The sequence below is a fragment of the Monodelphis domestica genome, chromosome 6 (assembly GCF_027887165.1).
Source record: "Monodelphis domestica isolate mMonDom1 chromosome 6, mMonDom1.pri, whole genome shotgun sequence".
Lineage (NCBI taxonomy): Eukaryota > Metazoa > Chordata > Mammalia > Didelphimorphia > Didelphidae > Monodelphis > Monodelphis domestica.
Window position 1 is genome coordinate 5,325,840 of NC_077232.1, and position 279,034 is coordinate 5,604,873.

A 279,034-nucleotide genomic window follows, 5' to 3' on the forward strand; every position below is an offset into this window, starting at 1 on the left:
TTCCCAGTCTTAAAGGAGAGACATCATGTCACTAATAGCAGAGGAGAGGTAGGAAATATAAATGGAGGATGAACTGGGAGTGCCAAAGCCCAAGGCTTCCTGCTGCAGAAACAAGATTGGAGCTGAGACTCCAGAGAGGCCAGGGATTCTCAGAGGCAGAGGCTGAGGTGAGGAAAGAGCATTCCTGGCATGAAGCTCAGCTGTGGCAAAGATATGGCAATGGGAGATGGAGTAGGCTGTTAAAGGAGCAGCACATGGGCCTGTGAGACTGGATTATAAAGTGGGTGGAGGGGACCAGGAGAAGACTGGGAATATAGAGAGGGGCCAGATTAGAAAGGGCTCTAAATGCCAAATAGAAGAGTTTCTATTCTATCCTGGAGGTCAAAGGGATCCACTAAGCTCTGTGTGTATGTGTGTGAGAGAGACAGAGACAGAGACAGAGAGAGAGAGACAGAGAGTCAGAGAGAGGGAGAGAGAGAAGAAGAAAGAGAAAGGGAGGGAGGAAGAGAGAGAGAGGAAGGGGGAGAGAGACAGTCACAGAGAGAGAGAAAAAAAAGAGAGGAGAGAAAGGGAGGGAAAAAGAGGGAGAGCAGGAGAGAGAGGGAGGGAGGAAGAGAGACAGAGAGAGTCAGAGAGAGACAGAGTCAGAGAAAGAGGCAAAGAGTGTGTGAGAGAGAGAGAGTCAGATCCATACTTTAGAAAAAATGACCTTGGCAGCCAAGTGGTGAATGGATTGAAGTGGACTGGAGGCAGGTGCCGGAGGCCATCATACCCTGACTGGTTGACAAGGTCATGGCCTGAGGAAGGAAGGTCAGCAAAGCAGACCCCAGAATGAGCCCCCCCACTGATCCCCCTCTGTGACTTCTCTCCCCAAATTTTCCCTACTAGTGGACTTGTTATGATGATTATTCTCTCCCCAATATTGGAGAAATAACATGAGAGCAAATACTTATAGGATCAATAAACATATACCCTACTTTAAGTCTGCTAGATTATTACCCCCAAAAGATTACAATTATAGAATAAAAGCCCAAAGATTGCTGCCCATGACCCCTCCTTTCTCAAGCACAAGCCACGCTCCAAGGTCCTACAATAAACACCAGCCAAAAGCTTGAGTACTATAATGAATCTCTCCCTATAGTTACCACACTCCAATGAACTTGTTGGAACTGAAGCCAAGCAGCATTGCGAGGCACTTTAAAGTAACACAAGAAAAACAGAACTTGTAAATTGAGGAAAACCCCCAAACTGGTCTGCTTTAAGTCCTCACACCTAGATACGAATATGTTTTGTTTTTCATCTCCCAAGCAATTGTGATTGATAGTGAAAGCTGACCAAAAGCACAGCGATCCTCTCAGCAGGTCAAGGGGTGCTAACCTACAAATGGCTTTATGCACATTAATCATGTCTATCACAGTGTTGTAGAAACCTAGTAAATGATCACAGAATTCTTTGTTGTAGTAACATCACAAGAGTGTTTAGGTGATTTGATAATATCCAATCACATTGTAGAATGTCACACTTAGACAATTGATTGTGTGTATGTATCTGAAAACCTATATAATAAATGAACCACGATACTATGGCAGAGCACTGTGTGTGATGCCTGCATATATGGGTTGAATGCATGGTGTGTCTCATCTCCTTATTCCGACCATGATGTCACAGCTGGGCAGAGAGACCCTGGATCCTCAGAGGGGCTGCTGGACAGACCCCTATAGGCAGTGAGATTCCCTTAGAAGGCTATTATAATAGCTGCCACATGGCTGCTCTCTGAATGGAGACTTTTTGCAAAGAATCAGAAGTTTACGTTCACATCTGACCACCAGTATTGTAGGAAATTCCATTTGACAATGAATTGGGAACATGGGGGTGTATAAGTGAGAAATTGAGGATGACACCAAGGTTGCAAGCCCAGCAAAGATGGCAGTGCCAACAGTAAGAGGGAGTTAAGGAAAGACAGGTTGGGGAGAAGTTGACAAATTCCATTGGATTTGTTGAGTTTGATATGCCAATGGGACACTAAGTTAAGATGGTTTGTGATTCAGGGATTGAGCCCAGGAGGGACACTAAGACTGGATGTGTTAGGGGGTACAGTGGACAGAGGACTAGGCCCTGAATTCAGGAGTCTGTAGACACTAGCTGTGTGACTTGCTCATGTAACCTTTGTGCTGGTCTTGCCATCTGTGAAATGGCCATATTTATAATACCCTCCTCCTAGAGTTGTTGTGAGGCTTAAATTAGATGAAGTTCATAAAGTGCTTTCAGCAAGATAGTGTAGAAGGAGAAGAGCACCCAGTTTAGAGCCTTGGGCCACCCCCATGGTTAGTGGGCATGACCTGGAGGGGGAATCTAGCTAAGGAGACTGAGAAGGAACACTGTTCAGGTCACTTGCAATGCTGGTGATCAGAAGTGAACATAAATCTCTGATTGTCATCCACTAGGTCAGCAGACACACAGAAACAAGGGAGCCCAAAGGAACAGGGCAGTGTAATGAAGGAGAAGAGATGAGGAGGAGGAAGAGGGAATAGGGGGGATAGAGAATGAAAGGATTGTTCTATTTCTTCTCCTCCCTTACTTCTGGGGGGAGATAAGTCAGGTCCTGTCCCCTTAGAGAAAAGGAGTATGTCTCTACAGAGATATTTACTGGGAGATGGAGGACAGAGGACTAGAGTGGGATTGCCTCAGTGACCTGGCAAGATGCCTCCCTCAGAGGAGCCCAGGGCTCTTGGGGCCAAATCTGTCCTTGAGAGGCAAGATGATCTCTTATGCCTCTGCTTTCCCCAGGGACATTAACTGTCAACCCCTTTCAGAGTCTTGGGAGTGGTTAACTGCCAAGGAGAGATGTCAGTTCCTTTGGTCAGACAATCCCGAATCACTGGGATCTAGAAGTCAACCCTCTTTTGGGGAGAGGAGTGACCCTCCCCAAAACTTCAATCCCCTTAACTATGTTGTTTAGAGACTGACCCAAACCTAAATCATAAATGTCAAATAATTTATCACGGTTCAAGCAGGAAGAGGATAGCAAGGATGTCAGGCAGGAAAGTGGCTAAACAGGGAAGCTCTGCAGATTTCCCCCTCTTGCAGGTTGGCCCCCCTCCCCAGAGTCTGGAGGTCACAGGCTTCTCAGCCCTGATCCCTCCTTTTTGCCAACTGCTTTCTTGTCCCTACTCTCAACTAGCTAGATCTTGAAAGTATGAGTCCAGGGACATGTAAGGGAGAGAGAGAAAGGGAGAGAAATCTTAGGAAAGGGGTCTGTAGATGGCTCTGTTCAAAGTCCAATTGCCAGTTCACAATTCCACTTGAGGATGTTAGACTGCTATAACTAAAATTCCTAGTGGTGGTATTCAGGGTCTCAGAAGGTATAGCAGATCTCCAAAGAAATAGGCTTCTTCTCTGCTTCAGGGAATCCACCTCTCTCCTCTACCTTCCCCAAGCCAGAAGTGAGTTACCAGTTGGATCTTCAAGCTTCTGATTCTTTATTAGAATTTTCAGCTTTTTTTCCTTGCCCCTCTTCCACTCTCTTTTCAGCTGGTCTCCCCCAGGGCCTGGACTTTCTTCAATGTAGAATCTCTCTCCTCTTATCTTACACCAGAAATGCTGGTGGTCAGAAGTGAACATAAATCTCTGATTGTCATCCACTAGGTCAGCAGACTCACAGAAACAAGGGAGCCCAAAGGAACAGGGTAGCTAGTGTATAGGAGACTGAGGAGGTCTGTGAGCCACAATCAAATAACTGAAAGTCCTGTTATGAGGGAAATGGGTCAGACATACTGTGCTTGGCTTCAGGGGATGTAACTAGGAGTTTATTTGAAGAGATGAGTTTAGACTTGTTGCCAGGAAAACCTTCCTAACAATGAAAGTTGTTCCCAGGGTGATGGTGAAGTGCCCAGTTATGATCCCAAAGATGAAATGATAACCAACAATGTAACACACAGAAAGGAGTTTTATTAACCAAACTGTAGTTTGGGGCTCAGCCCTTAAAAATGGCTGGCCCTGAGTCTGGGGTTTGCAGGCTTTTTATACACTTTTGTGGTAGAGGGAGTGCCAAGGGATTCCTGGGGTGGGGGGAGTGCAAAGGAACTCCTGGGGCTGGGGTCCTTATCAGTTGGGGTCCTTATCAGTTCCTAGCATATGTCAGGAGGGGGAGGGACAGGGACTCCTTGGGTTAGGAGTCAGGGATGTCTTCTTGAATGTCTTCTAGCAGAGGCTGGATAAGCACTTCTAGGGGATTTCTTGTGCAATTCTGGGGTGGATTCAATGCTCTGAGGTCCCTCCCAGATTTGAAATTCTATTATTCTCTGATTCAGCAGGAAAACTCTCCTGTGTGGCCAGCTAGGCATCTCCCATGACATGATTCCTGCTCTCTTCTTATCAGCCAGAGTTCTTTCTAATGCATGGATCCATGATGGTTGTCTCTGCTTTTGTGGGTTCCCTGCAGAGAGCTCCAATCCGAAGAGAAACTAGTTTTAACAGGGCTCTTGACAACAGCTGGACTAGGTACTTCCCTGATCCAAGGAACTTTCAGAAGCAATGCTGGAAGAAGAAGCAGCTGGATATCAGCCTTTCCTCTGACTGGTCCCTAAGCTTGGAGTCCTCTAGAAGCCCTGTGGAATCCTATGACAAGAAAGAATGCTAGAGACACAGACAAGGAAGAACACTAGCATCTGCTCCAGGCCACATTAAGCATAGGGGCAATCATTGGCCTTGTTATGTGAGGGGTAAAAAAGAAGGGATCTAACAACTATAAGTATATAAAATAATAGTTTTTTTTTTTGATAAAAGGGAAAAAGGAGGGAACTGGGAGAGGACTAACTTCTAACCCCACCACAGATATTAAAACCTAAACTTCCTAAATTATCCTAAACTATCTAATTAAGTGAGTAATTAAAGTTAGAGAGGGATTTGTAAAGTCTACAGGGCCCAAGACTCTCATGATACCTTTTGGGTCAAGCAGGCTCAGGATGCAGAGTCTTCACGGGACTCAGGAGGGAATGAGGACTAACACACTCACACTGTCCACCAGTGTGGGGTAATCACCCGCTCAACCACTCCTTCAAGATGGTCCAATTTCCTGGGAACTCCAAAGCCTTTTCTCCTCAGAGAGACACCTCCAAAGCCTCTCTGTCTTCTTTCCAGGGAGAGTCCACTTCAATCCCCAACTGCCTCTGTCCTCCTCAGTGCCTTGGAATGTTGACCCAGGCCTTGCTCTGTGGGATCCTGGCCTGCAGCATCTCCTGCTGTCAGCCTGCCTTGCTAAATCCCCTTACTACAGCCTTCACCCTTAACTGGTGGATAAGGGAGAGGATGTCCACTTTGAAGGAGGGTTTTAGATTTCCTGAGCACTGGCCTTAGAGCTCAGAGAGGTCTGGAGCCCGATGCAGACTTACTGGCACTAGGGAGCTGCAGTGCACCAGCCACCACATTTATAGGGGGGGGTCCTGGGTTGAAATCTGGCCTCAGACACTCCCTGACTGTGTGACCCTGGGCAAGTCACTTAACCCCCATTTCCTACCCCTTACCAATCTTCTGCCTTCTGACAATAGGCATCTAAATGGATAATTAATTAAAAAAAAAAAACAAGGAACTTTAAAGAGACTGGAGGTTATATAATTTAAGGCATTTCAGACTCCAATGTTTTCTAAAAATCTCTGTATTCTATTGCATTTTGCTGATTGTTTTTTAAGATTTAATTTTGTTGGTTTTAAGTTCATATATTAACGCATTCAATACTATTGAATGAATACTATAATACAATTAGGCTAATTGTAGCCTAAAGAAAGAACACCCCCATTTTTACCAGCTGGTTTTTGATCCTGAAGAAATTGTGTCTGACTCAGAGGCTGGAGATCAGCTGGGCTGGGTCCGGGTGGGTCAGGATTGGGAGAGCTATCTGGATCTGGAAGCAGTCAGCAGGAACTGGGCCACAGGGCCAGGGCTGAAGCTGGAGAGGGATCCTAGGAGGAGCGGATGGCTGCAGGCAGGAGCGAGGCAAGCAGGCAAGCAGGCAAGCAGGCAAGCAGGCAAGCAGGGTCGAGCGAGCTGATCAAGGTGCTTTTCTGAAAAGCCTTGGAGAAATGTGGCTTAAAAGAAATTTATCTAGGCTATCTTTTTTTTTTAATTGAGAGTTTTTCTCTCGCCATTAACTGTAACAGTTAAATTAGTTTCTCTACTAAAATGAATTGTATTTTTATGAGGTTTATTAAAGATTATTAGAAATCAAGGATACAAAATAATAAACCACGTGCCATGGCTCATTTAGCAAAATTCAGAACCCCGGCGCTTAGTTTACTCACTACATCCCTGCAATCTCTGAGTACAGGAAGAGAGACACGGGTGCTTAGAAGCGGAAGAAGAGAGTCTTGGGAGGCAGCGAGCCCTTTTAATAAAAACTCCCATTCAGGTGAGGACTCAGGTGAGATTATAGGGAATTCTGGGAAATACCAAGGACTTCTGGGGATTGAAGTCTGGGGTTCAAATCTCCATTTTTACACCAAGGAGAATGAATCTAAGCTTTTTTTCACATGAAAGCCCTTCAGATACTGACCAAAAACCATCTAGTCCTCCTGCATCCATCTAACTCCTACCCCTCCCCTGCCACACACATATTTTCTTGTTTCTTTCAACAAATTCTCCCATTGTACACAATCTCAAAATCTCCTACCATTTTCGACACCCTCCTCTGGGCATTTTCCATTTTCATCCTAAAATGAGGCCCCCAAAATTCAAGCTAATCTTCCAGCTCTGCCCTCACCAGAGCAGAGGATGGTGGGACAAGCATTTCCTTCAAGTCTCAGCTAAAATGCCAGCTTCTTTGAGGGGCCTTTCCCAGCTCCCCTCAATGCCAGTGCCTTCCTTTGTTGATTTCTCAAATGTTTTGTCTACAGTTTGCTTGTATATAGTCATGTACATGTTGTCTTTCCCATTAGGCTTGGAGGTCCTTGAGGGCAGGGGTATCTTTTGCCTTTCTTTGTATTCCCAGAAGTCAGTCCAGTGCTTTGCACACAATAAGTGCTTAATAATTGTATTATTACTGGTATCTAGCCATGCTCCCCATCTTGTATTTGTGAGGGTGAATCTTTATTTATTTATTTATTTATTCATTCATTTATTTATTTATTTAAATAAACCCTTACCTTCCATCTTAGAATCAGTACTATGTATTGGTTCTAAGGCAGAAAAGTGGTAAGGGCTAGGCAATGGGAGTCAAGTGACTTGACCAGGGACACATGGCTACGAAGTTTCTGAGGCAAGGTTTGAACCCAGGACCTCCCATCTCTGGACCATTCTGGACCGCTCAATTCACTGAGCCACCCAGCTGCCCCCTGAATTTTAATTTTTTAAAATAAATAAATTAATTAATTAATTTTAGGTTTGAAAATTTTTATTTAATTATATTTTTCCATGATTACAAGATTCATGTTCTTTCCCTCCCCTTCCCCCTCCTCCTCCCATAGCCAATAAGCAATTCTACTGCATTTTAAATGTGTCATTGATCCAGATCTATTTCCATATTATTGATATTTGCACTAGGGTGCAATTTAGGGTCTACATTCCCAATCACGTCCCCATCAAACCATGTTATCAAGCACTTGTTTTTCTTCTGTGTTTCTACTCCCACAGTTCTTTCTCCTAAGTCCCTCAGAATTGTCCTCTATCATTGCATTGCTGCTAGTAGAGAAGTTCATTACATTCGATTGTACCACAATGTATCAGTCTCTTGTGTACAAAGTTCTCCTGGATCTGCTCCTTTCACTCTGCATCAATTCCTGGAGGTCTTTCCAGTTCACATGGAATCCCTCCAGTTCATTATTCCTTTGAACACAATAGTATTCCATCACCAACATATACCACGATTTCTTCAGCCATTCCCCAGTAGGGGGGTATTCTGTGAGGGTGAATTTTTAAACCTAAGTGGTAAGCCTCCCAAACTAATGAATTGTTAGTATCTTCTTCCATGCCTGCCTATCCTTTGAGACTCTTCCCTAGGTCTGCCCATCAGTTTGCTCAAGGGAATCCACTCTGTTTGGGTGGGAGACACTTTGTTGGAAAAGAGTCTTGAAGGCCATGTTTGATCCTACCAAATCAAATGCATTTCTAGTCAACAAGTGATGTGTTCTTTACATTTTTCAGTCAATTTATGATATGAAGATGTAGATTATTGTAGAATATTGTTGTGAAAGCCCACCTGCTTCCTTCTGATGCCTTCTCATGCCTGCAAAGATTATTTTCAACAAAAAACTTTATATGAAACCTTAACATTAAATGACCAGTCTATTAAAAAAGGAGTATATCATGTGTCTGTCACAGTTATGGGTAGAAGATATTTTCCTAATCAAGTAAGAGATAGAGGCAAATACAAAAGGTAAAACAGATAATTTTGATTACTTGACACTGAAAAGCAACTGCACAGACACAATTAATGCATCCAGTATTAAAAGGAAGTGGTCAGATTGGGAAAAAAGAATCTTTGTATCAAATATCTCTGATAATGGTTTTCTAACCAAGATACATAAGCAAGTAATAAACACAAGACTAATGACCATTCTTCAATATATAAGGAGACAAAAGCTATGAATAACTCTCAAAATAATTATAAAGTATTTACAACCACATGAAAAAATGCTCCAAATTACTAACAAAAAGAGTGTAGCAGTTTACACCTAGCTATGGACAAGGGAAACAATTAGAATGTACAGAGTGGCTTAGAAGAGAGCATGCTCAGTCTTGGCTAGGAAAGCCTCTGACCCTTGATCCCAGCTTTCCCCAGGTTAGGTGGGAAAACAGGTTTCTTTGTGTTCACCTGGCTAAGAAAAACCACACCTATACCTTGTCGTTAACCAATGATAATCATCCCTATGTATTGTGTATATTTGCATATCAAAGAGATTTGATTGATGCCTTGTGTCATCCAGATAGATTGGAGTTCTGCTGTGGCTCCTTTGTAATCAATACGGCCTGGTTTCTGACTCATTTCTGCCATCTCATATCTGTAACTTGGCTCCAACACACCCCTCGCAGAATCCTAAACTACTATCCTTTCTCTATCTTTCTTACCTTGTGGCTTCTCTCTGGCGAGAGGCTACAAAGAGAAATGTAAATCAAAACCACCGTGAAGCTTCTTCTCATGCCCTGAAAATTGGTAAAGATGACCAAAAAACAGCAATATTCAATGTGGAAGGGTTGTGAAATGATATGGCACACTAATACATTGTTGGTAGAGCTGTGAAATGGTACAGCCATTTTGAAAAGCAACTTGGAGTTATGCAAATAAAGTGACCAAGGTGTCCATACCCTTTGAACCAGAATCTTTGTTCCTGGACTTATACCCCAAGGGAGCCAGTGATAAAAGAATGTCTCTGAATACACCAAAATATTTATAGCAATACTTTTTGTGATAGCAAAGAATTGGATACAGAATAGATGCCCATTGATTGGGGAATGGCTTAAATTCATGAATACATGAATGGAATGGAATGGGCTATTTATGTGCTATAAGAAATTATGCATGTGATGAATACAGAGATTCCTGGAAAGACTTACATGAACTATATAGAATGAAGTCAGCAGAGCCAAGAAAACAATATCCATAGTGACAACAACAATGGAAATTGAAAGTGATGAAAAGCCAAAATATCCAAACTAAATGTAATGAAATTACAAAGATTAAGCAGGACTCAAATGAACAAAGGTGAGAAGAGAACACTGATCCACTCTTGATAGAGGCAGGAAGTTCACAAGTGTTCCACATCACATGCATTTTCCAATTTTTTTCAATGTTATCAGTTATTTAAGCTGATTAATTTTTTTCCTCTTAAAAACAGTATTTGTTAGGTGGGTTGACTTTCTGGGAGGGGGAAGGGGAAGGATACTGGAGAGAACTATGATGATGTAAAAACCAGAAGACATAAAAAAAACTTATTTTAAAACCCTTTATATAGATGAGAAAGTAAGCATAGGGACTGATGATTGATATTCTCTTCGTCACCTTTTCTTCTTTCCTCTTCTTCCTCTCTCCTTCCTGCCTCTCCCCCTCCCCTCCCTCCCTCCTTCCTCCCTTCCTTCTTTCCTTCCTTCCTTCCTTCCCTCCCTCCCTCCCTCCTTCCTTCCTTCCTTCCTTCCTTCCTTCCTTCCTTCCTTCCTTCCTTCCTTCCTTCCTTCCTTCCTTCCTTCCTTCCTTCCTCCCTCCTTCCCTCCCTCCTTCCCTCTCTCCCTCTCCTCTCTCTCTCTCTCTCTCTCTCTCTCTCTCTCTCTCTCTCTCTCTCTCTCTCTCTCTCTCTCTCTCTCTCTCTCTCTTTCTCTCTCTCTCTCTCTCTTATAAGGCTCAACATTTTTATAACATTTAGTATCTTCATTATTTTCTTAATAAATGTTTTTCTTTCAAATTTTAATTTTCATTTCCAAATTTTCTCCCTTCTTCCTCCACCTCCCCCACCCATTAAGATGGCAAGAAATACAATACACACAATACAAATGAAGTCATGCAAAACATATTTCCACATTAGCCATACTGCAGGTGGGGAAAGCAAGGAAAATAAAGTGTATGAAAATCTGCTTCAATCTGTATTCAGTTCCTCAGTTCTCTCTCTGGAAGTTGACAGCATCTTTCCTCATGCATGCTTTGGAATTCTTGGATCATTGTCTTGATCAGAGTAGCTATGTCGTTCTCAGTGGAACATCATACAATGCCATTGTTTCTGCATATAGTGTTCTCCTGGTTCTAGCCAATTCACTCTGCATCGTTTCATGTAGGTCTTCCAAAGCCTGGTAGCTTCTCTTTCTTCTGATATCTTGAGCATGAGCTTTTGTTTTCCTCAGGATTGTGACACTCTCTGCATGAACTCCCTTTGTATTTGGCAATCTAGATTAGTTTGGTTTTCCATTTTTGTTTCCTTCAAGTCCATTTCCATTCTCTCTAGAAACACATCCAAGAATCTGTTACAGTCAAATGTCTTGCTTGACTCTCCTCTTCTTGGTGATGAGAAGAGTCTATTACAAACATCTCTGCTAACTTTTCCCTGTGTAACAGTTATAATGGCCTCCCCATCACCTGAAGGTGTGTTTTGGTAGAGTCCTACATTTTGTATTTGGTTTCCCTTAGAGATGGCTTAAGGGGTAAGCATTCCTTCCTCCTTCCTCTCCCTTGTAGAAAAAGATAGATAGTGTAGTGGATAGAGTGCTGGGCCTGAGTTAGGAAGCCTTAAGTTCAAATCTGACCTCAGATACTTACTAATTGTGCAAGTCACTTAACTTCCATCTGCCTCAGTTTCCTCAACTGTTAAATGAGGATAGCATCTCTCTTTGAAAATTAAATATTTGTAACTTTTAGCACAATGCCTAGCACACAGTAGGTGCCTAATAACTGCCTGTCCTTTGTTCCTCGCCCACAATGAAAAGGGGATATCTCTCAGCTCTGCAAAGATCTCTTTTTGAGCCTGTACCAGGATTAATCACAGAAAGAAGAATTCAGGCTCTACTCATTTTTATTTGACAAGTAATGGTCCCAGAAATGCCATAAGCATTGAGGAGATAGTTCACAATCTCTAAGGCACCCCACAAGTTCTATAGCTCTATCCTATCACATTAGCTTTTTTTTAAACATTATTTTATTTGGTCATTTCCAAACATTATTCATTGGAAACAAAAATCATTTTCTTTTCCTCCCCCCTCCCCACCTCTCCCATAGCCGATGCATGATTCCACTGGGTATCACATATCACATTAGCTTTTAAGAGTCCTGGGAATTGAATGGGATAGTGAGGTGGCTCAGTGGATAGAAAGCCAGGTCTGGAGACTGGAGGTCTTGGGTTCAAATCTGTCCTCAGACACTTATTAGTTAGATCAGAACCTAGGCAAATCATTTAACCCCCATTGCTTAGCCTTTACCACTTTTCTGCCTTAGAACCAATACTTAGTATTGTTCTAAGATGGAAGGTAAGGAGTTAAAAAAATTCCTTGGGTTTCATGGAAGGCCCAGAGCAGGGGCCTCCTTATAAGGATTGGCTCCCTAATACCTCCACCTGTCCCCAACATTTCTGTGAAGCTCTTGAGAAGGACAAATTCCAGAAATATAATCCCAGAAAGTCAAGTTCAAAGATGTCACCAAACTGGTGAAGTCTAAGAGACATTGTCTTGCATGTCCTGAATCCACAGTAGACTTTCCTGGCAGATGGTGCACATTTTGTCTGTTTATTATGCTCCAGCCCGTTGGCAGAGGCTTTCTGTGATGAATCCTTTTCTAAATATTCATTAGCCATTCCACAACTAATGCTTTAAAACACTTTCCTGGGAACCAAAGGCGAGTTCATTGGCTTGCAGATCATTGCCTTCATTCTCTTCCCCTCCTTCCTTTCTAAATCCAGACATTTAGCTTCCAATCTTGTGGTACCTCTTCCATTCTTTAGGATCCTTTGAAGATCACAGATGGTGGCTCAGTCACATCATTAGGACTCTAGCATGGACTCTGCTTGGGTCAGGTGAGTAATTCCAAGTCACCAATGGTGATTATCTCCTTATCTAGGGCATTAGTCATCTTTGTCTTGTCCTTCCTAGTCCAAAGATCATTCTTCTTGGCAGAGAAAATGGAAGTCCAAGAAGAGACATGCAGTTGGGCCTTCTCTCCTTCTTCTCCACTGTCCAACATACTCAGGGTACATCAAATAGTCTGACCTCTGAGCCTCTTTTTGGCAACAACTGGAGCTTCTCTGCCCCCCATCCCCCATTAGGAAGCTTATGTTGTTGTTTTAGTTTTCCTTGCCAACCCCACCTGATCCTATCCCTTAGCACCCTGGACACCATTTTTTATAGGATCACACTTTCTGTTTATGCTCACTTAACTTGCCCTTGCTTCCTGAATGTCTTTTCAAAAATCTAATCTAGTTGATGAGTTCCCTGAACATTAATTCACCAGCCTTTTTAGACAACTTCCCAACTTCAGAAGCAGAGAGGTAGAAAGGATCCTTGATTTGGAGTAAAGAGAACAGGTTTTCTTGTTGGTTCTTCTAATAAACATCAATGAATGTTTTCAGTTCCATGTAGAAACACTTTCTGACAATTGTTTTCTGACCCTTTAGGAGTCAGATTGTCTTCCTCCCTCCCTTTCCCCCACTGTCACGAGGCAGTAAATAGTCTGATACAGGTTATACTAGTACTATAATTCAATAAATGTTTCCATATTGTTCATGTGAGAGAAGACATGTATCATATGTACAGTAGAAACCTCATGAAGGAAATAGAGTGGAAACTGACCTGCTTTGATCTGCCTCAAATTCCAACAGGCCCTTCTTTGGCTATGGAGAGTGTTTTCATCATGAGTCCCTTGGGGTTGTCTTGGAGCCTTGCTTTGTTGATAATAATGGCAAACCTTTTAGAGACAGAGTGCTGGGTCCTGCCCCCACCCCACCCCAGACCAAGTGCTGTACCCCACCTCACGCCACTGGCTCCGCCCTTACCCCAGATGAGAGGGAGAAAGCACTCCCATTAGCCTGCTGGTTGGAGGGGTGGATGAAGTGAGAAATATTCTTAGCAAGTATAGAGAGGAGGGGAGTGAACCCAGTGCTCTGCTCCCCTCTAGCTCTGCCACCTATGGGCTGCCAACCTTATCCCCTGTGCACTGCCATTGGGCTACTGGGCAGAGGGATGGGTCATGTGAAAACATGTCTTCAGGCATGGTAGAGAGGTGAGTCTCTCTGCCTTTGTAGTAATGAACTTGGGGGCAGGGTGGGGGAGGGGGATGGGAAGGGTGGCACGTGTGCCCACAGAGAGTGTTCTGTGTGCCATCTTTGGCACCTGTGCCATAGGCTCACCATCACTGGTCTACTCCTTCACAATTGATCACTGTATAATATTTCTGTTACTGCATACAAAGTTCTTCTGGTTCTGCTCACTTCACTCTGCATCAGTTCGTAGACATCTTTCCAGGTTTTTCTAAACTCCTCCTGTCCATCATTGCATCATCATGCAATAGTTTTCTGTTATAACCATAACAACTCGTTCATCTGTTCCCCAAGTAATGGATACCCCCTCAGTTTCCAATTCTTTGCCACCACAAAAGAGTTGCTAAACATCTTTTGGCATCGGTAGGTGTTTTCCCTCGCCTCTGTCTCCTGTTGGTTCTAACAATTATTAGTATCCCTTTGGGCCAGTCACTTCTCCTTTCCTGCCCTCCCTCTTACTAAATGATCTTCAAGGGCACTAACATTCTCTTGTGGAGAAGCCAAATTGTAAGCATAGCACAGAGGTGCCCAGGCTGGGCACCGGAAGCTGTGGGCTCCTGGCCCTCTGAACCTCGGCTGTGTTAGCTGCTTACAGCACTTTTGTAACTTCAGGGGCTTCCTCTTCCTAATTGCTCTTAGCCCTTTTGCCTGTAGGTGAATACACTGTCCAGGAAGCTCAGAGGCCAGCCAAACGGGGCTATTGGCTATCTCCTGAATTGGACCCTCCATTCCTCTGCACCCCAGTGTATTCACTTCCACACAGCAAGCAAGCCTCCATGATTAAAAAAATTCTGCATTCCCTGGGTGCATCCTCTTCTCTTGGGGAAGGAAGCGTCCCCTCCCCACTCTGACCATGAGGCTTTCCTCCAACGATGCCACTGGGTGGCTCTAGTGGGCTTATTGGTACCCAGCCTCGACAGCTCCAAGAGACCCCTTGCTTAGCAACGCGGAAGGTGACTGTCAAGTTGAAATCAGGAGATGGAGGAGGAGAAATGGCAATTTGATCCCTGGCAGCCCACTCGTCTCTCTCCTATCTTCTATTCCGGGAGGGACGCAGAGCTGGCAATGCTGCCTGCTTTGGGAGGAGCCAAGAGGCTTGGTTCTAATAGGTGATGGGGAAGAGGAGAGACTGATGAGGGCCGAACCTGACCTGAAGTGAGGCCTGAGGGTGGGGATGAGGGCAAGGAAGGCTGGCGGTGGGCCTGGGGGACAGTTATTGCATCAACTAGCGTGGTCTGCTTCCATCAACACAATCTGACTGCTCACCCCATTTGAGCGTGAACCAATTGGGCTGGACGTGGAGATAGGAAGACTCAGTGAAAATCTGGCCTCAAATACTTACTTTGTGACCCTGGGAAAATCCCTTCCCCTCAGCCTCCTTTTCCTCAACTATAAAATGAGGATAACAACAGGACTAACCTCCAAGATGTGGGGGAGGGCTCAAATGAGATCCTCTCTGGAAAGTGTTTAGCAGAGGGGGCAGCGAGGTGGTTCAGTGAATCAAAAGACTGGAGGTCCTGGGTTCAAATCTGAACTCAGGCCCTTCCTTGCCGGGTGACTTAATTCAGTCACTTAATCCTCATTGCCCCGTCCTAACTACTCTTCTGCCTTGGAACAAAAAATGCCAATTCTAAGAAGGTGAGGGTTTTAAAGAGGAAGTTAGCAGAGTGTCTGGCACCTACTAGGTGCCTAATAAATGTTTGTTTCTGTTCTTTCGTGCCAAGCCCTCGGACTAGAGAGAAACTAGAACCAGCCATTTCTTTGTAGTATCTTCATCGTGTGTGGGTTGGGGACAGGAGATACAATGTGTTCACAGAGAAGTAAATACAAGTATTTACAAAGCTGATACAAAGCAGTTTCAGGGTTTTTGATAGAAACAGGGACTGAGACCTGGAGGAAGCACAGCGGGAGACAAATGGACTCATCAGATCCTGTCTCACTCTCTAACTCTGGGGAAGTCACTTAACCTGTTTCAGGTTCAATTGACTCTGTTAAATGGGGATGGAGCAGCTAAGTGGTACAGTGGATAGAGGGCCAGGCCTGGAGTTAGGAAAACTCATTTTCCTGAGTTCAGGTCCAGCCTCAGACACTTGGGAGCTGTGTGACCCTGTGTAAATCACTTAATCCTCTCTGCCTCAGTTTCCTTATCTATAAAATGAACTGGAGAAGGAAATGGCAAATCACTCGAGTACTTCTCTCAAGAAAAGCCCAAAAGGGGTCACAGAGAGTTGGAAACAACTAAACAACAAAATAGGGATGAGAATAATGGCACCTACCTCCCAGGGCTGCTGGGAGGCTCAAAGGAGGCAGGATAAGGAAAGCCCTCTGCAAACCCTGAAGTGCTATATAAAAGTTAAGTTAGGCAGATAGGTTCAGGGGGAAAAGAATACGAATTCCACCTTGGAAATACTGAATTGGAAATGCCAACAAGATGTCCAGTGTAAAAAAAGAGGTGCCAGGTGCAGCATTTGAAAAAACACGTTTTTCTTGGTCTTTGGCTTTTTTATACAGATACCCCCCCCCATAGTTTCCTCCAGCATCCTTCACCTCCCTCTCCTAGAGAACCATCCAATATAACAAACTGGATTTTTAAGACAAAAAAATGAAGAGGAAAAATCAGCAAAACTCATCACTCCTTCAAAAGAGTAAAAATATTTGTAACTGGGAGCAGTGTGTAAATAGAATTTTGTACCCTTGGACTTCATATCCCAGCTTCCCTTTCCATTTTAGTCCCCACATTGCATCCTTGTGTTTTGAAGATAAGTTGTGTGTAAATCTGACTCTCTCCCTCTCCCTCCCTCCTTCTCTCTCTCTCTCTCCCTCTCTCTCTCTCTCTCCTTCCTCCTGCATTGTTCATTGTATATTGATTTTTAATCTTACATTTCTGGCTGACCACTTCGGGAACAAATTCTCAAAATTTTTCAAGATAGCCTTTCAGTAAAGAAAGTAAGCTTGCCTGGTGGTGGGGACTCCACCCATCACAGGAGTCAGAGACTCTCCACACAACCCAGCACTCTCCTGGCCCCAGAGCTGCTCCTGCTGCTATTGCTGCTGCTACTGCTACTGCTATGGCCCACCACAAGAGAAGAGAGCCAGGTAGCTGCCTCACTCTGCATGCCCTTGGCTCTCATGGCTCTCACTGCTGTCACTTCTGCTGTTTCACATTTACGAGCCCCTCCCTCCAGCCCTGGCCTCCCTACCACTGTGGTGTGCTGGAAGGTCTGTGAGCTGATTGGAAGCACCTTCTTGGTCCTGCCAGAAGGGTGAGATCCCCAATCCTGTTGGCCATCTTCCTTCCCATCCCCACAGGGTAGCCCCTTGCTCTTATACAGCTGCACACACTCTGCTCCACACTGCCCAGCTCCACCTTTCTTCTAGCTTTAAAGCCAATTTTTTTTTAAAGCTGACCCTGGGCTCCTGGCTGAGAGGGTTGCCACTGAGGGTGTTTTCCCCACAGGGAGGGGGTCTCTAGCACCAACCTCTACATCCTAAAAAAAAGCATAACGGGGGGAGAGGACAGATAGCCCATCAGTAGATTTGAAGTCAGAGTTTTTGGGAATTTGCCTCTGATTTTTTTTTCCTTTTTCTGACCCAAAGCATGGGCTTCTAGAGAAGCCCATATTTCATATTCAAATACCTATTGTTCTCCCCAGAAGTTTTGTCCCTAGGAAGGAGGGATGGAAGAATGGCTTTTCAAAACCTCTTAACTATCTCCAAAAGGGTTTTTTTCTTCTCTTTGCCTTCAAGTAATTCTTTTTTGTTTTGCCATGAGCTAAATCTGAGGTATCAAGGGGCCACTAGTTTTACCCCTATAGGCAAGGGGGAGGGGGAAGGGTCAGAACTCTTCTCCCAAACATTCCTTTTGAAGAATTTACTCCTAGCCAGTGCATACCAGGGTAGTGCCACCTATGGACAGGAGGTAGAGATTGCAAGCATGGCCCAGTTTCCTGCCTATCCCATATAGCTCCTGTTTCCAGAGAGCCTTACCAAGCTCATGCAGCTCCCAGTTTTAGGATATCTTTTCTTCCTACTGTTCCTTGGTGCACTTGTCCTTGCGGTTAGCTTGGTTATCCCCGGGATTCAGAGGGGAGATTCAGCTCCCTACACTCTTCTTCTTATTTGCTACTATTTGGAGGAGAGACAAAAGTGAAAAGGGTTAATATCAACAAAAATAATAGAGTCTAAGAAGTACCACCATCTGTCCCAGGTGGAGGGGCAGTAGCACCCTCAGTATTTTGTGGTCCACTTAAGTTATTCTGTTGTTGGGTCATTTGGTTTGAGTTATCATTTGCCCAATTTCTATTCCTAGAATTGTTATTAGTCCTAAAGTTGTGGTTCCTAAAATCATTGTTATACTTATTATATCTATAGCTATTATTTCTGTAGTTGTTATTCAACTGCATATTATTTTTGATTGCCTTGAATAAATTTCTAGTTTATCATTTTGTGGCCCCTCTCACAGAAGTGGTAGTTAATGGATCGAGAGTTAGATTCTTGGAGAGGGGCAATTGCCATTGGTTGAATATCATGCCATTTTTTTCGGTTATCAATTGGATTTCTTAAATATTTTAGTTACTTCCGAATTGTTTCCATTAAATCATTAGTCTCTTCGTGTTTTTCTTTGTTGCCTTTTGAAACATGAACAATCGTTTTTCTCAATTTGTCAAGATCCATCTCAGGCCACCTTGGGCAATGCGTTTTAAAATAATTCTGGACCACTTTGCAAGAGTTGTTGACAACTTTTCGCCTTAGAAAGGTCAAAGTCTAGGTACTGACCCCCAAACTCAATGAGCCTATCCATGAATTTGGAGGGTGTCTCATCATCTGATTGCTTTAGGTTTTCAAATTTTGTCCATGTATCCATATTTTCAGAACAATCTCTCATTGCTGTTAGAATGGCCTCCCTACATCAATATAATTGTAAATAGTCCTCAGAGTTGTTATAATCCCATCTGGATCTTGAAATGGTCAGTATGCTGCATTGAACCCCCAGATTTTATTTACATGAGAAATGATTTTATTTTTCTCACATTCTGTTAGAAAAGCCTGGAGTAAATTTTCAACGTCTTTATATAAGGGATTACATTGAAAAAACATGTTGGCCATCTTTTTTGTTACCACAAGTGAATCTTCTTCATAACTGGAAACATTGTGTGTCAATTCATCTATATCTTGGGGAGTAAAAGGTATATGCTGTCTTGGGGTTACCACATCCCCGCTGTGTCCTATTTCAGGCACTTCCCTTAAGGGGAAAAGGTGTTATTGGAATTGAGTAATGGTGGGGACACTGAGACATCTTGAGGAGGACCAGGTTTGGTAAGAGGATGAAATTTCCTCGGGAATGGAACTGGTTGTGGGGTGTAAACCTTAAAATTTCTTAGACTTGTGAATGTTGGAAATTTCACCATTTTAATGTGAACCCCATTGGCAAGGGAGGTTCCTCCTCCTCCCTTCTTAAGATTACTTTAGGACAGAAACCTTTTGCTGAACAATGGAAAGGGCTGCAGCATAGATCAAAATTTAATTATTCCAATCTCCACCCTACTCAGGGTAACAGGATTTAGGAAGGGCTGTAGCAAAGGATCAAGATTTAATTATTTGAGAATATGACCTTCAACAGACATGTGCAAAGCCACAGACCTCTGGGCGGTCCTGGGTTAAGCTAGAGCCACCATTGGCACAGGGAAGACATGGACAGTGATTGGTAGATGTGAGAACTGAGGGGAGGGAACTTGGATGGTTTCCTTAAAGATAGCGGGGTCTGAGGACTAGAGGTGGTTGGTTGGAGAGGTTTTTCTCTGAGAGGTGGTTGGGCTCTGAGAAGCTTGCTCTGAAGGAAGCTGGAGGTGGAGGCCCCTGAGACTGTTTCTCCATTTTGGTCACGTGAGTGATAGGGACTGATCTCTTCTTTGCCTCAGCTATCTAAGGGCTTGGGCCTTTTGGCCCAGCCTAAACAGAAGGGTTATTTTAGCCCTATTCCCTTCTCTCCCCTTTCTCTCTCCCTCTCTCTCTCTATCTCTAATACCTTTCTTCCTCCTGTTTGTAATTAAACTCCATAAAAGGTTGACTGCTGACTTGAGTTTTCATTTAGGAATTACATAGCTGAATTCCTTGGCGACCTTAAATTAATATATATCAGTCTTTTAAAGTGATTTCCTTGTCACAGGGGTGAGAGCAGGGACAGGAGAAGATCAGGAGAAGGATCAGGGGAGGTAAGGTTAGCGAGAAAAGCATGAGAGAGGTGGTTCTGCAGCTGAGATATAGGAGAGGGGTCTTCCATCTCTCAGGGGAAATAGGATTTTCCTCTCTTAGTGGTTCAGAAACAGGCTTGTAAAAATCAGACATGTTTTGGATGGGGTCAGTATTTGCCATTTGACCATGTAAGAAGTATTTGAAATTGTCCACTTGAATTTGAGTGTTAGCCTGCATTTCAGCTTTAATTTTCTGTATGGTAGCATTTCTTGTCATAACATGTAGGAATAGAAAAATAAAATTTCCTAAGAACATAAGGAGTAGGAGGTATTCTGAAACTTTAAAGGTTGCCAATTGAGCAAAAGACAGAAAGCTTTCATGAAGAGTAGCATTCATGTTACTTGGCATTGTAATCAGGGGATTAAGGGGGAAAAATCTTATATCTATATCTACATATTTTTAAAATTAAATTGCTTGTAATTCTGGGTTTTATCAGTAAATAGCACTACTGGCTAAGGGTTGTGGAAGAGGCATGAGGAAAGAGAGGATTTACAAGCCAAGCCAAGCATGCAAACCAAAGAAAAGGGCCTGATATATCAATCAAGGTGTTCATTCCAAAACAGAATGTTCCCAGAAAAGGCAGTTGGGAGCCTGGCCAGAAGAGAGGAACTGAAACTTTGGGCTCTGGGTTTACTGACCAAGGGAGAGACCTCTTCTCTCTTCCTGACCAGGGGGAGACTGGCTTTGTCTGTCCTAGCTTGAAGGACCTTTGGGGGGGGGGCTTCTGGAGTTTGGCTGAGAAGAAATTAACTTTTGTTGGTGGTTTTGTGTAATTGGAAGAAGAAAGAAGAGTTAACAGTTGTCCTCCATCTCTCTGGCTGTCTCTGAGTCACAGTTGTGACAAGATGGACATTTCCTAAAATCTTCATAATTCTCCTTGGAGACTAGGGACACCCCATCCCTCTTACCTCAGTTCTCCATCCAGTTGTTCACAATAAACCCCTTTACTTGAGAAAGGAAGAGTGAAGAATATTTCTCTGAAATCTCATAGTTCCTCTGAGTTGCTTAGAAGATGGCTGACTGAGACTGGGGGAGGGGAAAGGGAGGCAGAAAGGTGTGGGTGGAAACTGGGGTGTGGAGGGTAGGAAATAGTTTGATTTATTAGCTATTAATAGGGATCAATAGGCAACCCCAGAGGGCAACTCCCTCTAGCAGTATCTCTCTATATCTCTCTCATTATCTCTCTTCTATCTCCATAACAAATAGGCTTCCTGAGGTTTCCCCTAGCATCTCTCTAGTCAAGTCAGAGTACTTTCCAGTTATTACAACCAGAAATAGTTCCACAGATTATCCATTTATTACAGGGTTAAGGTCAGGGTGTGAAAATTAAAGGTAAGTGTATGGTCCCTTTAAGGATGTCACCTTGATTTAATTAACTCCTTGGTTGGAGGGCAGGAGAGGAAACCTTTTGTTGGAGGCTAAGTATTGGAGGAGCAATGGGAGTCAAGCTAAAAGATAGAATCCCCCAAATGAAGACCTGAGGGTCAGTTAATTGGGTTATTTGCCAGGGTTGGGGGTTTGCTGGGAACAGCTTCCCCAGGTGGGGCCTCAGGGTCCTGCTGCTAAGATGAAAAATGGCTGTCATATTTATTTTTAAGGGGGAAAATAATTGAACTTACCTTTCACAGCTGTGAAATGTAGACTCAAAACAAGCTATTAAATGCTGACTTAGGGATAGTAACAAAAATCAAGAAAAAGTCAAGAAAAGTTAGGAAGATTGAGGGTATTCGTCACAGCCTTGTGGTCAGCCAGATGTAAGCTGTAGAAAGATGAGGGGTTATATAAAAGTTTGGACTGGATTATTAAGGAATAGGGTTGCCAGGAATTTAATTAATTCCAAAGAGATTTATTTTTAACAATTTATTTATAAAATATAGAAAGAGTGAAAGTAAGAAAAATCAGAGAGAGGATAGGGTAAGATATTTAGCCTACACACTAAGTAATTTTGTCTGCCCTGGCTCAACCCAGGCAGGGATAGTTAGTCCTTAGCCAGAGGGGCCTCAGCCTTGAATGGAGGACCTGGGGAAATAGGGAACCTCTCTCAAGAGGGTAGGTCTCTCCTGAGGCTAGTTCCTTCAGAAAATCTAGGAAAGGAGTCAGACTTTTTCACTCACCAGATGTCAGTCCAAAGGGAAGCAGTCTGAGATCTCAAGTCTGAGTTCTTCCAAAGTCAGGTTGAAGACCAAAGAGAGAAGAGAGCTCTCACGGAAAGTTTCTTGGCATTTTAAAAGATTGTTTCTTTTCATCACTTCCTGTGACCTCCTTCATTTGACGTGTACCAATTATAGCTAAAGCTTTTGCTTCGGACTGCTCAGGGGGCAGCCAATCGATTCTGATTCATCACCCACAATCACAAACGTGGGTCACAGACCTCCCCCACTCAATTGTGAGTAGGGTGTATATGCTTTTGGTGATTAAATCTAAAAATAGGGAGGGGAGAGTTAATTTAATCTTCACAACCCCATTTATCATTTTGGCCTGTCCAGTCTCTGCAACACACACAACATGGGATTTGTCCACACTATTTCCAATGTGTGTATGGAGAACTCCAGAAGTGTGACTAAAGGAATCTAAATGGATGATGATACTGGTGAGGGGAAGGAACCTTAAAAGAGTTTAGAAGTGATTTGTTAAGCCTTTTCCAACTCCATTGTTTTGTTGTTTTTAACTCCTTTCAGTTTTGTTTTCCCTCCATAATAGTGAAGCCATCTTTATTGGAATTGGAGAAGAGGATTCTTGAATTCCATGCCTGTTTCCTGTCATATATATTGTATTTGCTGAGTGTTTGTTTTAACGTTTAATTTTGTTTTAAGTTTACATATTAATCTAATCTTATATCTTCTGTTACACTGAATCATTTTAAGCTACTGTGTTTTGGCCATTAGCTATATGTTCTGTTACATTATCTTTATTTGTATCTTCCCTATGACTGTAATGAAGAACATACCATTGTAAAAGTCCATAAATAACTTGCACAAACCCTTTTCCTGACAAAACCATAGGTCCTTATGATGCTGGGTTTGCCACCAGATCTATTGAGGTCACACGTTGCCTATATACCTTTTATTCCTTTTTGCATTTGTTAATTGTCACATAGATGATGATGTCTGGACTCCATCAAACTGGTTACAAACTGTATACAACCTTTGTAGAATTTAATGAGCTAAATATCTCAATTGATTTTAAGGGGTCTTCAGAAGTGATTTTTTAGATATCTAGTAGCATCCCTACCTCTGACTATTTGCCTGCCCTCTGAGTTGTTTGTAACAAGAGGTAAGGGTCCATTTGTAGTTGAAGTGAAGTGCAATAGCACTGTTGTATTTCCCATCTCTACATTTATTAAAAATGTAATGGATGAGACATCTGAAGTGATTTTCACTATTTAGTCCTCAGTTCCACATAAAAATAAGTGGGAAATTTTGGAGACAGGTCTTTTATACTGTTACAGTCTTATACCAGAAGGAGAGAGATCCCTGAAAAGGAGCTTAGTTACCCTCTGTAATGGGTTATAATCTCATGCGGGAGATGGTAAGGATTTTCCTGGGAAGCCTTGTAGCTTCTAAATGGATTTTTTATATTTGTAAATCTTCAGTTTATTCTACCTTTCCACCAGAAGGATCTAAATTCTTGGTGACATTTTAGACCCAAAAAGTTTTCATCAGCAGTACAGAGGTTTGTGGGTTTTTTTTTCTAGACTCCCCTGACACATTTTGGAACAGTGGCAATAATAGACTTTGTTAAAAATATCTCAGCCAAGGTTGAAAAATTGGCTATCTCTGGAGAGCTTGTGACAAGTATCCATGAGTTCATAGGTTTTTTTAAATGTCACATAGCTACTCATGGGTAGGATGAGCTAACATAATAGAAATGACAATCCTACCCAAACTTTTTTTTATTTATTTAGTGCCATACCCTTCAAACTACCAAAAAAACTTTTTTACTGAATTAGAAAAAAACATAAAGTTCATTCGGAAGAACAAAAGATCAAGGATATCCAGGAAGATAATGAAAAAAAATGCGAAGGAAGGTGGCCTTGCAGTCCCAGATCTCAAACTATACTACAAAGCAGTGGTCATCAAAACAATATGGTACTGGCTAAGAGACAGAAAGGAGGATCAGTGGAACAGACAAAGTGACCTCAGCAAGACAGTCTATGATAAACCCAAAGATCCCAGCTTTTGGGACAAAAAATCCACTATTTGATAAAAATTGCTGGGGAAATTGGAAGACAGTATGGGAGAGATTAGGGTTGGAGCAACATCTCATACCCTACACCAAGATAAACTCAGAATATGTGAATGACTTGAATATAAAGAGGGAAACAATAAGTAAATTAGGTGAACTCAGAATAGTATATTTGTCAGATCTCTGAGAAATGAAAGATTTTAAGACCAAGCAAGGGTTAGAAAAAAAATCACAAAATGTAAAATAAATAATCTTGATTACATTAAATTAAAAGGGTTTTATACAAACAAAACCAAATGCAACCAAAATTAAAAGGGAAGCAACAAACTGGGAAACAATCTTCATAACCAAAACCTTTGACAAAGGTCTAATTACTTAAGTTTATAAAGAGCTAAATCAATTGTACAAAAAATTAAGCCATACCCCAATTGATAAATGGGTAAGGGATATGAATAGGCAATTTTCAGATAAAGAAATCAAAACTATTAATAAGCCCATGAACAGTGCTCTAAATCTCTTATAATCAGAGAGATGCAATTCAAAACAACTCTGAGGTATCACCTCACACCTAGCAGATTGGCTAACATGACAGCAAAGGAAAGTAATGAATGCTGGAGGGGATGTGGCTAAATTGGGACATTAATGATTTGCTGGTGGAGCTATGAATTGAACCAGCCATCCTGGAGGGCATTTGGAACTATGCCCAAAGGGCACTAAAAGTCTGTCTGCCCTTTGATCCAGCCATAGCACTTTTGGGTTTATACCCCAAAGAGATAGTAAAGAAAAAGATTTGTACAAGAATAGTCATAGCTGTGGTCTTTGTGGTAACAAAAAAATTGGAAAATCAGGGGATGCTCTTCAATTGGGGAATGGCTGAATAAACTGTATTATATGTTGGTGATGGAATATGTGACGGTGAAATCACTTTTAAAGACTGGGAAGTGACCAAGGACTTCTGGGGATTGAAGTCCGGGGTTCAAATCTCCATTTTTACAAATACTATTGTGTTCAAAGGAATAATGAACTGGAGGAATTCCATGTGAAGTGGAACAACCTCCAGGAACTGATGCAGAGTGAAAGGAGCAGAACCAGGAGAACATTGTACACAGAGACTGATATACTGTGGTATAATAGAATGAAAGGACTTCTCTAGTAGTAGCAATGTAATGATCCAGAACAATTCGGAGGGATTTATGAGAAAGAACACAATCTACATTCAGAGGAAAAACTGTGGGAAAAGCAACACAGAAGAAAACCAACTGTTCAATCCCATGGGTTGATGGGGATATGATTAGGGATATAGACTCTAAATCATCACCCTAATGCAAACATAATAATATGGAAATGGGTTTTGATCAAGGACACACATAAAATCCAGTAGAATTGTGTGTCAGCTATGGGAGGGGCTGGGGGCGGGGCAGGGAAAGAACATGTCTCCTGTAACCAAGGAAAACTATTCTAAATTGACTAAATAAAATTTATTTTTAATTTTTATTTTTTTTAATGTCACATAGCAACTCTTATGAATCCTAATGATAGTGGGTTTGTTTGCTATTGTCATTAACTTGGCTGTTATGATTTTGGTATTTTTTGAATGTGCATTACCTATTCTACTACTGTTTTACAAAGCTATTATTTAGTGAAAATCATTTGCACTCACACTGTGTATCATGGCCAAGTTAAAAAGGAAATAGATATCATTTTGGGGTGAGAAACCTTCGTATTCTCCCTCTCCTGGGCTGACACAGTGTGTCACTGATTGTAAGCTATATATTTTTTATTTTTAAAATATTTTTTATTATTCTTTTCCTTTGTAGGTGCAATACAGTATTTGAATTTTATTTTTTCTCTTTCTTATTTTTTGCACTTGAAGGACACGTTACCAGTATAAAAGTTGTTTTTTTTTTTGTCACTAGCGTATGTTTAAAATGTCCATTAGCCCTAATGTCAATGCATACCCAAAAGCTTTAGACTATAGAAACATTGTCATTGTTTGTTTAAAAATTATGGGACTTTGCTTAATGGTTGTGTCTGATTCCAAGAGAAGGGAACACAACAAAAGCCACTGCACAGTGTCAAAGGAGCACATAAGAACCTGCATAGTGCCAATCAAGCACAAGGTCAAAGAGACCAACCAATCCCAAGGGAATTAATGAGATTCTGAGCCAAAATAAGAGGACTTGAATTTGTTTGAGGCTTGAGGTTGCAGCTATTTGACTTATGTTAGATGCAGGTATTCCCTATTCCACACTTCTGTCAAGCACTTCACTTTGGCTACCCTATCCCTTAAAGAAAAGGTAAAATCAGACCAGGGCATGCTATTTCCAATTTGCTGCTAAAATCTAGTCACTTTTCTTTCTTTCATAGTGTGGCAAACTTTCTATCGTCCTGTCTGCTGATTGTGTAAAGGCATAATTGCTACAAGCTACAGGCTTGTGGAACATACATCACGTTAATCAGGCCCTGATTCAAGGACCTGTTATGAATTACCCTTACTTAGAATTTTACACATAAGACTTTGATATTTTGTATTTCATCCAGAAGTTATTTTTTCTCTTTTATTTGGATTTTTTATTTTCTTTTGACACTTGATTCATATTCATAACTCAGCCATGTATCCCTGTGTGATTCCTGTGTTTGTCAATATTTTCCTCAGTGGGGAATGTATTATTATCCTATAATGCAAAGTTTAAGTTGTTTTGAGAGTAATTTTAGGATAAGAAACTTGCTAACTCCCCAAATCCAGAAATGAACTGTTTGGAGAAGGCATCAAGAAAATACCTGCAGAAACCACACACTGCATGAAAAGATCCAGAATGAACTTTGGGATGTGGTGATTTGAACTGTGGGGGTTGAATGCATTTGTTTTGAATGTATACTCTTATGCCAAAGGGGACTTCCCCCTAATTGATTTTTTGTAAATAGAGTAATCATTGGGTTTTGTTCTTTTTCTCTTCTATTTCCCTTTTATCCCCAAAATTATTGTAATTTCCCCTTAGAAACTTCAACATTGCATATACCTTTAGTTAAATTATTTAGAGTTATAAGTTTTTTATGTTTAAATGATCCCTTGGTGAGACTAGTGTCTCAAAGGATCACAAGGAGAAATGTGTGACTAGAAGTGATTAGAATTTTGTCCCCTTGTACTTCATCTCTCAGTATCCCTTTCCTTATGTTTTAAAGATAAGTTGTGATATTAGCTGATGGTTTTAGATATATACTGTTTATCATTTTTAGGAACGACCATTCTATTCCTATGCTTTCTAGTGTTTTTAATAGGAATGGGTGTTGTATTTTATCAAAGGCTTTTTCTGCGTCTATTGAGATAATCATGTGGTTCTTGTTGGTTTGCTTGTTGATGTGGTCAATTATGTGGATGGTTTTCCTAATGTTGAACCAGCCCTGCATCCCTGGTATAAATCCTACTTGATCATGGTGGATGACCCTTCTGATCACTTGCTGGAGTCTTTTTGCTAGTATCCTATTTAAGATTTTTGCATCTATATTCATTAGGGAGATTGGTCTATAGTTTTCTTTCTCTGTTTTTGACCTGCCTGGTTTTGGAATCAGTACCATGTTTGTGTCATAAAAGAAGTTTGGTAGAACTCCCTCTTTGTTTATTATGTCAAATAAAGCTTTGGCTTTATCAGATATCATGATTGCCACTCCTGCCTTCTTTCTGTCACTTGAGGCCCAGAAGGTCTTACTCCATCCTTTAATTCTGACCTTGTGGGTGTCTACCCGCCTCATGTGTGTTTCTTGAAGACAACATATGGTAGGGTTTTGGATTCAAATCCATTCTGCTATTCATCTATGTTTTATGGGTGAGTTCATCCCATTCACGTTCAAAGTTATGACTGTCACTTGTGGACTCCCTGGCATTTTGATATCCTTCCCTAATTCTAACCTTTCTTCTTCAGCTCTACCTTTTAGTCCAGTGATTTACTTTAAATCAGTCCCCCTTGTCCCCTCCCTTGATAGGTTTCCCTTTCTAGTCCCTCCCTTTTTGTTCCCTCCCCCTCCCCCCTCTTCTTCCCTCCCTTTTTTGTGTTCCCTCCCCCCTACCCCCCCTTGGTTTTCCATTCTCCCTTCCCTTGTTGGGTAAGATAGAATTCAAGATCCCAATGGATCTGGATGTTCTTCCCTCTCAGAGTTGATTTCCCTGAGAGTAAGGTTTAAGTAAAAACTCTCTTCCTCTCCTTCTTATAGGAGTTTTCTTCCCCTCCCCTTCCCGTGTGAATCTTTGTGTGAGAAAGATTATTCTATTTGGTCTTTCTTCTCCCCTTATTGACACATTACATTTTCCCCACATGTTAGTATACACAGATTGATATAAATGTAGTCCTTATAGAAGAGAGTTTGAGTAAAAGAAAAAGATAACATTTTTCTCCTTTTCCCTTTTCTTCATATTTACCTTTTAAGGTATTCCATGCTCTTTGTTTTTTGATATCGAACTTTCCACAGAGCTTTGGTCTTTTCTTTGCAAAAACTTGGAAATCTTCTATTTTGTTGAATGCCCATATTTCCCTTGGAAGTATATAGTCAGTTTTGCTGGATAGCTGATTCTTGGTTGAAGACCCAGCTCTCTTGCCTTTCTGAAAATCATGTTCCATGCCTTACGATCATTCAGAGTGGAACTTGCAAGGTCTTGTGTGACCCTGATTGGCATTCCCTTATATCTAAATTGTCTTTTTCTGGCTTCTTGTAGGATTTTTTCTTTTGTTTGAAAGCTTTGGAATTTGGCAATTACATTCCTGGGAGTTGTCTTTTGAGGATTTAGTGTAGAGGGTGTTCTGTGAGCTCTGTCAGTGGCTGCATTGCCCCCTTGTTCTAGAATCTCTGGGCAATTTTCTTTGATTATATCTTGTATTACGATGTCGAGTTTGCTGTTTATTTCTGGCTTTTCTGGAAGTCCAATTATTCTTAAATTATCTATTCTTCCTCTATTTTCCAAGTCTGTCACCTTGTCAGTGAGATATTTTATGTTCTCTTCTAATTTCTTGGTCTTTTGGCTTTGCTTTATTAATTCTTGCTCATTGTCTTCGAGTTGCCTGATTCTATTTTAAAGCCTGGTTTTCCTTTTCCCTTTGGTCAAACTGGTTTTGTAGATGCGTGGATTTCTTTTGCATTATTTCCCACTTTTCCTCCCAAAGGGCTTCCATCTTTTTGATCCTTTCCGATTCAAATTCTTCATGGGTTTGTGGAGAGTTTCCATTTCCTTTGGAAGGTTTTGGAGCATTTGCTTGTGCTTCTTCTTCTATCTCCTCTGTATTTTGTATTTTTGCTCCATAAAATGTGTCCAAAGTCGCCCACTTCTTGTTTTTCTTGGAATTTTGGGGCTTTTATGCTTCTGTGGAGTTTGCCATCTCTATCTGAGTGGGGAGGACTAGCTTTTCTTATCTCTGTCTGGTGTTCAGAGGTTTTAGCCCTAGGTAGATTGTTCGTTCTATGCAGTTGTTGTTCTGTCTTCCCGGGGAAGCCAGGAATTGCTGGTGTTTCCATGTTACTGCCATCCTCAGTTCCCTCCCGATGCTTCTCTGTTGCCTTACTTCCATGCTCTGAGCCTGGCTTGGCCCTTTCTGCGGGGTGTTTGTTTCTGTGCCTTAGCCGGCCAGGAGAGCCAGCACTCTGAGGGGGGAGGGGCCGCAGCTTCCCGGAGCTCCTAGGGCTCCTGATAAGATTAACTTTCTCTGGGTTGAACTGAGTATGTTTTGAGGCAGGGACCTTCCGTGAGACTCGGATGGAGGGATCCAGCCAGGGGGCTGCAGGCTCCCCCCCCCCCCGTCTCTCTCTGTTTCCCTGCTGTCTGGGTGCCCCCTCGACTGGGTCAGGTTGTTTTCAGGAAGTCGCCTTCAGGATAGCAGGCCCTGAGGCTCTGAGGTTCCCTCTGGGGCTTTGGACTTAGCTCTCTGGGTTGGGGGGGATGGGTCCTGGGTCCTTCCTTCTGCCTACCCCTTAGGTCCGATTGATCTCGGGTTCTGGCTTTTGGGGGGGCCATACCTTTTGATCCAGGTCCAGGAGGAAAATTCCCAGGGTCTATGCTGTTGTTCGTTTTGAATTTTGGTGCCTTAGGAGCATATAGTTTGAGTTCGGTAGGGAAGGGTTTCCGGAGATCTGAACTTTAGCTTTCTCTACACCACCATCTTGACCGGAAGTCCTCCGCTTTCCTAGTTTCTTGAGAGACTAGCTTCCATCTTGGAAGAGGCCGAGTGATTACTCACTACTGGCCTTCTTGGTTGAGAGCTAATTAATCTTTGCCTGGATTAAGACAGGATAACTTTTCTTTCCCCTTCACATTTCTCTCCTTTTCAAAGGAGAAAATGCTGTGAAATTATAATGACGAAGCTTGGACACAAAGAAAAGATATAAGGATCTACCTTCTTCCCTTTTTTGCCAAGGTGAAGGACTATGAAAGGAACACAATATGTAACATAGGAGGACTTAATGTGTTTGTTAAGTAGGACAGAATTTTTTCCCCTATCTGTTATTCCTTGTTATAAAGCATGGTTTTTTTAGAGGGACAAAGAGAGACATTGGGAAATGGAGGTGATGTAAAAACAAAAGGTACCAGTTTTTTTTTATATTTTATTTGATCATTTCCAAGCATTATTCATTAAAGACATAGATCATTTTCTTGGTACCAGTTTTTTTAAAGGAAAAAGAAATGCAAACTAAAACATGTATGAAATCTCACTTTATATCCATCAAACTGATAAAGATGACAAAAGATAGAATTAAAAGGAATCAAAGAGGGGGCACCTGGGTAGCTCAGTGGATTGAGAGCCAGGCCTAGAGATGGGAGGTCCTAAGTTCAAATCTGGCCTTGGAAATTTCCCAACTCTGTGACCCTGGGCAAGTCACTTAACCCCCTTACCACTCTAATGCCTTAGAACCAACACACACTATTGATTCTAAGACGGAAGGTAAGGGTTTAAAAAAAAGAATCAAAGAAAAAAAGGGTAAAAATACTTTGAGCAGCTTTTTCTGTGGTGATAAAGGATTGGAAAGTGAAGGGAGGTCCATAAATTAGAGAATGGCTGAAGAAGTTGTGGTATAGGACCACAATGGGATACTACTTTGCTATAAGAAATGAAAAAGATGGCTTCTGAAAAACCTGGGAAGATTGTGGACAGATGCAAAATTAAGGGAAGAAAACAATTTCTATTTTGTCTTTTGGTTGGTTTCAGTCATTTCTGGCCTTTCAAAACCATGTTTTGGAGTTTCTTGGCAGATTCTGGAGTGGTTTGCCATTTTCTTCTCCAGTTCCTTTTATAGGTGAGGAAACTGAGGTTATGTGTTATGTGACTTGCCCAAGGTAATAAGTGTCTGAGTCTGGATTTCAACTGAGGAAATCTTCTTGATTCCAAGCCCAGTGCTTTATCAACTATGCCACCTTGCTGCACTATGAACACTTTATACAATGATAATATGGCAAAGATAATCAACTTTGAAAGACTTAGTAACTTTTTGATCAACACAATGACTAATCATAATTCAAAAGGACTCATGATGAAATATGTCAACCCCCTCCAGAAAGAGAGCTGGCTGACTCAGTGCAAACTGAACCATATTTTCTTCTCTCTTTTTTTACTTTTTGGACACGGATTATTCAGAAATTTGTTTTGCATGATTGATTATACATAGTTGTAATGAATTACATTTTTTTTTGCCTCTTCAATGGGTTTAAGAGAGAGGAGGTAGACAGAGACAATTCAAACTGAAAATAAAATTGAATTAAAAAACAAAAGAAAGAAGTAAACAAAGTTGGAGGGACTCAAGGAAGACAAATACATCAGCACTCATTTAGGGGAATTATGAATTGATTCTGCCATTCTGGAAAGCAGTTTGGAACTATGCTTTAATCATAAAAGTGATTAAAATGTTCTCATTCTTTGAACTAAAGATTCCATCGTGAGCATGGAACTCCAGGAGGTCAAAAACAAAAAGTCTCACGTGCCTCAAAATATTAATAAGCAGTGCTTTTTATGGTAGCAAAGAAATAGAAACAGGAGGTTCTCATTAGTTGGGGAATGGTTACACATACACAAATGCGTGTATGTGTAGATATATGGATGTCACATATGTGTAAAGGGTGGGTATGGCACGTTTATGGCTGCTGTCTGTTTTGGGGACCCAGGTAAGTTATAAGTACTCTGATGGGTCCGTCTAGACTGAGGCAAGAAGAGATGTCTTTAGCATTTCTTTCCTCTAACTTTCTCCAAGGGAGACATATTCCTGCCAGGAGGGAAAGGAGTTTGGGGCCAGGAGTACCCTGCTACAATAATAGGTTTGCTTCTTCAATAGTGTTAGTCTGGGGAAAGTAGTTTGGGGGCTCCAGTTATAGTCCTGCCTTGTCTTTTCACAGAAAAGGAGGGTCCCATGCTATATATCCAAGGCTTAACTCCCTTTCCATCAAATGCTGGTTCAACAATAAACATACAGAGCAAAGAAACCCATTTATCCAAGTGGATAGCAGACAGACTGAGAGACTGACGGAGACAGAGACACAGAGAGAAGAGAGACAGAAATAGAGACTGAATCTACACCAGACAATACAGAGTGAAGGAGCTCTCCCATTGGGCAGGAGATAACAACTCAGGTCAAATCAGAGAGAATCTCACCCAAAGTCTAGCCTAGTAAACTAGGGGCCATGGATATGATAGATACTGCCTCTTCCAATGTATTGACTCTGTCCTTGAAGGGTTAAACTGGTTTATCTTCTCTCTCTTGAAGCTCAAAGCCAGAAGAGCTGAGACCTCGCTTCACTCTTTCTCTTCCCAATTGAACCTGCCTCTCCACAGGTACAGGGCATGTGATCAATCTCCACCAATGAGAAAGGTCTCTTGCAATTGGCCCTTTGAGTGGATTGCAAAAAAGAAAAAATATGATGCCTACACCAATCTAATTCAAGGTAAACACTGAGAGCTGCTTAATTATAATGGCTGAGCTTGTCCAAAGAGGAGATGAGAAAACTTCCTTCCTTGCTCATTGGAGAGGTGTGGGTGGGACTAAAGGTCTGAACCCCGAAGGACCGCTAATAATCGGAGCAGAAGGATTCAGAGGCTTGTTTTGCTGAGTGGCTTTCCCCAGCCTCCACCCCATCCCCACTTCTGTTTTGGTTACCACGGACAGTTTGCTGGAGAGAAGAGTTGGGAGGGACACATTTTGTGATGGCGGTGATATAAAAAGCCAAGTCAGCAACATCAATGTTAAAAGAGATCACTGGTAGGAAGAAGTGTAGCAGAGCCAGAGCTGGAGAGATCTGATGGGGCTAAGGAATAAGAAAGGAGTTGGAGTTACGCATCATGGACACAGATACTCAGGAGTGTTGGAGAAATCAAGGCTCTGACCACTGCTGTGAGTAAAGGAGTTTAAGTGACTTGCCCAAGGTCACAGAATTTCTGAGGTCAAACTTGAACTCAGTTCTTCCTAACACCACACCCTGCCTAGAAGCTCCTGGAGGGAAGGAATTATTTCATTTTTGACTCCATATCATCAGTGCCTCACACACAGTAGGTGCTTAATACATTAAAAAAAAATTAAACCCTTACCTTACGTCTTGGAGTCAATACTATGTATTAGCTCTAAGGCAGAAGAGTGGTAAGGGCTAGGCAATGGAGGTTAAAGTGAATTGCCCAGGGTCACACAGCTGGGAAGTGTCCGAGGCCATATTTGAACCCAGGACCTCCTGTCTCTAGGCCTGGCTCTCAATCCACTGAGCTACCCAGCTGCAAAGCCCTCATTTAACCCTACCATCCCCTCCTCTATCTTTCCACACTTCCACTATCAAACTCCCTAGAAAAAGCAGTCCTCATCCTGTCATCCACTTACACCCACCTTGCCATAAGGATTCCGAGCTCCTTCCTCCGCCAGAGTTGCTGACTGTGAAGGTACCCCTTATCTCGGCTCCCATCACCTTCGTGGCCTTTGCTCCCTCCTGGTTCTCCTCCTACCTGGTTGACCGCTCCACCTCAGGCTCTTGGCTGCCTTGTCCTGCTTCCTGCCCATCTCCCTACCCCAGCCTCTTCCTTTTCCCCACGCCCTCTCTAGGTGGCTTCAACAGCACTTGGGGGTAAGTGCCATCTCCATGCAGGTGCTTCCCAGCCTGATATTTTCTGCGAAGCTGCTCCAGGCCCCCATCACTGCCTGCCTTTTGGACTTATCCAAGTTATCCACTTATCCAAGAGGAACAAGCCATTCTCTCTCCCTCCACGTCTCCCTTCTTCCTAGCGATGGGGAGGGGGTCTCTGTCCTTCTGGCCATCTAGCTTCACAGCTTCAGTCGCCAACTGATCCCTCTCCTCAACCTGCATCTCCAGCCAGCCAGTTGAGACAGACTGATTGTCTCCCTCAGGATTTCTCAGGTCCTTCCCTTTCCCTCGGTTCATGGGGCTGCTAGACCTATTCCTTGGGCCATCCAGTCATCTCCTGGCTGTCTCCCTCCACCCACTCGCTCCCTTTCCAAACATTTCTCTACACAATCTTGGGAAAAAGATCCCTGAAGACCCCGAGGTGCTCAAGAAGCCCCGGGGGCTCCCTCTTGCCTCTGGTATCAAACACGGCCCTTGGCTGGGATCTGAAGCCTTTCCGGGCTGGACCTCAGCCTTGCTTACAGTCCTCAGACTGTTCCTCATTCTGGGTGCCGGAGCTGCGCCTTAGCACAGGCATCTCCTTTTCTTCAAGGTTTTCCTCAAGTTCCCCAGAACTCTTCCTGGTTAGTCAGAGCCTCCTGCTCCCCCAGTTCCCTTGACTTTTCTGTGTCCAATAGTTGGTTTTTTACTCCCGTGCACCCGGACGGAGGGGGGGGGGGGCAACCAACGCCCGTTCAACCTCCCGGGATGATTCCCAACCCGTGCCACCCTCCTCCTCCTCCTCAAAGAGGAGATGAGAGAGCGGAAAGCTTTTGGCTTTTGGGCTGTCCTGGGACCCGGAGACCCTCGGGCCTGCCTCCTCCGTCACTCAGTCAGTGAACACACATGGATTAAGCACCAACTGGGTACAAAGAAAGGGCAGTGCACTGGGAAGCTGGGGGGGGGGGGAGGGAGACAGAGTGCAGGTCAGGTGAAGACAGCGCCAGGTGATATAGTCCCCATTTGCCAGAAGAGGAAATGGAGTCCAACAGGTAGTATGAGAGACTGGATCTGAACTCGGGGCTTCCCTACTCTCAGTTCGTGCTCAGTGCTCAGCGACCTTGGGAGGAGCCTCAATCCACAGCAGCCCTAAACTCTCCTTCTTCGACTTTGCAGTCTGCCTCGCTCCTCGAGGTGCTAAAAGGTGCAGTGGGATTTCCATCCCTCCTCCAGTGCACTAGGGGAAGTTGTGTGGCATCCTTCCCTCTTACCCGCCGGACGCCAGGAGGCGCTGTGGAGTCTCGCTCCTTTCCCCCGGGGCGCCAGGGGGCGCTGTGGGGCCTCCCTCCTGCAGGGCGCACAGAGTGGGGCTACGCTATCCCTGCCTAGCCTAGCCCAGACCAGCACCGCGTTGGGCTTGAGGCTGCGTAGGTCGACCGCGCCAGGGGAAGATGTGAGGCCTCTCTTCCTCTCCTAGGGCGCCAGGGGGCGCCGGGAGGCCTTCCTTCTTTCCTCCCCCGAGGCGCCAGGGGGCGCTGTGGGGATGCCTACGCCTACTTAACCCAGCCGAACATAGCTCAGGGCTCGGGGCAGCACAGGACAGCGACGGCAGGGGGCGATGTTAAGACCCTGTGGGGTCGCCCTCCCGACCGGCGCGCGGTCGTTGTTATGGGCGGGGGGTAGATCCGTAGGGGGGCGGCGCCGTAGAGCCTCCGCCCGCCATTTAAAGGGCAGCCGTAAGGGCGGAGGGATCTACCACTTAGCACCCCCTCCGAGTGTAGAGAACTTCTTTGGATCCCTCCGCCGCGAGGTCGGCGTGTGGGGACAGCGAGGGCCGGCGCTCGTTTTTTAAAACCTAACTTTTCTCCTTCCGCCGCGGGCGCCGGGCCGGGCTCCGGGACTCCTTTCCGTGCCCCTCCGCCGCCGCCGCCGCCGCCGCCGCCCCGGGCGGGTCCGGGCCGGGGCTAGGAGGTGAGCGGCCGCGTACGGTGAGGCGAGGCGAGGCGTCAGCCCGAGACGCGGAGCGCCGCCCGGCCCATGCCTCTCCGGCCCTGCGGCCGCTCCGGAGGCGGAGGTGAGCGCAGAGGCCCGAGCCCGGGGCTGAGGCCGGAGCGGGGGCCGAGAGACGGCCGCGGCCCCGAGGGTGGGGGGCAGTGAGGGGAGGGGGGGCTACGCGCGCGACGTCGAGGTTCCGGGTGCGCGCGCGCCAGCCCTTACGGCTGGGACCGGGCGCGCGCGCGCCGGCCTTACGGCCGAAGCGAGAAAGCGGGCGGCGGGCGCGCGCGCGCTGGGGGGGGGGCGAGCCGGCGGGGGGCAGGGGAGCGGGCGCGCGCGGGGGGCGGGCGGAGGGAGGGGGCGGGCGCCGGCCCGCAGCTGGGACTCCTTTCTCTGCCGGCGGCGGCGGAGGGAACGGGCGGTGCTGCGGCGACGCCGCCGCCATCTTGGATTTTACTCTCCATTTTTTCTCTGGAATTATTTTTTGGTGATTAATTTTCTTTGGGGGCGCAGAGAGCCGCGGGCAGCGCGTGCCCCGCTCGGAGCCGCGGGGCAGCCGGGCCTCCGACCCCGGGCCCGTCCTCCTCCCGAGGGGGAGCGGGCGGCGCTCGGGCGGTGAGTAATGCCGGGGACGGAGCCGGGCAGAAGAGGAGGGGGTGGGGGGGCTAGACTAGAGGCAAATATCTGGGCCTCAACGGCGGGGGAAGCATCTGAGCCAGGGGGGGGGTCCCACATCTGGGCGGAGACGGGGGCGCTGGGGGGGGCGCGGCTATCGCCCCCGCCCCCTCCAGCCGGCCTGGATGGGGGAGGCCGGGCAGGGCCGCGCCGTGGGGGCCGGCCGCCGGAAGGGAGCGGTGGGAGCCGGAGCGCGGGGCGTGCGGGGGAGGCGCTCGCGCCGGGTCTCCCCGGATTGGGGGGCCGGGCCCTCCTCTGCTCCAATGGGCAGCGCCGCGCCGCCTCACCCAATCGGCGGCCGCCGTGACTCCCAAGCCCCACCCACTGGTCGGTTTCCGGGGCCGCCGCCCCCCTGTCTTCGCCGGCCGCTGTGGGCTCTGCGCCTGCGCGAGGCTCCACCTGCCGCCCCTCCCGCAGAGTCTTCCTGGTCCTGGGCAGCCCTGGGGGAGGGAGGCAAGAAAAGGTCGCCTGGTCTTGGGCTTCTGGATTCAAGTCTTGCCTCCTACTCAATCCCGGGCCAGCTATGAGTTACCGAGGGGTTGAGAAGGTGGGGTCCCACCTTCCCTGGCCCTTCCAGTTCTAAGCCCGGGGTCCTTTGTTTGGAAACAAAGTGTTGTTCCATCTCCACGCCCCCCTCCCCCACTCCTGAATTTCGGAGTCTGGAGGCCCCTGTGGAGCACCCCAAGGCTTCATCTTTCGAGGAAAGACCCCCTATGGGCTCTTACGGGTTTGGCTCCAAGACCTTCAGGGAGGTGACCCCCTGCGGCAGGCCTCGCCACTTGGGGATAACTGACTGTTTGGCCAGGTTTTCTTCCCTCCTGGCCAACTTTGGTTTTCCTCTGCAAGTTCCCCCCATTGTTACTGGTTTTCAGGGGCCAAGCCAGAGTAGGCTAATCCCACTTGACAGCCCTCCCCCCTCCCCCTTTGTCTTCTCCTGGCCGGGTTAAATGCCTCATGCTGGAAAAAAGAATAAAGTACCAGCGGCTAATTAGTTTGAAGTGGACTTTTCTAGTTCTTGGGATAGTGTGTGTGTAATGGAGTGACAGGTGAACTGTTCAGAAGGAAACAGGTTTTTAAGATCTCCTTACGCTGATAAAAGATCAGCAACACAGATTGAGGCCAAAGGACTGGGGGTGAGCAGAGCCCCCTCCCCCACTTGAAACAGCGGCTGCCTCTGAGGCCAGCTGATGCTTATCCTGTGCTAGGCTGCCTCTGCACGGACCAGTTGTGAGAGATACTTGGGATTTTTTTCAAGCGGCATTAAGATATTCACAGGATATTCATCTCTCACCTCTGGCTTTCCCGGTTGTAGCTAGTTCTTTACTTTTTAACCAGAGACTATAATGTAACTAGAAGCGGCCTTGGGTGTGCTGTCTCTGGAGGCATTTCACCTTGTTCTGAGAATGCACAGGAGTTGTCATTATGTTCTTTTTCCTCCCATTAGTAGCTACAGTAACATTAATGGTAACATTCTAAGAAAATAATGGAAGAATTTCAAATTTACTTGTTAAAGATGAAATACTCTGCTCCTTCCGTGAAGCGGTTTTGCTTTTTAACTTTGGGGGCATTTGCTTTGCAGGGAGTTTCTTTGGATGTATGTTGAGAAGCACTTGTTAAAAAAGAACATTTAACAAAAAAGGTTGCAAAAATGCTAAACCCTTGCCAGCCTTGGAGAAAGAAGTGACTGCTGTCCTAGGCAGAAGCTGATTATAGAACTGAATTAGAGGGGTTCAGCTGAGGGCTGAACAACAGCATCCCTAACTTACCAAAACTCTGGCTGAGGATTGTGGACACTTTGGTTCTTGCTCTATGAAAGCAAGCTTGTGATAAGGTATTTAATTTTTAAAAATCACATATTTCCACAGTGACTCAGATCGTAAAAGAATGTTACAGAGTTTATCCCTAGGTGTCTTTCAGGAAGCAAAAAAAAAATAAAAATAAAAAATACCCAGCACTGGCCAAACCTCCTGTTACCCACTGGTACACTTACTCATCTAATCTACCAAGCCACTACTCTTTCAACCCTATTTGAGTTTTCCCACCTACTTAGCTATTTGTGCCCAATCACTGATCCAGAAAGCTGCCTTCCCCCCATGTTTCTCTGTCCCCCTGTTCTCTCTTTTTCCTTCTCTCTTTTTCTCCCCCTCACCACCTCTCCCTTCTCTTCTCACTCCTTCCATTTCATCCCCCCCCAAAACTAAACTCTGTTCACCTACAGCCCATAAGTTCACTTATAAGCCTCCATGTGTTGGGGGAGATGTGTGTGCAGTCTGAATATGGAAGGAGTAGGTGAGACTGTGGCTGGGTAGAGTTAGTTGGGTTTGGGGGGGGGGTGCTGCTGAGGAGAGCAGAACGGTCCATTGTGTCCAAGGAAAAGGGAAACCAGGTTTTTGTGGGGGGGGGGGGGAAGAGAAGCTGGAATTTCTGGACTTGGGTCTCCAAAGTGTACAAGCTGTGGAGAGGCAAGGCTGGGTTTGATTTAGAACTAAGAAATGATTAGAGCTGAAGGAGGAATAGTTTTCCTCAGTTGGTGGGCAGCACCCCCTCAACAGAAGACCTCAGGCATAGCCACACATTCATTAGGGATGGTGTCAGAGTTCCAATATTGATGTGGGTGGGTAGGGATGGGGGGAATGACTGGGAACCTAGTGGGCATAGGGGAGAGCCTTGTGACCACGGACTGGACATGGTTCTGTGACCAAGGTGAGGAGTGGGGCATGTGTTATTGCAGAGCGGCTTGTGCTCTGTGCTGCCTACCTACACCTCCTGCTTCCATCTGGCTGGTTTTCCTGGCCCTTATTTGTATTGTGTCCTGCCTTGTCCTGTCTTACACATTTATTGATTGGTTCTATTTTATTGGTCTGCTGGCTGTCCAGAGGACTTTGGCAGAATGAACATTATTTTTGTATAGAGAAATAGTTGCGTTTTGTTGGGTGTCAGCCAGAGACACATATGCCCTTAGAGTTTGAAGCTCTTTCCTCTGTGAATCTGGTGGAATGTGAATCATCTCCATTTTACAGATGAAGAAACTGAGGCAAGTTAATAAGTAGCTTGCTCACGGAGGCAACAGCTAATTAGTGGCACATTGAGCAGGAATCCAGATGTTCCTTCTTCAATGTTGCTTTCACAAAGATTTGTCTGAACCAATTGAAACTGGCATGTGCCCAGCATTTGTGTTCATGTGAAAATGATTTTAATCCAGAAAGCAAATTCTGCCCCAGATCTAGTTGTCTTAGTTAAAAAAACAAGCCCTCTGAATTTGAGATATCGAAGTATTTCAGGAATGCTGTGAGCCAGGGTTTTGGAAATTCATTTTTGCCAACTTTAAAACCTGTATTTTCTTTTAAGAAATGTGACTATTTGACAATGAACTGTAGCATACAACCTTTGTCCTGTTCAATGAAATGACCAGAACCCAGAAAGGATCCTAGGGATCAGGGTTATCTTTGTTTAGGATGTTTAAGATATTTGTCTAAGACTGTCACTGGGGGAGAAATTTCATCCACATAGAAACCAGGCATTCTAATAGGGGTGGAGTTACTAAATGCATTGATTGGGCTAATGCCAGGCCCTCGTCTTCCCAATGTCTTCTACATGATCATTTGCCCCCTTTGCATTCTCTCAGCCCACCTGACCTCACCCCTGCCTGAGATCCCTTCCTTTCCTTCCCCCTTTGCTGGCTCTTCTTCCTTCTCTTGCACCCCAGTGCTCCAGGCCACCCTCTTGGTGATTCATGGTGATTTGGAGCTAAGGCCTAGGCTAGAGGGAACATGATCTGCCCACAGAGCCAGCCAACCTAAAGGTGGCTGAAGCCTAACACTCGGGGACAGTATGAGGGCTGAGCTGCATGAGTCCAGCATCAGATTTTTGCAGAAACACCTGCAGCTGACCAAGATCCTTTCACTGCATCTACAGAATGCCCATGTTTTGTCTGCCCTCTCTGCCTTAATGGGCCACTCTGTGCATGGCATTCATTCCCAGAACTTTTTTCAGCTCTCACTTGTCACCTGCCCACAAGCCCCCCAGCAGCCAATGAGATGCCAGCTCTATAGCCTTGATGTGCCTAACAGGTGATGATCCAGCTTCTGTTTGCAGACCTTCAGGGAGGGGAAGACCTTTCTCCCTTGGAGCCCAAACTGACCTCTTGTCCATTTGACAGCCTTTCCAGTATCTGAAGACAGATCCTATGTACCCCTGTTCTCTTCTTCTCCAGGCTAGCATTTTCTTTTCCAGTTGTCTAAAGCCAACTCTTCATCTTTATTTTTCCTCCCATACCCCTCTCCCACCCAATCCTGAATGCTTAAAATCTTGGGGTCCCTTTGGTCTTGGTGTCTTTTGTCCCCTGAAGACAGTGTCCAAGACCTTTCCCTGTCCCTCCAAGATAGTCTTCTAATCTCTTATTGACACAGGTCTTGTTTGGGCCTTTGTGGTCTCCTGCCTGGGCTCTTGGAATAACTCCCTTGACCAGTCTCTTCCCCCTTACTTGCCCTCTCCTGGTGCACCTACCTGGCCTAAGCCCCCTAGTTTTCCAGTTTCCTTCCTCTGTGCCAGGAATGTTGAAGGGCTTGTCAGAAGTTAGGATGTTTGTATGCATGTCTGGTCAATGCCCTGGTCAGAAACTGGACTGGACTAATAAATAGAGATATGTGCATGCAACCTGTAACTCTGTTTTGGTTCCCCTGCTGGAATCTGCTTAATAAACATTTGTTGAATTGAATTGAAAGACTTTTAGTTTTTGTTTGAGAATCTATGCATATTTTAGGTGATCTTACAGAACTTAGAACAGCCTTGTGACTCTTCATTAATGGGGCTACAAAGGCATTTCCGGAGTCCTGTGATTAGGTCTTTCCCTCTCCCTGCTGCATTGACTTGAGTCATTCCAGGACATGTATTCATATTACCTACAGCACAGACATTTGGGAAATAAGTACCATCTTCTCCCACTGTACTCATGAGCATTCAGTACCCTCATGTGACCCCTCCAGTCTTAAGAGGGAGTGTCTCCTCCTTCCCACCCCTCCCTTTAGTGTACAGAGTGCTGGGCCTGGAGCCAAGAAGTCCTGAGTTCAAACACTTCCTAGCTGTAGGACGCTGGGCAGATCACTTAAATGTTGTCTGCCTCAGTTTCCTCATGTGTTAAATGAGGACAATAACTGCACCTCCTCAAAGGGTTGTTGTGAGGGTCAAATGAGCTAAAATGCCTGATACATGCTGGTGCCCTCCCTCCATCACTAGCACCAAGTGTTCTCACTTTGGTATCCCTGTCCTGTCTGCTTCCAATGTCCATTTGGGGTCCTGTTGGTTTCCTGATTTATTGAGTACCTGTTCCGAGTGAGACAAAATATAGAGAAACTCTTGGAAACTTCTTTCAAGGAAAACTAGAAATGTATGCACAGGTCCTGTTACATGGAATGATTTACTACACGGAGATTTCTCAATAGTAAAAGGGTGCTGCCCTGAAATCCTGGGACTCCTCAAGTCAGATGGGGAGCTTGTGGGTTAAGAGTGAGATAGGGTCAGGTCCTAGCAGCTTGTAGCCAGACCTCCATCACTGCTTTCAGAAACAGTCTCTGAAGTTGTATGCGAAGGTAAAGAGAAAGGTTGAGGTGTAAGATGGTTTCTTATTTGTTTCCAGTGGACTTGAATGAATGGAATTCTTCTGGGATATTACCCAGGAAAAGGAATTTTCCTGCTCATATTCCTTGATGCCAGCGTAGAGCTAGAAGAGGGGGCGATTTCCTGGTATCGGTCCTTCTTGACCCATGTGATGTGCCACGTCATTTGGGCTCCTGTTCTGGGGGGGGGGTCTCAGTTGGTTCCATTGGCTTAATGCATTGGCAACAAGGAATCGAAGAGCTAGTATTAGGGAGTTGAGAGGGGTCTGGCCAAGGTTCAAGCAGTTGGGAGACAAAGCTACTTTGAGTAGAAACTGAGACCCCCAATCTGGTAGAAGAATAAAAAAAATAGACCTAGAAATGAGCCGGGTACACTAAAAGATTCTAGTAACAAGCCAGAGTTAAAAAAACAAAACAAAATCCTTGGGCTTCCAGTTCAGAAAAATGAACCACCCCCCCCCCCCAGATTAGAAAGCACAAGTTATAGAAAGGTTATGATCCCATCAGTGTAAAGTCTGTAGATGAAAATTATTTTGTGATGAAAGTTCTGATAGGTTGTTGGACATCCCATTCTTTACCGGAGGAGCTAAAGAGTAAGCTCCAATCACAAAATCACAAGACCCTCGAGAGCTAGAAGGTACTTCCCAGCCCGTCTAGTCTCAAACTCCTCTTTGCCATTTTGCAGATGAAGCAACCGAGGCTCCAGGGGCTTAAGTTGACGTGTACCTGAGGTCTAGTAGTCTTAGGGCTCTTCTACTGCTTCTCTGAGGTTGTTGAAGAATGTCTTGAATAGCCATCCCATATGTCCTACTTGCGACTCCTTTCTTCCCAGATTGACAAATTTTGAAGCATTTGTGGGGTCTTTTGAGAGGGATAACGAGGTTAAAAGGTTGCTAAGAAATCACAACAGAACAAAAAATCTGATGGCTGGACTCAGGCAGCTCAGCCCAGTGTCAGGCTTCAGACAGAACCTGTGTCAGAAAGCAGGATCACCCACTCATACCTGGGGAGTGGAGAGTCTGCAGGGCAAACCCCCCCCCCCCGCCCATAACAGTACAAATTGAAGTACCGACTGAGGGGCTGCCCAAACTAAGGGAACACCTTAAGGGGCCCCTGTGCACAGAGAGTGGCCTAGCAGGACCCAGGCTCCTCATTCTTAAGAGGATGTCATGGAGTGCTGCTCTTCCATCTGGCTTTATGGTGGCTCAGGTTTGGGGCAGAAAAAATACTTGGAGAAATGAGGAAGTTCAGTGAAGTCTCCTAAACAGAAGTTTCCCTGGAAGTAGAGCCAGGAGTTCACTCAGATGGGGAGTTCCAGTCACCTTCTTTATAATGGATCAGGTCCTCGATTAGCTGAACAAAGTAAACAAAGGACTTAATAGCAGTTACTGACTTTAATCAAAAAGTATTAAGTGCCAGCTGTGTGCTAGCTACTGTGCTGGGGCAGGAGAACCAAATACAAAACAGGCAGCCCCAACCCTGGAGGTGCTTAATGTGTGGTCAGGGGTAACAGGAGGGACTCGAAAGATTGGAAAGCCATATGGACTGGTGGGGCTAGGGCCGTGGAGATTGGAGGGATGGGGAAAGGAAAGGCCTGGGAAGAAGGGGTCAGTCTAAAAGCAGATGGCGGACAAGTATGTACAAAAGTTCGGAGACGGGAAAGCAGCCTGGGAGGATGGGTCGGAGCCCAACGGGCAGCCCTTCGTAGGGCGTGGGATTTTCCCCCCAGAACTTGTGGGACATCTGGTCACTGAGTGAGGCTAGGCCGCTTGGGTACAGTACAGACACTGAGCTCCCTGGGACGCAGCGAATGCTTATTGCAGTCAGGTTTGCTCCTTGAAGGGCTGATCCCCCTTTCCTTTGCTCACTTCCTGTTAGAACACAGCCTCGTGGACTCTGGAGCCCCAAACTCTTAGTCACCTTCTGCTGGGGACATGCCTTCCTTCCCTCTGGTCTGACTTACTTTGATATTCAATTCTAGCAAGAGAGCAGGGGCGCTCTGACTTGTTCATATGAACTTTGACTAGAGAGGGATGGTCCCAGCCTTGACCTGGAGGGAGCCGATAGGAAGCCCTGGAGCTAGGCACAAGGCCCCGTCTGTAAGGGGAAGCGGATAGAGTGCTGGGCCTGGAGTCAGGAAGAGGCACTTTTTCTTCATCCATAAAATGAGCTGGAGAAGGAAATGGGGTCACGAAGAGTCAGATATGACAAAAATGATTGAACAACTTGACCTAGGGGTCCTCTTACGTGCCCACAGGGAGAGTCACTGGAAGCAGAAGATGTTGGTCAGGGACCCGGCACGTGTGCCTCCAGCGACCGCACCTGGGAGGTTGTTTGAGGCTGGGGATAGGGATAGCACCAGGATGTCTGTGGAAGGGCAAAGGGCCCTGGTTAGAGTGGTGGACCGGGGCCCGTCAGCAGTGGAATTGGACCCAAAGCCCAGAAGCCTCCTAGTGTGGTGCTAAATGCTCAGGATGGGTGGTCAAGAGGTCTGTGCAGGATTCTTGGTTTTGATAACTGCTTAGTATTTGACCCCACACGAATCACTTAACCCTCATCTGCAAAGTGGGGGTAACCCTACCTACCCTGTCTACTTGGCAGGATTGTTGTGAGCATCACATGGGAGCATGTCCGTGAAATACCTGGCTAGCCTGAAATGTTAGATAAACAGCGGCAGCCAGGTAGATGAGAGCTTTTATTACCCCTATTTAGAAAAGAAAAAAGATGAGCAAACTGAGTTTGTTCTTTAACATTTAAATTTAAAACCATTTTTGGAGATGCTAGTAAAAAAATTTCCAAATACTCAGATTCCAAGGGCTCAGTCAAAAGAGAATTCACAATTGCATTTTTATTAATGGATAATTTGGTATTAATTCAGTGAAAATCTTCAGGGATAATTTGTATTCTACTTTGATCATAAAGAGTAATTTGCTTGGTGTCTCGGTGCCAATTTTTTCATTTTCATTAATACATTTCATGTATTATAATGCCTTATCTCTGGCCACTTCTCTGGCTGTTTGTTTTTATCCCTGGGAATTACATTCTAGCCCATGGAAATGGGAAGGAAAATTAAAACAATTGAATTTGTGTATTCATAATTTTTTCAAAATTGAGGAAAGAGTGGGAAATATAGGCCGAAATGGCCAAAAAAATTGGAAATAATCTGGATTTCATTTATTTCTGTCCCCCCCCCCCCCCCATTCCTCAGCACAGTTGTCTTATGCTTAGGGCATTTTATCTCCAGTTACCAAAAGATGGTGAAATGGGAAATGGAAGCCAACCTTAGCTTTCCTGGGACAGTCTGAAGGCAGAATATTTGTCATAAGGGATGAATGGGGCTTTCCCTTTTACTCCTTCTCCTTTTTGATGTGTTTGAATAAGTTAATTTCATTCTTTGAGTATCAAAAATGTTTCTTCATTGGGGTTCCTATGAGGCAAATTAGAAGTTACACTCCACTAGCAGCCAGGGGCTCTGGGTGTGCCTTGATGCCTCTTTGCCATTGTCTCCTCTTCCATCATCATGAAATAACTTGGAACCCATGGGGAACCAGGAAGTCCCCAGATCCTGCCAGGTAGTGGAGGGGACCCTGAGGTTTGCCATCCAGCCACCTCTGTGGCTGAGGAACCTACCTCTGTGGGTAGGATCAGGGAGTGAGAGTAAGTGGGGGCCTTTCCAGCATTTCTTCTGTGTGGTCTTTGCTTCTTAGTCCTGGCTTCCTTGTGGGATAGGAGACAAAGCAGAAGCTGGGGAAAGCTGCCATTGTATTAGGCCAGGAAAGAGGTGCCAGAAGCAAAGATGTGCTGTTTGGACCACCCCACCCTTGCCATTAGGAGTTTGGCACTGCCACAAGTGATTCTCATTTGATTATGCTACTTGGCACAGAGCCTGGCACCATCGTTGCCCCTTAACTAATGCTTGTTGTACTGTGACCCTATATCTGTGGTAGCAAAAGTCTTTATCTTTTGTGTTGCTCAATAAGGTCATAGACATTAGCAAAGAAAATAGCCCTCCTAGGCGGTCCCTCAATTGGCTCTCCAGCCTCAGCCACTACCGAGGTGGGTTCAGGCTTTGGGCCATGGAGGTGTCATTCAGGGCTGCCTGGGCTGGATGGAGAGAACGTGGAGCTAGGGTTCAGCTGGCTTAGAGAGCTAGGATGGTGCCCCTGGGGTTACTGACCCAGAAGTCTTTAAAGCTTACAAAGCGAGATTTAAAGCCCTGCTTATCACAGAGGCTAGGTTATCTTGATTGCTATAGACTCGGTCAGGGACATTAATAGACTTTGGAGTTTCTGGGCATAGAAGAATTTTTTTAAAACTTTATTTAATTGATTAAGAGAATTTTCCCATGTTTACATGATTTATATTCTTTCCCTCCCCTCCTCCCAAACCCCTCCTGTAGCCAACGCACAATTCCTCTGGGTTTTACATGTGTCATTGATCAAGACCTATTTCCATATTAATATTTGCTAGGATGATCACTTAGAGTCTACATCCCCAATCATATCCCCATCGAACCATGTGATCAAGCAGTTTTTCTTCTGTTTCTACTCCCACGGTTCTTTCTCTGGATGTGGAGAGCTTCTTTCTCATGAGTCCCTCAGAATTGTCCTGGGTCATTGCATGGCTGCTAGTAGAGAAGTCAGTTACATTTGATTGTGCTACAGTTTATCTGTCTCTCTGTACAATGTTCTCCTGGTTCTGCTCCTTTCACTCTGCTTCAATTCCTGGAGGTCTTTCCAGTTCACATGGAATTCCTCCAGTTCATTATTCCTTTCAGCACAATAATATTCCATCACCAACAAATACCACAATTTGTTCAGCCATTTCCCAATCGAAGGGCATTCCCTTATTTTCCAATTTTTTTGCCACCACAAACAACATGGCTATGAATATTCTTGAACAATTATTTTTCCTTATCTCTTTGGGGTACAAACCCAGCAGTGCTATGGCTGGATCAAAGGGCAGACAGTCTTTTAGTGCCCTTTGGGCATAATTCCAAATTGCCTTCCAGAATGGTTGGATCATTTCACAACTCTACCAGCAATGCATTAATGTCCCAATTTTGCCACACCCCCTCCAACATTTATCATTTTCCTTTGCTGTCATGTTAGCCAATATCTGCTAGGTGTGAGGTGGCACCTCAGAGTTGTTTTGATTTGCATTTCTCTAATTATAAGAGATTTAGAACACTTTTTCATGTGCTTATTGATAGTTTTGATTTCTTTATCTGAAAATTGCCTATTCATGTTCTTTAACTTTTTTAATTTATTTTTTGCTTAGATTTATCCAATTTTGAGAGAGGAAGGTTGAAGTCCTCCAGTATTATAGTTTTGCTCTTTATTTCTACCTGTAATTCTTTTACCTTTTCCTACTAAAATTTGGATGCTATAGTATCTGGTATATATATGTTTAGTATTGTTCTTCATTATCTACAGGGCCATTTAATATAGTATAATTTCCCTGTTTATCTCTTTTAACTAAATGTTTTGGGCTCTGACTTTGTCTGAAATCATGATTGCTACATCTGCTTTCTTCTAATGTCAATTGTAGCATAATAAATTCTACTCCAGTGCTTTATTGTTACTCAATGTATCTCTTATTTTTAAATGTTCTTCTTCTAAACAACACATTGTTGTTTTCTGTTTTTTTTTTTATCCATTTTGCTATCTGTGTCTATGGCTGAGTTCATCCTATTCCATATTCAGAATTATAGTTATTAGTGTTATATTTCTCTCCATCCAATTTTTCCTCTCTGTTTATCCTCTCTCTTTTTTAGCTGTCTAATTTACAACAGACTTTTGTAATCTGTACAACACTCTTCTAAGAATAATCTCTTATCCTATTTCCTTACTCTTCCCTTTCCCTGTAAATTAAAAAGACTTTTGAACTCTACTAGATGTAAATATTATTTTCTCTTTTACCCAGTTCTGATGAGAATTAAGTCCCCATACCACCTGGCCTCTACCTCCTCCTCCCTTCCACTGTAATAGTTTTTTTTTTTTATTCAGGCTTCTTTTGTATGATATAATTTGGTCCATCTTACCTCTCCCTACCCAGTTTTATTTTTTAGGATCATTGTATCATATTCAACTTAACCCTGACCCTTCTGTCATATGTACTCTTTTGAACCACCCTAGTAATGATAATATTCTTAAGAGTTACAGATAACATTTTCTCCTATTAGAACTAAATAGTTTAACCTTATTAAATCCACTAAAATTGGGTCTTTCATGTTTATCTTTTTAGGTTTATACTAATTCTTTTAGGGCAAATTTTCTATTGAATTCTGGTTTTTTTCCTCAAGAATATCCGGAAGTCTTTTAATTCAATAAATATCTATCTTATTTCCTTGCAAGGTTACACTCAGCTTTGCTGGATAGGTTATTTATTTTTGGTTGCAAACCCAACTCCTTAGTTCTTCTGGATATCATATTTCATGCCCTTTGGTCTTTTAATGTAGAGGCTATTAAAGCTTATCTTGACTGTAGCATGACAATATTTAAATTGTCTCTAGTTGTTTGTAGTATTTTCTTTTTGACCTTGGAGCTTCAAAACTTAGCTATAATGTTCCTGTGAATTTTCATCTTGGAACCCCCTTAATTTCTCAGATCTTTCAAGCAGTGTTTGGTGGATTCTAAAAAATTTCTGTTTTACCCTCTAGTTCTAAAACTTCAAGTCAATTTTCCTTAATAATTTCTTGAAGTATAGTGTCTAGAACCTTTTTAAAAATATGTAATTCTTAGATAGTCCAACAAACCTTATATTATCTTTGCTGACTTTTCCAGATGAGTTTTTTCTTTTAAACCGTTACATTCCACCTTAGAATCAATTCTGTGTATTGATTCCAAGGCACAAGAGTGGTAAGGGCTAAGCAACAGGGGTTGAGTGACTTGTCCAGCGTCACATAGCCAGGAATAGTTCTGAGGCCAGATTTGAACCCAGGACTTCCCATCTTCAGACCTGGCTTTAAATCCACTGAACTACCTAGCTGCCCCTGATCAATTTTTGTTTTTTTAATGAAGTGTATCTCACATTCTCATCTATTTCTTCAATTTTTAAATTTTGTTTTACTTGATGTCTTGTGAAATCATTAGTTTCTTTTCCCCCAATTTTAATTTTTATGGAGTTATTTTCTTCTGTAAGTTTTTGGATCTCTTTTTTCCAATTGGTTAGCTTTATTTTCATAATTTTCTCAATTTTCTTTTTTCCCCCTAATTTTTTCCTCTGCTTATTTGATTTTAAAAGTGCTTTTTAAGCTATTGCAAGAACTCTTTTGGGACTTATTACCATTTCACATTTTTCTTTGAACATCTCCTAATCAGCTGACTGACCTCACCTTCAGTGGGGCAAATATTCTTGAAGCTAAAGTTACATAGCTACCCTCAGGGCTTGTGGTTTGTTGACTCAGTGGTATCTTCCTGGACTTTGATGGGACCAGACCCCACCCCAAGTTTTCTTCCTTCCTTCCTTCCTTCCTTCCTTCCTACCCTCTCTCTCTCCCTCCCTCCCTTTCCTTCTTTTCCTTCCTCTCTCTTCTTTCCTTCCTTCCTCCCTCCTTCCCTCTCACCTCAAAAAATTCCTTATACGCCTAGTGTTGAAGCAGTATTTAGGCTCTGTACCAGGCACTGGGGATACAACCCAGACCCTACCTTTGAGAAGCTTCTATAGGGAGTGAGGGGTGCTTAGACCCAGCCTTTATGGATAATGAAAACCTTCATGGAAAAAACACCCTCCAGGTCGTATCCTTCTCATCTCAGCAATTCTCAAAACCAGGGGGTTATTGTTTGAGTCCTGTTCGCTTCTTAATTTCTAGCCCTTCCCCCCAGTTCCCTCTTCTTGATGGCTCTCAAGCTACCACCCCCTTAACCATGTTCTCTGGAAACCTACTGTGTGGGCAGAAACTTAGCTTTTACCCCAAATCTTCTTTTTTCCCATTTGGCTCATTTTGTAGTTCTCCTTGAGCCCTGGCCATATTTTCACTTAGTCTCTTGGGACTTGTTGGTCCTAGTGGGGGTGTTGGAATGCCTTAGCTCCTCATTCACACTTGAGGTTTTCCTCTACACCAGCACCATCCATCTGCCCTCCTTCGAGGTTCACTCAGTCTATATCTTCCACTCAAATCCTAGTGGCCATTTGTGAATGTTAAAAACTGTAAAGGGTTTTGACCAAAACTGTAAAGGATAATTTTTAGTGTTTTGACTTAAAATCTAAAATAAGTGGTCGCCATGGGAAATTCCCAAATATGAAAATACCCAAGTCAGCTGGGATTTATGGAAGGTTTAATTAATAAAGAACAAAGGAATTAAGGGAAGGAGAAGAGAAGAGAAGAGAAGAGAAGAGAAGAGAAGAGAAGAGAAGAGAAGAGAAGAGAAGAGAAGAGAAGATTTAAATTGAGCCTAAGGGAGAGCGAGTCAATCTTTATCACTAACCACAAGATCATCTCCAAGCAAGCTCCAGTCCTTCACTAAATCTCCTGAACTGAGTTCAGCCTCTCACTCAATTCAACTGATTTCCTTTTAAGGAGATTTTTCTCTTATTTTACCTCCCCTAAATTTTCACGTCTGCCAATCACAGTAGACGCGTTTTCCCAGGACTGCCCATTCTTAGTTCTCACCACTCTTCAGTTCTCACCTTCTCTGGGTAGATTATATCTTCTGAGTACTTCACACCTCTTTGTTAAGTTTGCCTTTTGTAAGTTACTTGACCTTTTCCAGAAGCTGCCTCTTTCCTCAGTGAGTTCAGTACCTTGTTCAAGGTTTTCCTTTCTCCTCAACTCTTGCCTTCATACTAGGGGACATATTGACTCCTTCAAATAGCCTCATCTTCCAATTCCTCAACCTCCTCACTTCCCATGACCTAGCCCTCCTCTGAACCTCAGCCACACTCAAAAATAGGTGGTCGTGTCTTTGATTTGGCATCACCCACTAATACACCCCTTCATCCTCTGCCTTGCCAGCCTTCACCTTGTTCTTTGTCCATACTGTGGCCTCAGACACTCCCACACACATACACCCCTGTTCTTTCCCAGGCTGTCACCCTGCTAGACTTTCTTTCCTTCCTATCTACACTGCTTGGTGAATCTCCCCACATCCCTCCAAAGTAAGCATCATTCTGAACCCCATAGCTGCCTACTCTCTGTCAGGAAGTGGGGAGTACATACCATCATTGGGCCTCTGGAATCATGGGTGGCTTTTGTGTTGATCAGAGTTCTTCAAGGTGTTTGTCTTTACAGTGTTGTTGTGGGCATGGTTCTCCTGGTTCTGCTCACTTCCCTCTGCTTCAGCTTGTACAGGTCTTCCCAGGTTTCCTTTCTGGGTCATTTCTTACAGTACAGGAATATTCAATTCTAGCCATCTGCTCCGTTGATGGGTACCCTCTTAGTTTCCAGTTCTTTGCCACCACATGCCAACCGGTCTTTTTCTTTTTTATTTGAACTCTTTGGGATGCAAGCCTGGCATAGTTGCAGATTGCTTTCAGAGTGGCTAGGTGAATTCATAGTTCCACCAACAATGTATTAATCCACAGTCCCTTTGACATTTATCATTTTCCTTTTTTGTTAACTTTGTCAGTCTGATGGGTATGAAATGGAACCGCAGACTTGCTTAAATTTGCACTTCTCTAAATACTAATGATTTGGGAAACTTTTCCATGTAGTTATTGATAACTTGAATCTCCTCCTTGGAAAACTGCCTGTTGGGGCAGCTGGGTTGCTCAGTGGATAGAAAGCCAGGAGCCAGGAGTCAGGAGGTCCTGGGTTTAAATATGGCCCCAGATACTTCCTGGCTGTGTGACCCTGGGCAAGTCACTGAACTTTAACTCTCGTTGCCTTGCCCCTACCACTCTTCTGCCTTATTGTATTGATTCAAAGTCAGAAGCTAAGGGGAGAGGGGGGGAGAGCGAGCGAATAATCTTTTGAGGAATGGCTTTTATTTTGGTAAATGTGAATCAATCAGTCTTTTATATATCTTGGAAATGAAATCCTTATTAAAGAAACTACAAAGAATTTTTTCCCCAGTTATCTATTTCCCTTCTAACTTGAGCTAACTTTGGTTTTGTTTGTGTAAAACCTTATAAATTTTATGCAATTGAAATTGTTAATTTGATTTTCTGGGCTCCCTTCTGCTCCTTGTCTGATCACTCATTTCCCCTCCTGTAGATAGGAAATGTGATTATTTCCTTGCTCCTCTCATTTGGTCATGATGTCATGTTTCATGCCTAAATCATGGATCTATTTGGAGCTTATCTTGGTGTTCAGGTTGAGATGTTGGTCTTGCCAAAGTAGCTGAGGTCTTTGGGCTTACCAGACACTAGACTCCTGGGTTCATTTGCTTATGCATGTCATGGACCTAATCTAGCCCTCTTGTTCTTAACCAGGATGACATTCTCCTGATAATTAGTTATGTGGTGTGATTTGAGATCGAGTATTTCTAGGTCCCTTTTTCTTCCCACTTTTTTTCCCCATTATTCCCCTTGTGATTCTCTCTTAACCTTTTGTTCCTCCAAGTGAACTTAATTAGTCATCTTCTAGTTCTAAAACGTGGCCATTTTGGCATGACACCAAATAAGTCAATTCATTTAGTAACTGTTATTTTTACTATATTGGCTCAGAGCCAATATAGGGTAGACTATGAGCCCATGAAATTAATTCTTTCTTCATTGATTTAGTCTTTATTTCTATATAGAGCATTTTGTAGTTGTGTTCATATAGTGCCTCTGTGCATGTTGGCAAGTATACTCCCAAGTATTTTATATTGCCTGAAGTTATTTTATTCATTTATTTATTTATTTGAACCTTTACCTTCTGTCTTGGAATCAATACTATGTATTGGTTTCAAGGCAGAAGAGTAGTAAGGGCTAGGCAATGGGCATCAAGTGACTTGCCCAGGGTCACACAGCTAGGAAGTATCTGAGGTCAGATTTGAACCCAGGACCTCCCATCTCTGGGCCTGACTCTCAATCCACTGAGCCACTCAGCTGTCCCCCTATAGTTATTTTAAATGGAATTTTGCTTTCTGTTTCTTTTTGCTGGGTTTTGTTGGCAATATACAGAAATGATCATTTCTCCAGATTTATACCTCAGAACTTTGGAGAGGCTGTTTAATTGTTTCAGTAAATTTTCAGTTGATTCTCTGAGATTCTTTAAGTAAATTTAAATCAGCTACAGAAAATTACAATTGTGGGTCCTCTATATCTATACTTATTCCCTCAGTTTATTATTATAATACTTGGCATTTCCAGCTCTATAGTAATGGTACCAATGATGATACACATATTTGCTTTACCCTAAACTTACTGGAAAGGCCTCTAATTTGTCCTCATGTACCCACCTTTATTAACTAATTTTACATAGATGAATTAGTTTGTTTTTCACAAAAACCCTATGAGTAGGTGCTGTGGTTGTCCCATTTTATAGGTGAGGAAACTGTGGTGGCAGAGGTTAAGTAACTTGCACAGTTCCACAGCTGTTAAGTGTCTGAGGTAGGATTTGAACTCAGATTTCCCAGACTCCAGGGCCAATGCATTACTCACTATGCTTTCTAGCTGCTCTGTACTATATAATTCAGTTCCATTATCTCAGCATAAAGGTCATGTTCCAGATCTAATAGAAGAAGCTAAAAACCAACTTTTAGGAGTTGCTGGGCCCAGGGGGAGGTTCTTTCAGAAAGACCATTCAGAAAAATGCTTCTTCAGACAGCAAGGTCTTGACAGTCCCTCAGAGTTCCTGGGGCTTTTGCCTTTTAGGAGTCTGTGGTTGGTGTTTTTTCATTATTCACTCACAAACTTTAAATATGGTCAAAGGGAAGCTAGTTTTACATGTTTGCTTTGTGGGGTACTTTCTGAGTATTTTGGAGGTCTGATGCCAGATTGGCACGCACGTTCCTGAGGATACAGCCATCCCTGCTCCCTTGGCCAAAAAAGCGTCATGATTACCTTGAAGTATGGCGATGAACAAAGTTTATAGCTTCCTAAGAAACAAGTCAGAAGGGAGTTAACAAAGACATTATGGAATTAGCATGTTGTAAATAGAGCTGATGCAATGAGTGGGAAATAATAATAATAATAATAATAATAATAGTGGTAGTAGTAGCTAACATTTTTATAGTGCCTGCTCTATGCCAGGCGTTTGATCCTCACAACAACCCTGGAATGTAGGGGCTATTATTAGCCTCATTTTACAGCAGAGGAAACTGAGGCAAACAGTTCATGAAGTGACTTGCTCAGAGTCACATAGCTGGCTGGAGGGTTAAGTACAGAAATCCTGACAGTCAGAAGCCAGATAGGCAGGGGCTAAACAGGTAGGCAAACAGACAGAGAGTTGGCCAGAGGTCTCCTCTCAAGGCAGGAGGTTCATTCTTCTGCTTTCACTTAGAAACTTTCTTTTCTTTTCTTTTTTTTAAGTTTCATTTGCTTGTTCATTTTTGGCTGAAGGCAATGGAGCACCAAGCTGAGAAGCAGGAGCAAGGAGAGAGCATAGAGTTATAGGTACTTTGGGGGAATGCAGATCTCTTTCAGAAGTCATTCTGCAAAGTCAAAGTTGCATGATGTGAGTTTACATAGTGTGAGAACTGTTTGTTTATCCCTTTCTTTTGCCTCGATGGACAGACAAATCATTCCTTGTGACAGACAGCTGGATCCCACAGTGCATGCAGTGTCCCACTAAATTTAAAGTCCTCTACCTCTGCAAAGAAAGGAGGGACTTTGAGTTCAGTGTTTGCCAAACCTTTTTCTCCTTTGAGAATAGATGTTACTTTTGCTATTTTACAAACGTAAAGGGAAGTGGGCTAGAGTCTAGGTGGTAAAATAGAAGCACCATCTCAGGTGAAATTCCCCTAGCATTCTCTCTCCCTTCCCCAGACAACTTTAGGGTAATGCATCAAATTGAATTCTGGAGTGGCATAGCCAACCCACGATCAAAGTGAGATATTTTTCCAACCCAAGACAGCTTAGGAGGTTGAAAGGAGAAGTTCGTGACACCAAGGAGGGGACCAACAGCAACCGAGACTTACGGAACTCATCCTAGAGATGTTCCACGACAAAGAGGGAGAACAAGCACATTTTTACTACAGGGGAACAGGTGCCCTTTCTGGGTAGAGACCAGAGCACAGATGAGAGAGAAGTGAAGCACCAAAAACTTAATACACCCCACCTCCCACCCCTAGAACTAGCTCTGAAAATAGCAGTTTGGGGGAAAAACCAAAGCTTAGGACAGTGCCTGCCCACCTTTGAATAAGAGGAGTTCAAAGTTAAAAAATAGACTGGGAAGAATATCAAACAACCAGAAAAGATCCTGACCATAAAAAATTACTGTAGTGACAGGAAAAACCAAGATGCAAACTCAGAAGATGGACAACAGTGTGGAAGGTGCTACAAATAAAGCTTCAAAGAAAAATACAAATTAGGCACAAGCCCAACATAAATTCTTAGAAGAGCTAAAGAGATAAGAGTGGTAGAAGAGGGAAAAAATAGGAAAAGAAATGAGAATGATTCAAGAAAATTAGGAAAAGCAAATTAAAAGATTGGTAAAAGAGGCACAAAAAATATCAAAACAACTCCTTTAATAATGGTTTTAAAGGGGCAGCTGGGTAGGTCAGTGGATTGAGAGACAGGAGGTCCTATGTTCAAATCTGGCCTCAGACACTTCCCAGCTGTGTAACCCTGGCTGGGCAAGTCACTTAACCCCTATTGCCTAGCCCTTACTACTCTTCTGCCTTGGAACCAATACACAGATTGATTCTAAGACTGAAGGTAAAGGAAAACTGCCCTAGTATCTTAGAACCAGAAGGTAAAATTGAGATGGAAGGAATCTACTGATCACCTCCTGAAAGAGAGCCCAAAATGAAAACTCCAGGAACGTTTTAACCAAATTTGAGAGCTCCTAGGTCAAGAAGAAAATACTTCAAGCCACAGAAAGAGGTATAGATAGAATCCCATTTTATTTTTTTTAATTTGGAAACTTTTATTTAATTAATTAATTTAGAATATTTTTCTATGGTTACAAGATTCATGTTCTTTTCCTTACCCTCCTCCCAACCCCCTCCCATAGCCAACCTGCAATTCCTCTGGGTTTTACATGTGTAAAAGATGTGATCAAGACCTATTTCCATATTATTAATATTTGCACTAGGGTGATACCTAGAGTCTACATCCCCAATCCCGTCCCCATCAAACCATGTGATGAAGCAGGTGTTTTTCTTCTGTATTTCTGCTCCCACAGTTCTTCCTCTGGATGTGGACAGTGTTCTTTCTTATGAGTCCCTCAGGATTGTCCTGGAACATTGCACTACTGCTAGTAGAGAAGTCAGTTACATTAGATCGTGCTACAGTGTATCGGTCTGTATACAATGTTCTCCTGGTTCTGCTCCTTTCACTCTGCATCAATTCCAGGAGGTCGTTCCAGTTCACATGGAATCCCTCCAGTTCATTTAGAATCCCATTTTAAAACACAGTCTGTGCTACTGAGATTCTTTCCTGTAGACAAGAGACCCCCTTTTCTGTTTTGATTTTGACCCCATGGTCTAAACCACTCTAGTAAGGAGGAAACAAGAAATGGCTCTCAGTGAGTTGAAGCAAATGCAGTAGGAGATGCAAGGGACCTTAGGGGGGGGGGGGGGCGCCCAGTCCAACCCTCTCACTTTATAGAGGAAGAAACTGAAGCCTCAGGAGATGGAGAGGTTTGCCTAAGGTCACATAGGAAGTGAGTGAAAGATCTGGGAATCTGCCTCCAGTGTTTCCAATCCAGAGCTCTTTCTACTGTCCTAACACTAACTGAGTTATTCTCCAACACTACTTCCTACATGTTTCTTTTCAGTCCTAAAAATCCTCATTAATTCACTTAAGGACTTGGACTTTCTTTGTCCAACATCACAACACATCGCCCTATCTTTTCTACCTTTGCTTATAGGACCTTTTTGACGTTGTCTTCATGGATCTAACCTTCTAGATATTATATAGTTGTTGGCACTCCTTCCTGGAAAAGTCACCTGATAATCTTCAGTGAAGGGTCTCTTTAAAGCAAATAGTGTTTTCCTTGTGATCCTTTTCCCCCTTGAGAAACAGACAGGGAAGGACAAGTAGCCAAGATACAGTGACTACTCACTCTGCTGACTTTTTTTACTCACTTTGGGCATAGTGTGATAGAATGTATATTTAAAAGTGGATTCTGTGGCTGTTCAGTGATCCCAATCAAGTTCAAGTACAGGCTCATCTGCTTACTATGTGTGACTGTGAGCAAGGAATTCCCTCCTCACCTTGGGACAGCAGTTCTTCACCTGTGATTTGGATAGATTGAATGAATTAGATACTCTCTTATGACATCTGCCTGCATATTATTTAACTACTATTGCCTTTTGTTATGCATTTGTTTAAATATGTATATCAACCTTTAGTCACTAATATTTGCTGTAAAGATTTTCCCAGCCAGATAATGGTTTCTTTTCTAATGCTAGCTGCATTGGCTTTGTCATATAAAAATCAAAATTGTTCATTTTGTCATTTATCATCTCTTTTCTTGTTTAAGCCTTTTCACTGTGATTGTGCAAAGTACTCCCTTCCCCTTTCCTCAATTTTTTGGGACCTTTCATATTTAATTCACGTGTTGATTTGCAATTTATTGTGGCATACAGTGTAAGATGTTGATCTGACTCTTACTTTCTGCCATACTACTTTCTAGTTTTCCTAGCAGTTTTTATTAAAGGAGTTTTTAACCCAATAGTTGATGTCATCAGGTTTATCAAAAACCTGCAGCCTCCTCTTCTGGCTTGTTTCTGGAATCTCTATGTACACATTTTATACCAACTTGTTTTATAGTAAAATAAATTCTTGAGATAGTGCGACTCAAATAATTGTCTAAATTTTTTTTTGTAATTCAAGCCCATAAATTAGCTAATGTATTCCTTGTCAGCAAATCGATTATGCCTGCAGATGTTTATTCTCAGTTATGGGGCTTTTGTGTATCAGAAAACTCCGTTTTGCCTTGGTTCCATTGATGGCCTCCTGCTGTGGTTTACTGTATTTTGTTAACACCTTGAATTTGGAACTCAGGGTTATCTTTTAAGATGAAAGATGACAGCTTCAAACGGTGTAGTCTGGTGATTTCAATTATTTTCAATTTGATATTCCATTGTTACCCTTTCCATTTCTTCTTCCTACTTCATTTGTTTAAAAATGTTGCGAGGAAGGCTTTCCGGCATCCCCATGGATGCCATCCTGTTATGCACTCTTCAAAGACAACTTAGGAATTGTAAGATGAGTGAGGCCTGGGAGGACAGCCTCTGAGGGAGCTCTTGGTCCCTAGCCCCTACATTCTTTCTCCCCACATCTCTTATCTTTAATAAAAAACAGATTGGAGGAATTAACCAAAAGGTACAGGAATGATGGGTCAATAAACACTGGTCCTGGACTGTTGCAACTTTGGATACACTGCCATCAGTACTATCTAGTTTGGTGGCTCTGGACAGTGTGGTCACTCATAGGATTGCTCTTTACTCTTGGTCTTGAAGAAAAGAGTCATTGATAAGTCATAGATTATTAAATAATAGCCTCTTGTCTTTTGTTGAATTAACAAGTTGCCATCTGTTCAATAAAGAAAATTTAGTTTAAATAGCATCTCCTGAGGTTTCCGAATCTTTATTAATTAAGCTGGCTATATTATTAGGATTTAAAGTTAAACCTCTGTCACTTATTTCGTATTGACCCAAGTAAAAAAATGCATTGAATTGTTAAGTTAAAAAGATGAATAAATGAAAAATCATTATATGCTATGGTGACAGAAATGACCTTCTTCTGTGCTCCTCTGCTGGAAGGTAGTTAGCATGGTTCTGGGTTTTAGAGATGATTAAGAAACAACTGGAGGGGGCAGCTGGGTAGCTCAGTGGATGGACAGCCAGGCCTAGAGATGGGAGGTCCTGGGTTCAAATATGACCTCAGACACTTCCCAGCTGTGTGACCCTGGGCAAGTCACTTGACCCCCATGGCCTAGCCCTTACCACTCTTCTGCCTTGGAGCCAATACACAGTATTGACTCCAAGATGGAAGGTGAGGGTTTAAAAAGAAAAGAAAAGAAACAACTGGAAGACTAGCCAAGTGATAGGTTTCAGTTTAATTTACCTGGGAGAAGAACCAGGCTGATAAGAATAGATGTATTAAGACCATCACTGGCCAGGAATTGACTGGGACTTGAGGCTTTATGGACATTTGTTGGAATATTATAAAAGAAAGATGAAAAATGAATTTCTAAGAGCAACCATAGAACTTGGCTCTCTGCAGTTTCCTTTGTATGATGAAAAGTGGGCAAGTTTGCTTCTCTCCAGTAGTGGGAAGAGTCCTGGCCTGGGTCAGCAGGCCCAAGTTCTGGTTGTAGTTCTGTCACTGGCCAGCTCTCCAACCTAAAGGAACATGACTTTTTTTCCCAGGTCTCAGTTTCCTCATCTGTAAAGTGAGAAGATAAGGCTAGATGACCTAAGGGTGCTTGTCAGCCAAGGATTTCACAGCCTGACTCCTAGAAAAAATTACTTGTATTTGTGTATCAGTACCTCCTGCCTCTCCACTTAACAAAAACTGCCCTCTACAAGCTTCCCAGCAGTTTGTCATTGGCCAAATCAGAGGGCCTTTTAACCTTCTTGACCTCTTTGGATTGTTTGACCCAGCTCAATGCCCTCTCCTTCCTGGCGGTCAGGCCCTAGGGCCACTTCTTGACTCCATCCCCCATCATGCAACTGAAGGAGTTGTCTCTGTGATCACAATGATCTCTTTATTTCTAAGTCCAGTGACCTTTCTCAGGCTTCATCCTTTTTCATCTTTCTACAGGATTTGACACCAACTGGCCACCCCCGCCCCATACATACCTTCCTGTGGAACTGGTATTTGCAGTTCTTTTGATGTATGTGCACTCTCTCGCCCTCTCCCTCTCTCTTTCCTGTCCCTCTCTCTTCCCTTTCTTTGTCCCTCCTTCCTCTCTCCATGTATCTTTCCCCAAAACACACAGACACACTCCCTCTGTGGATTCAGTTATCTCTATGTAGATCATCTATACATGCAGCCCTCATTTCTACCCTGAACTCCTTTCACATCTGCCTCTGCTAACTAGAAGTCTCACTCTGGATGTCTTGTAGGCATTTAAAATTCACCATGTTAAAACAGCTGATTATCTTTCTCCCTCCTCTTACTCCCCTCTGTTGGCTTGGGCATCTCCATTCTTCCAGTCCTCCAGATTTGCAGCCCCAGAGCTATCCATACCAGCTCCTCCAGTTCACTCCTCCTGCCCCCTTCCCATTATGTCTCCAGCTCCACCTCTTCAGTATTCCTTCCTTCCTTTTGCTTACCCCATGACTTGGTTTCTGCTCTGGATCTTCATCTTGGTTGGCCTGGGCTATCAAAGTAACTTCTTGCTTGGTTTCCTTTGTGTCCAGTCTCTCTTCCGGTGTCTCCCCACACATCATTCCTACGCACTTAGCAGACCAATCCGGCTGGCGTTTGTTCCTTGCTGCTTTTCCATTTCTTCCCCTCTGTACTTTGCCTTGGTCATGGCCTCTCTGCCTGGAAAGCTCTTCCCCCTCACCTAGGCTTTTTGGACCCCCTGCTCTTCAGTTGAATTTCTGCTGCCTTGAAGGAGTAGGAGGCTTTCCTCGTTTCCCTAGTCCTTAGGGTCCCTCCTCCATCACTGAATATTCATTTTGCATATAGCCTAAATTTATTTATCTCCACACACACTCTCCTTGTTCAATAGAATATCAGCTCCTGGAGGGCAGGGCTTTTCCCCATTCCAACCTTTGTATTCCAGTACTCTGCCTAACACACAGTAGTTGCCAAATGAATGCTTGCTGGTTTATAAATTCTAAGATTCTTTGATTTTTGTATCGTACTGTTGCAGGATGCCTTCTGTGGTACCTAGGGTGGCATCCTCCTTTGGGTGGCCGATTTCTGGCTTTATTTCCTTCGCGTGCCATCTCTGCTATACTAACTTCAGATAGAGAGTTCCTGGTAAAATGGCAGTACCAAAGCTGTGGCAGGGAGTGTGCCTGTTGTTGCGGGTATCATGTATTCCTAACAAATGTGGGCGGGCTGTGTTGATTGAGTAGATTGATGATGTTCTCCCATGTCAGTGGAAACAGTCTTCAAATGCAAAACCCTTCAGTGAAGGGGTCCCCCTTTCCCTTGTCTTCCCCCTGCAAGCTAGTTTCTAATAATAATGAATAGATGCAGTTAGGTTCTTTTTCAATATTGTTCTCGGATTATGTACCAACTTTGTTACGAGTAGAAAACAGGTGTAGTGCCTGAACTATTTCTTGCCTGTTTGTAGACTGCTTGCTAGTCAACAAGAGAAGCCAGGAGGCTCAGGGCAGAGGGGATATAGTAATGTTGGGCTTGGAGTCGGAAAGATGTGGGTTCAGATCCCACTTTAGAAAGAAGCTGGTTGAGTGTAGACAAGACACTTAACCTCTTCATCCTCAGGCTCCTTGTCCATAAACTGGGGAAACATGTCCAGAAGGGACTTTGAGAATCTTTTAGTGTATTTAAATGCCAATTATTAACAAATGTTTTAGCTGAATAGGTGGTGGCTGTCAGGATCTCTAGATGGCATCATAACAAGCAATTCAATAAAGTAGATAACTACCCCTTACTAAGCATAAAGGCCCTTCGGCATCCCTTCTTAGGGAGACTAGGCTGGAGCCTAGCTTCTAAAGCAGAATTCCCTGGCGTGGCATATAGGAGTATCCAAGAAGCACCAGGAATGTTCCCCAATAGTAGAGACGACCATTTCATTACCATTAACGCTTATGAGTGTTATTCTCAGCTGTGTTTAGCATAATGGTGTTATTTGTATTTCCCTCCCCAGTTATTATTTTTTTTTGTATTTTGTTTCCGTTAGGAGAGAAAATTGAAATTATTCTCTGAGCTATTTGAAGAGAGTGACTAAATGCCACTGGGTCGGGCTGTCTGTGGGTATGAAGTGGTTGGGAGACTCCAAGAACATGGTGGTGAATGGCAGGAGAAATGGAGGCAAGTTGTCTAATGAACACCAGCCGAATCAATCCAAATTTCAGCACGCGGGAAAGGACGCCCTGAAGGCTGGCAGAAATGCAGTTGAGAGAAGGTCAAGCAGATGTAGGTACACACTTAACCTCGTGGGGGTTTTCATTGTTATGGGGCCAGTTATGTGTTTTTTCTAGTCATACCTTTTATCTGCTGTTGCCTTTGACAATTTTCATCCTGTTGAGAATTCAAGGAATTGTTTATTCTTACTTTAAAAGTGGACTCTTGTTATGAGTGAATAATGACCACCTCCTTGGATGCTCCCATCCTTGGGGTCTGCAGCTCCTCCTTGGAAGAGTTTGTACCTACATGACGGGTTTCTTCTGTAAAACCAGGAGCGTGTCAAGCCCTCCCCCAACACTCCTGTGTTCTGAAGTCATCATTAATGTCTGTTTTAGTCACTTGGCCAGAGAGACCTGCTCACAGAGCAGAATCCATTCTCCTTCCTGGGGTTACTGAGTGGAGTAGGACTAGCTGAGGAGCAGGGGCCGGGGGTGGGGGTCCAGGACTGACCGCTTCACGTGACAGGAGGGTAACAGCTCACTTGGGTATGCATGACTGCAGTACTGCAGAATAAAGCCATTATTTAATTTTCTGCATGCCTCTTGGCTGGAAGGGAACTCATTTTCCCTAAGAAATGTGGGCTTAGTACATTTGTCTTGGCTTCCACTCTAAGGGAATAGGTATGGGTAGAATAGGTAAGGGGTAGAATGACCTTAGAGCCAGGTAGACCTGAATTCCTCTCTGGCCTCAGACCCATCCTGGCTGCATGGCATTGGGCAGGTCACTTCCTTTCTCAGGGCCTGAGGCCCACTCTCCAGGGCTCAGTGGTGCCAGGCTGCCCTGGTGAAGGAGGGAGGTCCTTCCTGGGAACATCTCATCCAGTGAAATCACAGGGCCTCATCCCTGTCTTTAGTGCTGCTTCAAGGATATGCAATGTATTCTTCAAAATAAAGACACAGTTGTATGTGGGATTGCCCAGAGGTGTGATAGGCCTAGTGAGCTTCCTTGTCTCCAGAGGAAGAAATGAGGCTGTTGATGGCTAAACTTAGGTTTGGGCTAAGATCAAGTGATTTCAAGCCCAAGTCTCAGGCCTTCCTCTTCAAAATAGATTCCACATTGACCCAGTGTTTATTCCACTCAGTCCTGCCCACTGAAACATAGACTGGCCTAGGGTATGTACCCCAAGTTGAAATTCTGAAGGATACGAACCCCAGACCCTCTTGGGATCAGAATCTAGAGAATCAAGAGTTGGTCCCGTCTCCTTTGGACTCTGGAGACTGGAAATAGGCCAAGACTTGTTAGGACTTCTTCCTTCTCCCAAAACAAAATATCCATCAGGAACTCCAAACTTAAGGCTTATCAGAATTGCTCAGGGTTGGGGTCAGCTGGGTAGCTCAGTGGATTGAGAGTCAGGCCTTAGAGACAGGAGGTCCTGGGTTCAAATCAGGCCTCAGACACTTCCTAGCTGGGTGACCCTGGGCAAGTCCCTTAACCCCCATCGCCTAGCCCTTACTGCTCTTCTGCCTTGGAATGAATATACAGTATTGATTCTAAGATGGACGGTAAGAGTTTAAAATTTTTTTTCTTGGGGTTCTTGAGTGCAATGACTGCATGGGTCCTGTCCTCTTTATCCACCCCTCTCCCCAAAGAACCTGAAAGAGCAGGGCTATTGAGGAAGGAGACAAGGTAGGAAGAGCCTTGGACCACAGCCCCCTCCTTGTGGGCCAAATTCAGAGGCCAGAGCTACTTTTCATGGCAACCTGTGGGAGGGAAATGTGTAGATGGCCATCACTGTCTTCTCCTGCTTCTGCTAGTCCTAAGAATCCCCTTGTCAGTGGGAGACTCCCCTGGTGGGACAGGCAGCCCGGGGGCCTCTCCCCTCTGGTTTCTGTTTTGGCCTATGTTCACAACCAGTCCTTCAAAATGAGTACTTTGATCCATTCTCTCATTTCCCTCCAAACACTGAAATTCTTGGGGATGAGCAATAGAAGAGTGTGAGCCAGTTCTTTCCTCTTCCCTCTTCTTGGCTGTGGGAAGGACTGTAGGCTGGGGAGCTCCCCAGCCCTTAGTGTCCTCACTTGGTGGATGGCAATGATAATATTACTCACCTCAGGCAGAGGTAGGGGGGCAATGTTCCCCTGAGGTCCCCCCCTTAGAGCCAAGATCCAAAACTCTCCGTCTCTCCTCATTGGAAGCTTGTTGTGATCCCCTGGCCACCTCTTCCCTCTGTTTCTTTTCTCCAGCGATCCCCTTTGTTACCTTCCTAGAACCAGGGGATTGTCCTCCCAGTTTCCCACCTGTACAGTGAGGGAGATGGAAGCAGCTGGGCAAAGGGCCTCCGGGCCCCTGTGCTGGGGAGCATGGCATATTTCTCAGGCTCTGGCAGACCAAAATGCCAGTGCTCAAAGGATGGGGGCCCCCAGGTACCAGAAGGTTATCTGTGTGCCTGAGCACTTATTGATTAGAGCAAGGAATTACTGATTTAGTGAAGTAGTTCCCCAGCAGCCAGAAGTGAGTAATCTCGGCACTTTTCTCTTTTTCTAGGTAGTGGCACTTCAGGGTTCGAGGGACAGAGTCGCTATGTACCTTCTTCTGGGATGTCTGCCAAGGAGCTGTGTGAGAATGATGACCTAGCCACCAGTTTGGTGCTTGATCCCTACCTGGGATTTCAGACCCACAAAATGAACACTAGGTAACTTGCTTGTCTTTATCCCAAAGGGAAACAAGGAAACTGTTGATTTTCAGAAACCAGAAGGTAAACGGAAAGAGCTGACTTTAGGGCAACGGGGGACTTGGAAGCAGGAGAATCTGAAACTCAGAAATGCCTGATTGTCTACCCTGTCCCAGCCCCAAGGTGGGGCAGCTTGCTGAGCCTTGGGTGGAGGAAGAGCCCATACCGCTCCCTAGGGAAGCTGGACATACCAAGAGGGAAGGTGGAGTGTCCCTCTGGCTGCCTTACTGCTCTGGGAGCTCTTCCAAAAGGTTACATGAGAATCGGGGTTTTCTTCAGGCCAACAACAGCAATGAAGCCCAGTCGTCGATCTGCTTAGCCGATCCATGAGGGCTAGAGTGTTCCTTGTCCAGTTGGGTCCTTAGGACATACAGCTCCCTTGAATCTCTGGGCAGATGACTCAGCCCCTTCTGTGCACATAGAAGACAGCAGAACAGCAGATGTAGGGGAATGGCAGGTGCACCTCAAGGGAAGAGGGGGCTCCTGGTTACTAGGGGTTCTGGGGAGAAGCATCAAATGGGAATGGCCTGATGCATTGGACAAGTAGGGGAGCCAGGAGAGGGGAAAGATAAGATGATGAATTGGACCTGAGATTGAATTTGGAATGATTACAAGGGTAAGGTGGGTGGGTGTGGAAGCATCCAGCTGGCAGTGGGGTCGAGTCAGTGTTGGCAAGGTGGTAGGTAACCTGCCAAAAAATGATTGTTGAAGCCAGGAAAGTAGATGAATTAATAACTGGCATCCAGTATTCTATAGCTTCTAGCATACACTATAGGGGGCAACTAGATTGCTCCGTGGATGGAGAGCCAGACCAGGATATAGGAGGTCCTGGGTTTAGAATTGGCTTCAGACACTTCCTGGCTTTGTGATCCTGAGCAAAGACTTATCAGGTCTCTAAAAACCCTTTGGAGAACTTGAAAAGAAGTTTAAAAAAACCCCGTGATAACGACCATTGCCCAGCCCTTATTACCTTACTCATTTTTTTGCCTGAGAATCAGTACACGGTATTGATTCCAAGATAGAAGATATGAGTTTAAAATAAATATATAAAATTAAAGTACATGGTGGCCTGCTCCATGGTTGCTGCACAGGGAACTACAGAGCCAGGAAATGTCAGAGCTGGGGGCCCTAAACCCAGGCTTGACCCTCTCATCCAGTCCTCATTGTACAGCATCAGAGCAGGATCTCTCGGGCTAAGCCTTGGGGCAAGTTGTTCCCAGAGAGCATGACCAAGGAGGCAGGAGGAAAACTGGGGCAATATAATGTCCAGAGTTTTTCTAGAAGGGGTATGAGGTCAGCAGTGGCTGACAACAAAGGGAGAAGAAGAACTGAGAGATGGCAGTGATGGTGGAATTTATAGAGATTAAAATGGTAACGGACTGAAGAGTTGCATGAGCCACAGAGGGCTTCATGGGAGTGGAAAAACAAAAACAAAAAAAACACACACAACATTTAAAAGAAATTTTTTGGTGAAAGGGAATCATCATGGTGGTGATTTCAGTCTAGTGAAGGTGCAGATGGGGAGACATGTATTCAGAGGTAGGATGAAATGGACAATCTGCATGTCCTGTGGAACTTGTTGGGATGGACTGTTTGCCTGAGTCAGAGAAGTCGGCTTTGAAGTGTAGTTCTATGATCACTCCTGGATCCTAGCCCCATTGATGATAGACATCAACTTCAAGACACCATGGACTCCTCCTAACTCCTCCAAATGATGAAGTGGGGAAAGGGCATTCCCACATGTCTCTAAAGTCAAATGAATCAAAAGAGCCTGACTGTGTTAAACAAGAAATCAGAATGTGGTTCAAGGTATAAAAGTAATCTCTGTGCAAGTTAACAGAGAGGGGGGAATCTGGAACTACAGTAACCTGCTCACTCCCACATGGCAGCAGAGTGCCTAAGGTAGTAGAGTCTAGAGCAGGGGACCTGCCCATGCCAGGCCATTTGGCAGGGACAGGGAAACAGCAGAATGGGTACCAGCTCAGCCAACAAAACAGTGAGGGAACTGGTAGTATAGGGAACTGAATATAGCTGGACAAAAACAGCTGCAAACCCCTCCCAGAGCAAGCCAATAGGGCCACCTCCTTAACAGACACATCACAAGAAACAAGAGTATCTGGTCCTACCCAAGTAATAGAGAAGAATACTCTTCAAGCTTGGAGTAGTGCTCCTAGGAGCAGAGAAGAACCTCAACAGCTAGATAAGGTAACAGGGTGTTGGGGGGAGAGACAACTAGAAAAATGAGCAAGAGACCAGAAAAAAAAAAAAAACCCTGACCTTTGAAAGTTACCTTAGTGATAGAGAAGACCAAAATACAAACTCAGAAGAGGGTAACAAGGCCAAAAAAAAGAAACTTGTGAAATTTCAAAAGAATCCCTGGAAGAAGATTGAAAAAAAAAGTTAAAAAATAAGAGAACTGACAGAAAAATTCAACTGCTGGAGAAAAAATTCATTGAAGAAATCAACTTCCTAAAAACTAGCATAAGCCAAAAGGAAAGTGAGGCACCAAAAATATGTTGAAGAAAACAACTTCCTGAGGAATGAAATAAACTAAATGGAAATGGAGTAAAAGAAAACCAAAACACTGAAATAACTCTTTAAAAGAATAGGATTGGCCAAATAGAAAACGGTAATACAAAAATTCAAGGAAGAAAATAGCTTCCTAAAAATTAGAATTGAACAGATAGGAGCTAGGGAAACCATAAGACATGAAATGATAAGACAAAATCCCCAAAATGAAAAAATAGCAGAAAATCTAAAATACCTAAATGGAAAAAAATATTGACCTGGAAAATATATCCAGGAAAGATCATTTAAATCATCAGAACACTTGAAAGCCATGATCAAAAAGAGTTTAGACACCATAATACAAAAAATCATCAGGGAAAACTGCCCTGATATTCTTAAACAAGAGAGAAAAATAGATATTGAGCAAATCCACTGATCGGCTCCTGAAGGAGACCTCAAAATAAAATACTCCAGGACTATTATAGCCAAATTCCAGAAGTCCCAGGAAAGTACTACAAGCTACCAGAAGGAAACAATTCCAATATTGAGAAGCCACAGTAAGGATTACATAGGACTTAGCAACTTCTACAATTAAAGAACCAGAAGTCATGGAATATGATATTTGAAAAGCAAAGGGTCTAGAACTACAGCTTAGCATTGTATGCCAAGTAAAATTGAGCATAATCCTCCAGGGGGTAAAATTGATGTTCAGTGATAGAGGAATTTCAAATTTTCCTGACCAAAAAACCAGAGCTGAAAAGTAAGTTCAACATTCAAGAGAAGCTTAAAAAGGTAAATGAAAACTTAAGGATTTTGGTACGGTTAAATTGAGTACATTCACACCTGGGAAGATAATAATTGAAATAATTAAGATACCTATGATTCTTGGAAAAGTATGGAAGATACCTAAAGTTCTGTGATACTTAAGAATTTTATCACTACTAGAACAATGGAAAGGAGTATGCATAGAAAGAAGAAAGGGAGCTAAATAAGATGGGCTGATACCAAAAGGGGGGGGGATAGGAAAGAGGAACACCTGGGGAGAAGAGAAAATGGAAGATAGAAGAAGCAGGTAAACCACCTCATTAAAAGAAGCATAGTGGCAATACAGGGAGAAGACGGGGGGATGGCTATGATTGAACCTTACTCTCATTGGAACTAGTTCAGAGTGAGAATAACATCTATACTCGGTTATAGAAAACTGCATTACCCTATAGCCATTGTGGTGAAACTAGGGCACATGTGCCAGACAGGTACACTTGCTATCACCAGCCAGAGTTAGTTACTAGACAGACAGAAGGACTTGGGCCAAGATGCTCCATTCCTCCTTTCCACTGTGCCTGAGGACATTTTTCACATCACTCACTCCTCTGCCCTGCAGCCCAATGGGAGCTCTTCCTCCCTGCCCTGTCTGGAGTAAGGTGGGGAAGTGGCAGCACAGCATATGGTCTCTAAAGGGGTCACCATCACTGCCCTGTAGGGAAATAGGAGGATAGGGAGGATGGAGGTTGGACAAAAAGGAAGGTAAATCTAGGGAACCAGTCATTGAAAATAAAGCATCTATGAACAAGGAAAGGCCAAAAGAAGAGAGAGGAAAATAAACAGGGAGAAAATAAGATAGAAGGAAACACACAATATTAATAACTGTGAATGTGAATGGGATAAACTCACCCATAAAACAGAAAAGGATAGCAGATTTAAAAACCAGAATGCCACAATATGCTGTCTATGAGAAACATGTTTGAAGCAGAGAGTCAAACTTAGAGTAAAAATAAAAGGCTAGAGCAGAATCGACTATCCTCAGCTAAAGTAGGGGTAGTAATCATGATCTCATACAAAACAAAAGTAAAAATCGATCTAATAAAAAAAATAAGGAAATTACATTATTATAAAAGGCACTATAGAAAATGAAACAATATCAATGTTAAGCATATATGCACCAAATGGCATAGCAAATAGATTTCTAAAGAGAAAGCTTTAAAGAAAGAGAGAATAAAATGTTACGACCTCAACCTTCCCCTCTTAGAAGTAGATAAATCCACCAACGAAAGTGAACAGCAAGAAATAGAAATGGGAATTCTATTCAAAATAACTAGTCGCTATAAGGTAGCTGGGGGTATGCCTGCTAGAGGTGGTCTCTGATAGTCTTGGGGAGGAGAAAACAGTGGCGCGTCGGGCTACCCTGTCAGTAGGGTCGCCACTAGGCACCAGTGGCCCTCCCTCCCTTCTGGTGGTGCCAGAACCTTCCATCAGCAATGACAGCTTGTATATCCCGCATCCTGAGTAAGCCTCACAGGTACAAAGAAGAGAACCAGTTAATAATAGATCACAGTCGCTCTGTTTTTGAGACCTTCTATGTCTAAAACACCCTACAGTGATAAGCAAATGGAGCATCCCGGCATCATCTCTCTTGCTGGGACTGCAGAAGCACAGAAGGCCCATCCGTTTCCCAAGAGGATGCTCCTGAAAAGTTGTCTGGGAAGTGGCATTGCTTCAGGGAGCCCCTTCCCTGGGACCTCCCAGGCTAGTGAGAAGCATCATTCCCACCGAAGAAGGCAGCGTGGGGTGGAGAGCAGAAGAAGCGCCGCTATCAGTCCAGCTTGGGAGCGTGCAAAGCCTCCGTAGGCATAGGCCAAGATTTCTGGGCACAGGAGTTGCGTTAGTGCATTCTGCCATTATCCCTCTTTTTGTTAGCCAGTCGGCCTCTTGCCCCTTGTTTTTATTGATGTATTTTAAACTCTTATCTTCTGTATTAGAACCAGTACTGTGTATCAGTTCTAAAGCCAAAGAATAGCAAGGGCTCAGCCATTGGGCTTAAGTGACTTGCCCAGGATCATATGGCTAGAAAGTGTCTTAGGCTAACTTTGAACCCAGGACCTCCTGTCTCTATCCATGGCGCCACCCAGCTGCCCTCTTTAAATGCTAAATCATTGGGGTTCACAGCGTCACCAGTTGTGATTCTTACTGAATCTAACTTGAGTCCCTAGTTAGCTTTTGGCAACACGGGGGTCACTTCACAAGTGAGCTTCGGTCCTGTTCGTCATTGGGGGAACGGGGATTTGAACAGCAGATTTTCTTACCATGGCACCCTGGGGGGATGTCGACTGACTTACAGTCTGAAATTGTATAAGATGACGGAGTGAGACCAGGCAGAGACCCATACGCCCTTCATTTAGAGATGAGGGTGTAGGCCTGGAGCCCTAAGGTGCCTCCTCTCCAGGCTGCAGAGAGCAAGAGGGGGAGCAGCTCTTGGACCCCAAGACCTCCCTCCCTCTCTCCATTGTACCCCCATTGAGAATGCTATCCCAGGGAGACACGGATAAACCACTTGGGCTTTTAGCAGGTGACATTACATGTCTGTAGTCAGCCTAGGGCCAGATGGTGGGGCTGGGGGGGTACAGAGGGAGGGAGGTATCCCGGAGGACCCCAGAACCCCTCCAGGAAGGGGTGCCTTTGTCCGGTGCCGGTTGGGCTTCTGGATGCTCAGGACAGCCAAGCGCAGCAGGATGACCAGGCATACCAAGCGATGGCCAGCTGTATAGACTTCGCCCCCCTTTTGTAAAGAAAGGTCTCCTGGGCCCACCTGTTCAGGAGGCCAGAAATCACACAGAACCCCAAAACCTAGAGCTCTTGGGACGGGCCAGGGCAGCCTTTGAGGCAGGATTTGAACTCGGCTTGTCTGCCTCTAACACTTGCTGTCGGACCTTGGGCACGTCCCTATCCCTCGTAGGCCCTCCGCGCCTCCTCTTGCCTCGTCCTCCGTGAGATGAGGGAGTTGGCCAGGAGATGAAGCTCCCTTCCCGCTCCAAGGCCGTGAGCTCGCTCATTTGGAGATGAGGGGCCGGCCCGTCGGAGCCAAGTGGCTGCCAGGCGGGCAGGCGCAGCTCAACGCCATGCGGAGTTCAAGCTAGTCAAGATGCCTTAAGCTGCCCCCCGTGCGAGCGGTGCTTCGGCTCAGTCCTGGGCTTCCCATGGACCCGGGCGACCGGAATAGGGGAAAGGACGTCATTAGCCACGCTTGCATTTAACTGGAAGACCTGCGGGGGGCGGGGGGGCTGCTTGTGCTTCCCCACCCTCTTGCGTGGCTGGGGGGGTCCGGTCCTGGGAGTGGGCAGCGTCGGCGCTGTGTTTCTGGCTCTTGGGGCTCCTCTCCGTTTCTCACGGTTGCTCTTTGTTTTTGCATCTCCAGCGCCTTCCCTTGGAGGAGCTCCAGGCATTTTACCAAACCTGACAGCTGCCCTCATACGCACTCCGTGAGGTAGGTAGAGCCCAGGCGCCTTTCCTGCAGTGACAGGGCGTCCCCGGCTTCCCAGTGACGTGCCACCCTGTTAGGACGCCCTGTTTCCAGCAGGGCCCGGCTGGCTTTGCGTGAACCACTGTGCCGGGTCTGGGCCCTCAGCGGCTGGCGAGTGACGCGGGTTCAGGTCTCGGCCAGGTGGGTTTGGGGGCGCTTTTCTTTGGGGGCCCAGAGCGGAAGGGTTCGCTCCAGTACGTCTTGCCCAGCCCCAGGCAAGCCCCTCCCCTGGCAGGGACGGGTTCACCAAAGGCAGTAACCCGTTCTCCGGTTCTTTGGTGGCTTCCCTTTTGAGAGCCTCCATGTCAGTGTCTTTCTGCCCTCTGAGTTTCCCTCTTGGTCTCTTCTCTGCTCTCCTGATTGCCTTTGGTGGTCACTCACGGCCGGCCAGCAGCTCGCCCCACTGCCCTCCCGATCAAATGGCGGGAGACGCTGGGCGGCTGCCTCTGGGGAAGGCTGTGCGATGGATCGCAGCCTTTCTTCCTGCCTGTAAATGAGCGACGCGGTTTTGGTTGGTCACGCCAGACTTATACCAGGGTTGGAAAGCCAAAGCATTCTACGTAGGGTGAAATAGCAGAGTTTTCCCTCAGTTTAGACCCTTTGCTTGGTCTAGGCTACTCCTCGTCCCCAAGCCTTGAACGCCTCCTTGTGCATTTGCAGAGCAGCGACCCTAGCTGCGTTGGTCTGCGTGTTCTTCTCGCCGGCTTTCCACGCTGCTGCATGTGCAGACCTCATGCCAGCTCATCGTCAGAGACCACCCTAACGACTAGTGCACGCGAATCCTTCCCCGCCGGGGGCGTGCTCTCGTTGCCCTGAGATCTGGCCCCTTGGACACTGTTGGCCCCGCACATATTTCTCCCTGCACTCTCCGGGCCGGGAGAAGCCCCACGCCAGGAAGCACAAGCTTCTGACTAGTCTCTCCCGGAGCGGCTGCTGGCGGTCACGATTGAGAATAGGCCGCCTTTAGAAAAAGCGCTGTCCACTGAATTCAGTTCTTGCTCCAGCCTTCTTCCCGGCTGCCTTTTCTTGTGGGAGAGCTGCTGTTGGCTGCCCACCAGGAGGGACTGGATCGGGGTCTCCCTGTCCTGTGGCCCCCCCCACGGCTCCTCCTTTGGAGGCGCTGATTCCTAAACGTGCCCGTCTAACCTTGCTGCTTTCTCCAAATTTCCTGTTCCATTCAGTTAGAAAACTTAGATCACATCTTTGTCTTATTGCTTCATCCAGTCCTCTCCTTAGGATATCATCCCTGTATTCTTTGGCCACAAAGACAGCAAAATGACAAGATTTTCCTACTTTTGTCCTCACTCGGGTGTCCCAGCATCAGTTTTCATGAGTAGATTCCGTGTCGTACTGCCGGATTTTCTACTGCTCACTTTCCCCGATTATAGAAATTTGCTCTGAAAGGAAAAGGAGAGACATTTTATAGGCAGGTCAAGACTTACTTGTCCCCTTCGAGGGCACAGAGTGACCTGGCGTACACCGTTAGAGGAGACAAACGCCCTTAACTCTATTTGATTCCAGGCACAAGTCATACGTGACAGCCAGTTACATAGCAAAGATCCACATTATTGAGAGCGTTTCAGGAGCCAGGCTCGGGCTTAAGCAGGTAAGGCGATCTCCTCGTGAGAAAACTTAGGCCAGAGGCCGCCCTCGGCCTTTCCCATCCCCCTGTAGCCTTCTCGGGCTGCGGCACGTGCCATTGGCTCCTTGCCTGGTAGGGTATGGCTGAATAACTCTTCAACAACCAACCAAACTCAAGCACTGAATTACAGTCCCGAGAGTTTTGACCTCAAAAGTAAGATTTCACGAGGCAGCACGAGGGCGTTTCCTCCTCCTCCCTAAGTTACCCGGCACGTCCCTTTCCTTCTGAATGAAAACGAACCATCCCGAGGTCTCACACGTTGACTCACCCGCGTGCATTCAGGCTGCATCTTCAAATCGCCCCGCACGCTGCCATCGTTCTTTGTGAGCAGCAGCCAGAAAACTCACTCGTTTAGTGACCCTCGAAACAAGGAGGGAGAGGAGATCGCGTAGGATCCTGTGAGCCTGCCTGATAGAGTCTCGGGACCTCGTGGAGGAATATAGGTATTAGAGTCTCTGCAACTTTTTCCTCAAACAATGAGTTATCCATTTTAAAACAAAACCGGCCCTATTCAAAGTTGTTTTCGGATATCTTTTTTATCCCATCCTTTTAACAGCTCAATTTGTAATCTGTCAGCATTCAGATTTTTTGAAAGAAGTTGTGGGGACAGTCAGGAGGCTCCATGGTTTGAGGGCCCGGTCTAGAGATGAGAGATTCTGGGTTCAAATGTGGCCTCAGATGCTTCCTAGCTGTGTGATCCTGGGCAAGTCACTTTACCCCCTTGCCAAGCTCTTACCGCTCTTCTACCTCAGAACTGATCATTAGTGTCAATTCTAAGACAAAGTTGTTTTTAGAATAGGATTTCTAATACAAAAATTTCCCCAATTTTACAATAGAAGAGAATTTAGAACATAATAACATGCTCCAGATCACATTTTGAAACATGAAACAAAACTTATTACCAGTAGATAATACCAATTAAGCTTCATTTCCAGATTATCTTACCTAAAACCCAGTTGTTCCACCCTAGCCAGACCACTCTCTCCAGTAGACATTTATCACATCATATGGTCAAAGAAGCAGGAGCAATAGTTAACCTTTATATGTAGTGCTTCCTGTGTGCCAGGAACTGTGCTAAGCACTTGACAATCCCTTGAGCATTTCGATCCTCCTAACAGCTCATAAAGCTGAGAGATGAGGACCCTTAGGAGGGGAATTGTGGCTTCCTTGCCATTGGGAGTCCTTCTTGGTTTAAATTGCTCTTCTTATTCCTTAATTAAAAGTTAGCCATTTTTAAGTTGCTCCCTGATTTGAACAAGTTTTTCTCTTATCCTAGGCACGAAAGGGTTCATAAGAGACAGCAATTTAAATATTGAATAAATGAAAAATGCAAACTGTATACCTATTCTTTTCCCTTCACTCTGGCATTACTTTCAAACTAACTGCTTTTCTTTGTTACATTAAGACAATAGATCTATCCATCTTTAGGAGAAAAGTGATCCGATTTTTACTTTTTACTCCTAAAACTTTTAAAGAATTTAATCCTTATTTTTCCTTCAAACAAATTGGGGGGGGGTGCGTACCAGAGTGGTTCTCCCAAACTCACTGGGCTGTTCGGCTCCCACTAAGTGGCCTATCAGGTCAAAGAGAAGGGGATAGCGCTTTTCTGAAATCTGAAAATGATTCATCGGCAACCTCGTTAATGATTAACCCCCCCCCCCTCCCTCATCTCCAAGCCGCTACGGTCTACTGTGATATTTTTAGCACCTAGCATCATTCATCCTGATGGGCACAAATTCCTCTGAACCAGGAAAAAAGGCTCCTTTCTTTGATTCTCTGACTTACACGCCGTAATCCCAACAAGGCCAGGGCTGAGATGACAGAGAAAACTCTCGCAGCTTGGTTTGTTTTCTAACCCAATCTTCCTGTGATGACTGCAGCTTTCCAGCAGCCCTTCCGACTGGCTGACACACCTTTCACAGAAGTAGAATCCACAAACCCTAAACAGCACAAGGAAAAGGGGTTTGTGTGTCTTACCAAGAAATAAAAACAGACAAAATAAGAGGACAGAAGCTCCTTCTGCACTCCTCATCTTGTGCTGGAAGCAATTCCACATCCTTTCGTTTGCCACCAAATTTGGGGCCCGTTTGGATCTTTATGCGTCATTGGAGAGCTCCCTCGGTCCCCCGCACTCCGCTAGAAGGACGTCCCTCGGAGCGTGTCTGCTTAACGGGTACTCCTCCCCGGCCTCCTGGCAGAAGCCGGTATTGGACTACCACCAGAGTCTGTTGTTCCCTTGAAGGGTCATTTTCCCAGCAGGATGAGCATGAACCTTCCGCGGCACTGTTAGGGTCAACCTCAGAAGAAAGGGACCTCCCGGGGGGGGGGGGGGCATTCCTCCATGAAGAAGCCCCCCAGGGAAAAGTCCGGAGCCCCCCCCTGGAGTTCCCGAAGCCTGACTTGACCTGGCCGGGGTGGGTGAATTCCAAGCATATCCATTTGTTGGGCAAGGAGCGCCATTTGTTGAACCCATCTGGAGCCGGCTTCTGCAGGGCGAGGCAGGCTTTGGGCCATTAAAAGGAAACAAGAGGCCATAAGCCAGATGAGGAGATTAGGCGGGCATCTCGCTTGGACCTGGAGTGGAAGCCAGCCACGGCGGGCACGCTGGGTTCCTCCCTGGGTCCCACGTCCCCCCCTGGGAGCCGAGCACCGGCCTGTCCGGCCTCCCTCTCCGTGCCCGTTACAGTTCCTGCTCCAGCCCTCTTAGATCCTCCTGTGACTACACGGCAAATCTCGCTGCTGCAGCACCCACGGCCAGGGGGAGGCACTGCTATCCCCGTTTTACAGATGAGGAAGCAGGCAAATAGGTTAAGCAACTCGCCCAAGGCTGGATTTGAATCCAGGTCTTCTCCACTCCCAGCCTGGCACCGCGAGCTGCCGACTCGGGGAGAGGCTGCCGGGGGTGGGGTTCCTCCGTCACCTGTTGGGCTTGAAGGATGGGACTTGGGTTTCTTCGATCTTTGGGGTTCTCTGGCAGACACGTATCACCCCATGGAGACAAAGGATCCAGTCAGGGATCCCTGACCTCTGAGCTGGCTGGCCTTCCCCGCAGGGAACACCCTCCCCTCCCCCAGAGACCCTGGCCGCCGGGGCTGCAGAAGGTGGGGAGCCCCCCCTCCCCCAGCGGTCATTCCTCCCTGGAGGGAGGCCCGCATGGGGGGGGGGGCTTGCCCCCGCCAGGCATTTCCTTTGGGCCCCTGGCGCCCAGGACTGGCCCTACCCCGTGTGGCCGCTAGAGGGCGAGCTGCCTCCCTCCTCTCCAGGACCTTTGTTTCTTGGGGGTCATTCCCAGCTTTGGGACTTTTCAGGGCCACCTCTTGGCCTCTCCTCGCCTGAGGGGGCGGAAAACTGGCATATAATTGGGAAATACCTAGTGAAATTAGTGAAGGAGTTTGTTTTGAATGCACCAGAGGAAGCCAGATGAGGAAATCCAAGCCGCCCATGGGGGCCGGGCTGGGGGCGGGGCCTGACTTGGAAGGCCAGAGGGTGGCCCCTCGTGCTGAAGCCTTTGGGGTCCGTTTGTTTTCCCAGATTCCGACCTATTAAAGGAAGGCAGGAAGAGCTGAAGGAGGTGATCGAACGCTTTAAAAAAGACGAGCACTTGGAGAAGGCCTTCAAATGCCTGACGTCAGGCGAATGGGCCCGGCACTATTTTCTTAACAAGAATAAAACGCAAGAGCGGTTGTTCAAAGAACATGTACGTATCCTCTTGGGGGGTCTCCCCCTCTTTGGGGGGCTGGGGGGGAGGGGCAAGCCTGGCTTCCAGCGCAGGACCCTCCCCTGCATTTGACCGCAGCAGCTGCTGAAGTCGGTCCAGTGGGGGGGGGGGGAAGGTGTGTGGCCGGAGGCGGCCAGAGGGAGGAGGCCCGTCCCGCGCGCTGGGCCTGGCGTGACGGATCTCCCTCGTCCGTCCGCACAGAACCCGAGGCCTCCCGTGTCTGGGGACGAGGCCGCGCACTGCAGACTTAGCCCAAAACTCTTCTCGCCCCTCTTTTAGGTATTTATTTATTTGCGAATGTTTGCAACTGACAGTGGATTTGAAATCCTGCCCTGCAACAGATACTCGTCGGAGCAGAATGGAGCCAAGATCGTGGCCACGAAAGAGTGGTAACTACGAGCCCTCCGAGGGGCTGCCTGTGCCCGGGAGGGGGCTAGAAACGGCCCCGGGGCAAGCGGGGAGGGGGTCTCCGACAGCAGCCCAGCAGAGTGGACAAGCACGAGGCGCCGGCAAACAAGGCCTTCACGGCCGTCCTTTTCGCCTGTTTCCCACAGGAAGCGGAATGACAAAATCGAGTTGCTGGTGGGCTGCATTGCTGAACTCTCGGAGATAGAGGAGAACATGCTGCTTCGGCACGGAGAGAACGACTTCAGCGTCATGTACTCCACCAGGAAGAACTGCGCCCAGCTCTGGCTCGGCCCGGCGGCCTTTATAAACCATGGTAAGAGGCTAGGCCGGGCCCTCCGGGAAGGCGGCCTCCAGTTAGACCAAGCCCCAGCCCGCCCCAGTCGCCCGCCCCGCCACTGACCCCCTCCGCCCTGGCGCGAGCCGCGAGCCTCGGCACACTTTGAAAGCTTATTTCAGGCTTCTGTGATTATTCGTGTTTCAGATCTTATCAGCACTTAATTGACTTTATCTTTTGGACATTTTTCAGATTGCAGACCTAACTGTAAGGTAGGTATCGTTCGGAAAAGCCCAGTCTGAGTGGAGGCCTGGCCTGGTGCGCGAGACCTTCGCTCACGAGGCCGAATCCGGCTGCTTCTTTTACAGTTTGTTTCAACTGGCCGGGACACGGCCTGCGTGAAAGCCCTGAGGGACATCGAGCCCGGAGAAGAGATCTCTTGTTACTATGGAGACGGGTTTTTTGGAGAAAACAACGAGTACTGCGAGTGTTACACTTGTGAAAGGTACGCGGCCCGGCAGCCCCGAGGACGCGCGCCCTCTGTCCGTCCTCCCTTGCCTCCTCTCCACTTGGTCTCCCCACCTCTCTCCTGTCTCTGGCTCTGGCGAGCCCTGGGGGGCAGCCCCCAGACGAGAGCCCCCCAGCTCCATCCTGAGGCGGCCATCCAGCCTGGCCCCCCAAGTCCGGCACGCCTTCCCGTTAGAGAACTCTCAGAGAGTTTTAGTTTGCTCCTTCGCAATTCCACCCGACCTGTGGAACCCTCCCATTGAGGACGCGGCTGGGTCTGTCTCGTGGGGGCCTTACGGAGCTAAGCGTGACCCCAGCCTTCCTGCTAAGGAAAAAGCCGTTCCGGGGGGAGTTTCCACCATGTCCCCCTCCCCCGAGCCAGGTTGGAAGGCTGGGGGGGCAGCAGAGGGGCACCATTGCCAGAGCCCCAAGCCTACTGCTGCTCTTCTGTCTTAGACGTGATACTGAGGTGGAAGACAAGAGTTTTTGAGAGAAAGACAGAGATTTGGGGACCAAACGCTTGGCAGAGTGTGCGTCTTCTGTGCCTAGCTGGATTCAGTCGATTGGGCCTCTGTAGTTGCCTGTCAAGGCCAGATACCACCGTGTCTAGAGGCCTAGGTTTAGAGTCGGGAAGACCCGAGTTCAAATCCTGCCTCAGCCACCTGCTAGCTCTGTGACCCTAGGTGAATCATATGACCTCTGACTCCCTCCATTTCCTCGTCTGTAGAACGAGGTTACCTTTATCAAGGAAGAGTCCCTGGTCTCAGCAGGGCCTCCGGTAACCCAGGCCTTCCTTGGTGTAGAGATGAACCCAGAGCCAGAATTCTGTGTCACTGAGCCTTTTACAGACTGCCAGAGAAAGCTCTTGTTCCCAATGGGGCTCCCTTGCCATTCTGGGGTCCTGGGCCCCTCGTCCGTGTCGTGCTACATGCATGCGGTACAGTTCAGATGTAATGTGGGGAGCCCATCCCCCAGAAACACACTGGTGTGCAAAGCTCCAGGTTTGAATCCGTGCTCCAGGCCCATCCCTAGCAGGTCTAGGGTGTGGGGCTGGACAGAGGGCCCCAAGCCCCCCCAAGGGGGTGCCTTTGTCCGGGGCTGGGTTCTAGCGTGCTGATTGGGCATCTGGATGCTCAGGACAGACGAGCAGGTGACCGATGACCATTTGTAAGGGAAAACCTCCACAAATTACACAGAGCCCTTAGGAAAGGCCGGGGCGGCCTTTGAGGTAGGATTTGAACCCAGCTCATCTGCCTTGAATACTTTCTGTTCGGGTCCCTAGTCTGCTCTGCCTCCTCATGCCTCATCCTCTGTGAATGAGAATCTGAGCCTGGAAGACCAAGTCCCCTTCCGGCTCCGAGTCTGGTATCTCTGCGGCTCTTCCCACGGCTTCCTCCTCCATGCTGCGTTCCACCCACCTACCACAGCACCCTGAGCATGCCCACTCAGACCCCCCTGATGGCAGGCTCAGTGGCTCTGGGATAGGCAGGAAAGGCTCCTGGGTGGCCCGGCCCCTCCCAGGCCTTCGCTGGGCTGTTTCTGGGCCCCGGAGTGTCCTCTCGTGCCCCCCCACCCCCTCCCCTGGCTCACTTTCTGTGGACACAGAGATGTCTTGGGGGAAGATGGGGGAGCCCTGGGGCCCTGCCATGAGAAGCGGCCAGTGGCCGAGTCACCCACAGATGCTTCTTTCAATCACGGGGGCTTCTTGGAGGTGGTGGGTCTGGGCCCCCTCCCCACCGGCGTGTCATGCTCTCTTGCAGGCGGGGCACTGGTGCTTTTAAGTCGAGAGTGGGCCTGCCCGCGCCCGCTCCTGTCATCAACAGCAAATATGGGCTGAGAGAGACCGACAAGCGCTTAAACAGGCTCAAAAAGCTGGGCGACAGCAGCAAGAACTCCGATAGCCAGTCCGTCAGCTCCAACACGGATGCAGACACCACTCAGGAAAAAACCGACGCAAGTAAGTGCGGGCCGGCCGGACCCTTAGCAGAGCATGCCGGGGATGGGGGTGTCCTGTGAGGGCCCCGGGGTGGGCTGGCAGAACTCTCTCGGTCCCCCTAGAGGCCTGTCAGGAGGGAGTGGGGCTGCTGCCCATGTTCCCCTCCCCGTGGGGGGCTCAGTCACTTGGGAACCCCCCCATGTAGAGGGCAGGCACCTGTCAGGGCTGTGGGCTCATCTCCGGCTTCCGATCGAGTGATGGGAGCGCTCTTGGCGTCCCTGGTTTCTCTTCTCACAGCAGGACCACAAGTGAACTGACAGGGCCATCCAGGAGGCTCAGTGGATCAAGAGCCCGGCCTGGAGAAAGGGGGGAGGTCCTGGGTTCCAATTGGGCCTCAGATGCTTCCTCGCTGTGGGACCCTGGGCGAGTCACTTCACTCCCATGGCCAGGCCCTTACCGCTGTCCTACCTTGGGACCAGGACACAGGATGGATTCTAAGACGGAAGGCAATGGAGGCCTGAAAAAGAGAGACCCCGAGAAAGGGAAAGAGATAAGGAGGGCCAGAGGGGGGCTTCCAGTGACCCCCTCCACTATTGGGGTTACCCCCCCAGAGAATGAGAGTGTCAGCCATTTGCCGACAAGCAGAGCCGCAGGGCCAGAGCCCTTGACGACAAGCCACGTGGGAGGGGCGCTGCCAGGGACTCGCATGGATGTGCTGCATGTTCCCGGAGCGCTGCCACGGCCCGTGTCATCACAAGGACGATGTGCGCGTCCCCCCCTGCAGCCAGAGGGCAGGCGCCAGGGGCCGGCCGAGGGACAGTCTAAGAGAAGGGAGCAACGGAGGATGGGACAGGGTAGGCCCCGGCCAGCATGCTGGGGTGTGACGGAGCCAAAGGGGACCCCAAAGGAAAAACAAGAGACTGACCAAGCCTCCGAGAAGCACAGCGAGCGAGCGGGCAAGCAGCGGGCCTCTTGTCCGTGGCCTCTCCCCCCGAGGCTCTCCACATTTGTCGTGTCCAGCCTGGCTCCGCCCAGGCGTCCTCCTGCTGTCTGAGGCCAGTGCAGGTGTCCAGGGTGGGCCTGGCTTTTTGGAAGGACGTTCCGGCGCTCCTGTTGGCATCGTCCCAAACGTGCATTGTCCCCTTCCAAGACTCTGGGTGCCTGTCCCGCGCCCGGGGCCTTCCAGCACGCCGACCCCTGCCACTGGCGTGTGCATACACTAACGAGGACCTCTGCCCAAGCTGCCCGTCACCTGACTTTGGAGGCTCTTCTGGGCCCAGATTGGAGGAGGCAGCTGGCCATCAGTCTGTGCCCCTTTGAAGTCCCCCAAGTGAGCATCCAGACTGGAGGACCCGTCTGCGCTGGGTCCACAGCCAGTCCGCAAGAGGCTTAGTAAGCGGCTGCTCTGATGGGCCGGCCCTGGGGACCCAGGCCAGGCTCGGAGGAGAGGAAGCGGGGAACGGGAGGACTTAGGCGCGTGCCATGAGGGGGGCTGGGGGTAGAGAGCGGCTCTCCCAGGGATAGGGTGAGCTGGGAACTTGTGAGGAGATGCTGGAGGACAGACGTGTGCTAGGCCGAGCTCCCATCGGGCGAGCGTCCCTGCCATCTGAGGTCACGCGGCCGGATGCAGCAGATGGGGTGGGGGCATCTGAGGGCTCCCAGAGGGGGTGCAGCCTGTGGGAGAGGAGATGGGGGGGTCATCAGGAAGTGTGGAGCCTCCGCGAGACGGGGAGTCAGGGTGGAGGAGGGCGAAAGGTCCAGAGACGAGGACGGCACGAGTCTGTGATGTATGTGGGCATCCTCTTCTGCCGTGGCCGGCTCCAAGCTTTCATTCCTACGCGTTGCTCCTGAGTCCAAGTTCTGCCTGGCCCTCCGCCTTCCCCATCCTCAGGGGACCTGACTGCACCCATGTTTCAGTTCTGTCTTTTCTGGGGCCAGTGACCTCAAAAGAGGGGGGCCTGGCCATTCAGACTGACCTTGCTGGCCGACTGCCCACTCAGAGCTGTCCGACTGGAGCTCGGTTCCTTTTGGGAATAAGCCATAGACCAGCAACAGCCATTACCTGGATGATTCACTCAAACTCAATACTATTGCACTAAGCAAGCTTTCGTGAGGAAGTGCAACTTTTTCCCTATTTCCTCTTTCTCCTGTTTAGAAATGTCCTGAGATGTGGAAAAATGGAGGGTAAGAATTCTAATTGTTTCATTTGAGGCTGACATTAGGATGCGGTTTTTAAAAGACTGAGAGTGAAATCGAAGTTCCTAGTGGTGAGAGCTGTTTTAGCCATGGAGGAGTTTTCCCTCAAAAAGTAATAGATGCTCCATAAATGGAAATATTTATAAGCAAATCTGTACAAAGAAAATCCATGTCGCCCAACTCCTGCCATCCAGAAACTGGCCAGAGATGACCCTTTTCCCCTCTCTGCTTGGCCTTTGGTCTGTTTGTCAGAACCATCGCGTGGCCTGCACTTTCCCTGATTCTGTTGTTTTTCTTTACAGCTTCCAACAGGAAATCATCTGTTGGCGTAAAGAAGAGTAGCAAGAACCGATCGTTAGCACGGCCGTCGTCGTCGTCGGTGTCCCGGATACCAGCGTCCTCTGACACTACCTCATCCAAACTCACTCCTATCCACAATCCCAGGGTACCAAAGAAACTGAAAAGGCCTGCCATCAAGCCTTTACTTTCCAAGATAAAGCTAAGAAACCAGTGCAAAAGGCCGGAGCAGAAGGGCACCTCGAGGAAGCTCCAGGTGGGCAACCTGGTCCTCAAAGAGCCCAAAGTGGTTCTCTACAAAAACCTGCCCATCAAAAAGGACAAGACAGCCGAGGGACCAGCGAGTGCCACAGCGGCCAGCGGGTGCCTGACCCGCCATGCCGCCCGAGAACACCGGCAGGGGCCTGTGAACGGGGCCACCGAGCAGGATGGGGGGTCTGCCTACATCACTCGGAGGTCAGTGAGGACGAGAACCAATTGGAAGGAGACCTCTGAGCCGGCCCTCGAACCAAACCTGTCAGGCAACTCTCCGAGCACCTGGATGGGCACGGGCCCTGGCACAGACACGGACACCGTGGAGCCGCCCGTTGGCCATGCAGTGCGTGACCAGGAAAAGGCTCATGAAGCCACATCCCCAAAAGGGGAGGGGAGGGCCCCAAAGGATGACATAAGCGTGGCCAAAAAGAAATCGCGACAAGGAAAACTTTTGAAACAGTTTGCAAAAGCAGAGGAGCCCATCTCGGTCCTGGATGCTCCTGAGGGTGATGAAGCGGTGCCCGACCTCATCAGCTCTCACTCTGACCACGGAGAGTCCAGGGACAGAGTGGACGGGCCAGCTAGCCGCCAGGACTGCGTCCCTGCCGCCACGGGGGGTTGTTCTGTGGGGACCCCTGAGCATTTCAAAACAAAAGACAACTTTAGAACTGCAAAAAGCAAAAAAAAACGTCGCATCACGAGGTACGATGCCCAGCTAATCCTAGAGAACAGCTCTGGGATCCCCAAATTGACTCTGCGGAGACGCCACGATAGCAGCAGTAAGGCCCACGACCAAGACAGCGACGGCATGAACGCTTCCAAAATCAGCATCAAGCTAAGCAAAGACCACGACAAAGACAACAGCCTGTACGTGGCCAAGCTCAACAACGGGTTTAACTCAGGGTCAGGCGGCGGCAGCGCCACCAAATTAAAGATTCAGCTCAAACGTGAGGAGGAGAGCCGGGGCCCCTACGCAGAGGAGCTCCGTGGCGACAACGGGCTCTGCTGCCAGGAGACCCTGTCCCTCCTGGAGTCGAGGATGGACATGGACGACTACAGCCAGTACGAGGAGGAGAGCGCCGAGGAGTCGTCCTCTTCAGAGGAAGATGACAACGACGAGGACGACGAGGACGACGAGGACGAGGACTACGAAGATGAGTTCGAGGACGACTTCATCCCTCTTCCTCCGGCCAAGCGGCTCAGGCTCATCGTAGGCAAAGACTCGATTGACATCGACATTTCCTCGAGGAGGAGAGAAGACCAGTCTCTGAGGCTCAACGCCTAAGCCATGGCTGGGCTCAACTATCCCCAGGATCCGCGTCAGAGAAATATGAGTAATTCCAGTCTCAATGATTCCTCACCTGAAAGACCCGAGGGCAGCACTTCCTGTATTCCTTGATCAGCTTAATATTGTAGAGAGTGTACAGCAAACGGACTCTTCCTACGCCTGACTGGCGCCATTTTTATTGTACTTTTTAAATAGCCTTCTGATGTGCAATTCTAAGGTCAAGGGGATGCCCTGTTGTAAAATAAAGGCTCGAGCAAAATTGTACAGAGAGATAGAGCAACTTTCCATGCAGGACAGTGAAAACAATGATGTGGCTACACAATGATTTTTAACAAAACTTAAGAGCATTCGTGGGCTCTTTAATATCGACTAAACCGTAATTTAAAAAATCACCGTAGTAGCATATTAACGTTTTCTAGTACATGTGACTATCACCAGCAATGACCTACGGCTTTTTGATTTACTTGCTAGATGTTTCCCCCTTGGAGTTTTGTCCGTTTTACACTGTACGCTGTCCCGGATGTACTCTTTGTGGCCTTTGTCATAGTAGCAAACTGTTGGTTGGAAGTCAAATTGATTTCTTTAAAAAAAAAGTACAATTACAAAGGTGTTGAGAGTTTGCTAACTTTTTAGTACATTATATGTACGAGGGTAGCAGTATGCAGAACGGAAGTTTGGATATATGGTGTATTTATTGCTTGTTATGTAAATTAAACACCTTGTATTTAACACTTTTCAATACTTTTAGATAAAATTGTTCTTTGCAAGAATGATTGGTGCTTATTTTTTCAAAAATTTGCTGTGAAACAATGTGGTGACACCAGGCAACATTTACCCCATGACCCACAGCTCATCATTCGGTTCTTCATCGTTTTCTGTTGCACTTGTAAAATGCTACAAGGAATATAAAGAAATCTATTCACTTTAACTTATAATAGTTTATGAAATAAAAACCTGAGTCACAGCTTTTGTTCTGTGGTGCCCTATAAAATGTTTGTCTTGGAGATTCAATGTAAAGGACTGAAAACACTGTACATGTTGTAAATATTTGTGTGTTGTGAGAAATTTTTGTCATAAGACATTAAAAGAACTTACCAGGAAGGTTTCTATACATTCATGCCAATGACATAGGCCAACAAGGTTCCCGCCTGCCCCCTCGGAGGCCCGCGCCAGCGGGCACTCCTACCTCCTGTTGCTCACAGCCAAGAGGAGAACTGGGTAAAGCACTTTGAGGAGAGGGAAGATGAATTCGAAGTAATATAATGAACAAAGCAACTTTGGTCACAACTTTGGTGTTGATGCCAGACTCTTGTATCATTTTTATGGATTATTTTATAAATCATTGAACTCAGAGTTTGAAAACCAACGAAGGGCTGTTGTGGCAGCTGGTGTTCGTCAGAACAATGGCTCTCATGGCTCCCTTCTGGCCGTGTCTAGAGAGTAGAACCCAGGCCTGGCAGAAGTAGGAAGGGATAGGCCCAAGCTAGGAGAGCCAATAGCTATCTGTCTACCTGGATAGATGTGGTCCAGCTCCATCCTTAAATGGAAATGCCAGGGGGTAGCCAGCCTTGCCACCCGCCATTTTGGTTTCTTTAGCCTCTTCATTCACCCAGGAGTTAGTTCCCTAATCTTGTCTTCTCTGTTGACTGCACACTTTAGCCCTTCCCACGTTCATTGAGAAGCCATCCGCCTTGTCCCCACTTGGTGGGTGTAGATTTCTTAGGCTGCCATGTCATAGTCTTTCTACAAGGGGTTTCAGCCCCTCTGGACTTTAATCCTTAGAGCATCCCTATTTAAGAAAGCTAGGATATCCAGGGAGGCAAAGTCCTATTCCCAGAGGGAAGTCTAGACTCCAGGGCTCGGAATCATGTCCTGTCCTTTAAATCGCTAGTTCTTCATGTTGGGGTCTGGGGCATTGGGGGATCCGAGTCGGGGAGGGGAGAGGACTAGCCTGGGCTGGTTCTTTGCATTCTTGGGGCCACCTTTCCGTGGGTTCTAGCTTTCATTGTAAAGTAATAAAGATCTTTAATTACATTTCTCATTCTTGCTTTTTAAGTTGAGATTTCTTTTTTCTTATTTATTTTGTCAATCTCTTTTGAGACTTGTCCCTTTGGTCTCATGCCATTGATACCCTGATGGAAAAATCTGTCATCGCTTGTTGCCCCTCAGAGGTTGTTCTGCACAGGCATTTGGAAGCCACTGGCCATGCCATCTCAAGAGCACTCTCACCTTGGGGGGATAGCGAGAGCCGTGGGTGGGGGCCGAATGTGTGAGGACAGAACTCTTGGCTTGAGCTTATGCAATGATGGGTAAAAATTCGCTGACATTGTGAGAGCTTAGGAGATAATCATAGAAATCTATGTAAAGTATTCCATTTTAAATCATTTTTCAAATGACTGTTTAAATTGTTTGAGTTGTAATACTTTTGAGATACTCTGTATTCCTTGTACTGAAAGAATGCAAAAAGGACTTTTTCAGCATTTGAGGTAAGTTCTTTACAATTCATTCAAAGAAACAAAACATTTTTTTACAAATATTTTGTACATGCACTTGCAGTATTGAGGTTAATCATTTTAATAAATTCAAAAATGAAAACATTCTTGCCAGTGTATAGTGTATATGATAGAAAAAGGATGCAAACACTGAAGCTTCTAGGTTTGGGCTGAGAGCACTCCGATTCACATGGCAGCCAGGCCACGTATTTAATCTCCCTGGCCCTGTGCCATCCTCTGCACGATGAGAGGGCTTGGACTTGCTGATCTGGTCGTGTTCTCCCACCCCTCTATTCCAACTTCAGGATTTGCTGGTGCGGGGTGGGAGCTATGTGGGCGAAGGAGGCCTGGGGTCCGAGGGGGTAGGAGGAGGAGGATGCTGAGGCAGGAAGGTCCCTGTGGCATCTCTTAAAGAGTGCTTGGCATGGGGCGAGCTGGGTGGCCTTGCCACCCCGATGACACCATGATTGCTGTCACGTTCCTGCCTGGACCTGCTCAGCCCTTGGTTTCTGTTCTTGTTCGCTGGCAAGCCCTTGGACTTCAGAGTCGGGGTCTTGGCTCTGCCTTTTGCAGATGCGCTCTGAGCCACTTTCCACCTCTCGTCTGGTGATGCCATCTCAGGCAAGGTAGCAAAGGGAGTTTGAGTATGTGCCAGCCCTGCCCTGCCCTCCCTCCCTCTCTGCTCTAAAGTAGTGATAATGTTGTTTTGTTTTGTCTTCAACCAGGTGCCACCTGTTCTCTGAACACTGCCGAGGCCATAGCCCGGTTTGATGTTGACAATCGCCGGCATGTCTGCCCCCTCCTTTGCAGCATCCCGTTAACCCCTATGTATAGGCTTCGATTAACCCAGGGAACTTGTGCCCTTCTCCCACCTAGTGCCAGGAGTGGTTGACTGCCATCGCCAAGGTGGTCCAAGGCTGGAGGCTTTGACCTCAGGTCTGGCTCCTTGCCAAGGAGCCCTGCTCTCCCCACCCCAAGTGCCTGCAGCAGGGATGATGTGAGGAATCGGGACAAGGGCACCTGGAAGATGGACCCATATGTCCTGTGGCAGGAGCAGGAAATGATGGGGATTTTCCAGCCAGAACGCTTCCTGACCTCATCGCTTTTTGCCTCCTACCTCAGCCAGGTTTCAAGTCCTGCCTTTGGCCCGAGTTGTGCACCTAGGGGTAAGTCGTCACCTTTTTGAACATTGGTACAAAATGGGGCTCGTGGCTGACCTCCCCCCCCCCCCCCCCGAGTGGTTGTGCCACTCCAGAGCCCATCTCGGCAAACTTAATGGTGACAGATAAAATAAAGGGATACCTCTGGGGTTCCTTGGCTAATGAGCATATTGGGGGGCACTGCTAGAGGCCTATTTTCAGTGGGAGAATTAGCTGGATCCACTCCCACAATGCTGGTACTGCCTTTGGGCTCTTCCTTTGAGAATCCATGCCCGTGTGCAGAGCATCTATGTCTACCCTATCCCATCCCCTAAAGACCATGTCAGGCAATCTCCCAGTATATTGGTTCCTTTTACCACCCATGGGTCCCGGAGCTGTCCCCTTCCTGATTCTTCATGCCATCCCTGTGGCAGGCACTAGCACTGCAGATGGGGCTCTCAGGCAGGACGCTGCTCGGGTTGGCACTCCGTCCCTCCCCTTTCAACCTCGTTACATCACAAGGAATGTTCCTGAAAAGCCGAGAGCCAATCAGATTTTGATATCAAATTCTGTTTTCTCATAGGATGTGGGCTTCAGATCTAGCCCATTTTACAAATAAGGAAACACCCAGAAAGGGAAGGGACTCTTCCAAGCCAGTGTAGCTAGTAAGTAGATCCAGAACTTCAACTCGTGTCCTCTGGCTCCAAAGCCAATGGTATCTGCTCCATTAAGGCGCCTCTTTACGGTTGTCTGACACTGGCCATCTCGAGGTGCAGGAACTTAATTGGCTTTGGGTTTGTACCATCTCTGAGGCCTCAGGGAAGCAGCCCTTCTCACCTGCAGGCCTGATCTCCCAGAAGGCTGTTCTCCCAGCAGGGCAGCCCAGCTCTGTTCAGCAAGGGTCTTCAGGGAGCTTGGGGGTGAGGGTGGGGTGAAGGGGTTGTCCCCAGCTCAGCTTTCCCTCCCTCCCCTGGCCCCCAAGCTGACTGACTTTAGCTTGATGACTTCCCACTTGATCTCGGGATGAAAGCTGATCTGGTATCCGTGGAGTACCTCTTGGATGTGATCACTGCTCCTAGCTGTGGCTGCGGAGCAGGGGCTGTGAGGCCACAGGGAGGAGTGAGAGGAGCCTGGAGGAATCCTCCAGCTACTGGGAGCCCAGGGTCAGATAACTTCCCAGCTGGACAGGGAAGGCAGGTCAGAGAGATGGGAGGTCCCCTTATTTCTTGGACAGCGCCAGCAGCCACAAAAGCTCTGGCTGCCCCATGTGTTTGAGCCTTGCCAAACTTGGAGAAGCCCCGTCCAGTCCCCCTGAGACCTGTCCCTGGGGCCAGAGAAGAGTGGGGAGGATTCCCGGGATCCTGAAGCTCCTCCAATCAGCCACATTTCTTCTGGACTCGGATGGAGCTGTCGGCAAAGGATAGACTTTGTGGCCCTATCCTGATGCCTGGCACCTAAGTGTTTGTTAATTGGCTGAGCAAACACTCTTGAGCTTTGCTTTGGAGGGTCCATGGCCTCAAGCACAGGGCTCGGCCTTGGGAGGACTGATGCCGGAAGCCCTCGGGAGTAACCTGTCTCCAGCCCCAGTGGCAAAGGGCCACCCCATTCCCCTTCATGGGGCGGCCTCTGGGTGGCTCTGCCAAAGCTGTCCATAAAATCTTATAGCCTAAGGCTAGCAACAAGTCACCCAAGGGGCAGGGGCAGGATTGAGAGTGGTCATCCAGCCTTTGCCCAAAGACTTCTGATAAGGGGGAACCACTACCTCCTGAGACATCCCAGTGCTCCTCCGGGCAGCTAGATGGTGCAGTGGCTAGAGCGTCACACTTGGAATCAAGAAGACTCATCTTCGTGAGTTCAGATCCAATCTCAGACACTAGCGGTGTGATCCTGGGCAAGATACTTCATTCTGCCTCCGTTTCCTTGTCTGTAAAATGAGCCAGAGAAGGAGATGGCAGACCACTCCAAGATCTTTTGCCAAGAAAACCCCAAATGAGGTAGTGAAGAGTTGGACGCAACAGAAACAACTCAACAAAACTTCCTGGAACGTTTTTCCTTAAATCTGCCTCTGCAGTCCTCCCTCACTCCACCGCAGCCTGACTGGAACAGGAGAGGGAGTGACCGTCACCGAGCTCTCGGGGCGGCTCTTCCCCCTCACCCTAGACTCCCGGCAGACCTCCCATCTCTCTAGGCACAAGCCCTGCTGTGTTTATGGCCAATCTTTTCAGTGTGGCGACAGGTGGTTCGGCGTTCTCGGAATCCCAGCTCCCCGGATCTGCCGAGTTACTGCTCTACGTAAACCTGGCTCTTGGGCCTCGCCGGCGGACCTTCGCCCACGTGGGCCCTGCAGGAACGCTCACTGACCCGCTGGCATCCCATCGGCGTCTGAAGCCAGCTGGGCCTGCCATCCTCGGGCATTTCTGGCTTTGCTGGGGCGCCCCGGGGTGGGGGCGGTCTGTGCCGGGGAGCCCAGAAATGCGCTTCGCCTCTTCCCTCACGTGGCAGAACAGCCCAAGACTGGCAGGGAGGAGCAGGGGCGTGCGCTGGCTCGGCCCCTCGGCCCGTGGCCCTGCCCAGCTCTCCACAAGCCTTGGCAGGGCCGCGGCAGCCCACGTGGCTGCTCTCCGTTGTCCCTTCTGCCATCCTCCCTCTTGGCTCCTTCGGGCTCCGGCCCAGCTTCCCTTGTATGTGATTCCAGGTCCCGGCGGGCGCATCCCCGGCTGCCCTTCGAGGACTCTCCGAAACGTTCCTCTTCCTTGTCCAAATTTAGTTCTCTCTCCAGCCACTCGTGCTCCCTCCCGGGGCCTCCCGCCATGGAGGCGGCCCCTCCCCTCCGAGGCCGGCCCACAGCTCCTCCCCCCCATCCCCCTCCCCCCCTTGCCCTCTTCCTCCTTCCCAGGGGAGAGTTCCGGGCAGAGCTCCGGCCGGACGCCAGCAGAAAGTCCCCACCCAGGGAGAGGAGCTTGGAAGTCCCCCGCACGGGTTCAAGCCTTACCCTTTGCCGGAAGTCCCCCCAGCTCCCAGCATGGCCCCTGGCCCAAAGGACACCCTCTGGGCATCCCCTCCTCAGTCTGCCAGGCTCTCCCAGGCTAACCGGGAGGGAGCCCGGAAACGCTCCTGCTCGGGCCTCCCTGACCACCTCTGGGTCCTCCAGACCGACGTGCCCTGAGGGGGGCCCGAGGAGCGGAGACAACGGGGAGCCGAGCTTGGAGGAGGCCTGGCGGGGCGGGGCCGGGCTCGTCGGGGCGCCCACCTTGGAAGGAGAGGCCGAGACCTCCCCGGACAGCCTGGCCTTCTGGTCGCCCCGCTTTCCCCGGCTTCCAGGCCAGCCGCCTGCCTGGCACGTCCTGCCCTCGCAGGGCTGAGCCGAGGGGCCCGGCCGGCCAAATGTCGCGGCCCGGAGGCCGGCCCGGAGCGACTGGTCAGGAGCCCCGGCCGGGCTGCCCAGGAGGGAGGAGGTCGTTTGGGAAATAGCGTGAGGGCTCCAAGGGCCCACTCCGTGCCGGGGGAGAAGCCATGTGGCATAATGCGTGGAGAACCAGCTTTGGAGTCCCGCGGAGCTGGGTTCAAATCCTGCCTCGAATAGCCTTTCTGTGTGACCCAGGGCAAGCCTTTTGATGAATTGCCGAGAAGAGGCTGGCCTCTGTGGGCAGCTCCAGGGGACTTCCTTTGCTTTACTGGGCTGGCCTGGATGGGGGCGGGGCGGGGAACTGCACCAGGAGCCCCCGGGCAAGAGAGGGAAAAATCAGCATGGTCCAAAAGCTGGGCTCTCGTGGGAAGTAGTGAGTCCCCCATCCCTGTGGGGCTACTCCTTGTCATGGCAGGAAGCCCTGCTCACTTACAGACTGGACGAGGGACAGAGAAGGAAACTGAGGCAGACAAGTGAGGTGACTTGCCCAATTTATACAACTAGCCAGTGTCCGAGGCAGGATTTGAACCTGTGTCTCCCTGACTCCAAGCTAGGCATACCCTCCCCTGGGCTGTGCTATTTCTGGGCCAAAAGGCCACAGACATCTTCCAAGACTGTTACTCAATTCTAGGCACACGTCTCTAGCCAAAACCAGGTGACCCCATGACAAGGACAGAAACCCCCACGGGCTGGGACACTCTGGGAGGACGTCGTGGGGGAGGCCTTAAAGCACTGAGTGACGAAGGTGCTCTGATCAACACCTCCCAACACTGGGCTTCTGCCCTGGGGTCTCTTGAGGGAGAGGACCCTCTCCTGGCTGACCCTCAGCTTCCACTCGGCCCCACAAAGGGGCTTTCAGAGCCCCCCATTAAGCTGAATTGCGTACTTGGCAAGAGTCCCCAAGATGCACTGCCTGGATCTCTTCTCCCCTTCCCCTGCCTGCTCCCGAGGCAGAGTGAGTCACACCCCCCAGTTCTGACCCTTTCTTGGGGTCTCCACCAGTGGCTCAGGATGGCCACAGGGGGAGGCCCTTCAGCTCCATTCCAGGAACTTAGATCTGGCACTGAAAGACCCCCGGAGACCACCCAGGCCAACCCCCACTGCCCAGGGAGAAAACGGAGGCACAGAACTGGAAAGGGCCAAAGGGAACAGGACCCAAGACTCCCAGCCCAGCTTCTTCCTGGACAAAGGAGGAAAGTGCCTGTGCAGGCCCTGGGCCCTTCCTCCCACTCCCCTCCCCCAGGCTGAAGCTCTACCCTGGACAGATGCCCAGCACCAACCCCCATGCCCCTCCAGCTAAAGTCAGGACCAGGGACTGGACCTACTTCAGGGCAGCTGTTGGCACCTGATAAGTGGTGTTTGTGCTTCTGCCATAAAGGGGGAGAGGGGTGTAGCTTCCCCCCCCCCCCCCCGTTAATCTTTAACTCTCCACCAGGCCTCCTGCCCCTGTGTACTTGCCCTCACAGCTCCCAAGGGTGACACCCTTCCTACTGGGCTGGCCTGGGCTGTTCCAGGGCTCTGTTATCCTCACCCTTCACCTTCTCTCCCTCCTCTCACTATATCTGTCCCTCCCACTTTCCCTCTCCTCTTCTCTCTCCTCTCCCCCTCTCCCTCTTTTCTCTTCTTTCTCTGTCTCTCCCTTTTCTCTCTCCCTCTCCTCTCCTACCTCTCTCTCTCTCTCTCTCTCTCTCTCTCTCTCTCTCTCTCTCTCTCTCTCTCTCTCTCTCTCTCTCTCTCTCTCTCTCCCTCTCCCTCTCCCTCTCCCTCTCTCCCTCCCTCCTCTCTCTCTGCCTCTCTCTTCTCTCTCCTCTTCCTCTTTTCTCCATCTCTCCCTCTTCTCTCTCTCCTCTCCGTCTCTCCCCCCTCTCCCTCTTCTCTCTCCTCTCCCCCTCTCTCCATCTCTCCCTCTTCTCTCTCTCCTCTCTCCCTCTTCTCTCATCTCTCTGCCTCTCTCGCTCTCCTCCTCCTCTCTCCCTTTCTCTCTCTTCTCTTACTATGTGTGTCTCTGTCTTTCCCCCCCTTTTTTCTTCTCCGCCCCCTTGTTTAAAACTAAACTTTGAATATAAAGGAAGGTGGCCTAGCAGTCCCAGATCTGAAACTGTACTATAAAGCAGTGATCATCCAAGCAGTCTGGTACTGGCTAAGAGACAGAAGGGAGGATTGGTGAAATAGACTTAGAGTAAATGGCAGTAACAAGATAGTGTTCAACAAACCCAAAGATCCCAGCTTTGGGGACAAGAACTCTATTTGACAAAAACTTTTGGGAAAATTGGAAGGCAGTATGGGAGAGTTTAGGTTTGGATCAACATCTCACACCCTACACCAAGATGAACTCAGAATCAGTGAATATAAAGAGTGAAGTCATAAATTAGGTGAACACAGAATCGTATACCTGTCAGATCTGTGGAAAAGGAAGGAATTGTAAGACCAAGCAAGAGATAGAGAACATTACAAAATGTAAAATGAACAACTTATATCAAATTTAAAAAGTTTTTGTACAAACAAAGCCAATGAAACCAAAATCAGAAGAGAAGCAATAAACGGGGGGGGGGGGGTAGTTTTATAACAAAATTCTCTGATGAAGGTCTAATTTCCCAAATTTATAAGGAGCTAAGTCAATTGTACAAGAAATCAAGCCATTCCCCAGTTGATAAATGGTCAAGGGATATGAATAGGCAATTTTCAGATGAAGAAATAAAAACTATGATCCATCACATGAAAAAGTGTTCTAAATCTCTCCTGATTAGAGAAATGCAAATTGAAACAATTGAGGTACCACCTCACACCTATCAGCTGGGCCAATATGGCAACAAAGGAAAAGGATAACTCTTGGAGGCGATGTGACAAAAATTGGGACACGATGGCATTGCTGGTGGAGTTGTGAATGAATCCAACCATTCTGGAAAACCATGGGTTTGTACCCCAAAGAGATAAAATTTTGTACAAAAATATTCATAATTGTGCTTTTTGTGGTGGCAAAAAATTAGAAAACAAGGGAATGTCCCTTGATTGGAAAAGGCTGAACAAATTGTGGTATGAGATGTTGTGGTATATAATACTATTATGTATAAAGAATGATGAACTGCTTGATTTCTACGTGAACTGGAAAGATCTCCATGATCTGATGCAGAGTGAAAGGAGCAGAACCAAGAGAGCATTGTACAGAGATGGATACATTGTAGCACAATCAAATGTAACTGACTTCAGTACTAGTAGCAATGCAATGACCCAGGACAATCCTGAGGAACTTATGAGAAAGAACCGTGGGAGCAGAAACAGAAGGAAAGCATATGATCTGTCACTTGGTTATATGGGTGAAGGATTTGAGGTTTTCGTTTTAAAAGATGACTACTACAAATATGGATAATATGGAAATAGGTTTTGAGTAATAAGACGTATAAACCAGTGGAATTGTTTGTCAGCTCTGGGTGTGGGGAGGGAAGAGGGGGAGGGAGAGAACGTGAATCATGTAACCATGGAAAAATATTCTAAAAATAAATGTGAGAAAAATCAAACTAAGCTTTGAGGAGGCAGCCCTGTCCAGTAGGACTAGTGCTGAACTGGGAGTCCCAGGATCTGAGTTCAGATGACAGTTCTATCTCTTGGTACCTGTGGGACCTTGGATAAGTCATCTCAATGGGCATCAGGGCTAGGAAGATTTTCCTGACACAGAACCACAAGCCTTTTCTTCTCCAAGATAAGCATTCTGCCCCAAGGGTGGCACAGCCTTCAGGCACTCCCCCACCCTAGTTCCCCACCTCCAGCTTATCCATGTCCTTCTGAAACTGCTGCCTCCTGTTGACCTGTTGGCTGTGAGTCAGTAGCCCCCATTGTGCCCCCCATAAGCCACGAAAGAAGTCGTCCTCTTACCCAGAAAGAAGAGAAGGTAAAGAATGTGTCTTGGAAAAAAGTAGTGAAGGCAGAATTTGAACCCAGATCCTCACCCTCTAAAACCTCGAATTCTTCCATCCGGACCAGGCTGTTCCAATTTCAGAGGGATTCTCATACCAAGAATTCTTTCCCTTTTGCTTCAAGGCTGCAGAAGTTATACCCCTGCCTTTTCCTTCTGTATCTAACGCCTCTTTCCCCCCTTTTCTGGGTGTCTGGCTTTCTCTCTCTGGCTGGCTCTCCCATTTTTCTGGAATTTCTCCAGGAGGTAGTTTAAGTGGGAATGTCCCGGGACACGTGGAGCCTGCGCCCGGGCTCAGCCCTTTCTTGACCCTTCCTTCGGGGCTCTTCTTCCATGACCTGGCCTCAGGGCTGGCACACTTCATACTAAAGGATGCCCAGACCTTGATGGAGAACAAGAGAAGCCTCGAGGGTTCTTGTGCAAGAAGCATCCAGACAGCCCGGCACAGGGAGGAAGACATGAGGGCCAGTCTTTGGAGAGCCAGGAGGCTGGTTAGGGGGAGGGCAATGGCAATGGGGGACATCAAGGAGCCGCCAGGAAGCTTTGCCAACCAGGTGCTGAGCTCAGATATTCCTGTCTGCTCGCCCTCTCGCTGGTGACCCTCCATAGCAAAGGTTCCTCGGCCACCCCTAGTTATAGCTCAAATAACACTCCAATAGCTGGGCACCCAGTAGAGCCAGGACAGCCATTAGGCCATCCCACTCTGCCTCAAATCCTGGGTCAAGAATTCTGGGAGGCGGGACATCGTCACTGAAACTTCAGTTCAACCTCGTGCCCAGGGCACAGGGGCACGGAAGGGGCTGCGGTGCCCACTCCCTGAAGCTTCTGGAGTGGAAGAGCCTTGGAGAGATGGCAGAATGGGTACAGGCTTTGCCCAGCGGAGAGCCTGCCTTCATGAGGGAGGCACCGTGTGCCTTGCACTAGCGCACGCTGAGTATGCGCCCATCTTCCAGCTTCTGCTTCAGTCGCCCCACTGTTGGCACACCTGGAAGGGTAATAGTGCCCGGGTCAGTGACAGGAATGCTGGGAAGAGGAGAGGCTTCGAAGGGCAAGTTTGGGGATGTTGGGGGGCCTTCCCTGTCTCCCCAAATGATCTCCGATTCCCCTTGTTAACTCCCCGTATCTCTTATGCACAGGTGGCTTTCCTGCCCCACTTTTGAAGCCCCTTCAGGGCAGAGCAAGCCTCAGTTTCCTCACCTGTTAAATGAAGGGGTTAGACTCGGCCTCGGAGGTCCCATCTCACGCTGAATCTGTGGCCTTGCGGCCTTGGACGGTTCATAAGTGTTGGCTCATCCTCCCCTCGTGACTCGCGAGGCGACCCTTTCCCCAGGCTGCTCCTCAGTTTCCCTGCCTGTCAACGGAGGGCTCCAGGCCAGAGGAGGCCTCCAAGTCCCCTTGTAGCCACTGTGGGAGCTGCCTTGTGTCTCTTCTGGGCCTCCGTCCCCTCCTTCTGCCTGGCACACAGCCGCACAGACACGTAGGCCTGACAGAGGACGGGGAGTGCTGGGAGGGAGGGCTCCTGGGCTGGGGCAGCCTCCAGGGCCAGTGGGGGCTCCCGGGGCCTCAGGGGGACCTCGGACAGAGCTCAATGGCCTCCTTTGTCCCACGGGACACAGTTGCTCCTACGACAGGGCAGACAAAAGTACAAACCCCTGGGTGTGTGCCCGCGTGTGCCCGAGGGGGGAAGTGGCAGGCCCCCGGCAGGCCCCTGATGCTTGCTCGCTAACCCATGGGGCTGCTGCACCCACCCAAGCTCCTTGAAAACCTCTGGATTTGGAGGTGGCGGGCCTGGGTTCTAATCCTGACTTGAGGTTCCTACAATGACCTGGTGGCCACAGACGCTCCTCTCCCCAGCTGGAGCCATCTGTGCCCCTGGGGCAGTGCCTTTTCCCTCTCTGGGTCTTTCCACATCTGTTGAACACAGCAGAGGCTTAGAGAGGACAGAGAGAGGGTGGGAGGGCCCCCCTCCCCTGGACACTCTGGGGGCCTCCTGCTGGGGGGGCGCAGGAGATGGAGGAGGGGAGGGGGCAGAAGGGCCTGTGGATGTGCTGGAGGCAGCTGGGCTGGGGAGGGGACGGGCCCAGGGGGCCCTTCCAGATTCCTGGAGAGAGCAGGAAGGAAGGAAGGGAACAGGACAGCCTGTGCCGGGCCCAGGCCTCGCCCCATTCCTAGAATCTGTAGCTTGGTGGGTGAGATCTCCCAGGACGGGGAGGGGGCGCCTCGGCACACAGGCCAGACTGCTGCAGAGGAGCGGGAGGGTCCTCAGAGCACACGAGGGGCATCACGGGCAGAGGAGACGGGAGGAAGGAAGACGAGAAAGAAGGAAGGAGGGAAAGAGAAAGGAGGAGAGAACTGGAGAGAGCAAAGGAAGAAGAAAGAGGAGAGGATGGCCAGGAGAGCCTGCCTGTAGCTGCCCTCAGAAGCCAGGCAGCCCGGCCCTCTCACTTCCTGGTGCTGAAGAGGCCCCCGGAGGGAATCTCCTTCCCCATCACAGCTGTCAGGCTGGAAGACGGCCTATGCAGGGGAGCAAGCAGGGACGAGGAATGGGTGGAGGCGGTGGGGAACGGAAGAGGCAGAAATGGGGTCTCCATCCTTCCCCAAAATGGAGGTTCCAAAAGGAAGTCCCCGAGGGGAGGAGGACCCTGGAGAGTGCTGCGGAGGTGGCCAGCTCTCGTTCTTCCTGGCTCTCAAATGGGGAAACTGAGGCTGGGACAGTTTAAGGGACTCGTGTAGGGCAGGATTTGAACCCTGGGCTTCCAGCTTCCAGGTCTGGTCCCCGTTTCACTGTACCCTCTGGGCCACAGACCTGGAGGCTGTTTTAGAGCTCCGGGAGAGCAGGAGCAGCCATGATTTCAGCAGTCGAGAAGGCTTCGGGGAGAGATTGGGGCCTCCCTGGGCAGCCCCAACTTTGCCTGTGTCCAGGCTAGCCACGGCCCTTGCCCAGACCAGGGGAAAATGGATTCCTGAGTCTGGTGGGGAGTCTCTAAGCTGCCACCTGAGGGCCGGGAGTCAGAGGTCCCTGGGGGGCCATGGGTGCCCCCCCTTTCTTGGTCTCAGAACTTCAGCTGACCCAAGTCCAGCCAGCGGAGCTTCCCTGGGGCTGCCTTTTCGGCCGTCCAGCTGTGCCGGCTGGGCACAGGCCTGGCATTCACAGGCCAGCCGTGCGCTCTGCCTGCGTGTGCTTGCCCTCGGCCCCAGCTGCCGGGCCCCGCTCCCCTTGGCACCACATGGCAAGTGCCGGGCAGGTGGCCCCTTTCTGACAACGGACCCTTCTTTCTGGGCTCCCTCTGCTTGGCTCTGCTTCAGGCCCTTCCTGGGGGGGTCGGCCAGGAGCTGGGCCTGAGGAAAAGGGCTGCTTGTGACCCTGAGAAGGCCTTGGGGGGGAGGGGAGGAAGAGGAGAGGAGAAAGAGGAGGAGGAGGAGGAGGAGGAAGAGAAGGAGGAGGAGGAGGAAGAGGAGGAGGAGGAAGAGAAGGAGGAGGAGGAGAGGAGAAGGAGGAGGAGGAGGAAGAGAAGAAGGAGGAGGAGGAAGAGGAGGAGGAGGAAGAGAAGGAAAGGAGGAGAAGGAGGAAAGGAGGAAGAGGAGGAGGAGAAAGAGAAGGAGGAGAAAGAGAAGGAGGAGGAGGAGAGGAGAATGAGGAAGAGGAAGAGGAGAAGGAGGAGGAGGAGGAAAAGGAGGAGGAGGAGAGGAGGAAGAGGAGAGGAGGAAGAGGAGGAGGAGGAAGAGGAAGAGGAGAAGGAGGAGGAGGAGGAAGAGAAGGAAAGGAGGAGGAGGAGGAAAGGAGGAGAGGAGGAAGAGGAGGAGGAGAGGAGAAAGAGGAAGAGGAGGAGGAGGAGGAAGAGAAGGAAAGGAGGAGGAGGAGGAAAGGAGGAGAGGAGGAAGAGGAGGAGGAGAGGAGAAAGAGGAAGAGGAGAAGGAGGAGGAGGAGGAAGAGAAGGAAAGGAGGAGGAGGAGGAAAGGAGGAGGAGAGGAGGAAGAGGAGGAGGAGGAGCCCAGCCACAAGAACAGAGCCAAGGCCACTAGGCCCATGTTTTCTCAACCAGCCTCTGTGGCAGGAGCTCCTGCTGTGCCCATTTCACAGAGGGAGAAACACACTCAGAAAGGTTCAGTCATTTGGCCACGGTCATGTGATCAGTGTCAGAGGGGGACCCAGATCTCTCCCAGGACTCTGGGTTCCAATCCCACCTTGGACACTTATCAGCCGTTGCTCCTCCTCTCTGAGCCTCAGTTTTCTCTTCTGTAAAATGGAATAATAGAGGCAGCTGGTGGCTCAGGGAACAGAACACTTCTTAGCTGTGTGACCCTGGACAAGTCCAGTCTCCTCTCCAGACTCAGTTTCCTCATCAGTACAATAACCAGGTTGGGCCGGGCTCTCCAATGGTCTGTGACTGAGCCAGACCAAGGAGGGCCAAAAGGGCAGGGTAGGCCCCGCTGGCAGGCGGTGTGTTGGCGGGTCATGAGGAAGAACAAACTCGACCTTTAATCTCTGGGGAGCTCCAGGCTGGAGGACCCGCAGCGGCCTGGTGGAACAGCTCAGCGGTCAGTAGGTCAAAGTCTGACCTGCAAAGGCTCTTGGAGGCTCCTCCTGCGCCCGCCTGGAGCAGCCCCCCTCCCCCAGCCAAGGTCCTCGGCCACTTGCTGTCCTCCCCCCCCGCCCCTCTTCTCAAAAAGTCCCCCCTTTGTGCCGAGGCTCCAGTCAGAGTTGTGGCCCAGGCGTAGTCCGCCTGCCGTGGCTCCTGGTCTTTGCATCGAGGCTATTCCTGTGTGGATTTCTACGTCCGTCCATCCGTGGGCCTATCGCGCGCCTGCACCTTTGGGCAGCCACGCACGTCCATCCTGCATGTTTCTACCTGGGTAGTTCACATACGTGTTTCTGCGTGTGCGTGTGGCCACTCCACAGATACTGCGGCCACCTACGGGCAGGCGCTGACCCTCCCGGAAGCCAAGGCTGCCCGCCCGGCCGTAGTCCTCTGCTGGCCGCCTCTCCCTAGCTGGGCGTCTGCCCACCTGAAGGCATCCATCCGGCTCAGGGCCGGGAGCCCTCCTCCTGGGCAGCGCCGGCCTTCCACTTCCTGGGGCTTCCCTTCCCCACTGCCCCCGCCTGTGGGCTTCCCCCTTGGGATGGGCAGGACTTTGAGCCCCCTCCGGCTGGGCAAGGAAACTCCGCCTCCACCACTGCCCTCCTCCAGCCCCACAGAGAGGGGCCACCAGGCTGCCCTCTCCCACTGCAAGGCCCTACCGTTCTGCCTCAGTTTCCCCCGCCACAGCACCTCCCTCTAAGGACCAGGGCCAGGCACACAGCAGGGCTTCAGATGGGGGCGGTGACCCACTGGGGCCAGGGAATACCACCAGCCATTGGGCCAGTGTGCACCCTCGAGGGGGCAGAGGGAAAGTTTTCAGGTAGAGGAAAGGGCATTAGGTGGTGGCAAAGAAGGGAAGGGAGCGCCCAGCCGCAAGGGCTGGCCAGAGAAGCCTGGGAAGAGCTGGAATCGAGACAAACCCCAATGGGCGCGCCCCAGGAAGCTGCCCCCATTTTTCTTCTCTTTCAATAAAGCAGAGGCGAGTGGAAAAGAAGGAAAATCAGTGCTCATTATTGGGGGGTGGGGAACGGTTTTTTAAAGATAGAGGTTATGGGGCAGGGAGGGGGCTCAGTAGAGGGCCCACCTACGGCCTGGAGGGGCTAACAGGTTCCAATCTGGTCTCAAACCCTTCCTAGAGGGGTGGCCCTGGGCAAGTCACTTCACCACCCCCATCCCCCTTGGCAGCCTTTGGAGCTCTTCCACCCTGGAACCAGGACCACAGGGCTTCAAAGATGGAAGGGGAAAGGTTAAAAAATGGAGGCTGCTAAGGCACAGAGGGATGGTGGGGAGTTTCCAGCCTCCATCAGATGCAGGTCCCTTGAAGGAACTGGAGGTACAGGACCTGAGGGGGACCCTGAGAGCTGCCTTCAGGGACTCAAAGGGCCAGCTTGCAGAGAGGCATCAGACTTATTCAGCTGTCATCCAGGTAGAAGTTGCAAAAGGACAATCAGGCTCATGTTTGCAAACTTCCTAACATGTGCCCCCCCCAATGGATGGGAGTGGCTCCATCCTCAGTAGAGGCCTTCAAGCAGAGGCTGGAATCTGGTATTAGGGAGGGAAATGCCCTTGCCCTGTTTGCTCCAGTGTTACTGCTAGCATCCCACCCAAATGGGTCAGACAAGACTCCCTGCAAACCCTTTGGGTGGGAGTAAAGAGCTGGAAACAGCAGGTGTGGACCAGACGCCCTATTCCCTTCTCCCTGCCCCCCTACCACCATCCAGTCTCCCCTCATCACCTCCGTGGTGCTCCCCTCCAATCCAGCCTCTACACAGCTGCCCAAGGGCCATTTCTAAATGGCTGGCCTGACAACACCACCATCCCACTCTGGAAGTTTCCTTTGGCTCTCCATGGTCTTGAGGGCCCAATCCAGCTGCCTCTGTTTGGAGTCTGAAGTCCCACTGATCTCCCCCCAAACTGGGAGCTGTTTGAGATAGGTAATATCTTTCATAGAGTAAGCCATGCTTGCAATTCTACTTCCTGTTTGGATGAGTAACCTTCCTTCCCCTTCCCCCTAGGGGTAAAATGCCAGGTGCCACATGGACAGGGAATTAAGAGGGTAGAAGCTCTCCTCAAGTAAAAGCCTTTTAGGAGGTTAATTATTGCCTGCTGTTCCTGGGTGCACTGGTCCTTGAGATTATGAGGAGAGATTCATCTCCCTACAACCCCTCAACATTCTGGTCTGCCCAGTCTCTACAACATATCCAATATAGGATTCCTACACATTATGTTCAGGGCAGAATTCTCCCTCACTAGGAGAGAGCCCACACGTGTGACAAAAGGAACCTAAATGGATAATGATCCTGGGGAGGGGAGGGAACCTTGAAGAGTCTCCAGGTAGATTTTTAAACCTTTTCAGACTCCATTTTTTTATGGAAGTCTCTGTATCAGGATTGGAAAAAAAGGACTCTTGAAATCAGTGCCTGTAACCTGTCACTCTGAATCTAAGAGTGACCCCAAGGGCCACTGAGCTGCCTCCTCCCAAGAGTTTATTTCAGTGTGTCTCCTGACTGCACCCTCACTTTCTTCTTCCAGGCCTCCTGGCCTAGCAGCAGATCCCCCAGGACCTCACCTTCCTGCTTCCTCTCTTCTGACCTTTCTGTCCAGCCACACTGGGCTCCTCACTGTCAGAGCTAGAAGGGGGACAGGGAATGTCAGGGCTGGGAGGGAGCTTAGAACAGGGGCTGTCAGGGCTGGGAGGGAGCATAGAACAGGGGGTGTCAGGGTTGGGAGGGTCCTTAGAACATGGGAGGGAACTTAGAACAGAGGGTGTCAGGATTGGAAGGGGCCTTAGGACAGGTGGTGACAAGGCTGGGAAGGAGCTTAAAACAGGGGGTGTCAGGGTTGGGAGGGGCCTTAGGACAGGGTATGTCAGAGCTGCCAAGCCAGGTTTTTTGGCCCTTGGACAACCTATAATCCAGGGGGAGGGGACATTATTGCCCAACCTCTATTAAGATAATGACCTGCCCCTAGCTTGAGAGAAGGGTGGAGGGCCCTGATTGGTGGTTTGCTTCTTCCTTCCTTTCCCTTCCTGCGGAATCCTAGAGAAGAGGCAATGCTCAGAGCATGCCCAGAGCCAGAGGGTCCAAGAGAAGTTCCTGAATTCTGAGAAAAACTCAGGAAGTCACAAGCAGTCCTAGCTCTAACAAACTGTGGCTAGAAGATGAGAAAAACCACAAAGCCAGAAGGAAGCATGAAAGTGTCCCCAAAGTGTGATATCCCCCTTTGAATACTACCAGCCTTGACTTGCTATAGAATTTCAATTAGATGTTCAACTGCTAAGGGCTGGCCTGAGTCACCCAGCTGCCATGTGGCAATCAGTATCTGAATACAGATCCTGTAACTCCATAGTTATCCTTCTCCAACATGTGTGGAAGCCAAGGGTTCTAGCCTCATCTCTGCTATTGCCTATCTATGACCTGGGGCTAAGGCAAGGAGTCTCAGCTTTCCTTTTAAATCTGGCAGGATATTCATGGCCTTACAACTGGGTGAGCTTCTGGCTCTAAATCTCTGGTTCTGGATTCTAGTTTCAGTTTCTCCACTTACTAGCTTGTGGCTATTTGTCTCCAATCATCAAACATTCACCTACTATGTGCCAGGCACTGGGGTAGGCACCGAGGAGGCAAAGATAAAGAAGGAGAAAGTCCATTGAGGAAAATAATACAGAGATAAGCAGATAAACAATACATGCTGGGTAATTCTTTCTGTAAGGAGCACAGATGACTGGAGGAAATCAAGAAAAGCTACTTGTAAGAAGTGGCCCTGGAGTCCATAGAAAGAGTCCTTGTCTCAGCCTCATGGTGGGTAACTAAGTCACACCTCTCGATGAGTCTCTGTTTCCCAAAATGGGGCTAACATTTTACTCTCTCATAGGGCTGCTGTGAGGGAGGTGCTGCTTTGCAAAGCTTTGAAATCTGACAAGGAGATTCTTAGGTCTCCTACAATGCTCCCAGTCATTAGTTTTTTGGTTTCCCAAATATCCCTGTGATGTTGGTAAGGTCATAGTTATCCATCCAGTTTTATAAAGGAGGGAATGGAGATGCAGAAAGATCCAGTGACGGAACCTCCAGCTCACTAGAGAAGCAATGGCTGACAAGGGGATAGAACCCAGGCTTCTAGTCTCCTAGCCCAGAGCTCCTGCCTGGTGTGAGGATCCAAGAATCTAGAATCAAATCCTAACCCTGCCACTTATTATTGGTGTGACTTTGGAGGATCTCCTCCAACCTTCCATGCCTCAGTGTCCCCTTTTATAATATGAGATGATTGGGCTAGATAACTCCCAAGGGCCCCTCCAATCCCATAATCCCCCGCTGCTTGTATTAACACAGGAAAACATTATGTTGGCAGAGAGATTCCCCCGCCATTGTCTTTGGGATCATTGTGACCAGAGGTTGAAATGGACCTTGACTGACAACAAAGGGATGGCAATCTCAAGTTGTCAGTAGATAGCCATTGACGTGGCCAGCATTTAATCTCATCAGGGATAAACAGGACCAAAAGATAAGCTTGTGGGTCATAGATTCTATATGGAGATAAGTGCTCCTTCTCCACTCTCACCCTCAGGGCTGGCACTGGGCTCCACACTCTAGAGATGGCCTCGCCACTCCATGGAAGGCTGGCTGGCGCCTTCCACTCCCATCGCTCCAAGCTCATCTCCTCGCTAGAGATCCCCCTTCTTCTCCCCAGGGCCCAACTTGCCTGGCCCTTGGAGGCTGGGTGACTTCGATGATGAGCACGGGGTGGAAATGTGACTCAGAACACATGAAAGGTGCCAAAGACTTGGAGATGACTCAGAAGTTTTTTGTAACAGCATGAAAACATGCTGAAACATAGCATGTAACATAGCAAGAAAATGTTCTCCAAGTAGAGTTGGAAGGCATAGGATGGGGTGAGTAACAGTCACACACACACAATCTTAACCCAGGGGAAACGACTAATTTCTTCCGGGGGAGTCATTTCTGAATCAGCTTTCCTGGAACAATCGGACCATCAACGTCTTAGAGCAAAGGCCAAATCAAGATCACATTTCATGAAGGGTTAGACATTGCCTATGATGACTGCAGCTCCACCTGACCTATTCAAACCATCCTTTGACACTAAAGAATGGGAAAAGGAAAAAGGCAAAGATATGGACTTCGAAGACCCCATTTTCCTCTATAAATTTAAGCCAATGAAGCACAAAGAGCCGGCAATGGCCTTAGCCCAGAAACAGTTGGTTTTCCTTGCAGCAGGCAAGACCAATGCCCATCTAGAGTACAAATATTGAGAAAATGTTCCAGAGGAGGATGGCAAATTATGAGAAATATCCCTTCACAAACTGGGAAGAGACAATAGAGGAGATGACAAGTTCACAGCAGAAAGTACATCATGAGACCTTGATAAACGAAATCATTCCAAGATATCAGTAGGTAAAACTGTTGGGAAGACAACAAATAAGCAAAAAAAAAAAAACCAAACAGAACAGACTTTTTTAACCCTTTACCTTCCATCTTAGAATCAGTACTGTGGATTGGTACAAGGCAGAAGAGCAGTAAGAGCCAGGCAATGGGGGTGAAGTGACTTGCCCAGGGTCACACAGCTGGGAAATGTGTGAGGCCAGATTTGAACCCAGGACCTCCTGATTCTAGCCCTGGATCTCTATCCACTGAGCCACTCAGCTGCCCTGGCTTATAGAAATTCTTGCCTCCTTCAATGTCAAGAAGAAAAAGACACCAAAGGCAGTTCCTTTCGTATGCAGACTAAAATTATGGTTCAGTGTTTCCCCAGTTATTGCCTTTTTTTTTTCCTGGTTCTACAGTCAATTAAAAGACTTTTTGTCCTCACACAGTACCAGCCTTCAAAGTTCCTTGTGTTGGGTTGGACCCAAGCATGCTCTGTATGACTCAGGAAGGGTGAATGTGGTCATGCTCTAAGGACTGGGTCCTCATTGGCCAGTCCCCCCCCCCCCATTACAAACATATCTAATTCCCTCGTAGTGTCATAGGTTTAGACTGGACAGGATATCAGAGTCCACTGAATCCAGCCCCTTCCATTCACAGACAGGGAAACTGAGCCTGGAGCAGTTAAGTGACTGACTGCTCACACACGCAGATTAGAACTCGGGCCTTATATGGCTTTCAAAATCCTAATCAAAGGTGTCTGGCTCACCCTAACTGGAACCATCTGTCCTATGTTTTCCCTCTGGGTCCTTTCCCCTCCTCCTGCAGGTCACTTGGAGCCAAGGGGCCCCCCTCCTCCCCACTTCAATGGAGACTTCTCAGAAAGGGCGACTGGGGGTGGAGTGAGCACAAGGACTGGCCACAGGGGTAAAAGATCAGCAGGTGATTAGCTCTGGTGGAAAGGGCACCTGGCTTCCCGAGGACCCGTGGGAGTTGCCCGGTTACAGAGAGCTGGGCTCAGAACCTGCTGAACCAGATTCTGTCCAGGAAGAAGTCCAGTGCCTGGGTCGGCCACACGTTAACCCTTCGTGCTCTTTTGGCCGCCTTCAAAGGAAGGAAAGGGCCTTTAGAAAGGGGAAGTCGGATCAGGAGGACATCTGAAGGCAGGGGGAGCAATGACCCCAGGGAAGGCCGTTGGGTCCGACTCTCTGACCCCACTGGGGATTTTCTGGGCAAAGATGCTGAAGTGGTTCGCCACTTCCTTCTCCGGCTCATTTGTCAGAGGAGGAAATCGAAGCGAACAGAGCTGGGCAGCTTTCTTCTCCCCCCGGGACTCAGTTTCCTCCTCTGTTAAAGGAGGGGGTTAGCCCAAGCAGTTTCTAAGGTTCACTCTGGCCCTGGCTCCGTGAGGGAGAAAGAGTATTTGCCTAGGGAGGTCTGTGTCGACATACGAGGAACTTGCCTGTCCACTTAGTGAAAGATTAGATCAAGCAGGCGCTCAACATTCATAAAGACGAGTGGGTCGGAGAGGACAAACACAGTGAAGTCCAGCCGTGCAGGAGCCAAAGCCCAGAGTGGGCTGAGGCCAAGGAGACAAGCCCCAGACGCCCAGAAAGAACCCTTCCCACCGAGGATGCTCCGGGCTGCCGAGCAGGACGGGGAGAAGGCTCTGGGCTCCTCTCAGCCACCCCGAATGCCCTTTGCCCTGGATGAGACAGAGATGGGAGTCGATAGCCAAGATAAGGAAGGAGGGAGGACCAACACACCCCCTGTCCTTGGCGAAGTCAAGTCAGCTGGCCTTGAAGAGCTCTGCGATTGCCGGTGACCTCGGAAAGACCCCGGAGGAGCGGAGACGGGCCCGGCCCGGCGCAGGGCAAAGAGCAGAAAAGAGGAACCAAAGAAGCACAGAGTCTGTCCCTCGAAGGCCGGTGAGCCGACTCTGATTTGTGGCAAAAGTGAACAACAGATGGTGTCCCAAGCCTGGAGAAGGGCATCCTGGGCTCCAAAACCACCAGACACTTCCCAGCTTGGGCCCCTGGGCAAGGCCCTCGACCCCAATTTCTGCCCTGGATCCAACATTCAGCATCAGTTCTAGGAACGAAAGGGAGGGTTGAAACCCCCAAAGCAAAAGCAAACGCGGCTGCCTCTAGGAAGGGAAGTTAGGAGGGGCCGAGCACGGGGACCTTGGGCGACGCAGGCTGTCTCTTGGTCTCGGGGCCCACCCAATGCATCCCCCCGGAGGGGCTGCGGCGTGTGGGCAGAGGGAGCCCATTGGGGGAGGGAGAGACGCCCTGTGACTGGGTCTGCTCAGCCTCCACATGGGGGACGAGGCTCTTTGGCTGCAGAGGCATCCCCGTGGGCTCCGTCCCTCCTTCATTCTCAGTGACTGAGGGAGGAATGGAGGCTCCGGAGGTCCAGAGGCCAGCATCAGGCCTTTGCGGGGCACTGAATGACCTCCGGGGGACACCTTCGGGACCCCAGTCCGGCGGTAGCTGGGTGGGAACTTAGTGGGACGAATAATATGGAAGGTGGCAGAGGGGAGACGAGGCCCCCCACACTGGGAGAAGGTGGGGACTTTGTTCTTGCTCTAGCCCGAAATGAAATGAAATGGTGTGAAAACCAGCACGTTACGCAGTCAGAGGGGCCCTCACAAGGGGGGCCAATGGGGGCTCCAGACACCCGCACTAGAGATTCCTCAGACCTTCTGAGTGACTCCCTGGAACCCAAAAGGGTACATTCTCTGGCCCGCCTCTAGGAGAAAGAGCCAGATTAGCCGCCCTGCCAAAGAAATGGCGTGATGCGGCCATCCATCCAGTGAGGAAACATCTCCAGTTTTCATTAAGCAGACAAGGCCTGATTACTTCCTGTAATGGGATGGGAAGGCCATTCAGAATGCCTGAGAGCCCCAATCCTTCTCTCCGGGGCTGTATAAAACCGGCAAACTAGGATATTTGAGCCTCTTCTGGCCAAAAAAGAGACAGACAGACAGACAGAGACAGAGAGACAGACAGAGACAGACAGAGACAGAGACAGAGAGACAGAGACAAAGAGAGACACAGACAGACAGAGACAGAGACAGAGAGAGACAGACAGAGAGAGAAACAGAGACAGAGAGAGAGGGGGGAGAGAGGGAGAGAGAGAGAGAACTGCTCTTGAAAAGGAATTTGGAGGGGTGCGGAGGGGGAGAAGGGCACTTTGGCATCCTCAGTGGTTTCCTTCTTCCCTCTCCTGAACTGGAGAAGGGCCATTAGGAACAGAGGAGCACAAGGGAATTGAAAGTTTTCAGTGACATCCTTAGGGGCAAAAGCTGCATCTCAGCAGCCAGAGACAGACCCAACATGATGAAAAAGAGAAGATTCCAGCCTCTATGAGAAGGCCAGCAGGAAAGCTAGGCTATCGCTATGGGAAACATCTCGTAGGGCTCCTGACACTGACCCAAGTTTCCAAGGCTTCCTTCTCCCTGAAGGATTGGGGGTTGTCTGTGATTCTGTGGCTCAAGAATTCCCACTGATGGGCTGCTGTGATTCTCAGTTGATATCAATTAGTTAAATTAATTAAATTAAATACTCTCCATCAGCATCTGTTATATGAAAATGGTTTCCATCTCCTTGCTCTTCTTTTCTTCCACTTTCCCCTGTTCTTCCTCTTTTTTGTCTTCTCCTGAGACCATCCAAGTAGAACAAAATTCTCTCCTATTTACCTTTCTCTGTGACATTTCCTAGATGTGTGACTTTGGATGAGTCACTTAATCATGTTTGCTTTAGTTTCCTCATCTATAAAATGATCTAGAGAAGGAAATGGCAACCCCAAATGGGGTCACAAAGAGCCATGATTGAACATGGTCCTAAAAGATATTAGGATTCTGAGAAAGTAATTGTTTCCTATTCCCCTATCAGCATGTAAATAATTCATCCCTACACTTTCATTTCCAATAAACACACTGTTCCTTTCTAGGTTTCTCTTGGCTCCTAAATTACATTTCAGACACCTGCTCAAGTCTAGCCTTTTCATTAGTAAAACTTGGAAATCCTCAGTTCACTAAAAATCTGTTTTCCCCCCATAGGATTAGACTTAGTTTTTCTGGTTTGGTTATACTTGGTTGCAAGAATTTATCTTTGGCTTTTTGAAATATTAAGTCCTAAAATCTCTTCTCTTTTCTGATGGTAGCTGCCAATCCTGTGTGAACCTTGTGGTGTTTATTTTTTGGTATTTGATATTTGAACTCTCTCTCTCTGCCTCTCTGTCTCTCTCCCCCTCTCTGTCTCTCTCTCTCTCTCTGTCTGTCTCTGTCTCTCTCTCCCTCTCTCTCTCTCTGCCTCCCTCTCTCATTCTGTCTCTCCCTATCTCTCTTTCTCTCTGTCTGTCTCCCTCCCTCCCCCCTCCCTCTCTCTCTGCTTCTCTCTGTCTCCCTCTCTCTCCTCTGTCTCTGTCTCTCTCCTCTCTCTGTCTCTCTCTCCCTCTCTCTCCATCTCTGTCTGTCTGTCTCTCTGTGTGTGTCTCTCTGTCTCTCTCTCCCTCTCTCTGTCTCTGTCCCTCTCTGTCTCCCTCTCTCTCCTCTGTCTCTGTCTCTCTCTGTCTCTCCCTCTCTCCCTCCCTTTCTCTCTCTCCCTCTCTCTCTCCCTCTCTCCCTCTCTCTTTCTTTGTCTCTCCCTCTCCCTCTCTCTCCATCTCTGTCTGTCTGTCTCTCTGTGTGTGTCTCTCTGTCTCTCTCTCTCCCTCTCTCTGTCTCTCTCCCTCTCCCTCTCTCTCTGTCTTTCTCTTTTTAATAGAGTATTTTTTCTTGGAACTACTTGGAAGCTCTGAATTTGGGCTATAACCCTCCTTGGGATTTATTTGGGGATTTATTACAGGAAATGATCAATGTCTTTTTTCCCATTTTCAGTTTGCTCTCTGGTTCTAAGAGTCTGGGGCGGTTTTCATTGCTATTTTCTTGTTTTATAGATGTGGAAACCGAGGCCCTAAGAGCCCCGGTATCTGCCCAAGGCCACAAAGAAATTAAATAAGTGCTAGTTGTAGGAGACAATGTGGATAGAGTGCCATGCCAGGAGTCAGGAAGGCTTGTTCTCCTGAGTTCAAATCTGACCTCATCCACTTTACTAGTTGGGTGCCCCTGGGCAGGGGTGTATGGGGTGCTCAGGGAGGGGTAATATCTCTGGTATGGAGGGCTTGTCGTGCCCTCTTAGGGCAGCTCTCCAGCCTCTGACCCTCACCTGACCCCCAGCTCTCACTGTGGCTCCCAGTAGCTGCTAGCATGCGGCAGCGGCTACACCCCGGGCAACGGCTTCAACAGGCTGGCCAAACCTTGTGAGGGTAGCCATCGGGTCGTCATCAACCCCTGGTGAACCAAGGCTTTGCTCACCCAGCATGTGAAGACTGCTTCGGCTGAACAGACGGAAGAAACCAATAAGAAGGTTCAACGGCTGAGATGGCGACACAGCAAAGCACTGTGGAGTGCTTAGGGCATGTTGGAGCACAAAAGACAACACGGCCATCCAATGCAGCTGAGGAAGTCTCCAGGTGTAATGACTCTTCGTGCCACTGGACCCAGGCTTCCAACGCCAGAGAGTGGGACTGTCTCTGTGCACCGACTTTTCCACTTAAATCTTCACACACAAGTGTCTGTGTGCACAAAAACGCACAAAGTCAATCGTCATCCTCGGTTACCGAGCCTGGGCAAGTCACTTCACCCTGTTAGCCTCAGCTTCATCCTGGTAAAATGAGCTGGAGAAAGGATGGGCAAATCCCTCCAGTATCCGTGCCCAGAAAAGCCCCAACAGGGTCATGAGGAGTAGGGCGTGACTGCAAAATGGACCACCAACGCTGGGACTCAAACCCAGGACTTGCACCCCCACCCCCACCCCCAGTGCTCTCTCCTGCCACCGCCACTGTGGCTTGTCCAGGAGCCAAAAGGCAGCTCCCGGGAAGGTGGAGAAAGTCTCCTTTCAAATAAAGCCTCCTCCATGCGGTCCAAAGGGAGTGGAAAAACCCCAGCAGGCCCTGGTGAAAGAGACTTTTCCAGGGCTTGGGGGAGGCTCTGCTTGGGGGAGAAGTTTATCAGCCAGGCCAGGCCCACCCAAAGGAGTTCTTCGCCCACCCCACCCTGATGGGTTCGAATTCTGATCCTTTCTCTTACTGGCTGCTTCCGTGACTGCCAGTTAGTCACTGACCCCCTTTTGGGTTCAGATGCTGCTTCTGTGAGATGCCCAAGACACAATGAGCTGTGTATAAGCCGGGCTTGTCCGGGGTGGGGACGCGAATCTTGTAGCCAAGGAAAATATTCGAAATACACCCTTAAAAAGGCAAGAAGCCCAACAGTCTGCCCCGCACCCTAGAGTTCTACTGTCCTTTCCCAGAGGCACGTCCCATTTGTCCAGGGCATTCCCTCCCCCGGAGCCTTGGCCCGGCCTTGGGGGGCCCCTAAGAGACATTAAGCAGCGAAGCTTCCCAGTCAGCGGGCAGACAGAAGCCTTGCTGATTCCAAGGGAGGCACTCCAATCACTGCCCCCCACGGCCAGGTCCTTTGTCTCTGCTTTTCTCTTGTTCTCTCTCTCTCTCTGTCCCTCTCTCTCTGTCTCTCTTTCTTTCTTCTCTTTCTTTCTTTCTTTCTTCTTCCTTCCTTTCTTTTTTCCTTCCTTTTTTTCCTTCCTTCCTCCCTTCCTTCCCTCTTTCTTTCTTCTTTCTTTCTTTCTTTCTTTCTTTCTTTCTTTCTTTCTTTCTTTCTTTCTTTCTTTCTTTCTTTCTTTCTTTCTTTCTTTCTTTCTTTCTTTCTTTCTTTCTTCTTCCTTCCTTCCTTCCTTCCTTCCTTCCTTCCTTCCTTCCTTCCTTCCTTCCTTCCTTCCTTCCTTCCTTCTTCCTTCCTTCCTTCCTTCCCTCCCTTTCCTTCTTTTCTTTCCTTTTTCCAGATGAATCCTGTCATCATTTTTCTAGTTCCGTGATGGATGACGGGTTGTTTTGCAGCAAAGAGGGCCCTGGGGGACGGCTATGATGCTCGGCTGTTATTGTCATGGGGTCAGGCTCCTCCGGGCCTCTGCTCCTCTCGGGTGTGTCAGGGGCAAGCCCAGAAGGAGGCTATTCTGATGGATCAATGAAAACTGGAGCTCCCGGAGTTCCTGAAGGAGCCATGAAAGTCATCTCTAGAGTAGGCCAGTCCTGTCCCTCCCCAGACTTCCCCAAGTCCCAACAGCCCAGAGAGATTTTCCAGTAAGTCAAGACCTGAGCTGGAGGAGGACGTGGGGTCCTGTTCCTGTCCTTGCTGGCTGTGGCTGGCCTTGGTTGAGTCCTTGCCCCGCCCTCATCCGCCTCATAGAAAGAGCCAAATTTTGTCCTTGGGGCTCTGAGGTCCCCCGTCAAGAGAAGGACGGGGCATGCTGTGGGGAGTCTCAGGTGTGCAGAGCCCCTTCCACTGGAGGACTTGGCAGGCAGGAAATGAGGTAAGGTGCCAGCTGGACATGCCCTGCCTAAAGGACAGGGACACTGCCGAGCCAGCCTGCAGGGATGGGCAATTCCTCCCTTCCTGGAGGCTTCTTCTTTAGTCTTGCCTAGAGGCTGCCTCCCTGAACTCCTCACCTTCTCCTGTGCTGTAAGCTTCCTTCCTACAAAAATGGGCATGCTGACGGGGATCCTGCGGGAGCTGGGCCCCCCTGCTTTTCCCAGAAAAAGAATCACAGAGGGCTGAGGGCTGGAAGAGATTCTATACGTATTGATTTTAGATCCAGAAGAGACCTTGGAGGTCATCAGGTCTAATCCTCCCTCTTTAAGAGAGGGGAAAACAGGCTCGTAGACAGGAAGGAAGCATCGTGCTCGAGGCTGCCCAGGTAGCAAGGAATAAGAAGCAATTTGACGGGGCAGCTGGGTTGCTCATGGGATGGAGAGCCAGGCCGAGAGAAAGGAGGTCCTGGATTCAAATCTTGCCTCAGACATTTCCCAGCTGTGTGACCCTGGGCAAGTCACTTCACCCCCCCTACCTATCCCCTTACCACTCTCCTGCCTTGGGAACAATCCAAGCATTGTTGCTAAGATGGAGAAGCAGGGATTAAAAAAGGCAGCAAGTGAACTTAGACTCTCTAATGGTCTTCCTAGGGTCTAAGAGGCATGACTGCCAGCCATGGTGACCATCCATGACCATCATCACCTCCGAGGGAAGCAATGTGGGTGATAGATTGACACGAGTCCAAGGAAATGGATGCTGGAAGGCCAATTTATTCTCACTGGTTGGGTTGAGCTCCCTACACAAGGGGCCAACTTGTCGCCCAGGCTATGGGGCTGGACCCCTTCCAAACGGCCCACTCCTCACTATCTGGAATGATCCAGTCCCTCCACTGAGTTAGGTGCATTTCTTTTCTTTTTTTAACCCTCACCTTCCATCTTAGAATTAGTATTTTGTGTGGGTTCCAAGGCAGAAGAGCGGTGAAGGCTGGGCAATGGAGGTGAAGTGACTTGCCCAGGGTCACACAGCTGGGGAGTGGTTGAGGCCAAATTGGAACCCAGGACCTCCCATCTCTAGGCCTGGCTCTCCATCCACTGAGCTACCCAGCTACCCCCATTAGATACATTTCAAATGGGCCTTTGAGTCAGCATTAGCATGGTCCATGCTCCAGTGAAGATAGGCATTGACTGTTCTAGGATTTTGCCTGAGCTCACTCATGTATAAGAATTCTTTTTTGGAGAACTGGACCCAGGATTTCCCCCATGTGGGGAAGCCTCAAGGAAGAATTTCCTCCTCAACCCTCCTAGGCCAGGGAACTCCATCCAGCCGGGACTACTTGTTTCTAGAGATGAGATTCAAACCCAGGTCTTCCTGACTGGCTTTCCACTGTGCCTTGTCCTCCTTCGTGTTCATACTTTTGGCAGTCTCACTCGGAGCTCCTAGCATCCTGTTCTTGGGCAGCATGGCCTTAAATAGGTCACCTTCCCTCTTCTTAGGGTCCCAGCTTCCTCCTTGTTAAAGCCACAGGTTTGTCTTGGATCCCTGGAGCCCAAGGGCCTGGGTTCCCTTCCCAGATGCCCCCATGACAGCTCAAGGGCTAGAACTTTCTCTCTCTAGGTCTTAATTCTTCCTCGGTTTCCCTCGATGGTCTCTAAGATCCGGGTAAAGGGGAGCCTGGGGAGACTCCCACCCTGGGGTCCTCCCTCCCTGAGCCTGGATTCTTTCCTTCCTTGTAAGCCGCCTCTTTCGCCACGAGTGCTTCCATACCCTTGGCTACAGGGAGCCTGGAAGCCGCGTCATTCTTCATGTTACACGACCCGCTTTCATGGTGGCTTGAGATGACGTCTGCCACAGGAAACAGCTGCTGCCAACCTCTGCTGTCTCCACTGGAGAGGCGGCTCAGAATCATTCACTTAAGATGATTCTTTAGATAAAGATAAAGAAAGATCATAAAGATCCTACAATGATAGGAAATGAGGCACGAATTCAATACGAGCCACTCGTGGTTTACCCCAATTCTACTCAAAAGTCCAAGAAATGAGGCTGTTCATGGCAGGTCTGGAAGAGGTCTTGGTGAGCCACTGGTCCAACCATTCATGGACAAGTGCCGACTGTGCTCTGATGTGCCAGCCTATGATTTCCCAGGGAGATCCGCCTGGCAGCTGCGTCTCCTGATCGCTCTCCGGGACATGGTCCGCCGCCGCCGCCACTCTGGTGTCCACGGGACGAGCTCTTCTGTTCTATCTGTCCTTCCAGGATCTTCCATAGATAAGAAGCTGATTGGGCGCTCTATGGATAATGGGGGGTCCTCAGGAATGCCAGTTCAGTTGAAAAAACATTTATGAAGGTCCTATAACATGCCAGGCACCGTGCTAAGCCCAGGGGGCTCGGATGGCATCTCTGCAAGGAAGCTGCTTCCAGGAGAGGAGGGGAGAGGAGGAAGGGGACCAAGTCCTTAGGGAGCATCTCCCACACACCAGGGATCATAGTGCTAAATGCCCTATGAATGTCATCTCACCTAATTCCAAGGCTGACGTTCCAAAAGCCGCATCTGCTGCAGCCCAGCAATCTTGGGGGGTTTGGCGGCCCCTGAAGGTCTAGAGGGCTTCTCAGCATCCCAGCTCCAGAGCTCAGCACTGATGCCCTAAGGAGGAAGCAGAGACTTCGGAGAGTGCTCCTCGGGAATCCAGCCCAGCTGTAGCTCGTTTGTGCACAGTCATGCCATCTCTGAAGATGAACTCGGCGGAAAGTCTTCCCTCCATCAGCACTGAGCCAAGATGTGAGGCAGTGAGGCCGGGAAGATGATACCTTCCAGGTGCCCTCGAAGCTACTATCCCTTCATAAAAGCCGATCCATGCTAAAGATGTAAAGGGAGCAGGTGGTGCTAGTCACTAGAACACGGCTAGTGGGGGCTCGAGCTAATAGTATGGAAGAGAGAGGCCTGGGGGCCCTGGGGCTCTGACACCCCGAATGCTCTATCCTGAGATGTCATAGAGACCCAGCGCTTTCAGCCCTAAAGATCTAGGGGGAAGGACTAGCCCGAGATATATGAAACCAGAAGAAGAGCCCAGGACAAGATCAAACCAGCCCCCTCGTCTCACTTCAAGGCACAGCAAGAAGCATACAGTCCCAATGCAGGAATTAAGGTTGGAAAAAATGAGTAAATACAAGAAACAATTATTGTAGATCTGGAGAGTCCCCAAGAGAAGGCCTAAATTCCTCCGAAACAACTGCAAGCAGTGATCAAAGGGAAAATGGTATATCCCCAAGGAAATCTCTTAATGAAACGAAGCAAGAGAAAACAAATAACTCTGGAGGAAAGAATTGGAAGGAGAATGAATAGCTTATAAGAGAAAATCATAAATTTTATTACCCAAGTGACAGATTTTCTGAAAACTAGAATAAATGAAAGTTATCAATAACTCCACACGAATACAAGAAATGGAAAGAACAAAATCAGGCCTGAAAAACAGAAGAAAATATAAAATATCTTTAACAACCAATGAGGAAAAATAATTTAAAGAATGACCGATTCCCTGAAAACTATGTTTTTGTTTTTGGTTTTTAATCTTGGTCATTATTGTAAGAAATTGTAAATCAAAAATCCCCGGTCCTATTGGAACCAAAGAGCAAAGTAAAAGTAGAAAAAAATTCACAGGTTACCTTCTCAAAGCAATCCCCAAAGGAAAAACCCCAGGAATGTCGGTCAAGATCTAGAGATCACACATACACACAGAAGAATGTCAGTCAAGATCCAGAGATTACACCCACACCCACACCCCATTTACTAAGGAACCACAGTCATGATTACACAAGACCTGGCTTTTTTTTTTTCCCCAAACCCTTACCTTCTGTCTTAGAATATATTGGGTCTAAGGCAGAAGAGCTATAAGAGCTAGGCAGCTGGGGGTAAGTGACCTGTCCAGAGTCACACAGCTAGGAAGTGTCTGAAGACAAATTTGAACTCAGCTCCTCCCATCTCTAGTCCTGGTGTTCTAAGCTGCCTTTTAAGAGATCATTAATACAACATTCCAAGAGACAAAATACATTGGCTCACAACCAAGAATACTTTACCAAAAAAACTTAGCATAATGTGACATTTGGGGGGGAAATGGGTCTCTAAGAGAATAGAGGACTTTCAAGCATATCCATTGAAAAGACCAGAACCAAGTAAGAATTTTGAAATAACAACATAAGAATTTGGAGAAACCTGGAATGATCAATATAATTGAGGAAGTAGGAAGGAATATATGATGATGCAAGGCTAACATTCTAATAAGGAGGGGGCCTTCATGTCTCCAGAAGGTACTAAGGAAGATAAAAAAGAAAAACTGTGGTTCTAGGAATGGATTAGTTCTGTTCTGAGGATTTTAAGAGGGGAAAGAGAAGGAATAGTAAGAGGAATGCACTTGTGCATTAAGAGGGGAAAGAGAAGGAATAGTAAGAGGAATGCACTTGTGCATTAAGAGGGGAAAGAGAAGGAATAGTAAGAGGAATTCACTTGTGCATTAAGAGGGGAAAGAGAAGGAAGAAAGGGCTGCAACTTGGTATTTCTTAGAATTTGGGATATGTAAGAATATTATGCAAACATTGAAGAAGGGGTGGGGAGACTTTGGGTATGAAATAAACCTTGTTCTGATCTGAAATGAACAAATGAGTTGAATATACACACATTTACACAACCAGTTTTGTGTAGAAATACATCAAATGCATCAGGGAAACAAATAGGGATAGAGAGGATAGGCTAAAAAGGAAGATAATAATAGGAAAAATAAACTTCCTTAGTCAGAATGAGAGATTAAAAGGAGAAAAGGATCAGACTCTGAGGGGAGTGCCCACTAATGGGGGAATAGCTAAACAAATTAGGACATATGAATGTAATGGAATATTATTGGGCTATAATGAAGGAATAAATGTATAGAATCTTGGGTAATAGGAACTGATATAAAGTGAAGTGATAAGAACCAGAGAAACAATTTATAACAGGACAACCACACTGTAAACAAAAGCAACTTTGAAATTTGGAATCAAATAACGATCCATCCTGCATCCAAAGGACTTACAGAGAAGGGTTGGGCACAAGGTACAGAAAGCCATATTCTTGGACGTGGCTTCTGGGGGATTTGCTTTGCTTGATTTTGATTATTTGTAACAAGGTTTTATCTTTTTTTTTTTGTCTTGGTTTTTACTGGAGAAGGCGTAGATTAGAGGGGAGGTTAGTAATGTTAAAAAAAAAAAAGATGGCTAATGAAATACGGTTCTTGAAATATGCAGGAGAGAACCAAAAGTTCAGAGGGGAGCTCAGCCAAACACAGTAATTTGAAAACATGGCAAATGTCAGTCGTTGTAAAAAAGGCAATAAATGTGAAGTGAAAATTCAGTTTCATCAAAAATCAGCTTTTTATGTCCTGTATATGTTATGGAAGTATTGTTTTTGGCGTTTACGTTTAGAGAAAAGGAAAAATACAAGAAAATATGGAAAAGGGGGAGCAAGGTGGCTCAGTGGTTTGAAAGCCAGGCCTAGAGAGGGGAGGTCCTGGGGCCACACAGGTCTCCTTGTGTCTCTAGACCTGGTTTTCAATATACTGAGCCTCCCAACTGCCTCCTGTTACCAATATATTTTCATCTCACTCACACTCACACACACTCCAAGACTTCGAAGTTTTAGATGTATATGGGTGAATATGGGGGACACAGAAAATGTCTCCATTTGTAAATCTGGCTTCAGGAAGCTCCTTTCTCCAGGTTAAGGCAGTTTCATTGCACAATGAGACAAACGGAATCGACGATGGCTTTGAGACTCAGGACAAAAAAAAGGAGCAGATGGAAACATTCCCTTCTTTCCTTTCATAACTTTTTCTCCAGTGTCAGCAATAGGTGTCTTGTTTCACAACATGATGAACAGGGGAATATGCAGTACATGATGATGTCTGTACAGCCTATCTCATGCCACCTACCTTCTTGGGGAAAGAGGAGGGAGAGAACAGGGATTACCAAATGTCAGAAAATAAATATTTAAAGGGGGTATTGTGTGTAATCTGGAAAGATACAAATTCTAAATAAAAGACACTGAAGGGAGCTTGTTTAGACTTGCCCTCTATTTGTTGATTATTGGTTGATTACTATTTGCTATAAATATGAAGTACCAAGAAATGACAAAAAAAAGAAATCTTCACGTCAAGGGCTCAAGGCAACTAGTGGAATGGACTAACCTGAGTGGCTCAGATTTGTTGAGAAGAAAGGAGAAAGGGCCGAGGACATACTTTTTTTTTTTAATTTGGAAATTATTTAATTTAGAATATTTTTCTATGGCTACATGACTCATGTTCTTTCCCTCCACAATTCCACTGGGTTTTACATGTGTCACTGATCAAGACTTATTTCTATAGTATTAATATGTGCACTGGGGTGACCGTTTAGAGTCTACGTCCCCAATCCTGTCCCCATCGACCTGTGTGATCAAGCAGGTGTTTTTCTTCTGTTTCTACACTAATATTTAAAAGATTCTCACTTTCTGTCTCAGTAACAATTCTAAGATAGAAGAGCAAGCAAGGGCTGGGCAAACAGAGGTAAGTGACTCGCCCAAGTTCACCCAGCTTGGACATGTCTGAAGCCGCGTCCCGCACAGGTCTCCACAGGGATGGGGGGACTATTGCGGCTCGCTACCTAGAATGTCAGATTTCAGTGCTATTTTGCTTAGTTTTGCTCTTATTTTTCCTGACAAGCAATGGCTCTCTTGGGTAGGGAGGACAGAGGTGGGAGGTGCCGTCAACACAAAGAGAGCCACACGAGGCAGTCGGCCAGCACACAGAGCCAGGATGGATCCCAAGGGGGAAGTCGTGTGCCCGGGGCACTGGACCAATGGAATAGGGAACGGTCAGCCCAGTGGCTTGGAGTTCATCGAGGCCTCCTGAGAGCCTGGCAGGTAAGATGGAGAAATGTGGGCAGGACAAGCAGGCAAGTATCTGAACGCTGCTCGCGGTCAGTGTGCAGGAAGCGGCGAGCCCTGGCCACGTCCTGGGTCCCATCAGGTTCAACACTGGTTATCAGGAACTTGGAGCTGGGATGGGCCGAGGGGGCACCTGAAGAAGCCTCGAGGCCCTGGAGGAGGCGGCCAAACGCCATGGCAGGGCTGCTGCCAGAGGCAGGCGAGGCTCTTGTCCAAGGCGCCAGGGCCCCAGGGAGAACGGGGAGGGCGTCGGGCCAGGGGGCTCCCCGGGCCTGAAGAGCTCCTCCAGGCCTAATTGCCCACACGGCCTCCAAAGCCTGGCGCCGGTGGAGTCTGCTCTCCACTGATTAGCACTTTACCAAGCTTTCTTGAGAGGACAACTTGTCAAAGGCCATCTGGTACAGGGCAGTGTGGTGTAAACAGCACTACGTGTGTGTGTGTGTGTGGGGGATCAGTGGATAGAACACCAGGCCTGGAGGCGGGAGGTCCTGGATTCAAATCTGACCACAGACCCTTCCTAGTGACCCCCATAGTCTAGCCTTTCCTGCCTTACACAGAATTGATGCTGAGACGGAGGATGAGGGTTTGTTTGGTCTTTTGAATTGTCCTCTCCACTCCTTCGGGCTGTGGCCATTCAAGGCAATGACATCTGCCATGGGGTCCACAGGGGACGTCCAAGGCCTACCGTGCCCTGCACACGGGTGCTGCCTTTCTCCGCTCTGCCCCTCAGGGCCCAGCAGCCTCCCACCAAGTCAAAGTGAAAAGAAGGGAAGCTGCAGGCAGAAGGGGGGCGGCCTGGTGACCCCCAGCCCCATCCTCGCCAGTCATTACTGCCATTGTTCTCCCAAGGCCAGCAGTCCCATGTGTGCGCTTCCTGATGAATGGGGGGGCTGAGAAACAGGCAGGCCAAGGGCCCGCCAGGGGAAGCCCTGAGATGGGAAAAGGAGCAAAATCTGCTTTGGAAACCACGCTGGGATCCCGGCTTTGGGCATCGCAGGACCTCAGGCGTCTTCCAGAAGAGCCATCGAGGCTGGGGGGGAGGGGCAGGGCCCTGCTGGCTCCAGCAGAGGGTTTTTGCCTGCTTGTTTGAGTTCCTTTTATCCTCCCCCCCCCCAATAAAGAGCACTCAGAAGTCCTCAGTGAAGGAGGACCAAAGTCAGGCTGCTGCCTCCCAAAGCCTGGCCTCTGGGAACTCTCTAATATCCTTCAGGAGGCCCTGGAGGGGGGCTTTTCCAGGCTCCCCCCTCGGCTCCCCGCATTCCTCCAGGATTAAGCAGTCTCAGGTCACTGGGCCGGAGGACAAAGGCCCGTCACCTGGAAGGGCCGCACAGGAAGCCCCTCCAATGGCACCCACCGGGGACCTCCAGTCCTCCAGAGGGCCTCGGGGCCTTCCCGGAGGAGGCTGCAGGCATCTCTGTAAAATGATACCTTTCTGGTATCCCTGGAATCTGCTGGAGGGGAAGCAGCCCAGGTTTTCCAGGGCCTTCCAGAGGCCCCCAGGCAGACACCTGGGAACAAGGCGCAGCTCGCCTCAGGCTCTGGCAGGGCCCTCGCACCTCCCCCATCAGGGGCAAGGGCCCCCCCCCCCCCAAGCCCCAGGAAAGCCCCCTCCCCCCAGGCCAGCCGAGGCCAGGGGGCTGTGCCAGGCCTGGGAAACAGCAGGGCCCGGGCAGGGCCTGGGCCCAGAGTGCCTCTGGCTTCCGATGGCCCTCAGGAAAGAGTTCAGATAAAGAGCCCCGGCCACCCCTTCTCAGCCTCTCGCCCAACTCCATGGGGCAGCCCGGCGGGCCCAGCTCCAGGTCTTCTCCTCCACATCTTTCTTCTCCCCTCCCCTTTTGCCTTTTCACCTGGCTCCCCCTTCCTCTCCCCGCTTATTCCTGGATCCATCCCCCTCGTCCCCCCTCGGCTTATTCCTGTCTCCTCTCCCCTCCCCCTCCTTTCTCTCCCCTCTTATGCTCGTCACCTTTCCCCTTCCCTTCCCTTCCCTTCCCTTCCCTCTCTTATCCCCCTCCTTCTTCCCTTCTCCCCTCTCTCCCTCTACCCGGGACCCTTCCCCTCCCAACCCCTCCCCTCGGGTTCCTCCTCCACCTGTTCCCCTATTTCGTCGTGGCCCCTCCCCCTCCGTTTTCCCCTCCACCTGTTCCTCCCCTTTTTCTTTCCCCTCCCCCAGCGCGTTCTCCGCTCCCCTCCCCCCGCTCCGTCCGCGGCCAGGCTGGCTCCTCCTACTGCCCTCTCCTCCCCGCTAGGCAGCAGAGCCCCGAGGCGCCAGGGGGTGGTGCCGGCTCTCGCCCCGCCCCTTCACCGGCCGTTGGTTACGAGGCAGTCCGCGGGGCGGGGCGGGTCCCGCGATCACCAATGGGCGCGGGCAGGCTGTGACGCGGCGGGCGGTGGGGGCTCCTCGTGCCGCGCGCCGGGAGGTGTAGGCAGCAGCGCCGAGCCCGCGACCGCCTCAGACGCGCCGACCGCCGCGGACCGCGCTTCAGCTGCTGCTGCTGCTGCCGCTCCCGCTCCGGCTCCCGCTCCGGCTCCCGCTGCCGCCGCCCGCCCAGCCTGAGCCTGAGGCCGCGGCCGAGGCGTCCCAGGCTCCCCGCTGCGCCCGAAGCGATCCCTTTGTGCGGCGGCGCCCCCTGCCCGTCCCGCGGCCCCGGCCCCGGCCCATCCGTTCCGGCCCGCCCGCTTCGACTCGCCTGGCGGCGGCATGAAGACCAAGTTCTGTAACGGCGGCGAGGCCGAGCCGGCGCCTCTGGGGCTGCTGCTGAGTTGCGGCGAGGGCGCCCCCCCGGCTGGTGGGGACCCCGCTCCCCCTCTGGCCCCCGCAGCCCCTGCCGAGCTCGAGGCCAAGGAGCGGGAGCACGGCGGGGGGGGAGGCGGAGGCCGCTGTTGCCCGCCGCCATCGCCCCCGCCCCTGCCCACGGCCCCCGAACGGGACGAGGAGCCCGAGGAGGCGGCTGGGGACCAAACCCCTGACCCCCGCACCCGTCGCAAGGCCTATCTCTGGTGCAAGGAGTTCCTGCCCGGAGCCTGGAGGACGCTGCCCGAGGACCGCTTCCACATCAGCGTCGTCAGGTCCGGCCGGGCCGGGCCCTGGGGGGGTGGGGGTGGGACAGAGGCCCTGGGGGGAGGGGAAGGGAAGGGAGGCCCCGCCCCCGGGGAGAGGGAGATTCCGCCCCCGGGAAAGAGCATCTCTCCCCTCCCCCCCAGGGTCCTGTTGGTCTGATGAGGACCCCGAGCCCCCGGCCACTTCCTTTGATGCCGGGGGCCAGAGTGTTTCAGCCGGACCAGGCGGGGTGGGGGGGGGGAGGTGCGGGGCGGGCAGATCCTAGACCAGATAGACCCTTGGAGGCCGCAGCTTTAGCCCCACCTCCCCCCACCCCTGGGGGGGGTGTCTTCTCGGACCCCAGGGCTGACACCTTGGACGGAGTCTATAGCGGAGGGGAGGGGAGGAGAGGGGAGGGGGATGTAAATGAGGGCCCCAGACCTTCCCTTCCCTTCCCTGCTTCGGGGCAGCTACCTGGGGCAGGAATGAGGATTTGAGGGGGTCGGCCGGGGAACCTTTTGTTTGGGCAAGGCCGAAGCCAGGCCTGGGCACCCTCCTTATCTGGTGACCTAATTCACCTCCCAAGGCCACTGCCTCTCCCTTGCCGGCCCGGGGGTGCAGGTCCAGAATTGGCTGGGCGCCCCCCCCCCCCCCCCCCCGTCCCGATTCAGGCCCCCGTTTTACAGAGGGGACTTGAGGGGGTGGAGGGGAGGGAAGGGACCAAGGTCAGCCAGGTTAGCGGAAAGCCAGAACGGGTTCTCCTTGGTGAAGGGCAGCCTCTTCCCGAGAAAGGGCTTGTTTAAAGCCCAGGGACTTCCTTATCTCAGCCAGGAAGCGGTTGCCATGGGAGAAGGCCATCCGGCTCCTGGATTGGCTGCAACTTGTAGTTCTCGTCGGGGTGTTTGTGTGCACGGATGGGCTGGACTGTCTGGCTCTCCCTCAAATTTGTTTAATAACATCTCGGCCTGCTCAGGCCCAGGTGCCCAGACTGGTGCCAAAGGGGAGTGGGAGCCCCCTGAGCCCCTTGAACCCTGTTCTGCGGCCTCGGGCCACCCTGGGAGCCTGGCGGCCTTCCCCGGAGTCCCAGGCCCTTCTTGAGTCAGTTTCCACTTCTGGGCCCAGCACAAGCGCCACTTCACTTCCTCTTTGTACCCTGAAGGATCCTTCCACGACTGGCGCACCAGATGGACCTTCTCCCTTGTGCTGCCAGCAGGCCTGCCCAGGCAGGCCTCGTGCTGGGGTCCCTGTGGCCTAGGAAGCAGGGGGAGGGGGCCGGGACAATGGGGCATCTAGCCGCTCTTCAGAGTGGCGTGTTGAGTTTTATTAGGAGGAGGGATGGGGATGTTGTTCAGGCGTTCTTCAGCCATATCGGACTCTGTGTAACCCCATTTGGAATTGGGGTTTGCCATTTTCTTCTCTAGCTCCTTTGAGAGACGAGGCAAACGAGGTGAAGTGACTTGTCCAGGGTCACATAGCTAGGAAGTATCTGAGCAGATTTGAACTCGGCTCTTTCTGACCTCAGGCCCTGCACTCTACAATATATATATAATATCATATAATGTGGGCAGCTATCCCCAGGATTTCTTGGGGATGATCTCAGCCATTTTTGAGGCTGTGCTTTAGCCATCTGATGGCCCATCACCAGCTGGGCTGCTTCGGACCTGGGATTGCTCCAGTAGCTGCTGCCTCTTCTGTCCAGTAGGGTGTCCCCCAAAACTCTTTGGTTCCTCTTAAAAAGGAAATTGAGTTCAGTCAGGCAGAAAGCATTGATTAGTTGCCTCCTGTGCAGTTTTGGCCAGTCACTGTCCCAACCGCTAGAGGTTCAAAAGAAGCAAAAGACAAGGCCCGGCCTTCCAGGAGCCCCTGGTGCAATGGGGGGGGGGGGGACGGCTTCCTTGGCACCTAAAGGGAGCCAGGCGGGAGACCAGGGCAGAGACGGAAAGGTGCTCTGTGCGGCGGCCAGGAGGAAGCGCTCTGGGTGCCGGGCAGCCGTTTTCATTGGCTTCTGGAGGGCACTGAAGGAGATCTGTGCTCTAGGAAGATCCCTGTGCATGGGGGAGGGTCTGGAGTGGGCAGAGACCCCCGCAGCTATTGCAGTATTCCGGGCAGGAGGCAAGGAGAGCTTTAGGGTCGGGGCAGTCTCAGAGGGGAGAGAAGGGGGTGGTGGGTTCAAGAGAGGTTGTTGGAGGTGGAGTCCAGACTTTGGCAACAGCCTGCATGTGCTGGAGTGGAAAATAAGTCAGGGAAGGCGGAGGACCACGGCACCACCTAGAGGAAGGGGGGTGGGGGAGGGGGGTCACCTGCTGGCACTCAGCCGTGGCCAAAAGGGGCCTCAGCGGGCCAAGGGCCCAGGCAGAGCTGTGAGGGGAGGAGGCCGCGCACAGGGCCTGCGTTTAGCAGCTGAGGAATCCCGGGTGACTTAGGAGAGCCACTTGGGGGCAATCCCCAGGGCGGGCGGGATTGTGAGGGCTTGAGGAGAGAGAGAGAGAGAAAGTGGCCTTGGAAGCCCTTGGCCAGGCACAGCGACTCCACGGTGAGGACGAGGAATCTGGAAGGAATCCCATTCCGAAACTTGAATGCGCCGGTGGATCCCGGAGCGGCGTGCCTCAGGTCACAGCCAGGGAGTCTCTCAGGCTAGATTTTCGTTTGGGAAGGTGAGTCTTACTGACCCGGCAAAGTCCTGGGGACAGAAGGACCAGCAAGGACTATTGTGGGGTGGCGGATGTTGTGACTTCCCTTCGGGAGAGATGAGATAGTAAAGGAGAGATGTAGACAAAACAACGGGCAGGCCATTGTCCCTCTGCCCCCAGGTCTGGAAAGAGGCCCTTTCGGGATGAGCGTCCCGCTTTGCTTTGGTTTTACTTTATCTGTGTTGTGCGTTTAAGTTCCTCCAGGATACAGATCCTTCCATTTTGTTCACATCTCGCCATCGCTTGGCTCAGACTAGGCATTTAACACTTTGCAGGCCTTGGTAGAATTCTTCCTCCTTGGTAACAGCTGATGATGATTATTTTCATTTTTTAAACCCTTATCCATCAATATTGGATATTGGTTCTAAGGCAGAAGAGCAGTAAGGGCTAGGCACTGGGGATGAAATGACTTGCCCAGGGTCACCTGGCTAGGAAGTGTCTGAGGCCAGATTGGAACCCAGGACCTGACTCCATCCATTGAGCCACCAGCTGTTATTAAGACGATTGGTTCCCTTTCTGGGATAAGGGTGGAGCTTTTATTCTTGGGGCTAACGAAGGGAACATGGATTGTTGACACAGGCTGTTTGGTGAGCATTGATGGCCTTCCAAGTGCTTCCTAATTGGATCGCAGTGCCGACTGGCCTAGATACCGAGACTGGTCATCGGAGCTTGACAAGAAACCGATGGATGCTCCGTTTAGATCTTGTGTGAATGTCTTTCTACTTGCTCCACCCAATGCTGTTCACCGAATGGCAAGGTTGCCTCTCCTTCCTTGGTTCCCTAACCTCCCTGTGGTCTGGCCTTTGAGTTTGTTTTTATTGTTTCATCATAATCTTATCCAATAGTGATTGTTTTGGTAAAACTTAGAGAATCTTCATTTTTTTCTCATCAATTTTGGTCGTGACGGGTGCTAATTTTTGTTGTTCAGTCATTGCTGACTCTTGTGACCCCATTTGATTGGCAGAGATACTGGAGTGGTTTGTTGTTGGCTTTTTCCCTCCAATTCATTTTACACGTAAGGAAACGGAGGCAAAGAGGGTTAAATGACTTGCCCAGGGTCACCCAACTAGGAAGTATTTGAGGCTGCATTTGAACTGAGGGAGATGATTCCTGCCTTCAGGCCCAGCATGCTATTCACTGCACCACTCAGCTGCTCCTAATATTGGTCTGATGCGTCTCTTTTAGAGTGAGCTTTGTGGCCAGCTATCCCGGGTTAAAGTGGCCATCCACAGCCTTAAGAGAAGCTTGGGTAGAAGGGACAGGCAGGAAACAGGAGAGCAGCCTTACAACTTACCACTCAGACCCTTCGATGAGGGAGAAATGGAAATCCTGATCCGCTTGATAAGCTGGAGGGAGCCACCGTATCTAGGACAGGATCAGCACCGCTCCGAGCTGGGGAGGAGAACTCGGGGCACCGGAACCTTCTTTACAGCTCTCGGGAAGAAAGGCCACGTTTGCCAACAGAGACCTTCTGTCTCTCCGGCCTTGAGTGGCACTTGATTTTATACGGTCGTTTATTCCTCTGCGCTGGCGTGACGCAGCGAGATTTCTGGTCTCAGATTTGATGAACTAAAACCAGATTATGCTCATCATCCAATTAGTTGTAGTGGAGGTGGGGAGTGACCGTGAAAAGAGGATTTTACTATCTTCCCTTTAATCTCTGCAGAGAAATTCAGTTGTGATGGGGAAGAAGCCTGAGTCTCTAGTCCGTCCCCACCAGGGAACGGGTCCTGCCCCGCTGGCTCTGGGAGTCCGCGCATCCCACTTGGGGATGGCAGGTAGTAGGAAGTTAGGCCTGCAGCAAGTCTCGATCTGCCTTTCTCCCTTTTCCGGTCCTCCTGGGGCCAAACCAAACAAGGCAACAAAGGAAAGACGGAAGAGGATTGCGGACCCTTTTTTCTGTCCAAGAGAGTCAGGGCCAGCTTAGAAAGGGGGCTGCCCTCCTCTGCATGGCGTGGCATGATGTACCTGAACGTGAGTGGTAAAACGGCGCCTCGTGGGGATTCGCCATTCCAGGCCCATTCTTCTAGCTTCCTCTGTTTGTGGAAGTGACCCTTTTATGGGTGTTTACATTGAGGAAACAGAAGAATCCAAGACCATCTCCAGGGGAGGAAAGATGGGAAGTCGGGGGCAGGGCTGGATTTGAGCCCGCTCTTTTTGCCACACTTCCTCAACAGTGTCCGTGGGAGCGCCCAGAAAGAGCGTGTTGGTGCCTGTCCCACGGGCACCAGGCCGGTGGCCCCCCGACCTCTCCGAGCCAAGCCCTCCCTTCTCCGTCTCGCCCCGTGTCACACACCCAGTGCTCGCTTCTCCCAGTAGAACGGCACACTCTACACCTTGCACACGGCTGTCCTGGGTGGAGCCTTCGTGCCCCGGAAGGCTTGGCCAAGTCCTCAGGTCGCTTCTCTTCACGCCTTTGATCTTCTTCATTGGACCGTCCACGTGAGCGTGCCTCTTGGAAGGCTCACGTCGATCTCCGAAGGTCCCTCCATTTCCTCCTGCGGCCTGCGTTCCCAAGAGCCTTCGTCCGTCCGGGCCAGCTGGCGGTTCGGGGGCCCGTTTTTGAAGTGCCTTCCTGGGTCCTCCACCTTTTAGGCAAACAAACAACCAGTGATGACCGGTTGTGCTTCAGCAGAAGGAGTGCTCCGGCGGGCAGAGGCGAGTGTGCTCAGTGGCCCTGGGCGGCTACTCTCCATCCCTGGCCTGGAGCCGGTTGCTGTCATCTTTTCAACCCCCGCCCAGGAAAGGGTCAGAAAAGGAAAAGCTTTCCAAGGCCCCTTTTTCTTCTGAGGCCCCTGAGTGAGACCCCCTCCGTGGTGCACAGAGCGAGCGTCCCGTCGCCCTGGATCACTTCAGCTGGGGAGACGGATGAGGCCTGACTCCGGGGAGGCTTTACCTAGACCAGGAATGATTTTGGAGGTTTTGCTGTTCAGGCATACTTAGCCGTTGGCTGGACGTGGTTAGTTCTGCCCACGAGGGAACGGCAGGGTCCTGGGGCCCAACGGCCGGCCCTCTCTGTACCCTTTTTAGACTGTTATTGGCGCTGTCGCCTCCAAATGGGAGCCGCCCTTCTCTTTCCTGGGGAGCCCAGAATAACAAGGAAAACAAGCAGTTGAGCAGATTCCAAGTGGTGCTGATACCCGGACCACCCGCAAGGAGCTCACAGCCTGCCACGATGACCGTGCTGTGCAGGGGGTCCGTTGGGGGGATCTCTAAGGGTAAGGAGGGCTGGGAAACCAGGAGGCTCGAGTTCTAGGCCTGGAGGACAGCCAGTGAAAACTTGAAATTGGGAGGATGGAGTGTGTTGTGCAAAGAACAGCAAGAGGGCCGAGTATGTGGAAGAAGGGAGGAAGGTGTGAGCAGACGGGATAGGGGCTTTGAACAGAGGATTTTGTGTTTGAGCATGGACGGACTAGGGAGCCACTGCAGGTTATTGAGTGTGTGTGTGGTGGGGTACTTTGACAGCTGACTGGGGAGAGACTCGAGGTGGCCTGTGAGGGGGAGTGACAGGACCTGAGACTCTCAAGGGGGACTCCTGGGTGGCTGGAGAGTGACAGGAAGGTGGAGGCTAGGAGGGTTTGGGAGAAAAGATGTTCTGTTTGGGACAAGCCAGATGTCAGCTAGGCAGCTGTTATACGTCAGGTGGATTTCCTGCAAACTCAGCAAATGGGATGGGATGCCTTGGGGAGGGGAAGCGTTTCATATGACTGGAGATGGAGTAATGATAGAGAGAGGATTCTTGCTTTTCAAGCAGGGGTTAGGCCACATCAACTTCCAAATTCCTTTCTATAACTGTAGCTTGAATTTAAAACGGCCCACTGGCCCAGAATTGGGTTAGTGAGAATGCTTGGCAAAGTTGGCATCATCAGTGACCAGCGAGTGCCCAATGCCCACTTGGTGATTGTGGCAGGGCCACATTGGCTTTATCACTGAAGAAATCAGAATTGACTGGCATTAGAGATAGGAGAGAACTGAGTCAGGAGAACAAAGTATCTTCCCTAAAGTGGCAATCAGGTGGTTTCTTGTGACAGTAACAAGTGTAGACTTTGTGTCCGTGGACCAGAGGCCAAATGACCATCAGATGGATGGAGAGGGTGGATTCCAAGGTTTTCTGGAGGCAAGACAGGCTAGTTCCAAAGTGCTCGTGTCTCCCTCCCCACTGAGAAATCCTCTTTTGTCATTGGGCTGTTTGCCCTTGTCCACATGGCAAATGAAGGAATTCCAAAATGGTGGGAGTGACAAGACTGAGACACACTCATTGTAAGGGTTAAAACAAAAAGGTTGGACTAAACGTATAAAAATGTGGTTACTGAAAATGTATTACTGAAGTCAGAATGACTTTTTATGGTAGTTTATTTACAAAATAGAGGGAAAGAATTAGGTAGAGGAAAGAGAAAGAGGCTAGAATGAGAAATGTAGCTTCATGAGCTAGACTATCTGCTCAGGCCCTGCCTTTACTCCAAAAAGCCCCAGCTGGTGGGCCGTGGGCCCAAGGCCTAACCAAAGGTTCCAGCCACGAGCCTCCTCCAAGATGGGGAAGGAGGCCCTTGGAAACTAGTCCTTCTAGGAGTCAGGAAAGGAGTCAGCATTTTTCACTCACCCGTGTTGTGACAGTCCTAAGGGAAAGTCCAAGAGCAGTCCAGGTCCCAAGCCAGAGCTCCTTCAGGGTCAAGTTCAAAGGCCCAAGAGCTGCTCACAGGAAGTTTCTCCCTCTTTTAAAGACCATTCCTTTTGCCACTTCCTGTGCCTTCCTTCCCCTTTACACGGACCGATTGCAGCTAGAGCTTTGCTTAGGACTGCCCAGGGGGTGGTCATTCGATTCTGATTCATCACCCACGATAGCACGTGTGAGTCACAGACCTCCCCCTATTTAAGGGTAAGTGGGGTGTGTTTGGTTCTGGTGATTAAATTGAAAAGTGGGCCAGGGGAGAGTGACTCCCATCTTGACAATTCCCCCTGTGATCCTTTGGAAGACTGTTGTCTTGTGCCCTTAAACAGCTTCTAACTACAGGTGCATTCAATATTGCACCTTCTAAGAGGAAACTACAATAGTTAGAGATGAGAAGGAAATAGAAGAGAGAGAAAGCAAAACCTACGCTTGTTAGGCACATTGACAAAAGGCCAATTGGGGGCAGTCAGTCCCTTTGGCATAAGAGTTTACATTCAAAATAACTGTTCAAGCCCCTTCAGTTCAGTCAGTCAATTGCACCCCAAAGTTCATTCTGGCTCTTCTGATGCAGTGCAGGTTTCTGCAGCCATCTTTCTCCAAACAGTTCGTTTTCTGGATTCAAACAAAATTTTAAATGGTGGATTTTATGAAAATATCTACTCATGTCCAGAAAGATCCTGAGGCCTTTCTGGGTGGCTCCCCTGCCTTCCCTAGGGGGTGAGACTTTTTCTTCCTCTTTCCCTTCTGCTGTCATTTTTTTCTCTCCCTTCTCACTCCCCTCCTCATCCCTGTAGGTCTAATAGTCGTTCTTTTTTAGCACTTTGGTGACATGGAAGGACAAGTAAGTTGCTAGCCTCTGCTGGAAGGAAGTGCGGGCGTTTGAACTTAAGTTTGGGAACAAAAGTCAGGCTGTGCGGAGTTGGCTTTCGGTGTGGGTTTGGGGGGTGGCACAGGACAGGGCCCGGGGTGGGGCTCTCGTCATAAACTGTTGGCCCTGACAGGCATGCCCACCTCCCAGCTTTAGAACTGGGCCCCTCGACGTGGCCCTGGCCGCTCACATGTGGCTCTTGGCACGTCGCCTCCTGTCTCCCAGTTACTCTCCCAGTTTCCTCATTGTTGCGTCTTCTGGAGTCTGTGACAGCCAGCAGAAACCCCGGGCAGTTCTCAGGCTTCCTGGATTTGTGAGAGAAGAGCCTTAGAGCAGCTCAGCCGAGGGATCTGAGGAGAAGCAGAGCCCCAAGTCCTGCCACTGTGGCCTGGAGGCCGCTGGGGAGGTGGAATGGCTGCCAAGTCTAGTAAGTGTTGAGGCTGAGGCTGAGCCCCCCTCCCCGGCCCCTGCTTCCTTCGGAGCCTCTCGGCCTCTTCCCTTGGAGCGTTCCGCCGCCTGGCCCTCTGCTGGCCGTCTTGGTCAGGCGGAGCCCGGAAATGCCAGAGCGCCGCTGATGGTTGTGCAGGGCTGTGCGTGGTTGGTCGGCTCAGTGACACGGGAGAGGCTCCTTTCATTGGTGGCCACATGCATGTAAAGCTAGAGCCGGCGGGTGTCCGAGGGGAGATGGAGAGTCGGGAAGTTGCTGCAGACGGAGTTACTAACTTAATTTGCCTTCTGCTCCTTGTCACTGCAGCGCTCCTTGGCGGGCTGCTGTAACTAATGCCAGGCATCACCGCACGATCGTTGTGGGCGCTGAAGGCGGGCCTCGGGCCCACGGCATGCTGGGAATTGGCCTGCGCTTACCGTGCTGATCCTTGTATTCCTTCAGTTTGGGGTTTGTGGGAGTCGAAGCCTACAGCACTCGGGGCAATCGCAAATCCTCCAGACCCTGCAGCGCCCTGGCACGGATTCCCCTCGTCCCGCTTCCTCCCTGTCGCCCTTAGGAGTCAGCGCCCAGCCTTTCCCCATCTTCTTGCCCATAGAACGTTCCTGCTTCGACAGCCCCGTGATGCGGAAGATGAGCTGCTCCTGGGCCGCCCGCTGCGGGGTCTGGACATGGGGAGGCGCACCTTGCCGGCCCGAAGAGCTCGGGGCTCTGGCTGACTCCTCGTCCCTTCCCAGGGCCTGCCCTCGCTCCCAGGAACAGGAAACCTGTCGAGTGGGTGTCCGCCGCACAGCAGTACGGGTGGCACGCAGCGCGCCGGCCTCGGCGCAGCGGGCTCTTGTTCCCTTTGCGGCCACGGCTCCGCTTCGGCTGCCGCCGCGGCCCGTGCCGCGTGGCCCGCTCCGTTGGGCCAGGGAGGCCTCCCGCTTTCCGGAGGCATCGCGGCCCGCAGGCTGCTCCAGAAAAGGCGGCTGCTGGTGGCGCGTCCCAGGTGCCCGGGGACCTCGGGGTCAGCCGGGAAGGAAGGAATCCGGCCTAGAGCAGCAGCGCACCTGTTTGCTGACGCGTTTGGAGTGGCGGGAAGGGGGGAGCTGCTCGAGGGTGCTGGGTAACACCTGGCACTGCAAGGGCCTCCCGGCGGGCCCCACTGGCTTTGGACGAGCTCCAGCCTCTCCTGGATCTTTTCTCTGACTTCCCAAGGGCTTGGCCTTTCCACACGCACCCCCCCAAAGGCTTCCTGTGCATGGAGTCGGGGCAGCAGGAGGCTGCTAGACCCGTCCGGTTTGTCTTCTCCTTCACCCAGCTGGTCCTGTGATGGATTCTGTGGCTGTGCCCCCCCCCCCCAAGAGGTCCAGCAGTTACTGAGGCAATGGAAGGGCGGGGAAGGGGAAGGGGTGGTCCTGAATGGGCCAGGGAGCGCGCGCTTCGCCTCCTTTCTGATTCACTGGTCTTAGTTTGACCAGTGAGTGAGAGGCTGCCTTAGCCTTCCGGTCAAGCCTTGGGATCCCGGATCCCTTCACGTCACTTCTTTGGGACCCTTCATAAGGGAAGCAAGCAGGGGTGGGCCTTGGGGGGCTGGGAGGCCACTTGGCATTACCGAGCCATCGCTTTGCTTTTTATCCTGTACAAATGCGTCAGAATTGTTTGGAAGTCCCAGAAAGGGGCCTGGGTTCGCCCTGCAAATAAACCAGTGAGGACTGGATACTCCGCCGCTGGGTCCCAGTGCTTTCGGCAGCTTGATCGGCGTTCCAAAGCTGCCCTGAGAGGCTTTCCACAAAGGCAAGAGAGGACAGGCTGGGACGCGTAGCCCGTGGAGGAGCCAGGGCTGGCGAGGCCGAGGGGGGAGAGGAATCTGCCCCGCCGCCCCCCCGGAATCCTCCTGCCTTCTGCTTGGGCTGATCCCCCTGGGGGAGTCCTGGGGCGGGCGGGCGGGGGCCGCCAAAGGGTCGGTCCTGCCGAGGAGAGGCCGGCCTCCCTTGAGGAAAAGCGGGAGAAGCTTGGAGAGATGCCGGCGGGGACGAGCTGTCTCCGAGGGCCGTCTGTCTTGCCTGGGCCAGGGGGCGCTCAGAGAAGCGGCCCCAGGATGGGCTTGCTTCCTGCCCCCTGGGCTGCTCTGCCACCGCTCCCCTTCCAGCGTCAGTCCGCGCAGGCCCTCGGGGAGGTCTCGACTCCCCCTCAGCGGCCTCCCACCAAAGTTAACGCCGCCCAGACAGTAAGGACGGGGTCGAGGCAAGCTCGTGATTGATTTTCACTGGCAGTGATGCAAAGGGGTGGGTTTGGGGAGCTTCCTCCAAGGAGCACCGGGCGCGCCCCCTTTTTTGGCCTTGCTCAGCGGTGGGGAGAGAACCCGCCGGTGGCCGGCCCTTCCTGCTCTCCTGCCTACCCTCGATTCCACGATGGAAGGAGAAGGACCGGTCCGCGCCGTTGGGGTCTGTCCTCGGCCTGGCCCAGCTAACCCGCGCTCTCTTGTCTCCAGCAGAGGTGGCCTCAGCAACATGCTCTTCCAGTGCTCCTTACCTGACTGTGTCCAGTCTGTCTTGGATGAGCCCCGGACCGTGCTGCTGCGCCTGTACGGCGCCATTCTGCAAATGGTGAGTGGATGCTTTGGGAGTGGGGGAGGGGGGGCCGGCCCGCTCTGGCCCGTCGAAGTGTCCTCGGGACTCTGGTGAGAAGGTAGCCGTGTTCCTTGCTCTGCCCTTTCCCGCTGCGCCCCTGGTGGGGGTCTCCCGCCGAGCCAGAAGCTTCGCCAGGGGGCTGGAGACGAGGCAAGGCCGTCTTCTCTAACCCAGGAAGGACGGTGCTCCCTTCCGAGCCCCACGGCCCGCGATGTCGAGGTTAGCAGAAGGTCCGAGTGCTCGCCCTTAAAGCGTGGAGGAGGAGACGGCCTCAGAGTCCCCCTGGGAGCGTTGAGGCACGCGCTTGCCTCCGTTCCCGGGACGGTGTGCCAGGCACCCCCGCGCCCAGGCGAAGCCGTGAAGCCCCTCCTGGCTGAGTGGCTCCCATCGCACTTAGGGCGTTTAGCTTGCACGTGTGAACCCCCAGAACGGTGAAGCTCCGTCATTCCCAGTCGGGTGGCCTAAAAAGACGTTTGTGAACACGAGCGCGGCGCGTCGGCACCCTCGATGGCTGCCCGTTCACAGAACTCCCAGTTTCCAGGGCGTCCAGAGCCCTGCCTCGTTTGGGGAGGCCCCGGGCTGTGGTCTCCACTGCCCAGCAGCCTCTTCAAGGCCCCGAGTGGAAAGCGATCCCTTTGGATCCCGAGTCCTGCCCGTGGGGCAGGCGCGTGTGCGTGAACGGGCCCATGCCAGGCTGTGGCTAGAGGCCCCCCCCACCCCCCCCAGCGGAGTTTCCTCAAGCAAGGCTCAAGGACTTGGGCTCCTTTTGGCTCTTGTGCTGCCCGCTGGAGCTTCGCCCCGACCCTGAACACCCCCCGGAGAGCCCCCACCTGGGCCAACGGCAGGGCGGTCCTGGAGGGAGGTCGTGGCCGCCCCCCGAGCAGCTGGGGGGGGGCCGAGTTCTGCAGCCGCCTGGAGGGCTTCTCAGCCCCTTGTTGCGGGTGCACTTTGCCCCCGCGATACCCTTCCTTCTGCTCCGGGGCCAGACAGCTCGATTGCACCACCGAGAGCTTCTTTTGACGCCTCGCGTCACCCAGTGATGCTTTTGCGAGTGAGTGAGTAAGGCGTGAGGTGTGGGGTCGCAGCCCAGGGTTGGGGCCCCCCTCACTGCCGTGGCCGTCCCCTCGGTGCGCTTTGGACACCGACTCGGGGTTCGGCATCTCTAGCTAAGAACCTGCATCGATGGAGACGGCTTAGCCCCTGGCCCAGCAGGAACGCTTTGGAGCCAGTCAAGCAAAGGGCTGCCCTCCGAGGGGCCGAGGCCGCCCGGCTCTAGAAGCCCCCCTTCACTGGCCTCTTCTAGGCAAGCCCCACATTTCCTCCCCGATTCCCTGCTTGGCCCCGGTGAGGGGACCCCCCACAGCCCCTTCTTCCTGGGGGGGGGAGGCGTCCCGAGCCCCGCGCAGCAGGGCTTTGCTTCCTTTAAGATCTGTTCGGACCCATAAAGTTAGGCGGGGGGTTAAGGCACGGATCCATTTTCCAGCACGGGAACCCTTGAGCTGAAGGCGTCTCGCCTTTAGGTGTGACCGTGACGTTTGCTCTGAGAAGACCCCAAGCCGACTCTGAAACCCTGTGGCCAGGCTCGGCTGGGAACTGAGAGGCTCACGGCCTGGAGGGGCTCCCCTGCCTCCCTCCCGTCCTGCCCCAGGGTCTGCTTTACCGAATTTTGAATAATTAGCTTCCTGGCACGGCTTTTCAGAGAGGTAGATTGCACCCACTTGCAGCTCTGGCCACGGGCCTTGCTGCCCTCTGTGCCCCGGGCTGGGGATGGCTGGCGAGTGGGGGGAGGGGGCTTCCCACTGTCTGCCTTGTCCCCTCCATGTTTTGAGATGTCTAATCTCCTTTATTTCCGTAGTGGCAATGACATGGCCCTAAGGGTTAAGTAGCCGAGTCCAGGTAAAGACCTTGAGATTGCCTGGGGGGGGGGGGGCGCGGAGTGCGCAGCCATCTTGTCTGCAGCACTAGATCCCACGAGTCGCCTTCCCTGCCGTTCTGGGGACTTCTTTGGGGCCCCAAACACCCACGACACCCCCAGAAGAGGGCACTTTTCAGAGCCATCCCTCCAAATTCTTAATCGGGGTGACGCAGAAGGAAGGCGGCCACCATTTTGGCAAAGCCCGTCCCCGGTGCAGAGCCCTGGACACATCCAGCTCCCTCCGGGCCAGGTACGCCTCCAAGGAGAGAAAGCTGTAAAATGAGGCTCCCCGAGCGTGGGGGCAGGCTGTGGGGAAGCAGGACGACTTCTGTCTAGGCCCGGAGAGTCCTTCACGGACTCTGGAAGTCCCCGTCGGTGGACTCTGCCGGGGCTCTGCGAGGGGCCGTCTGGGGCCTTCCTCTCTGTGGAAGCCAATTCCCGTGTAGGCATGGGAAGGTTTGGCCCTGCCGTGAGGGCGAATCCCCGGCAGGAGGGTAGCCATTTTGGACATGGCACCATCGGCAGTGCTGGAAGTCGAGGCCAAGGCGCGTGTGCGTTGGCACCTAAAAAGGGACCTGGACGCAGCGAGCTTTTTTCTTTTTGGCCGTCCAGGACCCAGTCAGTCTCCCTCCCCGGTGAATATAAGTGTTTGCCCAGCGGAGCCTGCGCACCCTTAACCACAGAGCCTGTGTGCTCGCAGGCCGAGGCTCTCCGGGGAGCCCCTCGCTTCTCCGCACGCTTTGTGGGCCCTTCCGGGAGCAGATGGTTGTTCCAGACGATACTTTTCAGGAAGTTGCTCGTTCTTGTTAATTCCCTCGAATCCACCGAAAACCAGGTTTCCTTTAGGTGACGGACACTTGATGCTCTACGTTGCCACAGACTAGAAAGAACTTGCCATTTACTTTGCTTTCAGTGCCGATGGGATCACTGACTCGGTTACTTTTATTTTTGTCATTTGCTTTAAAAAAAAACCCAACAAAAACCAGCAAAAGCACCCAGCCAGCCCAGTGCCACCTCAGCTTGGATCAGAGCCACGTGCCAGCTGCCTTTATTGTAGCGTAGCCCAAACAAACTCTCCTAAAAATCAAGTTCCTCGCACTGTATGTTCCCATTAGTGTAGATAGCCTGGAGCTGGTCCCTGAGCCAGAGGGCCATCCAAAGGCCTTCCGTCCTCACGTGGCTCTGGTGCCTTCCTGGGGTCACTCAAGGCGCTCCCGAGCACTTGTCTAATCTGGCGCAGGCCAAGTCTTTTGTGTTGCCGGTCCTAAATGTCGGGGGTTTTGTCGCATGATGCAAACACAGATGCCTGGCGAAGCTGGCTGGGCCGCAGCCGAGCACCTCGGATGGGGACGTGTCTGTGCTGGGTGGCGCGAAGGGTGTGTGGAGGGTAATGTACCACTTTAGCTGTATGTGCATGTGTTCTCTGCTGCAGGCTTGCCCATGCGATCGTGCCTAGAGCACTCTGGTTTCCAGGTGACAGACACGATTCACGGTATAGTATATGAGACCTCTGAAGTGGGAGCATTCTCTACAGCTCTAATTTCTTTCTTTTCGTTCTTGGTTTCAAGAAATGCTTTTTAAAAAGAAAGTTGTAATGCTTGTTTAAGTAGCACCAGCTACCTAAGTCTGGGCTGGGTTTGCAGAGCTGGCCAGCAGCTGCCAATCCAGACGGGGGACGCCCGGTCCTTGGGCCGAGGCAAGCCAGCACACAGTTTCTGTTTCCTCAGTAAAGAACGATTGCTTCATCTCCTAGTCCCTGCCGGGAGCCGACGCTTCTCTGGCTTTAGCTTCGTTCCTCCCCACCATTCCAAGTCAAACCCTGTCCACCCCAGTAATTACCGCCAGCCCTGCCTCTCAGGATTCTGGGCCGTGACATTCTAAATAGCACCTGTATTTTGGAGGAAGAAAACTGAATTTGAAATGAGCTTTCTTAATTGGAGACATTATGGGGTACCAAAAAATATGGGGCGGGGAGTTGACATCCCTGATCCTTGCTTTCTTTGACCAAAGAAAACCCCCTCTCGCACTTTAAAATCATTGGGACTGAGCGTCCAGGGTTAGAGGAGTCTCAGTTGTCCAGTCAAATCTGGACCCCAGTGTGCAGCCAAGAGTCGCCCAGAGAACAGCCCCATTCTTCTGTTTCTAGAAACATCCATCCAGCACTCAGTGAGAGCCTAGCATCGAAGTGGGGGCCTTTGAGGGCTAAATATCACCCTGTCCTGGGACCCCAGAGAGCCAGCCTGGTCTCCTTTGCTCCCCATCCTAGCCAAGGACCATTCTCCTGCTTTTGCCCCTCACATTAGGTTAGAGAGGATAATCTAGGCTCATGGAGGAAGGCGTTCTTTTCCCCACTACAGATTCCTGGGGCCCAGGCGATGCTGACTGGCTCTTCGATACACGACCTTTTCCGTGAAATGAGGAAGTTAGATGGCTGCCAGGTTCTCTGCCAGCTCTAAGGGGTTGATCACCCTGTCCCCTAGGGGTCAGGCCTCAGTGCTGCCCCTCTTACCTATCTCCCAGAGGCTGCATTTGCAAAGCCAGCCCCCTTTAGCTTCCATGTACGCCACCTCCAGCTGCTATTGTGCTTTGAACATTTTCTTTCTCTCTGCTGTAGTTCTTTTTGGAAACTTCCCTCAAAAGCTTCAGAGGATTCTTTTATGAGTGAGATTCCCATTTTTCTGGCCCCCAAGCACCCACCATCTATTGGGTGCTGTTATTAAAGGCAATTTTAACAAGTCCGAGACTTATCGTGGAAATTTATTGGTGTCCCTCGGCTCACATTTCACGGGTTCTTGCACTTCTTCAGCCCTTCTGGAGAAGACTGACTCGAGGTGTCCATTTCCTCATGCCTGTGCCTGTGTTTCCCCGACATGATGAGAGCACCCTGATGTTCTATACTGAGGAAACAGACCAGCGCCAGGGCACCCGGCCTTCCTGGTGGTGCTGGGCCTTTCAGTCCATCCCACATGTGGTGGAGCGGGAGGCGGGAGGGACAGAAGGGAGGACGACACTGGCCAAAGTGATGCTGGCCTTGACAGACCCAAGTAGAGTGGCCTTTCGGGCCTTGAGAACACCAAGTAATGTGTAACTTTGGATGGAATGACTTTCTTTCAGGAGCACCATTAGGTAAGGCAAAGGGGCTTCTGGTGACGGAGTAACCCTTTAAGTGTGTCACCCTGAGAAGATACAGCACTTGTTATAACAGTGAGGTAACCACCCTAGCTCTGTTTAGAATCTGTGTGCAGGTCAAATCCCGTTACAACAAACACACGGTAGCCAGTGGGCAGATAGGCTCGCATTTTAGCCTTCCTCAAGAGCTCCATTAGCACTCCTGTTGCAGGCTTCTCCCAATACGAGGGGGTTCTTGGGCACGTCTGCCTGGGGGAGCTGGAGGGGGGTGGGGGCCAGAAGGAAGCAGGCAGCCCACCGGGGTCACCCCACGGCCTAGCCAGTGTACCCTTAGGGAGAGCTTTGGGGTCACTGGACTCTGAGCCCTCCGGGGAGGCAGCCAGCCCTTCAGCCTCCTTATTCTGGACTCCTGAAGGAGCGAGCACTAACTTGGAAGCCTAGCCTTGCCCTTAGAAGCGCACTCTAGCTGGGAGGGGCCAGATTGCTTTATGGGGCGTTTGGAGTCTGATTCTAAGGCAGATCATAGCTAACATTTATATTTCTTTAAGGTTTGCAAAATGCTTTACACACATTCTAACTTGACCCTCACAACAACCCTGTGAGGTAGGTGCTATTTTTATCCTCATTTTATAGGGGAGAAAACTGATTCCAAGAGATTACCTTGCCCAGGGTGACACTCCTGTTAGCAAGTGTCTGCGGTGGGATTCGGACTCGGGCCTTCCTGACTCCAAGTCCAGCACCGTCCACCGCACGCACCTAGGAGCGGTGCCTGCCGCGCTGATCCCGCCATCCACAGAGCAGGTTTTCTTGAGGATGAGGTCGAGGCCGAGAGAGGCTTTTTTAGCTTCCAGTTGCAATGGCTTTCCTTGTAACGGGATTTGACCTTTTGTGAAGGGATGAGTGAGCCTGCGCAGGCGGGCCTTGGGCGAAGCCCCCGGAGCTTTCCTTTTATTTCCTTGTGTCTTGGGGAGCCCTTCGCACCCCCAGAGCCCGTGCCGTGTCGTTCCCACCGAGGTGAGTAGTCGGTGTAGATCAGGAGCTGGGGGGGGGCTGGGGAGGCTTAACTTGGCATTCGTTTCTCCCCAGCCCCACTTTCCCGGACGCACAGGGGCTTGATAAAGCTGTGGAATGGAAAGGCTGCTGCTCAGCGGTGTGCAAAAGCCGGGTGCCTTTCTGGAAATTTAGAAGGAAGAGGCTTCCCTTATGGGCTTCTTTGCGCCATCTGGCAGGTATAGAAAATTGGCGGAAGCCCAGGAGGCGCTGTCTGCAGGCCGAGGCTGCTCCCGTGGCCCTGACCTTGCGGACTTCCTTCTTTGCCGCGCCCCTATTAGGAGAGGTGGCAGCGCCACGGCGAGGGCGGGGAGAGGGCGGGCCCCTGCTCAGTGGCTCCTCTAGGCTCTGTGACACGCCAGGCCCAGAATGCATTCAGGATTGACCCGTAGTGGACAGTCCAGCGAGGAAAGTGGTAGAAAGCCACCTCCTGACTAGGCAGGTACCTGAGCAGCTGGGAGGTTCCACTCCACATTCGCACACTGTCCGTGACAGGGGACGGGGGGAAAGTGCTCCGGAAAGTCCCTGGCCAGGGAGACGCACGAGAGGGCTTCTCGCTGGCCCCAGCCGGGCTCCTGCCTGGTTCGGGCGGCTCGTTTGGGTCTGGGTCAGGACCGATCCGACAGCATGTGGCCGGGTTAGCCGGCCTTGGTTCTGTGAAATCGACATTTGGCCAAATTCAGGAGGTCAGGCCGGACACGTCCAGCCCCTAGACGCCCGCTCGGAAGGTCTGCCGTCCTCCCTTTGCGCGGCTCCGAGCCGCAAGGGGGAGGGAGGGTCTTGGGGGGTGCCATTCGGACTCGGGGCTCAGGCTTCTTCTTAGAGACCTCTGGAGCCCCCTTTAAGGTGTTGGTGCTCACGATTGGACTCCAGCCTGTCGGGAGGTAGCTCTGCTAGTCTGTGATTTGGCTTTGGGTTTGGAACTAGTTGTGATGGCTGCGAGTGAGCCTCGGCCGGCCCTTCCGCCGCCTCACTGGAAGTGTCTGCTCTTCTCACCCATAGAGGTCGTGCAGCAAGGAAGGAGCCGGACAGGCCCCCAACGAGGACGTGTGCCAGGTGAGCGGGGGCGGGGCGGGGCGGGGGGGGGGTGGAGCCATCCGAGAAGCTGTGGGCCCAAGGCGACGCTGTCTGTCTGTGCGCAGGGAGCCGAGGCCATGGTGCTGGAGAGCGTTATGTTCGCCATCCTTGCCGAGAGGTGCCTCGGCCCGAAGCTGTACGGGATCTTCCCACAAGGCCGCCTGGAGCAGTTCATCCCTGTAAGACCCTCCTCTTCTGTCCTCCGGCCGTTAGAGCGGAGCCTTCTGGGCCATTGAGGCGGGCCGGGCCCTGGGCCCCGCCCGTGCGGGGGGGCGGGGGGGGGCAGCCCAGCCCAGAGTGCTTTTCTCCTTCCAGAGCCGCCGCTTAGACACTGGGGAGCTGAGCGTGCCAGACATCTCCGCGGAGATCGCCGAGAAAATGGCCACCTTCCATGGCATGAAGATGCCGTTCAATAAAGAGCCCAAATGGCTTTTTGGAACCATGGAGAAGTAAGTGGTCCGGCCGGCCTGGCCGGGGGCCCCCGGTCCTCCCTAGCTTGGATCGGAAGGTGGAGGGTGGCCGGCGTTCGAGGGTCACCCCAGAGCGTATTTGGGCTCCTCGGACTGTCTTTAGAGCAAGGAAGGGCGGCTCCAATCCGTTGTCTAAGCTTCCTTTTTCTTTTTCTCACAAAGATATTTAAATCAAGTTCTGAGAATTAAATTTACCAGAGAATCCAGAGTTAAAAAACTAAACAAACTCCTCAGTTATAATCTGCCTTTGGAAATGGAAAATCTGAGGTGAGTTTCCTTTTCTTTCTCGCTCCATCTAAAGATGACGTTGTCCCCGCCGTAGCCCCCGTACAGGCCTAGAGGCCGGGGAGAGCCCCAGCCACCCGGGAGGGGCTTGGACGGCCCCCTCCGTCTGGGCCTCGGGCGGGGCTGGATCGGGGGACGAGAGGAGGGGGGGGGGGTCCTCTGCTTCCCCGGATGGAGCGCCCGAAGGAAGGTGGTCCCAGGGCCCGAGACGGCCCTGGTCGCCCACAAGGGGCAGCCGTGGCGACGGTTCTCTGGACCAGGATTTCGGGGGCTCGTCGGAGGCCTAAAGGGCTGGAGCCTGCATGGCAGAAGGGAAATGTGGACCCCAGTTGGGGCTCCGAGAGGCCGCCCTGGGGAGAGCCGCCGACCCCATTCCCAAACCTCTTGGGATCCCTTTTCTCTGAGTGGCCCCAGAAGCTTCCCAGAGCTCTGGTTTCGGAGCCAACCAATGGGGGAAGAGAAGGGTCCGGGCGGGCCAGGCGCGAGGGCTCCCCGGCCTTTTCTGCTCTTCCCTGGCCCAGAGGCTGCCTGGCCTCCAGCGTGCCCGACGCTGAGCAGCGCCTCCTTTTCAGGTCCTTGCTGGAGTCCACTTCTTCTCCGGTGGTGTTCTGCCATAATGACTGCCAGGAAGGTAGGCCGCTGGCTCGCCATCCCTGGGGCCTCCCCCTCCCCCTCCCCCACGGCAAAGGGCCTGCCCGGGCCTGGCTTGGCACAGAACCGCCTCGAGGACCTTGGGAGGACCCGGTTCCAGGGCAGCCTCGGGCCCTTCCTGGCAGGGTCCCGGCCGGGGGAAGGTCCGATGAGACCCTGCCGTAAAGCGCTCGGCACAGCCCCGACTTGTGGCCCCCGTAGAGCCCCCATTGGGGTGCCCCGTGGTGGGGTCTGGGGGCGGCCGGGCGACTCAGGGTCACGGGGCCCCCCTCTCCCGCAGGGAACATCCTCTTGCTGGAAGGCAGGGAGGCCTGGGAGAAACAGAAGCTGATGCTCATCGACTTTGAATACAGCAGCTACAACTACAGGTACCGCCTGGGGGAGGGCGAGCAGAGGGAGGGAGCGGCAGGCCCGTCTGGGGCTTCCGGGGCCCCTCAGCGAGCGAGTGTGGGAGGCCAGATCGGAACCCAGGACCCGTCTCTGGCCTGGCGCTCTCCGCGGCGCCACCCATGGGTGCCATTTGTAAAGAATTCACTTTCGTTCAGAACGTTTTCCCCATCCTGGGACTCGCAGTCCTTCCCCTCTGCTGGCGCCGACAGGCAGTGCCGCCGCTCCGTGCCCCCCCCCCCCCCCGCGGGGACCCGAGGGCCAACATGGCGGCATCCGGCCCTGTCGAAAAGCAGCTCCCCGAGGAGGGTAAAAGGGACGCTGCGGTGGCCACGAACGAGTGGCCTCTGCATCCCCTTCCGTCCGCCTGCCTCACTGCTGAAAACCCTCCTGGAGGCTCGGCGGCTGGACGGGGGTCAGAGAAGTGCCCGGCCGAGGCGGGGCCGCTCTGAGCCAGGCGCGGCTGTCCTTGCAGAGGCTTCGACATCGGCAATCACTTCTGCGAGTGGATGTACGACTACACCTACGAGAAGTTCCCCTTCTTCCGAGCCAACATTCCCAAGTACCCGACCAAGAAGCAGCAGGTGCGTCCGTGCGTGCGTCCGTGCGTGCGTGCCTGCCGAGGTCACTCTGGCCCGGCCAGTTTCCCGCGCTCGGAGCTCTCGGCCCTGCCGGTGGTTTGCCCAGATGCTTCTGTTGGGGGCGGGTGCAGGGAGGGCTCCCAGGACGGACCTCCTGCCGGCCCCCATTGGGGGGAGGACTTGCCCGGCTTTAGCTTTTTGAGTGGGAAAAACTTCCTGGAAACGGCTTTGGCATGCCTGGGGCTGCCTGGCTCTGGGGCTGGGCAGCTGCCAGGAAGTGCCTGAGGCCGGATTGGACCCGGGACCGCCGTGGGGGGCCCTCCCAGTCCCCGGCGCCCGGGGCCGTCCCGCACCGGCTGGCTGCTCCGGACGTCCGTTGGGGTAGAGGCAGCTTGGCCGTCTCGGGGCTCCCTCGTCCCGTCTGACTCCCCCCGTTTGCTCGCAGCTCCACTTTATTTCCAACTACCTGGCCGTGTCCCACAACGGATTCGAAAAGCTCAGCAACGAAGAGAAGTCCCGCATGGAGGAGGAAATGCTGGTCGAGATCAACAGGTAACTTCTCGGGGCATCCGCTCTGGGCTCCCCGCACCGAGCCGCTTCCCTTCGGGGCGCCCCGTGCTTGGGAGAGGCCTCGCGGAGACCTCCTAGTGGGACGCCGGCTGTCTGGGCCAGGAGGCCGGCCGTGCTGCTTGGCGTCGTGGACTTCCCTCGCGCTGACCCGACCCTGGAAGCAGGGCCGGGAAACACGGACTGACCTCGGCTCGCGGCCTCCGATTGCCTTCTAGGTTCGCCCTGGCGTCCCACTTCTTCTGGGGACTCTGGTCCATCGTACAAGCCAAAATTTCATCTATTGAGTTTGGGTACATGGTAGGTGTCGGGTCCTTTCCTCCCCCAGCGGGCCGGGGATGGAGGGGGGCACTGAGGTTCTGGGGGCCCCTCTGACCCCCGTGTGTCCCCCCAGGACTACGCGCTGGCCCGATTCGAGGCCTATTTCTACCAGAAGAGGAAGCTGGGCGTGTGAAGGCCGCGACGCGGGGGTCCCTGCCCCGCGTGTCTGAAGAGAGCGGCCGGCCGGGATCCGTCCTCGGCGCCGACTCCTGGCCCCGCAGCCACGGGGGCTCGGCGCGCCTGCCCGCCTCCCCTGGGCTCACGGATGTGGTGGGACCAGAGACTAGATTAAAGCTGAGCCACGTTTGTTTCTATCTTGTTGACGGTTTCCCGAGATGGGCAGCGGAGCGCGGCGGGCGCCGGCGGCTCGTCGGTCTCCTCGGTCTCCTCCTCCTCCTCCCCCCTGTCCCTGGGGGGGGCTCGTTCTTTTGTTTCATGGTTGTCTTTTTAACGCACACCACTAGCTCGGGAGGGGCCGAGCCGCCGCTGCTGCAGGACACAGCTGTGCCCGCCACGGTCCACGCCGAGGCCGGTGCCCAAGGAAGCCGCCGACCCGGGCTGCGAGTGCAGCTTCCTTGTGCCCACGCTTCAGCATCACTGTGACCGGAAGGGTTGGCCAGGCCGCGGGAGGGACCCTTCCACACCCCCCAGGAGGCGGCCATCAGCCTTGGGGCTGCCTGGGGGAACCTTGGGGGGGAGGAGGGTGCCGGGCGGAAATCTTGGACAGGCCCCGCCGGGGAGGGGCCTGCTGGGAGGAGAACTGTGAAATGGCGGTGGGCAGGCTGGCCTCGGGGGGGCCCCCCACCCTCGGGTTCTTTGTCTGCTCTGAACTTCACTGGAATTGTTTGTGCGGCATCGCTGGCAGCACCCACCGCCGACTGTACCATACTGAAAATAAACGTTGTCAAAGCACCCGGTGTGGAGGCGTGTCCTTGACCCTTCTGGGTGCCGGCATGGGGCTTGGGCCTTCTCGGGGGGCCCAGAAACAGAGGAGGGGGCAGGGGCTCCCAGGATGGCTGCTGGGGCAGAATTGTGGGTGCTGGCCCAAATTACGTTTGGGGGGTCCTCTGGGGGGGGCCGCGAGTGCCCAAGAGAAGTGGTATCAAGGATTGGGAACAGGAATTTTTCAAGAAGAGATCCTGGAGTGAACGCTGCTGGGTTTGAGCCCACAATCCTAGTAGTCCTGCAGAGGAAGGCTCCGAGCCTAGCCACGTAGGACAGACAGGGCAGGGAGGTGCCTGTCGCACCCCTAAAGCACACTTGGAGGTGGGGGTGATGAAAGAGTCTGGAGGCCTCTCCAGGGCCGGTGAAGGCTGCAGAGCTGTGCCTGGACCCTTCTCACAGGAGGACGACGCTAAGGTCGGCTGTCCACCCATGCTCTGACCCATGGCCTGGGCTGTCTGTCCTGGAAGAAGGGATTTGGGGAGGAGGCACCAGATGCAGCCACGCTCAGAGGGTGGCCTTGATACTGGCTTGGTGCCCAGACTGCCAGAGATTTGGTCACATCTTCCCCTTCCTAGAATCAGGCGATTTCTCAGGACCCCAAGTGGCCAGCCAGAGCCACCCGCCCCATCAGGTCAGTTGGCCAAACCTGGGAGTCTGGAGGTCTGACCTCATGTGCTGACCAGCTCCTTTCCCCAGACCCTTCCTCACCAATAAAATGGAGACGGAGGGAGGTTGGAAGCACTTCGGCAGTGGCTCCTCCTGGATCTCGTGAACCTTGTTGGCTGCCCCATCCAAGGGTGGCTGTGTGGAGCTTGCGGCCCACTAAGACCCCCCAACACTGCTCACCCCCCCCCCCAAGATCTTTGTGCCTAGGTGGGTGAACGGGCTCTCTGGTACATCTGGTCTGACCCCCGTTTAGCCAAAGTGGATTCAGGCTGGTGAGAGCCTATAAGATTCCCCGCTTGGTGGCGCTGCCCTGGGAAGGGGCACTCTGTAGCTTCTCAGGAGGGTTCTGTGGGTGCAGAGCCCTGGAGGAGGTGGCCAGCCCAGGCCCTGCAGCTGAGTGTCCATTGCAGCCTGGGCCCCAGGTGCTCCCCAGTGTGCCCCTTCCACCTCAGGGTGCCCAGTTGCCCGTGTCTCCGCTGGCACATTTGTTTTTTGGTGTTTTAGGGTTCAGTCTCCCTTTCCCTGCTTCCCCAGGCAGCCAATAGTGCCCCTTGGTGGGCTCCCTCAGAATCATCATCCCCTGTGGGCAGTAGCTGGGAAGCTTGGGCCTTGCTGTGCAGCGGGCCAGCCTCCCACAGATGATAGGGTCTTGGAGGTGGGATGTTGTTGGCGGAATGATGGATTTGACCCAGCTTTCGCATTCAGCCCGCGGCACAGGTTTCACAGGATAAACTGCTCCACCTTGGCTGAAGCCTGGCTTTATTTTATACCCTCATGATCACAGTTTCATTCTCAACACGTTTCCATGGAACCTAACAACAGATGCGAAGCCTAAAGAGATAGTCAAGGAAACATTGTTGCTAAGGGCAGTGGGTAAAATCAACATGACCCAGATATAGGTTGGGGAATTCAGAGCACAGATTTGCCAGTTTTTATGCCTAGAAAAGAGGGTCCTATCTAAGTGGGAATATAAGAATCCTTAGGTTTAATTTTGTAAGTGGGATCTCCTGGTAATATCCTAAGGGGACAGAGTGGGACATTGTATTAACCCTGCAAGCATGTTGCTCTCATCAATTTTTCCTGGGGCTAAGTAAGAATACTGATCATGGCAATTCTAATAACATGGGGATGTTAATAATAAAAGTCACTTAGGGTGGTTTCAGTGGGTGTTTCCATCCTTTCTGGGGGCTGCTTTGCAGTCCCCAGTTTCCACATGGACCATGTGGAACAGTGTGGTCTTTGATGGCTCCTGGAAGGGCCTAAGTTCAAATCTAGCTTTAGATTCTGGAAGACCCTGGGTGCATCACAGAAGCCCCATCACCTTGTACCCAGGCCTGATTCTAAGTAAGATTTATCCCTCCTGGAGGACAAGAATGGCACCCCCAGACCTCAACACCATGCCTGGCACATGGGGCAGTGAGGGCACAGGTCCCATCCAGGCACCGTTCATTCCCTTTTTCCAGAGCAGCAGATCCCCCTAGATGTTGCCTCCTGCCCTCACCCTGAGGGCCCTGCAAGGGTGGCACCTGCAGACAGGTGTGGGGGGCCTCGATGGAACAGAACACCTCAAGCCCATTCTTGTGACTCCTTTATTTGTTGGGTAACACTGGAGGGCAGAAGAAGGGGTCGCAGCCAGCACGGGTCTACAGGGCACTCTGCTCCACCTCAAAGGTAAACGGGCTCAGCTTGTAGCCGGTGCCAGTGTAGAATTTGTTCTGAAACTCCACCCTGTGGGCCAAAGTGGGCATCAGAGGGCCTGCGGGCATCTCTGCCAATGCCCAGCCCACCTCTTCCCCCCCCCCCCCACTCACCAGTGTAGACGCAGGGCATGCAGGAAGGCAGAGAGCCCCTCCATCACCAGCAGGATGGCCACTGTAAGCACGGCAAAGGCGGCGAAGACGGGCACCAGCACCAGGCTGGCCATGCCCAGCTCCCGGCTCATGCCCAGGCCGATGCGCATCACCATGACCCACAAGACCTCGGAGAGCTCTGCAGGGGGCATGGGCACCCTGAGGGCATTCATGGATGGCCTACCGTGCCCACATGTGCCCACACACCCATGGGCACCCGGGTGGCCTTTCCTCCAACAGGAGCAGCCTCGGCCTCCATCCCTATGGCCTCCGCAGACCCTTCTCTGACTAGCCTGGCCTGAGGATGGAGGCTCTCCCCTGGGGAGGCCCCACTGGCCCGCAGGCTTCCTCTCTCTCCCCACGACCCACCGAACCCCTGGGAAGCTCTCCGAGGAGGAGGACGGGCTCTCCTCCCGCCCTGCTCAGAGCCCTCCCCCAGCCGGGCACTCACGGGCATGCGCCAGGCTCAGGGCCCAGAGACGCAGGTAGGAGGCCGTGTTGGAAACGCAGCCCAGGCAGTACTCGATGGTGTGGATGGCCTGATGCATGAACGCCTCCGAGAAGTCAAACTGCAGGAGGGGACGTGCCTGGAGTCGGGGAGCCAGCCAGCACCCCCCCCCCAAGCGGCCTCCCCGCCAGGCTACAGATGAGGAAACTGAGGCACCTCAGAAAAATCAAGGCATTTGTCAAGGGCCACCCGACTAGGAAACGTCCGACTAGGACCCACCTCGGACTCGGCCTCCTGCGCACCCCCTGCCTCCTCGTACTCGGCCCCGTTCAGCGAGGGGCCGTCTTCCGTCGCCCACAGAAGGCTGGTCTTCTCTGAGGAGCCCTGGTCTCGAGAGGTGGGTCAGGCCACGTCAGGCGGGCGCCAGGGCCGTCTGTCCATCCATCTACCCCCCCCCCCCCCCCCGTGCCCAGGCCCAGCTCCATACCCGCTGTTGGCGGCCCAGCCGTCTCTTTCGATGGTGCTGTGAGCACAGATAGAGGGGCGTTCCCAGAAGGAGGACGGGCACCGAGACCAGGGCCAGGACCACCAGAAACGTCTGCACAGGCACCTGGGGACGAGGGGGCGGGGCGGGCATGAGGCAGAGCGCCGACCCCCCATCAGGAGGTTCCCCATCATCCTTCTGGGGCCTCCGAGGCCCGCCTGCCCTCCTCCATTCATTGCCCCTCGGAGCATCCAGACCAGCGGCATCCGGCCTGGGTGGGGAGCTCACTACTGCGACGGCCGCCCAGGGCTCCTAACAGGCAGGAAGGCTTTTCTTCTACTGAATCGCAATCTGTCGTGTAGAATACGGACTGCATATGGGCGACTGCGTGTGCGCGTATGGAGGGAGCGGGAGGGAGACAGACACTGGCTGGAGTGGCTTTGTGGCTGTTCTTAAGAGATTTCTTACAGGGAAGGAAGGGAGGCAGGAGGAGGGGGAGGTTTGAAGCTGAGGCCTATGTTAAACAAAGGCTCAAACCCTTCCCTTCTATCTCAGAATGAATCCTGTGTATTAGCTCTAAGGTAGGCCAGTCAGAGCAAGGCAATGGGAGTGAAGTGACTTGTCCAGGGTCACCCAGCTGGGAAGTGTCTGAGGTCAAATTTGAACCCAGAACCTCCTTCTTCTTTGTCTGGCTCTCAAACCACAGAGGCCTCCCCCTCACACCCCCACAGCTACCACTAAAACAAGAGTTTTTAGTGGGGATGTTCTTAGCCTGGAGAAAGTCTTCAGAAGCCCCTTGGGGAGGAGGGATCGAGGGGAGGCTGCAAAGGGGCCCCCCTTCGGGCACAGGCTGGAGGGCCCCTTGTTCTCTGCTTCCCCACCCAATTCCTCTCTATGGGCCCTCACTATGGGAGGTCTTGGAGGACCCGGCTGGCCCTCGATGATCCAATTCTGATCCAAATTATCATCAAAAAAAAATTATCATTAAAAAAAAGCTGAGCACGGACATGCAGGGGGAAGACTCACCTGGTGAGGGTACAGGGGCCTGTTGGTGGGGCTCTGGGAGAAGAGGAACATGTTGATGAAGTGGATGAGGACGCTGGGCGCCTCCGCCGAGCTGGCCACCGAGAAGGCCAGCCACTTGTAGACAATCATGAAGACCAGGTAGCCGAAGAGCCCCCCGAGGAACAGCACCTCGGGCACAAACTCGAGCAGGAGACGGTGCCACTGTCCGAAGTGTCTGCGGGGTGCGGGGAGGGGCTGCTACTTCAGGGGCTGCCCCGACCCCTGGCACCTGCCCTCTCAGACCCCCCCCCCCGCGCCCTGTCCTCACATGTGGTTGAAGACGCCCAGGACAACCCCGAAGGCCATGTGCAGGATGCCCAGGATGACAGACATCTTCATCTTGTACGAGTTGAGGAAGCTCAGATGGTTGATGGCCAGACTCCAGATCTGATCAGGAAGGGGAGGGGGTCAGGGGGTCCTCTTGGAGGGGGAGGGGAGCTCCTTGGACTCCCCCTCCCTCATTCCGGTTGTCTCCTTTGGTGAGCATCAAGGAGGCCCCTACTGTATGCCCAACCCACCCTGTGCCAGGCAGCGGCAGAAACCGTCCCTGCTTGTGTGGTCATTGTAGACACAGCACTACAGGATTAGTGTCCCTGAGGAGGACAAGTGGCCCCCAAATGGAATTCTCCACCTCTGCCTAGCCTTTGCCTAGACTATTCCCACTGCCAGGAATACCCTCCCTGGAGGGGTTGGCCATTTCCTTCTCTGGCTCATTTTACAGAGGAAGAAACAGAGGCAAATGGGATGAGGTGACTCACCCAGGGTCATACAGCTACTAAATAAATATCTGAGGCTGGATTTGAACTCAGGGAGATAAGTCTTCCTGACTCCAAGCCCATGGATAGATGGTTTCCCCATATCCCTCATTAGAATGCAAGCTCCCAAGGGCAGCTGGGTGACTCAGTGGCTTGGAGAGGGGAGGTCCTGGGTTCAAATTTGGCCTCAGATACTTCCTGGCTAAGTCACTTCACCCCGATTGCCTAGCCTTGACTGTTCTGCCTCAGAACCAATACTTAGTTTTAATACTAAGATGGAAAGAAAAAAGCACAATGCCTGTCACACAGGAAGGGCTTCAGGACTGCTGCCAAGAATCAGTCTCCAGTCTTTGTCTGGAGCCATGCTAGCCCATTCTCTGCCCCTCCAGGGCCGTTTGGCACTCTCTCCATCCTGCTCTAAGCTTGGGAGTCTAAACTCTAAATCTGGACATCAGCAGAACGCTTCTCCTGGGGCGGCCAAACTGGAATTCATCCCCTCTGCCCCATCCTTCCCCCCCCCCAAATAAGCCTCCATGTTCTCCTGGAAGATCCCCAGTGCCAGGGAACTTGCTGCCTCCAAGGCAGCCCCTTTCACTCTGGGACCACCCATTGTCGGAAAGTTGTCCCTGGCTTCTCTGCGGTCCTGATGCTTGGCTCTGATGTTTCTGGCTGCCACCCTCTGCACCAGGGAGAACTCGCCATGCTCTTTCTCCTCAATAATACTCCGGACACGAGAAGGCAGTTGTTCTGTCCTTCCCTTCTGCGATGAAATACCCCAGGGGCCCCTTCAGCACTGCCCCAGCAGGCCTGGGTCCTCTGGGCCAGACCCCAGCCTCAGAGTTCTCCTCAACTCCTCTCATCCTCCTGAGCCAACAATCATCCCCCCATTCATCCAGCAGCCGGCCTTCTTGTTCAGACCCTGGCCAAGGCAAGTGCAATGACTCTGAGGCCTCCTCTTCTTCCTCTGGTCCATCCAGACAGGCTGCCACAATCCGCTTCTGGAGGCATCCACCACCTTCCTTGGCTCCCCATTGCCACTGCTTAGTCTGGGCCTAACTCCCTTCCCTAGCCTTGTCTCCCCTGAGATCCCAGCAAGGTGAAGGGCTCTGGGTGTCAGTGAGCTGCTCCCTGACCCAGGCAGGAAATCCCTTTGTCAGAGGCATTGTGGAGGTTCGACTTGGGCAAGGACAGGCCAGTCTGGACCCCTCCTGTCAATGTGCCCTCAGCACCCACCCCACAGACCTACAACAGCCTGGCCCCCAGGGCACAGCCTTCACTTGCAAACTGTGGCCACAAGACATCCTCTGAGGGCTAGCTTCAGGGCCACCTCCTCCAGGAAGCCTGCCCTGATCACTCTAGCAGAAAGTGAGGTTCCCTCCTAAAGGATTTTGTACTTTCCTTTCTTCCCTGCTCTGGCCTCAGTTTCCATCTTAAAAAGAGGTAGTTGGACAAAATGACCTCTTCCACTGCGATGGTCTCTGTTCTGCATTCCATGACATTTTCTGTTGTCCAACCCTTCACGATCCCGTTTGGGGTTTTCTTGGCAGAGATCCTGGAGTGGATCCTGGCCATTTCCTTTGCCAGCTCATTTTACAGACGAGGAAATGAAGACCAGCAGGGTGAAGTGACTTGTCCAGGGTCATCCAGCTAGGAGGTGTCTGAGGCTCGATTTAAAATTGCATCTTCTTGCCTCCAGGTATGGTGCTTCTGTCTTCCGCTGCCCAGGAAGCATTCTGCTGGGCTCCTCCATGTTCTAAGGTCCCTCTAGCTGACCTGATTTCACCGTCCCCCCAGCCCGGATGTCCTCGGTTCTGGGGTCCCTCCTTGCCTCCGTTCTAAAGCCCCTTCCAGCTCCCCCAGGGGAGGACTCACCGGGTCAATCCCGAAGGGGTACGGGCCCAGGAAGACCCCAGTGACGTTGGGATCCAACGTGAGGACGGGATGATGGGCCAGAAATTCCGAGCTGGAAGTGAGCACATGGAGGTCAGGGGCCTTTAGGAGCCAAGGGGAGGGGAGGGGGTGCCCGGGGCTAGGGGGAGGGCCAGGTGGCGGGCTCACCTCCAGTCAGACTGGTTGACCATCGCCCTGATGCTCCAGCCCGAGGGGAAGATAGCGGTGGCTCGGCTGAAGCATTCATTGTAGATGAAGCCGGTGTAGATGGAGAAGGCGCCCATGAGGAGGAGGAGGTAACGGCCTCCGAAGAACGTTCTCCAGATCTGGGGGGAGGGGTGGGGGCTTGTGCCTGGCCCGGAGCCCCCCATCCTCCTCCCTCCTTCGTCAGGGGCCACGTCCTCCAGAGGCCTGGCTTCCGATCCCCGGGGCACCCCCGCTGCTCACCTCGTTCTGCGAGGCCTTCATGCTGGGCCGATTCTCGCCAAGCACCATGGCCAGGGCAAAGAGGAACATGAGCAGCCCGTGGCCCACGTCCCCAAACATGACGGCAAAGAGGAACGGGAACGTGATGATAGTGTAGGGGGCTGCGGGGGGCACAAGGCATGAGTACATCGGCCTGAAGCTTCTGCGCCCCCCTCGCCCCTCACAGATCCACAGGAGGAAGAGGGCTCGCTCGGGTTGCTCCCGGCATTTAACAGATGGGGAAACTGAGGCTAGGGGAGGGGACATGGCTCTTTCACTCAAATGCTCTGCTGAGTTGAGACCAGCGCCCAGCATCCTCCACAGAGAGCTGGTCCTGATGCAGGGGGGAGGTCAGGGCTCCCTGGGCTATGCCAAGATGGCAGTCTCTGTCCCCCCACCCCCAGAATGTAAAACTGGGAACAGGGGGAACTCTGGGAGGCTGGAAAGGCCCTTGGAGGTTATCGAGTCCAACTCCATTTCACAGAGGAGGAAACAGAGACCAGGGTAATTCAGTAACCTACTTGAGGCCACACAGCTAGAAAACCTGGTATGGTCACTGGGCATGCCAGGGGCACCCCAGAGCAGAGAGCTGAGTCAAGAGATCCTGGGTTCAAATTGACCACAGGCACTTCTTAGCTGAGTGACCCTGGGCAAGCCACTTCACCCCAACTGCCTAGCCTTTGGCGCTCTTCTCTTAGAACTGCTCCCAAGAGAGAAGGTAAGGGTTCAAAAAGAGAAAGAAGAGAAGGCTCTGGGCAGCCATGGTTGATGTCAGTCACAGAGGCTTAAAGAGCTGTGATGTAGAGGGGGATTAGCCCGGTTCTGCTTGGCCCCAGAGGACAGAACTGGCTGCCATTATGTGGCGGTCAAGTGGCAGGAAGTTAAAGGGGCTTTGGGGGTGTTTTGGTAAAAAAAAAAATCAAAGTCCTGGCCTGACCCAGATTCATTTCTGGCCCTTCGAGGCTCACCGGGGTTCACCTCCTGGTAGCATCCCACGCCGTAGGCATCCACGATGCCTTGGAAGCTGGCTGTAAAGCGGTTGGTACGGATGAGGGTTGGGGGCGATTCTCTGGATGGGATGCGATGTACAACAGTCCCCACACCTGCCCCACTTCGGAGCTAACAGGAGAGGAGAGAGATCGGGGGAAGATAACTGAAGGAGACTGGTGGCACAGTGTTAGGCACAAGGGGTCTAGACTAAAATATCCCTGCCCTCAAGGAGTTTACATTGTTGGGGGATATAACATAGATACAAGATACAAAATATAAACAGAATGATGCAAACTAGCATCATAGTGCTGGGCCTGGAGTCAGGAAGACCTGAGTTGAAATCCAGCCTCAGACACTCATTGTGACCTTAGGCAAGTCATTTAACTTTAAAAAATAAAGAGATTCAGGGTAGAGATGAAGGGAAGGAGCCTGTGCATGTGCATGTCGGAGGTGGGAGGGAACATACACAAAGCGTGAAGGCAGGAGAGTGTGAGGAAGAAGAAAGCCAGCAGCCTAGCTGGGGCACAGGAGCACGGGAAAGCTCACCTAAGGCACAGCAGGAGCAGGAAGTAAAGAGCCTTGAATGTCAGGTAAAAGAGATTGGACTTTCCATTGTTGGCAGTGTAGTATAGTGGATAGAATGCTGGGCCTGGAGTTGTGAAGACCTCAAATTCTGCTTCACACACGCTTGTGTGACTGTGAACAAGTCACCGAGCCTGATGAGGGTAATAATACCCACAGTGCCTACTTAGTTTAACAGGGTAGTTTTGAGGCTTAAATGCAGCACATTTACAAACTTCTTTTCAAACCTTGAATCGCTATATAAATGTCATTAGGAGTACGAAATGTATGCTCGTCATCAGTCAGTCCTAACAATAAACAGCCTGATTGTGACGGAAGCAGGGGAGTATCCCAGGGAGAAAGAAGGAAGTGAAGAATGTGAACAGCTGTTAACACTTTGGCCTTTAGTCACCTTGTGATCCCCCTTCTGGGAACCTCAGTTTCCTTTTCTGTAAAATGGGACAATCATCCTCACACTCCCATGGCCAGACTGGATTGTGGTGAGAGTGTGCTGAAGAAGTGAGGCCAGAGCTTCTCTTTCAGACTCTACAGGCACCTGCCTTTGGTCCTCAAAGCACCGCCTGCTGGGGGCAGGCCAGGGTAAGGCCGAAGAAAACTGAGCCCGCTGATGCTGCGTGAGCTCAGGGCCTGCTGATGTTGGCGGGAGGACGGGGCCGCGCGGGGGCTCCAGGGACTCACCGAGCTCTCATTTAGGGTCTGCTGCAGGGTCACGAGGTCGCGCGTGGGGCACCAGACTTCTGCAATGAGGCACTTGTCGGTGACGCTGAGGCTACACTGGTTGAGCATGAGGTAGACGGCCTTCATCTTGCGGATCTGCACTTGCCAGGGGGGCAGCAGGCTTTGGACCCGCTGGAGCACCTGCCCCAGGAACTGCTCTGTCTCCTGCAGCACCTGGAGAAGGGGCAGAGCCAAGGGCCGCCCCGTGAGTCTGGGGCTCCTAAAGGAAGAGGTGGGGTAGGAGCTCTCCAAGGCCCTCAATCCCATTCCTGGCATGTCGCCCAAGATGGAAGCTGCGGGAGGGCTGGCACTGCTTCACTCCTGTCCCAGGACCCCCAGGGCTCAGGGTAGGGAAAGGGCACATTGCAGGCGCTAGGTAAAAAGCACATAGTGGGTGCTTAATAAAGGAGCATGTGTCAGAGACACATAGTAGGTGCTTAATACGTGACTGCTGGGTGCTATATAGAAGGTGCAGAGTGAAAAGTAATTGACTTATGGACGTCTGAGCTCTCCCAAGTTGATTTCCAATCGGTGGTACCAGCTGAGGGTGATGGGGCTGGTGACTGGTCAGCACGCGCCCAGGCATTTGGGTGGCCACATACAGTGACCCACTTCCTCACACCAGGGTCGCCTTTCTTCTATGAGCCTGTTGAGGCTGGAGACTAAGAGGCAGGCGGACGTCCCCTCGGGTGGCCCCATGACTAATGCCAACACGAGGGGTCATTCTGGCTCCGCCCTCCTTCCCGTGGGGAGACAAGCATTCAGCAGGCCATTTGGGCGCCCTTAGTCAGACGGCTTCTCCTGGGGGTGGGGATGGAGCCCTTCTTGTGACTGCTCAGGGGAAGTCCCCGAGTTACTCTGGGAGCCTCGTGAGCCTCGCTCACTTCCCGATTGCCCAACAGGGGACGACTGCTCACTGGACGCCCAACTTCTGCCTATTGCTGGGGGGAGGGGGGTGCTCTGCCCGCCCCCAGGAGAGCGCAGGCCCGCCGGTCAGGACGCCCGCCATGCGGTGCACCCGCGGGACCGCCCGGGACCCGGGGCTCTAGAACGTGTCCTGGGGAGCAAAGGGGCGTCTGCGACCAGGCGAGGCTCTGAGGTCCCTCTCACAAATGTGACAGATTGGTCAGAGTTTGGGGCGTGACGGGCCTCATAAGTGATGGCTGGTCGGTCCGTAGGAGGGGGCAGGTGGAGAGAGGCGTGAAATGTCCCTCGCTGGACGGAGCTGCCCCTTCCTGCCAGGCGGGTCCTTCCCCCTCCCCCCAGCCGGCCTCGCCAGGGCTCGCCCTTCGGCGGCGGCAGCCCCTCGTCTCCCCGAGGACCGCTTGGCCCCACTCACCACGCTCAGGTCTTGTTTCTGCTGCTGCAGGTGCTGCAAGCTGGCCAGACGCTCGTCCTCACGCTCCGGGTACGGGAACACGTTGCAGTGGAAACTGGAGGGACGGCGGCCGGGCCTGAGTGCTAGGAAGGGGGCCGGGGCAGGGGGGCCCTTGTGGGGAGCGAGGGAGGAGGACTGGGGAGCACTCACCAGTCGGTGATCTTGCGGATCTTCTGCCCAATCTGCTCCCCCCAGTAGGAGATGAGGAAGATCACCCAGGGCACGCGCTCTCCCTGCAGAAGCCACCATCTGCCTTAAGGGACCGCCAGAGCGTCCCCCCATCCTCTCCTGCCCTCCCCTGGACGTCACCAGCCCTGTACGCCGTCCTTATGACCCAGAGCCCAAGCCTGAGCCCCCGAACCCCCGAGCCTGAGCCTGAGCCCCTGAGCCCCCGAGCCTGAGCCCCCGAACCTGAGCCCCCGAACCTGAGCCCCGGAGCCCCTGAGCTGTCGGTCCAGAAGCTCCTTGGGGGCAGGGAGTGGCTCAGCCCTCCTTTGTAGACCCAGGAGGGAGAAATGCTCATGAACATTTACAGGCTGCTCTTTAGGTCCAAGCATTGGGCCAGGGGTCAGGGGTCAGGGGTCAGGGGTCAGTCAGGGCTAGGTAAGCCCAGGGGTGGGCCAGTGGCTAGAGGAAGCTGCCCATGAGAGCTCGGCTTCCTTAGCCCCGTGCGGGACCCCCGAACCATCCGGCCTCGGGGGAGAGCGAGAGCATGTGGGGGGCCCCTTACCGTCAGGGGGTCCTCGAGCGGCTCCTCCATGTTCACGAAGCTGGAGATGAGGTAGCCGCGGCAGGCCCGCCACAGCAGACGCTCCAGGGCGCCGGCTCGCCACGGCTGGATGGCCCCTGCCACAAAGCTGAGGGGGACCCCGTGAGGCCCCCCGAGCCGCCCCCCCCCCCCGGGCCCCGGCTCGGGACACGGAGCACCGCCAGGAACACGGCGGCCGGGGACCAGGCGACCGCTCAGCCCCCTCCCGGCTCCCACATCCCGGGGTCCCCGCGAGCCCCCCAAGTACCTGACTCTGAGATCTGCCTGCGGCCCAGCCGGGGGGTCCAGCAAGGGAGTCTCGTCCGGGGGCCGCTGAGGCGGGGCATCCGGGAGCTACGGAACCCCAAAGAGGCAGAATCAGGGCCCCCCCGCCCCGGGAGCCCCTCCACGGGCCGAGCCCGCCCCTCCCCCCAGGGCCCCGGAGGCGGGGGAGCGCTAACATGCTGGCCGAGGGTGCAGGGCCCCTGGCGGAGGACCGCGATGTGCTGCTGCAGCAGGTGCATCCGCGTGCGCATGGCCTGATGGTTCCCCCGGACTTCCCGAAGCTCCTGGGCCACCTGCTGGGTGTCCTCCTGGATGCGGAGCAGCTCCCTCGGCGGCGGCGCCTCGGGGTTCCCCTGGGGCCCCCCGAGGGTCAGGCCGGCCCGTCTCACCTCCTCCTGCAGGAAGGCTGGCCCAGAGTGGCTCCGGTCAGCCGCCCCGAGCCGAACCCCAGGCCAGAACCCCCTCCCTCTGCCATTGCCGGGGCCAGCCCCCCCCCCATCCCTGCGGGAGGTCGGCCGGCCGAGCTCCCCCCTCCCCCCCCGAGGATCCCTACAGGAGGTTGGCGGGCCGAGCCCCCCCCATCCCTGCGGGAGGTCGGCCGGCCGGGCCCCCCCCCATCCCTACCGGGCAAGCCCCCCCCATCCCTGCGGGAGGTCAGCCGGCCGAGCCCCCCCCCCAGGATCCCTACAGGAGGTTGGCGGGCCGGGCCCCCCCCATCCCTGCGGGAGGTCGGCCGGCTGGGCCCCCCGGAGCCCCCACTCACAGAAGGTCTTCTCCAGGTCCTCGCAGCGCCGCACCTCCCCGACGTAGCGCCGCTGGAACGAGCTCATCGAGGCATTCAGCTATGGCCGGACAGGAGGGTCAGCGCCGGCTCCCCGCCCCCCCCCCCAGCGCCCGGTCCTCAGTTTTCTCCTCTCTAAAATGGGTATCCACCCTGCCAGAGGTGGCGCCTGCGCCGTGATTGGCTGCCGTCGCCCACGGAGGCGATGGGCACGATGTGGACAGTAGCCAGAGCCGGGCAGGGCGGGGGGGGGGGGGGGGGGGGGCTCGGCCTGGGGGGTTGCTACGAGGAGGGGAAGGAAAATAAAGTGGAAACTTCAAGCAAAGAAAGAGGAAATTCAATGATGAGAAAAAAGGAAAAGAAACGGAAAGTAAAGCGACTCTCTGGAGCTGGAGGCGAGGGAGAGGGATCGGCCCAAGGATTCGCAGAGGGGGAAACTGAGGCGGAGGAGGGACGGCGGCCGAGATTCCACCATGGGTCCCCCCCAGGGCTCGGGCAAGGCCCTTCCTCGGCTCCCTGGGGAACCCCGGCCCCGAGGGCTTTGGGAGGAGCCTCGGGACAGCCCCCCCCCGCCCATCCCCTCCCCCCGGCCCCCGGCGGCCCCACTCACGTCACGGAACTCCACCAGGCCCCGCTCGCCCAGGTCGCTCACACAGGTGTAGGCGGCAGCGGTGGGCAGGAACAGCTGGGTCAGGGCCACCTCCTCGCTCCGGAACATGGAGCCCATGATGCTGGGGGCAGAGGTCGGGGTCAGCGCCCCCCCCCCCGCCCCCCATGTGGCCGCACACTGGAAATCCGGCTCTCCCCAGACCCCAGCTAGGCCGCAGGGACCCCGAGGGCTCCCCTCCCCTCCCCGCCTCCTCCCCTTCCGCCTCTGGGGCGGGGAGGAGCCCTTCACCCTCGTGCCCAGCCCTGACCACTGCTGCCTTGGCACCGACACGCAGCACTGACTGTGAGACGGAGGGCGAAGGCTCAACAAGGACCCTGCCATGAGCCGGGTCCTGTGAGTGCTGGGTGCGAGGAATCCCCAGACAAAACCCAAGCAATGTCTGACCATACAAATATCACCTCATTTTATATGACACACAATTGAAAGAGGGAGGAAGGGAGGAAGGAAGGAAGTGAGAGAGGAAGGAAGGAAGGAAGGAAGGAAGGAAGGAAGGAAGGAAGGAGGGAGGGAGGAAGGGAGGGAGGAAGGAAGGAAGGAAGGAGGGAGGGAGGAAGGGAGGGAGGAAGGAAGGAAGGAAGGAGGGAAGAAGGGAAGAAGGAAGGAAGGAAGGGAGGAAGGAAGGAAGGAAGGAGGGAAGAAGGGAAGAAGGAAGGAAGGAAGGGAGGGAGGAGAAAGACACAATATTTTCTAAAAGGGAGTGGGGAGGAGGTAGCTAGGTGGCTCAGTGGACTAGAGCCAGGAGGTTCTGGGTTCAAATAGGGCTTATGAAAATTCCTGGCTGTATGACCCTGGGCAAGTCACTTCACCCCCACTGCCTCCATAGCACTAAAGCACAGTGCTGACCCAAGGCAGAAGGGAGTTTTCAGAGGAAAACAAGGCCTTGAGGAGGACCGCAGTAGCTGAGGGTAGGTCAGGTGAGGCCTCAGCTGGGGACAGCCCAAAGCTCTCAGGACTTTGGGGTTCGAGGGCCTGGTCCTCTGGCCAGTGGGGAGGCTGGTCCAGGCAGCCTTCTGGCTCTCGAGCGGAGGGAGGGGAGGCATGTGTGGGGCACACACAGCCTGTATGAAGGCCGGAGGTCGGAGCTGGGGAGGAGAGGCACTGGCAGACGGGCCCTCCTAGAGGAGGTGCCTGGCTGCATTCTGGGTCCCTGCAGGGCCGGGGATGGGGAAGGGTCTCCTGCCTTTGGCTGTCCCCCTCCCGTGAGAGTCCAGTTAGAGGCTGGGGCCGGAGGGAGGCCAGACGATGTTAGGTGATGGAGGGGATGAGCCGGACTTCGTGGCAGAGGAACTGGACACCAGACTGACAGGGGTGCAGCTCTCTGAGCCCTGCCAGTGACCCCCCTCCGGCTCCAGAATGCTCAGCCCCCCTCCCCTGGTCCACCCATCCCCTCCCCCGTCCCAGTCCTCACTGCAGAATCAGCCTCCCTTCAGCCCCTTCCCATGGCCTCGGGCAGGCCTTGGCAGCCCCATCTCCAGCCCATCTCCTCAGGCCGGGAGCTCTCTGCAGGCCTTTCTAGTAGCCTCCTCTCGGGTCTCTCTGCCTCCAGCCTCTGCCCAGCACTCTCTGCTGAATCATCGTCTCCCTCCTCCAAACTCAGAAAACCTGCCCCAGCTCCCTATTGCCTGGAGGAGAAGCGCCTCAGAGGCGGCCTCTGCCTTAGACAGACAGAGCTGCCTTCTCTGCTTTCTGGGGCCTTCCTCCTCCCCGGACTCCAGGCCTTTGCCCAGGCTGTGCCCCCCGCCTGCCCAGAAGGAGCTCTGAGTTCTCTTCAGTGGAGCTCAGGCGACACCGCGGTGACTGTATCCGCGTGGGGGGTACTTTGTATCTCTGTTGTTTGGCAGCAGGAGAGGCGGAATCTCATCCCAGCACTCAGGCTCGGACCCTCCCCAGCTCAGCGGCTCCCTTCTCGGCCAGCCACGGCCTCTAGAGGAGGAACACCACCGGCCGGCCGGCTGCGGCCAGAGCCGGGGGGTTCTGGGCCCCGAAAGCCTTCCAGGGGGACCAGCGGCGGCTGGGGGCCTCCATACTGGCTGGTGGCAGAGGCCTGGCTGGGGCTGCCCCAAGGGGGTGCCGCAGGGTGCTGAGTCAGGCCTTCAGGGCCTGGGAAAGGGGAAGGAAGGGAGGATGGGGCTGCCCGATGGGGAAAGCGCGGCAGGAGGGGGCAGGAGGAGGCCAGGACGGCCCTCTTTCCCCTCCAGGCCCGCCTCCAGCCCTTCTGGGGCTGAACCATTCCAGGCGCTCTGGCTCTCCCCACTTCTTGGGCTCCATCCTGGGGCCACCTGCTGCGTAGCCGGCCATTCGGTTAAAGCCTTCCCTTCCCTTAGACGCCCCCCCCTCGCCCCTAGGATGTCCGAGGTCAAATTTGAACCCAGGACCTCCCCTCCCCCCCCTTCCTCCAGGGCTCATCCTCGGCCCAGGAGCGGCCGGGGCTCCCCTGAAGGCGGCCCCCGAGGCGGAGATCTTCCCGTCAGGCTCGGCCTTATCAGGGCTGCGGGGAGGGGCCTCGCCGCAGGACCCGGTCGGGCTGACAGCCGGCCCGGGGCGCCCTTTCGGCTCCCGGCGGAGGCTGACCTCCAGCCCGGCGGGTTAGCCCGGGCCGGCCCGAGGCCCAGGAGGGGGCCTCGGCGGGGCGGTGTGGCGCGGTGAGCGGAGCCCGCCCTGGCCGGGGCGCCGCCCCGAGCTCGCAGTTGGCCAAATCCCTTCCGCTCGGAGCCCGCTTCAACTTCTGCAAACGGGCCAGCCGGGAAGGCCCCTCCGGCGCTCCGCTTCTAAGTCAGCGCCCGCTCCGGCTCCGGCTCCGGCTCCGGCTCGTTCTCCCCGGCCCGGGCCACAGCGAGCAGGAGTCCCCCTCCTTCCCTCCCTCCCTCCCTCCCGGGCTCTCGCATCCCTGGCTGCCAGGGGGCCACTGGGGCCCCCGGCTCGCCGCCGCCGCCGCCCCGGGTTCCCTGAACGGCTCCGGCGCTTTCGGGAGGGGAAACTGAGGCTTCCAGAGGGGCCAGGGACCGGGTCCTCCCGGGTACCCCGAGTCCCGCGCGGCCCTGCTTACCCCGCGCGCTCGGCTCTGGCTCCGCTCGGACTCCTCTGGCTGCAGCTGCGGCGGGAGGGAGGATCTGACCCAGGACCAGGGGCGGGGCGAAGGGAGGGAGGGAGGGAGGGACCCGGGCGGCCCCGCCTCCGAGCCCAGCCAGGAGGGAAGTCCAGAAGGGGAAACCGAGGCGCGGGGGACCGGGAGGACGAGATCCCAGGGCACCCCCAGCGGCATTTAGCAAGCAGCGGCTGTGCCTGCCCTGGGCCCGGCGCCGCGGGAAGGATCCTCGGCTCTCCCGGATGCTGCAGCTATGTCCGTGGGGAAGCCCCACGCAAGTATGGCCTGGGCCCCCTAGGACATCTGTCCGGGCAGCGGGGGAGGGTGACTTTAGCGACTTGCACAGGGTTATACAGGCAGAATTTGAACCCAGGACTTTGGGGCCTCAAAACCAGCTGTCCCTCCCCCTCAGGCAGTGTTGTTGTCTGGGTCTTTGTGACCCATGTGGCTGAGTCCCGCCTCTTCCTGCTTGGGGGCACCCTGGGGGCAAGCCAGGCTCTGCCAGTCGCTGCCAGCCCCACCACACATGGCATTTGGCCGGATGTTGGCACCCCAGAAACCCAGCGTGGCCCAGGGACCCCGGCCTGAGCTGGAGCCCTGTTTCCCCCCAGGAGCCAGTCCACCCACACAGACGGGGCAGAAGGAGAGGATGGCATGGCAGAGATGTGCCAGGCTCTCATTCCCAAGCCCAGAGAGGGACTTATCCAGGGCCACACAGCTGCCAAAGGACAGAGTGGAAGGCAGGCTCTTGGCTGGAGTAGGAGACCCGGGCAGGGAGGGCTCTTTGAGGAGCCCTGAGGTGCCAGGCATGGTGCCCGGGCTCTGCCGAGACTTCCCTCGTCCTCACAGCCTCCTCAGTTTACGAGGCACTGAGGCAAGCAGAGATGAGGAGACCTGCCCAAGATCACACAGCTAGAACAAATCTGTGGTGGGACTTGAACTGGGGGCTGGGCTCCCTGGGCTGCTCCACCTGGCAGCTTAGAGCCTCATCAGAGTCAGGAGATGGGCAGGGTCCTTCCTGGCCCCAATCCCTCACCCCTCCTGGCCTCCACAGCTTATTGGGTCCTTCAGAAGGAGCCTGCCTGACACATTCTCTGGGGGTCAGCCGAGATGTCCGAGGATGGTCCTGCCCGTCATGAACCTGGCAGCTTGTAGGCCCAACCTTTGGCTTGGGGTCCCTGCTGGGCCCACCTGCCTGGTGACTGGCTCGGGCCTGAGGCTCTCTTGGGATGGCGCCACCTCCATCCCATCAGCCCTAGAGCCTGGCCTCCCACAAGGAGTCTCTGTCCATCCCTGAGCCTTCATGGGTCCTTTGCTCAGTGGCGCCTCACTTGGGCCTCTCGTTCTCTGGAGCTGAGCCCAGGGCCTGGCACAGGGTTTGCCTGGTGGGTTCCCCCTTCGGCGCCAGCTCCCGTCCTGCCAGCCCACCAGTGATGCCTGCCCCCCTCTCCCTGAGGCTCCCCTGTGCCTTCCTAGCCGTCCTGCTTGTCTGGCACTTGAGGGGGCCTCATCCAGACCAGCATTCTTTGGCCACGACCCGTCCTGTTGCCAGGAGTTTCCTGTTTTTTCTCCCTCTCCTACCCTGGAGTGCAGAGCAGTAAACGACTGAGCTGCCCCACGTCACGGGGCTTCCGGACTCCATGGTCTCTGCCAAGGCTGCCTCTCTTCGCACCCTGGATGGGACTGTATAAGGGTGGCCTATCCGCACCCAGGGAAAGGGGGGAGAGGGGCAGCCAGGCCCAAGATGAGGGGGAACCCCCAAGGACCAGCGTCTGGCCTTGGGCCCATCTGGAGGCTGCACCTGTTGAGGCCCGGGGGGAGCCCCTGCTCGGCCAAGTGAGACGCCCAACACACAATTCTAAGATTTATTTCAGGGACCCAGATGGGGGAGGGGGGGCTGCTGCCCGGGGCTGGACGGGAGCTCCAGCTTCACCGGTACAGGAAGTCGGCCTGGATGTTGGCGGCGATCTCGGCCTCCCACTTGTCCCCGTTGTTGAGAAGCTTCTCCTTGTTGTACAGCAGTTCCTCGTGGGTCTCCGTGGAGAACTCAAAGTTGGGGCCCTGGGGGGAGAGGAGCTGCTTAGCCCTGGGGGTGCCCCTCCCCACCCTGCCAGGCCCCCAATCCTCCCCTGCTGACCTCCACGATGGCGTCCACAGGGCAGGCCTCCTGGCAGAAGCCGCAGTAGATGCACTTGGTCATGTCGATGTCATAGCGAGTGGTCCTCCGGCTGCCGTCCGCCCTGGGCTCAGCCTCGATAGTGATGGCCTGCAGAGGGGGTGGGATCAGTGGTGGAGCCCCATCCTCCCCCCACGACCCCTCCTGCGCCCAGAGACCTCACCTGGGCAGGGCAGACAGCCTCACAGAGTTTGCAGGCTATACAGCGCTCCTCCCCCGAGGGGTAGCGCCTCAAGGCGTGTTCCCCTCGAAAGCGTGGGCTCAGGGGGCCCTTCTCAAAGGGATAGTTGATGGTGGCAGGTTCCCGGAACAGGTAACTCAGGGTCATCCCCAGACCTACGGAAGAGGGAGGGGTCCCAGGGTGGGTCTTCTCCCTGGCCACCCCCCCCTCCCCCGCCCACCCCTGGCCCGGCCCGGCCCAGCACACACCTCGGAAGAGCTCTGTCCACAGCAGGGTCTGGGCTGCTCGGTCAGTGATGGACTTCATGTCCATGGCGGGCTCCTTCATATTCACATACTCTGGACAGGAGGAGAGGAGGCTCGTCAGGGAGAGGACGAGAATGGCCAGAGAAGAGGCCGTCCCCAAGGCCCTCGGAGACGGCTCTCCCCGAGATCTCCCGACCCCAAAGCCCTCCTCTGGCACCAAGGCAGGAAAGGAAGCGAAGACATGCTCATGAGCCTCCATCCAGAGCTCGCGGAGCCAGAAGCCGCATGCCGGGACTGCAGGCGCTGCCGGACGCTGTGGTGGAGCGCCCAACGAGTAACAACTCTGCGGCTTCTCCCAATAAACAACTCGGGCAGCAGTTTCTGTGTTGGGTCCTCCCCGGGGGCGGAGGGCTTCCTGGCCTGGCACGTTAGGGTCAGCTCTCCCTCCCCCTGGGGTGCTCACATAGGGAGTCTCCTCTGGGCTCTCCCTCTGCCTCCTCGTCTCCCTCAGGGCTGGGCCTCCATTTCTGCTTGGGAATCTCCTGAATGGAACCCCAGACACATGACTGAGGTGAAGGAGAGAGGGAGGGGCGGCACAGGGCCCTGAGTCATTCAGGGTGTGTGAGGGCCCCGATCGGAGTCTCCTGGAAGGACAGAGACCCGCTCAGTCCCCTTCCCGGGGGCCATTCTGCAGGCAACCTGGACCCTGCCTGCAGCTGGCTTAGGGTGCTCTCTGTCTGTCTGTCTCTTACAGGCCCTGTGGTTGCACATCGGTCCTCAGACACGTGGAAGGCTGGAGAAGGGGCCCTGCCAAGGCCCCAGAGGGGCTTGAGGGCAGCCTGGGGATGCCAGCCAAGGTCTCTGGATGGCTGCTGCATGTTCTTTCTCTGGGACCCACAGTTGCCTCTGGAGGAGGGCCCAGGGATGCCCGACATCCTGGGGCGATCCTAGCTGACACTGAACTGCTGAGAGGGCCGTGGTCCAAGTCAGGCACCCCCATGTTGTGTGTAGAAGTTTTGGGGGGCCTCCATGGCAGAGGATAACCCAGGTGGCAGCAGGCTTCTCCCTGCCACAGGCCACAGAGCGGAGCTGTGGGGCTGCCTGGGAAGGAGAGGACAGAGCCCAGGGTCTTGGGCTTCCCTGCCCCACTCCGGTCCAAAGGCAGTAGAGGTGGGCTTACAGGACCCCTAAGGTCTCTGGCTGCATTCAAGACATGTGTGACACTGATGGGCTCCCAGCCCTGTGGGGATGAACAGGTCACCCCAAGTCTTTGGGCTGCTGCTTTCCTTCCTGCCCCAAAAGGTGCTAAAAGTACTAGACGCGCCAGAGGCAGCACCATGGCTCTGTGGATTGAGAGCCAGGAGATCCTGGGTTCAAATTTAGCCTAGCTCTTCCCACTCTATGACAGAAGGCGAGGGTTCAAGAACAATAAGGCTGTAACACAGGCACCAGACGCTGCCTGGGGGGCTCCTAGGACTGCCCTAGCTTGGGCTCTGGGTGAGGTGGTGGACACCCTGCAGGGGCTCAGAGGCAGCAGCTCCTCCACTGGCCACACACAAACCCGGCACTTGCTGGCAGGGCTGGGGCAGAGCGGGATCCTGGCATACTCACTGTAGGAGGAGGAGGTGGGGCTGCCGTGTAGGCCCCGAGCCAGACATCCGGTGGGTCCTGGAACAAGAGGCAGAACGTCATGGGGGCCCCCCGGGGTCCAGCTCCCCTCCCCCTGGGCCTCCCAGGCTCCTCCAGCCCCGCCACCACCTACCTGCACCTGCGACCCTGGAAAGGACCCGCAGCAGCGCCACGTTGGGGCCACTCATCTGGGAGGGGAGAGGAGAGGAGAGGACAGAGATGAGTGGGGGCGGGGCCCTGCGGCAGACTCTGGGGGCCCTCGAGGCTGGGGTTCATTTCTTCATTCTGTCCCTCACTTATTGGTTTACTCGCTCTTTCCTGCCTGCCTGCCTGCCTCTCCGGTTCGCCTGCGCTGCGGGGGCCTTTGGGCTAGGCTTTGGGGGGCTCCGGGCAGACCGGGAGGCCCCTGAGCCCGCTGGCATCGGAGTCTGGGGGGAGGGGCACGTGAGGAGAAGGGGAGCTCCGGCTCGGACTCTTCGCTCTGGGAGGAAGGGGAGGCACCTCCTAAGAGCCTGGCCTCCTCCCTCAACCCAAGGGCGCCCCACTGGGGGTCCGGTTAGCGGCCAGGTTCCGCTCATGACCTTGGCCAGTTCTGTTCCCTCGAACTCAAGCCTAGTCCCCCGGCAAGAAGCCAGCGGCAGGGACGGGAGGATTCGGAGGGGGGCGGCTCAAGGAGCCCCGTGACCCCTGACCTCAAGCCAGTCCCCGCCCCCCCCCGCGCGTGCAAAGCGCAAGCGTACTGCCAGGGTGACCCTCATGCTCGCACTTAAAGGACGCCCGGAGCGGCTTCCTGCGGGACCGGCCTTGGAGTGCAAAGACACCCGGCCTGGCCCAACTCTGGCCCGGTCCTGCCCCGCGCCGCTGCCTCCGCTCCCTCCCCGGCCAGCCCAGCTGCTTACACACCTTGAAGAAGGCGCCGCTGCCACCGCCACAGCAACTGAGCCTCGGAACCGGGCCTGTCAGCTGGGGGCGGGGGCCGTTGTCGCCGCCTTGAAGCTCTCATTGGAAGGCTGACCTGCCACTCAGATGCGCTGGGCCGGAATTGGGGAGCCTGGTTGGCTGAGAGTCAAGAGGCGGGACCACAATGTTAAGTCTGCAAATGATTGGCCAAATTCGGAACCTCTCAGGAAGCCAAGCAGGACGGCGCCATGTTTGTCCCGAGAAACCAATGAGCAGAAACACTGTTGTCACTTAAGAGGCGGGCGACGCCGGGGTCACGCTCTTAGCGCCTCGTGGGCGGGACAAAGGTGCCCATGGGAGGGGCATGAAAGCACCTTATCAGCTTCCGGGTATATGAAATGGGCGAATGTTACCTTGCGAGGGCGCCCAACTCCCTCTAGTTTCATTTTCCTTAACTGAATAGTAAGGGGAGGGCGGGGTCTCCGAGTGACTTCGTGTTTGGGGGTGGGGTCTCTGGGTGATCCCCGTAGGGGTTAGGGTCTCCGTGCCCTTCTGAGGCTCAGGACTGTCTAGCTCCCCCGCCCCACCCCGCTGCCTCAGCGGGAGACCCCTTCAAGCCGGCTCTGCCTTTTGGGTCACCTGATGGCCTCTTCGGTTTGGGGGTGACTGGCCTCTGGGATGTCCTTTGGGCCTGCCCCACCAGGACTTGGGGAGCTGCAGGGCGTCTGGGGTGACATCTGGAGCTCTCTACTGCTTGAATTGAGCCTTGCACGGTGGTTGTTAAATGCGTTTGAAGCACCTTTGGGTACCAGGCTCTGTGCCAGGCCAAGGCGTAGACAGATTAGAAGCGACCCTCCCCTCAGGGAGCCAAACCCCAAGGCATTGGACCTGGGGAGCAAGATTCAGGAAGTAGCACCCCCTGAGCCCAGCCAGGAAGAAGCAGGGCACAGCATGTGCAAAGACTAGGAGGTGGGAGATGGGCTGGTGCACCAGGACTAGGAGGAAATTAGCTGAGAGCCTGATGGGAGTCTGTGCTCCATTCTAGAGGCAGTGGGGTGCCCCAGGAGGGGCACTGTGTCTAGGATGGACTGGATGGGCGAGATGCCAGGTTCAGAGAGGCGGCAGCAGTACAAGGGCTGGGCCGGCCCACGTCAGGCAGAAGGCCTGGGAAGGGAGGTTGGGATGATAAGGGGCTGACTTGGCAGTTTGGGGACATAACCCCTGGGGCACCGTACCCCTGGAGCAGAATGGACAGGGCTTCAGGGCCCTGCCATCTCCCAGACTCTGCTTGGGGAATCCCTGCACCCCCGTCCTCCCTAAGACAGCATGTTCCAGTGACTCAGAGCCCAAATCTCCCCCTGCCACTCTGGCCTTGAGCAGAGAAGGCAGGATTGGCTGCAGGAAGAAATGGGGGTCCCCCAGCCTAAGCGGCTTCAGTTAAGGAAGAGAAACAAAACCAGGCATCTCGGCGTTGAAAGCCAGACCACCCCCGACCCTCTTCGGTCTGATCGTCCCCAGCTCCTCCGGCCATTCCCCTAAAGTGTGGGGCGACCCTCAGCTCCAAGGGAAGACAGCCGAGTCTGGGTTCCCCATGAAGCCTTTACTTAGGACTGGGCAGCATCCATCCGGGACAGAAAGGCAGCTGGCAGCCCCACCACAAGTTCCTCTCAGCCCGGTCGCTGAGCCCCAAGCCAGGGCTGCTTCCCTGGCAGAGTCCGCGGGCCCAGCTCAGAGCAGTGTGCACTGGCTCTTGCGGCTGATCTCCACCAAGGACAGCAGCAGCCCCAGGCTACGCTGGGCATAGGGGGGATAGCGGAGGCCATTGACCTTCTCTAGGCCAGAGCTTCGCAGGAGGCAGCTCCGATGATGTGAGAAGGCGTCGAAGGTGAACTTGCCGTGGTACATGCCCATCCCGCTGTTTCCTACAAGGCAGAAAGGCATCTGATTCGGTAAACATTTACAGTTTGTGACAGCAGTGTGCAAGGCTGAGGCCCAGGAATCAGGAAGACCAAGGCCCTACTCTGACCCAGGACAGTAATGCTGGAGGGAACAGGAAAGGGCAAAGCGTCTGGAGCATCTCTTGTGACTTCTGAGAGAGCTGGGGGCCACAGGGACTGGATGAAGGTCACGAAACATGGAACAAGACCTACCGACTCCCCCAAAGGGTAATGTAGTCAGCGTCATGTGCATGAAGCCATCATTCCCGCAGAAGCCCCCGCTGCTGGTCCGCTCGAGCATCTGGCGCACCACCTGGAAGAGAGCCAGGAAGGTTCAGGGGAGGCCCAGGCCTGCTTACTGCTGGGCACTAGCAATGGGCCACAGCAATCCTACTGCCCCCTGCTGATGAAAGGGCCTGGGGCACACTCCACCTGGTCCCTGTGACCTCTGACTCCCAGAGAGACACCTCGGTTACTCCAGAGAGCATCTCTGCGCTGGTGTGATTTGGAACTGTCAGAGCAACAATTCCCAGGCAAGAAGCCTGAAGACAGATGTGGGAGTGTGAGGTCCTTCTCTGAGCTCCCCAGTCGCCCCTGGCCCCAACCCTTCATGTCCCAAGTCTCAAGGTCTTGTTGATTCTAGCCACACCGTATCCGTGGCATCCCTTCTCATTCACTGGTTCAAGGCCCATCACTTCTGGCCAGGACCATTGCAAAGGCCTCATTGGCTTCCTGTTTTCTCTCCAGTTGCCAAAGGAGTCTTTCTGAAGCACAGTTCTAGCTATGCTACTGCTCTGCTCAAGGATCTTCCATGACTTTAGGATAAAATAGAACCATAGAGTTGGAGATAAAAGAGTCATCAGAATCACCTAGACCAATCCTCTCGTTTTATAGAAGAGCCAGTGAATCCCATAGTGTAAACCTCAAATTTCCTTAGACTTATAATTATTGAAAATTTCACCATTGGGATATTTCATACTTGGAAAATTTCTTACTGATAGTCTATTGGAATGGGAACTCCATTGGCATGGGAGGTTCCTTCTCTTCCCTTCTTAAGATTACTTTAGGACAGAAACCTTTTGCTGAACAATGGAAAGGACTTTGACCTATGCTTAAGCATAGAACAGGAATTTCAGGAATTTCGTTGAGTCTTGATTGATTTTAGAATTGATACAATGGAGATACTCCACCCTATCCAGTCCTAATAGGATTGAGTAAGGGCTGCAGCCTAGATCAAAATTTAATTATTCCAATCTCTACCATACTCAAGTTAACAGGATTTAGAAAGGGCTGGAACAAAGGAGTAAAGATTTAATCATTTGAAAATATGACCTTCAACAGACATGTGCAAAAGCCAGAAACCTCTGGGCGGTCCTGGGTTAAGCTAGAGCCTCCATTGACAGGGAAATTGATGAACAGGGATTGGTAGATGTGAGGACTGAGGGGAGGCAACTTGGAGGGTTTCCTTAAAGATAGGGGGTCTGAAGTCTCGGGGAGGGAGGTTGTTGAGGTTTTGGTCGGTGTGGTTCCTGGGCTCTGAGAAGGCTTGCTCTGAAGGAAGCTGAAGGTGGGGGCCTCTGAGACTGTTTCTCCATTTTGGACACGTGAGTAATAGGGACTGATCTCTTTTCTTTGCCCCAGCTATCTAAGGGCTTGGGCCTTTTGGCCCAGCCTAAACAGAAGGGGTATTTAAGCCCTATTCCCTTCTCTCTATATATATATATCTCTAATTCCTTTCTTACTCCTATTGTAATTAAACTCCAAAAAAGGCTGACGGCTGACTTGAATTTTTCATTTAGGAATTGCATAGCTGATTCCTTGGCGACCTTAATTAATATATATATCAGTCTTTTAAAGTGATTCCCTTGTAACAATAGCCAGAATGGGGTTTCTGTAAATGGGAATCCCTTCTATGATAGTAGGGCAGGTATATATAGGAGGGGTAGTATATAGAGTGCTGGGGCCTGTAATCAGGAAGACCTGAGTTCAAATCTGGCCCCAGATGTCAGCTGTGTGACCCTAGGCAAGGCACTTATCTTAGTTTTCTCATCTGTAAAATTAGCTGGAAAAGAAAATGGCAAACCATTGCAGTATCTGTGCCAAGAAAACCTCAAATGGTGTCACAAGGAATTGGACTCGACTGAAATGATTGAACAACATCCCTACTGATGAGTGGTTGTCATCCAGCCTACTTGAAGACCTCTAGAGAGAGGTGTCTCTCTACCTTTCCGGACAGCTCGTGTCTACTTTGAGGCGTTTTTCTTTGTTAGGACTACTTCCTAACATCAAGCCAATCTTCCTCTTTGTAATTCTTTTTTCCTTTTTCCTGGTTTTGCTCTCTAGAGTCGTGCAGGAGAAGTCCAATCCCTCCTCTGCAGGACCACTTGACACTATTGTGTCTCCTAAACCTTCCTTCCTTCCAGGCTTTATACATCCAGTTCTTTCAGCCCTCTAGGTGTGGCATTTAAAAGAGTGGGAGCCATAAACTGTAAGAGTTAAAATGGTTGAAGATATAAATTGTGATAAATATAAGAGTGGATGAGTAAATTGTGACCGCAGGAAATATGTTTTCACTACAGTGTCTTGTTTTAAATCAAATATAAGGTGATCACCAGGGCAATATTTCCAATTATGAATATACCCAAGTCAACCGGGTTTTATAGAGAATTTAATGAATAATACAATGAGGAATTAAAGAGAGAAAGAGTAATAAAGGAATAAGTATGAAGGGCCTTAAGCCAACATGGCCTAGACCTGAGTCTTAAAAGAGAGATCAATCAGTCCTTAATCACTCACAAGATCTGTCCAAGCAAGGATTCTAGTGATCAGAGAGGCACCAGCTGCAATTCAGACTTCCCAGCTGACTGTCCCAAAAGAGACCCGAGAGAGACAGAGTCTCCTCAGAGGGAGTTCCAGCCAGAGACTGTCCCAAGAGCCTATTTCCAGAGCTCTCTCCCAACAGCCTCCTTAGAGACTCTTTCCAGAGCTTTTACTCAAGAGATGATCTTTTTCTCATATATGGGGTTTTCTCCTATGTCACCTCCCCTAAGTTCTTCCATCTACCAATCACAGTAGACGTTTTCCAAAGGACAGCCCATTCTGAATTCACATTTTGTTATCACCTTCTTAATTCACATCTTGCTCTCACCTTTTCTGGGTAGACTAAAACTTCTGAGTAATTCACATCAGGAAAGCTCTGAATAAGTTTTCACCTCTTTGCTCCTTGTAAGTTCACAAGTTGCCTGACCTTTATAGGTACTTAGCACCCCTTTCTAAAAATAGGCATGGCTTAAGTATGGGTGTAAGCATTTCTCATTGTTCAGCAAGGAGTTTTCTCCCCTAAAGCAGTCCTAAGTACGGGTGAGTAGAGGTCCTCCCATTTCTGATCCAAGTAGAGTTCTCACATTTTAGATCTAAGTAGCTTCACTGTTTAAAATGGGGAATGGTCTTAACCAAATGTTCTAAGATAGAATCTGAGAAATTTCAAGATTCACATAGGCCTCTCACCATCCTATAGGACTGTGGTGGTGAACCTTTTATAGACTGTGAGCCCTTCCCCACCTTACCCCAGACAGGAGAGGGTGGGAGTGATGTGGAAAATGTCCTCAAGCACAGTGGAGAGGGGGAAGGGAGCAGCCCCTTCGACACTCATGCCATAGGCTTTAGGATTTGCTTTCTCCTTGATGCTCTCTAACTTCGCAACTACTGAAAATGTGCCCAGATTTGAACACTTTATTCCAGATGGAATACTACCAGCAATGTCACCTCTCTTCCATGCACCCTCGGGGCTCTCAACATAGTCCAAGATCCTCTTGGCTTTCTGGGTCTCCATGTTACACTGTTGACTTATGAGTTTCTTGTCCATGAAACCCTCCATATCTTTTTTAATAGGATACAATGCTTCACCCCATACAAGTGAAGTTGATTTTTCAAAACTGCGGAGTTCATATTTTCCCATATTAAGATCCATCTGATTAGATTCCACCTTCCATTCTAATCTGTTGAGGCCATTTTTAAACCTTCACTCTATAGTTCAATTTGTCAGCTATCCCTCTGAACTTCATGCTGTCTGGAAATTTGATAAATATGCCATGTATCTTTTCATCTACGGCACTAATAAAAATGTTAGAATGTTGGATGGCACAAGACCAAGAACAGATGCTTGTGGCACTCTGTTGGAGACCTTGCAAGTGTATTTGTTATTGTTCAGTCATTTCAGGGTGTCCAACTCTTTGCCATTTGAAGTTTTCTTGGCAAAGATATAGGAATTGCTTCCCATTTCCTTCTCCAGCTCATTTTACAGATGAAGAACTGAGGTAAGCAGTGTTATACGAGGTGCCCAGGGTCACACAGCTAACTATCCTGCCCTACGAAGGGTTACTCTTTGAGTTGGCCCATTCAGTGAGCTCCAAGTTGACTTAGCAATCACATGTCATTATTGTATCCAAGAAGACAATGTGAGAGGTTTTGTCCAGTACTTTGCTGAAATTGAGGTAAGGGCTATCTGAGGCATTCCCTGATAGATCAGTCTAGTAAGCCAGTCTCAAGAGGAATGAACTTACTATGGCATAACCTGTTGTTGATGAGGGCTAGGCTGGCTCTGAGTCCTCACTTCCCTTTGAAAATGCCCATAAAACAACCCTTCAAGAATACAGTCTAGAATTTTGCCAAGAATCAAAGCTAAGGTCACCAGCCTATAGTTTCCAGACTCGACTCCCTGTAGCAAGAACTATAGATCTTCAGAAAACCTGTGGGATTTTCTGAGATCTCCCTTTCAATATGTTTCTTCTTGTATCAAAATCTGAGTTCATCACATTTGTAACTTGTGCTCTGTGCATTGGTGGAGAGACTTCTAGGTCATGAGCTTTCTTTATTGCTGTCCCCATCATCTTATAATGGTTTCCAACAAATTATGTTTCCTCTTGACTTCATCTTCTCTTGGACCTGCAAAGCTCAGTGGTATCGGACTCCCCTCCTAGTTAAAATCTATCTTGATCAGATTTACAAGATGCCATGAAAATGTTTTAATTTTCCTTCCTTGGGGCACTCCATCCATGACTGACAGGTTATATATTTGAGGATGCCTAATTCATGTAATAAACTAACAAAAATATCAAGTCTCTTTCAACTCAGAACCTTAGCAATGAATGTCATTTGCTTAGGCAATTGCATCTGAGATAGAGAGCAGGGGAGTTGAGCTATGTGAAAGCTGAACAAAGGTAGCCATCTAGGCAGAGATGAGGGGACGTGGGGCCCTAGAAGGAGAAAGCAGGAAAGGATGGCTTCTTAAATTCACTGAAAACTCTAGTTAAACCTTTCTAGAATTTCTTCTTCTAGAGAAACCTTTGAGTTTTTTGCCTTTCTGATGAAAACTAGCAGCAGCATGCTTTAGGAAAGAAACTTAGACTAAAGGCAGGAGGCAGAGCCAAGGAAATTTTGAATGTACACTTTTATGCCAAAGGGGACTGCCACTTAATTTTTTTTTTGTCAATGCACCTAACATTGGTTTTGTTCTTTTTTTCTTTTATTTCCTTTTATTCCCCAAATTATTGTAATTTCCCTTTAGAAACTGTAATGTTGTATATACCTTTAGTTAAAAATCTTTAAAGTTTTAAGTTATTTATGTTTAAAATGATCCATTGGGGAGACTGGTCTCCCAAAGGATCACAGGGGGAAATTTGCAACTAGAACATCTGAACTACATTTACCCAGCATCCTTTTAAGTTAAGTGCTCATTTTGCGTCCTGACATTTGGTAGATAAAATTTGCTGAAACCCATGCTGTGGGGCTTTTTTGGACTTTTGTGCTGGTAAAACGTTCCAGGTGTGGTTCCCTGGCTGCCTTGTGCTCTCTCCTGGGTGTGTGGTCTAGGAAGTTTTCTCTTTACAGAGGCTATTCTTTTCCTGTGCTTCAAGTTATTTCCATTAAATCTTATAAAAATAATACTTGGAGTATTTGGATATTCATTTTTAATCTTACACCCTATTTGTGTTTTGTTGACTCTGCCATGTTCCCCCCATGTCCATTGTTCTTGATGACTCCATCCTGCCCCACCATGTCCCACTATTTCTCTTGACTGCCCTATCCCACTGTTCTGGATGACTTATCTTGTCCCCTGGAGTCCCACTGTTCCCTAAGACTCCATGCTGCCCCTCGGGCACCACTGCTGCCTAGGACTCCATATTTTCTCCTCTATTCCCACTGCCTTCTCTATCCCTAGACCCTCCACTCAGACCCAGTTTTTTGTATTTCCTGCCATCACCACCCTCTTTCCTTACCTCAGAGTTGTTGGAGAAGGCATATAGGGCCAGGGGCTTCTCTCTCTTATTGATGAAGGCAACAGCCTCATCCATGCTCTGCACATTCAGGATGGGTAAAATGGGCCCAAAGATCTCCTCCTGTATCACAGGGTCTGTCTCCTTCACATCCACCAGCACTGTGGGGGCTGCCCCAGACCAGAGAGGGAGAAGAGACCTCAGACAGGGACTCTCAGAGAGAACCAGGACACAGGGAGCAAAAGTGCAAAGGGTGTGACAGGGTCATCATAGGGCAGTCTTGGGGTAAAGCAATGCATGCCATGGAGATGCCAGAAGCATGCAAGGCACAGGGTCCTGGTCACCCAGAGGTCAGTATGGATAGGTCAACCTTAGTGCCCCGAGGCACCTGAGACACAAGGACCCTAGAGGATGGGAGGAGGATCACTCACCAATGTAGCATTCCTTCTCATCTGACTGGCCACCAATGGCTATTTGGCCACTGCCTAACAGGCCCTGGAGCCTGTGGAAATGCTTCTTATTGATGATGCGACCTAGGTCTGGTGAACTCTGGGGGTCCTTCCCATAGAACTGGGTCACTGCATGTTGCAGGGCGGGCAACAGCTTCTCCTGCATCTCCCGGCTGCACAGGATGTAGTCTGGAGACACACATGTCTGTCCCGCATTGAAGAAACGGAACCAGGCTACACGGTTGGCCACGTTCTGGGGGTCACAGTCGTCGTCCACGTAGCAGGGGTTCTTCCCTCCCAGTTCTAGTGTGATGGGGGTCAGGTGCTTGGAGGCGGCCGTCATGACGATCCGGCCTACAGTAGTGTTCCCTAAGGAAGAAAAGAAAATGTAGACCATCTAAGCTTCCCAGCAAACCAAGGAATTGGGTTTTCACAGGACCTGGAAGGGACCTGAGAGACCATTTAGTTTCATTCTTTATAATCCATCTTCCACAATAGAGATCTGAACATTCCCTCTCTCAGAGCTTCAGGGTCTCCTGTCACCTGGGATAAAATACAAAGGCCTCCCCTGCTGTGGGGTGGGCCATTCACCCACAGGGGATGGGGTCTTGGAGGTGAGATGGTGTTGACGGAATGATGGATGGGACACAGCTTTCGCATTCAACCCGCAGCACAGATTTCACAGGATAAACTACTCCATTTTGGCTGAGGCCTGGCTTTATTTTATACCCTCATGATCACACATCTACTTGGCACACAGTTTCATTCTCAGCATACATGTTTCCATAGAACCTAACAACAGACAGGAAGCCTAGAGAGATAGTCAACAAAATGTTGTTGCTAAGTGCAGGATCAGAGAGTAGAATCAACATGACCCAAATATAGGTTGGGGAATTCAGAGCACAGATTTGCCAGAACTTTTTATGCCAAAGAGGGTCCTATCTAAGTGGGTATATATGAATCCTTAGGTTTAATTTTGTAAGTGGGATCTCCTGTTAATATCCTGGGGGGAGACATTTGTATTAACCCTGCAAGCATGTTGCTCTCATCTATTTTTCCTGGGGCTAAGTAAGAATAATAATTATAGCAATTCCAATAATAAGGGGATGTTAATAAAGAAAGTCACTTAGGGGTATTTCAGTGGATGTTTCCATCCTTCCAGGGGGCTGTTTTGTAGTCCCCGGTTTCCATATGTGACCGTGTCAAACAGTGTGGTCTTTGATGGCTTCCAGCAATCCCCAGTCCCACAAAGCCCTCCATTGCCTGTCTAGTTCTCCCCTGCTTCTTTGTTCTTATTGCTTATTTCCTGGACTCTCTCTCTTCTAGGCAAAGCAGCCTACTTTCTGTCATCTGTGATGGCATCCCATCTCTGGCCTCCAGACCTTTGCATAAGTGGCTTCCCAGGTTGGTCAGGAATATTCTCCTTCCTTCCGAGCACAGCTCAGGTGTCCCTCCTACAGAAGACCTTCCCTGTTACTAGCCCTCTTTTCCTCTTGACATTATTTTATGCCCTTTGTTCCACCCCATCCCCTCTGTAAACATTGTGAGGGCAGGGACTTTTTAGCTTTTGTCCTGCTTTCCCAAGGAACCTTCTTGTTTTACACTGTAAAACTGGAGACTCAGAGAAGAAGAAATCCCCTTTTCAAGGTTGCAAGGAGAGTCAAGATTTGAAAGTCATCTGAATCCAAATCTAGGCCCTTCCTGCTTCTGCCCCAGGGCTGATCCTAGCTTTTCCCAGGGCACAGGACAAATAACTGCCCCTGGGTGAATGGATCAGACCTAACCTTTCCACAGGTCCCAGAGCCCCCAGGGCTGTGCTGGGTCAACCACTGGATGGGGAAACAGGAATTCAGGTCTGGGAGTCAGAAGATTAGCCTCTAGTTGTGACTCCAGAACAGAAGCAATGTCCTTTCCCGCTCTGGGAGTGAAAGGTCACTGTAAACCTTAAAATTTCCCAGACCCTACTTTATAAGATTGGATTAAGACCATTCCCCATTTGGGCAGTGAACTCTACTTAAAGCAGGAATGTGAGAATTCTCCTTTACCTACTTGGGTCTGCCCTAGGGGAAGATAAAGTTGTAAACTCTTTTCTGAACAATGAAAAGTACTTAAACCCAGACTTTTCTTAAGCTAAGTACCTATAAAGGTCAAGCAACTTGTGAATTTACAAGGAACAAAGAACTGGAAAACTTACTCAGAGCTTTCCTGGTGTGAATTGCTCAAAAATCCACACCTTCTTAGGTGTGGACTAAGAATGGGCGGTCCTTTAGAAACATCTACAGTGATTGGTAGATGTAAGGCCTTAGGGGAGGTGACAGAGGAGATTTTGCCCTTAAAAATAAGAGCTCAGGGAAGAGCTAGAAGTCATTCTGAAACATTCAGATGGAGGAGGGAGCTGGTGAAAGCAGCTGAGATGCTGCTGGCCTGGTGTCATTAGAAATCCTTACTTAGACCTTGTGGTGAGTGCTAATAAACTGACTGATTTCTCTTTTAAGACTCAGATCTAGGCCATATTGGCTTGAGGCCCTTCATACTTATTCCTTTATTACTCTCTCTTTCTTTGATTACTCATTGTACTGTTAATTAAAATCTCTATAAAACCCAATTGACTTGGGTATATTCATAATTGGGAATATTTCCCTGGCGACCACCTTATATTTGATTTTAAACCCAAGACACTGTAGTGAAACATATTTCTGCGGTCAAATTTACTCACCCTCTCTTATATCTATCACAATTTCTATCTTCCACTATTTTAACCACTACAGTTTAAGATCTCAACCATTTTAAATCTCACGTCACTAAGGTTCCTTTCAGCTCCAGAGTTCTCGCTTCTTCTAGTCTGATCTGGGAAATCAAACAGGCCCATCATCTGCCCCCTTCTCTCCACTCCCACTAACCCCTCTATCATCTGAGGCCTCGTCACCTCCAGCCTGGTCATGGCTGTGGCCGCCTAACTGTTCTTTCTTCTCTAGGCTTCTAACTGTTCCACCCACTCCTGCCAGGCTCATCTCCCTGTTAATCTCTCCCCTTTCCCTTGTGGACGGGTCTGCTGGCTCTCACTGTCTGTCTACACAAGCAAGCCCCCTAACATGTAGGGACTTTGTGGGGGATCCATTTTTAACTGGACCCCCAAACCACGCGTCTCTTGGTTCCTTGTCCAACTGGACGCTCACTACTGTGCTGGACTCACCTGTGAAGAAGATATAGTCGAATCTGTTCTCCAGAAGAGTGGAGGTCTCCTGGGGTCCCCCCAGCACCACCGTAAAGCAGTTCTAGGGCACAGGATAGAGATGTCAAGACCCGGGCTGCCTTGGCCCAGAAGGCCCCTTCTCCTGGCTACACCTGGAATCCCTGCTTCCTTCGGAGCCCCCCCAGACTGGAGCCTGTCCTGATTCTCCCCTGAAATGAGGTGGCAGCTACTCTGAGTGTGAATTGTGATCCTCCCCCATGAGGATGGAGGCTCCCTGAGGGCAGGGACGGGGGGGGGGGGGGGGGGGGGGCGGGGGGGAGGGGATGGGGCCAGGGCCCGGGGAGGGGGGTGGGGATGGGGGGCTGTCCCGAGGCTCCTCCCAAAGCCCTCGGGGCCGAGGTTCCCCAGGGACCAGAGGAAGGGCCTTGCCTAGGCCAGTGCTGACACATGGCAGACATTTAGTCACGCTTCTTGGCTGACTGACATCTGGGGGTTCTCCCTTGCCCACACCATTGCTGAATAGGGGCGAGGGATGGAATTCTGATCAGGAGCTGAAGACGGAGAGGGTCAGGGGAGGCTTCGGTGCAGGATGCCAGCCTGGGGGATTTCAGGAACTGACTGTTTGGGGGATCCCCTCCGACCCGCTGGCCCCTCAAAAGAAGGAACACTATCTCCACCCCAGGGGTGGCTCCTTGTGGCATCAAGGTGGAGCCTGAAGGGTCCAGTTTTGTGGCCTTCCTCTTTGGCCTAAGGGATGGCCTCAGGAGATGGGAGGGACATGGGAGGGACAGACAAAACCATGTCGGGACACGCTTTCTGATCGCCCCGGGGCCAAAGTGGACGAGACGACGGTGGGACACGCAGTGAGAACAGCCGAGAAGTGGCCACGGTTCAGGCACAGAAGGGCCAGACCTTTGCACACTGCCTGGGGAGCTCCCCTAAGGGTGCGGCGCAGCCGGTCTGTAGCCGCCCGACCTGGTGACTCGGGTCCGGGCCGTCCCATAGAGGGAGTCGACCCAAAGGGCTTGCAGCCGTCTCCAGGGTCCAGGGAAGGACTCTGGCTCTCTCCCTGCCATCTCCTGCCCTAACAGACCATCTTCTGGGCGTTGAAATCATGCATTTAAAGGTGAAGCCCCCACGTTTGCTAAGCCAGCCCAAGGGCCTGTGCGCTGCCCGGGGCCTTCCTCTGCCCCCCAAGCCCGCCGGGCCGGGTCCCCTCACCTTGTCCAGGTACCGGGGCAGCACGTCGCCCATGATCTTCTCCATGCTCCTGCTCACTTCGGAGGGCTTTATCACCACACAGTTGCCTGAAGGAAGGGGAAGGAGAGGCCAGGCCAGCCATTAGGGCCGGAGGGGGTGCCAGCCACAGTCCGGCCTGTCGGAGCGCTTCCAGGGCCCGGGTCCGGGCGAGCCTGTAGACTGCAGGGAACGGGCGCTTCCCCCTCTTCTTGGGGCTTGGCCCTGGGGGCTCCCTGGACTCCCCCCCTTATCGCAGAGCTCCCACCGGCGCCTTTTCACCCATGGACTAGAGAGGGCAGCCTTGGCCATGGGTTCTGCAGCCCTGCCTGGGCTGGACCAGGCCCAGCCGGGACCAGAGAGCCACCTGCCACTCCCCAGTGTCTGAGCCCAGGAAGTGCCTGAAGGGCAGGCCCCGAGGGCAGGAAAGAGGGAAGCAAGTGAGGGAAGAGCTGGGGGCACCCTCCAACTCCGAACAGGGCCGCAGAACTGGGAGGGTCCTTGTTGGGGGGGCAATCCCAGAAATCATTCAGAGTGGGCAAGCGCGGAGGGACTGAAGGGCAGGAAAAGGAATGATTTCCTGGTGGCTGTTCCTGGGCTTTGGCCTCTGCTAGGTTTGGGGGGAGGCTGCAGGGTGACGCCACCCCTGGCTGGGCTCTCCTTTGGAATCCTTGAACCAAACCACAAGATTTCCAGCATGAAGCTTCTCTCCCCTCCCTCCTCTGCCATTGTCCACCCCCGTTATGGGCTTTAACGCTGGACCAGGCCTCAGGGAGACCCTCATTTTGCAGGAGGAGAAGCTGAAGTGCAGAGAGGGCTCTTGTCCAAGGTCCCCGGGGCTATGAAGGCTGAGGATAAGCCCTCGGGGTCCCCTTCCGCACTGGCGGCTCTCCTCCGCTTCCACTCTCCCCGCCATTTTGGGGAGACAACAGCAGAGCGGAGAAGGCGCGGCTGAACAAGGACGTCGGGATCTCCTCCTTACCTGCTGCGATGGCCCCCACCAGAGGTACCAGCACGAGGTTCAGAGGGTAGTTCCAGGGGGCAATGATGAGGACCACGCCGTAGGGCTCCCTCCGGATAAAGGCCGAGTCCAGTTGGGTGGCCTGGTGACCGAGGGGTGAGCCTGGGTCTCAGCTTGGGGTCCCCCCCTACGAGATCCAGGGAACCAAAGGGAAGACAGGCCTGGGGGGCCACCTCTCTGCCCGCCCCCGGATGCCCCCACCCTCCCTCCCCGTCCAGCCGTGGCTCACCAGGTTTCTAGACACGTGCTCATCCTTCATCCAGCTGTGCAGGCTGTTGAGCGCCAGGTTGATCTCGCTCTGGCAGATGCTGATTTCGGATATTTCCGACTCAAAGGGTGGCTGCAGGACGAGAAGGCCGGAGGGTCAGCCCGTCTCCTCACACTCTCCGGGCCCTCTGGGACAATCATCCCTCCCCACGGTCCCCAGGGGACCTCCAGACCAAAGGGCATCCCTGACGCCTCCACGGCAAAGGCTAGACCTGGGCCCTGAGCTCGGGGCTCTCCGGGGCTGTCAGTGGTCTGAGGACCAGCCTGGCCAGTCTGGAGCAGGAATTTCTCAGCCATAGTCGCTGTGCCAGGCACTGTGCCGAGGGTACGAAGAGAGGAAAAAACAGACTCGGGGGCTCCGGCCTCCCTCTCTGATGGAGGGCGTGTGTGAGTGACCAGGCACATCAGACACGTAGAGGGTGAATGGAGCCCTCCAAGACGGGGAGACGCTAGAAGGAGCCTGGCGAAGGCCTCTCTGACATGGGGGAGGCGCTGGAGAAAGTGGGGGGCGTCAGGGCAAAGGCACACTTTGTGGGCTGGGACCGTTCCTGAAGGAGAGCTACTGACTGCTGGCGGCCTAAAGTGAACTTCAATGGCAAGGGATGCGTGTGATGCTCGAGGAAGCGCAGAGCTCCCGACCCTGTTGATTGAGGGAGTGTTGTGGCAGAGTTGGGTCTTTCGAATGTGATTGTAATGCCTGGAAGGAAGATGGCTGAGACGTGGAAGGTCTGGAGCCAGGCAGTGAGCCAAGGACTGAAATAATCCAGTGAGAGCCTGAGCCAGGGCGGGGGCCACGGGAGTGGACGTGGAAGATACTGGGGAGAGGCCATAAAGGGTGGACTGGCCAGGCCTGCATCGGCCGGACGTGGGAGATGAGGGAAAGAGAAGGCAGAGTCAGGGGCCAGTCTGAGGCCCTGAGTGTGTGCTGGGGTGGTTGTAGCCTCCAAAGAAGTGGGGGATTCGGAGAGGTTCAGGAAGTAGCCCCAAGCTTTGGGGGGCTCCTGTGGGACCTGAGGAGGCCAGCTGACAAGGAGAAGAGTCTCCAGAGGGGGGAACAAAGCCTGGGGGAATACCCCTACCGAGAAGGACGGGGTGGATGTTGAGTACTTAGACAGAGAGGAGGAGAATCAGGAGTGACCAAAAAAAGGGGGCATGTCCAAGAAGATGGCCAGTATTGTCATGGGCTCTGGAAAAATCTAGAAAGACAAAGACTGAGAAAAGGGCATCAGATGCAGCCATTAAGCAAATCTTGATGGCCTTGGAGAGAATAGAGCGGCTGGAAGGCTACTTTATTTTTAAATAAGTTTATCGCTAGCTTTGGGCTTTCTAGCACCTACATTTCTTGAAGGATCCCTTCCAGAGTTCTATCCTTTAGAGCAAAGAATCAACCTAAGGAAAAACATTCAACCAAACAGCCCAGACAAAACCAAACCAAGAAAACATCCATAGAACAAAACCTGGCATGAGGTGCAGTGTTCCAGCCCTAGAGATTCCCCCCTTTGCAAGGATGGAAGGATAGATGGGAGGAAGGAAGAAGGAAAGAGGGAGGGGAGAGGAGAAAGGGAGAGAGGGAGGGAGGAAAGGAGGGAAGAAGAGGAAGGAAAGACAGCAAGAAGAAGGAAGGGAGGAAAGAGAAGGAAGGAAGGAATGAGAGGGAAGGAGGGGAGGAGGGGAGGAAGGAAGGAAGATGTCCTTAGAAGCCTCATTGTAAGGTTTTACTCAGAGGAATCAGGTCATGAGGAAGCCGAGGCAGGGATTGCTGACAAGAGCATTGCTTTTGCAGGCCTGGGGCCCGAGTCACTGTGGGAGCCAAGCTGCTTCCTGGGATAACCGAGAGGCTTTCCTCAACTGGAGCTCCAACATGGGGCACGCTGGGCTCTGGAGGAAGCTGCACTTTCCCAAAGAAAATGTCTCCCAGTTCAGAGGAAACGCAGGCTCAGCAATTCCATGAGGGAAAGCGGCTTATTAGAAACCTGACATTCTTTGAAGCGATTTCTGCTGAGGAATGACGGAAGAGGGGAGCAGTCAGAGAGAGGCGGACATTTGAAGGAGGGCCTGGAACTGAGGACGAGACCTGTGAGAGTGACGAAGGCTCCATCTGTATTGAGCCTGGAGGCCTGCAAAGCCGTCTACATGGACGGCTGTCAGTCATTTTGTGGGTTTGGATAGGATGCCTGACCCAAGGTCAGCAAGACTCCTTTGTCTGAGCTCAGTTCTGCCCTCAGACACATACTGGACACGAGCCTTAACCCTGATTGCTTCAGTTCCTCATCTGTACAAAGAGCTGGAGAGGGGGCAGCTGGGTAGCAACGTGGAGGGAGAGCCAGGCCTAGAGACGGGAGGTCCTGGGTTCCAATCTGACCTCAGACCCTTCCCAGCTGGGTGACCCTGGACAAGTCACTTGACCCCTATGGCCTAACCCTTACTGTTCTTCTGCCTGCCTTGGAACCAACACACAGTATTGACTCCAAGAGGGAAGGTGAGGGTTTAATTTTTTTAAAAAAGCTGGAGAAGGCAACGGCAGCCTCTGTTTACCAAGAAATCCTTGAAAAGGGGTCCTGAAGAGTCAGACACAATTGAAACAACTGGACAACCACAGCAAGTATGTGTGTGTGTGTGCAAATACATGGAAAGGTGTACACACACACACACACACACACACACACACGTATGCACACATGCCATATAGACTAATAAATCTATAAACTCTCTTTTGGTTCTCGCAACAACCCCGGGAAACAGATGCTCTTCTTAAGGCCACGTGACCGCTGAGGAGGTGGAGGAGCTCAGTTGTGCCAGAGGAGACGCTGAGGATATCAGAGAAGATTTCAAAACCCGCGATGGGAGCGAGAGGCCTAGACGAGGAAGAAACTGGCCTTTCCTGTTTTATAGGATGGTCTGATTTTGTCCCGATTAAACCGAAAAGTGAAACTTTGACCCTCGTTTTCTGAATTGTTGGGTTCCCAGTTGGCCCCCCAGAGGGTGAGCGATTGGACACAGGCTAGACGTGGGAGCTCCCCCTTTCAGGACACTGACAGTGGGGTGCCAGAGCCGGGGGGGATGGGGAGAAGATAAATGCCACGGGAGGGCCGGTCTGGGGGGACGTTAAGACACGCGTCAGTGGGCCTGGGACAGCTGCCTTCAGTTTCCAGAGGGCGTCCCACACGGAAGAGGGATTCCATTTACTCTACCTGGAGGCAACAACTGGAAAGCCCAGGGGGCCGCGTGGCTGGGGTGATGGGGAAGGAGAGCCTGGCCTGCCTTGGGAGGGGATGAGCTCCCCGTGTCTGGGAGCGTTCGGCGGAGGGGCTGGTTGTGCATGGAGGGAGCTCTTAGAGTCTCCCCACGCGCTCCAGGTTCTGCAGCGCGCAGAAGGGATCTCTCTCACCTTGTGGAGGTCCTGGGTCAGGGCGTCCAAGAGAGCATTTCGGTTCTCTTTCAGAAAGCGGCTCAGCCCCTCCAGCTGGGCGATCCGGAACTCTGCTGGGCGCGTTTTCCCGGAGACAAAGGCCTCTCGGAGGCTCTGCAGCGTGTCCGCGAAGGGGTTCATCCTGACTCCGAGAGAAGCCGGGACGCCCTGGGCACCCGCAGACACGGCTCCGGCCCCGCAAAGGCAGAGAGACGTGCCGAGACCGACTCCTCCGCGCGGCCTTCCTCGGTCCCTCCGGCCAAAACCCGTCTGTCCTTCTGCTGACCCTCCTTCCCACACGCTCACACTCGAGTCCCAGAATGAGACTGTGTAGAAGCGAAAAGAAGAGACTATTGAGTCCAACCCTCTCATTGTACAGGGGAGGAAACTGAGGCCGAGGAATGGCAGTGAATGGCCCATACCTCTGGCAAATGGGTGAGCTGGTACTCAGACCCAGGCCTTCTGCTAGGTAAATGTGGAGGGGGTGGTCTTAAAAACACCATGCTTGAGGGGGCAGTTAGGTGGTCCAGTGGACTGAGAGCCAGGGAGGTCCTGGGTTCAAATCTGAACCCAGATATTTCCCAGCTGGGTGGCCCTGGCCAAGTCACCACCTCCGTTGCCTAGCCCTGACCGCTCTTCTGCCTTGGAGCCAGTACATAGGATTGATTCCAAGATGGAAGGTGAGGCGTTAAAAAACAAACAAACAAATAAATAAATAAATCCTGAAACCTGCCTTGCAGCATAGAGGCCTTTTAGAGCAGAAAACCACAAAGGGGCGGACACAAAGCAGGAAGCAGGGTAAACACAAGCAGAATGATTGGCTAGAAATTAGGTAATGGGCTGGCAATGACCTTCCCCCCCTTATCTCTGGAGATTTAGAAGGGCCCAAGATAATGGCCACACTCTGGACCGCAACCAGATAGCTTGATGCCCAAAGATAACATTTGGGCTCTACTTTCTCACACAATTTCCAAGGCCAACAAGGCCTTTCCTTGAGGAAGAAAGGATCATTGATCATTGAGGAGAGCTGGATTTCGAAATGTAACCCATTACGGGCCAGTTGAACTCCAGACCAAGTTCAGAAACGAAGAGCCTTGACTTAATCCGTCCAAAGCCTCTTCTTCTTCTTCTTCTTTTTTAAACCCTCACCTTCCATCTTAGAATAAATACTGTGTATTGGCTCCAAGGCAGAAGAGCGGTGAGGGCTAGGCAATGGGGGTCAAGTGACTTGCCCAGGGTCACCCAGCTGGGAAGTGTCTGAGGCCAGATTGGAACCCAGGACCTCCTGTCTCTAGGCCTGGCTCTCCATCCACTGAGCTACCCAGCTGCCCCCTAAAGCCTCTTCATAAAATGGAAGTGTAGCTAGAAGAGTGGCAGAATTAAGTTCATTTCCACAAGTGCCATACCAATGAAACGACCTCAGAATTCTTTTCTAGAGGTGGGAAAAAAGTCATACAGAACAAAAGTTCAAGTATATCAAGGGAATCAATGAACCAGAAAAAGGCAGGAAGGTGACCCAGTGAGAGCCAATCTCACACCCTGTTATAAAATGGTAATTGTTAAAATAATCCAATCCTGGTTAAGGAAGAGGAATCACTGAGGAGATGAGGTACACAATGCGAGGAAGTAAAGGACAGCAATAATTAGTGTTTGCTAGGTACTAGGGTAAGAATTCACTATTTGATAATTGCTGGAGAAACAGGAAAGCATTCTGGCAGAAACTGGGCTTAGACCAACATCTCGCACATACCAAGAGAAGGTCAAAATGGGGTTATGATATATACAAAGGGTGATAAATCCTGAGCAAACTAGAGGAGCAAAGAAAGCCATTATCTGTCAGTTGCAACCCCAACTTTGGTGTTTTTAACTTGTTGTTTTGGATTACAATTCATTACATGATGGTGCTTTTGTTCAATGCCCCCCTTTTTTCTTGGAACCCCTTCTGTGTCATGGGAATAATCAATAACAACCTTCCTTACCTGAAAGGGTCTCTGGAGGTCCTCCTTGGAAATGTCTAATGCACTGGACCCCGCCTAGGCTCTGTGGGTAAACAAATGGTTAGTTTTGAACCCATAGTGATATTCAAGCCAGATTTTAGTATTTATAAGAGGGAACTTTTCTGAAGTTCTCTTATTGCGTTAACCTATATCGGTGAAGTGGTAATATTCATGAATCTGCAAGTTAGTGTACATTAAAAATGACTTTTAAAAATTAGAAAAAACAATAGGGAAGGGAAGAATTTATGACCAAACAAGAGCCGGAGAGGATCACAGGAAGTAAAATGAAGTAAAAATTTGATTACATGAAATGAAAAAGGATTTGCACAAATAAAACCAATTCAGGCAAAATTAGAAAGAGAGAAATGAGGAAAAATGGTTTTTACAAGTTTTTCTGATAAAGGCCTCATTCCCCAAATATATAGGAACTGAGCCACGTATATAAAAATAAGAGCTATTTCCCCAAATGACAAATTATCAGAAGACATGACCAGGCAATTTTTAGAGGAAGAAATCAAAACTATTAATAGTTACAAGAAAAAATGTTCTAAATCTAATCATTAGAGAACTGCCAATTCAAACTATGCTGAGGTGCCAGCTCACACCTACCAGATCGGCTAACATGACAGAAAAGGCAAATGACAAATGCTGGCAGGGATGCGGGAAAACAGGCACACAAGCGCACTGTTGGTGGAATTGTGAACTGCTCTGACCATTTTGGGGAACAATTTGGAACTATACCCAAAGGGCTATAAAACTGCGGAGCCTTTAATCCAGCCATGCCACAACTAGATCTACGGCCCAACGAAATGAAACAAGAAGGAAAAGAACCTATTTGTACACCAATATTTATAGCAGCTCTTTTGGGGGGGGCAAAGAATGGAAACTGAGGAGACGTCCATGCTTTGGGGAAAGGCAGAATAAGCTGATGAAATGCTGTTTTGCAATGGGAAATGCCAAGCAGGATGATCTCAGGAAAATCTGGAAAGACTTCTGTGAACTAAGGCAAAGTGAAGTGCGCAGAACCAGGAGAACGTAGTACAGAGTAACTGCAATCGTGCAGAATAACCAACTCTGAAAAACTTGGCTCTTCTCATCCATAGGGGAGCTCTGCACGGATGCTGAAGAGTGTGTGAAAAGGAACTCGTGACTTGAGGCTTTTTGCGACTTCTCTTCCTTGCTCTTTGTGGAAGTGGCAGCATCTATGTAATGGGTGCTGCATTTCCTGCCTTCTCGGTGAGTGGGAGAGAGGCGGACAGGAGAGAAATTTTAAAAATGTTGAATTAACCCCAAACAGAACGGGCAAAGGGAGGTCTCGGGAGGGCTACAAGCAGAGGCTGGAAACAGGCTGGACCCAGAGAGATTCTTGGTTCCAGAAGCTGCGAGTGTTTGGAGAAGGAAGGGAGGGTCTGGGACAGCCACAGACGGCACAGCCAGGGAGGGAACTGGGGCAGCCTGGAGGCGATGGCGATGGCGATGGCACCCACTTCCCGATTTGGCCTCTGACGGTTGGAGCTGAATCACTCAATTGCTATGAGCCAGCTTTGGGGGTTCTCCGATGAAGTTGTGCAGCAGCTTGGAGGCCAGCTGCAGCCTGGAACAGCCTCTGGTGGGTCATTCTGAGGCGATGGTCTGGGCCACCGTTGCTTCTCATCCCTGGGCTGCTAGGACTCCATTTGAACTCCGGTCCTACTGACCACCCAGTAGGAACAGCACAGGAAGGAACAGATAGTCAGAGCCTGGTGAAGGTCAAGAGATCGTTGGCTTTGGAGTTGTTAAAGTCCTGAGTTCGAATCCTGGGCCTGCCCATACTACTGGGGTGGCTATGGGGAGGCCACTTCCTCCTCCTGTCTCCAAAGGTTGGGCTAGATGGCTTCAAAGCACCCCCCCCAGCTCTAACTCTTTGACCCTCCTTTTGAAAGCAGTTGGTAACCCCCTCAAGGAAGGTACGAGCCGGACAGCCAAGCCAGCTTCTAGAAAGGGACACCCGAGTGGCTCAGTGGACAGAGCTAGGCCTGAAGACAGGACAGAGAAAAAGAGAGACATGGGGGGGGGGGCAGACAGAGACACAGAGACAGAGGTGGAGAGAGGCAGAGAGAGAGACAGAGAGGGGGGGAGAGAGAGAGAGACAGAGAGAGACAGAGACAGAGACAGAGGCAGAGAGAGGAGAGAGAGACAGAGAGAGGAAGAGGGTGAGAGACAGAGACAGAGACAGAGAGAGAGAAGAGACAGAGAGAGACAGAGAGAGAGAGAGACGGAGAGAGAGACAGAGAGAGAGACAGAGAGAGAGAGAGAGAGAAAGAGACAGAGAGACAGAGAGAGAGACAGAGAGAGAGACAGAGAGAGAGACAGAGAGAGAGAGACAGAGAGAGACAGAGACAGAGACAGAGGCAGAGAAGAGACAGAGACAGAGGCAGAGAAGAGACAGAGAGAGACAGAGAGAGAGAGAGAGAGACAGAGAGAGACAGAGACAGAGACAGAGGCAGAGAGAGAGGGGGAGAGAGATGGGGGGGGGGGAGGCAGCTGGGCTCAGCTGGCAGTCAGAAGGATCTGGAGTTCAGGGCTCTCAGGGCCATCCTGAAGGAGGGAGCCTGAATGAGCCCTTTCCGAGGGCCCAGAAGAGAAGGTGCTTCAGGGCGCCTGGAAGGTGTGGCCGCCCCCTCCACATTCCAGAGGAATGTTCTGGCGCTCCGGCAGAGGCTGGTGGGCACCCAGAGGCGCCCCAAGCAGGTCAGGACCAGGCGCCAGGCGCGAGCCCTCCAGCACTGGCTCGAGGCACTGACGGGCACTGACGGGCAGGGAGCTGGTCAGTGCAGCCCGCATCACCGCAGAACACCTGACCAACAGGCCCCTGTCAGGGAACCTAAAGGTGCCGATGCCCCAAGTAGAGTCCAGGAGGACTTGCGGGCCGTGGCGGCTAGTGTAGACAGGACGGCTAGTGTAGACAAGACTCTGCACTCACAACTGCAGGCGGCACTCCGGTGCTGAGCTTCCCCTGGCGCGGACCAGAATAAAGGACCCTCCTGCTGGATTGCATGGTCTGGGGGTCTTTCCTTGGTGGTGGGCGACGCACTGGACCCTAACAGTGTGATGGCCGAGCTCTGGGTGGGGCTCTGGGGAGACCTGGGTTGGAATCCCACCCCATCGGTGTGGCCCTGAGCGAGCGGCTTCTAGTCTGTCTGCCTCAGTTTCCCCATCAGTAAACTAGGGCTGGTCACTCTGCCCAGGCTTGTTTGGGAGTCTCAGACGGCTCAGGTCTGTCTCCAGCCCTTCCCCCACTCCATCCCCCCTCGGGTGGGGGAGGGGGGAGCCCCTTCCCTTCAACAAGGAGACTCCCCTCCTGCTTCCTCCCCCAGCTCAGCCAGCTGCTGGAAGGGCTGGAGGGCAGGGACAGGGCCAAGATTTAGAATCAGAGGAGGCCGCTGGGTGGCTCAGAGGATGGAGAGCCAGACCCAGACGGGAGGTCCTGGGTTCAACTCTGCCCTCAGACCCGTCCCAGCTGGGTGACCCTGGGCCAGTCACTTGACCCCCCTCGCCCAGCCCATTCCGCTCTCCTGCCCTGGAGCCAGCACACAGGATGGACGCCAAGATGGAAGGTGAGGGTTGAAAACAGACTTAGAATTGGCAGGACCCCAGAGAGCCCCTCCTTTGGGCCTCACCTTTTCCCTATTTGTACAAAAAGAAAACCTGGAGCTCACACGGGTTAGTGACTTGCCCAAAGTCATCAAGTCTAAGAAGCAGGGCTGGAATTTGAACCCAGGACCTCAGACTCCAAGCCCAAGCGTGGTGGCCTCCCAGGAAGAGCCCCTGGAGTTCATCCCCCCACCTTTCCCTAGAGCCGCCCCCCCCAATGCTCCTGGTTTCAGGATGAGTGAGAATGCGACCCCCCCAACCCCGCCCCGGGGCATCATGGGACGGAGCCGAGTTCCTCTTCTTGCTTCCTTCCCACCATCCCCACTTCCAGCCGGCTGAGCCACCTGAGAGGAGGCAGCAGGAGGGATGGAGGACAGGGAAGGTGCCTCCGGGCTCAGTGGGCTGGGCTGGGCTGGGGGGGCAGAGAGCCAGGGACGCCCCTCCCCCTCCCCCCTCCCCCCAGGGGAGGCCATACCTGAAGGGCAGCTTCCCTCCTGCCTTCCTCCTCTGGCCGCCTCCTCAGGCCTTCTGGACTGCTTAGGAAATCCTGCTGTTTGCCTGGCCCAGCCCAGCCCCCCCTGGAGGCGGGACCTGCCTCTCCCCTCAGCCTCAGGCCAGAGAGGAAGACTGGCTGCCCCCTCCCCCACCCTGGTCATCTGCCTCATCCTCCTGGGCCTGCGGGCCTGGGCTGGGGCCCCCCAGCGAGGTCTACACTGCCCAGGGTTCCCAGCGAGGTCTACACTGCCCCCCCTAGCGAGGTCTACACTGCCTGGGGTCCCCAGCAAGGCCTGCACTGGCCCCCCCCAGCGAGGCCTGCACTGCCCCCCCCCAGCGAGGTCTACACTGCCTGGGGTCCCCAGCAAGGCCTGCACTGGCCCCCCCCAGCGAGGCCTGCACTGGCCCCCCCCAGCGAGGCCTGCACTGCCCCCCCCCAGCGAGGTCTACACTGCCCAGCATCCCCAGCAAGGCCTGCGCTGGCCCCCCCCAGCGAGGCCTGCACTGGCCCCCCCCAGCGAGGCCTACACTGCCCAGCATCCCCAGCAAGGCCTGCGCTGGCCCCCCCCAGCGAGGCCTGCACTGCCCCCCCCAGCGAGGTCTACACTGCCCAGCATCCCCAGCAAGGCCTGCACTGGCCCCCCCAGGGAGGCCTGCACTGGCTGGGCTCCAGGCTCCAGGCGCTGCTTGCACCCAGCTTCCCTCCCCCAGGCCTGGGCGCCTGTGTCAGAGGTCTGGGCCGGCTGCCAGGCCGTTGCCCTGGTCACAGGCACGCCTGGGCTGGCCCAGCCTGGGCTCTTACATCACAGTCGGCTCCCTGGGGTCCTCCCAGCACCAGGTGCCCCCCCAGCAGACCCTCCTCCAGCTACCTGCCTCCGGGGTCCCTGAAGAGCTCAGCGGAGGCAGGGGAGGAAGCCCATTTGGGGCTTGGACCCCCCTGGGTCAGGGGACACCCCTAAATCCCCCCCCCAGTTTCCTGACCATCAAGGCTCTTTGAAGGCCTCGAGCCTCCTCCCTCCTCCCAGACCTCTCTGGCTCCCTATTTCCTCCAGACAAACACTCCCACCTGTCCAGGCAGCCCCCCTCCCACAGCCAGTCTGGAACTCGCACTCAGGTCAGGCCCAGGCCTGGCCCAAGCCCAGAGGAGGGAACAATACACAGTTTTAAGTTCAAATCAAGATGATTGTCCACTTGGGACCAGCAAAGGACAGCCTGGCCTCGGAGCTTCTTCTCCAAGGAGGGCCCTGAATGCCAAGCACAGGCACCCATATTTTTCCTAGAGGGAAAAGGGAGGCCTGCGAGTGAAGAGGGCCATGATGGGGTGGGGCCGGCGCTTGAGACATTATTCTGGCTCCCCATGGATTGGGCAGGTGGGAAACAGACCTCCTTGGCTTTCTTCAAGGCCCACCTAAAGTCCCTCCTCCAGGAAGCCTTCCCTGAATGCAGGGGGAGGCCACGGCCTTGCCTTCTCTGGCCCTCCCAGTCATCAGCCTGTGAGGGAGGTGCTGGCCTCCGGCCAGGATTAGAGAGCCAGAGGGCTAGTGAGGACACCCCAAGTCATGTAGGTCAGTCTCTCCCTGGTCAGCCTCTGCTGCCTCTAAGAATGACCGACAGGAGACTGGGGGTGCCGGGTTCCAAACCAGCTCTTCTCCCCGAGACTTTCCTCCCTGACAGACCTGGGGCTGCCCTTCCTCCCTCTCTGGCCAGCCCAGGGCCTTCTCCCAGTGACCTCTCCTGCCCCCAGGACTCTGCACCGTGTTGGGGAAGCTGATTCAGAATCCAGCAGCCGTGGAGAAATCTGCCTCATCTGAAGGCATTTGCTGAGATTTTTTTAAAATAGGGACTTGTTCAGGGTCGTCAGATTGGAACTCGGGACTTCCCCGTCTGCAGAGTTGGCGTTCTGTCCTTCGAGCCCCCCATTTGGCTGTTGTTTTCTCTCATTCTTTGTGGATCCTCGCAGAGATCCAAGACGGGCATTCGTGAGCAGCTCTGCACAGAAGCCCTGCTGAGGACAGAACTGCTGGCCGACCGCATTACAAATCCTTGGTGGGCAGATGCCAGGATCTGAAACCGGAGCCAGGAAATACAACTGGACTTCCTCCCTCCCCTCTAGAGACCTCCTTGCGCAAACAAGGTATTGTTCCAGCTCCTCCTGAGCCAGAAAATCTCTTCCCCATCAGCCATCTCTAGCTGCACCTCCCTGGGCATCCCCAAACCATCGAGTTTCCCTCAAATCCTCCTCTTTTAAACATCCCTCTTCTGTTGAGGGCACCATCGTCTTCCCCGTCGCCCAGCCTGGTCACCACCTTCTTCCTCATTGCCCAGCTGTGGTACCATCGTCTTCCCCGTCGCCCAGCCTGGGCACCATCTTCTTCTTCATCACCCAGCCTGGGCACCATCTTCTTCCCCATCACCCAGCCTGGGCACCATTGTCTTCCCCATCACCCAGCCTGGTCACCACCTTCTTCCTCATTGCCCAGCTGTGGTACCATCTTCTTCCCCATCACCCAGCCTGGGCACCATCTTCTTCCCCATCACCCAGCCTGGGCACCACCTTCTTCCCAGGCACCCACCCATGATACCACCTTGTTCCCTGTTGCCCAGCCTGATCACCACCTTCTTCCCCATCACCCAGCCTGGGCACCATCTTCTTCCCCGTCCCCCAGCCTGGGCACCATCTTCTTCCTCGTTGCCCAGCCTGGGCACCATCTTCTTCCCCTCACTAACCTCCGTATCCAGTTGTTCTCCAAATCTCGATTCCCTTCTGGTGGCATCCGTGCCCCTGTGCCCACTGCCACGGCTTGTCCTTGAGCTCAGGCCTCCGTGCCCACCCCAGCCACGACTGCAGCCTTCCCAGGGACTCTCTGCCTCCAGCCTCCCCAGAGATGCCCAGGTGGGACGTCCTCTCTCCACCCGGCTCTGACGTGCCGACACCTTTATGAATTCTGGCTGTCTTGGCTAAAATCCCGAAGCCGGCGGCCGTTCAAAGCCCTCTGGGGGGCCGTTAACTTTCTTGGCCCGTTTCCTCACTTCTTTTCGGGCAGACGGCTCGGCGGCTGCTCCATCTCCCACCTTGGCCTTTGGGCTCCCCACGCCAAACATCGATCCCTTCTTCGTCCTGGACTCTCGGGACTCCTGGGTCCAGTCCCAGCCCCGGCGCCACTCCCGGGCGAGGCTGCGCCTCATCCCAGGCTGCCAACACCTTCTCGTCCCAGAATGGCTCAGTTGTGCCTCCCCCGGAGCGTTGGCTGGCAGACTCGGGGGGCTCTTTGGGCAGATGGGCGGCAGCCTCACAGGGTCATCGTGGAGCTCTTCGGGGGTACCGAGGTCTGCTTGGGGTCTGGTGCCCGGGGTCCGACACACTCAGCCCAGGAGGCTGGGACTCTGGGGTGGGATCCTGGGGCTGCGGGGATCAGAGCGGGAGAGGGAGGCACCTCGCCCCAGTCCTCAGGCCCCCCCCCCAGCCAAAACAAAGGAGGAAGATTTCTCTGTGCAGCTGCTGAGGGCAGACAGGAGCGAGATTGAGTTACGAGTGGGTGGAGCAGAGAGGCGCATCTTTCCTTCCCTCCGCCCTCCATGCCCAGCTGGTGCCCACGGCGCCTGCCTTGCCCACATGCCCCCTGCTCGGGCCCGGGGATCCTCGGACGACCCCCAGCCCCAGCCCCCACGTTGGCATCCTCCTTCCGCTTACCCGGCCCGTCGCTCTCCTGGAGAGGTGCCCAACGCCGGAGAGCTCCCAGGGGAGCGCTGGCGGTGGCCGACCCGCCCTGGGGACCGGGTGGAGGAGGCCACCCTTCTGTCTTCTCTGGGAGACCCGCAACTGTGAAGCTGCCACCCCGTCACGTGAGCTCAGCATGTGACAGGACTCCATCCTCGCCGCCTGGAGAGAAGCCAAGCGGAGACGGGAGAAGGTGCCCGACGGCTCCCCAGCCTGGCAGCTCCGGGCGGCAGTGAAGGGAAATCCTGACGGCTGGAGGGAAGGAGGCAACATCGGGGCCCCACGCACTGCCCTGCCGGGGGCTTGCGAAGGAGCCAAGCTTCCTGGGGGCCGCCCGGAGCCGGGCCCCACGGGCCATGCGGTGCGTCCGCCGGCACCCTGAGGCGCCCCTCCTCTGCACCCCAAGGCACCCACCTGCACCAGACGTTTGTAGCAGCTCTTTCGGGGCGGCCAAGAACCGGAAGCGGCCGGGACGCCCATCCACGGGGAACGGCACGCGCAGGAGGGGCTGGAAAGGCGCGAGAAGGACCCGGAGGACGTTCCACACCCCAGCAGCGAGAGCGTCGGAGGGCCGGCGGGGAATGCTTGGCTCCTGCCAGCCACGCAGGGGTCCAGGACAGCCGGAAGGACTCCTGCCTGCCGGGAAAGCCGCTGGCGGGAGGGATGCGGACCAGAGCGAGCGGCTCACCGGCGGGCTTACGGCTTGGCCTGAGGATGCTCCGGCGACGACGTTGGTGTGGTCCGGACCGAAGGCTCGGAGCAGAGAGCGGAAGGAGGGAGGGACACCTGTGTGGGCAGGGATGGTTCTGTGTCACCGGGAGCACTAAGTGTCCTGAATTAAAGAAGAGAACGAAAGGGGGAAGTGCTGTACTGCTCTGGAGAAGGCTGGGCAGGGGCACAGGGGGGAGCCCGGAGGCCCGACGGAGCACCGGGGCTGGCGGCTCCTGACCCGGGGCACAGCCTCCTCCATCTGGTCTACCCCTTCCCAGTGTGTGGTGGCAGGGATGGGAGTGGAGAGGACCGTGGGCATGCCTGTCCCAAGGAAGAGATCCGGGTCCACATCTGGCCGGGGGCAGGATGGGAGGACTCCCGATTCCACACTGGGAGGGACCGCTGCGTCATCTCGTCTGATTCCTTTATTTTCCAGGTCAGAAACGGAGTCTCGTAGAGTCCAGTGACTTGTCCAAGGTCACACAAGCCGGGCTCTGCCTGGCCCCCGACTCCAGTGACCTTCTCAGGACAGCTGCGATGCCTCCCCTGCAGGCTGGCTGTATGGCCCAGAGCAAAAGAGCCTTCACTAGATTGCTTGTTGGAACCGTTCTCTGACATGCCACATCGTCGTCATGGAGAAAGAAGGCTTGGACAGCTGCCAAGTACCAATGACCAGCGATTGGCGGGGGACTAGCAGAGCTGCGCTGGGTTCTGGCCATCTGGCGAGAGCCCACGGACTCTGAGACGGCCGCCTCCTGGCAGCGCCTCCATCCGCCTGGGGAGGGCCGAGGGGGACACTGGAAAGCTCCAAGACCGCCACCTTTGGGGAGGGGGGCCCTCGAGAATTCACCCCTGGCCTGCCGCCAGGACACTCGCCTTTTCATCGTCCCTCTTGGCTGAATTCTCCTGGATGTCAGCCTCTGTCTTGTGTCCCCCCAAGACTTTAGCCCTGAACCCGGTACACAGAAGACATCTAATAGATGTCTATTAATGGAGGGAGCCCTGGCTTGGCTCCCCATTAGTGGGGTGGCTCTGCTCCCTTCTGAGGCGTCCAGGCTCCAGGAGCATCCTGAGCCTGCCCCCAGACGGGGAGCCTAAAAGGTGGCCCACCTGCCTCCTGCTGTCTTTCCCCAGAGCGCGGAGCCCACGGCACCTGTTCTCTCCTCCAGACACACCTTGTCTGGCCAGATGGACCCCGTGGCCTCCTGGCTCTCCTCCAAAGTCTTCTGCACCATCCTGGAGCCTGAGGCTCAGGGAGAAACCCAGCCATCACCTCTCCAGCCCTTCCAGATGGTAAAGGCCTTCCAGAACACACCTTCCGGCCCAGAGAGGGAGGCGTGAGGGATCCGCACTGCTGAGAGGAGGAAATGGAAGCCCCCAGCGGAAGCCTCTTTGTGGCTGAAGCCTCTCCCATCCTTCCTATTGTGAATCTTAAAACTGCACCTTAGAAGATTTGGTTAAGCTATTCCCCATTTTAAACAATGGAGGTACTGGGTCAGGATTGTATTGAGAACCTTATATTACTCCACCCATACTTAGACATACTTTAGGGGAAGATAAAGTTGTAAACTCCTGATGGAACAATGAAAAGTCCCCAACTCATACTTATAGTGAAGCTAGAACTTTAAGCTAGGTCTATTTTTAGATCTAATACAAAAGGGTGCTAAGTATCTATAAAGGTTAAATTAATCACTAAAAGGTCAAGCAACTTACAAAGGGCAAGTTTAGGAAAGAGGTGTGAAATACTCAGAAGATATAATCTAATCAGAGAAGGTGATAACAAAAGAAGATGTGAACTAAGAATGGACAGTCCTGGGGAAAACATCTATTGTGATTGGTAGATGTGAAAATTTAGGGGAGGTGACATAAGAGAAATTTCTCTTTAGAAGGAGCTGGCTCTCTGAACTGAGTTGGAGTTTGGAGTTAGTTGGAGGAGCTGGGTCTCTAAACTCAGTTCAGGAGTTGAGGGTTTCAGTGAAGGACTGTAGTTTTGCTTGGGACAAATCTTGTGGTGAGTGATAAAAGACTGACTAGTCTCTCTTAAGGCTCAGGCCTAGGCCATTTGGCCTAGGCCCTTCCTACTATTTCCTCATATACTCTCTCTCTCCCTTCCCTTAATTCCTTCATTTGTATTAATTAAAATCTCTATAAAACCCAGCTGACTTGGATATTTTCATATTTGGGAATTTTCCCATGGCGACCACTTATTTTTTAATTTAAATCAAGACACTAAAATTTATCTTTACAGTTTGGCCGAAACCTTTACAGTTTTGGCAATTCACAGTTTTGAAACCCACATTTTCGCGGCCGGCCCTTCCCTCTGGACCACCTCCAGGGTGTCCACCTCTGTACCTGTGGGAGGAGCTGAATCACCCGGTGAGGAGAGGCATCGCCTGTTCATGAGAATGTCGCAGGAGCTGGTGGGAGACAGGGAGGGCGTTTCTCCTCATAAAGTTTAATTTTGAAAAGATGCGACGTATAGACATGCTTCTTGGCCCAGATTCTCTCTCTCCCTTTCCCCAGCGGGAAATCTGTCCCTGTGGCTGGGCCCACTCCCATCTGCAGCTCACGAAGGGAAGAAGGGTGACGCGAGCCGCGTCTGTAGTCAGCTCCCTCATGGTGGAGGAGTCTCCCGAGAACTCCGTAAATAGGAAAAGAGGGCAGGAAGCTGGAGGTCACAGACAGAAACAAAGGCTCGCCAGGAGATCTCAGCCGAGCGAGCGAAGGAAAGGAGACCCCAGTGTGATGGGCAGGGGCTGCCACTGGTGATACCTGTTCCACGGCTCCATCGCCGTGAGCTTAGCCCCAAATGCTTGAAGGCAGCCCAAAGGAGATGCGAGTCAGGCTTCCTGGAAGTTCTGGGGTGTCCCTGACCTGCTCAGGGTTCTCTTCACGAGATCCCGAATGCTCCGGACAAAGGCTGGTCCCTGGAAAGATGGAGGTCAGCTGGGGTGGATCCAGAAAGCACTGAATCTCCCAAAGCTGATACACTGGGGCAGCCGGGTGGCTGCGCAGGAGAGCTCGGGCAGCTGGTCTCTGCACAGTTGCTCCCTCTGCCCTCCCGCGGCCGCGAGCTTCTTTCAATAGAATAACCGGAGATGGTGTTACTCTGGGTTCAAACTCAGACACTGATCCACCCCCCAAGAGGAGAACGAATGATATCACTGGCAATCACACATAGGCCACTAATGCAGACATTTGCACACACGTATTTGCCACCTGAGCCCCACAGCCCGCTGGGATGCGGCTCTTTCCTCACTGGGGAAATCCATGGGCTACGGCGGAGCTGGCCGTCCTGGGAGAGGAGAGCCCCGACTCTGGAGCTTCTCTGGGGGCTTCGAGCTTCCAGCTTCAAGAGAAGACAGCGATGCCGACCTCCCCTCGTGCTGGTGAAGGGAAAGACCGCACGAGAGGGGCGAAGAGCCTCCCTGGTGGCCCCTCTCTTGTCTCCAGGCTGACAATCCTCAAATCTGCTTACCCAGCCTTCGTCTCTTCTGACCGCCAGCCTGGCCTCCCCAGCCATAACCCTGGCCTGCTACGGCTCAAAACGGGGCTCTCTTGAACTAAAAGTATATGAAACAGAACTCACGGAGTTTCCCCCCAAACTCTCACCCCCTCCCAACGTGCTCTTGCTGGTTGTTTCTAACGCTTACTTTCCATCTTAGCATCCATACTGTTGTGTATTGGTTCCCAGGCAGAAGAGCAGGAAGGGCAGACAATGGGGGTTAGATGACTTGCCCAGGGTCACTTAGCTAGGCAGTGTCTGAGGCCACATTGGAACCCAGAACCTTTCAGCTCCTAGGCCTGGCCCTCCACCCACTTAGCTACTTAGCTTCCCCTCAAAACTTGCTATTACTCCTAAGGGCACTGCCATTTTCCCAGTCCCCAATCGAGGGGTCCTCCTGGATGGCACATTCTTTCATCTTAGATCCAGACAACCACCAACTCTGGCTCGACCTCCAGACCTAAAATACAAACTCCCTTCTGTCCTCTGGCCCTGGCCCCATTCTAGTCCGTCCGGGCTCTTCTCTCCTCGCCTTGGGACGCTTGCTCTGTCCTCCGCCCGCCTAAAATCCCCCTTCCAGAGGAAGCCTTCCACATCGCTTCCTCATTCCAGCAGCTTCCTCTGTTAATTATGACTTATTTGTCCTCTATGTAGCTTGTTACTCATGTCTTCACTTGTTCTTCCCCCCATTAGGCTGTAAGTTCCTGGAGGGTAGGGACTGCCTTTTGCCTCTTGTAGACCTTAAAATTTCACAGACTTATGAATGTTAAAAATTTTACTTCACATTGAGGAATCCTCCAATTCCCTGCTTGAAATAGTTCCCTATCAGATAGTGAGAACTCTACTTGAATGTGAAAACTCCTTGCTATGGGAGTATCCCTACTCCACCCGTACTTAAGACTGCTTTAGGGCAGAAAACTCCTTGCAAAACAATGAAAGTACTTGAAAAACCATACTTATAAAGGAAAGGAGTTCTTTGAGCCAGGCCTGTTTTTGGAATTGATACAATGGGATGCTAGGTGCCTATAAAGGTGGGGAAACTTATAAACTATTTAGACCTAAAAGGTGAAAACTTACTCAGAGGTTTTCTCTTAATGAAATTAGTCGACACAGTAGCATTTTTTTCCTGACTTACTAAAGAGATTAATCTACTCAGCTATGAATTCAAAATGGGCTGTCTTTTGGAAAACATCTACAGTGATTGGTAGATGGAAGAACTTAGGGGAGGTGACATAGGAGATTTTGCCCTTAAAAATAAGAGCTCAGAAAAGAGCTAGAGGTCATTCTGAATGTTCAGATTGAGGAGGACTCATTCTGAAACATTCAGATTGAGGAAGGACTGATTCTGAAACATTCAGATGGAGGGAGCTAGTGAAAGCAGCTGAGATGATGCTGGCCTGGTGTCACTAGAATCCTTGCTTAGGCAGACCTTGTGGTGAGTGTTAAAAGACTGACTGACTGATCTCTCTTAAGAGTCAGGTCTAGGCCATGTTGGCTTAAGGCCCTTCATACTTATTTCCTTTTTCTCTCTTTCTCTTTTTTCTTTAATTCCACATTTGTATTAATTAAAATCTCTATAAAACCCAGTTGACTTGGGTATTTGAATAATTGGGAATATTTCCCTGGCGACCACCTTATATTTGATTTAAAAACCAAGACACTGTAGTGAAACATATTTTCTGTGGTCAAATTTACTCACCCTCTCTTATATCTATCACAATTTATATCTTCCACCATTTTAACTCACTACAGTTTACAACATCACTCTTTTAACTGTTACAGTTTAAGGCCTTCAACCATTTTAAATCTTACAGTTTATGGCAACCTCACGAAGTTGGTAAGAAACCCTCAAAAGACTTCTGTGAAATCTCTTTCCTTTATCTCTTTGCTTTATTACTTGCCTATCAGTCAGTTTTGTTTTCTTTTTTAGCTTGACTTCAAATTTACAGCTGCAAGAACGGGTGAGTAAAAAAAAAAAAAAAACCTTTTTGATTATCCTTAAATTAAGCTGTTTTAGATCTTAGCAACAGGGCCCTAAGATCCTGGCTAGCAATTGCCTAAATTAGGATTAGCAAAACCTGGGAAAACTTTTTGGCCTTGTCCTGCTTCCCACGTTTTTACTTTAGACTTCTGGTTAAGATGGCGGCTTAGAGAAAGCTAAAGCTCAGATCTCCGGAAAACCCTTCCCGACCGATCTCAAATGATAAGCTCCTAAGGCGCCGAAATTCAAAACGATCAACAGCACAGACCCTGGGAACCCTCCTCCTGGACCTGGACCCGGTTCAAAAGGTACGGCTCCCCTTAAAAGCCAGAACCCGAGATCCCTCGGACCTCAGGGGTAGGAGCGCAGAGTCCAAGGCTCCGGGAAGCCGCAGCCCGGCCGGGCTCAGAGAGCAGAACCCTCAGGGCCTTCTACAGTCCCGGTGAAAGTTACTGCCTGGGGCTTCCGCTGCAGAGAGCTGGTCGAAACAACAGCAACCCTCAGGGCAGGCAAGACAGCCTCGCGGGCTGGATCCTGCTATCCAAGTCTCAGTGAAAGTCCTTGCCCGGAGCTTGGGAAAGCTGCAGCCCATCCCCCCGCAGGCCGACGAAACAGCCTCACGGCCAGCGATTCTGAAGGCAACTTCCGGAAAGCGAGCCGGGGGGAGAGTGTGGCCTCGTGGTCCGACCCTTCCATTCCAGTTCCAGTGAGGCATATTCAGTTTAACCCAGGGAAAGCTCATAGAACTATCTGCCCAGGACTAAAGCCTCTGAACACCAGAAAGAGACAAGAAAAACTAATCCTCCACATTCAGAAATGGCAAACTCCACAGAACCACAGAAGCCCCACGTTTTTACTTTAGAAATATGGAGTCACAGACAGTTCAGAACTTAGTTAACAACTGGAGTTTCAGTAAGGGGGGTCTTTTCCAGGCCCCCTCCCTCTGGGGTTGCCTCCCCTGCACCCCACATAGCTTATGCATCTGTTTATTGGCGTTAGAATGAGAGCTCCTAGAGGGCAGGTCTGTGGGTCTCCTCTTCTTTGCATCCAGCACATAGTAGGTGCTTGATAAATTGGTACTGGCTGACTGGCTGCCTCGAGTGGCCCTGCTCGGGATGCCACCAGATCAGCTCCTTCCCCTCTCCTGCCTAGACAGCAGGTAGCCCTCTGGGGGGTTGGTCCTTCCTATCTAGCTGGCTCGGCTTCCCTGTGTCTGGGCCATCCAGCCGCCCCGTGGGCCCCCATTATCCATGGACCCTGCCATGAGTGGGACCCTCTTGCTGGAGGTCCTCACCTCCGAGCGACCCGGCCTGGGCTTGCTCGTTCTCCAGGCAATCCACAGAAGAAGAGCCCTCGTTGACCCCAGCCAGCAGCCCTCGGGAACTGCGGCCTCTGACTCTCCAGCCATTCCCAGCCAGCCCTCCTCACCCTCCGTCCTCCCTTCAGCACATGGTGGCCAGAGGTCAAGGGTCCAACAGCCGCGGCGCTAGCACCCCTTTTCTGGGGGGGCTCTCTGGAAAGAAGTCGGGAGAGCCCCCATTTCAGGCCATCCACACAGTGCAACAGCCAGAGCTCCATTGTCTTCCTTCCTGTCGATCCTCCAGAACATCCTGTACATCCTCCAGAAAGGCCGCAGCGGGTTAGAAAGTCCTCGCAGCAGTTCCCTTGGGGAAGGGGCATGGCAGAATCAGGAAGACCCAAGTGCAAATACACCCTCAGACACTCCCTCGCTGTGTAACCTTGGAAAGATCACCTGTGCTCTGTTTGCCTCAGTTTCTTTGACTGTAAAATGGGGATAATAACAGCACCCGGCTCCCAGGGTGGTTGTGAGGGTCCGAGATAAAAAGCCCTTAACTCAGTGCCTGGTACTGTAGGAATGTTAACTCTTCTTACTTATTAACAATCTCTCTTCCTCAGTTTCCTCCTATGTAAAATGGGGATGGTCACAGCCCCACCTCCCAGGTCCTTTGTGTGAGAATCAAAGGAGATAACAACCAGGAAAGGTGCTCAACATGGTATGTGGCGCACAGTAGGTGCTACGTGAGCTCTGGACACCCTCACCCCATGCACTGGTTCCCCCCCCCAAACAGTCTTCCTGGCTGAAGCCCCTTGACTCTCCTATTACCCGAGAACCCCTCAAATTAGAGCCTGAACACCTGTCAGCTCTATCAGACCTAAAAAAGGCTATCATGTCTGCCCCTGCTCTAGGCATCCCAGATTACAACAAGCCATTTACTTTGTATGTGCATGAGCGAAGAGGAGTAGCATCTGGTGTGTTAACTCAGGCTTTGGGACCTTCTCAGCGCCCAATTGCTTATTATTCTGCCCAACTGGACCCAGTAGCATCAGGAGCACCACTATGTCTTAGAGGAGTAGCTGCTACAGCCTTACTAGTGACAAAAACTGTTGATCTAGTATTGGGATGCCCATTAACAATTATGTGCCCACATGAAGTAGGAACATTGTTGCTAAGACATAGAACACAGGCATTTTCTGATCAGCGAATTACAAGGTATGAAATAACCTTGTTAAACAATGAAAACATTACCTCGAAGCGCTGTTCAACCCTTAACCATGCCACCTTGCTTCCAGATTTACCAACTTCAGGAGAACCATTACACAATTGTGAAATATTAGTGTCCATGGCAGAAAAGCCTCGAGATAATCTCTTGGACACTCCCTTAGACAATCCAGATCTGATCTTATTTACTGATGGTTCTTCTTTTATGAGGGATGGCATAAGCTACACTGGAGCTGCCATAGTCTCAGAATTTGCCACTGAATGGTCAGCTTCATTACCCTCTAACATTAGCGCTCAAGGAGCAGAACTCATAGCTCTGAAGCATGCCTGTATAATTGTCAAGGATAAAAAGGCAACAATGTATATGGATTCTAGATATGCTTTTAGCATTTGTTACTCAGTCAGAATGTTATGGCTCCAGAGAGGATTTTAAATCTATAGCTAACACAGAAATTATTAATGAAGTTCTTTCTGCTCTCCAGATTCCTGAAGCCCTAGCTGTAGTTCATTGCTCTGCCCATACAGGTGGCACTGACCCCATCTCTTCAAAGAGAACAGCTTCTTTTCCTTTTTCCTTGTTCACCTTGGGAACTGGGTCAAAGGGGATGCTCAAAATGATAACTCTTTGGGCATAATTCCAGCTTGCTCTCCAAAATGGTTGGATTGTTTGACAACTCCACCAACAATGTATTAGCATCCCCATTTTCCCACATCCACATCCTAGAATTTGTCTCTTTAGCCTATCTGATAGGTGTGAGATGTGATCTGGGTTGTGCTTCTCTAATCAGTAATAATTTAGAGCATTTTGTCATCTGGCTACAGAGAACTTTGGTTTCTACATCCAAAAACTGTCCATTCAGATCCTTTGGCCATTTATCGATTGGGGAATGAAGTGTGCCTTTGTTTTCCCCGGCTCTGCTCACTTGTGACAAAGGCTGGTTTGTTTTCCTAATGGAATGGGAGTGGGGGAAGGATGTGGGAGAGAAAAGAGAATAGTGATGGCCTTTGTGGTTCAGGCTTTTCTTATTATTGTTGTTCAGTTGTGTCCAACTTGTGACCCTATTTGGGGCTTTCTTGGCAAAGATACTGCAGTGTTTTGTCATTTCCTTCTCCAACTCATTTTACAGATCAGGAAACTGAGGCAAACAGGGTTGAGTGCCTTGCCCAGGGTCATGCAGCTAGTTAGTATCTGGGCCAGATTTGAATTGGGGAAGAGGTGTCTTCCTGATTCTCCGCCCAGTGCCCTATCCACTTCGCCACCTAGCTGCCAACAATGAAAAGAAAGAAGAGTCATTGTGGCACTAAACAGAATGAACAGGTCTCAGACACTTTCCAACTGTGTGACTGGGCAAGCCCTGTTTGCCTCAGTTTCCTCAACTGTAAAATGAACTGGAAAAGTAGATAGAGTCAGCCCTGGAGATGGTAAGTCTTGGGTTCAAATGTGGCCTCAAGTACTTCCTATGTGTGTGACCCTGGGCAAGTCACTTAACCCCTATTCCCTCTTCTACCTTGGAACCAATACTTGGCATGGAGGGCTTCCAAGAAAGAAGGTAAAACAGGGATGAACAGAAGAGAGACAGAAGCAGGGCAGCTTAGACAAGCCGTGTGTGACGGACATGTGGGGCTTCCTCTGTGATGCTCCTTTTCCGCTCAGACATTTCTTAGTTGTGTGACCCTGGACAAGTCACTTAACCCCAATTGCCAAGCCCTTGCCCTTCTGCTTTAGTGTTGTTACTAAGACAGAGAATAAGGGTTTAAAAACAAAAGTAAAATGTTGAATTGGGGCAGAGAGCAAGGCAAAGGAAGCACACGGCTCAACACGGATTCCCAAGTGAAGGGAAACTTACTCCCAACAAGCGTAGCCTGAGAAAACAGAAGCCTCTGCCTCAGGAATGTGCCTGGGTCCCGGCTGGACGGTCGCTGCCACTGTAGCCTTTCCTGCTCTGGACTCCAAACCGACCGGCTTTTCCTCTTCTTCCCAGGCTCTCCCTCAGCCTGATTCTCCAGGGCACAACCTCCCAGTGCCTCATGGGAAATGCCGTCCTGGCGGCTTTGCCCACAGAGCCAGCCATCATTCTCTGGGACTCGGGATTCTGGGAAATGCCCGAGGAGCCTCGGTTGCATTACGACGTGGCTCCATGATTATGTCACTGGACCTCTCACGGGGAAGATGACCACAAGAACCATCCCCTTTGGAGGAAAATGGCTCCAGCGCCAGGAACGGAAACAGCCCTCGAACCCAGCTCCGGACCCAAAGCCTGCCATAGCAGAACTCCTTAGAATTGCAAAAACCAAACCAAAACCCCAACCAAGCAAACAAACCCCTCCTACTTGGAGGTCCCAAGTGCGAAGAGATCCATCGGGCAATGGAGACCAGCCAGTCTGGAGAAAAGGTCTTCCCGAACTAAATGGGAGGAAAGCTGTTAGGAGAATGGGACGAAGACGAATGATGTCTACAGAAAAGTAGGAGGGGAGAGGGAAGACCTACTATGTGTCAGGCACTGTGCTAAGTTCTTTACAATCATGATCACATTTGATCCTCAGAACAACCTTAAGAGGTAGGTGTTATCACTATCCCCATCTTATGGCATCACATGTAATATGACATGTATCATATATCAATATCATCCGCATGCCATCATCAATATATTATCATACGCCAATCTATCATCATGACATGTCCCTTATCGATATTCCATCATCAAATATCGACATATTGTCAACTGTCAACACATCATATAGCAACATAATCATATATTACATGCTATATTATAAGACATATACTATATAATAAATAGTCCGCCATCTATGTATCACGTATCAATATATGCCATCATATATCATATGGTGTAGCAATATGTAAATGTGATCAATATGCAATCAACACACAGTGATAGCACATATCTATGAGTGGATCAGCAGCAGTCAATCAATTAGCAATCTATTCTCATACATCTGTAGGAGTCCATTGAGGCAGAGAGGAGAAGGATTCACCCAGAGTCACACAGCCAGGGAGAGTCGGAGAGCAGATTTGAACTCAGTGCCCTTCGCAGACTGACTTCTGGGAATTCACAGGAATGAACTGCATTAGCAGAGAACGGCTTGGGGGGAGGGGAAGGACCGAGATGGTTTACGTCCTGCAATTCACCTGCACGTCGCTAAGGAAGCGGACGACCACGTCGACGCTCCAAAGTCTTCTTTTCCTTCGTTTCTCCAGAACCTCCGCAGAGAAGGGAGGCAAAATGACGTCATTTGGGGGCGGGACTCTGGCTGCACCCGGAGTGTCTCCGTTCTCTCGGGAGGCGGCGCCGTTTGCCATCTGGGGACTCCCGGAAGCGCTGGTCGCTGTCCTCGCCCGCCCGAGTAGCCCAGCGTTTCCCAACTGCTCAGTCGTAGCAACCCACTGTTTTTATTTTATTTATTTATTTTTAAACCCTCACCTTCTGTCTTGGAGTCAATACTGGTTCCAAGGCAGGAGAGTGGTCAGGGCTAGGCAATAGGGGTCAAGTGACTTGCCCAGGGTCACACAGCTGGGAAGTGTCTGAGGCCAGATTTGAACCCAGGACCTCCCACCTCTAGGCCTGGCTCTCCATCCACTGAGCCACCCAGATGCCCCCAAGCCCACACTGTTTTTAATAAAGTATTGGGGGGGGGCAGTCGGATGGCTCAGTGGATTGAGAGACGGGAGGCCCTGGGTTCAAATGTGACTCCAGACATTTCCTAGCTGGGTGACCCTGGGCAAGTCATTTAACCTCGCTGCCTAGCCCTTATGGCTCTTCTGCCTCGGAGTGCTGATTCTAAAGCAGAAGATACGGGGTTAAAATAGAAAAAAGACAGTATGGGGGGGGCGTAGTTTGGCGTCAGCAGAATCTAGAGAGCTCAAGGCGCCCCGGAAAAGGCAGTAGCGCCCCCAGCGCTCTGCCCTGCTTCCTGCAGCCTTCCTTCCATGAGCCTCGGGTTCCAGGGACCCGTATCCCAGGACCTGCGGGTGCAAGCTAGGAGGTTTGGACTCCCGAGGGAATGCGGGGCCCAGAAGCGGTGTCGCGCCGTATTGGCGACAGATTGCTTTGGAGTCTTCGGACCTGGGTTCAAATTCAGTCTGTCGAGTCTAGGTCGTCCACAGCCGTTTGCTGAGCCCTTAGTAGGCGCGGGGTATAGAAACGTAAATGGCCCTGGAGCCCGGGGAGCTGCTGGGGCCGGGATTCTACCCGGACTCTGCTTGTTCGACGTTTCTCTTCTATTTCTCTCCAGGCTCCCCATCTGGAACATTTCAGGCAAAGCAGAGGCCACGGGTTCGAATCCCGCGGCTGCCTCCCAGCTTTGGCACCTGGGCCCCATCACATCCCTATCTGCCCGATGAAGGGCTCGGACTAGAGGATCTCCAAGCGCTGCCTGTCGGACTGCCCGGCCAGGGCCAGAGGGTCTTGGCCTGAGAGCTGCGGGGCACCTGCCCCCCCCCCAACGTGGGACGGACAAGCTTTATTACTAATAATTCGTGTTGGCTTCTCCTCCCCCCCCAGGAGGGGCCACGTGATCCCCATTTTACACGGGAGCCAACTGAGGCTGGACCAAGGCCAATGAACAGAGCTGACCCAGCTCCGGCGGGGGGAGGGGGGCGCACGGATGGGACGCATTAACAGGGAAATTTGAACCGGGCTCTGCCTAGACGCGCCCAGCTCACTCCCCACCGGCCCACACTGCCCTCTCGGTCTCCAGCTTCCGGCCTGCCTAATGCTTGCTGGACGAACGGACTGGCTTGGAATCCCACCGACCGCCGGAGTGGCCGGAGCCGGGACAGGAGTCTCAACCTCGGCGGGGCTCAGTTTCCCCATCTGTCAAACGAGGGGCGGGACTAGAATCTCGACGTCTGGGGGCTGGGCGGGCCTCAGGCGAACTTCCTTCCAGGTCGAGGGCTCCGGGGCGGCAGGGGCGCGCGGGGTGCCCGCAGCAGTCAAGGCTCTCCTCCCGGGGGTGGGGATCCTGGCCGGGAGAGCAGTCGGGCGTGCTTTCTGGTTCCTGGTTCCTGGTTCCCGGCCCCGCCCCAGCCTCCGCCTCCTGCCCGGGGCGGTCTGACTGGAGGGCGGGGAGACCGAGGTGATCCAGGAGGGCTCGGCCGGGCCAGGCTTGGGGTCCCGGGGCGGCCGCTGGAGAGCCGGAGCGGGACGTCGGGAGATCCACCCTCTGCCTGTTGGACAGCGGCCGCCTCGAGCCCTCCCTTCCCCGGCCATGGAGGCCGAGCCTCCGCTGTACCGGGTGGCTGGAGCCATGGGCCCCTCGGGGGAGGAGGCCGGAGCTGGGGGCCCCGACGGGGTGCTCCCGGAAGGCCCCGAGGTACTAGAGCGGCCGGAGGGGAGAGGAGGGACGGCGGGGGTGGCTCGGAGGTCAGGATGCAGGCTCCAGCCCCATCGCCCGTCCTCACTGCTTGGGCTGCTTCTGGGCCTCAGTTTCTCTATCTGTCAAGGCTCCAGCCCCATCGCCCGTCCTCACTGCTTGGGCTGCTTCTGGGCCTCAGTTTCTCTATCTGTCAAGGCAGGGACGGGTCCCGCCCCAAAGCGGGCGGCGCGGGCAGCCAGGGGGTGAGGGAGTCCTGGTGGCTGGCCCCGCCGCAGCCCCCTGTGCTGGTGCCCCGCAGCTGGACGAGTTTGTGGGCGCCTATCCTGACTACAACGAGGAGGAGGAGGAGCGCAGGTACTACCGCAGGAAGAGACTGGGAGTGATCAAGAACGTGGTGGCCGCCAGCCTCGGGGCGATGCTCACCTACAGCGTGTACCTGGGTAAGAGCACCCGAGCTGAGCCCTCCTCCCTCCCGGGCCTTCTGGGGACCTCTGGCGCCTCAGTTTCCTCATTTGTAAACCGATCTGCTGGGCCAAGAGGACCCCTGCGACCCTCCCAGCACCCCCTGGGGCCCGAGGGAGGCGCCTGGCCTCTGGAGCTCCTGGAGGGTCTCTCCACTAGGAGGGTCCCCCCATTCTGGGCCCCTCCTCCCCCACACTCCTGCTCAGGGTGCAGCTCCTGGCTAGCAGGCTCCAGGCCTGGGGAGAGCCGAGATTGGGCAGGGCCAGGGTTAGGCCAGGAGGATGCCCAGGCTTGGCTCCAGGCCCTACAGTCACTCAGCGGGCACTCGGTCCAGCTCCTCCCCCAGGCTCTGGGGCCAAGTTCTAGGCCCACCCCTCCACCCCCCATGCCTTGGCCAAGTCACTCTCTCCTGGGTTCTAGAGCTGCCTCCTAGGCTGAGGATCTCTCAGGGAAGGAGCCGGTCTGGAAGGCAACCGGGCTGGGCTTCAGCCAGGCTCCAGCTCTAGCTGAGTGGCCTTGGGCAAGTCACTTCTCCTTTTTAAGTTTCAGTTCCCTGCACTGTCAAAGCCCCCCTGAGCCTCGGTCTCAGTGGGTCCTGGCCAGCGCCAATGAGAGCAGGCTTTGCCATCTGGAGAGGATGCCAGGTCTGGGGGAGAGGAGGGGCTGCTATTGTTAGAACCAAGATGGCATCGGCTACCCTGGGCAGACTTTAGAATTGGGCAGTGGGCAAGACCTGGACCTCCCAGCTGGGCCTGAGGAGGATTCTCAGGCTCTGAGTGAGTCATTTCCCCTCCACTTCTCATGCCCAGAAGAGGAAGCAGGCCCTGGGCAACCCTGGAACCCAGTTTCAAGCTCTGGTTCCACTTCCTCTCCCTCAGCAGCTGCAGGAGGTGAGACGGCCACAGACAGAGCAGTAAGGACCCCCCTTCCCCCTTCCCCTGGCCCCCACTATTTGCCTGCAGCTACCTTGGGTGAGGCTGCCTAGATCCAGGATGGGCTGGGAGCCCAGAACCCCAGGAGTGCAGACCCAGACATTCAGCAGGCCTGTGGAGGGAAGAACCGCAGAACCCAGAGTTTGGGGGAACCTTAGGACACAGAACAGAGAATGTCAGCATCGAGGGATCTTAGAAGCAAGGACAAGAAATATCACAGCTGAGAGGAAGCTTAGAACAAAGAAGATAGAACATCAGAGCTGGGGGATGCTTTAGAACACAGAATGTCAGAGCTTGGAGAGACCTTAGAATGTAGAATGTCAGAGCTTGGAGAGACTTTAGAACGTAGGATGTCAGAGCTGGGAGAGACCTTAGAACATAGAATGTGAAAGCTGGGAGAGACCTTAGAACATAGAATGTCAGATCTGGGAGACCTTAGAACACAGAACATAGAATGTCAGAGCTGGGAGAGACCTTAGAACATAGAATGTCAGAGCTGGGAGAGACCTTAGAACATAGAATGTCAGAGCAGGGAGAGACCTTAGAACATAGAATGTGAAAGCTGGGAGAGACCTTAGAACATAGAATGTCAGAGCAGGGAGAGACCTTAGAACACAGAACATAGAATGTCAGAGCTGGGAGAGACCTTAGAACATAGAATGTCAGAGCTGGGAGAGACCTTAGAACATAGAATGTCAGAGCAGGGAGAGACCTTAGAACACAGAACATAGAATGTCAGAGCTGGGAGAGACCTTAGAACATAGAATGTCAGAGCTGGGAGAGACCTTAGAACATAGAATGTCAGAGCAGGGAGAGACCTTAGAACACAGAATAATAGAATGTCAGAGCTGGGAGAGACCTTAGAACATAGAATGTCAGAGCAGGGAGAGACCTTAGAACACAGAATGTCAGAGCTGGGAGAGACCTTAGAACGTAGAATGTCAGAGCTGGGAGAGACCTTAGAACATAGAATGTCAGAGCAGGGAGAGACCTTAGAACACAGAATGTCAGAGCTGGGAGAGAACTTAGAACATGGAACATAGAATGTCAGAGCTGGGAGAGACCTTAGAATATAGAATGTCAGAGCTGGGAGAGACCTTAGAACGTAGAATGTGAAAGCTGGGAGAGATCTTAGAACACAGAACATAGAATATCAGAGCTGGGAGGGACCTTAGAACATGGAACATAGAATGTCAGAGCTGGGAGAGACCTTAGAACATAGAATGTCAGAGCTGGGAGAGACCTTAGAATGTAGAATGTGAAAGCTGGGAGAGATCTTAGAACACAGAACATAGAATGTCAGAGCTGGGAGGGACCTTAGAACATGGAACATAGAATGTCAGAGCTGAGAGGGACTTTAGAACGTAGAATGTGAAAGCTGGGAGAGACCTTAGAGCACAGAACATAGAATGTCAGAGCTGGGAGAGACCTTAGAACATAGAATGTCAGATCTGGGAGACCTTAGAACACAGAACATAGAATGTCAGAGCTGGGAGGGTCTTAGAACACAGAACATAGAATGTCAGAGCTGGGAGGGACCTTAGAACATGGAACATAGAATGTCAGAGCTGGGAGAGACCTTAGAATATAGAATGTCAGAGCTGGGAGAGACCTTAGAACGTAGAATGTGAAAGCTGGGAGAGATCTTAGAACACAGAACATAGAATGTCAGAACTGGGAGGGACCTTAGAACATAGAATGTGAAAGCTGGGAGAGACCTTAGAACACAGAACATAGAATGTCAGAGCTGGGAGAGACCTTAGAACGTAGAATGTCAGAGCTGGGAGAGACCTTAGAACACAGAACATAGAATGTCTGAGCTGGGAGAGACCTTAGAACACAGAACATAGAATGTCAGAGCTGGGAGAGACCTTAGAACATAGAGTGTCAGAGCTGGGAGAGACCTTAGAACATAGAATGTGAAAGCTGGGAGAGACCTTAGAACATAGAATGTCAGAGCAGGGAGAGACCTTAGAACACAGAATATAGAATGTCAGAGCTGGGAGGGACCTTAGAATATAGAATGTGAAAGCTGGGAGAGATCTTAGAACACAGAACATAGAATGTCAGAGCTGGGAGAGACCTTAGAATATAGAATGTCAGAGCTGGGAGAGACCTTAGAACGTAGAATGTGAAAGCTGGGAGAGATCTTAGAACACAGAACATAGAATGTCAGAGCTGGGAGGGACCTTAGAACATAGAATGTGAAAGCTGGGAGAGACTCCAAAGAAAATAGGGTCCAGGCTCCTCAAAGACCTACATTAGGTTCTAGATTGAGCTAGTGCCTAGAACCTGGGCATTGTCCCCCCCAAGCACAGCCCCTTTGTCTGCCCCCCCCCCCCCGTCCTGAAGTAATTCGTGCCTGTGTTGTCACCCCAGGCTATAGCTAGGGCCCAGCTCCCAGGGTGCTGTTGGTAAGTGATGTCTGCCCTCCGTAGCCCTTCCTTCCTGCCCAGCCTCGCAGGGGCAGTGGGCCTCCACTGGCAAAGAGGTTCTACGCTGTCCCCCCAGCCCATAGCCCATAGACCGTGGCTGGGTCTGGGCCCTGGATGCCTGAGAGCGACGTCCCAAGGGAAGGGGGGAGGAAGGTGGGGTTGGACTTCGGGGCTCAGGGCTGGGTGAGCTGTCTGAGCGCTGGCCTAAGTGCTCCCCCATTCCTGTAGGGCTCCTGGAGATGCAGATGATCCTCCACTACGATGAGACCTACCGAGAGGTGAAATACGGGAGCATGGGGCTCCCCGACATCGACGAGAAGATGCTGATGGGCATCAATGTGACCCCGGTGGTGGCCCTGCTCTATACGCCTGTGCTCATCAGGTGGGGGGACCTCTGCTCCCACTCTTCAGGGAGGCATCGGGGAGCAGACAGGAACCCCTGCCCCAGCCTGTCTTCTCCCCCATGGGTCCTCCTGGCTTTGGTTCTCATCTGTTAACTGAGGAGATTGGGCTGGGCGAGCTCTTCACCTTTTCTGGGGTTGGTTGTCTCAGGCCCGGATATGCCCCCCTCTTTAGAGCTACCTCTGGGAATTCCTGGGGTCTTCCCGAACTCAGTTCAGGGGCCTCCTGCAAAGGGAAGCCCTTCCCTGCCCTCCTGCTGTCTTGCAGACTTGGGGCTGGGTGGCACCCTTCCAGGGGAAGGTCCTCATGGCCTGCGGGCATCACCTCATTTCTATCCATGTCTTCTCAGCCCATAGCACAGTGCCTGGTACACAGTCGGTGCTTAATAAGTGCTCATTAAATTGAACTGATTCTACCGTTCAGTCTGACCTCCCCCCCCACCCCCCCGCCCCAAGGGAGACAGAGTTACAACATTTTAGGGCTAGATGAGCCTGCAGGGATCAACCTCCGGCCTTTACCATTTGGGAGACAGGCCAGAGAGGGAAGGGGCTTACCTAAGGTCACACAGTCTGTTAGAAGCAGAGTTGAGACTAGACTCCAGATGCAGTGCTTAAGTTGAGGCTGCCTTTTTGCCGCCTGCCCTCCCTTCACCTACTGTCTCTTGGAGGGGGTCCTGAGGTCACAGGTGCCCAGGACCCCAGACTTACTTCAGAGACACCTAGTCTAATCCCTCCATTTTGCAGATGAGCAAACTGAGGCCAAAGGGGGTTAAGTGGGTCTTGTCCAATGTTCCACAAGGCATAAAAGCTAGAGGTGTAATTTGAACCCAGGCCCTTTGTATCCAGAGTCACTGCTCTTTTTCCTGGTCCCTGATGCCTCCTGTGGGCAATCCTAGCGATCCAGAGATTTGGGGGTGTTGAGGGTAGGCTGCTGCTAACTCAGGAGGTGACCCAGGCTGGAAGGCATGGGCTGGAGAGGTGCTGCCAGGTCTGGGTTGGCCTTGGTGGTGGCTGGTGGGTTGCCAGCCCAGAGAGTCTGGGATTCCCCCTCTGATGGGGAGGAGGCTCACTCAGCAAGGCTTCCTTGGCAGGTTCTTTGGCACCAAGTGGGTGATGTTCCTGGCTGTGGGCATCTATGCCCTCTTTGTCTCCACCAACTACTGGGAGCGGTTCTACACACTGGTGCCCTCTTCCGTCGCCCTGGGTGTGGCCATTGTGCCCCTCTGGGCCTCCCTAGGGAACTACATCACCCGGTAAGCAGGGGCCAGCTGACTAGGGGTGATGGGGGGCAGGGCTGGGTGGTGGTGCCGGGCTCATGGTAGGACTGTTCAAAGAGCCTGGAGGCCAGGCTCATGGGGAAAAGGAGGCAAGTTCTGTTCTTTACCCTGAAAATGGGGATTTAGGGAAGTTGCTGGGCACTCACAGGGGCAGATTTATAGGCTCGAAGGGGATCAGATAATACTCATCTTAAGTGTACCTGAGACGTTCCTACCCAGTGCTGGTGATGCAGTCTTGGGGAGGGGAGGTCTTTCTGGGCCCTGGAAGTCAGGGGAGGCTTCCTGGGAAAGGTGGCACCTGAAGTCAGTTTGTGGGGCTGAGTTGTGGTCTTGGCACAGGCTGCCCTCCCACGTGTGGAATGCCCTCCCTCCTCTCTTCTGCCCTATTGAGTTCCTGACTTTTTTCAAAGCTCAGCCCAGGGGCCACCTGCTCTAGGAAACCTTTTCTGGCCTTCCCCAAGCTGGTCGCGCTCTCTCCCTTAGGAAAGAATTCCATTATTTTGCCACAAAGAATCGGTCAATAGGAAAGAATTGGCTTCTCTGCCACACTCTGTCCTCTCATGGGATGGTGTAAGAGTAAGCCAGGGGCTATTTGAAGCAAGGGGGCTGTCCCTTTCTTTGCCTCCCTATCAGTGAGCGTGCAGAGGAGATGCTTACTCAGCGTCTGAGTTGACGTCAGCCATTGAGTTGACGTCAGCCACTGAGTTGACGTCAGCCATTGAGTTGAGGTAACAGATACATCCTGGGCATCCAGGTACAGAGCACAGTGAGTGGGGGCCCTCAGAAGGGGGAAAGCTCCAGATGTGTCAGAAGTGAGGTGTCCAGTTTGGCGGGAATCGATGAGAGCACACTTGCAGGGAGTGGCGCAAGATATGAGTGGAAAGATCAGGGTCGTAGAGGGGGAGTAGGGACTAGCTGGACAGCTCTCAGGAATGCCCACTGGGTGAGGTGCCAATGCCCCGTGTTCCCTGGCAGGATGTCGCAGAAATACTATGAGTACGTGAATTACAAGGAGGAGCATGTGGAGGAGCAGAGGCGGCCCCCAAGGGGGGCCCACACCCCCTATCTTGTCATCTTCCAGACCATCTTCTATAGCTTCTTCCATGTGAGCATGGGCAGGGCTGGGCACACAGGCTAGGAAGCTCTTGGGGGGAAGGATCTGGGGAAGCTTCCAGCCTGGGGCAGTGCTTGGATTTCAGGGAGGCACTGAGAACATCACTCTCCCCTCCGAAATCCCCACTATCCAGGGTCTGGTGGTGGTGCTTGGCCTTTTGAGGATGACAGTAAAGAGGGTGCTTCTGGGTTTGGAGAGACTAGGACTCAGTTGGCCTCTCACAGGCCGTATGGCTGCAAGTAAATCATGCCATCTCCTGAGGCCTCAGTTTCCTCTCCTATAAAATGGTGATAATTATGCCTACAAAACCTACCTCCCCTAAGGGTTGTTGTGAGATTTAAATGATCTAAAGGATGTAAGACATTTTGCAAAATTTAAAGGGCTGTAGAAATGCTACAGAAATGGCAGCTGTTGTGAGAGCTTTAGGATTGGTGGGCACTACAAAAAATCTCTTGGGACTTTAAAGCTGGGGTTTTTTAATCCTGGGGTCACTGCATTGCCCTCAGCCTCAGTTTCCTCAGCTATAAAATGGGACTAATAATACCTGAAAGCCCAACCTCCCAGGTTGTGAAGAAAAGCAACACTTTCATCCCTTCCCCCATGCATCTCCTCCCCTTGGAACATTAAATAGCTTTGGGGGCGGGGATAAGACTGTTGGGTATTGCCCTACTTCAAGGAGTTAACAGGGTTGGGTAGAGAGAGCCTGGCATAGGGTCTTGGCTCCATCTGTGTGCGCTTGGGTGGTGGCTTGACCTCTTTGGGCCACTCTAAAAAGGGGAGTTGTACTTGCAGGCCTTTCTAGCTCAGATGCCCCAGAAGGCTGGTGGTGGGGCTCACACACAGGCTGGGAGGTGGCCATGGCTCAGGATCGTGCGACCACCCCTTCTATCCTCCACCCTCGCTCTCCTTTCCTGCAGCTCAGTTTCGCCTGCGCCCAAGGGCCCATGATCTTCTTCCTCAATGGGTACCTGTATGAAATGAACCATACCCTCTATTACGTGCAGAACTGCGGTGAGTCTGAGAGCCCTCTGTGTGGTGTAGGCTAGGAGACCTAGGACCTGAGTTCAGATCCCGGCCCTTGTCCTCTCTGGGCCTCATCTATAAGATGTAGGGGATCGACTTGTCTGACGTCCTTCCAACGTGAGAGCGATGATGCTGTGGTAGGAGAGACAAGTCGGGGCTGGGCGAGGTGGCTTCAAAGGTCCCTTCCCCTCGTGCGGGGGGCTTCTAAGAGATCATGGCAAGGAGGGCTGGGAAGAATTCCCAGAGAAGGGGGGCTTTGGAGAGAAGGGAATGATGATCCTCCATGTTGCTCTCTTCGAGAGATTCTGGTCATCCTGGTCCATGAGAGGCCAACGCTTCAGTGGAGTGGAGTCTGGGGCTCCTCTGGCCGTGATCTCAGGATGGAAGGATGGCGTTGACTCATTCATACTTTCCTCTCCAGCTTTCCATAAAAACCATATTTTGTTTGTAAGAATGCTCACAGGGTTCAGCCTGGATCTAAGGTCAGGTGCGTGGCCTAGGACCAGTGTCCGGAGTGCCTCTTGGGGCTCAGCCTCTGGCTTAGGTCCATTGGTCAGTCTTTGGATGAGAATTCAAGCCAAGCCTTGGTCCATTGGGGGGTGGAGCCTGTGGCCTTGGCCTCTGGGACCCGTGCTCTGACCCCAGTCTAGAAAGTGGCGGCAGATCTGCACATGTGACGGTACCAGAGTTAGGGGGGGCCTCTGGAGCAAACTGGCTTCGTTCGAGTCACTGCTTCTGTCCTGGTAACTCCTGTCCCATCTCAGCCTCATTGGGACTGTCTTCTCGGGTCCTCCAGGCACTAACAGCCACGGGATCCTGATGGGCTTCAACAAGACTGTGCTTCAGTCCCTGCCCCGCAGCCGGAACCTCATTGTGGTGGAGAGTGTGCTCATGTCCATGGCCTTTCTGGCCATGGTGCTGGTAAGGAGTCCTTCAGCCCTGGCTGTGAACGCTGGAGAAGGGGTGGGAGCTCTGGCAGCATGTGGGGCAGGAGGGTTGTGGGGGATCCTGGGCTTCACAAAAAGCTATCCCCAAAGGAGCCACGAGCAAATCCTGTTCCGTGTGAGACGTTTCTTGTGCACCTGCTGCGTGCTGCGTGCAGCCATACGGTGGGAACCCAAAATCAGATGCAGATACTCTCCTTGAGGAGCTCATAGATGGGGAGATCAGGCTCCCCAGGAAGGTTACCCAAGAGCAGCCTGGGATAATGTGCTGAGGGGTGGCTCAGATCATCAGGGCTCTGGGTCCCAGAAGTTCCAGGTTACCTAGTGGGTCTGAGGAGGATATGGGCCTCGCAGGCTGTAGGATTGGGTAGAGATTGGGGCTGAGTGGGTATCTGAACATCCCTAGATTTGAACTCAGAGCTCTTGTCAAATGAAAGCACTTACTTGGATTTGACTCCTGGCTCTGATCCTCATGAGTTTTGTGACTTTGGACAAGTCCCTTAACAACAACAACAAAATTATAATAATATTAGCTGACATTATTTTCGCTATTTTATATATGGAGTAAAAGAGGTTAAAGAAATGTATTTATGTTCCTCTAGATAATAAGTGTCTGAGACATGAGCAGAAGCCAGGACTTCCTGAACTCAATCCAGTATTCTATCCATTGTGCCATTCTGAGCCTTAGTTTTCACCTCTGTAATTTGAGAGAGTTGGGCTAGAAAACCTCCTTCTCTTCTAGTTCTCATTTATTAGAATTAGAATGTATGTTCCTTAAGACATAATCTGGTATATAGAATAAACACTGAGGAGACAGCAGAGTATAGTGATCCGTGTCAGGAAGGTCTGGATTTCTTGAATGTCCATTTTTTCTTGCTTGGACTCAGGTTTACAAGACAGTGTAGCTTTCTCAGTGTCGCTGCTTTCTGGAATGTGCTCTTCCATTCTTTTCTGTGCTTTCTTGTAAATGTGGAGTAATCCTGTGTTGTTCCCTTTGAAAGTCTTCCTCTTGACTGCTTGCGGAAGTTGTTGTTTGCTACTAAAACCATTCGCTGTAACCATGACTTGCACTGACGTCTGAAGGGCTTTGTCTCTCTCTGGCTGTGATTTGTGGATTCTCTTCGTCTGCGTTACTGTAGCTCCTACTCAGAAGTTCTGGTTAGTTTGTCATGCTGGGAGGGGAGGCTGCTGGTGCTTAAGTGAACTCTGCATGCTTTGTCAGCCTACTTGAGAGTTCATATATTCTTTTTTTTATTTTATTTTACCCCTTATCTTCTGTCCTAGAATAGGCAGTGGGGTTGAGTGACTTGCCCAGGGTCACATAGCTAGGAAATGTCTGAGCCCGGAGGTGAATGCAGGACCCTGAGCCGCTCAAGTTTATTGTGAGGGTCAGATGAGATGATGACCGGAAGGAGCTCTGGAAACCCTAGAGCACGACTGACACAGAAACGTCGGCCATTGCCTCCAGCATGACACCCCCCCAGCCGTAGAGTGGAGCTAAGTGTGTGGGTCCGAGCTCTGCCCACAGGGCTCCCGAGGGGGACAGAGCCGGGCCCTGTGACCCCCTGCAGATCCTGGCCCTGTGTGGCTCCGCCTACCGGCCCACGGAGGAGATCGACCTGCGCAGCGTGGGCTGGGGAAACATCTTCCAGCTTCCCTTCAAGCACATGCGGGACTACAGACTTCGGCACCTCTTCCTCTACTTCATCTACACCGGCTTCGAAGTGCTTTTCTTGTGCACCGGCTTCACTCTGGTATGCCGGGCCCAGGCTCGGGGCGCCCTGGGGGTTTCTGCGGTGGCCGGAAGAACTCGGCCCGGGCTGGGTCCCTGGGGCGGCCCTGAAGGCCCTTCTCTGTGTGCAGGGCTACGGTGTGTGCGCCATGGGGCTGGAGCGCCTGGCTCCCCTCCTTGTCGCCTATGGCCTCGGCGGGGCCGTCTCCTCCAGCCTTGGCCTCTTCCAGCTGTGCCTGCCCCGACAGGTGCCCCTGGTGGCCGGACCTACCGTCCACCTGCTGCTCGTCTTTGCCCTCTTTTTCTGGGCCCCCAAGCCCTGCGTCCTCAGCCACAGCTGGGTCTTCTACGGGGTGGCTGTGCTTTGGAGCGTGGGCAGCGCCCTCAGCAAGATCTCCATCAGTGGTGAGTACGGCTGCCCCGCCTGGCCGAGGACGGAGGCGCCACCCTTAGCTCCTCTCCGAGGCTGAGAGAAGTCGAGGAAGTTCCTCAGAGAGCATGGTAGGAAGTGGTGGAAGCAGGATCTGAACTCGGCTCTTCCAGCTCCCAAGGGCAGCACTTTATCCCTTTGTTGCCTCGACTCCTTTCGAGCTGGGAGCCACAGCCATCTGGGGCCAGGCTCAGAGATGGGGGTGCCATGGGGGTCTGGGGCTGTGTGGGTCTTCCGAGGGGTCAGGTTGGAAGGGGGGGCCGAGAAGGACAGTTGGGGGACCCCGTGGGCCGACAAGGGGGAGCAGGGCCAGAGCTGGGAGCCTCCCTGAGGCGGCCGGTCCTCTGGCCTCCCCAGCGCTCCTCGGGATCCTGTATGAAGACAAGGAGCGCCAGGACTTCGTGTTCACCATCTATCACTGGTGGCAGGCCCTCGCCATCTTCGCCGTCTACCTGGGCTTGAACCTGCCTATGAAGGTGAGCCTGGGTGCCGAGGGGAGGCGGCCGGGGCAGCTTCAGCTTCTCCATCTCTCAAGCCCCGGAGCTTGGCAGCACCCCCACCAGCGAGCAGAATCGGTGGCGTTTCCGTCACTCGCTGCCAAACGTCCGGGATCCCTCCCCTCCCCCCCCACGACTTACGAAGAGAAAAGGGAGCAGCTGGGTGGCCCCAAGGCTAGAGCCAGGCATGACGGGAAGCCAGCAGAACCATGGAAGGGACAGGCTGCAGTCGGCCAGGGAGTGCATAAGCCCTCACCTTCCACCCAAGAGTCCACTCTGGATATTGGCTCCAAAGCAGCTGGGGGTTAAATGACCCGTCCACGGTCACCCGGCAAGGAAGTGTCTGAGTGCAGATTTGAACCCAGGACCTCCTGAGCTACCCGGCTGCCCCAGAACACCTTACAGTGGACAAGCTTCTTCCGGCATGACCTTAATTGCTTTGCACTTTGCCCCGCCCCGCTTCCTTCCCGCCTGGTTCAGGCCCCGCCCCCTTCCTTTGTGTCTGCCCTGGGCTAGGCACTGAGGAGGCCTGGAGGGGAGGCTGGGCAGAGGCTGAGCTGCCCCGCTCTTTCTCCCCCAGGCCAAGCTGGCCATCATGCTGGTGACCATCCTGGGGGCTCTGGGCTCCTACCTGTGGATGGAGAGCAAGCTCAAGCGGCGCCTGGGCTACCGCCTGCCCCGGATCCCACGGCCCCAGCACAAGGTGTGCGGCTACCGCTACCTGGAGGACGACAACTCGGACGAGAGTGAGCGGGAGTCTGCCCACAGCCCGGCCAGCTCCGACAGCGAGGAGGGGGACGCAGAGCCCCCCGGAGCGGGGGCAGCCGGGCCTGCCAAGAGGCGCTTCCCCTACGAGCAGGCCCTGGATGGGGAGGATGGGCCTGGGCAGGAGTAGCCTCGGGGCTCCTGGGGCCTTTCCTAAGCCGGGCCCCCTCTGCCCCCCCCTCGCCCCCTCCCACCTCTGGCACCCGGAGCGGCTCCAGGTGTGCTTTAGTCCTGGGCACCCCGGAAAGGGAGCCCGGCCTTCCCCGGCCTCACTTAGCCCGTCTGGGCAATGGGAGCTCTCTGCCAGCGCCTCACTTTGGAGAGGGCTCAGGACAAGGAAGAGGAGCTCCTGTCGGGTCAGAGGAGAAACTTCCTGCCTGCCTGAGCCTGGCCCAACCTGGCGACTGCAGCCTTGGCCCATGGCGCCCACCACCTGCTTCCTCTCCAGAGCCTCTCCGAGCCTCGGGAGCCCCTGCCAGCCCCCCCCCAACGCCCCCGCCGCCCACCTGGGGGGTGGAGAACGTCCCAGGGGAAGCCGAACTTCTTTTCCACCGCGAGGAGCAAACATTTATTAGGCGCCTACTGCGGGCAGAGCACCAACCGGGCGGTGGGAGATGAGGCTGAAAACGGGCCTCTTATGAAAGCTGACTGGCAAGTGGACGAGGAAGAGGAGGCCACCAACAGCCCGGGTGGTGGTGGGGCGGCCAGAAGGCTGTCTGAACCTAGAAGGGAGGGAGCATGCGCCTGGAGGAGGTGGCCACCCCGAGACGGGGATGGGCTCCCCGCCCCCTCCCCCTCCCCTTCCCCCAAGCCCTAGTCTCCATCCTGAGGCTGAGCCAACAATGTCTGGTTTCTCTTCCTCTCGGGGCCCCTCAGATGGTACAGGAAGCTGTTGAGTCCCCCTGATAGGAAGAGGCTCCCAGAAGGATGCATTTACTAAGCCCGCAATGGGCCAAACAAGCTGGAGCCACGAAGAGAATCGAGCCCCCCCCCCCCCGCCCCCCCCCAGCTCCCAAAGGCAGAGATAACTACCTCGGGGAAGCGGAGGCCGCCAGGACCGCCTGGACCACCTTGTCAGAAGCCTGAACCCCGTCAGCCATCCGCATGCTTGGGGAGCCCCGATAGGCAAGAGGGCTGGAAGGAGGCCACCCCAGGGCCGATTTGTTTGGCTTGACTACTAGATCACCAGGGACTGAGCAGAGGGCTCCCTTGGGGGATAGGACGAAGCCGGGGATCCTAATTGAAACCAAGGAAGAAGAGCAGGAACAAAGCCTTCAAATACCTCGAGTAAAACAAGGCCCGAAGAGGGCGCCAGTATCAGGGCGATGTTGTGACTTCCTCAGACCTAAAAACTGAAATGTACAATTTCGCATCCAGCCCTCTTCGCTTCTTTGGACATTCAAATGATTGTTTGCCGGCTTTTATCTGGCTGATGATTTGTAAATTTCAAAATAAAAAGAATTCTTTTTAAAAAACACAGAATGAAACCACCAGGCGGGAGAGACAGTCAGAGGGCGCGAATGGGCCGATGAGCCGGAAGAGCTTTATTGATGTGCTCATGAACCGGGACTGGGCAGCTTTGATGAGTTCCGGAGAATTGGAAAAGGCACCAGAGGACGGAGATGGGGCCACGGCTTGGTTTCCTAAAGTTACAGACTGGCAGACGTGTAGATTATCCTCTGCAGACCACACAAAAGTATGGCCTGTCCAGCTCTGGATGAACCTAAACTGCCTTGTGGTGCCACTAGCTCTGTTTCTAAATGTATAGGAACCATCCTTTTAGTTATGCCCTTAAGACCTTTGCTAGGCATCCGCATCAAACTTCGTGGCCTTTGGCAATCCAGATGCTCCTAATTTTTTTCCCCCAAGTTTTTTAAAAAAGGGAACTTTTCTTTAAAGATTGGGGTGATTTTTATTTTTATTTTTTTCCATGGTTCCCTGATTCATATTGTCTCCTTCCCCTCTTCTCTCCCCTTCCTGGAGCTGACAAGCAATTCCACTGGGCCTTTTCTTAAAGACTTGTTCTTCTCTAGGTCGGTGACTTCTCTCATTCTCCTCAATCTTTTTTTTTTTTTGCAAATTAATGTTTGATTATCAAACTATGCATTCTAACTGCTGGTTCCTTGAGGATTTGGGTGCTTCCATTGACTCTGGAACCAGGGCTCTAGGCCTACTTTGTTGTCCTAGACCACTTGCCACTCTATTACCCTGTAACCTCAATAAAGGACTGTTAGAAATGAGCTTTCTAATAAAATACGTGGCTGTCTCAGGAGAGCAATGGGAAGGTGCCTTCACTCATTTGTAGCCATCTTAACCAAAGTAATCTCATCCGAAGTCAGCTATTGGACCGCATCAAATCTTATCAACTCTGTGCCATCCTCATCTGATTTTTCACTATTTTTAAAACTTTTAGAAACATTTTTTGCTATGCATGAGACATTGGTATATATTGTAAAAAATAAAATTAATCTCAAATAATAAAAATATATTTTAGAGATTTATTAATGATTGTTAGAAGTAAAGGAATAAAAAGGTAACAAAATAAAAAACCACACACCCATTGCTAATCTATCTGTTCAAAAAGCCTGCTTACCATTGCAGTCCTAACCCAGGAAGCAAAGAGGGCAAGACCAGCAACCCCACTGAATTTATCCCCTCCGTCTACAGGAAGTACATGACAGGAAGTCAGTGGGCTCCTGGGAAATGCAGTTTTTAGGATAACAGATTTCCAATGACACAATATTAATGTTTATAAATATGAGATAATATTTGCCAAGTACTTTGTAAACTAAAACATATTCAGCTTGGATGAAGACCTTGACTTGTTGGTATGTCCAAGGTATGCACCTTCTCTTGTGTCCAGAAGAAATCAAAATTGTCTTCACTAGGCCAGAAAATGCACAGTGCTATCAGTTTTCCAACCTTTCTCTTCAAAAGTTCTGGATAGTTTTCATGAGCTCTTTTCAATGTTCTGATAATTTAATTTTTTTAAAGTTTATCATATAGAGGGAAAACCAAGTAGCTCAGTAGATAGAAAGCTAGACCTAGAGATGGGAGGTCCTGAGTTAAAATTTCACCCCAGACTTCCTTGCTGTATGACCCTGGCCAAGTCACTTTACCCCATTGCCTAGCTTTTATCACTCTTCTATCTTGGAATCTGCCTTAATATTGATTCTAAGACAGAGGGTAAGGGTTTAAAAACATTTGTCATATATTTCATATATTCCTTCAGCTACATCTGCACGTCTTACCTTCAGGGTTAGTCTCTTTGCCTTATATAGAATTCATTTGTATTTTAAAAAATACTGTCACCTTTTCTTCTGACATTTTTTTCCATTTCATTATTTTTGAGTTTCGAGTCTGTTATTTCTCTATCTTCTAGACTAATTTTTTTTAATTTTTAAGTTTTTTATTGATTAACTAATTTAGAATATTTTTCCATGGTTATATGATTTATGTTCTTTCCTTCCCCTTCCTAGAGCCATCAAGGGACTCTAATTCTATTGGAGAGTCTCCATTATATATATACATTTTCTCTATGTTTTCAGTTCTGTATAAAGACCTCTGACTTACAAATGCATTCATAACTAATTTCTTCTTGTAGAAATTTTCTTTCTCTTGAACTATTCTAGAGTATCTTAGTATTGTTCTATGACCATGGGAGAGCCTGCACGTTTCCTGTTTTCACTGAGGAATTTTCATGATTTTTCCTTCATACTTGTTCAATATTATAAATTCTCTCTGAGGTTTTATTTGCTCTTCCTTCTTTCTTATAAATTCTCTCCTCTGGTTTATTTATAACACGGTAGGATTTTTCTTCATATTTTCTCTCGTGAGCTTTTGACTTGAAGTCATTCTCTTTCATTCCTAGTCATTTGTCTCTGAATTCCCTTCTTAGTATTTTGCATCTCTCCCTGCACTGACTGCTGCACTAACATTCAAAGGCAGGCATACTGCATATTTTTAGCCTTCTTACACTGGGGGGGTCAGGGACCCTTACCTGAGTTCTTGTCCTGAATAAACTGAGGGAAGAAGGTTGGTTTCCAGTTCACTTTCCTTCAGGTGCAAAATCTCTTTTCCCTTCTAGTTTATGGACTTTGCTACTTTCCTATTCTGTTCCTCCTCTGAAGTCATTGCCTTTCTCTGTGTGCCTGGACACAATCAGTGTCTCTGACTTCTTTTAGGGATGAGGTTCAGGCTCACTCACAGCTGTGGGGATATCAGGCAGGGGTCCTTCCACCAAACCCTGAATCACAGGCTTGTGAGGATGCTATGGGGCAAGAACAGGGAAGAGAGGAGACACTTAATAGAGCCTCAAGTTCTCCAATGTTTTTTCATGAGGTTTTTACTCTGGGAGATATTTTTCATCCTATCTTGTGAATTCAGTTTTAGTTGCTCTATCTCTGGCATATTTCCTTTTTTTTGAGCTTTTTGCTGAGGACTGTAGAAAACAAGTCATCTGCCTTCTTGCCTTCCATTGGTCACAACCTTTCAAAGATCATTCATATGTGGCTTAGCAATTACATCTATCCTCTTAGATCCTGAGGACACACAGTTAGTCTAGACCTGTTCCCTGAACTCAAAATACTTTCTCGTTATATACCCAGGTCCATGTTTGCTTCGTTTTAACCAGTCCGAATATTATGCTCTGTGGCAGAGGGAAAAAAAATAGAAGTGAGAATTGAGAAACGCAGACCACTCTGTTTCCTCTTAGCAACATCCCATTGACCCTGAGCAGTGTTCCTTCTCTTTCTGAAGATAGTTTTCAAAAAAAGATATTTTGGTATCCTAGGCATTCATCATTTCTTGCTAGACTGAGCTGATTCTGAACATTAGCCTTCCCAATATTACTTTCATGGGATCAGTCCAGTCTTTTGTTTTTATCCTTTGCTGTCCTTGCTTCCTTCTATAGCACTATTTTGGAAATCAATTAGTCAAATGATGCCAAAAAGCATTAACCATCAAAGTAATTTGGCATTGATTAAAAAATAGAGGTTAGTGGACAAGATTAGGTAAGCAGCATATCAAAGCAGAAGAAACTAGAAGCCTAGTGTTTGATAAACCCCAAGAGGCCAAGTGTTGGAGTAAGGACTCACTATGGGACAAAAGCCATTAGGAAAACTAGGCAGCAGTCTGGCAGAAACTAAGGATAGACTAACATCTTATACCACATACCAAGATAATCTCCAAATGGGTACATAACTTAGACATAAAGGGCTACATCAAAATTACACTCCAAAATCATAACAAATTAGAGGAGGGGCAGCTAGGTAGCACAGTAGATAGAGTGCCAGGCCTGGAGTCAGGAGGATCTGGGTTCCAATCTGCCCTCAGATACTTCCTAGCTCTGTGACCCTAAGCAAGTTACTTAGCTCCAAATGCCTAGCTTTTGCTGCTTTTCTGCCTTATAATTGTTACTAAGATGGAAGGTAAGGGTTTAAAAAAATAAACAAATTAGAGGAACCAGGAAGAAATTGCCTTATAGATTTATAGCTAGAAGAAGAATAAAGGATCAAACAAAGGATATGATCATAAAAGATAAAATGGAAAATTTTGATTACATAAATTAAACAGTTTTTACATAAACAAATCCAATGCAGCTAATCATAAGGAAAACAGGAATGAAAATCTTTGCATCATATTTCTCTGATAAAGTTATCATTTCTAAGATTAGAATTTATAAGAATAAGAGCTATTTGCCATTGACAAATGGTCAAATGGAGCCACAGTCAGTATCACACAAGATTTAGCAGCTTCTATGTAAAAAGAATGGAGAGCCTGGAATATGATATTCTAGAAGTCAAAGGAGATAGGATTACAACCAAGAATAAACTACCCAGCAAAACTGATTACAATTCTTTAGAGGGAAAATAGATATTTAATGAATAGAGGACTTTCAAGCTAAAGATAAAAGAACAGAGATGAATAGGAATTTGGCATTCAGACAAAATTTAAGCGCAGAAAGGTAAAATATGAAAGAGAAATTGTAAGAAACCAAATAAGGCTATACTGTTTACTTTCCTATAAGGGAAGATGACATATGTAACTGCTAAGAACTTTGTCATAATTAGGACTCTTAGAAGGAAGCTACAAAGATAGAGAACATGAGTATGCACTGACTATGTTGGGATAAAAAAAAGAAGACACGAGAAAGAGGGATGAACTGGGAGAAGGGGGAAAGAAGAAGAGGAATGGGGAAAATTATATCACATAAAAGAAGAACAAAAGGAAGAGCTTTTACAGCAGAGGGGAAAATGGAGGCAGGGTTGGCAGGTAAGTTCAAAATTAACTCTTATAGGAATTAGTTCAAAGAGGGAAGAATACACACACACACACACACACACACACACACACATACACACACACACATACTGAGTTGGCTATAAAAATCTATTGTACCCTACAGAGAAGTCAGAGTGGAAGGGGATAAGGGAAGGTAGTGGGAGTGATAAAAGGGAGTGTGGACTAAGGGAACCAATAGTCAGAACCAAACAGACTTTTGAGGAGGGACAGGGTAAAAGAGAGAGAGAAAGATAAACAGAAGAAAACAAGATTTTTGGGAAATAGAGTCAGTAATCATAACTGTGAATGTGAATGGGATAAACTTACCCATAAAAAAGAAGCTGATAACAGAATGGATTAGAAATCAAAGTGCAACAATATGTTGTTTGCAAGTGACTTAAAAGCTTTTGTGGGTTTTAAAATTAATAATCAATAACTACATATTATATTTTAAAAGTTTTATTAATAATAACTAGGGCAAAAGAACTGCCTGAATTCAGCCTGGTCACAGATCTGAAAAAAAAGAGAGAAGTAGGAGTTATAGCCTCTTAAATACAATCATGCAAAATGTGGGGATGCAGGAAAAGGGAATTTTGGGAAATACTAAGGGACTTCTGGGGGATGAAATCTAAAGGCTCAAAATCTCCATTTATATAGTTAAAAAAAAATATATATATATATTTAAAAACTTACATGTACTTAGTAACCACTACCACCACCAAACATTTAAATAAACAAATGCAAAAAAAAATTCACCACAAACTCCATATTGTTTAAAATTTGTTTAAAATATATAAATTACCCATGTGTGCTAATGTAAACATCCTTTGCTTTTGAGTTCCCTTTGAATTTTTTACTTTGAAATATTTTTCTCTTAATTTTGTGTTTTTTAAATATGTAATCATAGTATGTATTATTTTTACTTATTTTATTTTTATATATTTCCCTAATTTTCTTTATATTTCTAGTATTTTTCATTTCTAATAATATGATTCAATCCATTACATTAAAATATCACAATCTATTCAGCCATTTCCTCCAGTTATTGCATTTGTGTAATTTCTAGTGATTTTGTCATTACAATCAAAGCTTCCATGAATAATTTCATACATATACAGCTTTTTACTCTCTCAATAACACCCTTAGGACTTAAGCCTAGTAATGGGATCCCTGGATCAAAGAGCATGAACAGCCTCTTAAATGTATATTTCCACTTGTTTTCTAAAAAACAATTCAGCAAGAGTCTCTTGAAACAGAAAAAAAAAAACAAAACCCCACAGAGTTAAAATAACTGAAACAGAATCTAACATAGTTTAGCTGAAGTAAAAAAGGCAGACTCAGCAATCATGATTGCAGATAAAAACAAAAGCAAAAATAGACCTCATTAAAAGGGAAACTACATTTTGCTAAAAGGTACCATAGACAATGAAGTGATATAAAAAAAATTTTTTTTCAACAAGTTTCTCTGATAAAGGTCTCATTTCTCAAATATATAGGGAACTGAATTATAAAAACAAGAGCCATTTCCCAGTTGATAAATGGTGTTAAATTTAATTGTAATGGGGACTGGAACAACCTCCAGGAAGTGATGCAGAGTGAGAGAAGCAGAACCAGGAGAACAATGCACCCAGAGACTGATACACTGTGGTACAATCGAACGTAATGGACTTCTCCATTAGTGTCAATGCAATGTCCCTGAACAATCTACAGGGATCTGTGAGAAAAAACACTACCCACAAACAGAGGACAAACTGTGGGAGTAAAAACACCGAGGGAAGGCAACTGCTTGACTACAGGGGTTGAGGGGATATGATTGAGGAGAGTCCCTAAATGAACACCCTAATGCAAATACCAACAACTGGAAATGGGTTCAGGTCAAGGACACATGTGATACCCAGTGGAATCGTGCGTCAGCTATGAGAGGGGTGGTGGGGAGGGGCAGGAAAAGAAAATGATCCTTTTTCTTCCAATGAATAATGTTTGAAAATGACCAAATAAAATAATGTTTAAAAGAAAAAAAATTAATTGTAGTTGAGACTGAAATATATTTAAATTGGTGGTCACCAGGAATTTAATTTTTAAATCCTAAAATGAATTACTAAAGTAAATGGAATTTATGGTAGTTTATTTACAATAGAGGGAAGATATCAAGGAGAGAGAGAGAGAGAGAGAGAGAGAGAGAGAGAGAGAGAGAGAGAGAGAGAGAGAGAGAGAGAGAGAGAGAGAGAGAGAGAGAGAGAGAGAGAGAGAAAGGAAACTCCAGCTTCCTCTAAGCCAGGTAGAAATACTAAGACCCTAATCAGGGAAAAGAGTCTAAAGGCAGGGTTACTAAGTAAACCTTTCACTCACCAACGGTGACCATCTAAATGGAAAGAAATCTGGGTGTCTGTCTTCCGGTTGCTCCTCCAAGTCAGAGAGCTCTTTGATCTCCCCAATTCGAATATATCTTCTTCTGGCCTCTGGTCCTCTTTTTTAAAGATCTTTTTCTCTTGTGTCACCTCCCCTAAATTTCACATCTACCAATCACAGCAGATGCTTTTCTCTAGGACTGCCCACTCTTTAATTCACACCTTCTTTGGTTAGATTATATCTTTTTGGGTTACTTAACACCTTTTTTGGTTAGTTCACCTTTTGTAGTTACTTAACACCTTTTTGTAGTTAAAATGGGTAGATTTATGTAAACTACTGAGTTACCTAACCTTTTTGTAGAATAAAATCTAAAAATAGACCAGGGATTACAATTCAAACTTCACAGTAAAGGAAGAGCTAAGTATCTTCATTGTTACAATCAGGAGATAGCTAAATCCTGTCTTTGCAATGGTCAAAGGATATGAACAGGATTTTCAGATGAAGAAATCAAAGATATCCATAGTCATGTGAAAAAATGCTTTATATCACTATTGATTAGAGAAATGCACATTAAAAATCCTGGGAGCAGCTTGGTGGCTCAGTGGATAAACAGGCCTGGAGATGAGAGTTCCTGGGTTCAACTTTGGTCTTAGACACTTCCTATTTGTGTGACCCCAAGCAAGTCACTTGACCCCAATTGCCTAGCTCTTACTGCTCTTCTGCCTTGGAACTGATTTTCAGTGTTGATTCTAAGACTTAGGGTAAGGGTTTAAAAAAACCCCCAAACTCTGAGGTACCACCTTTAACCTATCGGAAATGACAAATGCTGGAGGGCATATAGAAAATTAGGCATATTAATGCATTTTTGGAAGAGCTGAGAACTATCCTGCTAATTTGGAATTTTACCAAAAGGGCTATAAAATTGTTATTTAACCTTTGACCCAGAAATATCCCATTAGATCTGTCTCAAGGAGATTTTTTTTAGAAAAGGGAGAAGGATCTGTATGTACAAAAATATTTATAGCAGCTCTTTTTGTGGTAGCAAAGAACTGGAATTGAGAGGATGTTTATTAATCAAGGAATGGATAAACAAGCATATGATGGTGATGGAATACTAATGCGCTCTACAAAATGATGAGCAGGATACTTACGTGAATTGATGCAAAGTGAAGTAAGTAGAACCAGGTGGACAATCTACACAATAATAGCAATATTGTAAGTACAATAACTGGGGAAGACTTGGCTACTCTGATCAAGACAGTGATCTAAGACAATTCCAAAGGACTGATGGTGAAAAATGCTCTCCACCTCCAGAGAGAGAACTGATGAAGGCTGAGGACTGATTGAGGCATATTTTTTCACTTTTTTCTTTGTCTTGCTTTTCTGTGACATGACTAATATGGAAATATGTTTGGCAGGATTTCAAATGTATAACTGATATCATTTGGTTATCTTCTCGGTGAGTGGTGTAGGGGCTGGAGAGAAAAAAGAATTTGGAACTCAAAATGAAAAAAAACCCAACAACTTTTAAACATTTTGTTAAAAATTAAAAAAAAAAAAGATTTCTGATTGGCCATGATTCTAGAGGACCAGTGCTAGAGAATGCTACCTACCTCTTAACAGAGATGTGATGGATTAGTAGTCAGAATGAGACACAAATTTTTGGAGGTATGGACAGTTGTTTTGACTTTGCTAATTTGTTACAAAGGTTTTCTTTTTCTTTATTCCAGGGAAATAAAGAAAAAAATGCTTGATAAGTGAATAAAATTTAATTTAAAAAAGTGAAGTTGGTTATCATGTTCCTTGTGCATTCACACTAGTCCTTTTAGGCAACTCTTCATTCTTTTCCATATAAGAATGATTTTTTAGTGACTGCAGAATTTCACTCATAAGAACTTTTCATTCAACTTGAATCAAGTTCAATGTTCCCTTCTCCACTGGGGGGAGTGAGGGTCCCTGAGAGATTCTACTGAATTAAATTCAGCAGACATCACTGAGATACAGGAGTGAGTGCCCATGAAGAGCTGGGGATACAGAGTTTGAATGCTTTTCAACTGGGAGAGAATGAAAAAAAGCAAAGCTTTGAGAAGTTATTACATAAGTTGTTTTGTATAACAACTGAAAGTCAGTGGAAAAATATTAAGGAGGGTTAAATTGTATTACAAAATTGCCAGAGATGCCAGGGGATGGTAACATATGCTCAGAGCAGCGGGATCCAATTTCTTGTTTATCTTTTTCTTTTTCTAAAATCCAGTTTCTTAACTCGTTTAAATGGTCCCCTGGCAATTTGTAGGTCTAGGGTATGAGGAAGATAAGCTCATAGTTGGCAGCTGCATTCCACAAAGGATAAAAATAGCTGTCCTGTACTTTACACTATACCCAGTGCCTTTTCTGATAATTTTTGGAGAAACTTTAGACGGAAGGCAAACTTAAGTTTTAAGTCTTTTCTTTTTGGGCTATAGGGTTTGGGCATAAAGAACTAGGAGTGTGACAAAGAGCCAGACTCCTTCCTGGCCAAGTTCTCTCAGGGCTAACTTTGGTTGGCATAGGGAGGGGGCATTGGTGGGAATAGGCAAAGGTCCCAATCTCCCTGGGCACAGAGGGGCTGTTTTTGTCCTAAAATGGAGTGGTCACTTTCCTCCAAAGTTCTTGTCCTTTTTAATTCAGCAGCCCCTTTTCCCTTATTGGCTAGACCAATGCTAAGTGGGTTATTTTTTAGCAGAAATAAATGTGTAAGTGGAACAAGGGTCTTTCCCTTAACAGCAGGAACACTGGGATAAGCTTAACAGCTCTCTCTATCTCCCTAGGGGCTTCTGGAAGCTTTAAGCCAATTTGCTTGGGTCCAGTCCTTAACTTTCTGGAGCTTGATAGGAATTGAAAGGAATTCACTGTCCCAAACTCAGCTAAGAGTGAGGGCTGAGCAGGGGAGGGAGACTTTTCTCCTCTTTTTTCAGTCTTTGTTCTAAGGCAGGGATGGGGTGGGAATTGTGTTTGCAAATAAAAATGTTCTTTAAAAGAGAGCAATAAATTAAAACAAAGAAATTCTCAGGTTTGCTGTCTTTTGTCTGTTAGCTGGATGATACCTGAATAACAAAAGAGCTGAAAATGCATGTTAGCCACCTTCTGGGGAAAAAGAAAAGCTGTAGCATGGAAGGACCATTCCAGCAGATGGCAGCAGCCTACTACCTGCTTCAGAGCTGAGGAGGACAGGCTATGTGAGGCAAAGGGAGCTCAGGGGCTTTGCCAAGCCAGGGAGGCAAAGCAAATGGCCAGGATGGAAATCTTTCCAACTATGCCACAACCATCCCTCCCTCCCTTTGGGGACTGAATGTCCAGAAAATGTTCCCTTCTTCACTGGGGTGAGTCTCTGAGAGATTCCCCTGAATGAAATTCAACAGACATTGATTAAGTGCCTGCTGCATGCAAAGCTCTCCTCTAGGTGCTGGACAAGGAAATAAAAATGAATCTATTGCTTGGTTTTTTTCCTGGTATTTACTCTACTTTTCTACTTCAGTGAAATGTTTTGTTGTTTGATTTTTTTGCTCTAGCCCAGCCTATTGGTAGAGAATGAACTAGATGAGTGTTCAGTCCATATTTGCATAGCTGTGAATACCTCTTTGAGCCTTTTAGTCTTGTCTCACTCTTCCTGACCCCTTTTGAAAAGGGGTTTCTTGGCAAAGATTCCAGAGTGGTTTGCCACTTCCTTCTTCAGTTCATTTTATGGATGAGGAGATGGAGGCAAACAGGGTGAAGTGACTTGCCCAGGGTTACAAGGCTAGGAAGGTCTGAGGCTGGTTTTGAACTCAGATCTCTCAGGAAGACTGGAATTCAAATATGGTCTTACTAGCTGTGTGACCCTGGAGAATAGACTTAACCCTTTTTGCCTTAGTTTCCTCATTTGTAAACTTATAGAGAAGGAAATGGCAAAACACTCTGGTATTTTTGCTAAGAAAGCTCCAAAAGGGGGCAGCTGGGTGGCTCAGTGGATTGAGAGTCAGGCCTAGAGACAGGAGGTCCTGGCTTCAAATCTGGCCTCAGACACTTCCCAGCTGTGTGACCCTGGGCAAGTCACTTGACCCCCATTGCCTAGCCCTTACCACTCTTCTGCCTTGGAGCCAATACACAGTATGAATTTTAAGATGGAAGGTGAGGGTTTAAAAATAAATAAAAAGAAAGCTCCAAAAGGGATCAGGAAGAGTCAGGAAAGACTGAAAAGTGCCAGAACAACCACTACCTGAGTGCAGAGCTGATGCTCTATTCACTGTACGGCCTCGCTGCCGGTAATACCACCAACATCCTACACTGAAGCTGGAGAAGAGAACGGCCCAGAGTCATTGCTAGACCTGGACTAGGAACGGAAAGTCCTAAAGAAAAACCCGCCAAGGTGCGAATCGGAGCAAGACGGAGGCTCAAGTGGAAACAATTTGGCGGATTTCATTGATTGAAACTCAATGACACAACAACGAGGCCTGGCATCCCCGAAAGCTAATTAGACCGGAGGGAGCCAATGTTATGTGGGAACTGAGGTAAGAGGGCGCCCCCGAGGGGCTGCTGGGTGAGGGGAGAGGCTTGTGTGTTTGGTTAATTGATGTTAACTGTAACTGAGGGCGAGTCACCCTGGACTAAGAGGGGAGGGTTTGATTGGTTGGTTCGTTACTAGGCAGAGTGCCAGGCCTCTCAGAGTCCTAGAATCCTGAGGGGAACACGCAGCTGGCTTAGCTCTGGGACGATGAATCAGAATATGTTTGCTGCATGCGGGGCCTCCTCTGGGATAAAATTGAACCCTTCTAACTTTCAGGGACTCCTGAAGAAATTCCTGAACTTCTTCCATTACCGGATGCTTTCATTTGCAGAAAATGGAGAAATCGGTAAAAAGAAAATGTCCTCCCTTTGCCTTAGCTGATAATTAGAGTCTACAAAATTTGACTTTTCCTCACCAATCCATGAAAGGATTCTGTTCAAGATTTTTAAACTTTTTTGACCCAAGGCCATTGGAATGGGGAAGGGTCCCGGTCTTCTAGACATGGTGGTGAGCCAATGGCAAAGGCATGGAGATGGGAAATGGTGTTTGTGACCTTGGCAGTGCATCTGATCTGCCCTGTGCCTAATTGGTTTTGTAGGTTTCTGTGATTAGTTCTTGTTTTTTCTCCTTTTTTAGAAAAACAGATATTGAGTGAGAGGAAGAGAGGTTTTGAGGGGTTGGATTTCGGACTTGGAGAAAAGAAGGGACAGCTTGAACCCAAACCAAAACACCACCAGGAAATGGTTCAGCACCTCAGGAGAAGTGTGAGGGCAATAATGTTCTCAAAGCAATCCCTCAAACGTTGGATGAGGGGAACTGTGTCAGGGTAGCAAGAAAGGCTTTGGCTGAGAGGATTTACTTTTGAAAATGGAATTATTTCTAATTTCTAAGCTTTATTTTTTATTTTTTTATAAAAACCCTTACTGGCTCCAAGGCAGAAGAGCGATAAGGGCTAGGCCATGGGAGTCAAGTGACTTGCCCAGGGTCACACAGCTAGGAAGTGTCTGAGGTCAGATTTGAACCTAGGACCTCTCATCTCTAGGCCTGGCTCTCAATCCACTGAGCTACCCAGCTGCCCCCTTAATTTCTAAGCTTTAAATCAAGGCTCTGATCTGTCCTTCAAACTTCTTTTCTCATTCCTTTGTTCCTAGCAAATTCAAGGAATGCTTTTCATACTTCCTGTCCTAGAGCATCTTCTATTTTGAGGGGATTAGAAAGTGAGAATGTGGCTTCTCCCCTGGCAAATAAGAACCAGCTTAGGCCAGGTATGTTGGTGGGCAGCAGAACAGTCTCCTTGAGGCCCGTATTGGACTCTGGACTCTGCCACTCTGGCCCGGGGAGGACGTGACTTCTTCTTCTAGACGTTGGAATCCCGAGACTGAGAAGTGCCAAGGAACTGGGGAGAGATTGGGAGAATGTTGGAGCAATTCACCCACTAGGATGACTTGGGATGTCTGGGAGGGCTGAATAGTGAATATTGTATTTAATGATTTGTGAGAAAATCTGATTTTCTTTGTCTGTAGTCTGAGGAAAATGAATGTTATATTAGTAATATTTTGATGTGAAACGGCATTTAATCCTTGAGTTTTGAAGGGCAGCCAGCTTCCAAGCTAAAGTCAGTCCTCCCAGGCCTCCAGGCGTCTCACTGGACTTTTGCCTTGAAAGGAAACCAGTTTATGTTATTGTTCATGATCACACATAACCCTCTAGAGAAGTAACTGCAATGAGAATTTTTAGGAAGAGTTAGCCACGCTTGTTACACTATGTATATCAATTCTAATAATAGAATATTAATCATAGTGTTAGAAAGGATATCATTTGGCACATTAGAATATTATAGAGACAAAATAAAATAAAGGAAGAGCTTCTGTTGGGAGGAATACAAACTTTGGGTCTGTGTAATTATCTAGGGAAGCTGAAACCCACAGAGAAGGTGCTGGGTTCGCTGGCCTGATGGGATCACATGAAAACAACTTTGGCAGATCCACGTGGTTGTTTTATCCTTGGAAGATTCATGCCAGCTCGAGGCCCCCCGAAGGATTGAGGCCACGAAAGGTTACCTTGACCTGAGGAGTTTGAGAAATTCGAGAGGATGGATTACATTTTCTTCTCTTAACCTTGTCCTGAACTTGGGACTCGCTTTCAAATGTTCCAAATCCTCATTCCCAAACACCACTGTATCTAGTCTTTGATAGACCCAAAGATCCCAGCTTTGGGGACAAGAACTCACTATTTGACAAAAACTGCTGGGAAAATAAGAAAACAGTCTGGGGAAAATGAGGTTTAGATCAACACCCTCTACCAAGACATGGCCAGAATGCATACAGGAAGGGGTGCCGGCTCGCTCCCTATTCCCTTGGATGGCTGAGGTGTGGGATGCTGGCTTGAGACCCATGTGAGGGGAGCAATCTTATGGCCAGATTAGAAAATGGGCTTTAATCTCTAGCTACCTGCTTTCTTTAACCAAGTGATTATTAATCAACTCTATGGAAACTAAGAACCAGGAATTTGTGATTTAACTGGAACAGTGTGTTTGTATGTTTGGGGAGTTGAAGTATCTGGGAGTGGTAGGTGTGTGACTCTCAGGCTCTCTGGGGCTTAACTATAAAATCAGTCTCAGAATCCAGGAACTGAAGAGACCTCATGTGCTCCCTGGTCCAAGCCCCTCACTTACAAATGAAGAAACCCAGGCTAGTTCTGGTCACCCAGAGGAGGGGTGCGGTGCCTTGAGTGTTAGCACCTCTGGTTATTGTGGGGATTGAGGGAGATAACTGTTTATAGATGGGCTTGTGAACCCTGGTGCTGGGTTAGATATTGTTTTGTTTTGTTTAGGCAAGGATGGATTGTTTTTCTCTTTGCTTAAAGGACTAAGCATGCAATTATTATTGTGTTGAAAGCTATGTCTATGGGGGTGGGATAACTTCCTGCTACTTAGATGAATTTAATTAGCAGCACTAAGCCAGCAATCTTTTAATTGCCAAATTTTAATGGCTTTTTCTCAATCTGGATCTTTCCTGACTGCTTGGCAGCCTCTGCCACTGTCAGTTCTTGGATACATACACTCCTTAAGGTATTTGCTGTGCAGCAGCAGCTAGGTAGCACAGTGTTTAGAACTCTGAGCTTAGAATCAGGAAGACCTATCTTCCAGAATTCAAATCTGGCTGCAGATACTTACAAGATGTGTGATCCTGGGCAAATCAATTAACCTCAGTTTCCTCATCTGTCAAATAAGCTGGAGAAGACAATAGCAAACCACTGCAGTATTTTTGCCAAGAAAACCCCAAATGGTATCACTGAAACAACTGAAAAAAAAAAAAACAAACCTGAATAAAAATATTCTGGAGGGCACCACCCTCCTCTCAGTCCTTTGGGCTTGCAACCAAGGAGTCACCCTCTACTCCCCACTACCTTCTGGCCCTCTCATTTCCAAGCTCCTGCCAAGGCCCCTTAATGTCAATACTGCATGGTCTCATATGGATTTCACTTCAGCACCACTTCTAGTAGATTTTATCTCTACTACCTCTTGTGGATTTCACCTCCGCAAGGTCTTTCATAGATTTCACTTCTTATAGATTTTACCTCTTTACCTCACCTCTGATAGATTTCATCTCTAGTAGATTTCACTTCTAGACCAGCTCTTGGGAATTTCACCTTGGCAAGGTCTCTCATAGATTTCATCTTTTGTAAACTTCATTCTCTACCCTCCTCTGGTAGATTTCATCTCTACAGCTTCTCTTTTTCTTTCCTCTAATAGGAAGTATATATAATGGTGGCAGAAGACTAAGGAGGACTCCATGCTTGCCCTGCCACACTAAGAATTGCAATAAATGTGGGGGCTGATTTGATCAGAGGTTAAGAGCAAGACAAAGTGGAGATAAGAACTCTGGGAACATGCTCCAGGCATTGATTACACTAAACTGGGTGAGATTCCTTGAGGAGAAATAAAGCAGTCTGTGCCCATGAACTTGTCCAAGACTGGGTCAGGCCACATGAGCAGCAGCAGCAGTGGTGGTGGCTGGTGAAAGACTGTAACTTTTCCCCTTCTCCTCTTTTCTCAAAAGACATTGCTGGAAAATTTTCCACTCAAAAAGAGAGAGAGAGAGAGAGAGAGAGAGAGAGAGAGAGAGAGAGAGAGAGAGAGAGAGAGAGAGAGAGAGAGAGAGAGAGAGAGAGAAATTTCCACTCATAACTGGACTTAAATTCCCCTGTCATCTGTTTCCTGTAACTGACTGGAGGAGAGAGGAGTGAGGAAGATGAGAAAATTCCAGCTCTGGCAACAGGACTGAAGTTTGCCACTGTAAACATTTTTTTTTTTCCTGCTGAGATACAGGAAAGGAAGGAAGGAAGGTTAGATATACCTGTAGGTGTGCCAGCTTGCCAGGACTATGCTTAAGCAGGAGTGAGGATAGCTATGACCTGGGACGAAGCCCCTTCCAGATTTGTCCAGATGACTCAAGGGTCATTGGGGCATTTCTGGGATGCCCTCCTGAGAAGATTTATCTTAGTTCTTTATCACTTTTATTTCTAAATAATGCTCTGACTGTATTATTTGATTGCTAATAGGAACATGTTTTTCAAACCTTTTTCCTCATTCCTTTGTGCTTTATGTCTGGGGGTGGATGGGAGGAGGAGGGACCTGCCTAAGAACATGTGACTGAAATGAGATCAGAGACTTCCCCTACACTGACACACTGGCATGGGCGCCAAAGGGTGACCTTGTAGTATGTCCTTCAGTTGGGAAACTGCCTTTGGTGAGAGACGATGATTAAATCACATACTCAAGTTAAGGACAGATTAGATGTCTACACTGACAGAAAAGGGATTGTTGAATCTTGGCAAAGGTGGTTGGCTGATTGGCACTTTTTTTTAACCCGAATCTTCCCTCTTAGAATCAATACTGTGTATTGGCTCCAAGGCAGAAGAGTGGTAAGGGCTGGGCAATGGGGTGAAGTGACTTGTCCAGGGTCACACAGCTAGGCAGTGTCTAAGGTTCTTTCTCCCATATTCTCTGTTGTAGTGACATAGCTTCTCACGAGGGTGGGGACACGTAGGCTGGAAGTCTTGGATTTGAATCTTGGCTTGGACACAGACGAGTTGTTTGGCCTCTGTTGGAATTCTCAGGGCCTCCTGAACTCTCCAAGCCTGGAAGCTGCAGAGCTGGCCACAGCATTCGGGAGAGGAGCATCCACGTGAGCAGCTCTCCCCACTGATGAAATCACAGACAAGTGGCCTCTCGTGATGCTGATGCCATCACCTCTCTAGCTTGCTCCACACTTAGCCTCCAGGTTTGCTCGCTAATCTCCATCTCCATCTGTTATTGCTAAAGCTTCATTATCTGTGCTCTGTGTGGATTGCCAAGAAGTCGAGAGAAAGGGGGAAGGCCCCAGCACACTGGGAGATCTCCCAGTGGAGTGTTAATAGGAGACAGGAACAAGAGTCACTGGTGGCCCCCATTAACATAGACTGAGCAAATCAGAGGACTCAGAGCCTATAAGTTGTGTCCTTGATTGGTATCTTGATTGGTACCCGAGTGTAGGTACCTCCTTACCTAAGTGCCCAATGCCTGTTATAGCTAACAGGCCAGCATCGATTAGTAGCAGAAGAGACGGATTTCTGACAGACGAGACGAATCCCAGATTTCTTTCTGTCTCTTTGCCTCTTTCCTCCTTCTCTTTGGTTTTTCTGTCCCTTATATCTCCTAAAGTCTCCCTCCTTCCTCCCCTTCCCCTTGGATATAAACAGAAAAAGGGAAATAATTCCTGTTCAGGAAGAGCTCACATGTTGGAGAGTCAGCTACAAGGCGGATGGACGGGCCTGGAGACTCTGAGGTCTTGAAGCAAATGAAAGCTGGGCCCTGGAGGAATGAGGGGGAGAGCAAAGTCTGGTCACCCTCTATTTTAGAGGAAGGATTATAGTGGGTGACTCCCAGATCACCTATGAGTAGCTGCCTCCATCGGCGGGAAGGGGAGAGGTTAGGAAGAGAACTCTGGAGGGTACAAGTGGAGAAGGGATTCTGGGGACCCTCTCACATGATAGGGATGGAGGGGTGTGAATGGGGAAGAGAGTAGAGGGAAGAAGAGAGGCATATTGGTGGGAAGCCTGGGGGAAAAGGGGCCCTGTTGGTTGATGGGGTCTGGAGGGCCTGGGTGGAGGGAAAGGGGAAGCGAAAAAGAAAGAAAACCTCTTCTTGGTGGCTCTTCCCATGGGCTTCCCCATGAGGTCACTTGGACCACTTATCTAGTAGAGAATGATTAGATAGAGATTTAATTAATTAGATTAGTTAATTAGAGATTTCTGCTAGTTGCCTATATTTCTTGAATATATCAGACCCATAGCAGGGTATGGGTATTTTTTTTTTCACATAAACATTTTTCCTACTCAAACATTTCCTTTCTTATGTTCGTTGCATTGATTTTATTTATGCCAAAGCATTTCAGTTTCATGTAATCAAAATTATTTATTTAATCTTTTGTATCATCCATCTCTATCCCTCGTTTGGTTAAGAATCCTCCCTCTGGCCATAGTTGTGAAAGGCAATGATCTTATCATCAATTTCTCATAAAAATAAGATCCTTAAGAGTGAGCAGAGGGGGGCAGCTGGCTGGTTCAGTGGATTGAGAACCAGGTCTAGAGACAGGAGGTCTTAGGTTCAAATCTGGCCTCAGACACTTCCTAGCTGTGTGACCCTGGGCAAGTCCCTTGACCCCTATTGCCTAGCCCTGACCACTCTTCTGTCTTGGAGCTAATACACAGTATTGACTCCAAGATAGAAGGTAAAAGTTAAAAAAAAAAAAAGAAAGAGCGAGCAGAGCATGGGGCCTGGAGTTAGGAAGACTAGAGTTCAAACCCAGCTTTAGGTATTTACCAGTCATGGAACCTTGGCAAGAAACTTAACATCTGCATGTCACAGTTTTCCCATTTGTAAGAAGGGGACAATAATAGTATCTCTCTCCTAGGGTTTTTTTTTTTTTTTAAACCCTTACCTTCTGTCTTGGAGTCAATACTGTGTATTGGCTCCAAGGCATAAGAGTGGTAAGGGCTAGGCCATGGGGGTCAAGTGACTTGCCCAGGGTCACACAGCTAGGAAGTGTCTGAGGTCAGATTTGAACCCAGGACCTCCTGTCTCTAGGCCTGGTTCTCAATCCACTGAGCTACCCAGCTGCCCCCTCCTAGGGTTTTTATGAGCCTCAAAAGAAGGAACTTTTGTAAACACTTTATGAACCTTAAACCTAAAAAACCTATTACTCATTTTCTATTTAATATTCATGTTACATATCCATTTTGAGTTTGTGAATATAGTAGAAGATGCTGGTCTAGACCTAATTTCTGCCAGACTATCCTCGGGTTTTGCCTTCAACTTTTGTCACATAAGGAAAACTTTTCTATGTAATTTAGCTTTGGAGGTTGATAGAACATTGGCTTATTGAATCCAAATTATTCTTATTCTTCTCAAATTGGTCTTCTGGTTTCTTCTTTGAAGCTGTTAGGCGGCATAGTGAATAGAGCTCTGGATCTGGAATCAGGAAGACCTGAGTTCAAATTCAGTCTTAGCCATTTACCAGCTGTGTGATCTTAGGCAAGTCACTTTACCTCTGCCTGCTTCAGTTTCTTAATCTGTCAAATGGGGATAATAAAAGCTCCTACCTTCCAGGGTTATTGTGAGAGTCTATTGAGATAATATTTGTAAAGTGCTTTGCAGAACTTAAAGCACTTTATATATCTATAAGCTATTATTCATAGTAGTAGTCCCATTGAACTTCCTCATTTTTAATGACAAGAAACAGTTATTAAAATATGTACTACAATGCAAGGCCTTATGGGAGATGTTGCGGCTACAAAGGCAAAAATGAAACAAGCCCAATTTAAAGGTGTCGAGTTAATCTCAAGAAAACGTGCTTATGTGCAGGGACACATTTAATAACAAAGGCTGATGTTCGAAAGGGACATTTTTGCCCCAGAACAGCTCCGGAGGAGCCGGGGTGGCGGCTTTGCCTGGGTCCTCTGGACCTTTGGAGGGACCCACTGGAGACGCTCCCCATCTGGGGCTCCTGAGTATACCGGATTGGCTGAACAGGTCTGTTCCATTCCTGGACTCCTTGTGGTGTCATAACTTCTATGAATGGACAGATTTTGCACCCCTAGAAATGGTGCTTAAAGAGTCACCTGGAGCCTCTTTGGGGAACTGTCTCCGCCGTGCTTAGTCCCATGTAGGACGCCCAGCCTGCTCGGCCTCAGTCTTATCTTGGGAATGCCAGTGCGGCTCTGATGTTCCAAAGGCCCCTGAAGCTTGGCTGGGAGCTTAGACCCAAGAGAGCAGCAGAGCTTTGGCCTTTAAGATCCCCCAGATTGCGCCCCATCCAGATTTAAGGATTCAGAATCCACCCATGGGAGTGGATGTAGAAAATGTCCATGATCTGGCCCATGAGCATGGCGCTCACCAGTCAGCTTTTGAGGACATCCTAAATCCCGTCATGCTTTGTTATAACTGAAGCCCTTCCTGTCGGGTCCAGGTTTCCTCCCGAGAGGGGAAGTGAGTTCCTTGGCTGCTTTCCTCAGCTAGTTATTATCTTGGGATCAGAGAAGGCTTTTGCAGGTACCAAGACAACTGGGAACCTGTCAGATTTTTCCAAAATGTTTGCTTGCTAAAATCATAAAGCTCTGAATTTGGAAGTGAGAATGATCCACAGGCTCATCGGCTAGAGATGGCCAGTATCGAGGCAAAAGAAAGTGAATTTCTTTCTCTTTTTTTAAGCCCTGACCTTCCATCTTGGAATCAATACTGTGTATTGGCTCCAAGGCATAAGAGGGGGAAGAGCTAGGCCATGGGGGTCAAGTGACTTGCCCAGGGTCACACAGCTAGGAAGTGTCTGAGGCCAGATTGGAACCCAGGACCTCCCATCTCTGGGCCTGGCTCTCATCCACTGAGCTACCCAGCTGCCCCCAAGAATGTTAACTTCTAGATTGTTTGTGAACTGTGCCACATGCCTTTAAAAGATACATTCTCAACTTGAGCCCCTAAAAAGGGAGAAATTCTGAATCTATAGCAGAGTACAAAAGGATAATTACAAATAAAGCTGGGAGATGCCATTTCATACTACTTGCCTTTTTAAAAAGTGTATAACAAGGGGGCAGTTGGGTAGCTCAGTGGATGAGAGCCAAACCTAGAGACAGGAGGTCCTGGGTTCAAATCTGACCTCAGACACGTCCTAGCTGTGTGACCCTGGGCAAGTCACTTGACCCCCATAGCCTAGCCCTTCCCCCTCTTATGCCTTGGAGCCAATACACAGTATTGACTCCAAGATGGAAGGTAAGGGTTTAATAAAAAAAAGTGTATAACAATTTCTCACTTTATTTCAAAATTGTCCTATTTGTCTATGGTTCTTTCTGAACTTCTGTTCTCTTTTGGACATAAAAACAGCTCATTTGATTACATTTTTTTAAAGAAATCACTATTTCTGGGGGCAGCTGAGTAGCTCAGTGGAGAGATGGGAGGTCCTAGGTTCAAATCCAGTCTCAGACACTTCCCAGATGTGTGACCCTGGGTAAGTCACTTGATCCCCATTACCTAGCCCTGACCACTCTTATGCCTTGGAACCAATACATAGTATTGATCCCAAGATGGAAGGTGAGGGTTTAATTTTCTTTTAAATTACCATTTCTAACACCATCTACCCTTAATCTTCTCCTTCTCATCAATTAAAAACAAAGAAAAAGAAGAAAAAAACCCTTTATAATAAATAGGTATGTTTAGACTTCCAGGACAGAGCCAAGACGGCAGAATAGAGAAAGCAACACAGCTGAACTCTTTCAACATTCCCCTCCAAACAACTTTTAAAAGGCTTAAATTGAATTGTGGAGTAGCATAACCAGCAAAAGGTCAGAGTGAGATATTTTTCTAGGCCAGATGGAAAAAAGAAGTACAAAAGGTCACAGAAGAAAATAATTTCTTAAAAATTAGAATTGGGCAAGTGGAAGCTAATGACTCCATGAGACATAAAAAAAAACAACAACAACAACAGTCAAAGTCAAAAGATTGAAAAGATAAAATAGCTTATCAGAAAAAAAAAAAACCTGTACTGGAAAATAGATTGAGAAGAGGTCTAAGTTAAGGACTACCTTACCCATTAAGAGTCACCAGGGAAGTGGCTTTTGTTCTGAACTAACTATACTCAGACCAGAAATATTGGGTGGGGGGAGTTGAAATAAATCTAATCCAATGCTCATCTTGGGCATTCTTGAACTGGATGTCCTATAGACATCTTAAACTCTACATGTCTAAAACTGAGCTCATTTTCTTCCTCCCAAACCTCTCCTCTTCCTAACTTCCTTTTTACTGTTCAAGGTAACCACCATTGTTCAGTTGTTTCTACCTTCATAACATCTCTCTGCTCTCCTCCATATTGCCAATGCTCTGGTGCAGGTCTTTATCACCTCACATCTGGACTATAGCAATAGCTACTGGTGGGTCTGCCTGGCTTAAGTCTCTACCCACTCCAGACCATTCTCTGTCAAAGGTGAGCTATCGCCCTCTTATTTACCAACCCAGTAGCTCCCCATTTCCTCTAGGATCAAACACAAACTATGTCAAAGAGCTTGGCCCCTTCCTACATTTCTAGTTTTCTTAAACCTTATTCCCACCCTGTACTTTAAAGTCCAGTGACTGGCTTTCTGGTTGGCCATCTCCCAATTCTGCTTTTTTCCTAGCTCCTCCTCTTCTTGGGAATTTTCTCCACCCTCTGGCTTCCTTATTGTCTTAGCTAAAATTCCATTTCTGGAAGAAGCCTTTCCCAGTCTCTCTTAATGCTATTGCCTTTTTCTGAGATGATCTCCAGTTTATCCTATGACTTGTTTGTGTGTTGCTTGCATGTTGAGGGCAAAGACTGTCATTTGCTTTTCTTTGTATTCCTAGTATGAGTACAGTGCCTGGCACATAGGAGATGCATAATAAATGCTTGTTAATTTGGAGATAGGTGAGAGAAGGAGCAGCTACCAGTGACTTGCTCCCTTCAAGGTGGGAAATTGTAGTCTCCTTTGGAGGGGGATAGGCCAGACTCAAGAGATGTGAACTCATAACTCATGTGTGGGCACACATAGCTGCATGTCTTACATAGAGATAATTAACTCAGTACACTTTGGTCTTCTGATTATTCCCTCCCTCAGCTACCACCTCCCTCATCCTTACTTGCTTCAGGCTGTGTGTGTGTGTGAGTCCTTTTCAGATAAACAGGAGATTCATCTAATGACTACTCCTTCCATCCCTTCCTTTATATTTATATATTCTTTTCTTCATCGACCCAATTATGGGAAATATTAAGCTCTACCCTCTTTTTTCTCCTTCCTGCTTTACTGTATTCCTTCTTCTAACCTCTTTTCCTATCTTCAAAGCTTCAGAACATAATTGATCCATTCCCTGAGCTTTCTTAGTTAACTCTCTCAGTACCCTTTGAAGACATTGGGACCTGAAGGGAAGCTTGTCTTTTCTCTCCTTTGAATGTTAGCACTACATCATCCTACAGCTCCTTCCAATCAGCCCTATTAGATGTGCTCCATTTTGGTCCAGGAGCCCATCATTCCTATACTTTAAGCCATGAACCCGAAATTCAAACCCTGTTCTCAGAAACCACTTAATGAGCTGTTTACTTGCTAGCTCTACCTTTTATTTTTCTTCTGGAGCCTTTGACTTCAGCTAGAAGCAGGGAGGATCACATACAGCTGTGCGCCTAAGGCCATTACCCTCTTGCCCAAGACTTCCTAAGTAATCTTTAGCAATGCTTTCTAGAGCCTCTGGGAGAATCATTAGTGCTAACATGAATCAACTGCTGTAGGTAGAAATTATCTGGTTTGACAAGTCTCAGGATCTTCTGGTTCAAGGCTTGGTTATCCACCCTGTGAAAGTTTCTCTGTTGTTTATTATTATTTTATTTTTCTAAATCCCTTCCCTTCTGTCTTAGGTATTGGTTCTAAGGCAGAAGAGGTGGAAGGATTAGGCAGTTAGGGTTAAGTGACTTGCCCAGGGTCATCCAGCTAGGAAGTGTCTGAGGCCAGATTCTATTACATTTGTTATATTGACAAATAGCTATCTTGGTTCTTTCAGCTCCCGTGACTCATTTTGTCTTTAGTTGACAATTCCTGTTTTCTCCCCATTGGATGACACCCAAAGATTCACCAGAGGACTGGAACCATGTTGGACAGGGATTCAGGAGGACCTGTGCTTTGGACATGTACTGTGTGATTATGGGCAAGTGATAGCATCTCTGAGGATCAGTTCCATTGGCTGTGAACAAAGGTAATCATGCCTGCTGTACCTTCCTCACAGACTCAAACAAAATAAGTCTGCAATGCACTAAAGTCAGTAATAATAATGTTGTTGTTGCTATCATTATCATTTTTGTAGGACAAATAACTGCCGCCCACTCAGAGGCCCCTTTCCCTGCTCTCAGTTCTTCCCAGCCACAGGTGTGCACTGGCTCTCTTCCTCTTTGCCCATGTTTTCCAGCCACAGGGTACCAGATCATCCTGCTGCTTCTATAGACTTGGTTTCCCATCCAAGGCACTCTAGCTTGAAAAAAAAAAAAGAACATTGTTCAGTCTCTCATTTTCATACTGGATCACTTTATTTCATTTTGTTTTTACTGAATGATTGGTTTTTATTCAACCCCTCCCTTCCCTCCACACACTTTAGGAGGCATCACCGGGCAAACAGATCCGCAGATATAGACTTTGACTTTTGGGTTTCCACTTCTCAGGCCATTCCACACAGGTGAACATTCACAAGTTATTCTCCAGCAATAAATCTGGAACTGGACACAATGCACTCTTGGTTCTATTTGTTTTACTCTTCATTATTTCATGTAGTTCTTTCCAACCTGTTTTTTTAAAAATACCGGATCACTTTAAAAAGATCTTTCTGGGGCAGCTGGATGGCTCAGTGGATGGAGAGCCAGGCCCAGAGATGGGAAGTCCTGGGTTCAAATCTGGCTGTGTAACCCTGGGCAAGTCCCTTGATCCCCATTGCCTAGCCCTGACCACTCTTCTGCCTTGGAACCAATACATAGGACTGATTCTAAGACAGGTCTTATTTCCCTTGTGACTTTTTTCTTATTCTTCCCTTTCCTGATCAGCCTTATTAGGTGGTCTCTCAAAGCTTTCACACCAGATTGCCTCCAGCAAAGACCATCTGTTTCCCTTCCTTTCTTCCTCCCACCTGACTCAGTGGTGTGTCTGATGCAGCCTCTGCTCCAGATTTCTCAGCGGTTTCTCCATTTCACAGGATGCTAGAGGGGAACAGAGAGATCAGCTTTCGTGTTTAATCCCTTCACATTATGTGTGATGTATGGGCAAGGGACGATTTCCTCCCTGTTTCCCACCTGATTGGCTGATTTTTATTTTTATTTATTGAAAATTTTATTTAATTAATTAATTTAGAATATTTTCCCATGGTTACAAGATTCATGTTCTTTCCCTCCCCTCCCACCAATCCCTTCCTGTAGCTGATGTCCAATTCCACTGGGTTATACATGTGTCATTGGTCAAGACCTATTTCCATAATATTAATATTTGCACTAGGGTGATCCCTTAGAGTCTACATCCCCAATCCCATCCCCATCAACCCATGTGATCTAGCAGGTGTTTTTCTTCTGTGTTTCTACTCCCACAGTTCTTTCTCTGGATGTGGATAGTGTTGTTTCTCATAAGTACCTCCAAATAGTTCTGGATCATTGCATTGCTTCTAGAGTAGAGAAGTCAGTTGCATTTGATTGTGCTACAGTGTATCCATCTGTGTGTATAAGGTTCTCCTGGTTCTGCTCCTTTCACTCTGCATCAGTTCCTGAAGGTCGTTCCAGTTCACATGGAATCCCTCCAGTTCATTATTCCTTTTAGCACAATAGTATTCCATCACCAACATATACCACAATTTGTTTAGCCATTCCCCAATTGGAGGGCATCCCCTCATTTGCCATTTTTTTTTTGCCACCACAAATAGCAGCTATGAATGTTCTTGTACAAGTCTTTTTCTTTATTAACTCTTTGGGGTACAAACCCAGCAGTGCTATGGCTGGGTCAAAAGGGCAGTCTTTTGTCACCCTTTGGGCATAGTTCCAAATTGGCCTCCAGAATGATTGGATCAATTCACAACTCCACCAGCAATGAATTAGTGTCCCTACTTTGCCACATCCCCTCCAGCATTCATTACTTTCCTTTGCTGTCCTGTTAGCCTGATTGATTGATTTTTAATCACACAAAGGGGCAGGTACCTGAGGTAATGAGGGCATAACATGTTCAATGTGTTCAATGAAGTGTCTCCACCATTATGATTATTTTAAGTTGGCTTCCTGTCTCCTCAAGGGTCAAATACAAAATCTTCTGTTTGGCAGTCAAAGCCCTTCATAACCCAGGAGCCTCCTGCCTTTCCACTTGCCTCAGACCTCCGTCACCAACACATCCTCTTTGGTCTGATGACACCGGCCTCCTGGATGCTGCTCAAACTTGACACTCCATCCTTCTGCTCCCGGCATTTTCTCTGATCCTCCTCCATGCCCGGAATACCCTCCCTCCTCATCTTTGCCTCCTGATCTTCCTGGCTTCCTTCAAGTCTCAGCTAAAATCTCACCTTCTAGAGGAAGCCTCCCTCTGTTCACTGTTCATTATTGTAAATGGGTTAAATATGATTCTAAATTCTAACCTGTCTCTAGCTTGTTTGCACACATATTGTCTATGTCTTGTTACCCCTTCAGGAAGTGTGAAAATAATTTTCCCGATTGAATTGAAAGGGGGGCTTGGCATTGGCTTCCCCATCATTCCCCTGATGGCCTTTAACAGAACTGAAAGTTCTGAGAGAACCGAGTCAGCCAAAGTTCAAGTCAGGCAGCCACAGTGTGCCATGTGACCTCCTAGTCTCTCCCCAAAGAGGGGAGGACTGGGGGGCCCTCTCAGGCCTTCCGTCTCTATAAGGCCTTGTCTAGGAGGAGGAGGGGGACCAGAAGGAGCTGGTGAACTTGAAGGGGGTCCCAAAGTTGAGGATGTTTGTCTTCAGGCCTGCCTCTGGCCTGGGTCTTAAGGGGAGAAAGAGGAGCTCCCCCTCTTTAATCAGCACAGGGCGTAATCTGACTTCTCCGGAGAAAGTGGCTCCTTGTTGTCAACATGACTCGCCAGGTCCTGGCAGAGCCAGTCCTCATCTGCCCTGCATTTTGGCTAGAATACTGTGGGAAGAACGCTTTCCTTTGCCAGGCAAAACAGCAACATTTAATCCTCTTAGCCTGGTCTTTAGCCTTGGTCCCGTCTTCATCAGACCAACCTTTCAACATCCTCCCCAAAGGGCCGTTCGGGGGGATGTCTTCGAGGGTCCCACCTGCTCTTCCACCCCCCTTCTTTGTTCCCCTGGCCAGCCTGCGGCACCCATCACCCACTCGAGGTCCTGTCTGAGCATATCCATTCAGTCACTCTCGTCATCCATCTCCAGCGATTTCCCTCGTGGGGAGATCAAAATGCCCATTTGGACTCCGTACTTGAGTCCTTCTATTCTCAGCATGTCTCCCACTTACGCACTCAGCCTCTGACTTAGCAGAATTTCCCAGCCACCAAAGCAATTCTTAAGAGACCCCCATTTTCTTGCTTTGATCTGTGCGCAGGGTTGTCTGGTCAATGAGGCGCGATTTCCCCACCCGCCCCTTGGACGGGACCAAAATGTCCCTTGTTGGGCTTCCCTCCGACAGCATCCCAATTGGGACCTCCAAGGGAGGAACCAGGGAGCACTCAGATAGCGGCTCCCCACCTTAGAGTCCCTAAATCCCAGACGAGCCCCCAACTTGGCCTGCCTGAAAAGAAAATTCTCACTCGATTGGGAAGTAGAAAATTTATTTATTTTATTCAGGTCTTTTTAATTTAATTTTATATTATTTATGTATGCATATATATTACATCTATTCATATAATATATATTATTTATATATTATATAGAATATTTTATATTATTTTATTAAGGGCCTTGTCAGAGTGGACGCCTAACCCGAGTTTGGCATGGGCACCCCTGGAGGGCCAGCACACTGTGATCTGTTTTCCAAGTCCAGCACAGGAAGTCCTCCCCTGTTTCCTGATTGGCTGAGAAAAGTCAGAGGTTACCGTTTACCCAAAGACGCCAAGGAGCCCATGTTGTGGCAGCCCAGGTACCTCCTAATGCTGAAGGCATCCTTGGCGTCCCGATACTGTAACCTGCGCGCTCCTGTGCCAGGCTCGTGGGCGCCTTAGCTCTTGATCACTGCATTGAATCGGTACTCTATTCATTGGACCGCTCCCCGGACCTACAGGCCAAAGGTCAGGAGGAGGGTCCGAGCTCCCACCTGGCCCAGCAGATGCCGCCCAAGTTTCCGGTGAGGATCCTCTTTCCCAACAAGGCAGAGCCGGGCTCTGATTCAAAGTGAGCCAAACTGGGTTTCTGCTGGGTTCGCCCCTCCCGGACCACAGATTGGACCGCAGGACCCTTTCTGACTGGCTGAGGGATCCAAGTCGAGGTCCGGGGGACAGAAATGGCCCTTTGGTGGAGATACTGCAAGTGGAAGCCCCCATTTCTCTCACTTGGAACAGTGAAAGGCCCAGGAAAGGGAGGGAAACGGTGAAAAGAGGGAAGAATCCTGGGCAGGAACAGGGCTACGAATGAAGTCACAGAGCGCCGGGAGCCTGGCCAGCGACATCCCGGTCCAGGGCCAGCGCCTGATTGTCGCCTTGACGTTGGCCCTCCGTGACTGGAAAAGCCGGAAAAGCCGGTGCTTCCGGGCAACTCAGCCTCATTTCGGTCCAGCTCGCCCTCAAGTCGAGCTGTCGCCCTTCGGAGAACAAAATCCCCAGTGAAGAGGGATCTGAACCCCGGCGTTCCCGACCCCCCCCCCCAATGCCTGCAGGAGTAGTCGTCATTTGTCGTCGTAGTTGTCATTAATGGTGGCGAGGACAGCTCAAGAGTCTTCACTTCTTCCGGAAGTGCCCGAGTTATTCCGCATCCGCCAAGTCCTCCGGGATGCAGACGGGCCCCAGCTGGATAACATTCGCCTCACTGCGGAGGAGCTTGTGGTGGGGGGGGGGGGGGGGGGTCGGCCGCCAGCCACGCTGGCCACGTTCCGCAGTCTAACCCTGCGGACCCGACGAGGCCCAGACGGGATCCGACCAAGGCGCCCTGGTCCAGCCCGTCCTACGGCGCAGCCTGCCCGACCCTCTCAACCACATTCCCTCTAGAAAAGAGCTCCAGTGAATAAAAATGAAAAATCAGCCGATTTCTGTGGCCTCCCCTTCCCCGGGGGTGCTCCAGGCCGGGCCTCTGCCCTTCTGCCCGGGCTGTTTCCCCTCCTCATCTCTGTCCTCACTTCTCTGAGCTCCAAAGCCCTCCGGATCCCCCGCGGGCCTCCGGGCTTTCCTCTCGTGATGGTTTCATCGCTGCTCCCCGCCCTGCGGCACACAGACCCTTGACAGGTGCCGGCACACAGTAGGCGCCTAAACCAGGGAATCCGATGAAAAGCGAGCCCGGCTCCTCCCTCCCGGCTCCACCCTCACTGGGGGAGGACAGGCGGGAGTCAGAGCAGAGGTTTGGCAGCCCCTGACGCCAGTCTGCCTCCGGGCGGGGAGGAGGCGGCTGTCCTCGGTGCCAGGGGGCAAAGGGAGGTTCCACCCAGCGCCTTGATCTGGCCCGCTGGGTCGCCACCGTGAGCTCGAGGGCCAGCATGGATCAGAGACCTGCCGAGTCCCCGACCTCTCGGCCTCACGCCCTATTTTCCTCTCAGAACAAGTCACGGGCTCATCCTGAAGGCTTTTTCCTCTCATTAACACCTGCCAGCTGTGTTTCCTCACCGGAGAGGCCTTGGGGAGGCAGAGCCCAAGCCAGCTGGGCCAGAGACATCTCTGGAGGTCTCTCCCTCCTCCGTCCAAAGCAGAGCAGCTCCTTTGGGTTCTCCCGTTTAGGATCTCCCTCCCCCAACGAAGGCACTCCAAGCAGGAGGGCTGTTGAGGACTTCATTCTGACCACCATGCAGCACACAGTAGGGCCTTAATAAATGTTTATTGACTGACTAACTGGTGGCTGAAGTCAGTGACAGGCATGTTGAGGAAGGATCATAGACCCTGAGGGCAGAGTCCAGATACAGCCTTGATTTGGGAAGAGATTCCAGAGGATACGGAAGAATGATGGGAAAGATTCCGAGGATGAACACTCGACAGGGAAGTTGGCAGTCCCAGATGGGACTGGGATGGGAAGGCTCGCTGGGATTCAGCGATCATTCTGGGACAGCTGAAATGTTAGGGACACCTTTCTCCCGCCTCAGGCCTGTCTGCTTTCTATTTTTTAAGCCCTCACCTTCGGTCTTAGACTCAGTATTGTGGATTGGCTCCGAGGCAGAAGAGTGGTCAGGGCTAGGCAATAGGGGTTAAGTGACTTATCTAGGGTCACGTTGCGGGGATGTATCTGAGGCCAGATTTGAACCCAGGACTTCCCATTTCTAGGCCTGGCTCTCCATCCACTGAGCCACCCAGCCGCCCCTCATCTGCTTTTTGATACCTTCCACCCACCGGCCCGATTCTGCCTTCCGGGCCCCCCAGCAGCATCCCTTTCCCACCGGATGGCTTTTTGGATGACAAGTGGTGGCCCTCATGCGTTGTCAGCTTCCCCTGCCTCGGCACAAGCTTTTGGAGAGCAGGGTCTGCCTTGCTTCGGCTCTGAGCCGTCGGCCCCCTGGACTGTACGCCGATGAGCGCAGCGTTTCCCCCGGGGGCCAGGCGCTGGGACGAGAACCTTACGGAGACCATCGTTGGCTCTTCACAGCAGCCCTGGGTGGTCGGTGTTATTCTCATCCCCATTTCGGAGGGGGGAAACTGAGGCAGGCAGAGGGTACTGGCCAGGCAGCTCCGTCCTGCTCTGACTCTCCTGCCTGGCTGCCGTTGGGTGGAGAAGAGGGGGAGGCTATAAGCTCTGACTGAGGGGCTTCAGGACTTTCTCTCCCCCCACCCCAGGCGACTGCCCCGGCCCGAGAGGGCACGACGTTGCTGTGGCTCCCCTGTTGTGCCCTTCCTTCCTTCCTGGTTTAGGGGAAGGAGGGTCATCATCAGAAAAGGGAGAATGGGAAGCCAGCAGAGCCCAAAGCCAAAGGCAAGGCCCGGTTCGGTGGGCAGCCCAAGCAGGTAGGGCCCAAGGCCCACGTGGTCTGTTGAGCCAGCTTGTGTCAAAGGGGGGGCTACAGCGATCCCAAGAGTGATCTGGCAGAATCTGGGCATAAACGTAGCCTGTGGATGCTAGAGAGAAACTGCTGTGAGTTGGAGCCAACTCTTCCTAGAGACTGAGGGGGCCAGAAGGGAGGACGCCCCCCCCCCAGGAGAGGCCAATGGGGGACTTCTGTTTTGGCTCCAGCTTGACAGCAAAAGTCCCAGTCTGTGAAGGGGAAGGAGGGAAAGAGGGAAGAAGGAAGGGACGGGGAGAGGCTTCGAGACCTCAGACTTTATATGAAGCAGCAGCCATCAGACCATCTATTGGTTAAAGAAGGGGGGGGACAGAGAGAGGGGGGAGAGGGAGAGAGAGAGAGACAGAGAAACAGAGACAGAGACAGAGAGAAGGAGGGAAGAAGGGAGGGAGGGAGAGACAGAGAGACAGAGAGAGACAGAGAGAGACAGAGAGATGGACAGAGAGAGAGACAGAGAGAGACAGAGAGATGGACAGAGAGAGAGACAGAGACAGAGACAGAGAGAGAGACAGAGAGAGAGACAGAGAGAGAGAGAGAGAGAGACAGAGAGAGAGAGAGAGAGAGAGAGAGAGAGAGAGAGAGAGACAGAGAGAGACAGAGACAGAGACAGAGAGAGAGACAGAGAGAGAGAGAGAGACAGAGAGAGAGACAGAGAGAGAGACAGAGAGACAGAGAGATGGACAGAGAGAGAGACAGAGAGAGAGACAGAGAGAGACAGAGAGATGGACAGAGAGAGAGACAGAGAGAGAGAGACAGAGAGACAGAGAGAGACAGAGAGATGGACAGAGAGAGAGAAGGAGGGAAGAAGGGAGGGAGGGAGAGAGAGAGAGAGACAGAGAGAGAGAGACGGAGAGAGAGAGATAGAGAGAGAGAGAGAGAGAGACAGAGAGAGAGAGACAGAGAGCGAGAGACAGAGAGAGAGAGACAGAGAGAGAGAGACACAGAGAGAGAGGGAGACAGAGAGACAGTCAGAGACAGAGAGAGAAGGAGAGAGATGAATGGGCCCAATTAGACAAGGGACATTCCTTTTCTTGCAAGGCTGGGGGGGGGGGAGTGGGTGTAACTAGCTATGTGGTCATTGAGGTGACACAAAGGCATTTCAGTTGATTGAATATGAAGACGCAATGGGTGGGGAGCGTGTCCTAACCAGGTGCTTAGGGCTGAGTACAAACACTGAGGAGCAATTCAAAGAAATGAGGCTGAGAATCGGCATCGGCATTCGAGTGACCCATACTGGCTTTTCTTCCCCTTTGCTGCCTGTCTCCGTCTCACTTCTGCATTGGGGAGTGGCACGAGGGCTGGCTATTGGACGTCAAGGGTTTGCCCAGGGTCAGGCAGGAGGGGTCTGAGGCCAGATTTGAACCTGGGTGCTGGTGCTCCCTCCACCGGACTCTCTAGTTGCCCCGTGCGGTCCTGGCATCTTTAGGCTGATCTCCTTCCTAGAGGGAGGGCGGAGGGGTCTGAAGAGAGCCCCCCTTAGGGACAATGGCATGTTCCCAGAGCAAGTATCGGGGGACACCCGGGCCCAAGGGGAAGCAGCGACTTGACCATATCAGAATGATGGAGAATGAAGCACGAAACTGGGCCTGGGGAAGCTCATGGATTCTGGCTGACTCGTTGCTAATGGGGTACCCACTGCTGGGGTCTTGTGAGCAAACAGGGCTAGAAAAACCAGCTTCAGGGTTACCTGAATTCTGATAAAAGGAGTCGCCGGTGAGCCCTCTGGAGCCTCCAGATCTCAAAGAGGCGTGCACGTCGGGGGAGTGGCCTGAAAGGGGGCTCCTGTATTTCAGTTGTTTCAGTCACACCCAACTCTTTGTGACCCCCTTTGGGGCTTTCTTGGCAAAGATGCTGGAATAGTTTGCCATTTTCTTGTCCAGCTCATTTTACAGATGGAGAAACCAAGGCAAAGGGGATTAAACGATGTGTCTAGGGTCACACAGGGTCAAAGGCTGGATTTGAACTCAGGTCTTCAGTGCCACCTAGGAAGGAACAGATAAACAATTAGAACTCAGTACAAGCATTAGGCTCTACTTAGAGAGGAGGGAGCCGGATGCTCTGAGGAGGAAGAAGCTGTGTGTCGTCCTAAGAATGATATAGCAGAGCCCCAGATCCTGCCAGGGGAGAGCAGAAGGGTCCAAGGAAGAAGAGGAAAACAATACTAGCCGGTGATTCTTTCCTTGCTCAGGGGTCCCGAGGCTTGATCAACAACAGGACAGCATGCCTAGCTATTCCTGCCTTTGTCCAGTCCAAGAGATCAAGCGGGCACTCTGGGGGTCTGGCTGCGTAGGGCACGGCTGGATTGTCTTGCCCAACTGGCTTCTGAGCGAGAGCTCGGAGGACATATTAGGGCGGCCTCCTGCCCTCTGGTCCTCTCTTCCAAAGATTCTGAGCTGCCTGGAGGAGCTGATGGGGAAGCCGCCTTCACGTCACCTCAGAGGGGCTGCCCTGTCGTCATGGAGCTACATTTAAGGAGAACTTGAAGATCTCATCACCGAAGGAGGACGGACTCCCCATGCCTGGAGTTGCGAACGGTCCTTTTTCTACACGTGTACTTCACTGCCTTTGTAGTCTAAGTTTGCACCCATTTTCCCCACTGACTGTTTTTATAAGGGGAAATGCGCCCTAAGTTTAGTACCAACTGTTTTGTCCCATCTCTTCTTTATATACATCCATTTTCTAAAAGCTAAGGGAGGAGGCCACTGGGATTGAGACAGGTTTAGACATAGGAAGTTCTGGGTTCAAATGTGGCTTCACACACTTCCTAGTGGGCAACCCCAGGTAAGTCAGCTAACCTCCAGCGTCTAGCCCTTACTGCTCCTCTGCCTTGGAACCAATACACAGCATTAATTCTAGGATAGAAGATAAGAATTAAAAAAAAACCCCAAGGGACTCGACCACATTAAAGAAAAGGGAAAGGAATATACACGTACAAACATGTTTAGCAGCTATTTTGTGGCAGCAACGAATTGGAAATGGAAGGGGTGTCCATCAGGTGGGGAATGGCTGAACAGGCTGTGGGGTGATGGAGTACCGGGTGGCATAGGAAATGATGAGGGTTGTGAGAAGATGGTGGAGTGGGGCATGAATCTTCCTGCCCAATACCCCCCCCAAACAATAAAAAAAGAATCAATGCGAAAAGCAGCAAAAGCAGACAAGAGCCAGGAGTGAAGCCAAATAGTCAGGGATAACTAGAGGAAGTTTCTAACTTCCCTGGCCTCAGCCCACCACTCTGATGCTAACGCCAAGAACCAAAGCCTTGCTGCTAACCATTGAGGGACTTTGGGAGCCTGAGGAATAAGACTAGACACCTGTTCTAGCCCAGGCTGCAGCAATAGGAGAGGAGGTATGGAAGGAGCACACCTCTGTGACGGTGGTTGATAAGGGACTGGGGTGCCATCAGCTGTGGTAAATCCCAGGAGAGTGGGATCTGTCTGCTTGTAGTGACAGGTTCAGGTTGGAGCATCTGAGAGCAATCCCAGATTAGGGCTTGAGCAGGGGACCTGGGATTACATCAGACCCTGAAAAACAGGAATAACTAAGTCATGCCTAGGAAAAAACAAAACCTCTCCTCTCTGAAACCTGAGGTAACATACCCAAGCACCCTAAGAATCCTAGGACTCCAGCAAAAAGCCAATAATTAAGTCTATTGACCTGGCCACTGATTGTTTTTAAATGAGCAAACAAAAGAGAAAGAATCTAACTATTGACAGCTACTATGGGGAAAGAAAAGACCTTGCTTTAAACTCAGGACAGTGAAATAAAAACACTTCAAAATCAGCAAAGAAACACAATAAGTGGCCACAAGCTTGAAAAAGAACTTTTTGGAAGAGCATAAAAAACCCCAAAACCAAATGAGAGAGATTGAAGAAAAACTAGAAAAAAAAATAAGAGCAAGGTAAGAGAATGAAAAACCAGGACGTGATAATATGAGGTTTATAAGAAACCCTAAAAACATAGAGTGAATGTGAAGGGATGGAGAAGAATATATTATGCATCAGCTGATCCAGAGCAGGCAGGAGTAGTAGTCATGATCTCTAAGAGAGTTGGAGCTAAAATGGATATAATCAGAAGAGATGAACAAGGTAATTATATTATGTTGGGTGGTACTATGGATCATGAAGCATTATCAGTATTGGACCTGTGTGCACCAAGTGTTCTAGCTTCCAGATTTTTAAAGGAAAAACTAAATTAGTTACAGATGCAAATAGGTAACAATAATAATAATAGTGGGGAACCCTGATTTTCCCCTCTCAGACTAGATAAATCTAACAAAAAAATAAATAAAAAAGAAGTTAATGACCTGAATAGAACCTTGGATAAGTTAAATATGATAGATTTGGGGAGAGAATTGAGTGGAAATAGAAGAATGCTCATCCCCAATCAACAAATGGTCAAGGGATATGAATAGGCAGTTTTCACATGATGGAATAAAAACTATCAATAAGCACATGAAAAAGTGTTCTAAATCCCTTCTGATTAAAGAAATGAAAATTAAAACAACTCTGAGGTACCACCTTACACCTAGCAGACTGGCCAATATGACAGTAAAAGAAATGTGATAAATGTTGGAGGGGAATGTGGCAAAATTGGGACTCTAATACACTGCTGGTGGACTTGTAAACTGGTCCAACCATTCTGGAGGGCAATTTGCTAAAAGACTGTCTGCCCTTTGACCCAGCCATAGCACTGCTGGGTTTGTACTCCAAAGAGATTATAAGAGGAAAAATTTTGAACAAAAATATTCATAGCTTCGTTTTCTGTGATGGCAAAAAAAGTGAAAAATGAAGGTATGTCCATTCTAAAAAAGGCTATCATGTCTGCCCCTGTCTCTTTTCTCTCTTTTGGACTTCCGTTTTGGAGCAAATGCGTCTCTTCCGTGATGTGAGGTTATTTTGCCTAGGCCTCTGGCCTATTAGTATTAATAGTGGATTGAGAGCCAAGCCTAGAGGTGGGAGGTCCTAGGTTCGAATCCAGCCTCAGCCACTTCCCAGCTGTGTGAACCTGGGCAAGTCACTTGACCCCCATTGCCTAGCCCTTACCACTCTTCTGCCTTGGAGCCAATACACAGTATATATATACATACATACATATACATATACATATATATAATATACAGTATATATATATAAGGGTTTAAAAAAAGAAATAACTGTTTCTTACTTGTACATTCTTTAATCCTTAATCCTTAATAAACCTCTAAAAAATATAATACTCCTTGCAGAGAGAAACTAATTTCTACCTGCCTCAGTCTCCCCATATTCCTAAATTTTAACTGTTACAGTTTTTGGCAAACACTAGATTGGATGAGAACTTCTCAAAATTTTTAGCCTAGATAATGATTTTTTTAAAGCCACGTTTCTCCAAGATGCTCTTTAGAAAACCATCTTGATCAGCTCCTGCTTGTGGCCCTCTCCTCCTGCTTCTGATCCTGGCGAGTTCTCACAGTCAAAATGGGGAATGTTCCCAGTAGGGAATTGTTCCAATTAAGAATTCCCCGATGGAGAAATTTTTAACATTCACAAGTCTGAGAAATTTCAAGATTTACAATCCCCCCTGATGATCATTGGGAGACTAGTCTCCTCATTGATCATTTAACATAATCAATTTGTAATCCTAAATGCACTTCTAACTATAGATATACACGATACTCAAATTTCTAAGAGGAATTAGAATAGTAAGGGAGGAAATAGATTTTGCTAGGCGCATTGACAGAAAGCCAAATTAGGGGCAGTCCCTTTTGGCATAATAAATGTGTACATTTACAATAAATGTTCAATCAAAGTTCAGTTCAATCAATCATATTCAAAGTTCATTCTTGATCTTCTTGATGAAGTGTAGGTTTTCCGGCATCTTTCTGCAACAGTTCATTCTCTGGATATAAAAGTTTCAAGCTTCTTTCTTGAAGATCTTTTTCTCGAACAAAATCAAAATCTTGAATTTTTATAAAAGTACAATCTTACACAAAAAATCAAAATTCTTGGATTTTTATAAAAATACAATTCTCAAACAAAAAAATTCAAAAATTCTTAGATTTTAAATTAAAATACAATCCCCCCTGAAGTAGGTGTTAAAAAACATCAAGTTTAGCTCAGAATGCAATGTTCAGTTATGGGGGTGTATGAGTCAATTATCAAAAGAAGAGAAAAAAATAATCAAAAACATAAGGAAAAAAAATTCAAAATAGGTCCTTGTATAGGTCCAATTTAAAGTAATTTCTATCCCACAAGTATGTAGGACAGAATGCAGTAATATTTCACTTAGCCATTCGTAGCCAAGACTACAGGAAGTTGCCATAATATAAGAAGAGAAGAATTAGAATTCTATTTTGATAGGGAAATGTCATTCCCTTGTCTGATTTTTTTTGTCATTCTCAGGGATATAGGGAGCCAGCATGATAGTCAAATTTTGTACTTGTATGAGTACTTTTGCAAAGAGGGTAGATACAAGGAAGTCCTACGACTTAATGTATGTCAAGCGTCGCAACCTCGAGTCTCACATTAGTATTTCATGTGTGCTCTTTTTGGCACTATTCAGGTTAAGTCTGTGCTCCTTGTTTTTTTATCCCTTTTTCTGGAATCAGATTCAAACATTAATCACAGTCCTATAATATTTTATCAATAAATGGCAGGTTCCCATAGTTTAAAGCTTGTGCATTGACATTATAGCAAGAATATATATAGTAACTTGTATTACTGCAGAAAAAATATTAATACTAATTATGTGTACCTTTAGTACAAGAAATGAGAAAAAATCAAACATTCTAATCAAAAATAAAAGAAAAGCAATAATAAAAATAAGGAAAAAATCAGTAATTCAATGTGTTCTCGAAAAAACAGCATCCATTTGTCTATGGATTATTATCTCCAATTCATATTATAGGATACAGTCAATCAGTCTCAGTAGAAGATGCTTTCTTCACATGTGAGCAGTGAATCCAAGAGTCCTTTTCTCCAATCTTTATAGATGTTGGAGTAGTTAACAATATTTTGAATGGTCCTTCCCATGAAGGTTGAGTTGCTCCAGTTCTCTTGAAATTCTTAATATAAACTTTATCTCCTGGGTTCAGGTCATGCAGAGAAAAGTCTAATGGTCCAGCTTGTACTGCAGCTCCAGATTCATGAAGTTCATGTAGTTTGTGCTGTAACTCCTGTATATAGGAAGCAATAGTAGTATCTCCCCCTAATAGTGAGGTATATGCCGGGGAGAAAGGCTTAGCCTGTATAGGTGGATGTCCAAAAAGCATCTCAAATGGTGAAATATGTAAGTCTCCTCTAGGCCTGCTTCTAAGATAAAATAGGGCCAGAGGGAGAATTTCAGGCCATTTTAAATGGGTCTCAGGGCATAATTTGCCAATCATAGTTTTAAGTTCTTTATTCATCCTCTCAACTTGTCCTGAGCTCTGGGGATGATATGGAACATGAAATTTGGGAGTTATTCCCAAGCAAGAATATATCTGATTTAGAACAGAATCAGTAAAATGACTTCCCCTATCGGAATCAATATGTGCTGGTAGGCCAAAGTGAGGAATAATTTCCTTTAAAAGTACCTTAGCAACAAAAGCTGCTGTGGCTCAGGCTGTAGGAAATGCTTCCGGCCATCTGGTCAGTTGGTCTACTATGACCAGACAAAATTTATATTGTCCAGCCTTTGGCATCGTTATGAAATCTATCTGTAGATGTTCAAAAGGTGTGTAAGCCAGAGGACATCCCCCAAAGGCTTTTCCACGAAATGCATGTTGGTTATATGCCTGGCAGATAGGGCAGGCTGAACATACTTTAGAGGCTACAGTAGTTATACCAGGGGCTATCCATACTCTCTTGACAGAGTCCACGATGCCCTGGGTGCCAAAATGACCATTTTTATGAATAGATGAGCAAATTTGGTTATAGAAACTTCTAGGGAGCAGGGGTTTTCCTTCAGATGACACCCATACTCCATTAATCTGTTTTGCTTTAAATGTTTGTTTCCATTTTTCCACTTCCTTTTCATTATAGGAAAGTGGTAGATTTAAATCATTAGTAGTTGTTAATGTTAAAATAAATTCAGGTCCTTCTATGGCTGCTAGCTTTGCAGCGGCATCTGCTCGATCATTTCCTCTAGAGGCAGGAAGGAGAAGGAGAGGGCCGCAGGCAGGAGCTGATGAAGATGGTTTTCTAAAGAGCATCTTGGAGAAACGTGGCTTTAAAAAAATCATTATCTAGGCTAAAAATTTTGAGAAGTTCTCATCCAATCTAGTGGTCGCCAAAAACTGTAACAGTTAAAATTTAGGAATATGGGGAGACTGAGGCAGGTAGAAATTAGTTTCTCTCTGCAAGGAGTATTATATTTTTTTAGAGGTTTATTAAGGATTAAAGAATATACAAGTAAGAAACATGTGCCTAGGCATCACGGAAGAGACGCATCTGCTCCAAAACGGAAGTCCAAAAGAGAGAAAAGAGACAGGGGCAGACACGATAGCCTTTTTTAGAGCCGGAACACTTGTCAGCTCTATCAGATCTCTGTGGCCTCCTTAGCGACCACGTGTGACTCTGTCAAGGTGTCGTGGCCCAATGGCTCCCAGCATGTCGGTAGAGTTGTGAATGGACCCAACCATTCTAGAGAACAATCTGGAACGATGCCTAAAAGACTAAAGTGGTGCCTAAGCTTTGATCCAACAATATTACTACTAATCGTATCCCACGGAGATAAAAAGAAAAAAATGAGACAGGACCTATTTGCACAAGAATGTTTAGAGCAGCTCTTTTTGTGGCAGCAAAGAATCGGCCAGCGAGGGATAGCCATCAGCTGGGGAAGAGCGGGCCAAGTGGTGGTACGTGATTGGGGAGAGATTATCGCGGAAGGCGAGCAGGAGGATTTCAGGAACAACCGTAAAGACTTCCTTGAACGGAAGCAAAGTGAAGTGAGCAGAACCAGGAGAACACGGAGCGCGGTAAGGGCAAACTTGTACAAGGATCTGCTGCGGATAAGAGCTGTTGCCAGCAGTACAAGGATCCGGGACAATTATGACCAGACATGTTCTCCGCCACCAGAGGGAAGTGAAGGGGCCGGAATGCAGATCCAGCGCACTGTTTCCCCGTGTTTTTCGCTTTTTCACGAGTCTGCTTTCATGGCAGGATGCATTCGGAAGCATGTTTCGCATGATTGCACACGCATGTATTATGTCGAATGGCTGACCGTCTCAGGGAGGAGGGAGAGAATTTGAACTCAGATTTTATAAGATTGATGTTGAAATGGTTTCTGCACGAGAAGGAATAGAACCTTATTCCCACAGCCAGCTGCCCCGGGCAGCCCGCTTCCTGGGCTTGGGTGGGTGGCGGGCAGGCGCTCCTCGTTGGCACCCACAAGCCAGCTTTTCGTCTTCCCTTCGCTGCTCATGAAAGCAATCGGGTGTGCCGCCGGGGCTTGGGAGGCAGAGCTGTGGGCAGGGTCTAGCCAGCAGGCGTGGGCTTGTCGACGACAACATTCACTCTTTCCCAGGGAGAGGCCGGGCAGGTCTGGCAGGCTTGGACCGAGGCGTCTGGCATGTCTGGGAAAGGAGGAAAGAGCTCCGGTCAGGAGCTGAAGCAGGAGCCCAAGCCGGAGCCGGAACCCCAGTAGGTGGTCCTTGGGGGGGCCTGAGCTCCTGGGGGGGGAGGGGGCATGGACCTAGAGGGAAAGAGTGCCCTTTCCCAGGAAGATGGGATCCTGGACTGACCCTGCTCAGGAAGCCAGTGGCAACACGGCTCATTCCTGGATGCTGAGGACCTGGGTTCAAATTCTGCGCTGCACCTTACGACCTGTACCAACTTCCTGCTTTCCAGGGGGTTCCCACCTCCATCTTTTCTTTGGGTCTGCTCCATAGCCTTGCAATTTGGCTGTGATTGCTCACGTTGTTTGCCAGGGGGGGAAACAGGACCCCAGTGGGTCAGTAGCAGCCAGCCAATGGTAGAGTTGAGACTAGAACCCAGGGCTCCCGACCCCCAGCGCAAGGTTCTGTAGCGCTTGGAGAGCCGAGACAGCCTCCGGCTTTGTCCTTGTGCCCTCCGCCTGTAGCCAAAGTGCAGAGCCTGGCCTATGGCCGCGGGGGCAGGAAGGACAGGCCAGGCTCGAGTCTTTGGCCGACGAGGCCCCGTCCGGGCGCAGGCTTGTGGCTCCGTCCCTCTCCTCCAGCCTCCTGGGAGCCGGGCTGGGCCACGTCCGGGGTGCCCAGGGCAGCGAGGGCCTGGAAAGCATCTCCTCCAGGTCTTCCTCTTACAGCCGAGAAGACCAAACGGGCGGGATGTGGCCACAGACTGCAGCAACCAGCGCTGGGCGCGCCAGAGGCGTCTGACTGGGAGCTCCTGCTCCAGCCCAGCATCTCCGGACCTCTGCCGCCCTCTGCTCCCCAGGGCAGGCAGCTCCTCATCCAACTAAGCCAGGATCCGGTGCATTTATTGAGCCCCTACTGTGTGCCGGGCTCTGTGGGGCTGCCGGAGAGACAAAGCAAGAGAAAAGCTTAGATTTGCACCAAGGACATAGCTAGACCCCCAAGTCAATGCATGGGAATTTGAGGTGAAGGGGAGAGGAGAGGAGCCACAGCCGGGAACCCAGGAAAGGCACGGAGAGAACAAACAGTCACCAAGCACTGCCGAGAGCACTTTGCTGCTACAACAACTCAGCAAAGTGTTACCCGTGAGAAAACTGAGGCTAACAGGGGTTCAGTGACCTGTCCAAGGTCACCCAGCTAGCAATGGTCTGAGGTCAGATTTGAACTTACGTCTTCCTGACTCCAGGTCCAATCTTCTATCCAATGCACCGCCAGCTATTGTTGGGGTTGAGGGAGGAAGGAAAAGGTTACAAAGTTTAAGCAAAAACCTGGTCTTAGTGGGCAGCTGGGTGGCTCAATGGATAGAGAGCCAGGCCTGGAGTAGACAGGTCTTGGGTTCAAATCTGGCCTCAGACACTTCCTAGCTGGGTGACCCTGGCCAAGTCACTATTGCCTAGCCCTTACCACTCTTTTGCCTTGGAACCAATATACAGTACTGATTCTAAGATGGTAGGGAAGAGTTTTGGTTTTTTTTAAACCTGGTCCTGGAGACATGATGGTGAAGTAGAGTGTGCTACTCAGAGGCCCTGGGTTCAAATCCTGTCTCTATCACTTACTGCTTTAGGAACTTTGACAAATCTTGTCTCTCTGAGCCTCAGTTTCCTCATCTGTGAAATGGAGGGAGTCAGACTTCATGCACTCTGAGGTCTCTTCTAGCTCTGAACTTTGGATTCTTCTTAGAGTTCACAGCCTCGTAGAGGACCCTGAATTCACCACCTCTCTGTTGAGCCTTCCGGTCATTGTGTGTGTCCTAAGTCTTTCTTAATTGCTCATTCTTACCACAGGAATATGGCATAAATTGTTCTCCTAGCTTGGCTCACTTCACTCTGCATCCATTTCTACAAGTTTTCTCAGGTTTCTGTCTAGCCAGCCCTTGGGCTTTTCTTCCCTTTGTAAAGTTGTTTACGTTTATTTTGTTAAATATTTCCCAATTATGCGTACCATTTTTAACAGTCATTTATTTTTATTTTTAAAAACCCTCACCTTCCATCTTGGAGTCAATACTGTGCATTGGTTCCAAGACAGAAGAGCGGTAAGGGCTAGGCAATGGGGGTCAAGTGACCTGCCCAGGGTCACACAGTTAGGACGTATCTGAGGCCACATTTGAACCCAGGACCTCCCATCTCTAGGCCTGGCTCTCCATCCACTGAGCCACCCAGCTGCCCCCTCCCTATGTATTTGGGAAATGGAGCCTTTAACAGAGAAACTTATTCTAAAAATCTTTCCCAATTTCCTATTTTCCTTTTAATTTGGGCTGCATTAGTTTTGTTTGTGTAAAAGCTTTTTTTTTATTTCAGGGGCAGCTACGTGGCTCTTTGGATAGAGAGATAGGGGATGGGAGATCCTGGGTTTGAATCTTGATCTTGGACAAGTCACTTGACCCCTGTTGCTTAGTCCTTGCCACTCTTCTGCCTTGAAACCAATATTTAGTATCAATTTTAAGACAGGCAATAAGGGTTTAAAATGCTTTTTAAATTCATGGAATCAGAATTCTCTATTTTGTTTTCTGTCATCTCTACCTCTTGTTTGGTTAGAAACTCTTCCTTTCCCCGTGGAATGTGACGGCCACGTTTCTACATGCTCCCCTACTTTACTTGATAGCACCCTTTTATCTAAACCATTCCTCCATTTAGACCTTATCCTGGTGTACAGTGTGAGATGTTGATCTATGATCTAGTCTAGTTTCTGCCAAACTGCTTTCCAGTTATCCCAGCAATCTTTTTTAACCCCTCACCTTCCGTCTTGGAATCAATGCTGTGTGTTGATTGTAAGGCATTAGAGTGGTCAGGGCTAGGCCATGGGGGCGAAGTGACCTGCCCAGGGTCACCCAGCTGGGAAGTGTCTGAGGCCAGATTTGAACCCAGGACCTCCCATCTCTAGGCCTGGCTCTCCATCCACTGAGTTACCCAGATGCCCCCAATCCTAGCAATTTTTGTCAGATGTTGAGTCCTTACGCCACAAGCTTGGATCTTTGGGTTAACCAAACTCAAGATTGATTGTTGTTCATCGTGTCCAACTCTGTGGTCCCTGGACCCGTGTTCGGCAGGTCCTTCTAGCTTCCACCCCTCCTGAAGTCCATCCAAGGGCATTTTTGCTGCTCCTATGGCACCGTCCATTCACTTCATCCTCTGCTGGCCCGTCTCCCTTTGCCTCCATCCTTCCCAGCACCGGAGTCGCCCAGCCGAGTCCTGTCTTCTCTTCACGAGCTTTGGGCCGGCTTCACTAGTTGTCATTACAGCCAAGTCTGACTTCACTGGTCCTCCTGCGGTCTGAGGGGCTCCCCAGACTTCTGCAGCTCCGCAATCCCAAAGGACTGACTTGTTGGCACTCAGCTTTCCTTCTGGCCCACCTCTAACGGCCACATGCAGCTCATGGAAAACCAGCCCTCGAATCCGGCCCGTGTAGACGCAGCGATGCCTCTGCTTTGGGCAGGCTGTCGAGATTTGCCCAGCTTCCTGCCAAGGAGCAAAGGCGCTTCCTGGCTCTGCTCTCTGTCTTGATGGTCTCATCCACCCCTCCCCAAGGGGCTCTGCTGATTGCCGGAGGGCCTTTTCTGCCCCTCGTGGCCTCCGTAAGCAAGATGTGGCTTCTTTGCGGTGCTCCTTTGGAGCCTGAACTCTCTGTCTAGTCTGTGGCTGCCCAAGCTGACAAGGATGGCCGCTGAGCCTTGAATGCCGACACCCCTCCTTCCGTGCAGTCTCTTCCTCCTTAGGGGACCCATTGGGAGGCAGCTTGGCTACAAACTCTCACATGGCTCTTTTAGGAAGTCGAGAGCTTGAACCAATTCCTCCAGCTGATTCCAATGTCTCTCTGTGCCATGTCCCTGGCATTGGGCTAAGCCTCTGACTGAGTGTGTCCAGCTGGTGAAGGTCCCCAGCGTCCAGGAGATATTTGGGGAGTCTCTAGCACAGCGACGGGCACCCAGGAAGTGCATGATGGCTGCTGCCTGACTGTCCTGGCGGTGGGAAAGCAGGCGTGCAAGGTGGCTCAAAAGCCCCCATTGCAATATGCCCTTCCTAATGTTAAATGTCAGGAATTTGTGCCTTGTCGTAATTCTAAAAAATTCTAAATCTGGGATCTTTGGACTTATCATAGACTGTTTTGCTGAGGTCATTTACCCCAAGTCTATTCCACTGATCCTCCTTTCTGTCTCTTAGCCAGTACCAAATTGTTTTGATGACCACTGCTTTATAATATAGTCTGAGATCTGGGACTGCAAGGCCCCCTTCCTTTGTATTTTTTTTTCTCATTGTTTCCCTGGATATCCTTGATCCTTTGTTCTTCCAAATAAACTTTGTTATGGTTTTTTTCTAATTCAGTAAAAAAGTTTTTTGGTAGTTCAATGGGTATGGCAATAATAAGTAAATTAATTTGGGTAGGATTGTCATTTTTATTATGTTAGCTCATCCCACCCATGAGCAATCAATGTTTTTCCAATTGTTTAGATCTAGTTTTAATTGTGTGGAGAGTGTTTTGTAGTTGTGTTCATATAGTTCCTGTGTTTGTCTCGGGAGGTAGATTCCTAAGTATTTTATATTGTCTAGGGTGACTTTAAATGGAATTTCTCTTTCTAATTCTTGCTGCTCAGATGTGTTGGAGATATATAGAAATGCTGATGACTTATGTGGGTTTATTTTGTATCCTGAAACTTTGCTAAAGTTGTTGATTATTTCAACTAGCTTTTTGGTTCATTCTCTAGGATTCTTTAAGTAGACCACCTTATCATCTGCAAAGAGTGATAGCTTCATCTCTTCATTGCCAATTTCAATACCTTCAATTTTTTTCCTTCTCTAATCGCTACAGCTAGTGTTTCTAGTACAATGTTCAATAATAGAGGTGATAATGGGCATCCTTGTTTCACTCCTGATCTTATTGGGAATGCATCTAGTTTATCCCCATTGCAGATGATATTAGCCGATGGTTTTAGATATATACTCTTTATTATTTTTAGGAACGACCCTTCTATTCCTATGCTTTCTAGTGTTTTCAATAGGAATGAGTGTTGTATTTTGTCAAAGGCTTTTTCTGCATCTATTGAGAAAATCATGTGATTTTTGTCAGTTCGCTAGTTGATATGGTCAATTATGTGGATGGTTTTCCTGATATTGAACCATCTTTGCATTCCTGGTATGAATCCTACTTGATCATAGTGAATGACCCTCCTGATCACTTGCTGAAGTCTTTTTGCTAGTATCCTATTTAAAATTTTTGCATCTGTATTCACTAAGGATATTGGTCTATAGTTTTCTTTCTCTGTTTTTGACCTGCCTGGCTTTGGAATCAGTACCATGTTTGTGCCGTAAAAGCAATTTGGTAGAACTCTTTCTTTACTTATTCTGTCAAATAGTTTGTATAATATTGGGATTAGTTGTTCTTTGAATGTTTGATAGAATTCACTTGTGAATCCATCAGGACCTGGGGATTTTTTCTTAGGGAGTTCTTTGATGGCTTGTTCAATTTCTTTTTCTGATATGGGGTTGTTTAGGTAATCTATTTTTTCCTCTGTTAGTCTAGGCAATTTATATTTTTGTAAATATTCATCCATATCACCTAGATGATTGCCATATTTGTTGCCATATAATTGGGCATAATAGTTTTTAATGATTGCCTTAATTTCCTCTTCATTAGAGGTGAGGTCTCCCTTTTCATCTTGGATACTACCAATTTGGTTTTCTTCTTTCCTTTTTTTAATTAGACTGATCAGTACTTTGTCTATTTTATTTGTTTTTTCAAAGTACCAGCTTCTAGTCTTATTTATTAAATCAATAGTTCTTTGACTTTCAATTTATTTTATTAATTTCTCCTTTGATTTTTAGGATCTCTAATTTAGTCTTCATCTGAGGATTTTTAATTTGTTCACTTTCTAGGTTTTTAATTTGCATGCCCAATTCATTGGCCTCTATCCTCTCTAGTTTGTCAATATATGAACTCAAGGATATACATTTCCCCGAGTACTGCTTTGGCTGCATTCCATAGGTTTTGAAAGGATGTCTCATCATTGTCATTTTCTTCAATGAAATTATTGTTTCTATGATTTGTTCTCTAACTAACCAGTTTTGGAGAATCGTGTTGTTTAGTTTCCAATTAATTTTCGATTTGCCTCTCCATTTATGCTGGTTAAACTTCTGAAGGAAATGATGATGATCAATGTTGATATCATTTCCATTGCCAGACCAAGTCTATTTTCCAGGGTCCAGTGCAGATGATTACAGGGAAGTCTCTTATAAGCAGGCTGGCCACCTGGTGATGAAACAGCTTTTGGTTTGGGGGGAGAACAGCTCATGCACTAAAGACAAATTTGGAAATAACCCCAGTCCTGGGTAGCCATGGCCCCTTCTGCAGTGATGGTGGCAGGTGGAGGAAAGAGAACAGAAGGGTTCTAGGCCATCCCCAAATGTCATTTTGATGGTTGATTCTGGCTTTTAGCATATTTCCCAAAGCTATGAGAAATTGTATTTTGTGGAACATTTGGTCATTACATATTATTCTACAGTTCATAGAGGCAGCTAGGTGGTATAGTGGAAAGAGCATTGATCCTGGAGTCCAGAAGACCCGAGTTCAAATTCTGTTTCAAACTGCCACTTGCTGTGTGACCTTGGGCATGTCACTTAACCTCTGCTTGCCTTAATCTACTGGAGAGGAAATTGCAAAGCATCCCAGCATCTTTACCAAGAAAACGTCACAGATGGTACATGGTCCACAGGGCTGGGAAGTCAGATACAACCGAATAACAACTAATCAAGAGTATTTGGAAAAGGACAACCAGGAACAATGAAGTGGTTGTGACATTCTGCGAGGAACAAGACCATCCAAATCAAAGCGAAATGCACCCCCGACCCTCGGCAGCACCTACACAGGGATTAATAAGTGGTTGTTGATGGACGATTGAATTTCATGTGATTATATTGAGCTCAGGCTTGTCAAAGGTTCAGTGATCCTGGCGGCTGCCATCCCCTGGGGCTTTGCTTTATTAGATGAGTTTATCATCAGTGGCTTTTTCTAAGGCACTGCTAGAAAGGCGAAGCCACCCAAGGCCAACCGCAGATCCCTGGGGACCACCCGCCATCTTGATGTCAAGCCATTAACAATCCCCCAGTCTACCCTTGCTGCCATCTGATCGGATTCTGGTCCAAGCCAGATCCTGCCATCTTCTCCCAGAGAACAGGAGGTGATACTTCATGAAAAGCTTTGCTAAAATCTGAAGCAAACTTCCCAGCCTTCCTTTCCTCTCCTAGTTTGGAAATTTTGTCTTAGGGAAGCCACGATGGCCCGTTGTCGTGACCCCTTTCCTATTTATATCTTTGCCGACCCCCTCTGGCAACTCATCCTTTAAGGCCCAACTGAAAGGTCACCTCCTTCTTCCCTTCTCATCCTGGTCAATGATGACCTTCTTCCTGAGGTCTACTAAGGGTTTGAGGTTGGATTTGAACTCAGGTCTTACTGACTGCATTTAACAAATGTTTGTGTATTGACTTGTCTTTCCCATGGCTTTCTGAACCCTCAGAGTCAGTAGGCTTGGACTCAAGAGAGAGTTTCTCTGGAGTCTTCCATAAAACTCTTAAGAATACTCCCAGTAGGGGTAGAGGCTGACTTCCCTGAGATGGGGAAGACTGAGGCTCCTCCAATAGGCCAAGGTAGGCAGTGGAGGGCCTGCTTCCAGGCAGGAGGGGACCGGCGAGGGCAGCCAAGCCCTGAGACTCTCTGGGAGGAGCGGTGGGGTCCCAGGGAGTCCCAAGGGGTCTCAATACAGGCAGGGGGAAGCGGGTCATCACTGAGGCACTGTGAGCCCCTGTAGCAAGGCCTGTCACTCTCTGGGACAGGACAAATCCCTACGCAGGCACCCTGAAGCGACTCCGGGATGCCTTCGACTCTGGAAGAACCCGTCCAGCCGAGTTCCGAGTTACCCAGCTCCGGGCACTGAGCTGCTTCCTGAAGGAAAACCGCAAGTTGATCTTGGAAAGCCTGAAGAAGGACATGGGCAAGGTGGGGAGGGGAGGAGACGAGGAGGAAGAGGGAGGGAACGGTGGGGGCAGAGGGGGCCAGACGGGCCCTGGGCTCCTGGGTCCAGGCCGACCCTGGAGGACTGCCAAAGCAGGAGAGGAGGCCAAACCAAAGTGGGGACTGGGACATCGTGTGGAGTGGAGGAAATACTGGGTTTGTGGCCTCCAGAGGTGGGTTTGAATCCTGCTCTGTTTCTTGCCGGGAATAGAAATCCGGGCAAGTCTTCGAGCCTCTCCTGGCTTCTGGCGAGTGACAGGGTTGGCAGAAGACTCGAATTCAGAGGGTGGGACTAGACAAGCTCCAAGGGCCCTTGGGAAGAGATCTTCTGGCTTCCGTGTTCTGGGCTTGCACCCAACTGCGCTTCCTTCTCCTCCCCTCCCCGGGGGCAGGAGCACTGAACATCTGTCCGGCTCCTCTCTCCCCAGCCAGCTGTGGAGGCAGATGTATCGGAGATTGTCTTGTGCGAGAGTGAAATCAAGCTTGCTCTGAACAACCTCCACACCTGGATGAAGGATGAGAAGGTGGAGAAGAACTTGGTGAGGACCACAGAGGAGGGAAGGGAGGATGGGCTGGCTCTGAGGGAGAGCAGGCCCTCCTGGCTGACTTCCCACATCAGGGTCCCTTCAGAGAGGGAGCCGAGGTCTCCAGGCAGGCAGCCAGGCAGGAGACTAACCTGGGTTCCAGTCCTAGAGTTGCTGCTCACCCACTGGGTGACTCTGGGGCTTCAACGTCCTCTACTATAAAACCAAGGCAAGAACACATCCTCTGGCTCCCTCAGGGTAGGGGAGGAAAATGGATGAGAAAGAGCACCCTGGACAGATCATGGGCAGCAGGCAGGTGGGAAAGGAACCACCTTCCTGAAAGGCCTATGGGACCTTGGAAACAAGGGCCATGGAGCCAAAGCTTCCTAGCAATAAGAATAGGCCAACAGTAAAGTGGGCGGACTTGGGGTAGTGAGTTTCCTGTCATCAGAAGTGGAAGCTTCAGGACTGCCTATGTGAGTAGCCTGCAACAGTGGAGACTGGACACAGTTTTCATCCAAGATGGAGAGTCTGGCCCGTCACTGGCTCTGGCCTACTTGGGCTAAGTCTCCCCTGGTTTGTTCTGTTTCTGTTTTAGTTTTAGTAGCCAATTTCCACAGAAGCTCTCCAAGGCGATATGATCCAAACTGTCTCCTCCCCTTCCCTCCCCCATGCCGGAGCTGGCAAGCAATGCCACCGGCGGCTTATACACGTATTTCACACAAAGCCCATTTCCATAATCTTCCTTTCTGTAAGTGAATCATCCTTTAAAGCCCAAACCCCCAATCCCGTCCCCAAATACCCTGCTCCTCCCCCAGCCCTTTCTCTGGAGGTGGGCAGCATCCCCAGAAGGTCCTGGACCATTGGGATGCTGTTAGTAGCCTGTCTGTCTCATGCGAGCATTCCACAGGATTGTTCTAACTGTTCAACGTTCTCCTGGTTCTGCTCACTTCACTCTGCATCAGTTCCTGGAGGGCTTCCAGCTCTCTCTGAAATCATCCTTTTTATCATGCTTTAACAGTATCCCATCACCATCACGTACCACAACGTGTTCAGCCATTCCCTGGTCCAGGGACGCCCCCTCCATTTCCAATTCTTTGCCACCACAAAGAGCGCAGTTATGAATATTTGTGTACAAATGGGTCCTTTCCCCCTTTTTCCCTTTCTCCTTTAAAAAATCTCTTTGGGGTACAAACCCAGCAGTGCTATGGCTGGATGAAAGGGCAGACAGTTTTTTAGCGCCCAAAGGGCATCGTTCCAAATTGCCCTCCAGAAAGGTTGGATCCATTCACAACTCCACCAACAATGTATCAGTGTCCCGATTTGTCACATTCCTCCAGCATTTATCATTTTCTTTTACTGCCACATTGGCCCATCCGATAGGTATGAGGTGGTACCTCAGAGAACTCTCCCCTGTTTTGACCCAAGTTGGAAAGATTCTGTCCCTGTTATTGGTCCTGGTCTACCTGGGCAAACTCTCTTTTCCCCTCTTCCTTCCTCAATTTCCCACTGCCTGAATGAGGTGGACAGAGGGAGAAGGAGAGATGCCAGCCCACCTCTGCTTCTCTGGGCTAGTTCTCTGCATTTCCCTTGGGTACGTTGGGATGTACATCTGGCCTGAGGTCAGGTAGCTTCCTATACCTCCCCCTTGTCAACAGGCCTCCCAACTGGACTCAGCTTTCATCAGGAAGGAGCCCTATGGCGTGACCCTTATCATTGCCCCATGGAATTATCCTTTGAACCTCTTGCTGGTGCCTTTGGTGGGGGCCATCGCTGCAGGTAAGAAATGGGCTGTTGATCAGAGGATGCCTGGTCTCTACTCTGGCCCAGCTCCCACTCCTCAGGCTCCCTGACGTGGGCCTTCTGTGATCTTCAGTCTTCTCTTCTGTAAACCAGAATCATTCCCATCATCCTTGTCCTCCCTGCCCCATGGGGGCACTTGTTGTCTGGTAACCCCAGTGAGCTCATTCCTGCCTGGGATTAAGGTTTTTAGGCACAGTGGATAGAATGCTGGCCTTGACTTCATTCAAACTGTGCCTTGGTTACTTCTAGCTGGATGACCCTGGCAAGTCATTTCCCTCTTTATTCCTCAGTTTCTTTATCTGTAAAATGAGAAAGATGATCCAAACAGACTTGGGAGGCTTCTGCTCTTCTGGAGCACAAGTTTCTGGACCACCTTGCATCCATTTGAGCCATACAGCAGCTCCATTTTATAGATGACAAAATTGATGCTCCAAGAGGAGCGACCTCCATGCCTGGGGCCACACAACTAGTAAGTGGCAGGGGCAGGACTTGAACCTGGGGCTCCTGGATTCTAGGTCCAGCCTCTCCCCGACACTGTGTACTGAAGCAGCTGGGAGTCCCTCCTCCAGACTCAGGGATGCGGCTGTTCATCCTTCCCTTCAGTTTTCAGGAATGGGATTCAGCATCAGGGCTCTCGGCTTGCTTCCAGGGAACGTGGTCTTGCCCACATCTCAGACTGTGTCTTGGTCCACGTGGGCTCTGTCTAAATGCCAGATCACTTGGGAATCTGGCCCAGGCCGTCCACATCTATGAGGCCTTTGGGGATCCTGGCTCCTGCAGCCTCTCAGAAGAGTACCAGACTAGGCTTGTACCTCTCTGCCCCCACTAATACTGGGGCCCCGGGGGCCCTGGGGTGCTTTTCAGCGCCACTTCCAGGGTCCCAGCCCTTAGAGAGAAGGGACACCCCAAGCCACTACCCAAAGGCTTGACCTTTCCCCACTAAGTGCTAGTTTCCCCCAAAGTTCCCCACAAGGAGGCCATTCAGCCAAACAGAAGTGTCCCCTGTTAAGCACTTATTAAGCGAAGCACCTACTAGGTGCCAGGCACTCTGCCAAGCCCTGGGGCTCCAAAAAGAGGCCCATGAAAGTCCCTGCCCTCGGGGAGCTTACAGCTTAGTGGGTGCTTAAGATATGCAGAGCACTCCATAGCTCATTTGATCCTCACATCAGCTCTGGGCAGCCCCCATTTTAAAGAAGAGGAAACTGAGGAAGACAAAAGGGAAGTGACTTGCCCAGGGATGCTCCTTCTCCTTCCTCTCTCCTGGTCCCCCTTCTCCTCATGGCCAGGCAGGGTTGGGGGAGATGCTTTGCGGAGATAAAGAGCTGAGGGGAGAACCCAGAAGAGCCAAGGAAAGGCCAGAGAACGGGATGGAGGAGAGCCCCCCCCCAAAAGAGGAAGGGAAGGCCACGTCCTCCCAGGAGGAGTCACAACGGGCCTCTTCTTGACTCCCTCCTGGCAGGAAATTGTGTGATTCTGAAGCCCTCTGAGATAAGCGAGAACATGGAGAAGGTCATTGCCAAGGTGCTGCCCCGCTACCTGGACCAGGTGAGGGGGCCCGAGCCGGGGCCACCATCTCCCCCGAAGCCTGGGCCTCTCCTCCGGCTGGGCTCTCCCTGAGCCGCTCTGGAAGGAGGCAGAGCAGAGGCTGGAGGTTGGAGTCCCACCTTGCATTTCTAGGAAGCCCGCCAGGCTCCCTTTTGAGGGGACACTTGGGGTTTGGGGTAGGGGCTAAGGGAAGGGGAGGAAGAAAAGCCGGGACCTGGCTGGGTGGGGATGGAAATGGAGGGGAAGCCGAGAGTCAAGGGTTTTGGAGGTGAGGACGCTCCGGGCCTCAGTTTCCTCATCTGTAAAACGAGATGACTTCCAAGGACTCTTCCAGCTCTGTCTATGATCTAGGCATGGAGACCGTGTAGCTCGGCCTTGCCCAGACTCCTCAGCCCGATCTCCAGGCCCCCCTGGAAATGGTCCCCCCAGCTCCCACCTTGGGGGGGTCCCCTTCCCTTGGAAGGATCCTCCTCCCCAGCCATCCTTTGCCCTGAGTTTCCTCAGAGGCAGGGGATCTGGGTTCCAATTCTCCCTTTCCTCCTTAATTGATGGGTGAGGGTGGGATGGTCTCGAAGGATGCCGGCTTCCAGCTCTGACCCGGAGGGCTCCTTCCTCGCCTCGGAGGACTGGTCTGGGGGTCGAGGTCGGGGTCCCTGGCCAGAAGCTGTTGGGCCTGAGCCGTTCTGTTCTGGCTTCCAGCACTGCTTCGCCACGGTAGTGGGGGGGCCCCCAGGAGGCCACGGCGCTGCTCCAGAACAAGTTCGACTACATCTTCTTCACAGGTGAGCCAGAGCCAGGGTGGGCCTCATCGCTCCCTGGGGCCCAAGGACCTCCCTTGGGGGGGTGTCGGGTGCCTGGCTGGGGGGGGGCAGGTAACCCCCAGACCCTGCCACAGGCTAGCCTAGGCCCCTCCTCCACGGACAGAGAAATGGGGGGGGGAGCCTCAGGGCCGGGAAGGTGCTTTTTCCATCTCCTTCTGTGGCACCTCCGTGCCCAGCCCCCGCCCGCACCCCGGGCATTCTCAGCACCTCAGAGGTGTGCAGAGCCTGACGCGGTCAGAACATTTTCTCGCCTATTACCTCAGCAGATCAGCCCCAGGAGGGAGGGGGGAGAAGGGGAGGGGAAGGGGGAGGCAGGGTGTCATTTCCCCATTTGAAAGATGATGAAACTGAGGTCCTGAGGAGGCACGACTGGGAGCCCAGGCCTGCGGGGGTGACCCCAGGGCGTCGGGGCCAACAGGATCTCGGGGAGGAGCCTCAGGACCGCGGTCCCACCTGCTCCGGCCGAGGCGGGGCTTTTCCTCTAAGGGGGGCTCCTCCCGTCCCCAGGGAGCTCGAAGGTGGGCCGGGCCGTCATGGCGGCTGCCTCCAAGCACGTGACCCCCATCACGCTAGAGCTGGGCGGGAAGAACCCCTGCTACGTGGACGACGACTGCGACCCCCAGAACGTGGCCAACCGCGTGGCCTAGTTCCGTTTCTTCAACGCGGGGCAGACGTGCGTGGCCCCCGACTACGTGCTGTGCAGCCGGGAGACGCAGGAGAAGCTGCTGCCGGCCCTGCAGCGCGCCGTGACCCAGTTCTACGGGGCGGACCCCCAGCGCTCCCCCCACCTGGCCCGCATCATCAACGACAAGCACTTCCGGCGGCTCCGGGGGCTGCTGGCCAGCGGCCAAGTGGCCATCGGCGGCCAGTGGGACGAGCGGGAGCGCTACATCGGTGAGTGGCCGCCTCCCTCCCTCCCTCGGGCCCACCTGGGGGGGCGCTGGCGAGAGCCGCGGCCTGAGGCCTCCTCTCTGGTCTGGGCAGCCCCCACCGTGCTGGTGGGGGTCCAGGAGACGGACCCGGTGATGCAGGAGGAGATCTTTGGGCCCATCTTGCCCATCCTGACCGTGCAGAGCCTGGACGAGGCCGTGGCCTTCCTCAACAAGAGGGAGAAGCCCCTGGCCCTGTATGCCTTCTCCAACAAAGCCCAGGTGAGGGGCGGGGAGAGGGCCGCAGGGGCGGGGAGACTTCCGCTCTGGGGCGGAAAAGCCTTCTCTTCTGCCCTCCTCCGTCCTGTGTGTTGGCCCGGCCATGGGGACCACGTGACTTGCCCACGGTCCCTCGAAGCGTCCGGGGCCAAATCTGAACCCAGGACCTCCCGGCTCTCCATCCACGGAGCCACCTTCCTGGCCCCAGCACAGCCGTAGCTTAATCCATGTAGCTTGGGGCCTCCCCTCCTCACTGCCCCGGGAGCGCCGGGCCCCAGGAATGACCCCTGGGGGGACCTTTGCCCCACATCTCGGGAGTGGAGAGCCCCTTCCTGGCCGCCGGCTCCTGCCTCCACGCGGGCCCCCTCTGGGGGCTCCCCGTCTCTCGCAGGTGGTGAATGAGGTTCTAGAGCGGACTCACAGCGGCAGCTTCGGGGGGAACGACGGCTTCATGTTCATGACGCTGATGACGCTGCCTTTCGGGGGAGTCGGTACGTTCGGCCTCGGCCTCGGCCTCTGGGCTGGGCACACACCTGGCGCCTGGAACCCGGGGAAAGGGAGCGCGTGGGCTGCGCCCAGAGCCAGGGCTGTTCCCGGCTTGTCCCGGGGCCAGGGCTGGGGGTCCGGGCTCTCAGGCTGGGGTCCAGCCTTGCTTCCAGTTTCTCCTCCGCCCACGCTTGCCGAGCAGGATGTGGAGGGGTCCCGGCTCGGAGGAGGGGCCCGAGGGGGGGGACGGACGGGGGGGGGGGGGACGGGGGGGCCCAGGCGGGGCCCCCATAGCAAACTGGTACAACCAGAAAGGACGGCGCAAGGAAGGAGCCCTCCGAGAGCCTCCCAACCGTCACCCTCTAACTACCCTGCCAGAGCTTGGAGCAGAGGAGGCAGGGCGGGAGGCTTTTCAGGGAGCCCGGGCCCACCGCCCTCATTGCACAGAAGGAGAAACTGAGGCCGGGGAAGAGAAGGGGTTTGCTAGGTAGCCCGGGCAGCCTGCAGCCGTTCTAGATCCGCCTCAGGGTCTGTCTGGGAAGCCCCCTCACCTGGTGCATTCCCTTTCCACTTCTCCCCTGGCCCGGCCTTCCCCTCCGTACTCCTGGGCCAGGCTCTGCATTCCTGGCTTTGCTTGAGCCCCAGCCTCTCCTGGGAGCCTGGCCTCGTGTCCTTTGAAATGTCAGAGCCCCTTCCTTGCTCCCCTTTCTCCCCCTCCTCCTTCTCTTCCTCCTTCTTCTCCCTCTCCTTTCTCCTCCTCCCCCCCCCCTCCTCCTCCTCCCCCCCCCTCCTCCTCCTCCTCCCCTTCTCCTCCCCCTCCTCCTTCTCCCTCGCCCCTTCTCCTCCTCCTCCTCCCCTTCTCCTCCCCCTCCCCCCCTCCTCCCCTTCTCCTCCTCCTCCTCCTCTTTCCCCCCTCCCCCCCTCCTCCTCCCCTCCCCCTCCTCTCCCCTCCCTCCTCCTCCCCTTCTCCTCCTCTTTACTCCCTCCCCCTCCTCCCCCTCCCCCTCCCCCTCCCCCCTCCCTCCTCCTCCCCCCCCTCTCCTTTCTCCTCCTCCCCTTCTCCCCCTCCCCCTCCTCCCCCTCCCCTCCCCCTCCCCCTCCCCCTTCTCCCCACCCTAGATCTGAGGCCTAGACAAGCTTTCTGGAGATCATCCCTAACCACTCCTTCCCAGGATACCAGAATGAAGAAAATGCCAAGACCCGCCTAAGGTGGCTTCGGTGGGAGGAGCCCTGGGGAGTGGCTGCCTCTGCCTTCCAATCCCGGCTCCCCCACTGATGGGTGACGAGAGCCTCTTTGGTACCTCGGTTTCCCCGCTTGTAAATGAGGTCGCCGGATGCCGGTCTCTGGCGGCTCTGCCCTCTTCCTCTTTCCCGCCCCTCCGCGGTGCCCCTCTGCGTCCCACCTCCCCAGGGCCCTCCCCGCTTCAGCCACTCTGTTCTAAGGCCTGGGATGCAGGTCCATCCCGGCTCCGACTCGTCTTCTGGGTCTCGAGCTCCCTTGTGCCTCGGATCTCCTGGGC

The 279,034-nt window shown here is 50.7% G+C and overlaps 7 protein-coding genes across 13 annotated transcripts in view; 4 read left to right on the forward strand and 3 right to left on the reverse strand.

The window, feature by feature from the left end:
• Window positions 1–35,640: 35,640 nt before the first annotated feature.
• KMT5B (lysine methyltransferase 5B) lies at window positions 35,641–87,191 on the forward strand. Of its 4 annotated transcripts, none has more exons than XM_001362441.4 (11): window positions 35,641–36,295; window positions 62,374–62,609; window positions 65,085–65,232; window positions 71,969–72,037; window positions 77,247–77,412; window positions 77,713–77,822; window positions 77,988–78,154; window positions 78,368–78,387; window positions 78,484–78,620; window positions 80,383–80,579; window positions 83,057–87,191. In XM_001362441.4, the coding sequence occupies exons 2-11, from the start codon at window positions 62,450–62,452 to the stop codon at window positions 84,589–84,591; spliced, it is 2,709 nt and encodes a 902-aa protein (XP_001362478.2). In that variant the 5' UTR covers window positions 35,641–36,295; window positions 62,374–62,449; the 3' UTR covers window positions 84,592–87,191. The 4 variants fall into 4 exon arrangements, with proteins under 4 accessions (XP_001362478.2, XP_007505715.1, XP_007505713.2 ...); XM_007505653.3 differs by lacking the exon at window positions 83,057–87,191 and adding an exon at window positions 80,856–83,050 and having other exon boundaries at window positions 36,034–36,295; XM_007505651.3 differs by lacking the exon at window positions 35,641–36,295 and adding an exon at window positions 36,569–36,831.
• A 35,097-nt stretch (window positions 87,192–122,288) lies between these two features.
• CHKA (choline kinase alpha) lies at window positions 122,289–145,540 on the forward strand. Its single transcript, XM_001367429.4, has 12 exons — window positions 122,289–122,937; window positions 134,060–134,171; window positions 141,292–141,345; window positions 141,432–141,545; window positions 141,682–141,815; window positions 141,999–142,103; window positions 142,694–142,752; window positions 143,053–143,140; window positions 143,635–143,743; window positions 144,186–144,292; window positions 144,526–144,607; window positions 144,702–145,540. The coding sequence occupies exons 1-12, from the start codon at window positions 122,570–122,572 to the stop codon at window positions 144,759–144,761; spliced, it is 1,392 nt and encodes a 463-aa protein (XP_001367466.2). The 5' UTR covers window positions 122,289–122,569; the 3' UTR covers window positions 144,762–145,540.
• Window positions 145,541–147,810: 2,270 nt separating this feature from the next.
• Window positions 147,811–162,456, reverse strand: TCIRG1 (T cell immune regulator 1, ATPase H+ transporting V0 subunit a3). The gene is made up of 20 exons (XM_056801189.1): window positions 162,394–162,456; window positions 159,288–159,408; window positions 158,660–158,738; window positions 158,073–158,302; window positions 157,880–157,965; window positions 157,594–157,720; window positions 157,014–157,096; window positions 156,825–156,918; window positions 155,447–155,659; window positions 154,165–154,315; window positions 153,179–153,318; window positions 152,900–153,057; window positions 152,714–152,804; window positions 150,355–150,473; window positions 150,048–150,261; window positions 149,025–149,147; window positions 148,817–148,921; window positions 148,541–148,658; window positions 148,051–148,228; window positions 147,811–147,967 (listed from the first exon to the last, which is right to left on the reverse strand). The coding sequence occupies exons 2-20, from the start codon at window positions 159,402–159,404 to the stop codon at window positions 147,883–147,885; spliced, it is 2,511 nt and encodes an 836-aa protein (XP_056657167.1). The 5' UTR covers window positions 159,405–159,408; window positions 162,394–162,456; the 3' UTR covers window positions 147,811–147,882.
• A 1,827-nt stretch (window positions 162,457–164,283) lies between these two features.
• On the reverse strand, window positions 164,284–167,702 carry NDUFS8 (NADH:ubiquinone oxidoreductase core subunit S8). Of its 2 annotated transcripts, none has more exons than XM_056801192.1 (7): window positions 167,567–167,702; window positions 166,797–166,851; window positions 166,646–166,702; window positions 165,038–165,127; window positions 164,772–164,944; window positions 164,570–164,698; window positions 164,284–164,493 (listed from the first exon to the last, which is right to left on the reverse strand). In XM_056801192.1, exons 2-7 carry the CDS (start codon window positions 166,849–166,851, stop codon window positions 164,362–164,364), a joined length of 636 nt encoding a protein of 211 aa, XP_056657170.1. In that variant the 5' UTR covers window positions 167,567–167,702; the 3' UTR covers window positions 164,284–164,361. The 2 variants fall into 2 exon arrangements, with proteins under 2 accessions (XP_056657170.1, XP_056657171.1); XM_056801193.1 differs by lacking the exon at window positions 167,567–167,702 and adding an exon at window positions 167,245–167,358.
• A 1,446-nt stretch (window positions 167,703–169,148) lies between these two features.
• Window positions 169,149–195,330, reverse strand: ALDH3B1 (aldehyde dehydrogenase 3 family member B1). 2 transcript variants are annotated; one of them, XM_056801191.1, is made up of 11 exons: window positions 195,167–195,330; window positions 187,330–187,390; window positions 185,330–185,676; window positions 181,904–182,014; window positions 181,636–181,756; window positions 180,639–180,724; window positions 179,418–179,499; window positions 176,207–176,593; window positions 175,779–175,945; window positions 169,714–169,813; window positions 169,149–169,485 (listed from the first exon to the last, which is right to left on the reverse strand). In XM_056801191.1, the coding sequence occupies exons 3-11, from the start codon at window positions 185,489–185,491 to the stop codon at window positions 169,292–169,294; spliced, it is 1,410 nt and encodes a 469-aa protein (XP_056657169.1). In that variant the 5' UTR covers window positions 185,492–185,676; window positions 187,330–187,390; window positions 195,167–195,330; the 3' UTR covers window positions 169,149–169,291. The 2 variants fall into 2 exon arrangements, with proteins under 2 accessions (XP_056657169.1, XP_056657168.1); XM_056801190.1 differs by lacking the exon at window positions 195,167–195,330 and adding an exon at window positions 191,456–191,665.
• A 13,594-nt stretch (window positions 195,331–208,924) lies between these two features.
• On the forward strand, window positions 208,925–223,809 carry UNC93B1 (unc-93 homolog B1, TLR signaling regulator). The gene is made up of 11 exons (XM_001367854.4): window positions 208,925–209,242; window positions 209,544–209,685; window positions 213,303–213,456; window positions 214,567–214,728; window positions 215,728–215,857; window positions 216,784–216,877; window positions 217,686–217,810; window positions 219,405–219,587; window positions 219,697–219,970; window positions 220,353–220,471; window positions 221,073–223,809. Exons 1-11 carry the CDS (start codon window positions 209,138–209,140, stop codon window positions 221,385–221,387), a joined length of 1,803 nt encoding a protein of 600 aa, XP_001367891.1. The 5' UTR covers window positions 208,925–209,137; the 3' UTR covers window positions 221,388–223,809.
• A 39,276-nt stretch (window positions 223,810–263,085) lies between these two features.
• LOC103103282 (N-succinylglutamate 5-semialdehyde dehydrogenase-like) overlaps window positions 263,086–279,034 on the forward strand; it is a 16,540-nt gene continuing 591 nt past the window's right edge. The window contains exons 1-10 of one of the 2 annotated variants that reach the window (XM_056801195.1): window positions 263,086–263,217; window positions 271,010–271,172; window positions 271,616–271,726; window positions 273,370–273,490; window positions 274,974–275,059; window positions 275,759–275,841; window positions 276,388–276,774; window positions 276,865–277,031; window positions 277,420–277,519; window positions 278,634–279,034. The exon at window positions 278,634–279,034 is cut by the window's right edge and continues 591 nt beyond it. In XM_056801195.1, coding sequence (XP_056657173.1) covers window positions 263,147–263,217; window positions 271,010–271,172; window positions 271,616–271,726; window positions 273,370–273,490; window positions 274,974–275,059; window positions 275,759–275,841; window positions 276,388–276,774; window positions 276,865–277,031; window positions 277,420–277,430 — 1,200 coding nt within the window. In that variant the 5' untranslated portion in view covers window positions 263,086–263,146 and the 3' untranslated portion in view covers window positions 277,431–277,519; window positions 278,634–279,034. The remainder of the gene's footprint in view (window positions 263,218–271,009; window positions 271,173–271,615; window positions 271,727–273,369; window positions 273,491–274,973; window positions 275,060–275,758; window positions 275,842–276,387; window positions 276,775–276,864; window positions 277,032–277,419; window positions 277,520–278,633) is intronic. The other variant, XM_056801194.1, reaches the window with a different exon arrangement.

Excerpts from the sequence above, each read along its gene's own strand:
- ALDH3B1 (XM_056801191.1), bottom strand. The coding sequence starts at position 185,491 with ATGAACCCCTTCGCGGACACGCTGCAGAGCCTCCGAGAGGCCTTTGTC. Across the intron at positions 179,500-180,638 it reads TGCCCCGGTACCTGGACAAG|AACTGCTTTACGGTGGTGCT; the intron begins GTGAGGGGACCC and ends CCTGTGCCCTAG. Across the intron at positions 169,486-169,713 it reads ATTACCCTTTGGGGGAGTCG|GAAACAGCGGGATGGGCATG; the intron begins GTAGGTCTTGTT and ends TCTGCCTTGTAG.
- KMT5B (XM_001362441.4), top strand. The coding sequence starts at position 62,450 with ATGAAGTGGTTGGGAGACTCCAAGAACATGGTGGTGAATGGCAGGAGA. Across the intron at positions 62,610-65,084 it reads TGAGAGAAGGTCAAGCAGAT|GTAGTGGCACTTCAGGGTTC; the intron begins GTAGGTACACAC and ends CTCTTTTTCTAG. Across the intron at positions 78,155-78,367 it reads GGCGGCCTTTATAAACCATG|ATTGCAGACCTAACTGTAAG; the intron begins GTAAGAGGCTAG and ends GACATTTTTCAG.
- CHKA (XM_001367429.4), top strand. The coding sequence starts at position 122,570 with ATGAAGACCAAGTTCTGTAACGGCGGCGAGGCCGAGCCGGCGCCTCTG. Across the intron at positions 141,816-141,998 it reads CTTTTTGGAACCATGGAGAA|ATATTTAAATCAAGTTCTGA; the intron begins GTAAGTGGTCCG and ends TTTCTCACAAAG. Across the intron at positions 142,104-142,693 it reads TTGGAAATGGAAAATCTGAG|GTCCTTGCTGGAGTCCACTT; the intron begins GTGAGTTTCCTT and ends CCTCCTTTTCAG.
- NDUFS8 (XM_056801192.1), bottom strand. The coding sequence starts at position 166,851 with ATGAGTGGCCCCAACGTGGCGCTGCTGCGGGTCCTTTCCAGGGTCGCA. Across the intron at positions 166,703-166,796 it reads TTCCAGGGTCGCAGGTGCAG|GACCCACCGGATGTCTGGCT; the intron begins GTAGGTGGTGGC and ends CTCTTGTTCCAG. Across the intron at positions 164,699-164,771 it reads AGGCTGTCTGCCCTGCCCAG|GCCATCACTATCGAGGCTGA; the intron begins GTGAGGTCTCTG and ends CCCCCTCTGCAG.
- UNC93B1 (XM_001367854.4), top strand. The coding sequence starts at position 209,138 with ATGGAGGCCGAGCCTCCGCTGTACCGGGTGGCTGGAGCCATGGGCCCC. Across the intron at positions 216,878-217,685 it reads CTATTACGTGCAGAACTGCG|GCACTAACAGCCACGGGATC; the intron begins GTGAGTCTGAGA and ends CGGGTCCTCCAG. Across the intron at positions 217,811-219,404 it reads CCTTTCTGGCCATGGTGCTG|ATCCTGGCCCTGTGTGGCTC; the intron begins GTAAGGAGTCCT and ends GACCCCCTGCAG.
- TCIRG1 (XM_056801189.1), bottom strand. The coding sequence starts at position 159,404 with ATGGGCTCCATGTTCCGGAGCGAGGAGGTGGCCCTGACCCAGCTGTTC. Across the intron at positions 152,805-152,899 it reads GTCAACCAGTCTGACTGGAG|CTCGGAATTTCTGGCCCATC; the intron begins GTGAGCCCGCCA and ends GCTCACTTCCAG. Across the intron at positions 148,229-148,540 it reads CCTGAGCCTGGCGCATGCCC|AGCTCTCCGAGGTCTTGTGG; the intron begins GTGAGTGCCCGG and ends TGCCCCCTGCAG.